The sequence below is a fragment of the Plectropomus leopardus genome, chromosome 1 (assembly GCF_026936395.1).
Source record: "Plectropomus leopardus strain MGB_pleo_1.0 chromosome 1, ASM2693639v1, whole genome shotgun sequence".
In the NCBI taxonomy this organism is placed as follows: domain Eukaryota; kingdom Metazoa; phylum Chordata; class Actinopteri; order Perciformes; family Serranidae; genus Plectropomus; species Plectropomus leopardus.
Genome location: NC_142176.1, coordinates 4,761,615 through 4,996,471, shown reverse-complemented (window position 1 = coordinate 4,996,471; position 234,857 = coordinate 4,761,615). Strand labels below are relative to the sequence as shown.

The following is a 234,857-nucleotide window of genomic DNA, read 5'->3' as shown; positions in this document are numbered from 1 at the left end:
TTTCCAAAGAAGTTTATTTCCTAAATCCTCCTTAATGCAGCAAACATTTTCGTAGATGAGACCACAAAACCGAGACTTAAGCATCGACCTTCAAGCCTCTAAAACCTTAACAAACCTGTCATTCTGGCAAAATTACCAACAACTGCAAACAGAGAGGAGATTACATAGTTAAAGTATTTTAACCGCACTGATGTCAGCCTTTGTTTACTTTTGTCTTCAGGGTGGAAACTGTTTACTAAAGGAGGTTTTACACATGGAAAAATATAAAACTCTTTAAAATCATTCAAGAAATAATCAGTGCCCGGTATTTATTGCTGTTGGCGGCTGTGAGATATTATAAAACAGAGCTACACGGTTGGTGATAGAGTTAAGAGACGGTGTCATTATGCTGCTGAAGCCCGAGGGCTGAAGAATCGTTTTTTAACACATGCACACACGCTGAAAGGTGAGCGAGGCAATTACTGCAAACGTAATGGTGTCTTAAATTAAATTGTCCCCATATTATTGCAAATAAGAGTCATGTTCAAGTAGCTGTAACTGGAGGGCAAGAAGGAGAAGTGACAGGAACAGGTGCCTCAGTACAGTTATTGAGATAATCAAGCAATCAAAATCACATCATGCAGCAGAGCACGGTTAAAATGCTGAACACACTCCGTACTCTCTGTGTAATTAAATATATATCATACTACACTTTTCATGTTTTCCTCTGTAGTTCACAGAATAATTTAAATGTTATTGCAGAGAAGGTAAACAGTTCAAGATGGTAATTTTATTCAGTAAACTTTATTGGAAAAGTTTCTTGATCATTTTCAATGCAGGACTTTTATTTGAAATGGAGTACTTTACATTCCGTTATTACTATTTTGATGAAGTAAAAATCTTAATACTTCCACCATTGGTTACCTCATACTTTAGGCATGACTAATGAGACATATTTATATGTGATATGCAGTGTTTGAATCTAACTAAGTACGTTTACTCAAGTACTGTACTTAGGCTAGGTATAATTTTAAATAAATAAGTATGTCCATTTTATGATACTTTATACATAATTACATTTTGATCCAAATTTTGTGCTCCACTCACTACCTTTAGTGGGCTGCTGCACCCACCCAGCACTAATGTTAGCCTCCGCATTAGCTTGGGTCGTGTCATCTTGTTGTTTTATGCCATTTTCCTCAACGCCGCTAACTTTTTAACTCTGATTTTTTTTTTTTTTGATGCAAAATGGTTTGGGAAAGACGACCTGAGCGGTGTGGGATTGGCGTGGTCAAAAGTAACACAGACTTCTATGACTTCATTTTATTAATTATAGCATTATGTTTTGTTTTTTTATTTCTTTGTTTTTAATTATGTCTTTTTTATTAGTTATGTATAGTGTCATGACCTGAAAAAAATTTTGGATTTTTTTTTTTTTTTTTTTGCTGCTTGCATGGGGCCCCAAATGGCCATTGGATAATCCATCCCAGCCTTTATTTGCTAACCTTAGTTACTTTGTATATTAATATTATTATTTTCTTTTTTAAATATTTGAAATAAATCAAATCAAATATTTCTATGAGGAAAATATGTTGAAATAAAATGTATTAATGTTAAATAATATAATTGATAATAATAACAACAATGATGATAATAATGCACCTTGCAACTTTATGTTACGATTTTGCACCTTGTTTTTTATTATTCAGTTTTTTTAATATTTGTAATTTTTTTTTTTTTTTACTATTTTTTACTATTATATTGTTCCTTTTATCCTGTACCTCATAGCTTCTGTAACACTGCAAATTTCCCCAATGTGGGACTAATAAAGGATTATCTTATCTTATAATAATATTTTGTTTATAATATAAAAATTAAATCAAACAAATTCAATACATGTATTAATTTAAATTATATATATATTTATATATTCTATATTATATTCTATATTTTAGAAAGTCTGGACCTTCAGACACATTGAGAAACCCGACATATTGCAAAATGTTCAAATGAATCTCTCTAATAGAAAAGGAGTTATTTCCCAGCACTGTGTCATGAATCATACGTGTTAAACTGGATTTGTATCACTCATACAGTATTTCTGACTCTTTCATTGTTGTCGCTTACAGTAAGTTTCTCCTTTTTTCCGCGCGAGCTTCCTCAAAGTCTCATCTGTGCGGCGCGCGCTCCCGCTGACTCCATCCCTCCGCTCTCGAGTCGCTGCGCGCGCGCACCCGCCTCACTGACATTCCGCCTGGCCTCACGTGCTTTCTGTGTATAAAAGGGTCCCGGTGTGTGCTCATCATGACCACTGTGTCGCCAGACAAACGGCTGAAAATGGAGTCAGCGCTGAACCAGCTGAAGAAGCACACCGTGGTGGTGGCGGACACCGGAGATTTTAACGGTAAACAACGTCCGTTTTTAACCGGCCGCTAACGTTAGCTTCGTTAGCATGCTAACTAACTGACCAGGAAGGATGCCGCTTAAATGCGAATGACCGCCGTGTCAACCGTGCGTGTTAGCATCGATCTCTCATCGTTTACACTGGCAGGCTTATGGTGGCGAGCTAACTGTGAGGCTAACTAACTTCTGACAGTGTTTTTAAACAATAATTTACCTGCTAACTACTAGCGTTAAAGCGGAAAACCTGATAATCGGATTACTTGTTATTACCGTTACCTAATTTAGCGACTTTACGTTAGCCGCGCTAGCAAACTAGCTAACTAACGTGACGTCTTTTATTTATTACTAAACAATGCAGTTATTTAGTCTCCTAATAACGTATCAAATTACATGTTTTGAGCTATAAGTTACACTCACAATGCATGTGTTGCTAGTGAAAGTTTTGTCACGAAACTAAGTTACAGACTGCTGTGAGACCCGAGTTAACACGCAAAAGGGTGCAAAAAAAGTGAATTTTTGTTTCCTCGTTTGTCCTTTTCACGCCCCAGAGGAAATGGTTATGTTTCTCAATGGATCAGAATGAGGAACTGTGTGCAGTAATACAATTACACTGTGATGTAAACCAGATAGTTCCTCATCCAGAGCTGCAGACTCAGGATGACACGACAAAACTGGTTTGTGACAGTCAGGCGTGACTCTGGAAAACCGACAATAGTACTCCTATTACACCAGCACCAGAGGTGCGTTTTTGCATAGACTTTTAAAAAACTTTGGTATTGTATGACTTTAGCTAAATTAATAATAATAATAATGATAATGTAACTTTATTTGTATAGCACCTTTCATACAAGAAATGCAGCCCAACGTGCTTTGCAAGAAAAGAAATTAAATGCACTAAGTGCTTCGCATCAAAAGACATAATAAAAGCTGCATGTAAAAATAAAATAAAGTCAGATCATGGATAAAACCCACTTGGTAATACTAATAAAAGTAAGATAAAATGAGGATAAAAATTCAGTGCACAGAATGCACAACGTAAAATGGAAAATAAAATATAACCCACTGACATTATTAATAAAATAAGCATAAAAATAGAGGATAAAAATGTGCAGCAGTATGTAAGTGTAAAGTAGAAATTACACAATTGGTTCTCTGTAACTTGGACTAATGAGTTGTTTCATGTATTGGGGGAATAGGCAAAAAAAAAAAAAAAACCACGAAAAGCTGTACAGTTGTATAATTATAATGTGATTATCAGTGATCAGTTACTCAAGCAACAGAGAAATCATTTTAACAGTCATTGTTATAAAGGGATACTTTACCTACAAAATCTCCATTACTACATCAGTTATTTATGCCGTGTTACCTTGAATTCAGTAAACTTGGTTTTTCTAACTTTCCTCCATGAAAAGATGGTGAATATGTTGATTGACATGGAACCACATTTACCACGGCAAAACTTTATCACGTTACAACTCTAACTCAACTTGTGCAGTATAATCCAAGTCTCATTTATCTAGTCAAATGCTCTGTACTTACCAAACATATACATATGCATTTTTGCTTAAAAAAAAAACCAAAACAACAAAAAACCTTTTTTTAAAACTGAACTAAAAGTGCTCTCCTCAAAACCAAACTTCAGTCCTTGCCCAATCAATCAATAAATCAACATGCTTTCAGAAGAGGCATGTCAGAAAAGAAAAGTTCTATTCACAAATTCAAGGTATCATTGTGGACTAATGGTTTACAAATTGTCATTTTTTTGGGGGTAAAGTATTCCTTTAAGTCAATCATAGCATAGCAAAGCAAAAATACAAATCGCTCTCTGATTCCAGCTTCTCAAAAGCGAGTATTTGCTGTTTGTATCATGTCATATGGTTTTGGAATTTTCAAAAACTTAAATTAAGTTTAATTTGCATAGTACCTTTCATGCATCTTTACAGGTGACTGCCGAGGCTAATAGTAAAGTACAAAAATTATTAGTAAAACTGAGAGACTAGACTGAGATTAATGAACATAAAATTTTTCTGACAAAGAGAGAATGGAAATTTTTCATAATTTTTCTCACACTTTAAGATAAGACAAGAAAAGATAAACTTCGTTTATATTAAGGTGAATTAGCAGCAGCTGCATTACAAAGTTAGAGGAGTGCAGATGTGAAGAATGCAATATATACAAGGAGTCACATTGCAGAAAAAGCAAATGTACACCAAAGATAAAACTAGATAACTGTAAGATACATTATATAATAATTAGCTAACAGTAAGGTTCAAACCTACATATACAATGACAAAAACAGGTAATCAGTATAAATGACAAATAGAGTATAAATATTTTTTTTACAGTCTCAGATCTGAGGGATTTGATATAATAATGCAAGAGTGGTTGGTTAAATTTTTTTCATGATTATGTCCATTAATTTCCATTAATTAATGACTGGAATAATAGATTGTATTATGATACATATGTATTATGATTTATAGACTAAAAACAATTAGTCAAAAAACAAATTGACTCATCAGTCGACAGTGATAGTAATTGTAAGTCGATGCTTGTCTGGTCCAACACTACACTACGATCTGAGCTGTGCTGTTCAAATTTGCCTGCAAGTGCAAATGAAAAAAATAGTTTTTCACAAACATGCCCTCCACATTAGCAGTGTCCTCACACAGTGTCGATCTAACAATGTAATCACAACATCCATCAGCCTCAGTGAATACGTCTGTCAGCACTGTCATTAAAAAACAAGTCCGTGGTCGTGATAAGAAGACTGGTTACTCAAGATGTGAGCAAGTATAAGCCACGTTGTTTAAAAAATCTATATATTGCATGAACGTTGCAAGATTTCTCTGGTTTCACTAGATACCTTACACGTTTAGACGTGTTAAAGTCAAGCAGCCTTTTTTCTGTTACTCACAAGAAATGCAAGATCTTGGTCAAACATGGTGTAACAGCACACTCTTGCTTCAGTTACGTAAGAGAGAAAAAAGGTTCTCCAGAAAAAGCTTGAAAGTAACCGGAGGGGCTCTTGTGAAGTTTTGCCCGAGGCTTCTTGGTAACTAATTAGTCTACATTGTTATTGATGCTTTAAAGAAGACGTGCGTTAAGATAAGGTTCCTTGTGAGATAAAGAATTGTTCACTACTGCTTTGGGCAGATGAGACTTGTGTGAATACTAATGTCACATTTAAATTGAAGCGGTGATCTGACTGTGATGTTTAATACATTAATGATTTTGTTTAGTCATTTAAGGTTATTTGGAATGACAGTTTGATGCATTTAGTGATTTAATCTCTTGTATTTCCGCTGAATGATTTGTGTAGAAAGCTGTTTTTGTGAACACAAACCTGGCATGACAAGCGTTCACTTGCAGGTGCCGAGTGCAGGATATAGTAGCATCTAGTGGTGAAGTTTTAAAATAAAATGAACCCAAACTTCTCCCATGTGTCAACTGTGTAGTGGCTAACGTGAAAAGTGAATTGCCCTGTGTAGAGCCGATATTTGGTTTGTCAGCTTTGGACTGCAGTAGGAACTCATTTTGGGCTACTATAGAGACAAATGCCAAAAATGAAAGATAAATGCTCCGCATATGTAGTTGCAACTGTGAGATGTTCATTGTACAAAAACTGTCACAGAAAATAAAGCAGTTTCACATTATACAGTATTACATAATTATTTCTATTTTCAGTTACAGTGACCCTTAAAGAAATGAAAAGAGAAGTATTTTTTTGTTGTTGAACAATTTACTACTATATTTAAAACTCTTTTTAATGGAAAAAGAAAAGTTTTTTTTATGGAAAGCAAGTGTAAACAGTTTTCCTTTTTGAAAACAACTAAAGATTCTTCATCTGGTTACTTTTTTCCTCTTTTTTCTGTAGATAAGCAAATGTACACAGCATAATAATTGTCAATTTTCATACCGCTGTATGCCTCGAAACCAGTTTACCATTGCAACCCTAAAGTCCAGATAAAAACAACTCGTTTTAAGGTTACAACAACGCAGTGATTCTTTGTTTCACATTATGCATATGTGAAAACAAAGTCATAAATATTATATTCAGTTTCTGCCATTATATCCCCCTAAATCCTTCACACTACCTTTCAAAGCACATTCATCTGTTTAAAACAGAAGTTCCTTGTTTCTTATTTTGTGGCGAATGAGTTGTTTCCCCACATGCTTTTACACAAACTTTTTTTTTTTAACTCGATGCTCCAACTAACCACCAAATCATGCAACTGCAAACTTTTTTTTAAGATACAGCTGCACTCGTACCATAAAGTCATCATTTGCATTAATTCTGCTGTAAGGTGCATGCAAACGTGGTTGGTGCACACTTATATCCAACTTATAAATTTCCTCTAAAAGTGAAACCAGCATTCTTAATTGCATATTTTAAACGTATGTATGAGCTTGCACAGAAAAGACTGGACAAGCTTGGTAATCTTTTATTTGTGTTTAAGCTTTACTTTATAATTTCAGGCTGTATTTTTATCCAGCTGGTGAATCGGGCACCAGGTAGTTCATCTCTTGGGAATACCGCTGTAGTCAGCAGCACTTCAACTGTGTAGAGTCTTCTTGAACTGTTGATCACGAGTGTGAGTCCAAACCTGCTGACCTGCAGAAGGATCCAATTTTTTTTTTTAAAGGGGGGATTGAGAGATAACTGGCTCCAGAACAGAGAGCGGCTTTGTTCTTAGGCTGAAGAGCTGGCAGCGGAGGCCGGACTACGCTGAAACAATCGAGCTCTGACATGAAACCACTGTGCTTCATGAAAAGGCTGCTCATGCATATCAAATTAAAATGTGCCGTTCGGTTCTGTAAACTGCAACAGGATGTTTTCGAGTTCTGTATTTATGGAATACATTAATATGATATGTTGCAGCAGATAATAACGATTATTCAACTCTTTAGTCAGTTTATCATAATGTTTCAAATAGTTGAAGTGTACATTTTTCGGCATTCAGGATTCCTTTAGCTACTTATTTAGGAGATTTGAACTAGTTAGTGGGTAATCACTGCGTCAGTGTTTTTTCTTTTTCACATTACATTTAACGATGCAGCATAAGCAGACTTTTTCGGGGAGTCCGTGAATTCCCAGCAGCATATAATTAGCCTTTAGTAATTAACTGAAGACTGTTAAATCATTAATCAGTACCCTTCTTTCCTCCTGAAGGTGGTTTAAAACTGTATTTTTTATGTCAACAGAAACTGATAACCATCTGCTTCTTCTGACTCTGGATAATTTGTTTTTACAGGAGGGTGCAGCAATATTTTTATACAGCAGATGGCGCCATTAGACCTGACAGCATCAGTATTTTTAAGAGTCCAAATAAGGCAGTTCTTTCCTTTTACATTTGATTTTTTTCCTACACAAAAACACATTTTGAATGAATGAGATGAAAATCTTGATGTTCAGCTGGTTACACTTTGTCAGTTCGATATCAAGTCCTCAGAGGAGGTTTTAGATCGACTTACGGCCAGTGATGTATCGCTTTTGAGGCTTACTATAATTATAAAATCCGGTTCTTTTTCAGTCCACTAGATACATTTTAGTACAGTAAAAATGGCTGAAGTGAGATGTTCAGACCGAAAACTTTAAAGCATTTGGAAAAACAACCAATGTTGAAAAAGTTTTTCTTTGGGGACGTAATTTGGAGATGACAAAGGTCCGATGTATCAGTATTCTTTGTTGCAATTCTCAGCATATCACATCTTGTTCAAAATCACATTAATATTATGTTGTGACTTGAATATTGAGATGATAACGAATCCCCGTCCCTACTGAAGCTCCTAAAATGTTTCTGTGTCTTGACGGTGTACATGTTGTGTTAATGTTGACAGATCTTTGACCTTAACATTGCGAACATCTGCAGAGAATAAGGGTTTCAGTTAATTATTTAATTATCCTTTACTGGGTCAGAAAATAGAAAAGAAATCTGACAAAATATCTAATTTTCAAATAGTTTATTAAGAAATGTATCCCAATTCCATACCAGGCTTGTGGATGTTTCATAATTGATATTTATAGGAATTTTTGGAGTGTGTATATGTGACTTTTATCTCTTTTTGCTTTGTCTTCCCGTCCTCCAGCCATCGACGAGTACAAGCCTCAAGATGCCACCACTAACCCATCCCTCATCCTCGCTGCCGCCAAGATGCCGGCCTACCAGCACCTGTTGGATCCGGCCATCAAATACGGCATCGCCAAAGGCGGGTAAGATGTTGGACACGAATGAGAGCTCAACACCACAACATAAGATTAAACCATTTCTTTGTTTGGATAGCTGCTGGGCAGAAGCCAAACGAGCCGAAAACAAACAGCCTTGAAGTCACTGGCTAAAGAAAGGGAACATTTTTGTGGTTTTGTAGATGTTACACAGTACAAGCACACAGTTAACTGTAATTTGTCTGATGCATTTCTAAAGATTCATGAAAAACTGCCTTTAGTGTTTAGTGACGCTCTCCACATTTTTTAGAAATGTTAATTGGATTTGTTACTCTGCAACTTACTGGTTAAGTACTTATATTTGTAAAATTTCACCTCAGTCAAGCAACCTCTTTGAATGTGCAAAATTAGCTTTAGGATGAATTGATGTCATTGTTCTTAAAATGTCCTTTGCACTGCAATTCAGACAATTTTCATGCATTTCAAGAACAGAAATCTGAAAATTGAATGAAGACAGGTCCCAAAATATCGTTTTATTCTGTTGACATATCAGAGTCAAAGGTTTCTACAAAGGGAATTGTGGATATATCTTTATATCACTCGTACGTGCTACTGAAGTTGAAAGTCTAAAAAAAAAAAAGCTAATTTTAAGAAATTCTCTCTACAGATATGTTATGTAAACTGACACACCTTTAGTGACCAAAAATAAGACATTTGGTTACAACTTTTAACTAAAGATACCATCACAAAACCCATCGCTTACTGTCATAAAGACAATTTTTGTATTGCAATTCTTTGGAAATTGTATCTTTCAATATGCAAAAGAAGCATTATCTAATTAAATATGCACTTTTTGCATGTTTCAGAACAGAAATCAGATCTGAAATATACACCTGAATGTGTATTTTGCAGGTTTTCTTTCCAAGTAGGAAAGAAGACGATGTTATGGAAGCAAAATATCCCACAATCATAAAATTTACCAATGCATTTCAAACTATATTTCCATCTGGAGCATCTCCTCTTAATCAGCTTTCTAATCTTTCCCTCTTTGTCCAGAACTGAAGACGAGCAGGTCGCCAACACCATGGACAAGCTGTTTGTGAGTTTCGGGCTAGAGATCCTGAAGAAGGTCCCAGGCAGAGTCTCTACTGAGGTGGATGCCAGGTACGTGCAAACAACATGTCACAAGGAGGTAATTATGACAGGAAACGTGTAAGAAAATGTGCACCGTCTTGAGCTTTAAAAAAAAAAGAAACAACATGTAGACTGAGAGATGCCTGCAGACAGCTGGTATGCAGAGACCACGTTGTTGGTTATGTCATCACTCTAGTATGAAGAACTTAATCACAGTATTTTGGTGTCCTCTGGCATAGCGTCACACAAAAAGTTTCACTGGTACCATTTCATGTCACATCTTTAATGAAGGATGGGATCTGCTGGCAGTCACATTGGTGATTTATAATTGATTTATAAGTAGTAAAATATTATAGAATATCATGTTTTTCCTTGAGAAAACCTTTCACTTAGGTTTTTCTGCAAAAATAAAAGTTGCTTAACCCTCTGAAATCTGCATCGGCATCAGTTTTCTTGTGTTGGTTCAGATGCCTTTCACAAGCTATTTGACCCTTTGAAACCTGAGCAAATAGGTTTTGAAAACATGGAAGTCGATATTTGTATTTAATAAATTTTATATGTAAAATTACAGTATAGAAAAATATACACATATATTTTTCACCACCTTTCCACTTTTTTGGAGTCATGTTTTGTTTGTTTTCATTTTTTACTTTATTTTATTTATTTATTTTTGTTTATTTTCAGGTAATTTTCTTGTAGCTTTTTGGGTTTTTTTTTTCTAAACTAATTTCCTGCAATTTTTTGGCGATGTTTTGATAAATTTCTCATTGCTCACTCACTATGATTTTGAAAGGGTTAACCAGGATTTAGCAGCATGTCTGAAACCAGCATATGAGGCTCAGTGTATTTTATGCAGTAACTGGATGACCCGCTCTACCTCCTGAGCCTCCACCGCCCCAGTAAATCATAAAAATTAGTCATAAATAAACCAAAATGATTGTGTGGAGTGCAGCGCAGCGTTTAAATGTGTAATATCTGTGTTGTTTCTCTTCATCTGTCAGACTATCTTTCGATAAAGATGAAATGGTTGCTAAGGCCCTGAGGCTCATCGCCCTCTACGAAGAAGCCGGCATCAGTAAGGAGCGAGTTCTCATCAAGCTGTCATCCACATGGGAGGGGATCCAGGCCGGCAGGTGAGCCTGTGATGTTAGATGTGCTCGCCTACCGTTTATTATCTCCGCCAGGCATCAGCCTCTGGGGGGGGATCATGCACTCGATCACGTGTGTGTCCATGTGTGTATCTGTCTGCAGCTAATCAGTCAGCCTGGTATTTTGTGCGCACATTTATGACTGTGCTCAGAGACCTCTCATGGTGGTGTTGATACTGAATCTTTGAAAAAACTGATTTATTGACTGTTTTTATCATAATTGACCCTCACTGCTTTTACCTGGCTGTTAGAGGCCGCAGCGATCAACATTTAATTTATTTATTTTATTTCTTTTTTGTGGTTTTATGGCATTTAAAGGGTTAGAATTACAATGAATAATGAATATTTTATAATTATGATTAGGACTGATGTTGGTGAAAAATAAATTTAATGAAAGAAGAAAATAATAATTTTGTGTGTACAATATTAAAGCGGGCCCTAAGAGTTAATATAATATCATAATGTGATGTGAGACTGGATATCGTTTTAGATATTTGATATCCTCATATTGTGAGTGATACCTTTTCCTGGTTTTAAATTCTGCAAAAAATATCCAACAAATTAAACTGGAAGGGAAACATTCATCCAGTCTGGCTAATTTCAAATAAAATGTAACTAAATAAAGCATACACAGCCAAGAAAAAGTCCATCATAGCACAAGGTGGTGCGCAGTGGCCAGCTGCCTCTAATTCCTTGCTGTCAGGTTAAAAACTATTGTGATATTTGACAATCTCCATATCATTCAGCCCTAATCTTGACTGGTAGCTACAACTGGGAATCTTACAATGGAAGCTGCCTTAAAAATGAAGATTACCTCAGCTAACAAAAAGATGGCGAAACCGGTCCCTAGCAATGTCCCCCATTCGAGACAACCTTTGTTTTATTTTTGCCACTTTTTATCTTTGTCTTTATTTGTAGTGCGCACAACTTTATGACCAGATACCAGACGTTTACAGGACGGGTAGACAAAGTGCCCCGCCTGTCAGCCCCCCATGCTGCCTCACCGTCGAGGAATTAATGATATCATTCTTTTTAAAAATAAATAAATATATATGTATAAAGAAATAAATTTGACATGTAAGGTTGAAATAATGTCCCTAAATAATCTATAGCTCAAGTTTTGCATTTGAAAACTGAAACAAAGAAGTAATGTATTCTCAAAATCGCATCATATTACATCAGCTTGTTAATTTTTTTTATATGTATTGTTTTTGTCTTGCACAGGGAGTTGGAGGAGAAGCACGGCATTCACTGCAACATGACCCTGCTGTTCTCTTTCGCTCAGGCCGTGGCCTGTGCAGAAGCAAATGTCACACTTATATCACCCTTCGTTGGGCGCATCTTCGACTGGTACAAGGAGAACACAGACCGCAAAAGCTACGAGCCACATGAAGACCCAGGTAATGCAGGCTATCCAGTACAAACACAGCACTTCTGTGTTTAAAAAAAAAAACTCCACAGGGCACCTTTCAAGTTAAAACACGACCATCTTACTAAATGGGGAGGTATTTGTTGTTGTTAGGGTTAATATTCAACACCACATGTAGGAAGATAAACTGCAGCGTACAAGTTTCAATAACTAATGAACTGAATTCATACATCATTTTCCAAAACAAAATAAAAAACTAACATAGTGCTGATTACGTCACAGCTCCAACTGTGTCGCTAATCTGTGATTTAGTGATCTGTCTGTATCAAAACAGTGAAAAAGTTCAAACCTTTGACTGCAGTATTCACGTACAGCGTTATTCATGAGTCTGAGACAGTTTGCTGTGACTCACATTAATGCAAGTGATGCCCATGCATCAGAGATCAGAGTATTTGGGTTTCCATCCAAATGTAACGCACATTTTTAGACTAAAAAAGGGAATGTGAATTTATTTGCTTTTTTCTGAGAATATTGGTCCTTGGAGATAAGCGGTGGATGGCACTAATTCTCCAGTCAGTTGCTGCTGCAGCAGAGGAAGCAATGAGATAACATCATTTATACCCTTGTTCCACCAAAATTTTCACATGTATACAGGTCAGTGAAAATGTGACAGTGGCTACTTCTTTTCTATATTCAGTCTAACAAATTTGGTAACGACTACATTGCGAACAATGTTCAAGTGATGCTAGGATGGAGACGGACAGCATTTTGTGACGACATGTCATTGCATCTAGATATAAATAAAAGGGCTAAAATAAGTGCATCCATCAGGTGTCACACTTCCATCACTGCCGATCAAAGCCAATTATAGCTGGAGCCAACAAATTCCCGTGACTACTGAGGAGTCATTTGACCAGGCGGTGAATACCACCCGTCACCTTTTCCCAGAAATAAAAAGCCAGATGTTATTGGTTGCTATAGGGTTTTTTTGTGCAGTTAGAAAAGGGGTTCAAGAGAGCACCAGGTAAAACTCAAATAGGGAAAACAATGGATGTATAACAGCAGAAAGAACGCTAGACAATGGAGAAAGAGTTTCAAACGACTAATATCACAGCTCGGTGATCTGTGCAAAGATAAGTGCGTTACAAAACTCCAAAAGCGATGAGGAGAACTTGCAGTGACCTGTGCAGTGACTGTACGTCATCATCTATTCACTGAATCTCTTTTCATATTACTCAGTCATATTTACCCATTATTGATACTTTCTTCAACCTCTCCAAAGTGCAAAAACTTTTGACATTTTGAATTTTCAGGGTTTTTTTTATTAATGCAAAAGTTAAAAATGTTCATAATAAGAGGTGGATGAAAACACGTCTAGTGCCTTTGCTTGTGTCATACAACACTGTCTAGCTGATGCAGTCAGACAGGGTGGGTGGTGCAGTTGACATTGCTCCCCTTTTCTGTTTCTGATACACTTACAGGTGTTCAGAGTTTTAAAAAAATATGCCACCTCACCGGAGACACCAGTCTCTAAATCCTGACAGTCTCTTTCAAACTTTTTCATGTGTATTAAAGCACCAAGCCTTCAGACATGTGACGACAGACAAAACAAATGATGCAATATGCAATGCAAATACAGTTCTCTCTATAACTGTGTTGGTAAAAAAACCTTCACAATGTGATTTATTGTCTTTCGTCAGAGTATCAGTGTTGATGCCACTATCAGATTAGCCTGCCACTAACGATTTTTTAAAACTAAAATGGTGATAGAAAGTCAGACTATAAGTCAGACATGCCATGTTTAATTTACCAGAGCTGAATTTGACGTCTTCAAATGGTGTTTTATTTAACCAAAAGTCCAAAAATCCCAATGCTTTTCCATTTATAATAATGATAATAAATATACAAAAATTAATAATAAACTTTATTAATTAAGTGCTTTACATGGGGCAAATAATAGCAATCAATTTCAAGAAATACAAAAAACAGAAGTCCCAACAATAAAGACAAATACTACCAATGAAACAGATGAGCAAAGTTGGCAATTAACTGCCCTGAAGATTGCACTGAGGCAAATAAAATCAAACAATTAAAATGATCAAAAATAAAAGAATACAATGCACAATGACAACAGGTTGTTTCATAAATGTTTTCAACACAAAAACAAACCAAAAAACCCAGAAAAAAACAATAACAATAAATCAAATAAGAGCCGTTTAAAATAAATCGCTTTAAAGAAGCAGAAAATCAACATGATTGTCTTTTTCGCTTTAGAAAATGATTATTTGATTTGAGAAATGGTTGCCAAGTAATTTGATTCATTTTAAACATCGTTATCATCGCAGAATCACTGCATCATTGCAAACTAATTCTTATTTCCATGTGACACCACCCTAAAACGTACCTCACCTGAGCTTGAACTGTCATTTATGTGTTATAAAACACAAACGTCCACATAGTTACAGGTGTATCTTCACTGTTGATGAAACTTGAGGTGCTTCTTTCGTCTTGTGGAAAATATGACGCACACAGTTATTTTGTGCGTTACCTTGCAACCCAGCGCTCATAGGTAACAGACGAGGATCGTCAGGTGCTGACGGCCCTGATAATTAAGCGATAAGACAAGACTAAAGTAAGAAAAGAAACCTGTTGTATAATTTGCTCCTGAGGCGTGTGAAAAGTGGAGGTCTGTGCAGTCGTTTACAGCAGCTCGTTGCAGGTGTGAAATTAACCTACGGATCTGAGATGAGTCCCGTGTGACAGTATGCATCACTCAAATAAAGGCACAGCAGATGGAAAACATACCTGACAATTACATGATTAACCTCTTCCAGTCCGCGATGACGCCAGCGTCCTCTGCTGACATTCATGTTGTTCATGTCAGAGGTTGTGGCAGGCGAAGTTTAGCGCTGGAGTCAAGATACTGGTTCATCTGAGCCTAGAAGACCGACGTCAGGGATACGCAGCTCGCTTTGCTTGGGGGGGCCAGGGGCCAGTCGCAGTAGACTCATACATGGTCCTAGGGATTTAAGGACATTTATCAGAATTTAGGAAGTTTCTAGGACTTCAGGACATTTCTACAATTTTAGGCCGTTTCTAGGATTTTAGGACACATCCCCGGTTTTTGGTAAAGTTTGGTTGAATTTACGTGGGCGAAAAATGGCATGGCCATTTTCATAGAGGTCCCTTCAACTCTCATCTCAAGATATCTTAATGAAAATGGGCTCTGTGGGTCCCCTTGAGTCTCTGCTTTGCAGACATGCCACTTTATACTAGTCCCATGCAGTTTGGGGCAAAGAACATGCAGGGTTCTTTTTGTGCAGTACAAATTTCATTATTTGAATATTTCTGTGTTTACAATATATTTCTGACTTGATTTTTTTCTGATATTTCTCACCTTTCTTTCCTTAAAAAGACAAATGAGTTTATGGTAGGGGATTGGTGGAGTGGAGGTGTTAATCAGTTGAATGGGAACGACTTCATACACACACATAGATATATATATATATCTGCAAAGACTGCTACTTTCCTTTGATCTCACATGCATTACCTGAATTTCTAGCTGACTGTATATGTTGCATGCCCCATAAAAATCTCATCAGTCTTGTGTCAAATATTTTCCGGTGGCCACACATCTGTAAAACTGCTGACACGACACCTCGAACTGCAAACAAGGTCAATTAAGACTCTTTCTATGATAACTCCAGTGAAATGGATAGATGCCATCTTGGCATCCAGTGTCGAATTATTATATATCTGTGATAGGAAGGTTATAAGGCTTCGTACCACTGGAAAAAGTCACAGCAGCTGAGTGTCTGAAGCTTTCTTTGCACAGTCGGTGTCTGTGGTGCAGCAGAATGAAGCCCCGCCACTTTTTCCCCCTGATGAGGAAGTAGATTATTGTTGTAGATTATTTGCACTTTGTATAATACTGTTGAACCTCCTATACATTTTTTAAGCGCTTGCAGATCTAACCACTGAAACGTTCATGTCAGAGAGCCAGTAAAAACAAATGGAATAGTCTTAGTTGACATTTTGAAATCAATCAGCACAACTTAATTCTCAATATGACAACCTGTGCAGAAAACATTTCACCTCAGAAGCTGCCTGTCGCCTTCGAGCGGTACGGTCTGTCGCTCGCCAGCTTTTCTCTCGTTTAACTTCCTTTTCATATTATAGTTTTAATTAACTAATGTGGTATAAGGACATTAGGAAGAAATATTTATTTCACAGAGATCCTAAAGTGCTTAACAAAAACTTTTAAAACACACAAGAAAGAAATAATATATATAATTATAAATAATCATAATGTATGTAAACATGCCTCTGTAGGAACAGTGGTTACGTAACCTTGGAAACCAGCTGCAGGTTAATCGGGTGTGCTGCTGTACTCAAACAAATAACACCACATCTCTGCTTTTTAATGCTTAAACTATAGGCGTGTTCTGTATATGTAAGGAATAAAAGAATATATATATATATATATATATATATATATATATATATATATATATATATATGAATGAATGACAATTAAAGGAGCAGTGTGCAGGATTTAGTGGCATCTTGTGGTGAGGATTGCAGATTGCAACCAGTTGAAACTTCTCCCGGTTAGGATTTTTTTAGTGTTTTTTGTTTAGGAGGTTTTTAACAGGAGATGAATTATCAGCAGAGGTCTCTTTCTCTACCTAAAAGAAACAGACCAGATGATTTAAACCTTTAAAAAACACTGAATAACACAGTTTCACGTTACAAATCAATGGATGACAGGCGGATATCTTTTATCTGCTGACGTTCAGGAGGTTTTTACCAGGATCCAGATTATCCACAGAGGTCTTTTCTCAACAAAAAAACAATGCATAAAGCAGTTTCTTGTTAAATAATGTATTTTCAACACGGCTTGTAGTGGAAGGGCTGATAACAATGGTGACTGACACAAAAATGAGAATGCCCCTTTTTAGAGACACTTTTTGGTTTGTCCGTTTTGGATTGCTACAGAAATATGGCAATCTCTGTTGACAAGGACCGACTCGACCGAATATAGATATACACTGCTCAAAGAACAAAAACACAACAATTCTTATTTTCAGGTGATTATACACTTAAAAAAACACATACTTATTATATTAAATTTCTGCTAATATATCCTCATAAATCCGACACACTGGATTTTTAAATACGAAATTAAAATGAAAGGAAGTGATTGATTTTGACTGAGTTTTTATGGCCCTTTTCATCATATTAATGGACAACGAGAGTCTAACCCAACCTCTGCTACAGAGATGTTTAGTCTCTACATCCATTATGAGGTACTTTTTCTCATGAACTCAATAACAATCTCACATTTTTCCACCAAAAAAAGGAATTACATTATTACAATAGTATGCTCTTCAGAAATATCCATCTGTTAGGACTTGATTAACACTGGGTTAAACTTAAATGGAACTGGCACCACAGATGCTCTTATGTTTAGCATTTAACACATCAGGGCTTTAAATTTGTTCTCCTCTCCCTCCTCAGGTGTGCTGAGTGTGACCAAGATTTACAACTACTACAAGAAGTTTGGCTACAGCACGGTGGTGATGGGCGCCTCCTTCAGGAACACGGGGCAGGTGAAAGCCCTGGCGGGCTGCGATCTGCTCACCATCTCCCCCGGGCTGCTAGCTGAGCTCAGCCAGGACCACAGCGCCGTCACAGCGATGCTCAAAGTGGAGAAAGGTATGACTGTGTGACACAAAATCTGCCTTTCTGTGAGATACTGTCATCAGTAACGTTGTCAGTTTTAGTTTTATTGTGCCCTGAAAGTCAGTGAGCATAAAAAAGGAGGAAGTTTTACCACTTAATTCAACAGACCACTGATATGTTAAATAGCCTTGAAAATAATGTTAAAAAGCCCCTGAATCAAAATCGGATCATTGCAGACTTTGTGATATTGGCAGATATTGGATTGCTGTCTAAAGAATTGATATTATATCATATTGTGATGAAACTGGTGATTTGCACCCCTATTGATATCTATAAAATTCTGGTTTTAATCGTATATTAATTAAAATCTTTTCAGGTAGAGGTCCCTGATGCAAAATGTGATCAATTTAGGAGGGCTTGTCCCAAATATTCAACTATTCAAGTATTCGTTATATGTTTAGGCATTTAAATTTTATTTCATTTTTTGCACTAATGCGATGTCATTGTTTGTGATCGTGTTGCGGATGTCACACACACACACACACACACACACACACACACACACACACACACAGTGGCAGTAATGATCATTTTACCCAACGGTTATTAATTTCAGTATTTCAGACGCACAACCAAATTGTACAGACTTATTTAGAAACAGGTGTTGAGAGGATCACACTTCCTCAAAGTAGTACATTTTTATGATTTCACATGACAAATAAATGATTAATGTGTTGATGTTCTCAGAGATAAACCTTCCATAGCATCAGTTATTGCTTTGACACTGCCCGAATCTGCAGCGTTAGGCTTGCTTGTCGTTATACACCATATTTGGGTGAAGCCGTCGTGAATGAATGTGATCAGCCATCCTGAGAACTCCGGCTCGTACAGCCAAAATGTTCCTGCAGCGGGCACGGTGGCGGGGGGGTGGGACAAAGCTGCGACACAAGACTGCGGTGGGTTTAATCGCAGTTTCAGTCTGGGCTCCACCCCTGACGAATACATATTTTCATGGCATGAGGTAAAAATAATTATAGCTTATATGTTCTACCTGCAGCTCATGTTAATGCAAACAATGTTGCACTGACACCTGCTATTAAAATGTCACATGTACTTCATTCTTTGCAGCTGAAGTGTCCTTTTAATAAATATGAAGTTGAACCAGATTAAAAAATCATGAATACACGATTAGCTTTCAAAAACACTATTTGCATCCTTAGGACTTGTTTAGCAGGGATTTTTTTTAACTTGTGTTCAGAAACTCTGACGCATAATCAAACCCTGCATCACGGTCTCTCGGTCCATTTAATATTCACTCAGCAGAAGCAATTTCTGAATATTGCGAGAAGTAAACGTAAACCACGGTGGACAACAAAATCTATTTTTGCAGCAATATATAAAACCCAAAAACTAAGAGCTGTGCAGTTATTTCTCCCTTGATCCCGATGTTTTGTTTTGCAGCTAAGGCCTGTGATCTGGAGAAGGTCCACCTGGATGAGAAGGATTTCCGCTGGCAGCACAATGAGGACCGCATGGCGGTGGAGAAACTGTCAGACGGCATCCGCAAGTTTGCTGCTGATGCCATCAAGCTGGAGACCATGATCAAAGTGAGTCCTTCTGTTTTTGGGCAGATGTTCATGTCTGTTAAATCTGATATTAACCTGGACAGCGCTCAACAGAAGTGTAAACGACCATGAAGACGGACCCTAAATGACTTGCTGAGGTGGTCTGGGACCCGTTTGACCACACATCTCCAGTGATTCTCACAGAGTGTGTGCGTGGCGGTACCTGACGACGGGTGGCCTCTGTTTGATCGGTCTGTTTTCACTGCAGCGTCAAACATTTTTGCGGGTCTGTGAATGCAGAGCAGCAGGCTGAGCTCTTTGTGAGCTCTTTTTTTCCTCTGCAGCAGTTTTTCACTCACAGGACGGATAATTGATCTGCAGTTCCCTTCAGAGCTGATCAGATCACAGCAGTGGATGAGAGGAGCTTGTTTTCAGATGTACATGTTTAGACCCAGCAGAGTGAACATTAAAATGTCACTTTCAATTTACCTGGCGTTCTGCTGCGCCGTCTCTGCCTAAATAATTGATCTGTGGATCCACTGAGAGCTGATCAGAACGATGGATGAGAGGAACAGCTGCTGTGATTGAATGCAGACTTTTAGACTCCAGCAGAAACACAATTAAGTTCCTCTTTTAATGCTCCGTCTGTGCCCAGAGTACGCTCTGCGATCCAAGAGTGTGGTGCAATGCATAACCGGATTGTAATATATTTCAATAGTTGTCGAGTTTTAGCCTCAATGCCTGCCTGAGCAGGACCCGGCTTCAATAATCAGAGCATGCAGGACAACTCCACTCATTTCAAATCAGTTTCTTGAAATGATAATTGCTGAAGTGTTAGGTTGAAAACCTCAAATAAAAAGAAAAACAAATCATGCATGTTAATTCAGCAAATAAATTGATTTCATTTATAACAGAAATCAGGTACGTCAACCAATATATGTATTAAAAGATCCTTTGATTTCAATTTCTTTGCACAGTAGTGCTTCTAACAAACAGTCCATCTCTAAAAACAGAAAATCTGTTTATGGCAGCAGATGCGAATGTGAATGTGTGGAAAACTGACATTATGATGGTTCTGCTCAAAAACTGCTGGAAATGTGGGCTGATTTTCCTGATTTAATTGAGGTCCCACGGATCACCTAAAAAATTTAATACCCAGTCCAGATTCCACATTTGCACTCATAATAGTGACATTTCCGTCTTTATAGACATGACTCACTTGTGCACGGTGTTTAACGAGTTTTGTTTGCTGTTTCTGTGTTTTTTTATCACAGGAGAAAATGCTCAACGTGAAAAACGGCCAGTAATGGACAGATTTGGTGTCTGCGGCTGCATTAAACTATAAGAAGTTAGCAGGCTGCCTTCTTTGTCTCCAACTACCTGAGAGAAGGCCCGAAGCACCAGAAGGCCTTCCCTCTCCTCATCTGACCAAACCGCAGGGACTCCTGACCGGACACCTGTCCTCTCTTTAGTCTGGGAGTAACACTGTTTTCTGACCAAACGTACATGGTGATTGATGCTTATGTGGGTGTGCCGCTGCTGTAAAATAGTCTTAATATTAACTAGAAATTTAAGCAGAAAGGGAAAAACTTTTCAGGAAAAAACTGCCGTAGTTTGAGAGTAATATCACGTGACTACTGGAGAGAACCACGAGCACTTTTTGGCAGAAAAGGACCACAGTTTTTTCTATCAGCATCATTTGGATAACCTGATACAGACCATTGTTTCATCATTCCTCATAATCTTTTGCTCTTTGAAAAAAAAATAAAAATCTCAGTCATTACAGCTGCGTTTTTGGTTCTTTTTGTTCCGTCTCTGTCTTTGTTAACAGATCAGTGAGTTACAGCAGGTGTCAGACACACAAAAGAAACACTGCGAGGCCTTCTGAACGGAGCGACGGCAGCAGAGGTAAACTGGGATTTTTCATATCAGTGTCACGATCTGTTTCTCTTGCTGTCTCCTGCTGGTCGAGCCAGTTGAACTCCATTCTGTCTCTGCCCAAAATTTGGTGGAGCTCCACCTCAGCTCTCTCAGAGCGACATAGAAAGAAGTCATTTGCTGAGAACTCTTAATGCTTCCTCGAAGCCTGACAGAAACGAGCTAAAGAGGAGCTTTGAAGCTTTTGACTGGAAGTGCAGCAGGTGGCTCAAGGTAATTAAAGATTTATTTAATATCTATTTTAGTTATGTTTTCTGTTGAGTTTCTGTGTTTGTTCTGGGGACACTGAAGTCGACCAAATGTAGTTTTAGTTGTAGTTTTCACAATAAAGCTTGCAGAATTGATCTGTTATATGACTTAAAGGTTTTACTGCTTGCAAAGATTTCTAATTTGGGTTATAATAATATAACTGTTTTTCACATTTTAAGCACATAATTAGTGTTTTTTTAGTGGTAATTATGCACAGAAGTTAAAGTAAAACAAGTTTGTGATCCACCAAACATGAAGCAATATTTACAGTCTAAACAGAATGATTTTACATCAGAAACTTTAATAAAACAAGCAGATTTTTCATGTATAAAGGAGCAAATTTGACTTGAGAAACTGCAATGAGCACGTGGCACTGAGAAAATCACATTGTCAGTGTGCAACAGAAGAAAGTTCAATTATACATATAATTTGTAAAAAGCAGGAGGTGTTGCACGACTTTAAAAAGTTAAATCTGTGTTTTTGTAGCTGTAGATAAATAAATTAACTCCTTGTATGTTATATTCAGCGCTCAGCGAACCTGACGGTCAGCCGTGTTTCTGCAATGTGTCTGTTCCAGTTTTAAACCTGTTTTGTAAATCTGCTGTTTGGCTGCTCGGCTCTGAAACAACAAAAACATTTCAGCCAGTCCTCTTCAAACCACTGCACCTTTCTGTCCTTCTTACTATACTTTAATAACTGGGATTCCTGTCACATGATGTGTCGAAATGAATTAAAATCATTTTATATCAGATCAGGGTCAGATTGACATAGTTTAGGCCCCCGGAGCGAAAACATACAATGGGCCCCTGTTGCTTCGTCATCAGCCATAACTTACAAAAACAAAAATGTTAGAACTCCAGTATAGAGCTTTTACTGGGCTTGTTTTTCTAAAGGTGGATGGATAAGCAACTTCACATAAAATATCTCGTAAAATGCAAAACAGTTGTAAAAGTTGACAAGAAAATTACCTTAAAAACTAGCTAAAGAGAAAAAATCATCTGGAAAATTTTCGAATAATTAAGGAAAAATACAAAAAAACAAAACACAGAATTATTCTCATTATCAGAAATTATTTTATTTTAGCACATTGTCAGGTAATTTCCCGTTTTGATTTTTCTCATTTTATTATTGTTTGGTTAGTTTCATGTCATTTTCTTGTAACTTTTTACTAATTTTCTGCTTATTTTTAAGTTGCTTATTACCTGTTTTCCATGTTTGTTTTTTTTTTAATAACTTAAACCAGTTTTAGGTGTCAAGGAGTTTAACCCAAATGGGCTTCATTTTTATTCTGTTGTGGTGTTTTTGGTTCTGAAAATATCCATCATCCAGAATACCGAAAACAGTCCCTGGCTGCTCTTAGTGTCATCTACAACATCTCTCATTAACAACATTAATAACCTGTTTATGATCATGTTTTTGGGCATCCTGCTTATGTGTTTGAGCATGTTTTCTGTCCATGAGAATCCTAAATATGCTGGCTGGAGTTCACTGAGATGTGAACGGGGAATATAAATAACCAAATTTCTCATGTTAACACCATATTGTGAATGACGTCATCACCAGGATAAACCTCATAAACAGGTTTTTTGTGTCCATGTAACCCGACTCCAAATTTAATGCCCTGTGACATCACAATTTTTTACTTTAGGGTCTATTTTTTTTGGATTTGGGCGAGAATTGTTTATGTTTACGACTGTTTTTTTCACTGTCGTGATTTCGGAGAATTGGGATAGTACCCCTTTAATATAATTTTGTTCCCCTGTGTGAACTTCTGTTTAATAACTTGCTTCACCAGAGAAAGTATCAAGAAAAATAAAAGTAATAATATCATGACAGAGTGAACGTGATGAGAGCCGTTAAATTGTCACATAACGTCCAGTTATTTATGTCCACGACGTTTTATTCAACACGCTGGTCCACGTACGTGCAATGCAGCTTTTTGCACCTTCTTCCATCTTCGACATCAGCATGCAGATAGATGTGAATTTTGAATTATTTTTGTATATATTGTGTATCTCAGGCTCAGGCGGATGCATGTCATGTTGCAATAACTGGTTTAATCTCGTGCTGTTTTCAGACGCCTTTCACACGTATTTAAACCTTTGAGCCTGAGCAAAGTGGCTTGATTTCTTTCCAAAACATGGGGGTTAAAGCGATGAGCTACTTGGTGAGAAATGTCAGTAGATTTGGAAAATTATTTTTAAAAATCAAGGGGAGGAAAAAAAAACAAAATTATTATTATTATTAAACACTTTTTTCAAAGCTCATTTGGTGGGGGGTTCTTTTGTAAATTTTCTTTGTTTTTTGTTTTTGGGGGTTTTTTTTACTAATTTATAGGTAATTTTGTTGTAGTTTTTACTAATTTTCCTCCTCTGACTTTGAATGTGGCGTGGTTGTTGGTGCCAGATGGGTTTGTCTGAGTATTTCAGCACCTGCTGATCTGCTTAAAATTATCTTACAAAATTATTATATTTTCTAAAATACTTTTTTGAAGGTCATTTGGTTGTTTTCTTTCTTTTTAACTAACTTTCAGGTTATTTTCTCATACTTTTTTTACTAATTTCTTGCTAATTTTTAGGTCATTTCTTCTTTTGTTACTCATGTTCTCTTTTCCGTGTTTCTAAAAGAAGTCAAGCCAGTTTTTATAATCTTAGTCTTGATTTAGCTCATCTTCAGCAACACTTTTTAGTGTTCATTGATTTATAGCTTTGTTACTGAGTTTCGATGCTTTGGTCTCCACGTACCACCTTTTATTCAAACCTTTCAAACTCCCATACATCATGCATGACATGCCACGTACTGCGCCATACCATGAATTGCAGAGATGTAACTTTCACGTCAGTCATCGCCTCTTTGTCTCCTCTCTCGCATGTTTCAGACAGTAAATCACAGTCTCTCCGTCACCGAGGTCAAACAGCAGCCTTCTTTCAGAGTGTCGAGGCACATTATGCCGGGTATGTGGGCCGCACAACAAGACCGTTTTATGACAGCATGATGTCGGCTCAGTGATGTTCATGTTAAAAATAGCACTTTAAACACTTCTTCTGTCCCTGCGTCTCCCAAAGGTTCAGACTTCATGTCCGACTGAGGAGCCGACATGTTGGACAGATTAAGACTGAGCGTCCTGCTGCAGGGCCTGACTCTGGTCCTGTTAGGCCCGGCCTGCGAGGCGTCTTCTCTGGGGCTGACGGTCCACGCTGTACCCCTGGACAGCGATGGAGGAAATACTGTGAGAAACGTTTCATGCAAAACCCAAGTCCAAACTCTTTGGCACCAGCAGAAAGTTTTGTTGTTGTTTTTTTTTTTAAGTTTTTAATCTTAGATTTATTTATTTGAGACTTCTGTGCCATCAGAGGTGACAATACAAACCGTGTTTCTGCTGTTATTTATTTATTTATTTATTTTATGTTAAGAGGCCATCGTAATTAGGAACTTTACAAGTATTTCTCACATTTTCCTTTTTTTTCTAATTATGTTTCTCACATAACAAAACCTTTCTCGGTAAAAGTTCAATAATAATAATATCACATGAACACAGTAAATCTCAAAAATTATAAATTCCTATGTAATATCTATAGATTGTGTAAATATTTATAATTACTTAATTTGTTTAGCAGAATCTGAAGTTGTTTTTTTTTTTATGTTTTTCTACATTTTTTATATTATTAAATATATTTTTTACAGCTTTTATAATGAAACTCAAACTATCACAGGTTGTTTTTTTTTTAAATCCAGTTTTGTAAGTGGGCCTCAGCAGAGCCAGAGGACTCTGCCTCTGGCTCTGCTGAGTGAGTGAGGACAGACTGACAGACGGAGCTCACTCTGCAGGTTTGTATCTGCAGCTCGGTCGTAAAATCGTCGCTCTGTCTCTGCTGCCTGCAGGTGCGGGCTCACTTCAGCGCCATCGCTCCCGCTCCGTGTCCGGGTCTGACCGGACTCTGTGCAGACGGGGAGGACTGTCTGGTCCACGCCACCTCGCTCCCTTTCAACGGCAGCAAACCCAGCTCGGGCTGGTGTGTCCGCCAGTGGCAGAAAACGGTTCCCAGTAATTATAAAGCCACTGTAAAATTAGGGTAAGAGATCAGTCACCTCAGACATCTGATTATTACCATTTTTAAGCTTCCACGCATTTTTCTCATAGTGACCTTCATACTGAACTCCTTGTTAATTATTGCGTCTCGCTGTTTTGTGACGTTTTGGGGTCACATAAATAGTGTTTCTTCATTTTTTTCATATTTTGTGGAAATTATCTTGATATGGTTCTTAGTAGGTCATCTTCGTTTTCCCCTCAATAATCTAAATACATGATTAAGAAATAAACATTATATATCTCACCTTTACAGAAATACCTTAAAATACTCAGTCTGCATGCTTTTGCTGATATTGTTTTTTGTTTTTCATATTTAAAGTAGAATAATTTTGGGTCTCTCACCAGAGGTGTGGACTTTAGTCACAAATTCAATGACTTTCGACACGACTTAACAAAATCAAAGGAGACTTGAAACTCTATCTGGGTGTTAACAGCGCTCATCCTTCCTCAAATCAGACATTAAAAAGTATAATTTTTAAAGATTTTTCATGTACCTTCATTCCCTGAAAGTCAACATTTAATTTCCCAAAGAACTATGAAAAACTAATGTAACATTACTGAGCGAAAGTTTGAAAAAATGATACCGAAAATGATTTCCTTCACACACGAAAACAAAGTGCTGTTTGCGAAATGTGTGGGTTGAAAATCAGAGATAAAGATTCACCTGTTTCCAATAATTCTTTTCTTTAATAAGTGCAAGATTATAAAAGACATGTATGATTTTTGTGAATATAATATATTATTATTTGCATGGTAAAATGGTGAAGAGCACATTATGACTTTTTAAAGACTTAAACTCAGAGTTTAAGGACTTGGGAATTGTCTGTCTTGACTCGGGACTTACAAAACCATGACTCGGCCCCACCTCCGTCCCTCACTGTGATTACTGTCTCATGGAGGGTAAAAATAATGGTTGTAACCAACATGACATCAACCACTGGTGTGTGGACACCATACTGAAGCCTCGATTTTGGCATTTTGTTTGATTTTTGGAGCGAGGAGTGACTCTGACTCACTGGGCAGGTTTCCTTTACAGATTTACACAAAACTTAAGCCATATTTTTGAAATGTTGACAAAACACAATTGTTCTGTGACTTCCTCTCTGTTGATAACATTTCAGTAACCATGGCGATGGATGTTCAAAACAATAGCAGGTTTATTTCTATTGCAGCCACCAAACAAGCCGTCATTATTCACAAACCAAGGCCACGTAGGCGTGTTATGGAGCCTTAATGGAAAGGCGAGCTCCTCATACGTGGGAGCGTCCACGTATGAGGGATTTCTGGGAGCTGATAGTCCATGATTTCACAGAGGAATTGTGGATTCAAAACTTCTGGATGATCCGCTCAACTTTTGAAGAGTTGTGTGATGCAATAACAGCTCTTGTAGCTCCTGCTGCATCATGAGGGAGCCACTTCCTACCGACAAGCACATAACCTCAGCAACACATGTCCTAGAAAAGACTAAGAAGGGTTTCCGTTACAGTTTTGTGAAACCTGGCTCTCTTGAGTCGCCTGAAATGCCACCTGTGAGCGTAAAAACTTTTTTGCGAAAAATGGAAGTTTTTTTTTTTAAATTAGGCACATTTTTATATTCGCTATTTAAATTTGAGGTTAATGGAAACCTGTCTCCTGACTGAACTAACGCCTCACAGACGGCCCGTCACTCAAAGTAACCCCACCCTTATATATGCATAACTTTAAGCCTTAATAAAATGTAAACAGGTGAGTTATATTAAAAATTCTCCCCCCGTGCAGTTATCATGAATGTTGAAATTAGCTTTAGAGACCAAAAGCTGCTGTAGAGTTTGGCATTTTAACATGAGGGTCTACGGGGAGCCTCAAGTAGACATGGAAGTTACTGCAGGTTTTGGCACTTCTGTGTTGGCTTCATTTTTCAGTCACTTCTGACTCATTTGTTGCTCGTTGCTTATATTTGTGTAACATCGCCGCAGTAATCCTGCCTTTAGGTGTAATGTACCGAGTGCTGTCTGTGTGCAACAAGTCCTCCAGGCTCCAGTTTCACTCTGTCTGTTCTGCATAGTTTGTCTCGTGTCATTGACCCAGGATGTTGTTTGAGGTTGTGGCTGGAATCAGGCCGCTTTCTCTAATATGCACTTTTTTATTTCTTTAATGTTTAGGTCCGACACAGAAATGTTTGTATGGATGAAAGCAGGACCACACGTCCGGGGAAACAGCGGGAGACTCAACAATCCTGCTTATGCTGGTCTGCATCCTCCACTAAGGTAATGTGAACACACACACACACACACACAGGGAGATTTGATTTAACTCTTTAAAACCTGTTGTGACATTGGTTTTCTTTTGGTGCGTTCAGACACTTCTCACAAGCTTTTTCAACCTTGAGAAAATTGGTTGGATTTCTTTCAAAAAACTTGGCCAATTTTGCAAGAAATGTCCCACAAATTGCAAGAAATTAGCAAAAAGTGGTGAAGAAAAAAGGGGGAATATTATTAGAAAATTAACAAAAAACAGGGAGAATGTCCAGAAAATATAAACAGTGAAAAAATGCTCCCCTTGGGGATTCATAAAATAAAATAAAATAAATCGATTGTACACCTGTCTCTGTGGCGAAGAGGTCTTTAAAGGGATACTTAGCAGATTTTCCAACAGTTTTGTGTCATTAATTGTGTGTATTTTGTGCAGATGAACTGTGGTAAACTTTCCTTCATCCAACCAGTAACTAGATTTCCCTCCGCTCGCTGTAGCTCAAACTACAGGCTGCACTTCCACATTTGTAGAGCCCATGAAAGCCAACCGCCTCAAACACCGAACAGCTGATCAAGAGACACACCCGCCCCTCTGTCTCTGTCCCTCAAACTCAGACTGAAATCATATTAAATGCTAAAAATTGGCCTTTTTGTCGCCTGAAATGTTTTCTCTTCCCAGAAGTAGCCAGCGCCTCACCAATAAGTGCACACCTTGTTTTTCAGCTGCAGAGATTAGTCAGTATCCACTTTTACTGATCTCCTTAGTTGTTGTATTTGTGATTTGAGGGCTGATGGTCTCTTTGTGTCCTCCGTCAGAGCTCGTGCGGACTGTCCTCACCACTTCCATCTGTCCGTGAAAGACCTGGACGGCGACAGGGTGAGATGTCGCTTCGCGCTTCCTGAGGAGGGCGAGTGCGTCAGCTGCACTCCGCACACGTTTATAGAGCTCGATGAGGTGAGTCCAACTTCAACATGTCTTATTGGTAGCATCTTCAGTATTTTGTAATCTGTATTTTCTATGTGTTTTTTTGCATTTCATGTAAAGTGTCATTGAGTGCTTAGAAAAGCACCATATAAGTCCTATCAATAATAATAATAATAATAATAATAATAATAATAATAATAATAATAATGATATTATTGTTATTATTATTATTATTATTATTATTATTATTATTATTATTATTATTATTATTATTATTATAATAAAAATAATAATTATGTTATGCTCTCCGCCAATGTGTCATTCTGATTGATTGACGGCTCTCACATTTAAACAGACTTTTCAAATTGCTGCACAATGCAGGATAAAATAGAAAGATCATAAACAGGGAAATAATGGCTTAAATGTGGACTAAATAACAATGCTGATACCTTTAGTGAATGCAAAACCAGTGTGTCGTATCTGCAGTGCAGCTGTGGCTGCGTGCAAAGATTATAATATCAGATGGAAAGTCGACGGATGGTATCATTGCCTCCGTGAAACAGGTGACCCTTTCTGCGAGGTCCACCACACAGACGCGCTGTCAGATGCTGTGCACAGAGTTATTATCAATGTCTCAGTTTTCCCGAGCTCGTGCATAACTCTCGTGCATAAAGGGTAATCTGTGTAGTTTGTATTTTCACAGTAATGGGCTATTCGTCAGATAGCTGCATCACTGTGTCATTTAGGTCAAATTCTGCTTTTTTAGCGGTATTTGTGGGACTGTCAGTCCAATATTGTAAATAATAATAAAAAAATAATAATCTCTAATAATATATATTTTTTGGCCCCAAAAAGGGGCCCGAACAATGAAAACTGGAAATCTCCCACTATGTATGCAGTGCAATGTATATATTTTTTTACGTTTGAAATGTATTAGATATATTTCAGAAATGTATTATTGCTGTTATTAATATGCAAACTGGTTATCTTACTGTGCTGTGGGGCGTTTTTGAGGTCATTCATGTGTTTCGTTGCGTGCGCGTCTGCAGCTGAGCAATTAATAATAATAACAACAATAAGTTATCTTGAATAACCCACGGACGTTGCTTTAGACCGTATTCATCATAATGATTTCAGCTCAGTGAAAACTTACCTTCTGTTTGACTAAACTTTTTTTTTTAGGAAAAATGTGCATTTTCATTCACTGGAAAAGCGCCAGCAGGACAGTATTTCATCTACCTGATGGTGGAGGACTTCATACCGAAGCCCAAAACAAGCATCCCCACGGCCGACGAGCCCCTCAGCTCTGTCCCTGTGCACCTGTCGCTCACCGGTGAGTCTGTCCAGCAGACATCAGCGTCATTAATGCTGCCTGTGCGTGTCATTAAACACACACAGACTCACAGAAACGGGATAAATAACTACAGTGTTGAAGTAGAAAACATAATATTTTCAGTTTAAGTTGTGTCCCAGAGTTTTAGTCCTTCCTTTTTCTCTCCTGTCCTCTGTTATAATTTAGAGTTATAGAAATGTATCTTACTCTCCTTATTTCCTTTTTGTCCTTTTTTTTGAGAGTTAAGTGATAGGGTCAGAGAGGGAGAGTTGATTATCATTTGAAGAACTTATGTCCAAATTTCGTAGTTGATCATTGATTTGAGATTATTGTGACTCAGGCAGAAGAAGTGGTTAACTGTGGACGAGGTTTTGTTGAAATAAGCTATTTTTTTTGGTTTTGGGAGACAAATTTTTTCAAGTGATATATGATCTATTAGAAGATTCTTCCAGTATGTAAAATTTGTGTTATTTTTGGATTTCCAGTTTGATTTCATTTTTGATTTGATTCGATTTGATTTATTTCGAACATGTGAAAAGGAAATGGAGAAATAATTATAAAAAAGCAAACAGACAAAAAAGTAATATTTACAGACAATAAAAAAAATAAAGTGAAAGAAATGGTCAAACACACGATGACTTGGTTTACATTTAAAGGAATCAGATAAAGTACAAATTTATTTAAACCTATCTTTTCTACATATGTCATTGAATTTTAATTAACCTGCTTCCTTATCAGTTTAAACTTATACTCTTATACTTATACTAAACTTACACTTATACTCCACAGCCTCCTTTTACCCCATGTGTAATAATAATAATAATAATAATAATAATAATAATAATAATAATAATAATAATAATAATGACAATAATAATAATAATAATAGTAATAATAATAATAATAATAATAATAATTTAACACTCATGTATAAGAGACAAAATAAACACATTAAAGAAAAAACAAATGATAAAAAGAGAAAAAATCCACAGTTTTCAAACAGTAATTCTGATAGATCGCCGAGGATGCAGACCTGTGGGGATAAATAATCAATAAATTCTTGTTTCCAGTGGAGGAGTCGACTTCCAGCTGCAGCGCTGAGCCCGTGGCAGCAGACGAGACCCCCAAAGAGGACTCCTCGATGTCCATCCTGCCGTACCAGCAGAAGCAATTCAGCGTCGACTTTACTTCAGCGCAGGAGCGGTGCGTCCTCTGTGGCCTCTTTGATATTTCACCGTTTATTTATAAATGTAGATCCGAATAACAATAATACTTAAAAAGACAAGTGAACGTTGAATTAAAGGTTTCTCTCTGTGTTTCCAGCGTTTTAGAGATCGCAGTGGTCGGCCCTCCTGAACTCCACAGAGTTGGTTTCAAATCAGTCGGCTCCCTGTCGACCATGACCATGGCCTTTGTCCGCTCCGAAAACAAACTGGCACGCCTTTTACCCATCTGCTTTGCAGCAAATACAAAGAGGTAAGTTATTCTGTGAACTGAACGCCACTAATGCTGCCAGACAAACACTCCTGCCCCCCCATGAGGAGAAAAAAGTGGAAAAATTCTGGAAATTTATACTAAGATGTATGAAAGACGCTTAAAATAGCCTGCTCAATGCATATATTTTCCTTTATGTCTAATACAGTAAATATTTAAATGCCTCTATTAGTAATTAGCACCAATATTGTGCTAAAAAAGTAGTTTAAAGTGTACTAGTATTCCTATTTACCAGATATTTAACACACCTGGAATATTTGTCCGTAAGTCTGTACTACTCATACTACCAATAACTTATAACAGGATTCTTCATCACTTTTCTTGTGCTGCGTTCAGATGCCTTTCACAAGCTATTTAACCCTTTTGAAACCTGCGTAAATTGGTTTGCTTTCTTTGGAAAACATGTTGAAAAATGGAATGAGCAACTAGGTAAGAAATGTCCCATATTTTGCAAAAAAAAGTGTTTATTTTAAAAAGCTAGAAAAACATATTTAAAGCCAAACTATATTTATAATTATCAGAATTATACATTCATTTTTTTAGATACAACATTACAGATAGATTTTAGATACATTTTTAAGCCCTTTTTTCGCTCATTGCCTTTTTTGTGTGTGTTTTTACTTTACTTTTTTACTTGTGTGTCTTTCTTTCCATGTTCTTCAAAAAAAAAAAAAAAAAAATCAAGCGTGTTTGCCCAGGTTTTAAAGAGTTAGTGGTCATATTAACGAGAAGGAGGGCATGAAAGGGTCTATGGTTAACCACTAAATAAGTCCAAGTACAACAGTTTATTTACTGAATTTTTGTATTTACATGATATATGTATATTATATCTTCTTAATCTCAATGGGACCAACCTGGTTAGATAAAGGTTAAATCAATAAAATAAATAAATAAACCAATCTTGTCCACACAAACACAGATGTGCATAATGTACATATAAAAACAAGTAACTACAGGGCAACCCTCGAGGTTAAAAACACACCCAGGCCTCGACCTGTTTCGTGTAAATCTTCCCCCTCTTATCCTCCAACACACAAACACACAGCTTCCTCTGCCACAGAGCATTTTTAGCTCATGACGTGATTTGCACTTCTTGTCTCTCCAGTTTGCAGTCGGAGCCCAGATGCGTGTGGCTGTATCAAAGTAAGAACTTCCAAAAAATGTCATGAGAATGCCAGTTATGCTTCAAAGTGCGCCACTTCTCACCTCACTGCTGGGTTTCTCACAATCGATTCAAAATATGCCTTTCCTTATCTTTTCAGGAGAGATGATGGCGCTCCCTGCTGGAACAGGTGAAGAAAACATTACTCTCTGTTGCATATGTGTGTTATTTAGATTTAAAGTGTGCAAATAATGCACGTGAAAGGGAATATTTTAAGAATCAAAGACTCCGCTGCTGTCGGCCTGCAGAGCTGACGTGTGAGAAGACAGAGATGACTCTGGTGCTCCCGATCACCTCGCTGAGCGACATCGACCTGGCCGAGCTGCAGCTCAACAGCCCCAGCTGTCCCGTCACCTTCAACAGCACACACCTGACGGCACGCATCTCCCTGAGCGACTGCGGCACCAAGATTGTGGTAACACGCTTCACCTTTCTGCCTTAGTTTCTTTCTTAGATTTAATACATTTTTAAACCCTCCTGACATGTATGCAACACATTTCAAATAAAAACAATTTCATTTTTATACACAGCATTTCAGAAAGAGTTCTCCAGTTTTCATTGTTTGGGCTCTTTCTGGGGCAAGAAAACCCACTTTTATTTACTTTTTTTGTCCCACAGTGTAAATTATTGAGCAGAGCAATATTAGTTTCATGTTCTGTAGTTTATATCACATTTTCCTACGTTTATTTATCACATAGAAAGGGATCACAGCAGAGCTGTAAGAGTAACTTAACACCGCCTGAAGTCGCCTGTGGTTTAAAGGGACAGTTCACCCGAAAATCAAAATGACATATTTCCTCTTACCTGTAGTGCTATTCATCGGAGATGGTCGAGATGTGAAGTGTTCCTTCAGCTGTGGCTCGTGCAGGTGTACTCCAGTGTCGGGTGTGGTCACAGGTGTAAGACAGCACACCTGTGACCACAGCTGAGGTCAAACACTCTAAAAACTTTCAACCACGATCAGGCGGTAAAACGTTGTCCGTCAGTCGGGGGTGTTAAGTTACTCGCTAAATTCAAAAACATTTTGCACGCACAGATTATTCATCTGAATGTGAATTTAAATAGTCCTCCTTTTACTCTCCCTTCTTAACAGCACGCTGGTTCAGAGCTGGTTTACACCAACACCTTGAAAACGGTGCGTGAGTACACTATGGTGAGCCGACAGCCCACGCTGACCCTCCCTCTGGCCTGCCGGATCCCCGGAGTCCAGGTGGGAAAACCGAACTTTGAGATTGCCATGCCCAAAGAGAAGGAGGTCTTCGGTGAGATCGCTATATGGATAGAATTACACTTACCTGGAAAAGGGCCGCTGGCCAAATTTACACGCAGCCCTAAGTTACGCTCCCTCAGCGTGCTGCCACGACGAGTGCGTCGAGAAGCAGGATCACCAACAGAGAGCTCTGATAACAGCACCTCCTCTGATAACAGCACCTCCTCTGATAACAGCACCTCCTCTGATAACAGCATCTCCTCTGATAACAGCACCTCCTCTGATAACAGCACCTCCTCTGATAACAGCACCTCCTCTGATAACAGCACCTCCACCAGCACCTCCTCTGATAACAGCACCTCCTCTGATAACAGCACCTCGACCAGCACCTCCTCTGATAACAGCACCTCGACCAGCACCTCCTCTGATAACAGCACCTCCTCTGATAACAGCACCTCCTCTGATAACAGCACCTCCACCAGCACCTCTACCAGCGGGGAACTCGGGTCCAGGCTGTCCATGCTGGACCTCCATGTCTTGTCCAACTGCAGCATTGAGCGAGCCGAGATGATAGTGAGCAACTGTATAGAGTCTGCGACAGAGGACTTTGCAGTATCCCACCCCATCCTGGAGCAAGGGTCAGTAACAACCCACCTGCGTCCTGAAAAAGCTCACACAGGTCTCTCTTGAAAATGAGATCTCACTAACCTGATTTTATAAAGGTTTATGTGTAAGTTTGAGGTTGAAGAAGACGGATGCTGTATGAAATATTCTGAGAGAAATATTGACTCTCTTTTGGCTGCAGAAATCACCTCTAAATTCATATAAATATCATAGGAATTCATTTATTGAAATAAATGAATTCCTATGATATTTCTTTCAATATTATATGAATTTTTATTAGGACAATGTACATTAATTTACTCTCTGTAAACGTGCCAGTGTTAGCCACTCGGCTGATTTTCAACTGCAGTCCTTTTTGCAAGATGTTTTAAAATCTGTAAAATGATAAAATTCACATAACAAAAGTAGCAGGACACCATGAAGAAAGCAACAGACAAACAAACAGAAACTCCAGAGACAGAACAACAAACCATGCAAAGCAACAAGAAACAGCAGAACAGCAACAACATGTAGCATTTTAACACAAATAACCATGCACACAACATGCAGAGCAGCAACAGCTGATCAAATAAAATACACCAGTCATAATTTAGACCTTAATAAAATGCCAAAGATGCAGTTAGGGGTTAACAATATGTTCATGTGCACTCAAACACAGGCAGTGTTATGCAGGTTGTCAATAAAACAGATAATAAGAATTGATTCTAATAGTTTGTCGCTCTTTTTCTTCCAGGTGTGTCTCGTCCAACAGCACATTAGAGGTCGTTACCCAAAGATCCAACTCCAAGGTTTACCGCCTCGATTTGAGCACCATCGAGACCCAAGGATCAACGGTTTGTACAACATTTAATACATTTTTTCAGTTCTTCTCTGCTGGGTATTTTCTTAACCCTCTATGGTACGCACTATGATCCCAGTTGGTAAAAAAATGTTTGGGGTGTTTTTTTGTCTTAAAATAGACCAAGTAAACATAATGAAGAGACATTTTCAAAAAATATTATTTTTTTAGTAGTTTTTAGGGTTCGTTGCCATATGGCAACACCGTACCATAATGGAAAGTAATGAAAACATGAGAGTTTTGTTTAAAATTGTATGTAACATTTATTTTAAAATAATGTTATAGTATAAACAATCCCCAGTAGCCTGAACAGGCATCAAGTAAAGTGTTACCCATTTTACACTCTCTTACTGGTAATACCTGTCACTTCACTTTCATCCTCACTGTCCTCCCTCTCCTCACTGTCTCCATTGCCCTCACTGTCTCTGTCCTCACTGTCCCCACTGTCCTCATTCTCTGGCTCATAATCTTCATCCGTCTCACTGTCTTCATCACTCTCACTCTGTGTTTCCAGCAGCTCATTTTCCTCGTCACTGAATTCTTTGTCATCTTCACTATCATCTAGTGGGAGGGCTAGTTCAGCCTTTTTCCGCGATGTACCATAAAAAAAAATTTGCATTCATTCTGTAAATGGAAGAAAGATGTGTCAAATATCATCATATGCAATGTGGAAAGGACTCACAAATTGCATTATTATAGTTTAGAGACGATAGAAGATCAGTGTACACCAATGCAATTGCAAAGTAGGCCTATATACAAAATGTTATCAACATGCCAGGCTCGCAATCCATAATGGTACGGTGTTGCCATATGGCAACGTACACATTTTTAACATTTTCTATTATTTATTGATCGACTACAGTGCAAGAAACTACATGATAATGAACTTAACTAACCTATTGTTGAGTGTATATTTTTTTTCCCGTTGAAAAACTTCAAAAAAACACTTTTTTTGTTGAATTTTTAGGCGTCAAATGGTGAGGCTCCTCCCGTCGATGATGTCTGCAGAAAAGGGTTTCAAAATGGCCTATAGAAAGTAATGTGACAAATTTAAACACTGCTATTGGTTTACTTAGAACCCCACCTCTTTTTTAATGCATTACATCATAACTTAGGATGTATTATCTGTGTGTAGAAGGCTTAAAATGGGGTTGTTGCCATGTGGCAACGCTGTACCATAGAGGGTTAAAGTCGGGGTCGACAGATAATCGGCCCGGCTGATTATTGGGGCCGATATTTAATTTAATGATTGCAGATCAAGTTAATTAATTAACGTGCAAAGAAAGTGTCAGCATGGGAGGAACTTTTACTTTGTAAAATCTCCAAAAGCTATTTTTTAAATTAATTTTTAATTTATTTTTTCTCAACTTTATTTTTTAAAAAAGTCACTGGGTACTTTTCAAACTCTAAATATTAACAAAGATTTTTCTATTTTATTGTAAGTGCATATCGGTTCTAAATATCTGTTATCAGTCTCATGAACTACTAATAATCGGTATAATCAGCAACATCACTTTTCTTATGCTGTTTTAAGATCTTTTGTAAGTATTTAAACCTTTAAACCGCAAGAAAAACGTGGAAAAATGAGCAACTTTGTTAAGAAATGTTCTACAAACTCAAAGAAATTAGTGGATGTAGAGAATTGATACAGAAAAATGATCATATTTACACATTTCTATATACATATAAATCATGTTACAAACTTATAGTTTTTAATGTTTTTGTTTCATGTTTTTTAACACTTTGAAACCAGGGTAACTTGGTTTGATGTCTTCCGAAAATGGAACTTAAGACCAACTGACAAAGAAATAAGACAAAAAAAGTTGTTATAAGTGCAAAAAAATGACCGTAAAAAAATAGCCACTTCCAAACGAACCGAAAAAAAAAAAACAAGACCTGCAGAAAGGTACTTAAAAATGAAACGTCTGTAAAATAAAATTAACAGATAATATTTTAATGCTAAATAATATTTAATTTGGATACTTCTATGGACATTTTCCCTAGCTCCTTTAGAAATAATTTTCCAAATCTACTCATTTCTCGCAGTAAATGGGGCATTTTTTTGCCAAGTTGCTTATTTAATAAGCCAAAAGTTGAGTTCAGAGGTTTAAAACTTGTCAAAAGCATATGAATGAAGCACAAGAAAAGTGATGTGTATCCTGGTGTTTTCTCTATTTTTTGGGGTCGTTTCTTTTTTTGTTGCTCATTACCTTCTTCCCACGTTTTTGGAACAAATCCAGCCAGTTCGCTGAGGTTTCAAAGCGTTTTACCAGTGATTCAAGTCTAATTAATACTTAAAGTTGCTGTTTTTTAACTGTCTCCGCTCCGCTAACTTGCATCTGTTAATTTTGTGTCTCACAGATGTATGTTCAGTGCACAGTCAATCTGTGCATCTCCACCATGCCGTCTGAAAAGTGCCCCGATCTGTGCGCTCGCACCGTTAATCACAGAAGTCTGATCAACAGTTTGTTCACCAGCAGCTACACCATCAGATCAGGACCCGTCAGCCTCGTGGTCACCACTGCTGCGCCGACCACGACAACAGTCGCCAAACCTTCGACCGCAGCAGCCACAACTGTGACTACTGCTGCAGCCGTCGTTACAACCACGGCAGTCCAGACCACCTCACATGGTGAGACCTCCAAACCAGCCTCCGTGTCTTTGTTTTTCATGTGTTTGCCTCTGCATAGAGCTGACAATTAGCTTTGTTTTTCGTGTGTGTGTGTGTGTGTGTGTGTGTGTGTGTGTGTGTGTTGTAGTGTTTTGTTCAGATATGCAAATCCAACATAAACCATACTACAGGGACAATTCAGTGTGAAGATAACACGTATGCTGCTACAGTTTATGAAGGATTTTATAGTGTTTTCTTTTTCTTCTCTTTTGTTTTGTTTTGTTTTATTTCATTTTATTTTATTTTATTCTCTTTTTTTTTTTTATAATTTTTTTTGCAGCCAAAACATTACAAAAAAGACAGCTACAAAAGAATTAATTTCAAGCCTGTTTCGGCAATAATAAATCACAACAAAGCCAAGTGCTTAAAGGTTGTAAATAAATGGACAAGCCAAAAGGCTAGCTGGCAGGTAAACGAGTGAAAGCACACAAGGATAGATAATTTTTTAAAGTAAATTAAAAAAATAAACAAATAAATTAATCAATAAGTAAACGAAAAAAGAGAGAAAAAAGAGAAGGAGAGAAAACCTCATGGTTCAGGTCCATTTCCATTCGGTTCCTGTTCCAGACAGCCATCTCTATTATGTGAAGGATATTTTAAAACAAAAATAAAAAGTCCCATTTTGATCCATTTGGTCCCAAATAAAGAGAGAATAAATTAGTCAAATAAAATAACATAAGAAAAGTGGGGAAAATGCGAATTTACTTATGACTTGTTATCTTGTTTGCACAGCAAGACATTAAAATTTCCAAACGAAAATCCCCAAATTCCCCAATATCCAAAACTATATATACATTACAGAACAAGTGAGAGGAACGTTAATCCCAAAACTGTGACTGACAGCTGATTTTTTCTTCTGTGTGGATGTGCTGACAGTTTCAGCAAACATGAACGTTATTTTCATAAAAGTTACCAACTGCAGCTTTAAAGGCTGTAAACTGATCAGCTGAGAGGCCCCTGATTTAGCAACGCTGCTGCAAAATGCCCGGAGAGCTGCGTTCAACTGAACTAAACAACTGCTCTGAGCCCCACAGCCACCAGAGGGCCCCAAAATTAACACAGTAAAGGTGTTTCTCAGGACAAGGCAAGGCAGTTTTATTTATGAAGATTATTTCATACACAGATAAATGTAGTAGTATTTTATTCAGTAATCACACATAATACAATAAACATAAATATAATATATAATAATATAATAAAACAGACAAACAAAAACAACAGAGCTCATCTACATGCTTCTTTCCCTGAGTTATCTTTCTCTTTTTCTGTGAATAATGATGAAAAAGTATAGAAATTGAATTTTAGTGTATATATTTAATTAATTATTTATAGGTTTAAATGGATAAGGGAGCTAGTTAATTAAAATTCAATGACTTAGAGGGAAGGACTTAGATTAAGTAAGTTTTTACTTCTCCTTTTGGAATATGTGAAGCGAGTCGTTTTGTATTTAGAAATTTTCTTTTGCTTTATGTTTTTCATTGTTTGTAATTATTACTCTGCTTTTTGTCGTGTGCAATATTTCTATATTTCCTTTTTTTTATGTTTTTATGTTTATGTTTATGTTAAAAATCAAATCAATTTAAGCTACCCTTCAGAATGACAGAAAAACAACAACAGAAAACTTATTCACACCTGTAACCTTCAAAAATTACTTTACAAACCTTTTTAAAACCAAAAGTGAATTACACATTTTTAAACTTATACTTGCATCATTCCATAATTTGACCCCAATAATAGAAATACACTTCTAACTTTTATTCCCCCTTTGTATCTTTTTCTACAGTAAACTTACAAACACCTCTCAGATTATATTTGTGACATTGATTTTGCTTTAAACATTATTTGCATTATTTTTTTATAATAAAAAAAGTCATTACATTTCATAACAAAGGAATTTATGTTAGAATAATAATCAGTTTTATTAATGATTTCTATGGCTTGTTTTTGTAGTGACTTTTGAGTTTATAGTTTTAAAGGTTGATCCCCAGAGAAAGTAAGAAAGAAAGAAAAATGTCTGTTTTTGTTTTTTCCATGTACCACTCACTTCAATAAAATGTGAAACATAAAAATAAGACAATTCAAAGTTAAAACAATACAACTGAAAAAGAGAGATAGAGAAATACATTTTTTAATAATAATAATAATAATAATAATAATAATAATAATAATAATAATGATGTTTTTGTTTTAAAAAAATAATATAATATTTAATATTTATTATTAATTCTATAATTATTATTTATCTGAGCAATTTCTTTTTTGTTTTTTTAAAATTTAAGTATTTATTCAAGTTGCATTTTTCCTCCTAAATGTCTTAAAAATAAAATATATCTGTGGCTTTTAAAAATGTCGACTGTAAATATACAGACTGTAACTGTAAATGCGTTTAACCTCTCCTCTCCTCTCCTGCAGCTGCAGAGCGGGCCTCAGCCGTGGCAGCGGGAGTGATTTTAACAACAATCAGCGTATTTCTTCAAAACATCTTCCTTTACTGAACGCGCCGCAGGATGATGAAGCGTCACAGCATTAAAAGAACTATCTTTGCCTGTTTTGGACAATTAGAGAACGATACGCTGTTATTTAAAAAAATAAATGAAAAAATGTTACAACTCACATTAAATTATCCTTATTTACTGTACCGTATTTCAGCCGTAGCGGTGGGATGCTGAAGGATGTGACACAAACGAAGGAGTCGCACATTAAAATGTCGTCCTTATTTTTAATTTCCCTATAAGAGAACACTGACCACTTAACATCCCTGGTTTAACCCTTTGAAGTCTCAGCAGATTGGCTTGATTTCTTTCTTTTTTTTAAATGGAAAGAAGGCAATCAGCAACTTAACAAGAAATGACCCAAAATTTATCAAGAAATTAAGAAAAAGGTACTAAAAAATTACATTAAATTAACAAAAAAAAAGATCAAATTCCTTTAAAAAACAGACAAAAAAAATTATAAGAGCACCAGACTTTTTCTATTCTGCACTATTTTGTGTACTTTACCAGCTTGACACTGGATTTATTTCATTACTGAGCACATTCAATAATATTATTAATAACATTATAATTATAAATAACAATATTAGAGGAAAATTAAAATGGACAAAATAACAACAAAATAGGTTGAAAAATAGTCTTTTTTGAGTAATGTTTTAAAATAGTTTAAATGTGATTTGTTTGGAAAATGCCAGGTAAGTGGAACAAGAAAAACAAATTATACAATATTTAAAAGTACAAGAATACATGTTGTAGAGTTTAGGTTGTAGCAGTCAGTGAGAGTGATGCGATGGGAGGGGGACACTGTCAAAAGTGTCAAAAGCTTTGAGACCTAACGTCCTTTTCATGGTGCATACACTCTTTTATAAGGTTACGTTAACCCTGTGAACCCTTAGCAAATTAGTTTAATTTATTTAAAAAAAAAAAAAACAACATGAGAAAAAAGGAAATGAGCAACTTGGCAAATTACCCCTTTAAATTGCAAGAAATTAAATATAGATTTTTATGTTTTTTTTCATGCTACAGAAAAGTGTCCGGAGAACTAGAAATGTATGATTATCACAAATACATATTTTAAATTATTTTTCATAATTGTTATAATTTGTGACAGGTTGTTTCCTTGTTTGTTTATGTTATTTATTTATTGCTAATTTTTGGGTAAATTTTCTAAAAATGTACTATTTTCTCCCAGATTTCTGGATCATTTCTACATGGACCCACATCACATTTTCTTGTGCTGCTTTCAGATGCCTTTTGTGTTTAAACCTTTGAACTATGAGTATATTAGTTAAATATTTTTCAGAAACATGGGGGGAAAAGCAATTAGCAGCTTGGTAAAAAACAGTTCCTTAAGCTGCAAGAAATAAAAAAAAAATCAAAAAACGAAGGGATACAATTTAAAGGGAAGAAAAAGCTAGGGGAAAACTATGATTATAATAAATTATGTTATGGAATTATCATTTTAAGACCTTTTTCCAAGTAATTTCCTTTTTACTTTGTCTATTTTTTCTCAAATTTTCCTGCACTTTTCTTGTACTTTTCTACAGATTTCTTGCAAGTTTTGGGGTAATTAATTTTATTTTATTTCACTTATTTTCAAATGTAGTTGAGCCCATTTTTGAAGGAAGGAGTAACGTGGAGTCTATGGTGCAGCTAAACCTGCACTTGGCATGACCATAAAGTAAACCAGACGCCTTTAACCAAAGACACTGGCTCTCTGCCCTTACTGTATTTGTTTTCATTCTGCAGAGCGGACCAATCCCAGTTTGGACTGGGAGGAGACTGGTCCGCCCTCCTGTTAGACACGCCTCTGTGTTCAGGAACACCGCTTCATACATACACTGTTGTTAGCGACGTAGCCTCTCCGGGCAATCTCATTTTTTGACATTTCCACTCGCGACCACTCTCTCAAAACTTCACTTTTTTGTCACGGACAGGTGAACGCACCAGTAGCGGGTTACTGGTTTGTCCCGGCACTCTGGTGTGTCAAATTGTTGCTGGTGGCAGTCCTGCGAGGTAAGTTAAACTAGTGTTAGCATGTTAGCCGGAGGTGCTGATGGGGGTCGGTTGTTGTGCTAATGTAGTAGTTAGCTTCTATATAACCTTGCCGAACATGCCACATAGCGATCTAACACCGGCTACTTTTCTGCGATGACTTAATAATTTAATGTATATTTATCTAACAACTAAATAACGCGCGGTGCTTTTGATATCGGCTACGTTAGCTTGCAAGCGCCGATAAGTTTAAGTAAGCTAGCATGCTAGCGGCGACCATGAATTAGCTGACATGCTAACGCTGAGCAACATGCATTTTTGTTGTAAGTTTCTTCTCGCCGTTTGTAATTTTTTACAGCCAGTGTGGTTGTTTTTAATGAGACAGACGTTGCAAGTTTGGACGCAGTTTGTGCACCGGTTTAATTTTTTTCTGTCGAACTTTACGAACAACTTAATGCGACGTTAATGTTGTGGATAAGCTAGTTAGCTTGTTAGCTAGCTAGCGTTCTTCCTGACCTAACCAGCTAGCATAGCAGAATAATTACAATGTGACTTTATTTAACTACTCCGGCGTGTCGGATGTGTTATAAACTAAGCAGCCGGTTGTTTCTGAAGCATGACGGGTTTCTTTTTGACATCTTCGATATAACAGTTAGCCAACACATTCAGCTCATTTTGGATTTTTTTCCTAAGAAGTCCCGTTTTCTGAGGACGGTCAGCGATGACCCGACGGTGACACACCGGCTGTTTCTTTCTGCCAACGAGCCTTCAAATCTGTTGAGGTTTAGTCTGCTCAACACATAACTTGGAGCTAGAAAGAAAGCCAACGTCAGCCGCCGGACAAGCGAAAGCGGTCAGCTCACCGACACCGTTAAGCTCGGTGTTTGGCGGAGAGGGGGAGGGGATGAGGCAGGGCTACAGCGAGCGAGCGACAAGGCGAGAGAGCGAGACAGCGCCTTTAAAACTGTTGGCTGCCAGCTGGATTTTAGCCTTTTTTTTGGAGCGCTACTCGACAAAATTCGCCATCTTTTACTGTCTGTCGTGTTTGCTTCGCGTTTCGGTGAAGAAAATTTGAAGCTGGATGTGCGACAGACGCGATCTCGGCGACTGAAGACCGCACGCGCAGCCACCGTGTTTGGTGGTGCAGGGGAGCGAGGCACAATGTCTGCTGTCCGCTGACCGACTGCAGTGACGTGCGCTCAGGGAGCGTCAACAAATTACTCTTCTCTTTGTACGCGTTTAAACTGTGCCGAGTGACAGGGGCATGTTATGCAAGTCTCAAATAAGATTAATACGAATAATAATAATCGTTATTTCTATAACGCTTTTCTATGTGTTTTATTAATGTTTTCTATGTTTTGTATTAACTCATTGTGTCAGCCCTATTATATAATGGAAAGTGGCTTGTGCCAGCTTTTCTGGCCATTTTGAGTCATCTTTCAAGACCCACAAAATATTTTGTACAAAGACCTCTAGACCTCAAAACTCTCTTTTTTGTCATGGAAAAAACGTTTATTTGCACCTTGTTCCGTTTTTGATTCTGAAGTTGAATAGAGGCTTTTTTCATCAAAGAGGCCACTTTTTTATAGAAAGCTGAGAAAAATGCATTTTTGTGAAAGGGAGTCTGTCAAGCAAAGCACTGATTTGAATGTTATAATTTTGCCATCAATGACATAAAAGACATCTGAAAATTGTATTACAAATGTTATTTTATTGTAAAATAAATATGCAAAGTACAGCACAATGCAACAAATCATGGCCCCAGTTCAGAGAGAGAAAACCCACAAAATACAGCCGGAGTCCTATTCCATTATTCCTACCTGCAGTATTCGGGCGACCGGGCCTGCTTTGTGCCAGCCGCCGAAAACACACTTTGACGTATATATACGTCAATGGTACTCAATGAGTTAATGTGCAGTTTTCTGTATACAGAGTGGTGAAGGGATGACATATTTTTGTAGGCAAACCAGGGAGTGAGCAACGCAATGGTTCCCTCGTCAAAAACCTTTTAAGATTTTTGAATGGGATTTTCGATTGTTGCTAAAAATAAGCTCTGTGACAAGTTTATGATACTTACACGTTTTGTTCAGCATGATTATATTCACAGATGAACGCCACTTTTGTGTGTACTGAAGCATGAATGAAATCGCCAGAAGCAGAAAGCTACTGATAGGCTATAAACAAACTACGTTGTGGTCGCATGACTGAAATGCAACCACCCTGAATCGTTCAACTTTTGAATTAATTTAGCGCACACAATCAAAAAATATCATAAACAGATAAATTAAGTTTGAGCGTGACTGTTGCTGTAAAGGCGGACAAGTGGGTTGAATTCATTTTTGTGTCCGGTGTGATGACGTCTAACGCTCCCGACAAACACTGTAGTGCGATTTAGCCACTTGTCAGCAACCGCCTGTTTTTTAGGCGCGTAAAATCTTAAGAGTTCAAAAATTAGGACTCATTTCTTCACTCTATTAGTGTGAGACCACAGTCCATCTGGTCACATCTGCTGATTTATAGGTATAGGTGTAGAGTGGGAAAATCTGAAAATGGCTTTATTTTGGCATTAGCCAATCCTGAACTGAGTTCAGTGAGGTTTAAGTCCGTAATTTGGAGCCACTGGTGTTCATGTCTGTATGTAAATGCCTGATTCACCGTGGTATGTCTTTATATATCTTTATGTATATTAATTTCTTCTTCTTTTTTAATGTACCTTTTCTATTGAGCTGATATTATCTTGTCTTATCTATGGACCTCTTGATGAGCCAAGTCCTTAATAATATATCTATTTTTTTAGATAAAAACCACAGTTACAAAGTGCATAACAATACAATACCATACAGTATAAGTAAACAATGTAAAACAACAGAAAATTCAAATAAAATATATAATATATACAGTATGATAGATCAGTGTCTGTCTGGAAAAAAACCCTCAAGTGTCAAGGCTTTAAGATATGGAATATTGTAATAAAAAAATGTACATGTAGAAAAAAACTGGGATTTTAAATAGCATTCAAATATAGCACTCACCATGAGATTTTGTAGTATCAGTAAATGTTTACATGTACCATGTGAGTTCCTGAGCTTACTTTCTCAAAAGACAAGTAGTAGTAAAACTTGGCATTTAAAGAGGTAAAATTCTGAACATCAGTGAATATTTAACATTTATGATATGGACCAGAGTTGGTGGAAAAAATGAACTCAGTGAAGGTAGCAGATCATATTAATGGTTTTAAAACAGCGCATTTTGTGCACATAGCAAAATGAGTGTGTGTAATATTAAAACAGTGTCAAACGTGAGTCCCATTACCATACTAAAGAAGTAAAGGACATGTGGACATAATATGTGCATTGGATATTATGACTATTACTCATCTGTTCATTTTAAAATAACTTCACTGTAATGTAATGGCAGGACTAAGAAGCACCTTAGCCCTAATGCCTATTGAAGGACGGTCCCTAACTGGCTGCAACAGCCATTCTGCTGAACAATGATGGCACGTCTATTTATGGACACTCATGAACACAAATGTAGTCTAATGCTATCTTTTCTCATGGCCTTTTGTTTTGGTGCGCTGTTAGTTTCTGCATTGTTTTTTATTTTTTTAATGCTTGTAATTCACAATTTTTAAAAATTCCTTTTGTAAACTTGGTCAACTTTTAAATATAACTCTCATTCACTAATATGGCTTTCCAAGTGTAAATATGGTGCAAATAAAGGCTGAAATTAAAACAATTACTTGAATTGAAATATCTTAATGTCAGTTTGGTGACTGCAGTGTTTATTTATCAGGTAGCCTGAAACTGTTTAGCCCAAATGCTGTCAATTACACAAAATAGACCCGTTGATTTTTTGTCATAATTTTAACACAGAAGGTTTCTGATCTGTTGGTCTAGACTGATGTTTAGAGCCTCTGGCTAAAGTCTGAGTAGTTAACATTCAACAAATACTTAACGCCATCAAGTGCCTGTGTGACACTTGTGGCAAAGTTTTATAGAATTTCTCTGCTTTTAATGACCATAATGTTATAGATAATTAATACATTTACTATCTGATTAAATTTACTTTTTTCGGGTAATTTACCTGTTCGTTTTTTGATTTTTAATTTGAATTTTTTTTTCATTTTGCATGATATTTATTGTATTTGTGGCTTATTTTCAGGTAGTTTTTTAGTCACTGAAGTTACTTCTCATCTCTTAGGTTGCTCTTTGCTGCCTTCTTATGTTTTTAAGAAAATACCAGGCCAATTCACTCAGGTTTCAAAGGGTTAAAAGTGTCTGAGGTAATTTAGCAACAGTTTCATTGTAATTGAATAGCATGCAATGCAGTCGGTACACCCTAAACAAACAATATTGTGGATTAAATCTTTGAAAACAATTGTTTACAGAAAGGGTGCAACTCTAAGTTCAGTAAAGTCACCATCCAGCTCTTTTTATGCATTTTAAGAATAACTTGCTAAATTAGTAATTTTATTGTTGTCTTGGCTTTCAAGTAAAATTCTATTTAGATTGTAGCTGCAAAAACATTAGAGAGCGGGGGCAGACAAAATAGCAGGAACCATCGGCATGTCTCACACAACAGGGAAATAAAGTGTAGGAAAGACAGTTTGTGTAGGAATAACTGTGATCAGTGGGGATTTCTTTGACATTTACCTGAAATACTTTAAGTCTTGAAGAGTACTTCAAATAGTTGGTTTGTTCACTGATTAAAACCCAACCGCCTGTTTACTCTCCATCTGTTTGTGTCCTCTTCAGCCCCTTTGAGTATGCGTATACAATGAAGAGGCGTGTGGAGGACCAGGAACCAATATTTGCGCCCCAGCAACAGCAAACACGTCGTCCCCCAGTTCAAGGCATTGCAGACAGCTTCCAGCACCGGGCCCTCGCCCCGGCCCCGACTGTGATAGAGGCAGCTGCAGACAACATGCAGCCATCCACCGGCATCCAGTATTCTCTCCCACAAGGCTACCAGGTATGATGGCATCAGTGTGTTCGGCTCCGACAACAGCCTCCACAGCAGGAGTCGGGTCTTAGATGGACTTTTACCAAGCACCGAATTCCAGTAAAATCTGCCTTTAGTGGATATTTGGATATAAGTCAGCAAGCACGTTGACTCAAAACCTTTCAGGAATGACAAATAGACTCAACTCTTTACGGACCATCTAAAACTTGTTCTTACTGTCAGCTGATCAAATGAAATAAACACAATAGTGCTTTTTGTTTAATTATGTTTAAAGCAGCTCCTCACAAAGTAGCAGCCTCTGAACTTAATATTTTTGTCAAGGGTTAATTTAGAGGACATGTCTACCTTTAATAGGATCCCTGCCCATCTTTAAAATGGCTAACTGTTTTTTGTTGTCTTGTAAAATCTTAAAAGAATTGGTAACATTTATTTACTTTTATTATTATAATTTTTTAAAATAATTTTGTGATTGCATTTAGCATAAATGTTGAACGGATGAGGATAGTGGAACCAACAACACTCATATTTTGTTCTGGTTCAGGATGCTCAGGTGACATTAAGAAGAAGTGCACATTCAATTAAAACTGACTGTTTCATACGGAAGATCTGGAACAAAGCAGTGCATACACGGCTCTGTGTAATTTATGCAAAAACTTTTTCAAACTCGGCACAATGGGAACCAAAGCAGAGAAATCTCACATGCAGAGTGAAAAACACAAACTCTCCAACAAACAGCGGCTCATCTGGTCAAAATTTTCCCTAATTGTGATTGACATTGGTTCAAGTTTGTTTTCGTTTTTTCTTTTTGTCTTAAATTTTGGTTAATGTAAAACTGGTGGTAAATCTCAAGCAGAATGGTATTGAAAAGTCTTGAATCTAACTTTCCTTAAGCTGTTGAAACCCTGTTCAAGTTTTACGAATCCTAAATTTCTATGAATTCCTCCCTAAATACCAGGTGCCTACAATGCCTCAGAGCACAAGTGGACACGGACACGGACATGGACATAACAACGCTGCACCTCATGTTGGTCCTCACACACACAGCCTGGCAGTTCAACCCCAGGGCCCCACAGTGGTCCAAGGTCACGTTCATCCGCCTGCACCCATGACTTCAACCCAAGGACAGCAGTTTCAGCGGCTGAAGGTACTGCACAAAAAAACATACAAACTTTAAAATGCATTCACAAATGTGAACTTAAATAGTTAATTTTACATTGTACAAAGCAAGAACTTTAACATTACGCTGATGAACGTTCATCTTTGTGCATTTTTATTCAGTTTTTACTGGTTGCGATTTTTTTTGGAGATGAAATCTTTTAATTACTGTTCATTCTGTATTTTGCAGGTTGAAGATGCCTTGTCTTATCTGGATCAAGTGAAGCTGCAGTTTGGAAATCAGCCGCAAGTTTATAATGATTTCCTTGATATCATGAAAGAGTTCAAGTCTCAGAGGCGAGTTCTAATTTTTGGCAACATTTGGAGAAAGTCTATAGAAAATAGTCTTTTTCTTATTTAGCGTATAACATGTAACATACAGAACAATATCCATGGACCCAGCTATTGTGGAATCAGATACTAAATTCCCGTCGTTCTTTCTGTCACTGCAGCATCGACACCCCTGGAGTCATCAACCGCGTGTCCCAGCTCTTCAAAGGCCATCCAGATCTCATTATGGGTTTTAACACTTTCCTGCCCCCTGGATATAAGATCGAGGTTCAAACCAACGATCTGGTCAACGTGACCACGCCGGGCCAGATCCACTACATCACCCCTCACGGTATTTCAGTTCAGAACATCCCTGTAACCGGAGCGACCAGCCAACCTACGAGCCACAACCAGCACCAGAGTCTGCCACAGGCCGGTCCGCACACCACCGCCACAACCACCAACCCACCCGCCCCCACCCAACCTGCTCCGAGTAAAACCAGCAAGGTAGGACACACGCTGCAGCACTGATCGATTCAACAGAGTATCATAGAGTTATTGCTCAGATTTCCAAAAACAAAAAGTCATTAAACTTTTAATTTTATTGCAAGTCAAGAGCAGCACAGTACAAAATTGGTAAGATTGACCTAAATGTGACCAGAAGTTTTAAGCAACTTTTTAAGTTATCATTTATTAGAAAAATGCCTCCAAAAAATTATGCATAGTACAGTATTGTGTATTCATTCTGCAATTCTGCAACGTGAACAAATCAATGTTTGGGTTTATAGAGAAAACCCCAGTGAGATTTAGATGTCATATTGTTGTGATACTAGAATTTTTTATTTATTCATTTATTTTTAAAGTTATTTTTTGGGCTTTTATGCTTTAATGAACAGGAGAGCTCAAGTGTTAACGGGGGGGGGGGTGACATGCAGCAAAGGGCCGAGGCTGGAATCGAACCCGCGACCACTGAATCAAGGACAAACCCACTGTCCATGGGGCACCTGCTCTACCAACTGAATTACTGTGCACCCTGATACTGGAATTTCTAACTTTGATACAACGCTTTAAAATATATTGACATTTAATATTATTTTGAGTACAAGGAGAAAATTGAGAGGAAAAGTTATATTTAAAAATTAAAAGTTAAATATAACAAGGTCATAACATGAAGATAACAGCTTGTCTTTTCTTGGTTGGTAGCAGAGAACACCAGAATGATGACAGTAGTAAACATTAATAATGAGACTAGAAAGCACAAGTGGTACCAGAGTATCAATACTGTGCAAAATTAGTACTGAAACCAATCAAATATTCAATATTGATATATATCTATAAACCAGTGTTTGTAACAACGCTTGTGTTCCCCTCTGTCAATCCCTTAAGCCAATTCAGTCTCCAGCCCACACGCCCACCAGCCAGCCCAACCCATCCATCCCATCGTACGCCTCTCCGCGCTCACCGTCGGTTCAGTCCCACACTCCTGTGAGCAGCACGCCGTCCGGTGGGCCGCCTCTCCAGAACAACCAGCCTGTGGAGTTCAACCACGCCATAAATTATGTCAACAAGATCAAGAACCGCTTTCAGGGTCAGCCAGACATCTACAAAGCCTTCCTGGAAATCCTCCACACGTACCAGGTGAGAAAATACACAAGAAACATTAAGGTCATGTAGCATAAACTGAACAGGATGAATGAAATACAAACAGTGGCAATCTTACCATTTTTACTGATGCATTTTCCAGAAGGAACAACGAAATGCTAAAGAGGCAGGAGGAAACTACACTCCAGCTCTGACTGAGCAGGAGGTCTACACTCAGGTGGCACGACTCTTCAAGAACCAGGAGGACCTGCTCTCAGAGTTTGGACAGTTCCTGCCAGACGCAAACAGCTCAATGGTGAGTCTCTCTGATGAAACTAAGGAAGTTGCTTTGGTGAAAAGGGCTGCATCCGTCTCAGAATGATGCCAGTCGACTCAGATTTGGCTGGTAAATATGAAAATAGGATGATTTGTTTTGTTTTTCTTATAAAGTGTCCTAGTTGGAATGGGCTTCGCAGGACGCAGCATTCACGTAATATAGTAAACAAGCCAGCCGTGCTTACGAGGGGTCTAAAATGTGCAGCATTTTTTGCAGATGCTAGATATCAAACAAAAGACAGACTCTGTCGTATTAAGTTGCTGGGAGTTGTGTCACTGCAGAAAAAACACATTGTCAACTGAGGGTTACTGACTGATGATTTGAATCTCCGACTTTGGAAAGGCAGCGTTAGTTGTTAATGTTCTTGGTCGTGCAAACAGAAAGCAGGATTCCCATGGTCCTGAAATATCTGGAAAAGTTATGAAATTAGGAGCAATGAAGGAATGCTGAACGAGCGAGTAAAGTTAGCAGCCGCTAGCGGTTTTCTTATCCGCAAATGCCTAAAAAATATGTGTCAAGTAATCTATAGCTGTAACACTCAGGATGGGTCCTTCCCATTTTTTACTACCTAACACTACTGAGCTCAACACTTGAGTCAAATGTTCCCTACATTCATTTAGTGCCTTCGCTGCCTTTTATCCTGCCTGGACAGGCTCCCCTTCATATATTGGCTGTTACAAAAATTTGATTTTATTCACACACATTTTCTTTGTGCCCTCCTATAAAATTTTCGTGACTTGTCTTTGGCGAGATTGTGACGCTCATAATGTTCTTGTCAGCTGCTGGGCAAGACGACACCAGACAGGGCGGACTCGGTGCGCAATGACCACGGCGGCACAGTGAAGAGACCCCTCCTGAACAACAAACAGAGACTGAGCCAGAACGGCCTGCCAATCAGGAGACCTGCAGGAGTGGGAGCAACACCACCTGTCAAGGTTCACACCACTACACATGTTCACTGTTTGCATTTATTCAGCTGTCTGTTCCTTTCTGCTGTCAGTTTGCTGCAAATACTCACAAATACTCACAAATACAGCAGCACCCTCATGGAGGATTAATTGTAGGGATGTTTTATAAGACTGTTGGTTTTAGTTTACTTTATTTGCATATACATATGTATTAAATAGACAGTAAGAATTTAAAAAGTTTAAACATTGTGTAAGAGACGTTAGCAGCCAAAAATGGCTTATGATGATACCTCCCCAATTACATAACAATAATCACACATAAAAAAGATAACCGATGCATAATTGATCCAAGTCAAGACAACATAAAACTGAAAGAAAAGTACAAATTACAAAAGTTTGTACACCGAAAGATTAGATGCATCCCAAAGGAATGAATGAAGTGTTATAAATTTTTGCAAATAGGTTTATGGTTTGAGGTTTAGTAGCACAAAAAGACAGGAATACAACAATAAAAGAAGACAAGGTTGTGCAGCCCCCAAGGGGCTCAAAGGGAATCTCACCTCAATAAGGACAATATAAATTAAATAAATGAGATCTACAGTAATGTAGATGTTAATTTTAATGATGGAATTAGTTATTTTTAAAGAGAAGGTCCTCTGTATTTTAATGCATATTACTTAAGGAAAGTCTGAAAATATGTCAGAAAATAGTCGTCAGAGTGTGAAATATGAATGAATGTCTGAGGAATACTTTTAAAAAATTCTGGAAAATGCTTGGCAACTCATTTATTAGGTGTACATACTTATACACAAATTCACAAGTCCGGTCGATGTCGATGAAATCTCAAAATAATATTATTCTCTTTTATTTGAACATTTATTATTTTCAAAATGAAACATTTTTGATTCCTTTCCCTAATCCTAATTTTGTCGTGTCTTTACATCTTTGCAGAAGAAGCCCAAAATACTGGGGAAGGACCACGGCATGACTGAAGTGAGCAAACACAGCACCAGCACTGAAACTATGTTCTTTGAGAAGGTCAGTGTTGTTTATTTAAAGTTCCTCAATAACACGATGAGCTCCAACGTATTACTGGTAAATAAATTCCGAAGTTTGTTAATTTATTTTCGTCTTCTCTGAAAACACTTAAACAGGTGAAGAAGGCTCTGCGGAGCTCTGAGGCGTACGACAACTTCCTGCGGTGTCTTCACATCTTCAACCAGGAGGTGATCTCTCGTGCTGAGCTGGTCCAGTTAGTCATCCCGTTTCTGGGGTGAGTATAAACAGACACACACACACACACACACACACACACACACACACACACACACACACACACACACAGTCTGTCGGTGCTGCAGTTACAAATACCTGCAGTTTTCAATTATTTTCTACTGTTGTGCACTGCAGCAAATTAATAACATGAAACTAAAAGACTTGACTTGTAAACAGGTGCTAATAATTTTCCTGCTGAGCAATATATAGTGATGTTTTTTGTAAAATAACATTTCCATGTCACACCGGCCGGATTTGAATGAAAAACTTTATGTGTGGTAAAATTGTTGTGCAGCAGTTGCAATACAAAGTGGGAAATATCACAAATAAATTGAGTACAAATTTTAAAAAAAAATGATTTTACCAGCACATAAGATGTGGAAAAAAAGACCTGGCAGGGATTGTGCAGGAGAGGTAAGAAACCCAAATTGGCTTATAGTGAAAAAACTCCCCTTGGGAATTAACAATCTATTCTGATACCTAACACATTTCTAATCTTATGCCGCGTTCACACCGAATGCGCTAAAAATGTTTGCATCACGTTTCTCGCATGTATGTGACTGCTGGAGTATTTTTAGAGCAGTTTGCACAAAATTTGCCCTCAGTAGCTGTGATTGTACTTGGATTAGCTGGGAATGGCAGCTAACGGCTGACTTGGTTTGCAGTGAAATATAACAGATAGCTGGATGTAAACACGCAGGTTTACTGCCCTGAAGCAGAGTGAACCAAGACACACATCATTTATCAGACTGTCACAGCAGCACATTACACACCCTCCGTTGTTTATTTTCCATGAAAGACCAACTTTAATCACTCGGATCATTTTTGCTAAAAAGCAACTGAAGAAAAATAGCGTGCACAAGAGCCGAGCCTGTTTCTGTGCAGCACCGACGCTGAGTGAAGCTCCGTGTGTCCACAGACAGCGACATTGTTTATCCTTCAGTTCTGGATCTCAGTAACATCAGGAGAATCTCAGCTAGGTCTTAATGCTGACGGGCTATCGCAACACAGCGTCACACGAAATTCTCGCTCAAGTTAAAAAAAAAAAATTCAGCTTGTACGATGGACACAAATTTGCATCTATAAGCGTCTTTGCATTGACTTTGTGAGTAAACTTGCCGTGCAAAACGCTCGCTTTGCATTCGGTTTGAACACAGCATCAGCATGACTGTATAACAGACAAAACAAGTAGTCATAACAGCCATAAATTAAACAGACACAAACACATAAAACATGAACAAATTAAACATTAAACTGCCTTTAATATTTAATTTATGTCATGAATTTCTATGGCATGTTTCTTATGTTTATAATTGTATTCTTTGATCCTTTTTACAACGTGAAGCGTCTTTGAGTTTCTTGAAAAGCGTTCTTTAAATAAAATTTATTATTATCATTACATAAAACATAAACACAACTCACACTTTGATTACGACGCAGGTGTGTTTTTTTCTTTCAATGTTTAAATTAGAGTAATGATGGACATGTTTTAATAAAGTTAGGAGTTCTGGTTTTCCAGAATAATGGTCGTCTGTATGTCAAAGCATATTGTTGTGAGGTTGAAGGGAAGATAATTATCCTCTGCTTGTCTTGTTAAACAAGTTTATTAAAAAAAATATATTTCTATAAAAACAATAAAAATGATCGCTAAGGTGCAAAAACCAAATTGTAGTTTCAACATCACATTTAAAACTTACATCTCTAAAAAAACCCTTCTATCAGTGTGTCTGTTTTACAACATCGGTCAACCGCTTGCTCGCAGTCTCACTTCTGATTGTTTATTTCATGTTCTTTGTGATGGACAGGAAATTCCCCGAGCTTTTTACGTGGTTTAAGAACTTCCTGGGCTACCGAGAGTCGAGTCACGGGGAGTCGAGCCATGCGGAGAGTTTACCTAAGGAGCGTGCAACAGAGGGCATCGCCATGGAGATCGACTACGCTTCCTGCAAGAGGCTGGGGTCCAGCTACAGAGCACTGCCCAAAAGCTACCAGCAACCCAAATGCACAGGAAGGACGCCGCTGTGCAGAGAGGTGAGTCACTGAAGGAAGTCTGCTTATTACAGGTGTTTGTGTCATCGTAACCTGTTTATCTCTCCCACAGGGGAATGTATGCAAGCTTTTGGGTTTGTTTTGTGATTAACATTTCCCAGGCACTAAATAACGGTGAAATGTGCTGTGAAATTGATAAATTGATAGCAGATCATCATAGTCTATTTTAAATAAAGGAGGATGCAAGTAAAATAATTTTGCATTAATGTGTTAGAATGAACATTTAGTGCTTTTTGTAGACTAAATGATAAATCAAGAAATTTACCAAGTCATCGGAGCATGAATTTTATTCTTCCCTGTTTAGTCTGATAAATTGTAAGAAATGCAAAAATTTTCAAATGACAATGAAAATCAGCAAATTCTCACATTTAAGATGACATTTTTCCTTTATTTACTAGATTATTACAGCTACACAAAATTGGTGATGATAAGGTAACAATCATCTAATGAGATTATGTCACAAATAATGTGTTAATTGCTGCATTTACATGAAGTTCGTATTCATAAGAATAAAATAGAACACAATCAATCAAACTACAAGTTTTGAGTCAGTGGGACCTAAATATCCTTTCCTTTTTAACACTTTAAATTTAATGACTTTCTGCTTTTGGTGTTTTATGATATTTGTGGCTGTGGTCAAATTGACAACCTTGCAAAAATGAGATTTGAATGAAACTGAATGTCCTCCTGCAGGTTCTGAATGACACCTGGGTGTCGTTCCCATCGTGGTCCGAGGATTCTACATTTGTGAGCTCCAAGAAAACTCAATATGAGGAGCACATTTACAGATGTGAGGACGAGCGCTTTGAGGTGAGGAATAAACGTGCTGTCTTCTTCCTCTCAAAAGTAAAAACTGAAAGTTCTTGTGTGGTTTTAAAAATGTACACAGCACTTTCTCTCCATGATGCACACTGCTTGAGAGTAAAAAAAGAGCACAGAAAAGCCTTCCAGTGAAAACCTTGCTGCTGACACCAGCAGAAATAATCAGACATAGAGACAGAAATGTTCCCGTGGATTCTTAAGAAGTCTGAAAAGGCTTTAAATTCATTATTTTATAAATAAGGCCTTAATTGGTATTAAATTGTCCAAGATAAGGCTTTCAAAATCTTAAAAATGCTCAGACAGGGGAAGTACTATTTTATCAGTACAAGGCAATGCAAATGAGGCTCAGTGTAATTCATGCAAAAAAAAAAAAAAGAAAAGTTTTTGGAACGGTGGGAATCAAGGCAGTGGAATCCGACATGCAGAGAGGGAAACACAAAATCATCAACAAATGCCAGGCACTTAAAAGTTTTGTTTCATCCTCATCGCTTCCACAAAACAAAAAAAAAATCACATTTTATGTTACAAGGCTAAATTGCTTCTTACCCTAAGTTATTGATGCTTGTTTTTACTGTTTTCCTTAAATGTTGCTATAAAATTTTATTCCAAATGGCATAAAATAAAGTCTTAAAAGCTTTAAATTCTAACTTGCCTTCTGCTGTAAAAACGCTGTTATACTAACAATGATTTCACCCCTTTAGCTGGATGTCGTGTTGGAAGCCAACCTCGCCACGATACGAGCCCTGGAGACGGTGCAGCGGAGGCTTTCGCGCATGTCAGCTGAGGAGCAGCTGCGCTTCAAGCTGGACAACACGATGGGTGGCTCCTCGGAGGTCATTCACCGCAAAGCTATCCAGAGGATATACGGAGACAAAGCCCACGACATCATCGACGGGCTCAAGAAGAACCCAGCCGTGTCTGTCCCCATAGTGCTGAAAAGGTGATTTTAGTTTCTCATCAAGTTTTCATATGTAAGATTTGACCACTTCAGGTTCTGCATCACGTTTTTGTTCCTGTTTCAGATTAAAAATTAAGGAGGAGGAGTGGAGAGAAGCCCAGAGAGGCTTCAACAAAATCTGGCGGGAGCAGAATGAGAAGTATTATCTGAAGTCACTCGACCATCAGGGCATCAACTTCAAGCAGAATGACACCAAAGTGCTGCGTTCAAAGACTTTACTCAATGAAATCGAGATGCTATACGATGACGTAAGTAAACGCGTTCTCTTGACAACGATGTGATTAGTTCTAAAGTAGGAAAACATAATGTTTCATTGTGATAAAGGGTTGTTGGTGGTGCTTTTGATACAGATTTTTTTATTTTGTGAGGCTGTAAATTGGACACCAGCTCATGCTTTTAAGTTGTTTTTGCTCTCATAATGCAACTGTCTAATAAGAGAAAAACTTCAAGTTTTAAATCTGCTCCCGTCTATGTCCCTGCAGCGCCAGGAGCGAGCATCAGAGGAAACTGCCACACCGCCACCGAGCGGCCCTCACATGACCGTGACCTACGACGACAGCCAAATCCTGGAGGACGCTGCTGCCCTCATCATCCACCACGTCAAAAGACAGGTGGGCATCCAGAAAGAAGACAAGTACAAGATCAAACAGATCATCCACCACTTCATCCCCGACCTGCTTTTTGCACGGCGAGGCGAGCTCTCCGATGTGGAGGAGGAGGAAGAGGAGGAGGAAGAAGCCATGGAGATGGATCCAGACGGCCCCAAGAAGCACAACGGTCTGCCGGGAAGCAGCCCATCAAAGTCCAAGCTCCTCTTCAGCAACACGGCAGCTCAGAAGCTGCGGGGCACAGACGACGCCTATAACATGCTCTTTGTGAACAACTACTGGTACGTCTTCCTCCGTCTTCACCACATCCTCTGCTCTCGGCTGCTGCGGATCTACGGGCAGGCGGAGAAGCAGATTGAGGAGGATGCCCGCGAGCGAGAGTGGGAGAGAGAAGTGTTGGGGCTGAAAAGGGAGAAAAATGAAAATCCAGCAATCCAACTGAAGATGAAGGAGCCAAGTAAGTGAGAAAATAAGCGGTTTAAGTTTTTTTAATGTTGAAGTTTTACTGTCATTGTAGTCAAATCTGACCAACATCACCAGACAAAACTATTACTGCTGACTGACTCGGCCAGGTCTCCCTTGAAAAAGAGATTCTTAATCTCAATGGGACCAACCTGGTTAAATAAAGGTTAAATAAAATAAATTAAAATTAGTCTGGAACCTCTCAGTTCATTTTTTTGATTTCCATGGGGCGATATCAATGGCTGTAGACCAAAATGGACCTCTGGACCCAATTTGAAAGATTTACAACAAATCAGAGCAAGAAAACATGCCATGTAGGGCTGAGTGATGAACAGACTGCAGCGAGCAGAGATGAGCCGTGATGGTGTAGCATCAATATATTTGTGAACGAGTGTTCAATACAATACCTTGAAAAATATCAATCTTAAATACCAATTTTCGGTTCCACAGAATTGTTTTTGAATAAATTTAAAGATTTTTTTTATTAAAAGATAAAGACTATAACATGACAATAACGCCTTTTACAGTCTTGGTTTGGACTGCACTCACTACTGGACTGTTGTCAATATTAACAATGACATTAAACCTTTTTTACATTGTGGAAACAATAGTCTTTTTGCAGTAGTGCACATGTTTAAAAGCCTCTGAGATTGTCACTCAATCAAAAGGCAATAAAGAACAACTAAAAAACAAAACAAAACTGTGCTGCCAAGCTTATATGAACCCAAAGAAAATGAGATGGATGATGAGAAGACAGCATTGTGAGTGAGTGACAGGAGGCGGGCCTCGCTTTCGGATAGAAGAGAGAGCAGAAAGTAGTGCTAATGGCATCAATACCAGGGAAGATGACTATTTAAAACTGTTCCAAATTTTCAGAAATGATATGTGATAAATGGTTTGTTTTGGCAACACTTACTTCAACCAAAAACTCCACATCAGTCATCTCTGTTGTTTTACAAATGCCTCAGTGGCAGTCCTTTACTCAGCATGGTCATGCTTGCAGAGGCGAGTATATTTATATCACACATTTCAGCAGAAAGGCGATTCAAAGCCAAAGCATCACGACAAAGTGCAAAAGAACACTGTTTAAAAGGACATTTAAATTGCATTAAAAACAGCATTAAAAGCATGAGTGTGTGCGAGCCAAAGATGACGTCATCACATATGTTGCATAAAGCATGAAGGCTTCAGTCAGCCTGAAACACACCGAATTCGATAAACAGCTGTGATTTGCCCGACTCATCGGAGGATGATTAAAAATCTGTCTAAAAAGGAGGGAGAACAGACGCATCCACCAGAGCAAATAAAGCATTAACTCGTTGATTTGTTAGGTCCCGGGCTAGCTCAAATCCCAACTAAAACTGATTTTGATTCGTCCACATATCCATGTTATATCATGCTTTGTATTTTCTCACCATAAACCTCGTTTGCTGTTTTCTTCCTGCAGTGGATGTTGACGTGGAGGACTATTACTCAGTGTTTCTGGAAATGGTGCGAAATCTTCTGGATGGAAACATGGAGCCGGCTCAGTACGAGGACTCCCTGAGGGAAATGTTTACTATCCATGCCTACATTGCCTTCACCATGGACAAACTCATCCAGAGCATCGTCCGGCAGGTCGGCGCACTCGACATCATATCATACGAATTAATTTCTGTCGCACAAACATGTCAGAATATGAGTTATCATAGCAACACATCAATGTTGTTTTTTTCATTTGTGAGCATAGTTTTATACTAAACCTGTTGCTTTTCACAGCTTCAGCACCTCGTCACGGATGACGTATGTGCGCGTGTAACGGACATGTACCTGAGCGAAAGTGCCAACAAAGCCACGGGGGGCAGTCTGTCCACGCAGACGTCCAGAGCCACAGCAGAGGGGGCCTACCAGCGCAAAGCAGAGCAGCTCATGTCCGACGAAAACTGCTTCAAGGTACCACGAGCCCAGAGAGTAACGATGACATCGTGCATTAGTCTAAACTGCTTGGAAAACTTTGTTTATGCGTATTTTCTGTGATTTCTTGTGTTTTGTTCAGTTGATGTTCGTGAAGAGTCGAGGAACAGTCAGTCTAGCGATGGAGCTGCTGGACACGGAGGAGGTGAACTCTGATGAGCCAGCGGAGGCAGAGGTACGACTCGCTCAGGATTCAACTGCAGTTCATACACTAAAGTCATCATTTAGCATTTTGAGAATGCGTTGCTTTATTTATTGTTGTTTTTTTGACCATTGATTGGACAAAACCAGCGATTTTAAGTTTTCTCCTTGGCTTCAAGAGATAGTGATTAACCTTTTTTTTCCTTATATTTTGACACATTAACACACCGGCAGACGAGACGACCATATAAGGAGCTGCCTGCTGCTCAGTTTTGTTTTTTTTAAAGATTTTTTTTATTAGATAGGACAGAGTGATAGCGTGAAAGGTGGAGAGAGGGGGGATGACATGCAGCAAAGGGTTGCGAGCTGGAATCGAACCCACGGCAGCAAGGACACTGCCTTCATGTATGGGGCCCCTGCTTTATCCACTAAGCCCCCGGACGTCCCTGCTACTCAGTTTTTAAACATTCATGTGCACTCACACGTGGCACAGCCAACGGGAGCAAATTCCAGTTTAGTATCGATCCTCCAGTTGGTGTAAAACCCGCTCTGCCTCCTGAACCACAGCCATCCCGCTGCTAAAATAAAAATAAAAAAAAAAACAGAAGTTGACATTAAAAAGAACAGTTCACTGCAACCTCTTTGGGTACTGATATTGTTTTAGGGTAATGCATTATTTCCACCCCTCATGGGTGCACAGGGATTAATGGTCAAATATTCCAATTTTAAAAGCATATAAGCTGCAACACGTTTATCTTTGTCCTCCACAGAGGTGGTCAGACTACGTCGGCAGATACCTGAACTCAGATTCTGCATCTCCAGAGCTGCGTGAGCACCTGTCCCAGAAGCCCGTGTTCCTCCCCAGGTGAGGCCCCAGCCATGTGTCCCTCTTGTCTGCATACTTTCTGTCCTGAGGCTCTAGTCGGCCGCGCAGCCACTCCACTGTTGACAAACCAGCTGCCAAACACAACTCATTTTCAGAGATAGAAACAGTGGCACTTCTGCACAAGCCTGACTTAGGAAGATCTTTATAATCTCAAAACGTTTTTGGGGGGCGTAAGAACTCTGCGTTTTTTTAGTGACGGACAAACAGCGAGGGTTTGAGAAGGTTCATTAAAAAAAAAAAGAGTAGAGTGAAGTGCTGTCCGTGTCTGAACGCCCTCCTGTTTGTAAAGAATCATCATTTTTCAGTTTCTGACCTCACATGGAAGATTGCACTTTACGTGACCATCTTTTTAAAAAAAAACTATGGAATTTATTTATTCATCGATTCAGTTCCTTTTTAATGGGAATTTTATTTATTCATAGTGAGGTTTTTTAAAAATGGTTTTGGCTTGATCATGGGTTAGACGGCTTTGAGGAATCATTCGGTTTGATTATTCACATTGTATGGAATTTAAATGATTTTCATTGTGTAACATAAAAGCAAAAGTCACTGAATGCACAAAAAAACAAATGGGTTCCAAGTTTTTCATCTAAATTGGATTTTTCTACGATGTCTTTGAGCTGAGTTTGAGAGACTGAAGCTGTTGTGTCGGACCTGAGAGGACAGTGGTTTCCTTTTTCTACCTTACCATGCCCTTTGTTTGTGATTGTATCCAGATCAAAGGTCCTGTATTTGACTACTGTTTGCAACTGTAAATGTTCAAATGTCCATTTGTTTAAGTCTGTTATACTCAGTGTTATGTTTGTAATAATTTTCAGTGGAAACGGTGCAACTTTTTGTTGCGGGTGAGGTTTCTTTTTTTCCACTGATTTGACAGAAGTTAGTGCTCCATAAGTTTTTAAAAACTCTAGTCAAGCACATTATCTGCAACACTTGTACAGAGGAGTAGGGTTTGTAAATAAAATGATTGTCTAAATTGTACGTTCATGTTGGTGTTTTTCTTTCCCGACACCTCAGAGCTGTGCATGGAGGCGTGTTTGTGTCTAAAAGCTCCAGATGAGTGTTGCACATAAAGCTGTCTGTCATTGCTTTTTGGTGCTTTTTTTCAGTTGTTTTGTTTTTTTTTTATTCCTTTGAGATGGCTGTCCATTACCATAAACATTTCAAAAGGCTTTTTTAAAACACACACACACACACACACACTTTTAAAAAAATTTCTCTTTATCTTATTTAACCCATTGCATAAATCTGGTACCTGACTATGATTTATCAGTGGGCTCACCCACATCCTGTCCCCTTTTTTTCTCATCAAATCTATGAGAGATCAGCAGCACAAAAAGACTTCCTTCTTCACAAAAATCTTCAAATGCAGTTTTTTAAAAAAAAAAATCCAGCAGTTTCTTTTCCAGTTGTGTTGGGTCTTCATCTCATGATCATAACACTCCGTACATTGTTGGTGAAAGTTTGTGCACATCAAAGTATTCTGAGCTCATATTTTGGATTGGTTTCCTATCAGGCAGCAATTTTCTTGTCACTAACAGTTTTTTGACTTGAATTTGGCCTCACTGTCATGTCTTTTAAGTGGAGCCCTGAATGCAAAAAAAAATATGCTTCATGGTTTCAGTCCCCGCTCACCTGAACCCTCAGTGGTAAGTACACATTTAAAACTTTCATTCAGGTGGGGTGAATAATTGCATTTTTTTATTTACCTGCACAAAATCAAATTCAAATATTTGTTTGCAAAGCAGATTTCATATTTGAATTATGTGGCTGTGCATCGGAAGTGCACTGTGCAGAAATATCACGACTGCTGCCTCTGCTGCTCTTATAGATCCACATTCCCCTCGAATGATTTGACTCCCTATCTAATTCGGTCACTCGGTGAGTTGCAATGCATGGGTTTAAAATATAACTGTTTAAAGGGACAGTCCTCTCAAATTTGACTATGCTGTTCTCAAATTTGCCTAATGTCATGTGTATTGTGCCTGAACACATCTCCTGGGCTTTAAAATCGCTGTATTTGACACGCTCCAGTCAATAACACAGATGTTTTTGTTACAGAAATTTGTGGGAACTTTCCCTGTAAACGCGATGCAACCTTTCGATGTATGTTGTGTGGACTAATCATCAGATTTTCTCCGCGATCAGTTCGTGTTAATTGATGGTTGTCGATCTGTTTTCAGGAACTTGAGGCGGATCAGGAAGTGCCAGAGAGGATGGGAGCAGCTGCAGCAGGAGAGAATGAACAAGGGCCCCTCGGACAAGTCGCAGGCCGGCGACAACGACCTGTGCATGTTCAGGCTCAACTCCTACAAGATGGTCTATGTCTGCAAGTCAGAGGACTACATGTACAGGCACACGGCACTGACACGGGCTCACCAGGTACGCAGAAAATAAGTCATTTCCGAGAATTCAAATTAATCAAATGTGTCTATACCAACATCCTGCTGTGTTTATTCACAACAGAGTGACAAAGAATCAGCCAAAACGAAACATTTGAATGCAGCATCACGTTAAAGCTGTTTAATGGGCTTAATTTGATGGATGAAGTATTCAGATCCTGTACGTAACTAAATATTCTAATACTACACAGTGGAAATACTCTTATCACAAGTAAAAGTCCGGCATTGAAAATGGTACTTAAGTAAAAGTAAGTAAGTATAATACAGAAAATATACTTAAAGTACTCAAAATAAAGTACCCAATGCAACAAAACAAAACAAAACACCCATACCTTAAAATTATTAGAAAAAAAGACCCCCCCCCCCAAAAAAAAAACATCAATATTATTAAAAAAATGTTTTTAAAGAAATCTCAAAATTATTAGAGGAAAATAAAAGAACACCCCCAAACTCAAAATTATTAAAAAAAAAAAACAATTGAAAAAAACCCTCAAATTATTAAATCAAAAAAACAACCTAAAAAATCAAAATTTTCCAAGGAACCAAAAAAACAACAAAACGTACAATGATTAAATAGAACCATCCCCCTCAAAAAAACTTCTTATTTATAAAAAAGACAACAACAAAAATCAATATAATTAAAAAAATAGAAAAACTCCTCCAAAAATCTTAAACAATTAAAAACACTCTAAAACTCAAAATTATTTAAAAAAAAGAAAATAAAAACACCCTAAAACCCCTCAAAATTACTTCAAAAACTGGGAAAAAAAACACCTCCAAAGATATTGAACTTAAAACAAAAATCTAATTATTAAAAAAAACAAAGTTTATCAAAAAAGTGTCTTTCTCAGTTAACTAATTAACCACCTATTTGTTGCGGATGTACTTTAATAACTGTTAAATGCTAATTTAATGATTACAAAACAGAAAACCTTTTAAACTCCTGCTGTGTTTTTATTGACAAATATTTGTAAAGTAACTAAAGTGTTCTGTTTAATGTGGAGAAGTAAAAAGTACAATGTTTGCCTCTGAAATCTAGGGGAGTGAAAGTACCTCAAATTTGTACTTAAGTACAATACTTAAGTAAATGCACTTAATTACCATTCATTTTTCCACCACTGTCTGTTGTATTGGTTTGTATGTTGAATTTTTAAAGCAAAGTTTTACCTCAGTGGCCACCAGAGGTCAAGCAGGACACGTTAAATTCACCATAGACACGTTATCTTTGGTGTCTTTAGGAAAGTGAAATCCCTGAGTACCCAGAGGATAAATACTGAAGATTTTCTGTCTGTTTATAGAAGTAAAGAAGCAGAACAGTCCTCCGTTTTCGGCGGTCCAGTTGATGAATCCATTTCCTCCTGATGTGATACTAACTGACTAAATGAGACGACGTATTTGTGGTAACTGAGCTGAGCTGTTCGGTCTCTTTCAGTCCCAGCAGCGGGTCAACACACGCCTGCACAGACGCTTCCACGCCTGGCTGGACACCTGGGCCAAAGAGCACGTGACCAGCGACATGGCTGCCGACAACCGCAAGTGGCTGATGGGAGAAAGACGAGAAGGCCTGCTGCCGTGCACCACCACCTGCGACCCCGAGGTGCTCCATTACATCAACATTAACAAATACCGGGTGAAGTACAGAACACCGTAGTTACTGCGGCACTGACCGTCTACACACAACAAACCCGCAGTGATGACGACTCCACACACACACACACACACACACACACACACACACACACACACACACACACACACACACACACAGTAGCTTCACGCAGATTTTTACAACCTGCTGTTACTGGATTTAGTTGCCAAACTGTTTTTAAAAAACGGATTCAGGAACGTTGTTCAAACTTGTTAAGCTTACACTGCAAATTCTGCAACGTACATGAAATAGATTTGCAGGTGCTGCTGTCAATATATTGCAAAAAACGCCCGTTTCAGATATACTTTTATTATTTTAAAGGCATATTTTGGTGTTTTTTGGAGCGGTGCTGTATGAGGCGCTTATATTCAGTCAGTATATTACAGGAGATTACAATCGGCACGCCTCCAGTTTGGAGAAGCAGGCTGGAGTACCGACATGGAGACTAAGCAAAGCACTGCTGTGGACGGATTCAGCTGCAAAACATGTTTTAGCCGCCTAAAAAATTACCAGTTTAAGTGTACTCTCTATCTAGAATATTTTCGCTGCTTTACATTGTCTGTAGAAAGCGGGAAACCTAACCTGCTCTCTTCAGATCAGACTCCTTTGAAAAAACTGTAATTTCACATCGCTGAACACAGGAGCTGCTCGTCTGCTGCCTCAAACACGTATTTTGTTTGTTTTTCTGTGACTTTGGTGTTTTAAATGTTTTTTTCAGATTCACAAAAGTCACAAAATAACACAACTGACAAACTGATCAAAGCAGCGATAAACGAGCAGCTTCTGCGTCCACTCAGCCAAAATCGCTGTTTTTGTCAGTGGAGTTTTTTGGGTTTGATGAGCGTGCAGACGGACGACTTAAAGGGGAAGTTAAAGTGCTGAATATTCTCTGAATAAAGCGAACGCTTTACGCTGCGTTCACATGGAATCAGGGAGACAGGAAACTGAAAATCAGGACGGTGAAATCAGGAGAAGCCGGCAACAGAAACAGCAGACGGCGCTGCTGCTCAGAGTTCAAATATTTTAACAACCAGATGTTACATACAAAAGCTCCTTTACACAAAGTGAAAAAACAGCAGGTCTGCTGGACAGTAACTTAAATATATACATAAAAATAATAAATATTGAATAGATTTTTGTTTCATCCTTAGTGAATAATAGTGAATAGTGTTTTTGCCATGACATTAAGAAAGTGTTCTTCGTTTGCCATCGACCTCAGGGTTCCCGCGAAGCCTTAAAAGTCTTAAGAGGCATTTAATTCATTAATCTAGAAAATAAGGCCTTAATTAATATTAAAATGTCTTAAATTATTCTAACAAAAGTTTTGAAAATGCTAAGATATAGGAAATTTGTGGTGCTGCATTTTAAAATCTCAAAATAATCTTTTTTTTAAAATATAATTTACTAAATGCTGCTTACGTTTCCTTCATGTGGATCATTAAGTGATGAAGCAGTTTTGATGCTTTGATGATACAACAGTCTGGTTGTTTTTCACGTGTGAGTCTAGAAACTTTCAGAAAAAAATTCAGCATCTGAAGTAAATCATCTGACTTCCAAACTTTACCAAAAAAGTCTTATTTAATGTTATAATAAACATTTGAGCAAAATTGTTCCTAAGTTATTAAAATCAGTTTGTGTTTTTTTTTCTTCAGTTTTATTTTGTATAAAATTGTTCTTAAATTTCTCTACGAGCGGCATTAAAAAAGTCTTAAATCTAATTTCTGAAGCTGGAGGAACCTTAAACCTGATTCCATGAAAACGCAGCATTAAAGAGTTTTTTAGGTTGATAAAAAACGTTTTGCTGCTGCTCCCCGCACAACACTTTAGCTTCCATGTCGCTTCTTTTTCCTGATACTCCAAATTTTGGGCAAACCGCCGTCTGCTGCAGGTTATGCACTGACTGAGGATAATTTAAAAAAAAAAATCTGAACTATCCCTTAAAAGCAGATTTTTTACACCAGATGAATATTAAAAAAACACTTATTTTTGGAGAAATTCACAGTTTAAACAAACAAAAACTGATCAAGTATTGAGAGTTATAACATGAGAGTTACAACATTTTAAAGGAAATAAAAAAAACTCAAATTTTCTCCTCAACGAGAACACTTAGCTGTTACTTCTGATTAAATGTGCGTTTTGGGGACTCGGAGATGAATCTGGCTTCCAGCTGTAAACTTGTATAGCCTGTGAATGTTTTGTGTTAAGGTGCAATAAGGCACTCTATACAGTATAAATATATATATTCAACATCTCTGGCGACTGCTGGGTCGATGCTCGGCGTCGGGCGATGCCAGCAGTGTGTATCGAGTACAGTAATTTATGACCGCCCAAACACTTTGTGTAAATATGTTGTTTATATCTAGATTTTTCTTCTTCTTTTTTTTTATTGATGTGTAGCGAACATTAACACACACATAGTATCAATCTTTAGCTCTAGAGGTTGCAGAGAAAATGCAAAATTTTAACCGTTTTTTACCAAAGGATGTTAATTAATTAATTAGAGACGTTTCCCGTTTGTGGTCTGCTGAGCGTGTCGTCCCTGAAGTCTTTGTTTCGTAGAAAAATGACCCATTTTATACGCGTTTCTGCGCATTTCTACCTTAAGGCGTCACTCGTGGTTATAAGGTGGTTGAATGTAGCCGAGCAGCAATTTTCTTTTTTTTTTGAAAGTACAGTATATGTCCGCTATTTTTCAAAGTACTGAAGTCTTACGCAGTACTATCAACTTGTATTTAAACTTAAACCAAATGGTTGGAGTCTGTCTGACAGGTTGTCACCTATAAAAACTGTACATGAGTTGTATTGATTTTTACGCCCGGTGTTGGTGACAGACACTGACTGATGTAAAGTGCGTCTTTACGTGAATGTGACTTGTGTACAGTTTAAGGATTAAGAAAACGAGCAATAATAATTCCTTCGGACGCAGTTTATCGAAGCTATCAGTTTGTATTTCCTGCAGAAATACAAATGTGAATGTTGTATTCCCTTTAAGAGAGGGATGTAAACTAAGGATTTTTTATCGCCTTTTCCCGTCTGCAGTTTGATAAAACTGGAATCGGCCCTGTAGATATTGTAGGTAACGTTAGATGGAGATGGGAAGATTTCCGTCGCACTAAATGCTGTAAAACGTGTTTCACGGTGGAAATCGACATATTAAGCAGAACATTCAGTAAAACAGTCGGATTCGTTTTTCAACATATGGATCAAAACGTGGAAGCAAACGCTGCAAAAGTTCAGTACGGAAGTGCGGATTTGAAAAAGAATCTGCATCAGTAGATTTCATCGAAACCAGCTACAGACAATCTTGGAACAGTTTATTACTCGTGTTTTTATTTTTATATCTTCTACTGTGTTTAATATGGAAACCACAGGAAGTCCCGGAGATGATTGTACATAAAGACATCGTTTGTACCTCGTTTTAATGTGTCTCTTCTCTTGACTTTTATGATGTTGTACATGAGTGTTAGTATGGTGTTTGGCATTAAACTATCCTTTAAATAGACAGAAACTCTGATCACCTGACTCTTATTTTCTGCGTGTTCGTGTGATTTCGGCCGCTGAGAGGAATAATCCTTACAGCAGTCCCTTTGCTGCGCACCGTCTCGTCTCTTTCCTGACTTTTTTTCTCTAAAAAAGCAGAAATAGAAAAAAAGAAAGAAATAAGAAATACTTCACAAACAAAATGAACATTTGTATGGGGAGAAAGCAATGAGCAATTAAAGAAGACATGCCACAAAAAATTGCAAAAAATTAGTGAAAACGTTACAAGAAAATGAGCAAAAAAAAAGGGAAAAAAATCATTGTATTTATTATTTATTTTATTATATTTTTGTTACATAATATAAATATAAAATTATTGTAATTATAAGTATAGTTTTCTGGAAATTCCTTGCTTTTTAAAAATAATTTTCTCATCATCCTACCTTCTTTTTTAAATCTAATTTTAAGGTCATTTTCTTGTCACCTTCTGCTAATTTCTTGCAATGTGTGAGACATTTCAAGAAATCAAGCTAATCTGCTAAGATTGAGAAATGAGAAAACTGATGTCTGTCCAGAAAAGCAATATAAACAGGTATTTAGTATTTGACTGATTTAGGTCCAGCTCTTGACATTTGAGTACAAAGTATTAAAATTCTACATATTGTGTATAAATACACACAGTGACTGCCCTCTAAAGGTTGAAACCTGCTATTGCAGTTCAGTTTCTGTAGTCCTTAATCCTCTTTATAAAAATCCCATGTTTATAGTTAAATCTAGTTTAGCTCACACTGAGATGGCGGAGCAAAAAAACAGAGTTTTCCCAAAAACAGCGCAGGTTCAAGGAATGACACGGAAGTTATCTGCGTGACTAAAGGTTGCAATAAAACTGACACTTTTAGCAGTTTTATGAATCAGTAGTGAACATAAATAAGGACACAGTTCATGTAATTTGGCCTCATAAAGAAAAATATACCAGTTTTTCATTCAATGGTTGCATAAAAAAGACAAAACAACCTTTTTATACAAACTGCAGTTACAAAACCGGAATCAGACAGATCACACAAAACAATATTTTGGGGAAATATTGAGAAGGTGACTTGATAAATGAGACCTGAGCTATAATGCGTGAGTTTGTAAGCCGATGTTTTGTTTTGTTTATTTCAATTCATGAAGGAAGTTCGCCTTTTTTCACTGTGGAAAAACAGTTTTCTTCATGAATTCAAGGAAACATGGTGAGTAACTGATAAAAAATATATAATTTGGGGGTAAAATATTCCTTCCATTTTGCTACTTTTTCGTCTTTATAACTGTTCCAATATCTGAAGCATAAATTCAACAATACAACAAAAAAGACTTCACAGTTTGATTGTTTAATTTCCAATGCTAGAAAAATTATATACAAAAAGGGGGAGTGAAGCAGAAATATCCGACTGAAACTGTGATTTTATGAAGATGTGAAACGTTACATGTCAAAACAGATAATTTCAGACGTCCACATTTTCATGTGATTTTTCTCACGCTGACGGTTCAGACACTGGGACGCTATTTTGTGGAGGAAACTCGAACTTGTGGACTTCTGCTACGCTCGAACGTAGATCCTCGTACACACCACATCATCGGCCCCGAAGGTCTGAAACGAGATTGAACAAGAGTTCAAAGGTTATCAAGTTTTTCTTTGACACTCAGTGCATCGTCATCAAAATTAAAAACACGTTTTCGTTCTGCAAACATCAGACAACATTCTCTTACATTTCTCTCATATTTTCTCTAATATTTCTTTTAAGAGAAAATATAAAAGAAATCAACTCCAGATGCAGCAAACGTTTAAAACCCTTAGAGACTGTTTGGTATATTTTACGTGCTTTTCATTTTTCATTTTTTGATACATTTCGTCGTGTTCATGTATACAGCATGGATTTTGGTAAGATTGTGTATTTTTGTTTAAAATGGGAGTTTCCAGCTCAGCTCCTACAGTAACTCTAAAATACACTGTGAAACAAAATTGTTATGTTCATGCTGTTAAGTGCAAAACATACGCCACTGAAACCCATTCAAACTGACATTTTTGATCCTACAGCCATCAACCATAAAACTATTTTCATTTTATTATTTTGGGGAATAGATCATTTTTACCATTTTTCCACCTGGAGAAAATACATATTTCCACAAAGTGCACTTTCACAATCAGTGTTGATGCAAATCATTGACATATCCCAGGCTATGATGTAAAAAAAAATTACTTTGCATGTGGTATATTGAAAATATCCCATTTTTTCCATCTTTCAGTAGCATCATGACAAAACCTGGCATTTGTCTCACATCATAAATGTAAGGTGCAGAGAGTGAAACCCTCCTTTTACTCCTGCAGAAAGGAATCTGAGTCCTATCAGAACATCATAGGTCATACAATATAAAAGCTGTGAAGACTATGAATCTGTGCTTAAAATTAAATGTCTTAATTTAACTTTAATATATACTTTATCTTTATTTATCATATATATATTAATCTTATTTCTCTTTTTTCAGTTTGTTTTTGTGTCAATTATTTTTTATTAACCCCTGGCATTGCATGTTTTTTTTCCCTTTCTGTTACTGTTTCTACCTTGTATTTTTCAAGCTTAATTGAATAATTAAAAAAAAAACGAATTAATTTTTTTATGCAGGGAGAGGATGAATGAATGGAAATGAAAGGAGGCAGGGTTGTGTTTATATCGTATGTCGTGTCACTTTAAACAGACCATGGATGTATTATAGTGACATGTGACAGCCAATGGTGTCTGGCTGTGAAGAGAGGATTTTAAAAGCTTCATTTTCCCGCCCGTCCTTCCTATTGGCTGTTTGGCTGTCGGTGGGCGGCGCTTACACAGCTGCGCAGCCTGTGATAGGCTGCTGGTTTAGGGAGGTGATTCAGAGCAGGTGTGTGGTTGCAGGTGAGCAGAGCAGTTTCTAAACGACACCAGGAAGACGGACTGTGGACTTTCTCCCTTTTTACCTTTAAAATGTAATTTCACGTCGTTGTCGGCGTGTTTAATGGAGACTGCGGGGAGCGCGCTGATTGGTGTTTCTGCGACAGGTAAGCCCACATCACTCACCTTCAGTCTGGCAGCTCACTCTCTGCTGATATCAGATATCCAATTACATGGAAGTGAATAACGCTTATTTTTCAAAGAATTTTAATCAGTTTTATCATTGTTTTAGGCCTAAAATGACTCTCATTCTCCAGTTACAAACACATGTAGCCTGTACACAGAATAAGGAAATGTGAAAACGAGCATTTCATCACCTAAAATGCCCATCATATTTCCGGCCTTTTGTTAAATTTTGCCAAATTTCAAAGTGGTGGCTGGTCCTGAATCACAAACGCTCAGCTAGCTACAGATCCCAAATCCAAGACAGGAGAAGTCTCAGAGGAAAATGGAGAATTTAATCGTGCATGGACAGATCTGTTCATTTTTACCACCAACACTGCAAAATTCATGTACCAAAAAAGAATAAATAGTGGTAAAACATATTAATGAATGCTCATATAGACCCAGTGATAATATTGATAGGCCAATTTTGATTTAATGGGTTGTGTAACCTTCATTTAAATATCAAAAATGACTCTTTTGATAGTAAAGGTTGCTGCTCTGGCTGAATAATAACCCTCAGTAACAGTACTGACTGCTCGGGGTCGTGTTTTTTAAGTGACACTATCGATGTACAGATGTCCGTGAACAGATGTGAGTAAAAGGTGGTGGTAAAAAAGCGGTAAAAATACTCTCAGTATAGTGTACACTTAAACTGTAAAAATCTGCTCTGCTGCTGCCTCGTCCACAGCAGTACGCTGTTTGGTTTGTGTCTGGACCTCATACAACCTCACTTTAAAAAATCACAACTATCCCATTAAATTATCAAAAATAAATGCTCTCTTTGTACACTTTTATGTTCCTCTCAATGATATATTATTATAGAAAAATATTTTTTTCTGTTTTTATCACTAATGAATCCATGTAATCCTGCATTCATGTGATGTCCGGAGGTCATAGTTTCCGAGTTTGTTGTTTTTGTTTTGTGCTTTTGAGTTTGGAAAGTGGGAACATAGAAGCTACAAAAGGTTTTAAAGCTACGAGCTTTTAAACGAGGCTGATAGCTGTTGTGTATCATCCGTTCATTCATTATTCAATTCATCTCGAAAACTAATAAACAAAAAAACTAGTGAGAATTTTGTTTATTTGTTTTTATGTATTAAGCAAATATTGAGAAAAAAACGACATTTGTTTACTCGTTATCTGCTTAAAAGTCAAACTCAAATAGACAAGGAAACAAAAACAACAAGTCAAATTTAAATTGTTCTTTATTTTTATTTTCTTATTTCTGATGTTTCTTTCTGCTGCGGCTGCGCGCTTCACGCACGCGCCGTCAGAAGAGTAACGCTCAGAGTGAAGGACGCGCCGCCGTCCGCTCTCATTGTTTGTCCATGTTTGTCGCTGGTGTCCGCCTGCTCTCATTCTCCATCGGTGTCTCCACCGGTGTCTCCGAATGTCCGCTCCACTCTCATTCTCCATCAGTGTCCGCTCCGCTCTTATTCTGCGTCTGTGTCCCCTGTCAGTGTCCCCCGCTGGTGTCCGCTCCGCTCTTATTCCCCACCTATGTCCCTGCCGCTGTCCCCGCCCGTGTCCGCTCCGCTCTCATTCTCCGCCGGTGTGTTTCCAATTTCCAATCTTGCCCAGGACACCAAAATGTGTAGAGCCGTCTCTGGTTGTAGCCACTTTAAAAACGTCTGCAGTCTCAGTGTAATTGGACGCTGTGTGTCAAACCTCTTTTAGGATTTTAGAGGGTTAACACGTCAGAATTTTATTTCTTCAAACAATATTCTAAATTTGTCATATTCTCTTTTTTAAAAAAACATTTCTCGCACTAATTGCCTAAACCGCTAATATAACGATAATTTGACACAGCTGCTGTTCAGAGAAAGAGACAAAAACTGAAACACCGGACGCTCCGGGTTAGGGGGTGGAAGTGTCCGAGAGCAAAGATTTATGGGAGTCCCAGGGGTGTGCAGCGCGGCGGGACGAGGGGAGGGGGGGCGTGGTGAAAAATGGAGCCGAGGCGACTCCATCTGGCACGTGGCGCGATGCCGAGGGAGACATTACCGGAGGTAACACCAGGGTCCATTGGCATTTTCCAACAGCATGATCAATGAGACCAATTAAAGGACACACACACACACACAGAAAGTAGCCATACAGGACTAAATTAATCTTTAAAAAATCAATATCTATTGGTTTAAAATGTGAAGGAAGTATATGAGGCTCCTCGCATGGTAAAGCAGAAGAGGAGTTTTTATTCTCAAGCGTTTATCGTCTTCTTTTTATTGCAGCCTTCTCCAAACGGTCTTTAAAGTCCACCCTGTGAGATCACAGTGAGTCACCACATGTTGTCTTCATTAAGCCCCACATCCATCCATCCATCTCACCCTGAGAGCCTCCTCTCCTCATCTGCTGCACGCTGCTTTTATTCCACTTTATGTGCTTTTCTTAGTGTTTGTGCTGAGGGATCGATCACAGTCCTCGGAGAACGCGGAGCAGAAGGCGCTCGTGTTTTACGTCTCCAGTAGAAACTCAGCGAAACTCAACTTGGTCATTAAAATAAACAATTATGTTTATCAGTAAAAATGAATTGAGTTCAACGTTTCAAAGGCAATGGAGCCTCGTTAAATACACATTCAGTTGAATGACTTTCTAACATTTGCGGTGCACGTTGTTGTACTTGCAGATAGGTGGCAGGATCAGCTGTGTGTGACTCTAATAGATAATGAAGCGTATTGTTCTATCTGGTCTTTATTCGATGTAGATGTGTGCCACCACGCTGCAAACATGTTTATTCCTGCAGTGAAGTTTGGCATTTTAACATGGAGGTCTATGGGGATTAACCCTTTGAAACCTGGAATGTCATCGGTTTCCCTGTGCTGCATTCAGGAGCCGTTCACATGCATTTAAATGCTTTAAACCTGAGTAAATTAACCTAATTTCTTAAAAAAAAACATGAGGAAAAAGACAATGGCAACTTCGCAAATTGCAAGAAATTAGGAAAAGGTGATAAGAAAATTACCAGAAAATTGGTTTTGAGAGAGAGAGAGAGTAATGATTAGAAGTTATTAATGAAAAAGTCCAGATCAGTATATTTATAACAATAATTATTATTAACAGTTTAATCTATATATTCACATGTTTTTTATTTTTTATCATAATAATCACCTTTTTTTCTTTTTTGTTAAATTTCAGGCAATTTTCTTGTAACTAACTGGAATGACGTCAGTTTCCTTGTGCTGCGTTCAGAGAGAAATTATTAAAAATTATAAATAATAAACTGAAAATGTCCAGAAAACTATATTATTATTATTATTATTATTATTATTATTATTATATTATTATTATTATTATTGATAAAAAAATTTTGTGTTTTTTTTTTTTATTTAAATCATTTTAACATTTGGGTTTTTTTTGTTAAATTTCAGATCATTTTCTTGTAACTGGTAACATTTAAAGGGTTTACTCTGTTTTGGAGCAACCCTCAAGTGGCCATTGAAGAAACTGCAGCTTTTATCATCAGCGTTGGTTTCATTGTTCAGCCTCAGAAGTTGCCGCTTGAAACTTTTGTTAACCTGAGCAAAGTGGCTTTATTTCAAAAACACCAAGAGAAACCAATGAAAGAAGAGATGACCTAAACATTAGCATGAAATTTGTTTAAAAAAATTAAATTAACTCAAAATTATTTTTTAAGTAAAAAAAAAAAGAATTAGTAAAGCAGCAAATGACATGTGAAAAGTCCTTAAATATTTAGATTAATTCTGTATTTTTTTTCTATCAAATTTTTAAAATGCAACGTTACATTTATAAAAATAGTTTTCCTTAGCTTTTTTAATTTTTCCCCAGAAGTTTTTCCTCAGTTTTTTAAAAACTATTTTCTAAATCTACTAATTTCTTGCACTTTGTGGAACAATTCTAGCCAAGTGTCTCACTGCCTTTTCTCCGTGTTTTTAAAAGAAATTGCACCAATTTGCTCAGAGGTCAAAGGTTAAAATTAAAAGGCATCTGGAAGCAAAACAAGACAAGTGATGTTAGTCCTGGTTTCAAAGGGTTAACAAGCTATAGAAACTTTAAAACTAGACACTTATATATTTATCACATAGATTACTGAGGTATGTGGACATCTACTGACGTCATCCTCCAGATCACGACTAAAATATTTTGGTCTGTTTTGCTTCACAGCAAAATATCTCCGCCTCAACACCACTCAGATTTCAAAATCTAAACGATGCATTTAATTGAGGTGTAAAATGAGGGGACTTTTTGTTGAAGTGATAGAGCAGCGGGGAATATGTCTGACCTCTCCTGTGATCTTTTCTTTGAAAATAAAATTCCAATGATTCAACTCCACATACCGATCAGATTACAGCCTATCGCTCCGGCACGGACGCACAGACGTCCACACCCTCATCGTGAATAAAAACAGATTTGGTCAAAGTTCCCAGTTTGAAAACCTACACAGAGTCCAAATTGCGGCCCTCTCTCTGATTGCCGCTCTGCAGAGGTGAGTCACAGTCAGTAAAGTAATCCACATCACAGCCAAACTGGACTCTGCTTTGTTGTCCATCTGGCCCATAAATCCGAAAAGGCCCAGATGTTGACAGAAAAAAAGAAACGGCTTTGTCTCAGTGATCTGGAATTGCCGGGAAATGCTGGGAGTGTTTCTGATAAATGCAAGGTCACGATGTGTAGTCTAATAACAAACGTATGGCAGTGAAATGTTAATCTAGAATTCAAAGGAGTGCATTAAGTTTCCCTGCGGAGCCCCTGAAAGCAACAAACGACTCACTCACTTCCAGCCTTTTGTGCATTAAAAAAAGTAGCTTTGTCTGACTTCTGGTTCACATTTCAGAAAACCTCTCTGTTATTATCTTTATCTCTTTATTTGTCCTCGACGGGAACAAAAAAAAGCCCCAAAACTACAGGGCTCGGATTTTAAAGTTGTGTAAGTAACAGCAAAAAATTCTCCACATTCGCCTTTAAAACGTAATTAAAAAGAGGTGTGAATTATTCAAAGTCACTTTTTTAAACACATTTTTTGGGGAGCAGTATTTGCAAACTTTATCAGATTTTTGTCTTTCGTTAAAAAATATATATTAAACATAATGTCACTGTCAAATAAATGTATAGACATGTTTAGAAATAACATTTAACATTTAGATATAACATTTAACGTTTATTGAACATGTAACGCTTAGCTATAACATTTAACCTATTTATTTAACATATAACATTTAGATATAATATTTAACATATTTATTGAAATTATAATTTCTCAGTTTTGAGATCAATAAAGTATATCTAGCTATTTATCTATATAACAGAGATATAATGTTTAACACATTTGTTGAAAATATATAATTTTGATATAACATTTAACATATTTATTGAACATATAACATTGAAATATAACATTTAACATTTAGATTAAATGCTTAACATTTAGATATAATATTTAACATTTAGATTTAACAATAAGCATCTCTGTTTAACAATTAACATTTAGATTAATATTAGACACTTTTATTTGACACTGACATTATCTTTTAATGTATATATTTTAAAAGTCTAAATGTGATTTAAAAAGTGCAAATTCAGACCTCTTTTTAATTATGTTTTAGAGCTAAATGCTGAGAAATGCTGCTGTTACTTTCAGAGTGAACAACTCTACAATCTGCGCCCCATAAAAAACACAGTGCATCATGAGATTGTGCGGCCTCACAGATGCAGGCGTGTTTATCCACACCCAAATTTGGCGAACAAAGGAAATACAAGAAATGAATGATGTCTCTAAATGGCCTCGGGAGTTCAGGACATTTCCAAGCAACTACGTAGTATTTTTGGAAAAAATATTGACCGTATCGTTTCACATTTCCACATCTGCTGTCATCACATAGTTGCGGCCTCGCTCGACCATCTGTCTTATTCTAGTTTGAGCTTCTTCTAATCGAGAAATTAGCTTAATTTGCTTTCTGAGATGATCAATAACACTTTAGTGTCTGTGTGGAAAATGTGAAGATATACATCTTTCCTGCTTGCACAAAACCTTTTTTAGTTTGTTTTTTAATTGCACTTTATCTATTGACTATTTCTTTATACATTTTAGTCTGTTTTTACTACTTATTTATTATTTAGCTTTACCTTTCATTAACAGTTCGAGCATTTTACGTATTTATCTTTTATTATTACTATTATCATTTTATCTATCAATTTGTTTATTTTATTTATTTATTTATTATTTTTCTATTTATAGGTTTTATTCCACCTCAACTTGGTTGCGTCCTCGTTTCCTGATTTTAATGAGCGCTCCCGTTTTTTAGTGCTTTAAATATTTCTCCTTAATTAAGTCTCGTTTTTATTCATGTGTTTCTTGATTAATAAAGTATTTTTTTGGTGAGGTAATGGTAAAAATGTCCCAAAATTTCAAACTGATGTCTTTAAATGTCTTTTGAAAACAACAATCCAACAATCTGTTGTTCAACAATCCAAAAGCTAAGGATATTTAGTTAACTACCATAGGGGATTAAGAAAACCAGAAAATATTCACATCTGCTTGAAAAATCACTGCTGCTGGTCGGTGGGTTTCGTTGCCTTTGGACGGAGCCATGCTCGCCGTTTCCTCTGCTCATAGGCTTTATGCTAAGCTAAGCTAACTGCTGGTTGTAGCTTCATATGTTCACGTGCTACTTCGAAAAATTCTGTTTACCATATTTACGAGTTGCGAGCACACGAACGGCCCTCCAAAGTCGTAATTACGAGTGGGAAATTGGAAAATGTCGATGATACCCGAGTTGCTGAGTTGTCATTTGCGTGACGTTTCAGAGCAGCAGAAATGGCGGAAAGCACGTAAAGTTTCGACAACTGACGGTAAAAAATATGATATTTTGTTCCTAGTAGCTCTGACTTACTTTTAGTAGTTGCACATTTTAGTATATGGCTCTGTTAGCTGTAGCAAGCAAACAAAATTTTAACTATTAAACATGCCAGGCGATTATACTAACACTGATAACGTTACGTTATAACGTGAGTTGCAGAATTGACGTCATAAATGCATAAACATGGCGGGAAAAGTCAATGTTTGGTTCACGGTGAGAAACCTTTTTGTTTATTGATGTATTAAATATCAATTTTTGATCACATGTAAGGTGTAATATGGTATTAATGTTAACTGCTGTCCATTTATAGTGACCTAGATCAAGTCTAAAAAAATCTAATATATAAAACATACAAAATATATATATATATATATATATATATATATATATATATATATATATATATATATATATATATATATATATATATATAAAAAAAATATATATAAACTGGAAACAGCCATCAGCTTCTGGTTTAAACGCTCTTAGCACATCAACACAACAAAGTCGGAAGAACGACTTCCCAACTCGGAGACTATGACCCTCTGACATCACATGAATGAACCAGTATTTACCGTGCAGGTATTAACCCCTTCACATCAGCACATGCTAAACTATTGGTGCTTTTCATTTGCACTAGGATGTATTCATTTCTGAGTTCCCAGAGGAAAATTTCAATGTGGACTCCCCCTTAAGTCCAATTAGCTAGAAGAGATTATTAGATGTTATCAAAAACAGGAGAAGGTGTCCAGAAAACTTTATTTAATATTCTCTTAATCATATATTTTAAATTATGTGACTGAAAAATGAAAAAAAAACAACAACACATTTTTAGCACTTTCTTCATGTCATTTTCTTGTTTTTTTCTTTATTTTTTATTTTCTTTTATTTTTCTTTCTTTTTGTGCTTATTTTCGTGCAGTTTTATTGTAACTCTTAATTTATTGCTATTTTGGGGTGTCATTTCTTGTTTTGTTTTTTTCTTTATTTTTTATTTTATTATTTTTGACTTTTCTTTCTTTTTGTGCTTATTCACAGGCAATTTTTGTACATCTTAATTTCTTGCTATTTTGGGGGGTTATTTCTTGTTTGGTTTTTTCTTTATTTTTTCTTATATTTTTATTTTATTTTACTTTTCTTTCTTTTGTGCTTATTTTCAGGCAATTTTATTGTAATATTTATTGCCATTTCTTGTTAAGTTGCTCATAGCCCTTCTTTGAATGTTTTTAAAAGAATTTTTGAATTTGCTCTAGAGTCACTCACTTGTTTCTTACTGTCAAAAAAAAAAAGATGTAGAGACAGGAAATGGCTCATGTGGTTAAAGAGTGCGACCTCCAAATGTGACACCTCATCCCACTTTGCAGAACATCTGTTCATTGATCTGCTGAGAGACTTTAGACGATATAAAGGGAGTCATTGTGCAAACATGCTTCGGACTGATGGGACGATAGCGTTTGGGAGCCAAAACTTCATAGAAGAGAACTTTTTACCTTTTTTTTTTTTAGGCAGACAAACAAAATTATTCTGGGGAGACACACACGGACCCATAAAAGCACTTTGTACAAAAGATTGATGTGAGTTTAGGCTGCATGCGGCACATTTTTTTCTGCTTTCTCACCGTATTTCTGCTTAAAGTAAACTTTAAAAAACTGCTCACCAGTATGATTTCGTCCCCGCTGAGTTCTCGGGTCCAGAAGGTCTTTGGGCCGTTCCCGCTCAGAAGAGTCTGTTTGCAGTAAATCTTGTTTTCTGTCTCCCAAGTGGCCAGGCTCTGTGGAGAAGCAGCACTTTATTGAGGTTTTCTGCGTTTATCTCCTTGAGTTTCACCTGGCCAACAGGACGTCGGCAGTAAAGCAAAGTGATAGACGAGAGGTCGATGGGAACCGAGTGTTTATCTCTTTTGTCGTCTGTCTTCAAGGGAAGAATTACAGTTTATTTAGTGCATTTTTACAGTCTGTCATCTATGTTTGATGAGATTACCTTACACTTTCTGCCATCTACAGTCTCCTCATTGAACTCCTCTCCGATTTGGAAGTTGATTTCCGTGGTGCGGACTGTGGTAGAGGTCTTGATGTAGAATTGCTCGCCAGTCTGCTTTATCTCCACTTGGGGCTTCGAAGCAGCCGCCACAGCTACCTTTCTCAGCATCTTGTTCACACCTGAACATGAAGCAAGGTTGATGAGTCTGTCAAGTATAACGACCCGATGTACAAAATAGGGCTGAGTATCCTTTAAAAAATTACCATAGGGCTGGGCAATAGAAAGATATTATATCACAATATTATATATATATATATATATCATCTTAGATACTGGATATTGTATCGCGATATGGTATAAATTGTGTTTTTTTCAGATTTTAACCCTTTGATACCTGGATTGACATCAGTTTTCTTGTGCTGCGATCAGACGGCTTTCACAAGTATTTAAATTTTTGAACTCTGAGCAAATTTGTTTAATTTCTTTCGAAAACACAGGGGAAAAGGCAATGAGCAACTTAGCAAAAATGTCCTGCAAATTGCAAGACATTAGTAGATTTAGACATTTTTTTTTAAAAGAAAGATAGGGAAAAACTATTCAGCCCATACATACCAATATTAGGACCTTTACCAAAAGAGTACTTAATTCGATACCCATAATGTAAATGGATCGTTGTGTAGTGCAGACATACTCCATCAAATACACTCCATCAAATACACCACACCACAGACTGCTGCAGGAGTGTGAGCTCCACAAGGGCACTGATAGTCCACTGGCCGCTCACAACATGGATATATTAAGAGACCTCAATACAACATTCGAGGCAGGACGCTATTTATTTCTATGAAAGTTGCTCAGTGGTGCATGAAGCCAAATTGTGTTATTTCTGCATTATGGGGCCCGTAGATGCACACTACAGACTATTGATAACCAAGCAGCTAACTTCCAGTTTAACACTCCACTAACTTGAATTGGGGATGAAATTATTTCGTCTTGCAGCTCTTCTTGACTTTCAAAACATTTTTGGACGAAATGGATCAAATCCCTATAGTGAAACAAATCATTTTTCAGGGTTTTGATGCTCAAAAAAATGTACCTACTGATTTACAGATGTCTCTTTCACGATGTAAGTCAATGGGAAAAAGTCTTTTTGGGCATCATGGCACCACTCGACGAATAAATTCCACTTTTGGCCACTATGAAATTTAACTTCAAAGCCTGGTGCACTTTGTGAGGATTTGACACACAGTGACAGGGCTAACTGTTAGCATCACATGGCAAATGTTACCTACCTAAGAGCCATTTTTCAGCAGACCCTCCACATCCAGAGCATTGAAAAAAACACTTTTTATTACATTTTATTTTACATGAAAGTGCTCTGTTCAGTGTTTTGACCTCAGCAGATAATTTGGCTCCCAGTAAAAAACTCACTCAACAATGAACACTGGAGGAATTCGAACCAGGAGACATTTCAGTTGGTCACAATCTGCAGTCCTCACCACTAGATGTCACTAAATCCCCCTAAATCTTACACACTGGACCTTCAAAGCTATCAAGTACTTACAGTACAAAACAGCTTTTCCCTAACCTATAACCACAAAGTATGCAACCTACTTTCCCCATATTTAATCATCTGACACTGAGGTGTGTCACTTCACATTTTCTGTCTGCCTCTGGCGCCAAAAAAAAAACCCAGCCTTTGTCAGACATCAAACTCAGCTTTTTTTGCCAGAGGAATGCATCCAGGTAGAGTTATCTACAGTGAAAACAGATTTTACAGTATTGGTTTTCATATATTTTAAATGAAAGATTCTCCAGCAGCTGCAACTGAGATTGTTATCAGCAGATGCTGCAAATATGGAGGGTGCAGTGACAAGGTGATGAGGGGGAGGAATGCTGCTTTGTTTAGCTTCTCCTGTAGATCATGATAGATTCTGTCCTCCCAATGAGTGGAAAAGCTATTAACCCTCTCTGTCACACAGTTACAGTGCAAACAATCAGACGAGAGAGCGCTGCAGTCTGTTTCCCGTCCCATCACTCAAACGCAGCCAGTTTCTCGTCTCATACTGTAATTAAAACCAGTTCCACTTCGAAACAAGCAGTGTCACATTGGTCTCCTGTGAGCAATTTTTGCATATTAAAAACAATTAAAACTGAAGCTACTTCTGTGCTGTAAAAAAGCCCAAATTACAGACATTTGATTGATGGAAAAGCTTTAATTTTAGCTTTTTTTGGGTGTAAATTTAATCATATTTGCCTGTAACCACATGATGCCTCTATTGTATATGCATTTTCTCTGATTGGTGCCTCCATTGTAATGCATTTTATGCCTTTTTGCAGTTTTTTACATTAAAAAACCAAAAACTATTCACTTGATATCAGTCGACTCTGCATGCATTTCAAAATAAACCTTAATTACAGTCTATTTTTTTTGTATTTCAGTGCTTTAAAAATACATTTTTCTTCTTCAGTCACTGTAATTTTAAGAAATCCTCTTAATAAATTATATTTAATACATTGGGGAAAAAGTCAGTAATTTTCCTCACCCAGGGCTTTTAGCAGCTCCTCGAAATTCTCGCTGCTTTTCATTTTCCAGTTGCCTGCAAAATTGGGCATTTTTCTTGAGGGGTTTTGAGCGTGTCTCAGCCTTTCGTCTCCTGTCGTCTGTCTCCTGTCGTCTGTCTCCTCTGCTCCCTTTTCTTCCCTCCTGTGCTCCCTCCCTCTCTCCTCCCTGTGTGCAATGATCCCACACAGCAGACCAAGCCCCTTTTACCTCAGCCTCCTCTCCCACACACACACACACACACACACACACACACACACACACACACACACACACACACACACACACAGGGTGTCTCATCAGATGTGACTAAGGTTTAGGGGAACCTAATGGTGTATTTATAGAAATAAAAGTTCATTTAACCCTTTGAAATCTGAGCAAAATAGGCTGGTTTCTTTCGAAAACATGTGAAAGCATGGGCAGAAGGCAATGAGCAACTTATCAAGAAATGTCCCTAAAATTAGCAAAAAAAAATGTATCCTTTTAAACAAACAAAAAACTAAATGAAAAATAAAAATAAATAGGAAAATGATCTTTAAAAAGGGCTAAAAAATTAATAAAATAAAAACAAAATTTTATATTTAAAAAATAATTGTAATATAATTATTTTAAGTATTGCAAATAACGTTTTCTGGATTTTCTCCTTTTTTGATATCTAATAACCTCCCCACATCTGATTTACAATTCTTTTTTTCTTCACTTATTACCTTTTTATTTTTATTTTTTGCACATTGCTGGACATTTCTTGCCAAGTTGCTCATTGCCTTTCCCTGAAGTTTTCAAAAGAAATGACCAATTTTCTTTCATCCAGTTTCTAAAAGGTTAATTATATGTATTTATTTATATCTTTCATTTTGTCACAGACGTCTTCTCGGCACTTACAGTTGAATATATGGAGGATTTTGGGCTTCATTTAAAGGGGTCCATTCATTCAAATTTCCCTAAATTTACCTCCAGTTTTATGTGGTCATGCAGATAGTTTTGGTTTTGCGATGTCTGTCTGGTGTTCAAAAAAATCTTTTTTTTCCACAGAAACTGTTGGAGAAATCAGTAGACCGCTGAAATCGGTCACAGCATTTTTATAGGGATTCTTTCTTTGTAACACAGTAGTCCCAATAAAAGCCTTCCACAGCTTTAATGGGAAACACGGTGCTGCAGATGTTTTTAGTCATTTGTGACTATTTTAAGCCCTATAAACAAAATTCCATTCACCTTTGTCATGGAAAGTAGGAGAGGGGACGATAAACGACAAGTATTTGCCCAGACTTGAGAAAATAACACCTAAATTATCTGCATGTCAGGATACCACAAGTTTTCTCTTTTGTTTTGGTGCATTTCTTTTTTTATGAGTTTTCAAAATGTAAAATTGTATAAAATAATATACAAAATCAGCATTTGTAGAAAGGAAGAAAAACACCTCCTTCTTTCACAAACCCATTAATTTTCCCTTCTCACTCAAATTTATAGATATACTTCAATTATATATATTTATTTGTAAAAGTATCGTTTTTTTTCCTTTAACAGATGTCCCCTTGGTGCCCACCCAGCTGAATATTTGGAGCAGTTTGGACCTCAACTTAAAGGGTAAGTCGCCCTCAAAAACATATTTTATTACTGACCTTGGTTTTGAAAAAATTAAAAAAAATTAAAAATTCAACAGCAACATATTTTTTCCCAGACAAGATGTTGGAGTTTTAATCATTTTTGACTGGTTTGAGAGCCTTAAAAAAATGCCATGACCTTTGTCATAGGAGGTTGAGGAGGAAATAACAAATGACAGATATTTGTCCATTTTTGAGCAAATAACACCTAAATAACGTGCATGTCTCGACTCATAGAGCCCCGCCCCTAAATATGCATATTTTTCAGCCCTGATAAAATGTAGACAGGTGTGTTATATAAAAATTCACCCTTGTACAGTTATCACAAATATTAAAATCAGCTATAGATACCAAGACCAGTTTTTGTACCAGGCTTAATTTTTGTTGTAAAGTTGGGAATTTTAACACGGAGGTCTATGAGGATTGACTTTGTTTTAGAGCCTCAAGTGGCCCTTAGAGGAAATGCAGTTTTTGGCACTTATGCGTCATTTTTCGGCCTTTGAGGCTGCAGCTTGGTATGGAGAGGAAAAAACAATTACAGCAACCAAAAACTGTTTCAGGGTACATTTCGGCACATGAGCATTGTTTTAAAACAGACCTTTAAAAAATGTAAAGCTTTCCTTATAAAGATGAAATATTGTGTTAATGCACCTACAGATAATGACAGCTCCTTTCTAAAATATTTTTTTTTGTCCTTTGCTGCTTTTCAAATCACAAAATTTTGGCTAAAATTGAAAATAGGATTACATAACACCCTCTCTTCAATGCAATTCCCATTCAAATCCTCACAGTGCTTTGACTGTCCCACCTTTTATCCCGCACACACACACACACACACACACACACACACACACACACACACACACACACACACACACACACACACACACACACACACACACACACTTGCACGTCTACCACCGTCACATCCCCTGAGAGCGAGAGGCCCTTCCTCTCACCCCGGCCCAGTTAGATTTGTTTCCTGTGCGACAGCCCCTCATCCATCTTTTTGACAAAGTGCCTTCCAGACAGCGGCTGATAATTAATGTATAGAGCAGAGCGGGGAGCACTCCGTCATCCCACCATGAAGTGTCAGCTGCACCAGGCCGCCCTGTTTCTCTCATTCATCAGGAGATTCGTCTGCCTGAGTTTATCTCCAAAAGAGAAAGTGAGGGAAAAGTTAAAGGATTCATGACGAGCATGAAGGGAAAATATGGGATGTGAAGCATTTTTCTGCCGCCATTTGTCACCGTATTCATAAAAAGTCCGACTTTAAACATTTATCTCCGTTACTTCTGATATTTTATGGCTTTTAAATGTTTAATCTGACTTTAAATCCTGCTTTAAAAGGGCACTGTTTCACTTGATGTAGATATAAATGGCTCATTCTGAGGTAATGAAATAAGGTGATAATAAAGTAATAAAATCATATGAATATTATGGTCAATTTCTGCCAAAAAAATGCCCCAAAACCTACACACTGGAACTTTTAATAAACATTTTCTGCAAAATCCCTGCGTCAAAACTCGGGTTAAAGTAATCATACTTTTGAAGTGACCACAGATGTGGCTTAACAGAAAATCTACAAGTCAAACTGTTTAAAATTCAAGCGTTACCGATGGAAAAAACAGCTTATTGTGCACAGCGAACCAGTAAAAACACAAACTGACTTGATGTTTTATTGTTTTATTAACCAAAGAGATGAACAAAGACACACTGAGACGACACGAGATGTAAAATGTATCGACAACAGGAGACTGATCTCTGACATTATCACACTTTGAGTTACTCAAAGTTGTGCAAAGAAAATGAATAATTAAAATCCCAGACTGCAGTCACTTATCACAGCAGTTTGCACTGATTCCCTGAAGAAGTGAATCTGTTTCATACGTCGTTGTTTAACACATCTCGGCAGGCCTGAGCAGATTTATTTATCTTCGGAAAACATTAGGAAATGTTATGGCTTCATTTGAACAAGCTCAGCTTTAGAAAACCGCCTTTAATCAAACCAAAACAACCCTTTACCATTCACGGTGACAACTTCTAACGTCTCATGTAACTAATTTTTTATAACAGATCAAATTTTATTTTCACCTCTCCTAAAAAGCCTTTTGAATAACAAAAAAGTTAGAAAAGCAACAAACTGAATGAGCCAAAATACTCAACATTATAAAACAAATGAAACGTAATTTAGAAGCCGGGACTCCTCTGTGGTCATAATCCCAAAACAACGTGAAGAAAATAAATTACTGTATCAATGCATTTTTTAAGACATTATGTACACCATTTACAAGAAATATACAATCACATCTTGTGCTGAAAAGGATAAAACATTATTGCACTCAGACATTTACAGTCACGAGGGAAACAGCGTTTCTGCGTACTGTCCTTCAGTCGTTCACTTCACAGTTTTTGACTGAAATATGTAAATTATTCACAACTCAAAGGTACATAACAGTACAGCAAATCATTTATTAACTGCAATATTTACTATAATGCCAGAGAGACATCATACTTACAGAAATGCTGACAAAATATAGTACTGTTTTGTGTGAATTTAAGTCATTTATTTTGACTCAGTTTGTGCAGAGTACAAGACGACTGTAAATTAAATACGCCTACAGCAGAGGCTGCCATGATCGGACCGTCCAGGATGTCGCAAACGCAAAAATTAACGTAAATTTAGTCAATTTTACTTAAAAACAGATCAAATTGTATTTCATTGTCGAGCTGCGTGAAGCCCATCGATTCCCTCAGCCGTCATCTCTGTTTTTATCATGAGACTGCAGCTCTGTTCCTGTGACAGACTCACAGCGACAGAGCTAACTGTGAGCATCACACAGGTAACGTTACCCAGCGGTTATTTAAGGGATAGTTCAGGATTTTTGAAGTGGCGCTGCATGAGATACTTGTGCACAGTCAGTGTGTCTGTGTTTGCAGAAACAAACCCCACATGGGTTAATCAAAATGTTATTTTCGCCTCAAGAAATCAAGATCCGTCTAAGGGGCCGTTTACACGGTAACAATTCTTGCATGAAACATTAAACTTTTGTTGCGGTTTGGTCTTTCGTTCACACAATAATGGCGTTTTGGAGCCTGAAAACACAAAATTTTGAAACCGGGATCAGAGTGTTTTCAGTTGTTTTTGCAGATCCTTGTACACGAGGATTGTTTTCACACTGTCATCATATGAACACTGATTTTTTTTAACGCAAAGAAAAGACTTTTCCACTGTTAGTAGGGCCGCTCTTGTCTAAATGTGGCCTAAGTGGGGGCTACATTTAGAGTACTTTCACCGCTTTACCTCGCCATCGCACAACCTTTTTCCTTTGGCGCTACATTTCTCATCCGCCAAAAAGTGCTGTTAGCGTCTGTTATGCGTCGAAATAAAACTTCATATACAAACTCTCTCAACACAGCATCGACTTAAACTGATGCTGGATCTTTTAGATAGGCCTTTTTAAAGGTGGCTTCAACATCAACCCCTCTATACAGCAGCGTAATACTGAGCTGTCGAGTGCGCAGCTCTGTTTCTGCAAACCGGGAGCGCACTGACCACCAGCTACTGTAATACACTGACTACACACAAGTATCTCATGTGGCCCCGCTTCAAAAATCCACAACTATCTCTTTAAACTGAGCCACTGTGGTGTCCGTGTTAACGGTACAGTATCGAGTTTTTTCAGTCATGTATTTGTGTTAGCCCACCATGATTTTTGATTTTATGATTTTATGTTTTTGGAGTTGGGCTGTTCATTAGGAGCGCTATAGGAATATATACCGTTCCGTTATTCATGACACCACACTGTCGGAGGGCAACGCGTACTCTGTGCAGTGATGGAGCAGCAGAGTGTCGGACAAAAAAAAAAAAACTGCTCCTCTCGTCCATCGATCCCATCAGCTCTCATCAGATCGACAAATCAATATCCAATCCACGGCTAAAACTCCTCATACTGCTGCTGAGGGAAAAAAGTACTCATGAAGAGCTCCACCTGCGTTCACAAACCCGCAACAACGTCCAAATTTAGAAAGGGGACACAGAATGACAAGAGAGGGACACACATGAAATAAAAAAACGTGATCAGCCAATTCTCCAATTCAAAAACAATTTATCGAAATCTCAGAATCTATGACACCGTCACAGCTTTTTTTTGCAAATTTCACTTGCGGTCGCAATGTCATTGTAAAAAAAGAAAAAAAACCCACCTTTAAACATTGAAACATGCAGAACTTTTTTTCCCCAAAGGCTGCCTTGAAATCAGTCATTTCAGCCCACAACAATCCCAAAACAGCCTGCGAGATCCTGGATGGTACACAAATTCTACTGTTCTTCTCGCACACATTCAGTAAAAACAAAAGCAGATCTTTTGTCGTGATCACACTATGAAGGCAGCAATTTAAAAAAGGCCAAGGGAGAGGAACTAGACACAAAAACCAATTTAACGAGTCAAAAGGAAATCACCACCTGGAAAAGATTTGTTTACTGCTGACGTGAACATCATAAGTTAAAGGATCTTTCTCCGAAACCTGATCGAAACCTTTCTTTGATGAACCATCTGATAGTTTATCAACCATCGATTCCACTTTTCTCGTCTGCAGAGATGCGTGAACGTGACTGTAGAGCGTGCAAAAGTTTGCATCGATTTGTCTGCATCTTCCAGTGTTAAAACATTTTATTACCAACTTTTAATTTTAATTGCACTAAAAGCATCAACCCTGTTAAGCAGCGATATGAACTGCAAACCTTAATGGCCAGGTATTTAATCTGCGACTAACATGTTGGTATAAACAAATGTCCGGTTTCTCGTACACAGGTAATGTGTGTTTAAAATGGCCTGATTCCATTTTGTTCCCCAAGTTGTTATTTAAAACAAACCTTTTCTTTCATCCAGTGTCCTCACAGAAAGTCTAATTTGGGGCTAAAATGGCACGTGGTCCATTTGTTGTCTCTGCAGGTGTCTTCTACCAGTGTCTCGAGTCCACCAGCTCCGGTCGCAGACTCAGCTTTTTTAGCGTCTCGTAGCCGACCACCATGACGATGGCAGTGGGTGTGGATGAGATGATGCGTGCCGACAGTCCTTTGGTCATTCCCCAGCAGCCCTCCTCTTTGATCAGCTGCCTGAACGTCTCGATGACTGAGGTCCTCCCTTCAACCTAAACAAAGCACACATACGGTGAGTGTTGTGTTATTAGAAACCACGAACCAGAGTCAAAGCCTGGCCTAGAGCTTAACGATACATACTGAATTATTTGTTTTATGTCTGATTTTTGTTTTTACGTGATACGTAAAATGTCTACCGGGGCTGCACGATATTGCGATTACGATATGGGTCACGATTTCACTGGGATTGGAAATTTTTTAGGGGTTGAAACAATATGTGAATTGGTACTGAACAGTTTGGTTTTCGGTTTGGTACACACGATGTACCAAAAAGTAGGTTGAATTATCCTGTTATATTTGCAAAATAAAACCAAAATGGGAATTTTTTGAACCATTACACCCCTTTAAATTCTGCGTTAATTACTTCTATTAACATTTCAGATTAATGAGGTGGTAAATGTGTTTATGTTTAGCTTCTCCAAGACATTATTCCTATCAATTAATACTCAATATTTACTCATTTTGGTGGTCTTCTTCAAAGCATAACTAGTAAACTGTTATTCAGCAGAACGCGTAACTAGAGCACGACTTGTGCTCTCTTACACTGGACAGAAAAAGGTTCCCTGATATGTAAAGATACGCACACACCAGAGGAGTGATATGATCATTTAAAAGACATGCAATCATATAAAACACAGCTGATTAATTATTAACATTTATTGTCGGCTCATAAAAATCCTTTAAACATAATGGACTGTGCACTTCAAAGCACTTTTCTGACAGCTTTCTCCACACGCACTGAAGAAACAAAATGCATGTTTTTCTTATGAATTAAGCATAAAAAACACATCGCCACATGAAAGCTGTTGAATTATACTGACAGATGTGTAGTTACCTGCACTCTGGCTCTGACCACGTCCATTGGGTTGGTGACAGTCGAGGCAGTAGCGGCGGCCAGAGGTCCGGCCATGGCTTGTAGAATCAGATGAGGGCAGTCACTGGGAGCCAGTTTAGAGAGTTGCTCTGCAGAACGTCACACATGCAGAAACTTATTTACCAAACTGCTAAAACTAGAGGAATTCATTCTCACTGCAGATGTATAAATGCACTGGGAAAATTTACAAATGTAAGACATGCCAAAACAAGCTCAGGGTTTTAACTCCTTTGTGACTTTGGCAGATTGGCTGGATTTGTGCCAAAAACACGGGGAGAGGGCCAAGAGCAATCTAATAAGAAACGGCCCAAAAATAAGCCTGAAATTTAAGAACATCTACTAGAAAATTGCCTGAAAATAAGATTACTAAAACAAAACAAATTAAAAAAAAAAAGGAAAATAAGTAAGAATGACTTTAAGAAAGATGTTATTTAAAAATGTTTTTTTTTTTCTATAACATAACTTTACTTTTTTTTAATTATAAGAGTGATTGTTTTCTGGACTTTTCCCCCAGTTTTTTTGTAATATCTAATAACCCTCCCAAGCTATTTACTTGTCGCTTTTTGTACATTTTTTTGCTATTTGCCAGACATTTTTTGCTGAGTTGCTCATTGTCCTTTTCCCCTAAATTTTTAAAAGAAATCAAATCAATATTCTCAGATTTCAGAGGTTTAAATGTTTGTGAAAGGCGTCCGAATGCAGCACAACAAAACTGATGTCGATGCAGATGTTAAAGGTTTAACAGAAGGTACAACCGATTCAGTACTTTCTTATTCTTTGTAGTTTAGAAAACATTATTTTCAGTCGCTTACCAGCATAAAAATGATAGAAAGGCCACCACACAGCGCTGTTGGGGATATAAGTGAGTAGAGAAGCCACATATCCTCTGTAGAAACCCCGAAAACCATCAGCAGCAAAAATCTGAGCCATAATGTTCCTGGTTTGGCCGAACACTTTTTTGGACTTTCCAGCCGCGGCGTTTGAACTCAGTCGAAAGCGTGTGAGGTGCTCCCCTTGGCCCTGCATCATCAGCTGCTGAGAGACGACGTCTATTGGAACAGTGATGCTCTGAGCGACCAGGGAGGCCGAGCCGCCCGCCACCAGTGATTTGACGGTGTTGTCGTCAGAATACTGGGAGACGTACTTCCTCACCAGCTCGTAGGTGGTGATGTAAGCCTGGCCTGAGATGAGCGTGAAGGTGTTGACCATAAATCCGCGATAAAGCCCTCGAATGCCCTCCGTCCGCAGGATCTTGAAGAAGGCGTCAAAGGTGCCGCTGTAGAGCGACTTCCCCCGCTGCACCTGAAGCAGAGTGCGGATGAGAGTGGCCGGGTAGACGGTGGCCCGGATGCTCATCGTCATGAACACCCCGAAAGAGTAGAACTTCCTTTTGTCGAGGTCCTCCCACTCGATGATCTGGATGTTCCTTTTCTGCTGCATCCTGCCGGCTGTAGGCGGCCCCTCATCAGACTGATTCCTGCCTGACGACACAAACAACAACAGTACAGTCAGTAAACTAGTGTTTACTTAGACTGAAAGATCATTTTTGACCTTGGAAAGTGTAGTTTGACATCTCAGTGAAAACTAAAATATATATTTTCCAATGAAAACATGAGCTGCAGCTGAGTAGTACATTTTTTCCCTCGGCTTATCAATGTAAGAGTCAGAAGGAAAGAGAGCGTATCCTTGTGCCCTATAGTTTCCTAAATACTTCTCCTGAAAAAACACTGAATTACTTGTGGTAAAAAGTATGTAAAGGGAAACTACACCCATTTTCAAACTATAATATCATATGTCACATTTATATGGTCTAAGACTGTCCAAAAATATAAGAAAAAAATAATCAGCTCTCCCCCAAAGCCTCAGGGAGCTATTTTTATTTATTCAGTTTTATTTAAATTTTTACTTAACTATAAAAAAAAAAAAAGCTGGAAACTTGCTATATATGATGTTTCAGTTTTGATTGAACACTTGTTAAAGAAAAGTTTTATGTTGGAGTTTGATATATTCTGATTCTCTAAATATTGCAATAGTTTTTCATTTTTTATTGTAAATACATATTAGGTTCAAATATTGTTTATCAGTCACATTAACTACTAATGATCGATATCTGCCCTAAAAAAAAGCGATATTAATCAACCCCTAATAAGAGCTCAGTCCTCTACAGTGATGCACCAACTCCTGACAACACTGATCATTTCTTTCATTGTATGAAATTAGTTATTAATTCTTCTTGAGCGATGATATTGATCTGCAGTTACTTACAAGTGAGAGTTCAAAGGTCATGTTTCAAGACAACAAGCTGAAACTACCTGATCCGATGAAACAGTTTTGGTAAAACCAGTGAAACATGTCGGTGTTATAAACGCGTTCTCACAAATGTCGCTTTTCTTTGTCACCCAGTATGTAAACACATTAACCAGCAACACCAGTTTGACCCCAGCGGCGTTAACTGGTCAGAGGACACTGTGTCCCCGAGCTGCTGTGAGACCAACATAAAGATGCATGTGTGTGTAAACTAACAACACTTTACAAAATACGCCAAAATGAACTCCGCGTGTTTAATAGATGTCGTCAGCTGCTGGAAATGTTAGTTTACGTGTTAGCTAACGCTGAGCTAGCACTGGCGTTAGCATCGTTAGCGAGCACTCACCTCTCCGGACAGATGTTTATTTTAGGCTCATGTCAGCGTCGGTCAGACTTTAGACATCGTGTCAACAGCTGATTAAAAATATTAAAATATGAGTATCTTCATTCGGGTTCTTGCTGATGTTATAACGACGTAATAGTTAGCTGCCTCCTGGCTAGTGAGCTAACTTCCTGTTCCCATTCAAACGGCATGCTGCTGAAACAACCAATGACACGGCAGAGTTTCTTCTTCTACTCCTTCCGGCTCTTCTTCTTCTTCTTCTTCTTCTACTGCCGACTGACCACCGCACACCTGGAGGGAAACGTCATAGACGTCTGAGGAGAAACACGCGTCTTAAATTCATCAGATAAGTGTTGTATTTCAGTACATTTACACAACTGTTGCACTAAAGTACGATTTTCACGAAATTATAGAAACGTCCTAAAATCCAAGAAATCACCTGAAATCCGAGAAATGTCCTAAAATCCTTAAACCGTCCTACAATCCTGGAAACGTCCTAAAATCAGAGAAACGTCCTAAAATCAGAGAAACGTCCTAAAATCGTAAAACTGTAATAAAATCTCAGACAAGTCCTACAATCTGAGACACGTCCTAAAATTGTAGAAATGTCCTGAAATCTGAGAAATGTCCAAAAATCTGAAAAATGTGCTTTTTTTTCTCTTTTTTTATGGTTTGATACTGTTTATCACTTTAGGGTTTTGTGATTAACCTAAGTGTGTTTTAATTATTTAAGCAATTATTTTAATTTCATTTCACATTTTAACTTTTCACTTTCATAATTTATATATATATATATATATATATATATATATATGTGTGTGTGTGTGTGTGTGTGTGTGTGTTTGCATTATTTTGGCCTTTTTAATGAATATTTCATTCAGTTGCTGCTGTCTTATTTGCCGCTGCAACATAATAATTTCCCTCACGGGATTAATAAAGTATTTCTATTCTATTCTATTAAAAAGTACATTTGTAAACGAAAAAAAAAAAATGGTAAAAAAAAAAATATTACTGTCTTTCTATTGAAGTGGTGCTTATATTGGGCCATTTATTTATTTATTTATTTTAACCATTTTTAGACTAAATATACATTAACTAGTAGATAAAATAGTAAAATAGATCCAGTACTTTATTTTCCACCTGCTTTAAACCGGACGCAGTAACGCGGTCTGGCCGCTCCTCCGGCCGGTTGGCGGCGCTGCTGAGCGGCTTTGTCACTTCCGCAGAGTCCCGGCGTGAGCGAAGAAACATCAAACTGAAAGTAGTGGATCTTCAGTCTGTGGACAACAAGACTCTTTTTACAAAGGTAAGAAAATAATGTTTCACTATTTACTACAGCACTGGTTTGTTCCACCACTTTTTTACGAGTATAAATCCTGTTTGACGTCATTTATTCATTTATTTTGAGTGAGCTAGCTGACTAGCATGCTAACGGACTAGCATGCTCCGATATTGCAGATTCATTCAGTTAGCAGTTAGCCTCCGAGCTAACTTAGCTGTCAGACACAGAAAAGTTGACTATAAATCGTTGTAGTGAGTAAACACGAGTGCAAATAATTTATCAAAGACTTTATTAACTGTTTATGTGTTTAATTTGCTTGGAAGTAGATATGTACTCCTGTATTAAAGTAATTTAAACGCCTTCCGTGTTTGGTTTCTGCTTAGTTTTCCATCATCTTACAGCGTATGTTTTATTTTTCAGGACAGTTTCACTGACGGGAAAAAATGGTAAGACACATTAAATATTACCTTTAACAAATAAATCTCGTGCATGCTCATATCTGCCACAGCTTGTTTCAGTCGGCTAATATCTGTATTTCTGTGTTTAGTCTCGAAGATATGATTCCCGAACAACCATATTTTCTCCTGAAGGCAAGTCCTTTTTTACTTTTGACATTTTTATATTGCTCACACCATTAAATTACATTGAAACCATAAAATGATTTGTGCAATGTATTATACAAATTCTCCATATATTTGGAATTTCTGTGGTTAAGGTGTTGATTTGAATTTAGGGAGGATTTATTGTTAAATGCTGCAAACAAATAAGTGAAATTGAGCTGCTCGGACCCACCGACTGTGCTGATAAAAGTGTTTACATTTTATTAACTACACAGTAAAAAGCATCAATATTCACTGGGATAATCTCTATCAGTAAAATCAATGTAATTTAAATAAAACAGTGTGCTTTATAGTATGTGCAAACAACGCAACCAGAGGTTATCTTTCCCAAAACTAGATGGTATGCAAACTGTAGACTAGGTCCTGCACGCTGTTTTACTTGCAAAAGAAATGAATTTATTTCGAGATTTCGGTAACTAGACCTTTATCAGGCAAGCTCATCAGAGGGTCTGTGAAATTGAATAGATAAAATTCAGACTTTTATATTTAACAAAATGTAATCTGAGCTCAACAGTTTGTTCTGACCCTGGTAGAAGTCGTTTTTCAAAAAAATCTTAACTTGAGGTCAGCATGTTTCTGTGGAAGAGGAATTCATTCATGTAAGAGAACAAAAAAATCATCTCTTTTTTGAAATTCACAAGATGGTTTTAAGCATTGTGAGAAGTTTTAAGAATCTTGTTAAGTCTGAAAAACAAGAGTACAATTATTTCCAACTTTAAAAAAAAAAATTATTAAAAAAAGTGTTCATTCAGAAAAAAACAGGCAAATTTTCTTTCTCAAGTAAATCGCTTAAGTATGTTTCAGATGCAGAGGCCTTTTGAGGGTTGTTTTTGTTTCTGGCCAAGTGTGATCAATATAACCCGTGTGGGTGTAATTTACAGGACGCCTGTATCAGGTGGAGTATGCGATGGAAGCAATCGGACACGCAGGAACATGTCTGGGAATCCTAGCAAACGATGGCGTGCTGTTGGCAGCCGAAAGACGCAACATCCACAAACTGCTGGACGAGGTTTTCTTCTCTGAGAAGATCTACAAGCTAAACGAGTACGTGATCAGGACTGCAAAGTCTCAACCCAAAAAATGGACAGTTCTTAACATTCATAAAAACAGTTAACCCTTTTCAGGCTAAAATGGTACTGAGGTCTTGTGTGTGTGTGTGTGTGTGTGTGTGTGTGTGTGTGTGTGTGTGTGTGTGTGTGTGTGTGTGTGTGTGTGTGATAATGTTTTTCAGAGACTTGGCCTGCAGTGTCGCCGGGATCACATCAGATGCTAATGTACTGACAAATGAGCTGCGGCTAATTGCACAGAGGTGAGAAAAACCTGCCAACCATTTACATTTTAGGGCTGTCCCAAAAACTTCTTTCTTCTTTCTTTTGTTTTGAACGAGTCTAAAATTATTTACTCGAGGTTATGGACATTGAATGCAATTTTTCCCTTAAAATATTTTAATGATAACAGAGCAACTACATGAAATAACATAAGCGTAAACGTAGTTCTGTAGGTACAACTTTAGATTTGTTGAAAGCCTTTTGGGACAGAACTACCAGTCTGCTGAATAGTGATCTGGATTTACAGATATTTGATAACTCCTGAACGTTTGTTCCTCAGTTTCCACCAATTTATCTGTGTCACCACCAGCAGCTGACCAGTTTATTTTCCCTTCAGGTATTTACTGCAGTACCAGGAGCCAATCCCCTGCGAGCAGCTGGTGACAGCTCTGTGTGACATCAAACAAGCTTACACACAGTTTGGAGGTAAGATGCACAGAATTACACTTCTTTTTTGCAATCAACATATTGTCAGTTTTAACAATTACAATTTCCGTCTTGAGAGATATTGACATTCTCATCTCTGCGTAAAAACACGGATGATGGCGCCCCTTTCTGAAATACTTCCAGAGCTATCGGTCAGAGTGACGATTTTTGTATTTATTGCTTTCTCATATCACTCTTAATTAATGTAAACTGTTTAATTGGCCCATTATTTTGAAACCACCTTTTACATAAGCACCTCTCCTTCCTGTCAATATCAAATCTGGCCTCCTCTGGCATTTTTCTTTTGGTATTACTCCAGAGATGGAGGCCCGTGCTATTATTAATGTTCTGTTGTTTTGGGTTTGGTGGAATGAGAAGGTTTGTAGTTTGTTTTCATGCTGTTTTTTGTCTTGCACACACTCTGTATAGTTTTATACCTGTCGTGCAGTGTGTGAACTTTTAAAATTTAATAAAAATATTCCTGATTTTAAAAAACGCAGATGTATTTTGGCATTCTGTGACAGCTGTGTGGTTTGTTTTAACAGGGAAGAGGCCGTTCGGTGTCTCTCTGCTGTACATGGGCTGGGACAAACACTACGGCTTCCAGTTGTACCAGAGTGACCCCAGCGGCAACTACGGAGGCTGGAAGGCAACCTGTATCGGCAACAACAGCGCTGTGAGTCTGCACTGTGTGCTCTCCTTCTGGTTTTGGTCAGAATTTGGTTATAATAGTCTTATTTGTATCTCGTGGTGAATCTTTTACTCTTTCCCTGTATGGTGTTTGACGCGTTGACGTCTTTGCCTCAGGCCGCAGTGTCCATGTTGAAGCAGGACTACAAAGAGGGTGAGATGAATCTGTCCTCTGCTCTGGCTCTGGCCATCAAAGTCCTCAACAAAACTATGGATGTCAGCAAGCTCTCCGCAGAGAAAGGTGAGCTTCAGAAGTTTTTTTTTTTGTCATTTCACTTACATATTCTGATTTGTTTCATGTGAAATCAAGGTGTCACTGACTGTGACCCATCGAATCGAAACCTGGGGAAATTGTCTCGATTTCTTTCAAATGCACAGAAATAAGACAAGAAATAACCAACGTAACAAGAAAAAAATTAAATTACCTGAAAATTTACAAAAATAAAAAAATTAATTGCCTGGGGAAAAAGAAAATTGTGTAATAAAAATAACAGTATTGTTTTTATTTATTTTTTACAGACACACACACTCACAAATATATAATTTAATTTCCCCAATAACTTAATTTTATTCCCCCTGTAACATAATTTTAAATATAAAGTTCAAATAATTATAGTTTTCTGTACTTTTCTCCCTTTTTAAGCTCAGTTTCTTGTCACCTTTTACTCATTTGTTTCACTGCTGGATATGAGTTGCTGATTCCCCTTTTTTAAACCTTTTTTTTACCATATTTTTGGCAGAAATCAAACCAATTTTCTCAGGTTTCAAAATGTTTAATTGCTTGTGAGATGTTTGAATGCAGTTTGAAAAAACTGATGTTGATCCAGGTTTTAAAGGGTTAAAAATTGGAGCATCTCATGACCTTTTGTAGCTCTGCTGAAATGGAAATGGATGTCAAGTTTTTAGAGATGTTGAAATCTTTTAGGCACTTGATGTAAACAATAACACAATAACACAACAACACAATAACACAATGCTGTATCGCTCCGTCTGTTTCAGTGGAAATTGCCACCCTGACACGAGAAAACGGAAAAACGAAAATCAAAGTGCTGAAACTGAAAGAAGTCGAGGAGCTCATCAAAAGACACGAAGCCGAGGAGGCCAAGGCTGAGAAGGACAAAAAGGAGAAGGAGCAGAAGGAGCAGAAGGAGAAAGACAAATGAGCTAAATAATGACGTTTTCCCCTCATGTCACCAAATCCTGTGTTGTTTTGTCTTTTACATTAAAAGTTTTGTAAACTGATGGACGTGTCGTCTGTGTATTTGTCATAAATGAAGGGACACGCTTTTATAAACACATTTTCTAACGAATTTTACACATCTGTTAAATGAAAAATTGGGGGGAAAAAAACATTTTAATGCTTTTTTAATCCCTTTAATCACCGTAAATGGTATGGACAAAAAAAAAAAAAACAGGATCATGTAAAGTTTACTGAGAAACGGGTACAGATGTTACAGCCTCAGCTGGACTTAAAGCATGATGGTACAGAACTAATGATTGTCTTATTCTGTATTTGCCGTACATATAGTGTTTGTATTAACTGGGGAGGGTTTTTTTTTTTGGCCACATGATGGCGCTATTAACCCTGCTGATGCACATTTACAGTGGTGTGCTGAGTCAATGTGGACGAGCCTGTTTAATTCTGTAATTTTACGCAACCTATTTATAAAGAAATGAAATGCTATGATTCAGAGTATATTGTAATACTGCACTTTAAAAAAGTTTTTTAACAGAATCCCAAATGGGAACTTTAGAAAGCAAGTAAACTAACTCTTCAGGATTTTTCAAAAACAACTGCCTGTGCAAGTAAAACACCACATCCATTTAGTAAACTAAAAAGAAAAACAAAAACACATCATTTTTGTCCCGATTGTGACACATTTGTGTTCTAAAGGATTTTGTTATTTTAAGATTAAAAATGACATTTGTCTTCAGTCATTGTTCATATTTGATAACTTTTAATAAATAAAGCAATTTGTACAGGGGCAAATAAAGAAGGAGCAGCTATGCCCCAGATCCATTTGTGCGACTACATTTCGGGGGGGGGTTTATATTGAACCACCTGCTCTTATACCAAAGCAATCTCAGATAATTATATTTTGGTTTTTTTTCTTTTTTCATTAATATTTTATTTAACATTTCTCACTTTAACAGTGTCACCTTTGCTGCATGTCAATAAATTACATGACTCATAAATATAATAAATAATTAAAAAATATAACAATATAATTATAAAAATGAATTGCTAAATAGAATAATAGTAATAATAAATAAATAAATACAAATAATTTGCAAAAACAAAATCAAGGAAAAAAGAAAAAAATGCTTAAAAAAATAAAATAAAGTAAAGGGAAATAAATCCATAATACTAAATGTATATACACAATGATCTACTCTGATCAACAAGCAGAAAAATAGCTCTCAGACACACATGAAGTGTTCGAGTGGGTCTCATGCACGCGGTTTACACTTTACTTCATGATCTGTGCATTCCAGCAATGTACTCAAAGTAGTCTCCCCACTTTGCCGAAATAGAAATAATGCCAAATACTTACGTTTGGTATGAATGAAAAGGTGAAACTCAACCTTTAAACATCACTATCTGCATAAATAAGCTGAACACAAACAAATAGTCAAAACAGACAAGAAGTCAGAGTAAAAGTTTGTCAGTTGTGTAGTTTCTGTCCAGTAAGACTGGAGCAGTTTCAATGCTGGTTAAACATTTAGTTTTGGTATAAAACACAATATAAAGTCTTTTTCAGGAAGAAAAAGAGTTAACTAACTAACTACTGCTTACCACTTGATGGCGGCAGAGTTCCCGTATGGTATTTGTTGAGGATGACATGCTGCTCTGTGTTGTAAAAAAATGTCATTTTAGGTATTTTTATAACAGCATTGATCCACAATCAAGATATTTGATCTCCAAATAGTGCACAGCTAGCACCGTGAATAATGACAAATAGAAACTATGTTTTGTTTTAAAGCCAGTGGTTATAGTTGATCAATAAATGAACAAGAAATACTGAACACAACAGCTGGTCGGTGCAGAGTCACTGATGGGAAGACAAAGACACGGCAACTCTGTGAAATTTCATGTCTGTTGTCTTTGTTATATACATACAGTAGTTATGCAAAGTTCACCTCAGTGGTTAGATGGTTCTGTATCTATATGTATTTAAACAGTCAGTCCTGATGGAAGCAGTGAGTTAACCCTTTGAAACCTGAGCAGATTGGTTTTTTTTCTCAAAAACATGAGGAGAAGGCAATTAGCAACTTATCAAGACATGACCCAAAAATTAACAGGAAATTAGCGAAAAATAACAAGAAAATTAGCTAAAAATAAGTACACATAAAAAAACACACACAAAAACAAAACAAGGAAAAAAGCAAGAAAAAAAAGATAATAATGATAATAATATATGTATATATTTTTACTGTAACATATTTTTAAATTTATAGTTCAAATAATTAAACAATTTTTCTGGAAATTTTCATTTTTTACCTCTAAATTTTCCTCTTTTTAAAAAACAAAACTTTACATCATTTTCTTATCAACTTCTACTAATGTCTTGCAATATGATGTCTTGCCAAGTTGCTGCCTTTTTCCCCACATTAAAAAAAATCAAACCAATTTGTTCAGGTTTCAAAGGGTTAAATGTAATTTGGGGAGTTTAGTGTTCGTTCGTTTATGTGCGCTCAGTTACACACTGTGTAGGAGGTCATGACGGGACTGAAAGCAGCTGTTAATGTTGTAGTACATGTATGTACTGTAACAACATGTCCACTACAACATGCAAAATGTTTAACTGGCTTCTTTTCATACTTTGAAATTTCCATCACTTTATCATTTTGTTGTTATAGATTTAATGTCAATTATTTCAGAACCCACCAAAATGTATTGTATTGGACAGATATGCAGTAAAACATGTCTGTCCGTGATAAACTTTAGGATTTCATGTTTTTAGCAATTTGCAAGTAACTGCAACAGAGAGTGCTTTCATTATTTTAGTATTTTATATCAATTCGGCTGTTTGTACTGTTTTAACTGGTCTCTGTACTTTTTACTTTGACTTTTATATCTTGTTTATCACCACGTCTTATGATTGTTTATTCTTGTTATTCTGTTGCACTTGTACTGTGAAGCACTTTGAGCTGCACTCCTTGTATAAAAAGTGCTCTTTAAATAAATAAATAATAAAATATAATAGATTTATTTTCATTTCACTTCATTATTGGCTAATACACTGAAGATTCAGCCACATAAAGGCAAAAAATAATGAGTACAAACATTTTCTGACTTTTATTGTTTTTATGTAGTTGACTGTTCAGTTTCATTTCTTTGCATTTTATCTCCCTGCATGATATTATTTCAAGCCAACATAGAACTTTATTTATCCCAGGGGACATTGTTGTGCAAACACTGCAGCACACAGAAGAAAAGAGTGTGAATATAAACATGTCAAATATAAAATATATGAAATAAAACATTTCTTTTCCAAATAACCAGGATAATAATTCTGTTGGGGAAATAATAAATCTCTTTTCCACTGAAAATAAAGCATTTTTACCACTGACAGTATTTATAATGGCAAGGTTTCAAAAATATGTTTGTATTGATTGTCACTGTTAATTGTTCATATTTGTATTAAAAATGAAGCCAAAAAAAAGAGGTGCCAAAAACTGCAGTTCATCTAATGGACACTTGAGGGTGACTCCAAAACACAGTCAGTCCTCATAGACCCCTGTGTTAAAATGTCCAACTTTACAGCAGAAATTAACATGTTTACAGCCCGCTACAAAATATATATATTTTTTTATATTACTCACTAGGGCTGCACAATTATGACCAACATGATAATCAGGATTATTTTGATTAATATTGAGATTATTCATTGTTTTTAGGGACAAAATCTTTCTATTGCACTACATTATTATGTGATTTTTTTATTTCAGTGAGAATTAGAGTAGCAATCATGAGTGCTATTTTCTCGATCCTTTAAAAGTCACTTAAATTCCCCAAAAGTAATCAGCTGGGACAATTTTAGGTCATTCACATTTAATGAACAGACCACCGTTTTCACATCCATGTTTGTGCTACATTTCTACCAATTAACACATATTTGCATCAAAAAAAGATTTAAAATAAGGTTCTTCTACACCTGAATTCAGTGCATCTCCTAAGTCTTTGCTTCTGTATTATTTTTTTACAGCGGCCACGGTACCATGATGCATCGCAGCGATGCTGTCACGGTTGTTTGATTGGACGTTGGACAAGAACAGCGATTCTGTGAGGAAACGTAAGTGACATTGTTCTTCATGCATTCATCATACTGCAGATTTTACTTTTTTTTTTTTAGGTGGTTTAAACAGTTAGTTGCTTTGCGGCACTGACACAAGTCTCATGAGCTCCTTGCATTTGATTTGTTATCTTAAAAAGCTTCCGAACAACGTGTGGTGATGGATGATTTCGTTTTGTTGTCGCAGGGTCCACAGCCCTTCAAAAGTGGAGGCCTGCTGTTAATTTAGAAGGTGTTTGATTTGATATGAAGTGGAGTTATTTATTAGCGGAGCATTTTAAAATATCAATATCGTAGACAAGCATGTTCATTTTATTGTTGGAAGCAAAAATTGTGATTATAATGCTTGGGCGGTATCATGGTATTACGGTATACCAGAGTATTTAGAAATCCTGAAGGTATGTTTTTCAATACCGACATAAACTCATTGTATGTAGTGCACAGCATGCACCGCCAGAGCTCAGTCTCCAGCCTTTACTGGTGCAACTGGCAGCTGAGCTGACAGACAGTGACACCTAGTGGTGGAGGGAGAAGTTAGTTGTTTTTTAGTTGTTTGTAGTTTGATCTTTATTTTAAACATGCCAAATAAAATACGGAGAATAAAATAAAATATAAGTAAGAAAAACAACACGAGAATGCCCATATTAAGTAAACAAATGTAAGTACATAGTGTCAGAAAAGGAGCAGGAGGAAGTGAACAATTCGACCCCCCCCCAACCCTTTTTTCAATTTTAACAATTTTTTTAAACCATTAATATTCCCAATTTCTGCCCCGATATTCACCACACGCACACCTTGATCCAGTCAAACAAGAATTAAGACAAAACAAGAACAGATCAGACTGAATAAACAAATACCCACACACACACACACACACACACACACACACACGCACACACACAAAGAAAAACATTAATATAGAAAACAAAGTCACACTATCAAAAGCAAACTTTGCCCGTTTACATCTAACTTGGTGAATTAAGGATTTATTTGGACCAAACCAGAGCCTGCGATTGTAGTACACTTACTAACTAGATTACTAAACACAGGAACCAAGACTGTTTGGGTGAGTTTATTTGTTTCTGTCAAACTTGAGACTTGAAATCAGGAGTTCACAAACCACCAACCAGTCTATGGGTTAAACTGCAGCTGGTATGGAGCTTTGCCAGTTTTGGTTACTATAGCAAGGTGGCAGAATAACACGTCCGCTCTCGTATAAACTGACAACAAGACAGATAAACATATCACAAAAAAGCCCTTTCCCCTGTCGAGCCTCTATTAGCAGCCTGTAAGTGATGTTGCCCCATTAAGGACTGAGATATTTGAGTCACTTCCAAGTTCAAGACTTGGCAGCCTCCTGAAAAATGAAAACTTCTTTTCATTTGACGTCAATCTTTCGGTTCGGCTCTTACATGGACTTAAAATTGTAAATCAACAGCTCTGATTCATTTAAAGGGCAGACGCAGTGAGGTCATGGTGTTCACATGAGCTTCCCACAGTGTTGTGTGGGAGGATCTTGGCATCTAAATGAGTGGAGCCGCTCGGAGGCCTCCCCTCCTGAGGACGAGCCCAAAAGAGACGTCCAGTCCTCTGAGAATTAAGATAGTGTAGGAATTTAATTTCCATGTCCAAAACTTTTATATTGACGCTCTTGAAGACAGAACTTCCTCTCGAGGATGTCTGAGGCTTGCCGGCTCTCTGCAGAGCAGCACAGGCTGTATTAGGGTCACTTTGGACAAGAGGCCCAGCACTGTCCTCCGTGATGAGCAGTTTGGGAGAGCAGGGCAATCTGTTGCAGTGTAAACACAGACCCAGAAAAGCACAGGAATGTCTCTGCAGTGGGAGCTGGAGTACGAGGTCAGCCGGAGGCCAAGGCAGGTGGTATACATCAGAATCGAGGCTGACATCTCAGCATTAACTTATCCAAACAAGAGGCAGGCGGTGTGCTATCCTGCGAGCGCCAGAGGAGGAGCAAAGGAGGAGGAGGAGATAGAGGAGGAAGGAAGGGCGAACAGAGACGATCGAGGGGGAGTATGAGGGGCTGAAGCGGACAGGAACGAGGGGGAGTGTCCTTATGATCATCGCCCGTCTCTCCCTCGGTCCCACAGGGGACAAACAGCAGTTAGCATATGAGGCTAAACATGACATGAGACTCTCAGAGCCCTTGATCTCGATCCAGTAACTGATCCTGAGAGTTGCAGCCACGAATCACTGACAACAAGTCCAGGATGGTTTAGAGTTCAACGTGCCCATAAAGCATGTGTCTGCGGTGCTCCAGCCAGTGAATATTTAAGAGCTGGTGTCCCTCGTTAACTAATACTGTCGCTTAATCTGTTTATTTACTCGACTTGTGTTGTATTTATACGGCACTGAGCCTGTTTTCGCTACTCTAGTCTAGACCGTCAGTTTCTTTTTTTGATGTTTTGTCCATTGGCCATGGTTTTGCATATCGTCTTTGTCGGTTATCATTGCGCTCCTTTGTAAAAGTTATTATCGACGCAGAATGACGTTGTTACAGGGTTTAAAACCTCTAACTTAAATTTATTTTATTTTTTAATTTATTTGAGTAACATTACTTTATATTTTGTATTCAGAGCTGAATGGAGGAATAAAGATGGGAGAGATTGCCAAAATGAGCGAGGGCGGTTCATGGTTTGCTCCTTAACCCTAAAGGCCCTGACACACCAAGCTGCTGCACAATGTCGTGCTGGTCATCCTCGTTTTTGCAGTGTGTCACACACCATTTGCACTTATCAAAACATTGCAACATGCATTGTCATTTTCTCCAAAAAGCTGTAATGAAATCGGGTATTTTAGACCACAATAATCCCCCAAAAAAGCCACAAAATCCTAGAGGAATAATGTAATGCTTCATCACTGCCAACAAAGCTGAAGCAGGTGTGTAGTAGCTTTGGTTTTTGAAACTTATTAAACCACTGAACTGGACCTAATAAACATAATGAGATAATAAGCCCTTACACATTTCTGGATCAAATCAATCAAGCGTTTGAGTTTGTGGCTACAGAAGATTTATTTACTGAGCTATTAGTTCACTGGGCAATAATGCCAACAGGCGGATTTCCATTACAAATTTGCAAAAACTTTAAGACCACCTGGCTGCAGACACATGGACCTCCGTAAGCACATGTGCAGTAAGACCTCCGTTTTCTTGGCGTTTAATATCCAATGAAGTAGCAAACGGACTCAAAGACAAATGTATAAAGTTTTTAAAGGTTTTGAAAGTTTATAGAGGCTCTATATCTTTGAAAATACATGTATGTTAAATCAAGAAGTTAGTTATGTTGGATCTCAAACGTTTGTAAATAGATTTTAAAAGTTAGTCACAATTCAAATGTTTGAAACGCTTTGAAATATTTGATTTTTAAACGTTTTTTTCTAATAAACAAAGTGAATAGGCTATGCCAAATTCGAAAACCCTGAGTGTAGGCTGAAGAATAAAACACACTTTAAACCCATGAAGCAGTTTATTCAAATGACAGTAGGAGTCCAAGAAGTGATGGGATGTACAAGTGCATTTACACAAGACTTTGCTTATGGACCTCCGCTGTGTCTGCAGCCAGATGCCTCTCAAAAACTTGAGCAATATTTTCAAAATATTAACAAAACACAATTGCGAGATGACTGTGTTTCGACTGAGTGATGTTCTGTGACTTCTCCTCTCGTGTTAACATATTAAGAAGCACAGTGATGGATGTTCATAGCAGGTTTATTTCTATTGCAGCCACCACACTAGCCGTCATTATTTCCAATCGAAGGCGACACAGGCGTGTTATGGAGCCATAATGGAAAGATTAAGCCCCTTATGCATGGGAGCGGCCACGTATGAGGGATTTCTGGGTACTGATAGTCCACAATTTCCCAGAGGAATTGTGGATTCAAAAGTTCCACATGATCCACTCAATTTTGGAAGAGTTATGCATCATGTGACCTATAAAAGCGAAAAAAAGAGTTACCATTGCAGTTTTTGAAATATGGCTTTTTCTAATCGCCTGAAATACCTCCTCATGTGAGCGTAAAAACTTTTTTGCATTAACTGGGAGTTCTTTCAAAATTGCCGTGTTTCCACGAGGCGTATTTTATATCCACAATTTCAGTTTGTGCCGTTATGATTTAGAGAAATAATGTCAATCTTTACAAAAAAGACGATTCCAGTTTTCTGAACCGCAAACTGCACAGAGACAGCCATAGTAACAGACCTGAGGTTGCACTGGAATATTGATCATCAAAAGTTGCACATGCAGTGCCAAGTTTAATTTTCATCTATGAACTATAAACTTAATATCAGTACGCCAAAACACCCAAATCCACATGAAAAAAGAATATAGCGAGTGTGAGCTCGGTCTTCTCAGCAGCAACACGTCGCCCGCAGGGAGCGAACGTCTCGATCCAACTTTACTTCTCGTACTGACTGACCTGCTCACCATCAAGCTCCTATTTAAAGCCCGGGCCACTCACTGGTGTGTGAAATCCTGACCTTACTGGGAATCAGGAATTAAATAATCCTCTGGTCCATGACAGTAATTTTACAAGCAGCCTGCAAATCCCTGAGATTACAGACTCGCTGCTCAGCACCAGATCAAGACAGTTCACCATAAATGGAGCCGAGTGGCAGTAAACAATAATTACACGCCACTGTGCTGAAATGACCTATTATGGAGAGGTATATGGAGCCATTGTTGCTGCTGGCACACAATAGCAGGGTCTGTGGTACAGTACAATATATTGGCATGATCTGAATTTTGGGGATAAATATTTACAGGACTTTGGAATAATATTACACGGTTGTTGCAAAAAGAAAACTATTATTTCAACTTTGGTCACTTTCCTGTTTTGGCTTTGGTTAATGTCATTTTAAACCTCCCAGGCTCAAATCTCTTTAATTTTACTAAATAAAATGGTCAAGCTGATACATATTTAAAGTCTCTAAAGACAGACATTGAGTATCTCAAACAAACACCATACACACAGTTTGTTATGATGGTTACTGGTTATTTATTTGGAACTGGAGTGTGTTTAGGTGAGCTGTTCTCACTTGTTGTTTTCACCACATTTGAAATGTTATTGCAGGCGTGCTGCTCTGTTTCTGCTCCGAACAATGGACACTTGTCACTGCTTTCCTAATAAGGTGACGGGACGAACTCCTGTGTGGAGACGGTGATCGAGTAGTGAAAACAGACATGGGAAGTTCACAGACCAGCTCTTAAACCGGGCTGCTTTTTAACCTCAAGTCAAAGTCTTTTTTTAAAAAAGGAAGCAAAATTTTACAGATTCAAAGTGGATTATAAACCTGAGTTTAGCTCAGGCCTGGTTCCAGACTGCTTTGAATGGTGGTCAGTAAGAGATGTTATTTGGTAAATATGGGTTATTGTTTAGGACTGTATGCCGAACTGTCTCATGTTTTTATCCAAAGCTAAATGACGTCTTTTTGAGGGTTTGATGACATTTGGGGGGTAAAACCTCAGTTGAGGGGGGTTGAACATTTTTTGATAAACAAGCTAAACAAATTTGTGCTTTTTTATTTGCACACAACTTGCAGCATGTAGGCCAACCCTAAAAAATCCTAAAAATGATCCATAAAATCCTGAAGAGGTCCTAAAATCCTGGAAACGTCCTACAATCTGAAAAATGTCCTAAAATCCTAGAAATTTCCTAATATCCTAGAGACATGCATGAGGCTGCTGCGACTGGCCCCTGGCCTCCTGTCATTCTCTAAAAGTGGCCCCAAAATCAAGGTTGAGAATCGCTGATCTTGTGACATTAACAGCTGAAAATGAGAATTATTTGGGGCTGTTGACAAGCACATAGCCACAGCATCATGTGACCTATAGAAGCAGGAAAAGTGTTTCCATCGCAGTTTTGCCAGTATGGCTTTTTCAAATCGCCTGAAATTCCACCTTATGCAAGCGTCATAACTTTTTTGCAATAAATGGGAGTTTTTTCGAACTTGACATGTATATTCGCAATTTCAATTTACACAGTTTGAGGGCTGCTGTTTGAGACCAACAAACAACAAAACCGGTTGTATATTTGTGTGTCATTGCTGCGTTTTCAGCAGCTTTTTACGCTCTAAACTTGGGTATTTTTTAGTGACTCTGGGCTGTGGGTGGCAGTGTGAAGGAAAGCAGTTGTTTTCTACCCAAGACAAATGTTTTCTACCCAAGACAAATGTGACTTTTACCACCGTTTTTGTGCCAACGGGCTCTTTGGCGAGAGACCACTCTGACACTGTGGTGACTGATCTGTGCCTGCACAGTGAAGTACGATGTGGAAAAAACACGGAGAAAAACACATGAATTCTGATATGACTGTTTACATATTGTCGTTGCATGACCAGTGATTAGATATATATGAGATTTAAGATCATATATGAAAGTGTCCCAGATCTGATTTGGGGAATAAAAAGGATTTCTGTGTCTATACGACTCTGAAAAAATCAGATGTGTTACGTGAAAGCAAAAACAAACAAAAAAAGTCAGATCTAGGCCACATATGTTTGTAACATGAATCTAGTCCAGAGCTTTCATGTAAACATACCTGATGCATCAAACTGGCCCAAACTGGTTTGCTGGAAAGTGACTCGTTACAACAGCGTGTTATCTGTTGCCGTGATTGGTTCGATTACGTAAAAGCTCTCCCCGTGAAACAGATATTGCTCACATACTATAAAGACTGTAGCATGCTACGTGGGAGTCGCAGCAGAGGTTGTGTGAGAGTGAATAAGATCTTTTAAAAGCTCTGCAGCAGCACCTCGAACAGCGTTAAAAGATTTGTGTGCCGGCGGGAAAGAAGCCGAGCGTGATGTAAAAGTGCGACCGTTGTCTTTTTTCTTGTGTATGTTTTCCCACGTCAACAACTGCTAATACCACAGAAATATATTTCAATAAATGAGTTAATATAGTCATTTATATTATACACTGAATTATCTATGTGCAGAATATGTAATGGCATGCAGTTCCTGTGTGTTACATAACAAGTACATTTACGCATAAAAATAATAAGATTAATGTGCTCTTAACATGTTGTTAATCATGTCAAAATGTTAACTCTTTAATATTACACATAACTGTATCACTTTGCAAATAAATATATATTATATTAATGTTATTTTACATTTTCATTGAGTTAATTTTTTAACCAACATCAGTCCTCTTCATAAATATCAAATATTCATTAATTTACAGAATTTTAACCCTTTGAATGCTAGTTTTTTTTTTTTAAATTAGATTGTTTTTAGATTTAACCCCCACCCCTTGCAAAAAATGAATTATTTTCAGTATACTGCATAATTATTAGATTTTTTTATCATCACAGCCTGGGATACGTCAATGATTAGCAACAACATTAGGTTTATACATTATTATTTTTGGTCCAGTGTCAAAATGTGTTTTTTCAAAATCAGACTATAAAAATGTTATACATTAAAATTATTTTCCAATTTCATTGAGTTTTTTATTTTTTAACATCAGCTCTTATCATAAATATCAAATATTTGTTAATGATCTCGTCCTCTGCTCAGGGGTCAGGAGCTCCAGAATCTCATTGTTTTCCCAACTTTCGTACATTTACGGCCGCTGTTTTCGTCTTTTTTGAGTGATGGCAGGAATAACATTAGTTTTCAGGTATTTTATCATCAACTAAACAATTCAACAAATTAAATTTTTAACTGATGATGGAGACAAGAGGAAAATCAAAGGACTACCAGAGTTCGGTTTACTTAATTTCCATTAGAGAAAAGTCCATAAATAAACAGTGCTTCAGATAGCGAGCTAAACTTTTGCTGAATTCCCCAAAAATTTGGCACCTGCATGCTCTGAATTAACCAAAGACACATGGGCAAATGTGACCTATGTCTTTTTCTTTAACAGAGAGAAGTCAGATATTTTCAGCAGGTGTTCGTCGTCTCTTAAATATCTTTCTTCTCCTCGTGACCTCAGTCACCTTGACCTGCCCGGCTGCAGCTGGCCACACCGGCTGCACGACGAACCCTCAATGGGCCTTTTGTTTCCCCTCAATCGACTCCATTGGAACAATACTCTGATTTATTAAATATGTTTTACTTTGATCCTCCCTGGTATACGCACATGTGCTCAGACACAGAATTTCACATTTAGAAATTCAAGCAGGAATATTGCTTAACCTGCGAAACTTTAAATTTGACTTCAATAGCAGAAAACTGCTGAAATATATACGAAAAAGAAAATCTTTCAATCAGAAAAGATGGTAGACTAATTGGTGCAGGCTTAAATTAAAATGAGATCCTTGTCAGTCTTCTTAACCCTTTAAAATCTGGATCAAGTTTTCTTGGGCTGCGTTCAGATGTCTTTTACAGCATTTAAACCTCTGAAATGTGAGCACATTGGTTTGATTTCTGCCGAAAACATCGGGAAAAAAGGCAATCTGCAACTTGGTGTGAAATGTCCTACAAACTGTGAAAAGTGGGTAAAAGGTGACACAAGAGTGACCTGAAATTTAGTTTAAAAAAAACGAGGAGGGATGATAACTCAAAAATCATCAATGAACTAGAGAAAAATATAAAGAAAACTATATTTATAATTATTATAATTTTATATATTTAAAATAATGTCACATAAAAATATATTATTATTATTATTAATATAATATATTCTTATTTTATTTTAGCCTTTTTGTCAGGTTTTTGTTCTTTAACTGCCTTTTTCAGTTGCTGCTAATTTCAAGTAATTTTCTTGCAAATTTTTGGTGAATTCCTTGTGAAGATGTTTGTCACATTCTTCCATGTTTTTGAAAGAGATCAGAACAATTTCTTTCAGTTTTTAAAGGGTTAAATTGCTCCAAACATATTTAGTTTGAAATGTGCAGTACATGTGTCTTTTCTCCGTCCTGCGTCGAGGTTTATGTCCCGCATACGTGCGCCCAGTCAGCCATACATGACGCTGACATCACTGTAAAGTTTCAGAAAAAAAAGTTGGAGAAGTTTTGCGTCCATTGTCTGGACTGGAACATCTTCCATCGGCCCCTTTAGATAAAACTCCCCCAGAAAGTCGGTCTGTTACATTTTTGATAAGAGATGAGCCCTGAAAACAGCGGGGAGCATCTAAATTATGCAGCCGTTGGCATCCTCTTAGGGGGAAAAGTAGAGTTGGGCTGAGTTGTCGAAGGGAACGAGCCATGACAGGCCTGTGCACGGAGGGGTGGCGACCATGCATTATGAATGGTGCTAAGTACGCCTCAGCTGGAGGAGCTGAGTGGAGGCGATGGAGGGAGATGGGATAGTGCCAACCTATTGGCCGCCCGCGGGTAATGCACTTCACTCTAACCCCCCCAAAAAACATTCTCTCTCCTTCAGTTCCCCCATTACTGCCCCCGCCTCTCAACGCAGCTCCTGCCACCGAAAATGTCCACCTCAAGTACAGAAGCTCCACTTTCTCAAATAAGAGTCATGCAGTCGCTCTGACGCCAGAAGAGAGCGGAGGATGACTAATAGACGGCACTTTCCGGGAGTGAGGTGGATTTTCAGGATGATTCAGTCTTTAGATGACTTTCACTTAAGACAGTCTGTGTTTTTTATTTTTTTTAGTTTAACGCTTCAAACTTTCATCATTTCTGTATATTCAGGCATGTATGTATTCCTGAAACTGACAGAGAATGTCTTACAAAGTAAAGCTGAAGGCACTCAGCGTCAAGTGTCTTTTCTCCATCGGCAGAAAAAGTACAGAACCAGATTAAAAACTCGCAGGCATATTTTCAGTCCTGTCTTCTAGAAATTAAATTTATTAAAATCTACGGCTGTCAGCGTTAATGCGTTAATTGGGATACGATTAAGGTCTGTAATTAACGTGTTCATTTTTTGAAATTGCATTAAAGGCCGGCCTACATTCCCCTCTTTAAGAGGCTGTTGATATTTTATTCTGAAATGGACAAAGTATTTCTCCCATCAATACAGTTATTAAAGATTTTTTTTTTAAATTATTATAATTATTTTAGGGCTTTCAGTGTCACCGTACATAACGTATATATATTTATTTTAAATTGCATTAATCACCGGCATTTCTGTGTTTAAAAGGCTGCGCCGGGCTGAGTTTTAAGGTTTAAGTTATGATACTGATTTCATATGAAACTAGAAGACTTGTTGAATCCAGTGATACCAACCATGTTTTATTAGATTCCCAGTAACGGGGTGGAATAACGCTACAAATTTAGGCTTAATTTTAATTAATTTTGGTTATGGAAAAACAGCATGGCCATTTAACAGGGGTCTCTTGACCTCTGACCTCAAAATACCTTAATAAAAATGGATTCTGTGTGTATCTCCCCTTTACATAAAAGCCCACTTTATGCTAATTTCATTTGATTCCTTATCAAGACAATCGATAATATAATAATAGCTTTACCTGGTAAATATGGACTTTAAAACTGTTTTAAAATGCAAAATAATGGAATCAAAAACATGTAATTTACTAACAAAATTCTGCAATTAATTGTGATTTTAAAAAAATAATTGTTTTACAGCCCTAATTAAAACTAATTTGAAACCGTTTTGGAGTAAAAACTATAATTTCTGTTATCGTAACGAGGAAATGTTGCTAATCAGCATGTCTGGCAAGTCGCGAAAACAGAATCAGAAATACTTTATTGCTCGGGGGGATTGTTGTTCTTTACAGTCACTCTAACGCCAAATCATATTTATGCATTTTTTAAAAAATATATAAAACGTATTTTTCCTTGCGCTGGGCAATAAAGCGAGATGTTTTTCTCTGATGTTGGTACGAGCGCTCTCAGCCTCGAACATGTTCTCTTACCTAAGAGAAAAGCAGAAATAAGAAATCATCGGTGAATCTCAAAATCGATGGGTACGAACAAAAACAGGACATATCTTGGATTTGAGCAAAAATTATTGCTTTTTGCATGAGGCTCAATGTTTCATGTCTGAGGTTTGCAGAAATTTTAATCAGGCGATTTGTATGTAAGACGTTAATATTTCCAACATGACGAATAGAAACAGCCCTGAAAAAAATAATCAAGATTTTTTAAAGATGATTTTTTTAAAAATGTCATTATTCCCTAAATGGCACTAAACATATAAAAAAAGCTCTTAAAAGGTGAATTTTGATCTCAGAATATTTGATTACAGAAAAAAAAGCCCCATGTTTCTTTATTTGGGGGCCAAAAGCTTTGAAACCTGGATTTCTCTGCCAGTTATGTAAGCGACCAGATGTGACATTTTTCTCACAATCCGTTTCCAAAATGGCTACCACCCACGTCCACTTCCTGTGTGAAATGTCCCATGATCCTCCAGCTCTCCTCTGGCAGCCGGTCTGAAGGGAAATCCCTCCGGAGTCCTGCGCTGCTCGGTCTCCAAACCAAGTTTAATATTTGATGAAATTAGTTCTGCTCACTGCTCCTGTGCTCTTTACTTCTGCTGGATGCCTCGCAGCCCTAAATTGCAGCCTGAATTTCCCTTTTTAGTTAACGGTTGGCGTGTTTCACTCGTAATGAGTGACAATTTAAAGCTATTTGCAAAGAAGATTTTGCCTTTAAGAACATATTGATTTTAGCCCCGCCCTTGTGTGAATGTTTGCGGTTATTGTGAAACGTATTTAATGTACAACCGTCCTTTACTGCTATACCGACACAAAGTACGTTTTCAGCAGTAAATGTCTTCACGTTATGCATGTGCAGACTCTCACATGCAGATCTGAGGTCCAAACGTCCTACAGGGACAGTTCAGATTCAATCGAGAGAAGTAAACAGCAAACAGAGCTCATTTACAAAATGATTTTAAACTACAAGACAGCACTAAAAATAGTTTTAACCATCTACAAAAAAAAAACCTTTAGTGAAGTAATGATGATTAATCCTCCTCTTTAACCCTTTGAAACCTGCAGCCTCATAACTTTTCTTGTGCTGCTTTTAGACGCCTCTCACAAGTTTTGAAAAACATTGGAGGGATTTGTTTTAAAAAAAAAAACATGGTTAAAAAAGGCAATGAGCAACTTGATGAGAAATGTTCTTAAGTTTCTTATATAAAAAAATATTTATTAGGAAGTAAAATGTCCTCAGAAAACAAGAGAGAAGCCTGGAGAAAATGATCATTATTACATATTTAAAATGAAGTAATAATTTTTAATCTTTAAAATTTTTTTTAGGACATTTCTCTGTTTGTTTGTTTTGTTTTGTATTTAGCTTTTTGTTTTAAAACTAATTTAAAGGTAATTTTTTTATTCTTTTCATGATGTCTTGCTAATCTTTGGTTCATTTCTTCTTTGTTCTTTGCCTTCTTGCCGTGTTTTTGAGAGAAATCAGGCAGTTACTTTAGGTTTCAAAGGGTTAATGTCTCTGTGTGATTCAACAAACCAAATAGTTTCAGCAAATCTTTGTTTACTGTCTGTGGTATAAACTTCTTAAGTGGCTCAAAGTTTGAAGATTTGGCTCAACATAACTTGCACTTCATAGAGATGATAAATTCACAATGATTTCCAGTAACAATGTCTAGACATAACTCTTTAATGGGAACAAAATAATAAAAAAAAAATCTTGCAGTTATTTCTCTGCTGAGGCTGAACTTTGGTGCACATTATTTTTTAACTTTCTGCACTGAAGACATGAGATGTTTTATACAATAATAATGTATAACCAGGGCTGGATTGACACACTTTCGGGCCTTTTTTGAGTCCCCTTGATTTCTCCTGCTCGTGGTTTGGGTCTTTATCAGTTGGCGTTGAGTAATTTGTCGGGTTGGGTATTGAAACCCAGTTCCACTACAGCACTGGTTCCTATACGACCAGTATAAACCAGGTTAAGTGTGTTAGTTTATTAGGTGAATTTGTTAATAGGATCGATGCAGCTTTCCAGCTAGCAAATTTTGTTTCTAAAAATGTTCTGGGAACGTTACAATTCAACCAATCCAGTGTTTTAGTAACATTTAGTAACAAGTTTCTTTTAGTTGGCAGAATGTTCTTCTTAAAGTTAGGGTAACATCTGCTATAAACATTTTAAAAAATGATAAAAATGTTTGGGTTTTTTTAATTAACATATCACATTACACAACATTTTCATGAAAAATGCTCTGTAGTCTCAGTCCTCTATAACATCTTCTGCCTGTTGATTTGAAAACATTGTCCCTTTGTTCTCATGCAACGTAATGGGAACATTTTATCTAGTTTTTTTAAGTCTAAATCTGTCACCTCAACATCACCAAAACATCCTCAGGGTTTTGCAGTTAAAACGTTACATCAGCGTTTAACCTCTTAGGGACATTATTTGAAATAATAAACATCCTTAAAAAGTTCTTTGAACATTAGATTAAATTTTTCTTTTAATTAAAACATTATTGTAACTTGTAAGTAACTTTATCCAATGTTGGTGGGACGCTCTCTGCTCGCTGGGTTATACCACAGTCCCATTTACGATTTGTAAATTAGGTCACAAAATGTCTTTTTTGTTGCCGTACCTTTTGTAAATGACCCTTTTTCATGCACGGATGTTTGTTGTCTTATGGTTTTCTGTGAGCCGCATAATAGAAATGTATTATTATACCCCAATTTTCTTGCTGTGAATCTTCAGGACAATTACTTGCTCTTTTCACACATGATCTCAGTTGGAAATTAAATGGACTTGCACAAGAGCTGGCAGGGTAAAGTCCATTTAATGTCCAATTCAGCTGATTCAGACGTTTGTGTTCTCACATGCAGCTCCTTTTTGTAATGTCCAGATAATTTAAGGTTTGCAGCGCATGTGTGAAACGGGTTTAATGCTATATCCTACAATTCCCATAATGCAACTAATAAAATCCCGCCAAATAAGCTCCCACCATCTTTAAAACTCCATGTTAAATATGTTTATTGTATGTTTTCTCATTGTGCTGATAGGAACCAGGTGGCTTTACATTTCTCTAAAAGCAAAACTTCTGTTGAAAATCTGAAAAACATCATTTTTAGGAGACAATTAATTAAATATCACCGTGTGTACAAACAGTGTGGATTCCTAAAAATAGCTCATCTTACATGCAGGAAGGAATATTTAGATTTCACAGTTGGGACAGATGATAAACAATAAGCGGCAGAAATACGAGGAAGATCATCTGTTTTGCACTAGATTGTAATAAATTAGAAATGTCACACTCCAAACTCAGGTTTCGTGGTGAGCGAGTGGCGTAAAAGCCCGGTGTTTATTTGAAACAGACTGATTTAGTGTCGCTGAGTGGGACTGAGCTACGTCCGGCTGCTGTTAACCGCCTCATTATTGTCCGTTAGACGAGAGCCATGCCTCGGATCTGCGGAGCGGAGACGGAACAATGTGCGTCCAACGTGTGTTTGGACTGGAGTCCAGTGATCGATGCTCTGAACACTCACACAGGTCTCACTGCTCTGAGGACATGCTGAGTGTTACCTGTGAGGGAGAAATTAAAAAAGAGTTGCAGGGCCTTCAATTAAATACTGCAACTTCCCTGACTTCCCTGTGTTTTACCATCATGTAAAGTGATATATGTTTATTTATTTGGTTTATATTCATATTATATTTTAGAAATTTGGCTAGTTGCCACCACTCTGCAGTGCTCTTTTTGTATTTTATGTTGTTTTTTTTCACGTGAGTTAAATGCTAACAGCAGCGTGCTAACATGCCAGCGATGATAATGCTAAAATACAGGTGTGATGTTTACCATGTTTACTTGTTAGCATGCTGATATTTCTTTGGTAACGCTAAACACAAAGCACAGCCGAGGCTGACAGGAGTAACGTTAGTTTTCAGGTATTTTGACGGAGTTATTATAATTATTCCAGAGTAACATCGATAGGCAGGTTTCCATTAACTCTCAAATTGCACAAATTGAAATTGCAAATATAAACACGCCTGATGGAAACATGTCAATTTTAATAAAAAACAACTCCCATTTCTTGCAAAAAAGCTCGCAGGAGAGGTTGGTATTTCAGGTGATTTGAAAAAGCATTTCGCAAAACTGCATTGGAAACTCTTTTTTGGCTTTTTTAGGTCACATGATGCTGTGTCGATGTGCTTGTCAGTAGGAACTGGCTCCCTCATGATGCAGCAGGAGCTACAAGAGCTGCTTTTGCATCACATAACTGAGAAAGTTGAGCGGATCATCTTAAAGTTTTGAATCCTCAATTCCTCTGTGAAATCGTGGACTATCAGCTCCCATCATCCCTCATACGTGGCCGCTCCCACGCTCCGTAACACGCCTACTTCGACTTCGATTGGAAATGGCGGCTAGTGCGATGGCTGCAATAAAAATAAACCTGCTAATGTTTTGGACATCCATCACCATCGTTTTTGGAACGTTTTCGTCAGAGAAGTCGCATAACATCACCCATGAAAACACAGTCATCTTGCAATTGTGTTTTATCGAAATTTTGAAAATATCGCTCAAGTTTTGTGAAAATCTGTGATGGAAACCCGCCTAGTGTCACTTCACTAGCATAACTAACAAAAAATGATTAGAAATGAAAATATGAGAGCTCTAGGTTAATATTTGTTGACACGCCACAGAACATCTGAAATAAGGAGTCGATCATTTTATTTGACAAGAGTAACTTTTTCCAACTCCTCAGACATGTTTAACTATAAAAGGGCATAATCTGTTTCCCATGTTTCATGCATTTGTGCTGGATGTAAACCGTCACATCACAGGTTAAAGTCCACCCATGACATGTTGAAACTTTAATATCCACGTCTCTCACACCACAGAAATAGACACGCCGCAGCTCTCAGCCGGCAGCATGTCGGGCTGTCGTCACCGCGCTCTGAAAGCCTCTTACAGTCAGTCTGCATAAAATCTTTGGAAAAGGAAAAAGAAATCATGAGAAAATGTTTTTGTTGTGCAAAGTGGTATTCTGGATTTTGGGCCACATTTGCATTTTCTTAAAACAACCTGCAATCAAAATTTAAGGCGTTTCTAAGATTTATAAGCTCAGTTCACATCCGTTCTTCATCAAACAGGCTATTTTCAATGTCCACAGAAAGTTTGTTTGTTTTTAACTCTTTGAAACCTGGATTGACATCAGTTTTCTTGTGCTGGGTTCAGATGCCTTTTAAAAGCTATTTGACCCTTGAAACCTGACTGAATCGGTTTGATTTATTTTGAAAATGTGGAGAAAAGGCGATGACCAATTTGCAAGAAATGTGTAACAAATTAGTAAAAGGTGATTAGAATATTTTACCCAAAAAATACTTTAAAAAAAGAGGGGAGGATTATAAAAAACTGTACAAAATAGTCAAGAAAACTACATTTTTGATTAGAATAATTTAAAATTTTAAATGATGTTACAGAAAAAAAGTAAAATATTTACATTTTTTTAAATTTTCAGTATTTTTTAGCCCACTCTCATTTTTGTTATTTTACTTTTTTTAAATTTTATTATTCTATTTTTTTTGCTAAGTTTTAGGCCATATCTTTGATAAGCTGCTCGTTGCTTTCTCTCCATGTTTTTAAAAGAAAACAAACCAATTTGCTCAGTTTCCAAAGGGTTAATACCCGTAAGATGTCACCATGAATATGCAAAACATTTTGTGTCTGTGAATTTTTCTCCAAAACAAACAAACGGATGAGAAACTGATTGGAAAATTCTGCTGAGAAAAGATGGACTAGTTGAGCCCAGTGGCTGCAGTCGACGCTGTGACGCATCACCGTCATCTAAACATAATAAACACACATCTGCCTCAAAGCGACGACCTCGAACATGACGTTTGTGTTGATAAAACTAACACAAATACACACACTGCTAATCTAATAAGTGGAGAGTGACCACGGGTCTTTGAAAAGAAAAATCCCCAAGAGAAAAGATATCCAGCAGCAGTAATGATTGTTGTTGTAGCGTCCAAACCGTGGAAAGTTCAGTTAGTTTTATTTGCAATGATGTGGAACCTTACATGTGAAAATGGAGCTTTAAACCGTATTTCATTACGAAGTCTTCCGTGTTTATGAGCGGGTTGTGGGAAGTTTACATTCCAGAGACGCTGTCCAAAACCAGAACATGAACGCGTCACACAGCTGAGCTAAAAGTGTCCAAACATCGTTTAAATTTTCTGCAGGAGATGGTGTGTTTGGGTGCTGCAGAGAGAGCCTGCAGGCGCAGGGCGTCACAGGCACTGGTGGGTCTGATTGTTATCGAAAGGCCTTCCTGTCTTTGAAATCCCTGCGCTTGGCTGAATATCTACAGGCTGCCGTCCTCATAAGGGTTTAGAAATTACAGCTACATGCAAACACAGTAACACACAGTGCCCACATTAACCCTTTCAAAGCTGGAACGACATCTGTTTTGTTGTGCTGCTTTCAGACGCCTTTAACAAGCATTTAAACTTTTGGAACCTGAGCAATTTGATTAAACTTCTTTTGAAAACAAGACTAGAAGCACTGAGCAACCTCACAAAAGATGTCTCACAAATTGCAAGAAAATAAGAAAACAGTGACAAGAAAATAACCTGATAATGTGTTTTTAAAGAGTGAGATTATTAGTTGTAATTAATATTATATAATATTAAGTTAATAATACAAAATTGGGAAAAATGTCCAGCGAGCATGGATTATTGTAATTATATATATATATATATATATATAAGTTTGTTATTTTATAATTTTTGGTTATTATTATTTTTTTAAAACCATTATTATTAATAATCACTAGCATTATGATTACTATTTTATCTCTCTCTCTATATATATAGTTTTTTTTTTAATCTAGTTTGTATTTTTTCTATTATGTTTTTGCCAGATTTTGAGTAATTTTCTTGTAACTCATTACTTGCCATGTTATGAAACAACATGATGCTTTATTTTGAGACATCAGTCACTTTTTTTTAGCTTTTGCCATCTTGAGATTCCAGTTTATCATAAGCATCGTGTATTTACAGGAGCCGTGGACTGAGGAAGCAACAAAGTGGTTCAGTTAAACATGTCTTTCCTCTGTCTGCAGGTCCAGCACTGAGGTCTTTAGTTTTCGCATGATTTTTGCCTTCATCTCCACTGAAGTCCCATTTGTTTATCAGTTTGTTTGTTATTTAGCCAAATATCTCAAAAACATGTTTACGGATTTCAGTAAGAGTTACGATGGAGCAAGAAACAAGTGGTTTGAGTTTGTGGTACAGATGTGGATACAAGTGCAGGTCCAGTTTTATGGGATTACATCACAGGATAACGTTGATTTAACAGTATTACCATTTTGTCTTTGCACTTACTTGATTGAAAGAAATCACCCTTCTATTTGCCTACAGTTAAATGTAATTTTTAAATTACATTTCTTATTTGTTGCATTTTTCTGTCTTTATTTATAGTGAGAGAGATGTATGAAAGGGGAGACGAGGCGAGGACCAGCAGCCAAGAGTCCTCAGCTGGACTCGGGCCTCGGCGGTAAGGACTTAACCGTCTGGTATCACTTTAATTCACAACCACCAACCAAAAACAACCATTTACAACCAAAAATGTCCCCATCCAAAACCTTTTATAGAAATACTATACAGAAATATGTTTTTCCCAAATTTTTTGGCGTAAATCTTTTAATCAACTAATCAAAACTATCAAATAATTAAAAATTGTTGAGATTTTAACCCTTTAAATGCCAGTTTGAATACAGGATGTCACTGTTGTTTTTGATGAAAAAAAAAACAACAAAAATTGAATTATTTTCAATATAATAAATGAGGGGAGATTGGGGATTTTTTTTTTTCTTTTATCAGTCTAAATGCCAGTTAAATCACATGATGTTACTGTTGTTTTTTTATGAAAAATACGCAATTTTTTTTTTTCAACATAATAAATGATAAAGGGGCAGGTTTTTTTTCCAATTTATAATTTAAGACCCGTTACAGCAGGGGTTGGCAAGTAAGTTTGGCCTCAGGCAAATTGTTTTCTAAACGATTAGATGGCGGGCCAGAGCATAATCAAAGGCTAATTTAAGAATTGATTGATTCATTCATATTTTCAGATCGGCCTACAGTTCACAAATTGAGGATCTGGGGGATTTCAAACACAATGCAATTAAGCTGAGGAACTCCCAGCGGAGTTTCGGGGGAACTTGTCTCTGCCGTGGTGTTGGAGTTTCGGAGAATGCGTGCCCTCCGCCGCGGTGTCATTCTGATTAATTGACGGCTCTCACATTTAAACAGACTTTTCAAATTGTTATCCAAGGTTGTGTTTTTTTTTTTAAAAATTGCAAAATAATTACAATAATATAATAATAGTAATTTTTTTTCCAAACTGGCATTTAGAGGGTAAAAAAAAACATTTTAAATACTTTGGGATCTGTGATCAGGGCTGCAGTTGATTAAGAGATTTAACCTGAAAAAGTGGGGAAAAAATATTTATATATAATATTTTTATGAAAGTTTTTGGAAGCGGGCATTTTTGTCCCTAATGGCCTTATTGTCGAGTTTTAGTCCCTGTTAGACCGCTGACATCATCAGGTTTAAACGCTGAAGGTCCCTACAGGGCGGGTGGGAGGAGTGTTGGAGGGATCCAACAAACCCTGGACTTTCATGCAGGAGTCTGGTATTTGCATTTTTCTACCCCTTACCGTGTGCCTCTTTTGCATAAACTTTGTCATCCGTGCCAGCAGGTGCAGTGGTTTAGTTCCCCGGCATTGGTTAGCATGTGCTTTTGTCGCCTAAACATAACCACGTGCAGCGTAATCCCACCATCGTAGCTGCATCAGCTGACACAGAAGGATACCTAGGTCGAAATATGTTGCTGTGAAAGTCCACTGCAAAGTGGCAAAATGTGATGACTTTGGATCATAACATTCTGGCTCATAAGGACGTTTCATCCAACACGTTCTTATCCCACCTCGTCACATGGTGCTGCTCTGTCAGTGACCCTCCGCATTTACTTATGACGTTTTAGGTATCCTTCTGCATCAGCTGTTTACGCTCTGGGATGCTGTCAGCCAGATGTCAACAAATGCACTTGGCAGCATGGGACTTATGTTTACACAACGCCGCTGACTGTCACCATGGTTAGGATCAGGCAAAAGTCACAGACGGTTAAGTTTTAGGCAAAAGAGGCGCATAGTAAGATGTAGAAAACACACACACACACACACACACACACACACACACACACAAGAAGCAAACTCCAAACTCCCACACGAAGGTAAGTTGTTCGTGGGACCCTCCCACCCGTCCTGTAAGCGCCCTCGCGCTGCTTATATTGCGTGGTAACCATGGTAACCATCAGCATTACAACCTGAGGTTGTCCGACAGTGTATAATAACAACACCACTGGTTCTGTGCGAGCGACTCATCTGACGGCGTCCCACCTCGTTCTGTTTGGACTCAAAGGTGGCTTTTGGCATCACGCTCACGCCGAAAGCACTGACTGAGCAGTGCTGTTTGAGTTCAAAGTGAGAACGGGCTGGACGACTTGCGATGAGAACTGTATTGCCCGACCATCAGCTGTCAGCACCGTTGCAGTTAATCAGCACTTAGTTAGCACTGTTAGCTAGACAGCCACCTCCATGATGAGAACCGTGTGCTGATAACTAAAACACCGAATTTGACACAGAGCCCCTTTAATAATCTAAAGTTGTAAAGATCTGATTTTGTGTCTTCTGACCCCCCCCCCCGTTAAATTATCCTGTTTTCCATCCTCGTTTGCATCATTATTTATCTTGTTTTCCTGCTTTCTGACTTTTCCCACCCACTTCACGTCCCCCTGAGAAGCTGGCAGCCGGCTCTCAGATCCCACCAGCCTCCGCGAGCTGGGAATCTGCTGCCCTTTGGTTTAAATAGCATAACCCTCCGCGTCCCATATTCCATACACAAACAGGAAGCGAGGACCCTATTGCTGCAGGAGGATGTTGTTAAAGTGTTTATTTTTCAACAAGTTTGAAGTTTGTTTGCGTTTCAAACGACACCAACTCTGAAATATGAAGAAATCAGCTCGTTTAAGTTTTTAGTGACTTAAAATGTTTTTAAATAATTACTTTTTTTAAAAATTCTCATGACTTTGAGCTTAGGGAGTGGGATTCAGTGGGTTTTTTTCATGCTTTTCCCATGTTTAGGAAAATCTCAGTGGAGTTTATCTTTTTATCTGCTAGTTTTACTTCATGAGAAAATAAGGATTTAAATGGTCCCAGTGGGTCGTTTCTGCAGCATTTCCTCTTGTTAGGAATGTCAGAGTGGGAGTGTTTCAGTTAAATAGGAAACACTTTTAAGTCTATTTCAGTTAGTTAAAAGATCATCTCTGTTCTGTCGTTTTTCCAACATCTTAAAAAAAAGAAGTGTGTGAGAAAAACAGAGGGGCTGACAGACTGCCAAAAAAAAGATTTATTTTTATATCTGACTTGCAAACAATATGTAACACACATTCTCACAGTAGTAGATCTGGCGAAACTTTCGGAACATTTTTGAGCCCATAGTTTTGTTTTCTGCTTTGTATGAAACAATAAACAAAGTCGCTGCTGGCACCGACTTTGTTGTCGTTATAAAAAACATAACAGTCCTGAGATCCGGCAGAGACGGAGGCAATGAACTGGGGTTACTGTGTTCGACAGCAAATACGTTGTGAGCCTTTCAGTTCTGACATTTTTTCTTCTTTACCGGTGATTAATGCTGATGTGTAAAACACTAACACACCCTGCTTGGATGTGTTCGATGGTTTACATCATCAGCGTCGGTGAGAAACTTCACCCAGAGGCCTCTGCAGTGAAGCTGTGAACTATTTCTCATTGTCTCCTCTCCACATCTGGACCAGGAGGTGATAGAGACAGAAAATGGTTTGCTCCAGCTGCTGTGAGGAGGTTATGACTCCCAGTTCAGCTGATTAAGGATTGGCTGATTCGGGATGTTTACGTTTTTCGGACTCTGTTGGGTTTTAACTGGCCTTTTTTTCCCAGCAGATATTCTGATGTGTCATAGTAGGAAACGCTGTTGTGATTATATTTTTTAAAAAGTGTGCCAGTAGTATTTAAGAAACAGAGCCAGAGCAACTTGTAAATTAATCGATTAAAGCTTGTGTAGGCAGAAAGCTGGAAAAAATTAACAGCAATAACAAAATTGTCAGTATTTGAAAATACGTCCTCCTCTGTGTCCCCTTGACCAAAAAGTTGTGCGGAGCTCTTCAGCAAACTATTTAAGTTGGGCTGGCTTTAGAATAATATCACGATATTTTAAGACGATATTGCGATACACAATATATATCTTGATATATTGAAATCTCCTCTAAACACTGTAAACTACTAAAATACAAAATATTAAATGAACTACAGGTACAAAGAAAGTTGCTACTGCCATAAAATAAAGTTACATAAACTACTGTTATACTAAAGTTGAAGAAAATACTTTTATAATATGAAATAATGTAAAATATAAAGTTAAGTACTGTTATATTGAAGTTATATTAAGTATTGTTAAATAAAAGCATCATGGTTTCTGCTTTGATTTATTTAATTATAACATTATTCATTTAACTTTACTTTAACAGCACTTTATTTAACTTTATAATTTACTTTATTTAACATTGTATTTTATTGAACTTTACTATAACAGGAGCTTATGTAACTTTATTTTATGACAGTAGCTACTGTATTTGTAACTGTAGTTCATTTAATAATTTTGTATTTTAGTAGTTTTAAATATCAAAATATCGAGATATATATTGTGTTTTCCAATATAGCCTAAAAATAATGTGACATTATTTCAAAGCCATATCGCCCAGCCGTAACTCAACATAATTCATCCAAATATCAAATGATTGCAAAAACTGACATTATTTAACCCCTTGAAACTGAAGCAAACTGACTTGATTCCTTTAAAAAACATGAGAAGAAGGCAACAAACAACAAAGAAATAAATTACCCAAAATTAGCAAGAACTTTAACTAAAAAGTACAAAGTAAGTAAGTTGAAATTTAGTTTTAAAGAAAAACAGATTTTTTTTAAAAAAAAACAAACATAATTTTTAGTCATTAACCAGTGCTTTTAAAGTGCAACCTGTAATTTCACCCTGTCATTGTTGATGCAACAAGAGATTTTTGTGATTTGACTCCTTACACAGAACATAACTGCGTGTTTTACTTAAAAACTTTTTATTGTTTGGGTTTTAATGGCATCTTCCGTTTGGTTCAGTCGTATTACTCACATCAACCACAATTTGTTTTAAACCCACAGTGTCGTCACCGCTCAGCATCAGACAGCAGGCAAAGTGTCTAAACCACAAAGTTAACGACCGGCTGGTGAAGAAATCTTTGGCAGCTGAAGAGCCAAATGCCCCTCAAGAGTTGGTGGAGACCAAAATAGAGCTAAAAGGTGAGTTAATATTAGACTCAAAAACCTGCAGCCTCCAGGTGAATGTTTATCTGTTTGTTTTGGAGGCGCTCTGCTCCTTATAGCGGCTCAAAATGCTGAATTAAAGACCTCATTTAAGCGAGGTGATAGAAAGCTATTGGTGTCATTAGCCAGTGATAAATCACGTGATGATAAAATGGCTTAAATTAATGCTGCAATGAGTCGCTTGTTGTGAATCACTCGACTGCTAATTAGACAGCTTGTTATTCAACATTTTCCATTTTGTTCTCAATCATCTCTTAAATTTTCGCCTCCCGTGAAAATTCCCTCTTAATAACTTCATCTATAACAAAGCGCTGATGGAAAAAAGCAGCTGGTTGGAGTGCAGCTGCGACATCAGATGAAAGCTAAGCATTAAATTGTCATTTATGTCGTCTGCTGGAACAACTGCCTCCACTCTGAAATACCAGTAAACTCACTCACTGCTGTGACACCTAAACATTTAACCCTTTGAAACCTGAGCAAATTGACTTGATTTCTTTAAAAACATGGGAAGGCAGCAATGAGCAACAAAAGGAGAAATGACCACCAAAATAACAAAAAATTAATAAAAATTACAAGAAAATTACCTGGTAAAAAATATAATCTTTTTTTTTTTAAATAAGAAAAATAATATAATTTTAAAAGAAATCAATAATATAATATAATAATACAATTAATAAAAAATCTGCACATAATTTTGAATATAATTATTATTATATATTATATATTTTTTATTTAGTTTTGTGCAGGGTACGATAACAAATAATAGCTACCAGTACAGTAGCGAATCACATACACCCAGCCGCATCTCATCCATACGTGGCCATTAAAAAATTTAAAATTAAAAAAAAAAAAAAAACTATTAAAAAAATTAAACCTCCCCAACCCGGCTGGCATAGAAAGTCCTTGATGTCAAATGATGATTTCAAATTAATTAATCTATTTTTAAAGGAGGAAAAGGAAAAACAGCAGAAATATATAGTAATAATAATAAAATGAAATAAAATTTAAAAGGTACTAAAAACATATGATTATGGCAGTTATGTTAGTCAATAGTCAATTAGTCAATTCCTTGGACATTTCTTACCAAGTTGCTCGTTACCTTTTTCCCCATGTTCTTTAAAGAAATCTAATTCTTTAGGGTTCAAAGGTTAAAACTGAAGGGCCTCTTAAAGCAGCATGAGGAAACTGATGTCGATCCAGGTTTCAGAGGGTTAAATATACTTTGCACCAGTAACACTGAGTGGTATATATTGGATATATATCGATTGATTCGCAGCAGACGCAGAGGCTTCTCCGCCTTCTTCTGTCCTTGTTGGCGCTCACAGCAGGTGTGACAATGTCTGACAAGTGTAAAAAAAAAAAGATCAAATGTGGCAACCAAATGGAAACTGGTGCGACCGCTCGCTGATAGATAGATGTTAAACTCTCAATAAAACCCTTCGGCTGATGGAAATTTCCCATCGTGCTGTTTCGGGGCCGCAGCTCCATACATGTCTGATTAGCTTTAATGTATTTACAAGGAGGGCTGTTTATTGGACAAAGTATTCACGAAACGTCACAAATGCGCCCCCGCCGCCTCCCTCGCTCAGTGTGTGGGTGGAAAAGCTTCAAAGTTTCCTAGGACCTCCAAATGGATGTTTGGCCGTACCACAGAGGACACGCAGAACACAAGCTAAGTGCTTTAGCAGCGGGTGACGCTAACGCAGTCGGACAGGCTCAGTGTGGCGTGAAGCAGAAGAGTGCTGTGCGAGGTGACTTATGGGACAATGGGGCCGCTTTTCGCAAATAAAACATGAGGGCTTATCCAGAGCCTCCGAGCTGTGCAGTCTCGCTTTCTGTCAGGTGTTTGTGGGCAGCGAGAGAGGGGGGGAAATCTGATTTAATGCTCCTGAACTGTTTGGATTATCTGCTGGATACAATGGCGGCTAATTCAGTGAGATGTATCGTGTGTTTTTTGGTAATGCTCGCAATCCTATTAACTCCTAAACACCCAGTTTTGCACTTTTATTTCCTCTTAAGCTTTGATGATGTTAAAAATCTGCTTGAGTTTTTGATTGAAGCTAAATTGAGGGAAATATTAAAACCCAAGACTCTGTGATTTTATAGCTGCATCGTTTCATCACATGGAAATAGTTTTTGTTATGTGTGCAGTATTTTATACACATTTTTTGCAAATTTTTTAGTATATTTAAAAAAAAAAAAAAAGATCTGCACCAGAATTTTAAATAAAGAGAGAGCAAAAAAGACAGTAGGGCATAAAAAGTTAAATATCAGTTTGACTGTTTAATAATTGTGTAAATTTTCCATATTTTGCTATATATTGATATTTATATGGGAATCATTTTGTCCAGCTCTGTTTGCTACATGTTTTTCTTAATATGATGACACTTTTGTCAAACTTAAAGAGAGGATTTCCTCAGAACAAAAGCATTTATCCTAAAACAAAAATTAGAAACATTTACATTTTTGCATCATGTCTTACCTCGGATAATTGTTTCCATTTAAATCACTGAAAGTGTTTTTTTTTTTGTTTTTTTTCCAGTTTTATGCTATGCTGTGTTGCTTTTGCAGAATAAGAGGTATGAATATGATTGGAAAATACACACACACAATTATATACACACAAAAGCACACAAGCATAGAAATAAACAAAAACAAAAAATATATAAATAGAGAAGTTAAAAATAAATAGATCAATAAACAAATAAACAGATAAATAACAGATAATAAATAATAATAGCAATTTAAAAAAATAATTAAAATACTCAAACTGTAAATAAGAGGTAAATGAAAGGATCACAGCACAAAGTGAAATAATGGATAAATGTTATAGAAGGTAGGCTAGTAAAATTATGAAACAGATTAAAATATATAAATAAATAGTCAATAGATAAATAAAGTTCAATTAAAAGCCAAAATAAAAAGGTAGGTCTTTGAGTTTGTTCCAAAACTTGGTCCACAAAAAGACACCTCACTGTTAGTTTTATAATCGCAAAGAAACTAAAGAAATTGCCATTTTTATTACCACCAGTTTTAGTAATACAGTGTACTGCGCTTCAGTGTGTGGTTTGTCCAAGTGGTGTTGCCGTACTTCAGCAGACAACAACACGAGGGCATATTTAACGACGTTAATCTCTTTATTACGTTACAATGGCACTTTACTCAGACTTAATGTTGGTACCTGACCGGTCATTTATGCTGCACTGTTGCAGACAGTAGTAGCTTTCATGTACTGCGTATCATTATATACTGCACACATGCTCGTAGTAAATAATATAATATAATTGGGATAATTTAGTAGGAAATGAATGCCCTCCAGACCTCCTGACAGATTTGGTCCCCCAGTGTTGACTCCATACAGCCTCCTGAACATTTAACAACCTACGGTGCATCTGACGTATTTCCAAACTGGCTACAACGATATTTAAGACACGTGGGACCTTTTGTGATGTAAAAACAGGAGACATTTATCTCCCATTTCTTCAATTAATGAGAAGCAGCAGCGATTTGAGTTGTATAAAGCCCCCTCCGAGGATCTGAAGCAATCCATTTGGTTTAAAAAAAATATACATCTCTTGATAATTTCACGTGTAAAAGTCTCAGCGCTCAATTATGTAAAGCCCCTACGCCAAAACTCAGAGAGACGGCGTCTGTGGACGCCAAACTGCGTCAGGCATTCCTTTAAAGCCAGACGTATAAATAAGACATAGTTTGTTCAGTACATTTACACAAAGCTATCTTTGGCAGTGAGGATGGTGGCGACATCTTTGGGCATAAAAGACTGAGAGCTTCAGTATAACCCGTTGTGTGCCAGCGGTCCACGTTTTTAGGAGGGTTATTTTTGCATCTCATATTGAGATACACATGGAGCAAATTGGGCTGGACAAAATGACCTAGATGTTGATAACAATAAATATCCAAAATGTATGCAATAATTAAATAAACTAATATATAAACCATAAAACGTTGTTTCACTGTTGTAAAAATCAAGACATTTAACCGTGTAAAGGCAAAAAGGTTCAACAGAAATTTCGACAGTATAATAAAATCATCATGATAAAGATAATATTGTTTTAAATGCCATTCTTGCGACACTAAGAGCGATGCAGCCTTATGATCCGACTGTGCGCGCCGTCTTTAGTGGACTTGTAAAAGAGTGCATGAGGTTTGACATATTTAGCTCTGGATCTGTGGACTTGGAGCATAAAGATGTTGGCCTCCTGTGTTTTAAAACCTCACGGTACAGACTGTGCAAAGTGTACAGTACGTGCTGAATAAATTAATGAAAACTCTGCAGCACTCTGCAGTCAATATTTCATAGGCGGTGGGTGTAACTACAATAACAAACAGAGCGTAATATACAGTGTGTGTTCCTTATCCCTCTAAAAACTCAAGCATAATGCATTATAGGGCCACATCTCTTAACCACAGCACTGTTGATTTTTAACATTTTTTAGTGTGTCTGTTACATAATACTGAGCAAAAGTGTCTGTGGTTGGCTGAAATGTACAATGCCAACATTTATTCTGGTGATTATGTTGTCTTGCAGCTGCAGAAACACATAAAAACTTAAACAGAAAACATAATAAAAATATCTTTGAAAAAAAATGTAAAATGTAAAAAATGTAAAAATGCTAAAAATCCACCACACAGGCTCACATAAAACAATGTAAATGATAAAATAAAACTTGAAATAAAATAAAATATTGTCAATAAAATAAATAAAAACTACATCCAGCTTTCATTACACATGACACATACACATGAAATTTGGAGTTCACGGGAATGTCTGCAGGAAAGTTTTTAGCACCAATCAGATAATTTCCTGCTGGTGATTTTTTATGCACCAACTTATGCATTTTCTACATGAAATGTATTAAATTTTGTCAAACAAATCCTCTACTACACTTATATTTTTATTGAGGGGAATACATGCACATTTGAATATTGAATGGGAGATATCCCGTGCGTTACCCCCCAAAATCTGCAGCCTTGAACCCAAATATGAACGGTTCAAACAGCATCTTCGTCACTCATGACCTCAGCACCATGCTGGGTCTTTAAAGAGGCCTTCAGCTTCCTGCCCTTCATCATACGAACAGATCAGTCACACGAAGCTCCTTTTTGATTCAAATCAATTTAATTTCACAAAAGTCCCAAATTCAGAAATGTACGTTACTTAACAGGTAAAAATCATCAAGGAAGAAATGCTCTTTCCTTATGAATCCACATATGATAATGATTATCTGCAACTGGTGATTAATCTGCCAAATATTTCCATTCATTGATAAATTGAATTGTTGTAAAACTTTGTTTGACCAAGATTCAAAAACCCAGATATTCAGTCTGCAATGATTTAAAGCAGAAAAGCAGCAAAAATGTTCATTTGAGAAGCTGGAACCAGTGAATGTTTGACATTCTTGAAAAATGACCTGAATGATAATCAATTAATTCGCTGTTGTTTCAACTGTTTTTTCACATAATCGATGCTAAATAATAATACTAATAATAATAACTTTTGTTTATATAGCACCTTTAAAAACAGAGTTTACAAAGTGATTTGCAGAAGAACATAACATTATTAGCTACACAATAATACGAACAAAGGTCAAATGAAAGAGAGAACAATTACAGAGCAAAAATAACAACAAGCCACAACAATAAGAGTAAATGCTGTTTGAAGAATATTAGCAGTGAGCACATAAATAATAGCATAGCAATAATGAGATAAACAGACATTGTTTTTTATTGGTGACACTTAAACTTTGTCCTAACGTCTCTATCAGCTGACTGATCTCCGTCCGTCCGCAGGTATGTTCAGTATTTATATTTATCACTTGGGTTGAGTGTGCACAGATTGGAAAACGCAGAGCAGAGCTTCACTATTTTTAGATCGCACCACTGAAGAAGTACAGTGACAATACGTCCGTCCACTCCCCCCCGTCCTCGGCCCTGCAGGCCTGATTGTGCTCCTATACAAAGTCAGGAAACTCTGTGGCCTTTGAGAGCTGCCTTGTTGTGAGGAAACGCATTGCATGCTGGGCTCGCGTCCAGGGCCGAGCCTCAATACACAACGCGGGGCCGTCTCTCCACCCACGCCACTCTGACATCAGCCTCCGTCCAAGCCATTAAAACACACACAGGCGTTATTTATTATTATTAGCCTATTATTGCTATTGTTATATGAGTGGATTTACATTTTAAACTACACAAATAAAGATGATAGATAACTAAACAAGACTTATTTATTCAGTAATTAAAGGCACATCACAATCAGTCAAATACAATACATTAATGTAGGGCAAGGTTTCAATATTGGTGTGTGTGGGGGGGGGGGTCCTCCGCCAAAATCCGGAAAACTATGAGCACCAATTATTTTGTTTCCTGCGTTCTGGTTAATTTTTATGCACCAATTTGTGCCTTTTCTGTTTCAATTTACGGTGTAAATGTCTTTAATGTAGTCAAAATAAAAACCCTTTGCTAGTTTAATGTTTTTATTTGGGGGCACAAATGCAGGGGGACATGTCTCCTGTGTCCCCCTGGACTCTACTGTGTTAGTGAGCATAACGAAGGTAAAGCTAAAGCCACTAAACATGTGCACATAACACAAAATGTCAGTCTATTTTTTTAATTTTACTCTGATATAGGAGAATAAGTCAACCCTGTTTTAAATTAACGTATCAATAGTTATCCTTTAAATTGCTGCTGCTGTATTGACTTGATGCAAAGCACATTTATGTGCAATGTTGACAAATTGCCCTTTAAATTTTCTTTATTTTTTACATTCAGCAGTCATAAATGTTACACCAAATTATAAGAGGTCAAATGCATACATTTTATTTCAACATCAGGGTGATGCATATGAAACAGGAGGTTTGTCCGAAGAAATTTTGAGCATCAAACATTGAATTTCTGCATTGTGGTGAATTTTTATGCAGAAATATGTGAGTTCTTTTATGGTGTCAATATTGTTTCCTTAAGCATTATGAGGGTGACAGCTTAAAATCAAATATCTGCACAATATATTGAGCTTGTAAGCATGTAAGCAAAATGCAAATGATGAGTTAAATTGTTTATTTTGAATAATTCAGCCTAAATTAATATATCAATAGTAATTCTTTAAGTTATTGTTGCTGCATGGACTTTGGTGTAAAGCATGTTAATGAAATGTTTTAGCCCTTTAAAAAGCTCCCAATGCTTTTGTTATTAAGTGGGTGACCATTAATGTTTTACCAAAGAATATAAAAGACAAAATAAATAGAAATAAATTAAATGTGTTGTCAGTGTAAAGCACAGGTGCAGATCAGCGGGGGGGGGGGTGCAGGGGGCTCGTTCCTCTCAATATTTACAACATGTGAATTTACATTAGAGCTGAATCATTCTAGTTTATCAAAGACAACAATTTTAAAAATAAACTCACATTTTTGTTATACTCACATGTTTAGTAACACAATATATTTACCAGATATCTGAATTTGTGTTGTAAAAGCTTTGCCTTTATACTTGAGAAAATATCTCTCTCTTAAACACACACGTGTAGATTTAGAGGAAAAAAGTAGAGGATTGGGTTGCAAACTGTAGGCACGTTTTTTTGTTAATCGATGAATCATTATTTGAACAAATATAAACATAAAAATTTAAATTTATTTAAAACAATAGTAAATGTGTGTTTTTCTCAATCAAGCTCAGTAACATATTGCATATATTTTGTCAGGATTTCATAGCCTATGGATTAATTGATTAAATTTCACATGTTGTATTAAATTCTTAAAGACTTTAATCAGACTTATAAGACATTTACATCATAAATTGGGGCAGAAAAAGAAAAAAAAGGTGCATAAAAAGTCAGAATCCAGGAAAGAAAGTGTGATGCTAAAAATGTTATTTGTGTCCCCTCGGATATTGAAACAAAACCTATGCCCATTAAAAGAAACTGTAGAAGATCCGATTATTTATTATATTATTGGATTTTTTCCCCGTGTTTTCTTTTCCATTGCTTTCCCCCTTTTTTAAATTTAATTGTATTTTAATTTAATTTAACTTTCATTTTGCGGGTGAAGGGAATTGCGCAACACATAAAAATACAACAAAAATAGCAACATAAATTTAAAAAAATAAATCCTAATTATAGGCCAACATACACTTTTTTGGGGGTGAGTGACTATTGGCTCTCCGGGTCCCATAGAAACGGTGATGCGGCGGCGGAGGGGCCGGACCGGCTCTTCCTGCAACAGCTGAGGCGGATCTGCAGCCTGATTACGGCTCACAGCAGACTCCAACATAATTGATGACCTAATTGAAAAGCAGGAGGAGGAGGTGGATGAGAGAGGAGGAGGAGGAGGGGGGCTCACTCACGGACAGGAGGAGAGAGAGACGCGCTCCAATGAGAAAAGTTTACTTGTTCTTCCTCCGCACAGTCCCACAGCTGAGGGCATTGATGTGAGCGCAGAGGCTTTCTGTGTTTTTACGCGCACTTCTTTCCCCCCACATCTTTCACCCTCACACACGGAGCACCTTATCCACCTTCTCACCTTTAGTTTAGCGCGTGTCTGTGTTTCTTTTCTTTCCTTTTCCTCCTTTTTATGAATGATTCTCTCTCGCGGTAATACTTGTAAGATATCCTCGGATACCTCTTCCTCCTCCTCGTCCTCCTCGCCGTCCTCGTCCGCACGAACTCACCTCGGCACATCTTCTCTCCTCAAGTTCAAACGCCACCAGGACTTTCACACCAGCTTCAGACGCACTTTGGGGAAATATCACTCGACGAGGAAAAACTTGATACTTTGCGCCGCCGCCGCAGCAGCTGAAGCCTCCGCCGCCAACATGAGCCTGAAAGCGGACGCAGAGCCCAATAACAACGTCTCCATCGAGGAGGAGGTGAGTTCAGAAAGTTTTATTACTCCGGACTCTTGACAAAGTCCTGTTCACCTTCAATGACAATCGAAAAAAACTGTTTTTCCGGACACAAATACGCACGTTTGTTTGGTGAAATTCCTTCAGTTTGACTTTTTCGCTCCTCTGAAGCGGTTTAAAAGGAAGTCAGGAGGGCGCGATTTAAAGGGGCGAAACCACTTCCAGTGGAAGTTCGCACGTAGTTTAAAATATCCTCCAAAATTGAATTTCATCGTGCTTTTCTTTATTCTCATGTCTTGCAGTGATGTCTTTTTTTTAACCGATTAAAATGTGCATCACCAGGTGTGAAATAATTACCACAAAAAGAAAATGTTTTATTGTGGTTACTATGTAACCTACTGAAAAAACGGTGTAAGGCTGAGACTTTATAGCATTAAATGTGGGTTGGAAAAAATGTGTAGGCCTATTTAATTTTTAAACTGTAATTTATATAAAAAATAAAACAAAACATGCTTTACCTGAGTAGAATCAGTCTGGACTGAAAAGAAACAAATGGATTTATTTAATATATATTAAAACCATGCTTTAAATGAGCAGCAAGCCTGTCTAGATTCAAATTATATATACATTTTTTTAAGTAATTGAAAAACAGGCTTTAAATTGGTAATATCACTGAGCCTGTCTGGACTGATAAAGAAAAATCTTTAATAAAGATACTTACATTAAAACAGGCTGTAAACAAATAAAATCAGCAAGCCCGTCTGGATTGACATAAAAATATATATAAATATATATAATTAATAAAAATACACGTTTTAAAAGAGGAAAATCAGCAAGCCTGTGAAGAATTTAAAAAATATTTTAAAAATTGCTTCATTTTTTGCTTTAAACAAATTAGTTCAGCAAGCCTGTCTGGATTGGATATATATATATATATATATATATATATATATATATATATATATATATATATATATGTATATGTATAATAAAAACACATTTTAAAAGAGCAAAAAAAGCAAACCTGTGAGGATTTTAAAAAATTACTTAATTTTATATACAAAATCAGTTAAATCAAAAAACATGTTTAAAAATTAAATATATTGCTTCTCCAAATAAGAATTTCCAAATATTCATTTATTTAGCTATAAATATATCTTTTTCTCCACTCGTCCTGAGCATTCGCAGTCTCTTGCGGTGACATTTTGTTTTGCGTCGAGTTGCCAAACAAAATAAGATTCGTCACCCAAACGCTGCAGGTTTCACATCTCAGTATCTCTGCCTGTGATTTGCGAAGAGGCTGCAGGTCATCATTTAACTGAAACCTAAAATAAATAACTGTTACATGACCTCCTTATCTGCAATTTGTATGTCTAAATATTTGGGTTTTTTTTTTTTTTTTTAAAGGGATCAAAATATTAATAAACCAGGTTGACCTGATGTATTGAATCCCCTCCATAATGATCCATTTTGATTTTTTTTCTTTTTTTTTTTTACTGCTGTGTTGGGTTGTGTGTGGCCGGCTATATTTCCTCTTTAATGACTCCTTATGGAGAGACACTGAGGGGAGCGCTGGGCCTTTTGTTGGTCCTCCTTTGTTCCCATTATCTTACAACAAAGCCACGTGTGGCCACTTGACTTTTCTTAACCTGATTTCCTTTTTGTGTTTTTTTATCTCCTCATAAATAACAGCAAAGACTAAACAAACAGGTCAGAAATGTACTTAAAATCCCAGAATATCATGTTTTTACAGACCTGTTAAATCATCAAAATACAGAATCTTGTCAAGTCCTTATAGAAATTAACCTAAATATATTAAAGTTGCATTTCGTATTTTATTAAAAACGGTACAGGTTTATACACTCGGACAAATTAAAACGTCCACTGAGTTTGCGTCCAGCTGAGCCGGCCTTCACTCACTGTATGTGTTGACTTGTAAAGGGCTGAGAGTTGCTGCTGTGCGGCACCTGAAAAATGCCGGAGGGCCGGCAGGGTTGGGGCCGCGGGTCAGAGGAAGGAAATGGTGTCACGCTGTGCGCTGTTGTCCACTGCTGTTCGTCTGGCAGCCCCATTGTACTGAGAGGGCCTCCCCACCGGCTGGGAACTAATGGGCCTCGCACCGCACTGTTTATTCCCCCCGCCACACCGCTCCGAACTCAGCATCGCCTCGCAGTGTCTGGTCAAGAGCAGGTCCAGGGGTCCTTAAAGGGGATCCTGGGGCTCCCAGCAGGATTGAGAGCATCTTATGTTCTCTGTTTAGCGTTTGACATGTTGGAGGATCACAGGTTTCATTCAGAGACAAATCAGTTAATTATTTTACCAAAATGTGAGAGCAAGAATGAGAGAGCTTTTCTCTGAGCTCCCGATGCAACATGAATAAACATTTATGTGGCACGATACAGACCTGCACCAGCATATCTAAGACGTTTGAAGTTAAAATAGTGAAAAACGATAAATTCTTGGTTTGAAGTTTTAAAAAATGAGTCCAAAGAGGAGATGCAAGTTACAAAATGATCTGCAGCCAATCAGAGTGAGAACGTCAGCCGTTGATGTGACAAATATTAAATCCTAAGAGTCATCTTTCTTTCTTTTGTGTCCTGACAAGAGCTTAAAGCAGTGATTCCTGTGGAAAGATTACTGCACGATCCCACCTGGCACACACTCAGGGCCCCAAAATGTGCCTCAAATCAACAGGACAGGAACAGGAAGAGACTCTAAAATACCCCAAAGAGATACAAAAACCACAACAAAAAAAGCGTAACAGCTACAAAGAGATGCAAAACGACAACAAAAAAGATGCAAAAACACACAAACTCTGTCCTGCTCATGTGTAGGAGAGGTGGTGGGGCCCTTTTACATATCTGTGCCCAGGGGCCCATTTTCTCACAACCCGCCCGTGGTTAGGACCCAGCCAAGGGGTCGCTTGATAAATAAGAGGGCTGCCAGATGGTTAAAAATCAAGCAGGAAAACATTTCTGCTTTAGTTTTTCAGACTTTACTGGTTGACTAACAATTTGTGCAAACTGCAGAGATTTTGCAATTAATTTTTTTAAAAAATAGAGTTGTTTTGATTCCAGTATCTAAAAAGCCTCCTTATTGCCAAAAATGCTGGATGCTGGTATTGGCGATACTCGTCAATGCAGCGATCCGTGTAAATTATATTACAGTTTCACACATGGATACAACGGCACTTTTCCCAGAAATGAATTATTTTTCGCTTCACTGAAACAGAAGCCACAAAGAGTTGTGCTGTGCAGCCACTTGAAAGTTTTTCTTAGAGCGACGGAGAATTATTGATTTCCAGTAAATCGAGTAACACCAGACGTTAACGACACGTCAGCAATCTGACAGAATCATGCAGTGGGACGTCCCACCGGTTTGGGGTTTAACCTGAGCCATGCGTGTCAAAGATGACAGTCTTGTCGGCTTGGTACTCGTAGGCCTGTACAGCCTTTTTTTGTTGTTGTTTTGGGTTTTCGGTACTGAAGTTCAAATATCTGAATCAGATGAAGGAAAAAATGGTAACAGAATCAGGTGCAGACTGTGTGCACCATTTTGGTGTGACAGGTTTCAGTTTTCTCTCGTTTGGTGGGTGTGTCAGAGGTCTACCCAATCAGAAGTGACGTTTATATGAATAAATGCCTGGTAGATTTTGACTTATTGTCCGTATATTGTTGATTTTTTGGTTATGTATTACATTTGCTTTGGCAATCATTTCCCATCACATGAAAGCCTTATGAACCACACAACAGGACGTTCAACGCACTGTTTCTGTTTAAATAAACATTTTGCTACGGTTTGTTAATGCTGAAAACAGCGCAGAATACTTTGTTGATCCCTGGGAGGACATTTTGATCCGTTAGGCACTCTGATGGTGAAATATAGAAGTAGAAAAATGAAATTGAGAAGCAAGTAAAAATAAAAAAATATATGTGCATTATTCTTCAATTTTCACACCAGTATGTAAAATATTTAAAAAATATAAAACGTAAAGAAATATAAAAATATGTGCTTTATATGCTACAATACAATGTGCAGAACTCTAAAGGATGACCTTTACATACAGGCCAATCATTTTGGGATTTTTAAGGGGTCACAAGCCAAAAATATTAGGAACCATTCATTAAAGGGGTTGATTTTCTTGCAGCACTTTATTTTGGGAACACCTGACCAATGGGACATTTAACTCATGACCCTTTTGTAGATCAATTTATTTGTCCAATCCCCCCTCTGTTGTCTTTTAGTTTATGGCAATTATTTTTTCACATAAAGGTCCTTTAATTTAACATTTTATTTCTTAATGCTGCGGGTCTTTGACAGTGAATATAAAGTATCCTGCACATGCAGCTCCACTGTAAATATCCATCCATATGTGTGTGTTACTTATTAAGGAGGAATGAGATTTTGGGATGGGGCCAAACCTTTCTAAATCTCTTTTGTGCAGCTCTTATCTTATCGCACATCCTGCTCAAACACATCAAATAAAAAGAACGAATATTTCCACGTGTCTCTTGACCACATGCACTTTTGTTTTGTGTTTGCAGGTACGAACACTGTTTGTCAGCGGCCTACCGGTCGATATCAAACCGCGGGAACTTTACCTTCTCTTCAGACCTTTTAAGGTAAGCTACCACAAAGACGAATCTCTAAAGAAAGACGGTGTTGCGAGTTGTTTGAGGTTTATAAATGACTTCTTCCCTCTTAAAAATAAAGCAAAGGTAGCTGCTGTGTGCCAGCTGCTGGAAAACGAGTCGTGGAAATAGTTTCCAAAAGGATTATCTGCAGACAGAGGAAGATCTGTCAGAGTTTAAACGTTTTGTTATTGAGGAAGCCGCTGTAAAGGAGTGAGCAGGTTTTTAAACCACAGCCGCTCACACAGGACAAAGTTTATCAAACAATCCCCTTCCCTGTTAATGGACGTCCAGATATTTGCATATATGGAAATGAGGCCACATCATTGTTGCGCTTTTTTTTTTTTTTTTTTTTTGACGGGACTCCATAAACACCCCTCCCTCCCCGTGTCCTAACTAACCAAATTGGAAGTGGTATCCCTCGCACATGGATGATCTTGTGGAATGTGTAAATGAGTAGCCCTCGCGATTGGCCAACCAACCCTCTCCGTGACCCAGCTCGCCCACCGTGTAGGAAGATTTTTTTTTTATTTCCTCTCGTAACACTGAGACATTGTGAAACCACTGACATGTTTTGTTTTCTCAAGGCATTGTAACACTGCTTCACTCTCTGCCCTTTGCTTCTGCAGAAGGCAAACAGTGTGTGCAAACAGCGTTCAGCCTGATTCTGACAGTTTATTTTGATCCAGTTTTTCTTTTTTTTTAAGGGAAATCTTTAATATTAACTGTATTCTGCGTCTTGTTTTTCTCTTCTGAATTACTAAAGCTAAATCTGGTTCGGGTTGTTGGTAAGGATTTATGACAGCCAGTGTAAGTTGTTTAATTTTCCATGGCTGTAAATCAGGATCAAGCGAGATCCCATCTATCAATACTCTGGTCAGGCGAAATTCCCCGTCATTTCCCAGGAATTTGCTCCTGCTTTAACCAACCCCTGTGCTGTTTTTTAACCTGGTTTCAAACCAATGGTTTTATTTGGAAGTCATGCTTAATCTAGACTCCTGCAGAGAGCAAACCCTCAAACATCTGATAACATGTGCTTGTCCCATTTTTTTTTTTTTACAAACTAAACCTGGTCTTCATTTTCTTATTTTTTAGCTTTGGGGTTTTTATCTTTAAAATCATCTGCATTTGGTGAAAAATGTGCATGTTTCACCTTATTTTACAACAACCAGTGTAAGTAACACTGTCCAGTGGATCAGTGATGGGACGGCTGTCGAGCTCTAACCGAAGGTGCACGCCGGCAGCCTTCTCTCGATATAGGGAGAGGCCTTCACGGCTGACTTCCTGCATGTGACTCCAGGGTGGATAATTGGCTATCTTTTTTCCCCCGCAGGGTTATGAAGGGTCACTGATTAAGTTAACATCAAAACAGGTGAGACGTCTTCCATCAGTGGAAGGAACTGTTTTAATGTACTGAAATACTAAATAAATGTGCAGGCAGAGTCTCTGTCACTGTAATATTGACTAAAGAAGAGGCTAAAATGTCCTCATTTCTTGCTGATTTGTTTAAAAAAGGATTTTTTATGATATTAAAGGTCCATTGTGTGGGATTTAGGGGTTTATTTTGGAAGAAATTGAATGTAAGTATGATTTGTTCAGTGTATAATCAACTAGAGATAAGAATGGTCCTGTTTTTTAACCTTAAAATGAGCTGTTTATATTTACCTAAGTGGGTCCTCATGGAGGGAGATCGCCATGTTGCACCACCATGTTTCTACGGTAGCCCAAAACGGACAAATCAGACTCTGACTCTAGATGGGGACATTCATGTTTTCGCGTAGGCCACCATAGTTGGAAAACACATTCAGATCCCAACTCGTCAAATATTGCGGCTTGGTCAGTGAACTTTAACCTCTACATATCAGAATCAGAAATACTTTTTGGGTTCCTGTGGGGAAAATGTGGTTTGTTACAGTTGCTCTGATGCCAGCAAAGAAAATTATTGCATGTAAAAATAAGTACAAGCACAAGTATATAAAAATAGAAATACAACAAGAGTAAATAATTAACAGTGTGTAGATATTTAGATATTTAAAAATAAAGTATGTATAGTATGCAGAGTATGTAAGTGTGTAAAAATGTAAATGTAAGAGACAGTTAGCAATTGGGAATTTATAAATTATATGGATAATGTGCTGAGTGTGTAAAATATAAAACTGACTTATGCTACAATGTAGTGTATAAAAATAAATATGTGTGCAAAGTTACAGCAGTGAACAATAAAGATATACATAAGTAAGAAAATAAGAATATATACAACGTGTAACATATTAAATATAGCCTACATATATGAGGCGCTCAGTATCTGTTGTTGGCCTTCAGGACGTCTTAAATTACAGCAGTTACATGCATTGTGTCTTTTCAAAATGCACTTCTGTTTTCACAGGAAATGCACATGCATGCATACAATAGTTTTCAAATTAAATTTGCGTCGATAAAACACTGTGTATTTACGTTTTTTTTCCCCTTGTTGCAACACAAGCACGTGCTCAGGTTTAGGAAAAAACACCATGGTTTGGCTCAACAGTCAATGGGCAGCGACCAGCAGGCTCCTGCATTAAAGTCCAGGGTTTGTTGTGCCTGCCCGCCCTTTAAGGTCTTTCCAGCTCCTTATATTCGATGTTACCGGCTGTGTTTCAAGATGTTATTGTCTGGTGGCGTAACATACCGCCATGAAAGGTGCATTTTTGCATCTCCTAAAATCACTGACCAAACTGCCCAGTGGCTCCGTCTCCTACAAGCCAAACAGCATAGAAGAAACACAAATATTTATAATTAAACTGCTTTATTCAGTGTTTTTTCTGGTTTAAATCACCTGCTCTGTTTGTTGTGGAGAGAAAGAGACCTCTGCAGATAGTTCGGCTCCTGATAAAAACCTCCTGAATGTCTGGATCTTAAATTATTAAGAAAAGGTGACCACACATTAGCAGTAAAATCGTTTCACTGAGGTGTCCACAGTTGACCGTGGGTCAGAATATATTTAGAAAGATATGGGTGAGAATCACAAAAAAGCCTTAATTTAAGACCATAAATAAATGCTTTCTATATGAAAATGTTCTTAATTTTTTATAAAATAGAGCAGCTGAGTGGACACCATCCCTTTATTGCTAGTGTCTGCTGTAACCCTCCGACATCACAGCTGTAGCTTCATGCACGTGTGTCTCACCTCGAGGCTCCTGTGGGGCCAAAGAGTGAATCCTCAGCCTCCCTTGAAACAGCATCCCAAACAGCATAGGAAATACAACAATTTTTAACCTGACATTGTTTTATTCAGTATTTTTTACTTATTTTAATCACATGGTCTGTTTGGTTTGAATAGGACGAGACCTGCGGATAATTCGGCTCCTGGTGAAAACCTGAACAATAAACACTGATCAAATTCTAACTGGGAGAAGTTTCATTTAGTTGCAATCTGCCACTAATTCCCCTTAAATCGTACACACTGGACCTTTTTTAAAGAAAAAAGACACATTGTTCTCTTTGCTTGCTTATTTGTTTGACACAGATTTTATTTATTATTATGTCAAGATATTTATTAATAATCAATGTGATAATTGACAAGAATGCGTGTTGTTGCATGTTGGGATGGTCCTGCGTTGGTTATCACAGTGTTTCTTCCCTTTTGCCTTCCAGCCTGTCGGGTTTGTAACCTTTGACAGTCGCTCTGGAGCTGAAGCTGCGAAAAATGCTCTAAATGTAAGCATTGCTTCGTTTTTATTGATTTCTTCTTTGTTGATTTCCCCCCTTTTTTTAAAAAAAATCCTTTAAATATGTTGTCATTTTTATTTTTGTTCTAACCTGCTGCTGAAACCTTAAAATGATTGGGAGCTATAAAAAAAAAAAATCTTCTTTCCCATAAAATCTCTCAAAGTCAACCCATTTTGTCTTTTATAATTCAATGGCAGGGCCATTTTTGGAAAGAGGCCAGAATCCCGTAGCCTTACGGTAGTTTACTTTGACCTTGATACACATCCCTTCTTAGTCTGGTTTAGCTTTCCTCATTTTGCATATCACCGCTTTACTGTAATACTTTGTTCTCTAGCCACATGTGTAGTGAAACCTGGACACATCTTCAGTAGTGTAACCTCTTATTTTGTCACCCAGTAGCCCCACGTATCTGGCAGTATCTAACACTTCTCTCTCATAGCCTATAGCCTTCCTTACGAGCATCACCTCTTAGACACACCAGCAGTCACACACACAGACACACACACACACCAAAATACTACTCACCTGCATGTGGGCACAACGCTTAGGGCACAAGAACACAAGCAGGGTTCAACCACCTCAAAGGAAGTTAAAGTCTCGGCGCTTTTCCTCGTCTCCTTCTCCTCCCGGCTCCTTAATTTATCGTCTGGAGGAAAAAGAGATGTAAGCGTGTTTTAAATATTTCCAGAGTGCATCCTTCATTATTTTGACCTTTTCATGAGCAGTTTTGAAGGATGCATCCCGAGTATTGAAACACGGCTTTAGGAAACGAGGCCACGCAAGACGACTGAGCTTCAGCCCCTCAAACTCAGCCCACCTCCCTTACGATACTCTGTCCCCTCCCCTCCTCCTCCTCCTCCTCCTCCCCTCCTCCGTCTCTCCCCCCAGGGTATCCGTTTTGACCCCGAAAGCCCTCAGACCCTGCGCTTAGAGTTTGCTAAAGCCAACACGAAGATGGCAAAGAGTAAGCTGATGGCCACACCGAACCCCACAAATATCCACCCTGCTCTAGGAGCACACTTCATTGCACGGGACCCATGTAAGTTGTACGGCTGCACCACTCTAGGCTCTCTCATCCACTCTCACCTTGGCAACGCCAGTACTCGATTGCCCATGTTACCCTTTAAAAAAAAAAAAAAAAATCTGTGTAAGGTTATTGTGGTATTAAAGAGAAATGGGCTTAAAAACTGTATCTAACAAAATCAGGACTAACTCACCTCCACATGCATGCGTCATCTCGACTCTTCAGACAGCCGCTTTGCTTCTGTTCAGCTGGATTATTCCACTCTCACAGGGTTTAGTCAGCAGCTCTCTCTGCCTAAAAATACTGGATTCTAGTTTTGGACAGGTGATGGTCGATGACGGCCTTAAGTTGCATTCAGACCAGATTTCTCAAATCACTCGTGATGTGGGAAAAAAGCTGGAGAAGACAGGAGACAGTGAAGTCGGGTTGCAAACGAACTGCAGCGAAACAGCAGTTCACAAAGTTGTAAATGACACATTTTATGAACTCTTTGAAACCTGGACTGATATTATTTTTTGTGTGTTCACAAAGCTTTCACAAGTTTTTAAACCTCTGAAGCCTGAAAAAACTGGATGGATTTTTCTGAAAATATTGTAAAAGAGCAAGTTAGCAAGAAATGTCACTCAGAAGAAATAAGAACATTTTCCAAAATACTGAAAGACCTGTAGAGTACAAAATATATCTTTAAATATATGTTACAGAATATGATTGCATTTATTATTTGATTTTTTTTCATCCTTTCTTTCCAGGTAATTTTCTTTGAAAATATACATACGTATTTTAATTTTTTTTGCTTATTATCTTTTTTTTTTTGTTTTTTTGTTATTTACTGATTTGTTTATTTTTAAATCTTCTTTTTGGCTTATTTCAGGTAATTTCTTTGTTACCAAAGTTACTTTTTGTTGCTTTTTACTTATAACTCGTTAATTTTGGGGCCATTTAAGTTAAATTAAGGAAAAAAATAAAACTAAAAAATCAAGCCAATTCGCTTAGATTTCAAAGGGTTAAAGGGATCTTTATCTTTATTTTCATCCAGCTTTGTAGCACAACAACGTGGGTATTATGTGTAGATGAACTTTGGTAAACTTCCCTCCATCTAACCAGCCTCGATCTCTCTGCTCCCCTCCCGGTGAAACGCGTCATGCAGCTGATTTTCGCTGGTCTTCGGACTGTGGTGCGACATATAGGCTGTAGTTGCACATTTTTTGCATTGCCCACCACCCATGACGCCACCGACACAAATAACAAGAAAATTACCCTGAAAAAGTGCAAAAAATCTTTTTTTTATGATGTAATTTTAAATTTAATGGGGAATTATAAATATAGTTTCCCCCCATTTTGTTGTTAATATCTAATAATACACCCCGACTAATTTTCAGATTGATTTCTTGTCTAATTTTTCTATTTTATTTATTTTTCGCAGTTTGCAGGACATTACTTGATTGCTCACTATGTTTCTTGACTTGTTTTTGACAGAAATCTCAGTCACTTTTCTTCAGGTGTCAGAGGTTCAAATGCTCGTGAAAGGTGTCTCAATGCAGCACAAGCAAATCGATGTTGATCCAGGTGTTAAAGGGTTAATATCTCTGTGTCCTCACACTCACTGCAGCCAAACAGCATCTTTTGCTGCTTGTAACTTCACCTGGCAGTTTTAAAACGAGAATATAATTACCAGAATTTCCACTCATTTTTACAAATGTATATTCAAGACGGCCTGCTCTTCTCTCAACAAGCAATTTCAGTTTAATTCCAAATATGGAGAGGTACGCACACTTTTTAACAAAATTTTGCATATGTAGCGCTGCACAAGATCTGTGCGAATAATGTGATCGATGTGCCACCGTCTCTCCAGCCAGTAGCAGATTTTTTGATGTGGTCATGGATTAGTTCAGCGTTGGATGAAGTTGTTTCTCAGTTTTACCGTTGCTTGTCGCGTTGGCAGAAGGGTATCGTAATCTGGCCTCGTGCCAGATTACGATACCTTTGGCAGACTTCTGAGTGGCCGTTCAACTGTTTGTCGTTCGAAGGCATGACATTATTAAATAAGCACTTCAAGGCATCTGCAGATAAGCAAACTGCTAACGCTCGTTGTATTTACTTACATTTTAGAAATTCCCATCACCAGTTAGCTGCGCCAATACGCACGCGTGATAATAGTGACGTTTCAGCCGTCACGCAGCGCAGCAGTAGATGTTAAATAAGAAATGCAAGAATGTATTTTGTTGAACATCTGACATATTTTAAGATTTCAATGAACATGTTATAAACATGTTCTCCAAACTTTTTCAAAACCTTCTCCAAACCATTTTCAGACCTGGAATTTTTTTTTTAAATTTCATAACATCTCCTGGAATTTTATGACATTAGGAACCATGAATTTCTATATTTGGAGCAGCTCTGCCTGCTCTCGGACTGACTGAACTTTGTTTTCAGTGTGAAAGCAGAAAACATGATCAATTCTCAACAAGAAGTGAGTGCGTCCCCGTCGGTTTGGAATAGAAATGAGTAGGAAGCGAAATCTGGTCTGACTGCACATTTAGGGGCGTAAAAGTTATTTATAAGTGATAATTAAAGGCATTTCTGCAGTAAGATTCATCAGTTTTAAAACTTTACGCCACATTATGACGACACAAAGCAATTAGGAAACCTCTTTTTTGCAGTTTTGACGTCACATTTTCTTCTGTACTGATTGCTTACATGTTAGCACGTATTTTATGTTCAGGTCAGTCAGCTTTGTGTTTCCTCCCGCCATGTACTTCCCCAGATGATCTGACGGGGGCAGCACTGATCCCAGCATCTCCGGATGCGTGGACTCCTTACCCCCTGTACACCACGGAGCTGACCCCAGGCCTCCCTCACGCAGCCTTCACTTACCCGGCGGCCGCTGCCGCTGCTGCAGCCCTCCACGCCCAGGTGAGGGACCAACCGGTGTGTGTTTCTCTTTTCTTTTTATTCTTTTTAAGTAGTTTACATTCAGCTCTGACAGCACTCAGAGCTTTTAGAGACACAATATTAATGCCTGCACCCGGGTAGAATCGCAAATTAACTTAAAATGCAACGCTGCAATTTCAAATGTTAAAACATGATTCAGTTTTAAAAGCGGAGGTTCAGATTCTTGAAACCGTCCCGGTGGTCCTCTGAGGTATTACAATAACTGCACAAAGCTTCTGTTGCTGGATCAACCCAGATATCAAATCTGCAACTAGATCTGCAGCAGTGTACTGGTTTCAAATGGAAACACAGTATTATAACCATTAATTATCTAAAAACAAGTGCAACTGGATAGAGAATCTTACCCTAATTTTAGTTATTTTAATTTCATACTTGGCTTAAAATAAATTGCTTCACATTTCAATTATGGCAAAAACAATTTGTTAAAAAATAAGGCAAAAAAACTCTGTTTCAGTACTTTAAGCGTCTTTGACATATAATAATACTGTGATACCGTCAAGCCGCAAACATTTTTTTAGACAGTTATCGTACCGTGAAAATCCCATAATGTTGCAACCCTGTCTGGAACATAAGTGTAGATTTCAGAGGGGATGCAGGAGCATGTGCCCCTTTAAAATTAAGAACATCTGCATTTGTCCACCAAAAGTAAAAACATAGAAGTCATTTACAGTATGAATCGATGCAGAAAAGGAACAAACTGCCGCATTAAAAACTCAACAGGATGCAGGAAATTTAGCATTTTGACCCTCAAACGCTTCACTCTTCGTCTGCAACTTGCTGTCGGCTGCAGATGTGGTCAGTCTTAATGTTGTGAAACAGGTTTTAGTTCTATTAAAACTCTTGAGTTATACTGTAATAAAAGGATTTGTCATTTTGAAATGGAAAATATCTTTACTGCTGCTTTGCCGTCAGAAGAAGTGATGTTTACATTCTTTGATGTAGTGTAGCGGTACAATGCTTCAAATCCCTCTTTGTGGTCGTCATCTGGATGTTTTTGGCTTCCTTTTTTGTGGATCAAACATGGAATCATAAATTTTTCCTTTAATGGAGCTCCGTGCATCACAGACCCATCTGTGTGCTGGATGATAAAAAGTGCTCTAATAAAATACTCGTTTTGGTCTGCAGCACAGAAAAACACTTCTGAAAAATCATTTAAAGGGCTTAAGAAACTTTGATTTCCTGAAAAGCGCTATATAAATCCATATTATTATTATTATTATTATTATTATTATTATTATTATTAAGACAATGGTCAATCCCAGCTCAGACTTAGTGCTCGGTGTGCCTTTAAACAATAGCTGCACTTTAAAGGGGAACTTCATTTTATTTTTTTCTCACAATTTAACCCCTCAATGTAATAATGCACAGTCAATTTACATCCACTGAAAGTGCTGTTTTTGCCACAGACAGGCTCAGGTTGTTCTAAGTGTCTGACAACATTATGGAAAGGAGTAAAATCTTTTTGTTTAACCAGAAAAAGCCCAGACAACTAACCAGACTCCATTTAAATAAACAGTAATTTTAGTGTGTATACTCTTTCAAAAGTAATCCAGCAGACCTGTTAATACCGCCTAATTAAATGCATGTTTGCAGGATAAATATTCTTTTTTATTCCTTTAGATAAAACCTTTTAAGTTGCAAACAAAATTTAGATGAGTTGTGTTGACATAATAATGCTGATAATTACATCAACTTCATTTTATTTGAACTCACTTGATTTAAAATAAAATTCCTGATGGAGTAACATAATGAAATTGGATTTATAATTTGACTTTTCTCCACCTTCAGATCAGGATTTTAAAACCCCTCCCCCGACCAGTTAACATGCCTGGACAAATTGGGACAGTGAAGACGCGGTTTTAGGGAGCTGTAGGCCAAAAAAAACTACAACACAAAGGATGTTTTCTTTATTAAAACTTGTGTTGATACAATCAGTTATTAATCGCTACCTAAAAATGCCTTTGATTTTAGAAAAAAAAGTCCCCCAACTCAGTGTAGTGTACTCGTGATTTCATTAGAAATGGTCAAAACTCAAAAAGATTGATGCAAACCTTTTTATTTTTAGTTTCACATCTTCCTGGGCCTGACAACAACATGGAGAGGTTCCCTACAGAGATACAAATCTTTGTTAATGAGTAAGACCCTTATGTTTAACCAGAAACAGCCCCGAAACTAACCAGACTCTGTTTAAATAAATGATTATTTAGCGTCTTAAAACACACGTCATTTAAAGTCGACATGAACAAATCAAAAAGCCGTCTTGGTTTTGTATTTCCACCGTTCCAACTAGCTCTTACTCAGTTGAAATAAACTTAGTTCACAGAGTTAAGTCTGATTTTTTTTTTTTTAATGCTTTTATTTATCGGCCAGCCCCCAAATAAAACGTTACGCAGAGAAACCTCACACGCTGAGTCGGATACATTTTGTTATATATATCCTTTATTTAACCAGCGAAAAGACTCGATTTATCTATTGGTTGCGGAAATAAGCAAAACGAGACAATGTAATGAAACATTTGCTCCCCGTTCCCACGTTTTCGCTTTCTCTGTGTGCTGTCCTCGTACACCAAAATATTGATATCTGACCTATAAAAAACGATATTGTGCGCTGCGTTCTTCTGCTGTCACTGATGTTTCCTGTGACACATTTTCTTCATTGTTTCTCGGTCAAACAACTCAAAAAGCTACTGACGGATGCGAAAAATGTAGAAAAACAAATCTGATCGGAAAATTTAATGACGGACAAAATTCTCGGATTCAGTGTGCAACCCTGATATTTTTAACCCTTTCTTCACTTCAGTGCATACATACAGTATAACCAAATACAAAGTCAACGAAGAGATGATATTAGATATTGGATAAAAGAAAGAAAGCATCAACAATAATGAACATATAATACATACTTAAACTTAAAAAAAAAAAGAACAAAAACAAACAAAAGACAATGAGTCTGGTGGGTTTGGCGATGATGATGATTTTGGGGCATTTTCTGATTAAACAAAAAGGATCATACTCTTCAAAGAAAATCTCGACCTCTGTTGGGATCCTTTCCATAATGTTTTCAGTTTTTTAGAATAACAATCTGTCATGTCATCATGCAAATCTTTGAATTTTTTTTTTCCCCTTTTCATTATTTAGTTTTTTGTCTCTCTATAAATGGCTGTTTTTGTTGTTGTTGTTTTTATTATTTATTTATTTATTTATTTTAATTTCTGACATAGTGGGAAAGTGGGCACAATTGTATAATGAACTGTTATCTGTCTATTTCTGTAAAATCAAACCAAACAAAAAACTGTCAGTGACCAAAAAAGCACTTTAATTGTGCTTAAATTGACGGTGCACAATTGGGCTTAAGGTGATTGTTTTTTTTTTTTATTATTATTTTTTTACATTGTACACTGTTTAGCAGCTGCAGCCTCGTCACTCAATACTGAACCACTTTCAAAATTGTTGTTCACATTAGTCATTTGAGCACAAAAACATGAAAAATGGGGTCAGGGTTGAAAAATATTGAAGTTACCCTTTAAATAAGGATTTGCTATAACATTTGACTAATGTTAGTGTCTGAGTCATAAATTAGTTTAAAACGTATTTCGTTCTTTGATGTGATCTGCGCTCTTTAGAAATGACGGTTTACATTTTAAGCTAACTGCAGTCTAAATGCTACAGCAATGCTGCCGCTAACTACAAAGCAGTGGGCAAGGCTTCTGGTAACAATAGCAATGGAAAATATTTCCCTCGTTGGGTCATTTAAAGTTCATAGTGATCTAACTTCCTGCTGCAGTGGAGGAGCACAGGGGAGTGCTGCACTGCGAAGTAGGCAGCTATTACATAGGCCATTTTGTCGGGCGTAAGAGGCGGAGGAATGTGAGGTATTTGCTTGGAGAAATTGTCGGACCTGATGGCCTTCTCTGGAGGTGCCAACTTACTGTCCACGTTCCTGTTGGAACATAAGCTGCCTGTGTAGCCACACAAAGGGGGGAAAGCCTTTTTAATTGAAATCCGATGAAAGATCCCTAAAATGCCCCGAGTTCTCTTCCCACTGACTCCCGGTCTCGTTAGTTTGACTGTGACAAAGCAGAGCAACATCAAATGTCTCTTAAAACAGCTGTTAAAAAAACTCCTGAGCTTATTAAAGGGACAGTTCACCCTAAAATGTTTTTCCTATAAACTGTAATGATTTTTATCGGTCAAGATTGTTTTGGTTTGAGTTGCAGAGTAACAGCACGTCAACATGATGTCAGAAAGACTTGTATGTTGGACAGATGTTCAATTTTGGCTGAATTGACGATGTTTTTAATGTCTAACGGTGTTAAATTTCATGTTGTATGGGTGTAACATTATGACGTTTGCAGGAAATTGGGTTTCGTTCTCCATAACTCACGACTAAATGTGCGTCAAGCTGACATTGAAACATTGGAAAAACCTTGGATTTTGGTTATTTAATAACACAACTTAAAACCCACAAAATATCGCCATCCGTCGTCAGTATTCTGTTTCAAACTGATGCTGGCATTTGACGAATCGTCACAACCAAAATTCAATCAAATGTCAACCTCTGGCGGCGTTGTTGGCCAGCTGTGGTGTTGGAGATATCAACCGTCGGCTTGTGGTGCTCAAAGTGCCAAAAAATACATTTGGAGAAACTCAACAGCAGTGTCTCTCTGCAGAAATCATGACCTGGTTCCCCGTGAGCAGTTTCATGTAGGAACTATTTTATATCTACATACGCCGTCAACGCATAAGGAAGTGTGCATCTACTCATGGACGAGAGGGACACGAACACGTAAACATTAATGCGTCCTCGACTGAGCTGTAACGTTGGCTGGCTCAGCGCTGCTCGGAGATGCACGCTTCCTTCTGTGCTGTGATGCGGTTGGTGCATGGATGGATTACTGAACAGGCCCAGGGACCCCTTCACCTGCGATATGTCACTCAACTATTACATAACGACCAGTAAGGGACACAAAGCAACCACAAAGAGACAGAAAAAGACCACAAGGAGATGCAAAAGAACTGAAAAAAGATTTTAAAAAATGACCACAAAGAGAAACTAAATGACTTCAGAGACACAAAATGGCCATGAGTTGACCCAAAACAACCACAAGGAGACACAAAGTGACTAAAAAGATACAAAAGGACCTCTACAATACAGAAAACAACCACATAAGACACAAATTGACTACAAAGATACAAAATGACCTCAAGGAGACACAAAAGAAACAAAAACAAAAACCACAAAAATTACTACAGAGACACAAAACCTCAAAAAGACGCAGAACTACAAAGAGATGCAAAACAACAAAACAGTAAAACCACCACACAGTCTGTCTTTCCCCTGTGCAGTGGAGGCGGTGGGGCCTTTGTGTGTCTGTCCAGGGGCCCATTGTCTCATAATCCACCCACGGTTTGGTGGATGTATTTCAGTAGAAAGAAATAGTTCCTACTTGAAACTGCTCACGTCAGGGTCTGTGGATTATCTTGAGTAAGCGGATCATGATTTCTGGAAGGAGACATTGCTGCTGGAGAGAAGAGACATCTCTCCGGCTGATATCTCCAACACTTGACAATTCACTCCAAAACTATCTGGACTGATTTTGAGGTGAACTGTCCCTTTAAGCACTGCGTCCTCTGGCCTGCGTGTAGAAATGTGAGGCCTCGTTCTGCCGCAGGTTCTGGTCTCAGGTATGGAAAGGTACCAGCTCCCCCACCCTTTGGAAACGTTTAACACATGGAGAGGTTCAGCGCTCCACATTTCCATGCCTGTTAATTACTCGAGGACTATTGTCCTCAATGAGCAGCTACGTGACCCACATTCCCGTGGCTCCGGTGACCACGGCTTAAAGGGACAGTCCGCCTAAACCTGCTCCACAAAAGTGTGTTAATTGATGAATTCTGCAGGACTGAAGCACTGAGGCCTGGTTCTGGTCTGCTGTACATGACTGTGTTTGTGTTTCTTCAGATGCGTTGGTACCCTACTCCCTCTGAGACTTCCCAGCCTGGATGGAAATCCCGGCAGTTTTGTTAGATTTTTAGTGAGTAACCTTTGGCACAACAGTGTTTTGTTTCTTTTAAAAATAGCGTTTCAACCCCCCACCCACCATATTCTAACTGCTAAACTGATATCGTGCAAAATGAAACCTGCAAAATAACACAATGTTTGTCTGTAAACTACAACATCTGTTGATTGGGTCTTAAAATATGAGATTGGTGATATTTTAGATTTTTTTTTTTCCAACAAATACAAAACCCATGTGTGTCAAACGCATTTGTTCCTGCCAAAGATATGAATTTTTCAAAATATAGCATGATTATACACCTAAGCCTTTAAAAATTGGGAAAATTGACTTGATTTCTGTTTAAAACAAGACAATGAGCAACTTTAGAAGAAATGACGCAAAAAGAACCGCAAGAAATTAGTACAAAGTACAGGAAAATTACCTGAAATTTAGCACCAAAAAACACCCAAACAAAATAAAAAGCTTAACTTAAACAAAACAGCAACAACCATAAATTTAAAAAACTGCTTAAAAATTCTAATAATTCTGTAAAATAATTTCAAATATTTAATTATAAGAATTACAAATATAGTTCCCTGGACATTTTCCTCTAGCTTTTTTAAAAATATATTTTTTCTAAAATCTCATTTCTTACAATTTGATATATCTTATCAAGTTACGAATTGTCTTTTCTGGGCTCTGTACTTTGAGTTGATTGCACGTTGACCCACCTGCTGCCATGAAACAGCACACCGAATGTGTATTAATCCGCAGCGGAAAATAGTCCCCAACAAACACAATATTTACTTTAAGTTTTTAGGAATAAATTGGCCTTCTTGTAATTTATTTTTTTGTAAAACTATATATATGAAATATATGATTGATTTATTTATTTTACGTAATTTGAAACAAATCAACTCAGGGCTGAACGCCACTTTTGCATAGTCAAAGTATTGTAAGACAGACTAAGACATTGTTGTTTTTGGTCTTTTTTAAATATTTTGACAGACTCTAGACTAAGACCAGCTTTCTTTTTTTGTTTTTTTTTTTGTTTGGACTAACTCTTGTTCTCTCTGTCTCCTCCAGGCCTCTGGAAACCACACCTTTGTCCAGCTGAAGTGAGGTTTGCCAGGCGCTTCATTAATTTAATCAGGTTTATTTAATGGACAAATGTGCATTATTATAAACAAACAGTATTTATATCTCCTCCCGATTGTCTCTGGGGGGAGTCTGAGTTGAAACCATCTTGCTGTCGACAATCTGAGCTTATCCTTGGCAACTGTTGCGGTACCATCTTAGCACTTCAAAAAAAAACAACAAAAAAAAAAACAAACCTCATGCAAAGCCTAGTCAAACTCCATGGATGATAACTGCTGAGGAAATTCGACTCATTGAAGAAACCGTTGTTAAGCTAGTCCTTCTGTGGAGTTACCGCGGCTCCGGGAGGTTTAGAAGAGTCATTGCATGTTAGTCTTTTTGGCATGAACTTAGAACGCAGAGTTCTGTGTATCCTAATTTTCTTAGTGTTTGTGTTGCCTCTTTACCTTTTCGGCCTAGACAGCGACATGTTTTGTTTTTCCTGTAGAACCTTGGTCTTACCTCTGTGAAAGCTAGGCTGTTGTGTAAATGGCTTATCTCGCATGGACCTTGTGAATGCATCCCTACGTTCGATGACAACCCCAGTCCCTATGATCATATCAGTGTCTGTCATTATTTCAGCAAAAGCAAAGTACAAATATTTTTGTACTTTTTTTGCGTAATGTATATTTATGCATTTTTTGTGCAACTAAAATAATGAACCTGTATAAGTTGGATGTTTAGTCGTCTCTTGTGTTTTTGGTGTTACTTTTTGATCCTATAATCCTGTTGATGTAGTTTTAAAGAAGAAAAAAGTGCAATTTGTTTAAAGGGGAAATGGGTATCTGTCAAATAAAAGAGGAAGTATTCTGAACGTGGCTCGTGCCATTCTGCTAAAATGAGATTGCTGTAAAACGATCTTTTCAGAATGTGAAACTGGACTACAAACGTGAAGGGTTGTTTATTTCTGGGGCGCCATTTTGAAATGGGAAGCAGGATTAGAGCAATGGAGGAATTTAGTTTGTGGTTTAGAAACATGTTTGTCTTTGTATCTGCTGTGCATAAGATGTAAAAAATATCCCATCTTATGAATAATAAAAGAAGTGAATGCATTTCCTCTCTGGGCACCTGTCATTTATCGCCGTCGCGGCCAATCAAAGTTAACAAACGCTCCGACTCTGTAACTCCAGGAACTCTGCAGACGTCAGATGTTGACATCAATAATTCATGCCAACTTTTCTTTGTAACGTACTGTTGCATTAGTATCTTTGCATCACGCTGACCTCCACACTCTCCCCTCATAAGCTGGTAAGACGCTCTGCTCAGCCGACCGTGACGGCTCCTCCAGGGACTCTTAAGTGACTGTCCTCAGTACGACCAGCTGCCTAATCGTAGCGTTGACGGTGCTGCTGGTGACCGTAAACATTCGTCCATATTGTGCCAATTAAGTTATAATGTGCAGAAGAAAGGATTAATGTCGACGATTACAGCGTTTGACACAATAAACAATGACAGATTCATCCGTGGCACATTTGTATGCATCTCCTGAGTGACAACAAAAGATGCCTCATTACGAGCTGCGACACAAGGCGGGTTTCCATTAACCCTTAAATTGCGCAAATTGAAATTTAAAGTAGGCCTAATGGAAACGTGTCAATTTAGAAAGAAAAACCTCCAATTTATCACAAAAGTTGTTTTTTTTTGCTTGCTTGAGTGGGTATTCCAGATGATTTGAAAAAGCAATATCTCGCAAAACTAATAAACACTTTTTGGCTTTTCTAGGTCATATGATGTTATGGCTATGTGTTTGTCAGTAGGAACTGGCTCCCTCATGATGCAGCAGGAGCTACAAGAGCTGTTACTGCATCACATAACTCTGAGAAAGTTAAACAGATCTGGATGTTTTGAGTCCACAGTTCCTCTGTGAAATCGTGGACTATCAGCTTCCAGAAATCCCGCTGCCACGTATAAGGTGCTTGCCTTTACATAATCACTCGTATAACGCGCCTACGTCGCCTTGGATTGGAAATAATGTTGGCTGTTGTGGTGGCTGCAAGAGAAACAAACACCATGCTCCTTGGAGCGGTCATCTCGCAATTGTGTTTTTATCAACATTTTGAAAATATTAACTTTTTTGCAAATCTGTAAATGGAAACCTGGCTTCTAATACGAAATTATATTCACTTATGGTCTACTAAGTGGGCGTCTCCCACCTGCATACACCAAGGCATACACAAATTTAAGATTCAAAAAAAGAAAAACGAAAATGACCTTCAATTAACGACTCAAAAAAAAGATTCAAGATAATCCACAGACCCTGTTGTCAGAAGATTTACGTGGGGACCGTTTTCTTTTTACCGAACTTCACCCACCATCCGTATCTCATTACAGCTGCTTCTGCGCTGTGATACGGTTCGCAGGTGTTCAGTAGCAAGAAAATAGTTTCTACATGAAACTGCTTACAACAAAGTGTGTGGATTATCTTGAGTAACCGGGTCACGATTTCTGGAAGGAGGCATTGCTGTTGAGTTTTTCAAATCTACCTTTTAGGCACTTTGAGCACCACAAGCCGAGTGCCATCTAATTCCATTATACTGGAGAGAAGTCAGACATCTCTACGGCCAATATCTCCAACACTCGACAGCTCACACCAAAACTGTCAAGACTGATAAACAGAGCTACAGATGACGGGAAAAACATGCATTTTTGAGTTGAGGTCCCTTTAAAATATCGGCCAGACAAAAGAAGACATTTAAAAGGTTACATTGAGCTCTGAGAAACTGATGGATATTTTCACTGTTTTTGGACATTTTCATGAGAAAACTCAACAACAGATAAACTGGTTATGAAATGTATTTATTTTTATTTAACCTTTCTTTAACCAGATTGGTCCAACTGAGATTAAGAATCTCTCTGAAAATAATTGTTAGTCGTAGTACTCCCTAATAACATGAATAAGTTCAGATTGAGAACTGATCATTTAAATCTTGAGTTAAACAATCAGATGATTCAGGAGAAACAAACAATTCTCCAAAGAATCGGCCATTTGCCCTTTATGAAGAAAAGAAAACGGGTCAGTTAGCATCACTTTCACACAGAATATTTGTACTGACATGAAATCAATAGAGGCTGTGCAGACGGAGATGCTGCAGAACATTTTCCCTTTCTCTGTTGTTTTCATCTGCAGACACAAGCTGTATACCAGCATCAGATATAAACTTAAACATACTATATGAGTTTATCAAGAATATTTACATAGAAAATGGTAAATACTGCAACTTTCTCTAATAATTCCCGGTTAAGGGATATTTCTGAAAGAGAAATGCATTTTAATTTTCAGCTGTCTGTCTTCAGGCTCAGTGGGGTTCAGGGATCAACACTAAATCTGCTGCAAAATGACAATATTCCCATTAAGTAAATCAACTAAATTGAAGGAGTATGTTGTCATTTTTCTAAATTTAAGAAGTGCTCTGTCTGTTAGAAGATATTGGTCTTCAGCCCTCTTGTTTCTAAAAGAGGGAGCTGGTGATATGTGCAATAAAATCATAAGCATTCATATTTTGCAGATTATTAAAATTAAAATATCGTTGTGATTATTGTGTGTCCTTAGCTTTCAGTATAATGTGATTTAAAGAAAAGCGTTTTTAATGCTTTTTTCCCATTTAAAACAAATAATTTCTATGTACAGTGTAAATAATATTGGTAATAATAATATAACAGTATGAATTAAACAGCAGTATAAAAACATGAATTCAGACGATTATATTTGGCTTTTTTGTTGTTTACAAATGTATTGCTCTCTGTTTTTACTGAAATTTCTTCTTTTGAACTTCCCCTTTACTACTGTAACAATGCACATCTCCCCACTGTGGGACTAACAGATTATTATCTCAGTACAATGTAAACTAATCACAAATGTGCGTCATGTCATTGTTACAATTTGAGAAAAAACCCCCACAAAACTACATCTGCGATTTAAAAATAATGCAAACATTTTATATTTTATATTATTTTATTTTACTTTACTTTAGAAAATAGAACATCTTTTTTTCTGATCCAATAAAACAGCAGGAAGCTCCATCAAAGAGGCCTGGTGATGTTTCCAAATGCAGGAGTTTTATGCCCTCTTCTGGTCAAACATCCACATGACCCGCAGGCAGAAACAGCTGGAGAACAAGCTCGGCCTCCTGGTCATGAGGTTATCTACTGTGAAGATAAAAGATAAAAAAGATAAATCTTTTTTTCAGCTGTGCAACCAGAAATTTTCATCATTAGGTCTCACCCTTAGCAGAAACACAAGTTCTCACACTGCAATAAAAGACAACATGATGAATGACAGATATAATTCAGACTGTTTCCTGTGCAGCATCCACTGCCTGTCAGCTGCTGGAAACAAGAATCACCTTGTTATGATCAGTTTTGGGCCTGAGAAGCAAACTGAGACTGCTTCACTGAAATTTCATTGCTAGGCAACAGCTTGGATCCATGTTTACTTCCTGTCAGCCGATGTCATACAGAAACACTGCAAAACACTTTAATAGGAAATACAAAGGGACCCATATAGGATGTTTGTACATCTATCTGTCTGCATATATGTACAGCTGTAGATAGAAAGATAAAAAGAAAATTAAGAAAATAAAAACAATAAATATGAATTAACCAAAGCACGAACACTATACAATAACCATATCACCAGGAATACACTTTCAATGATCGAAGGACACATATTCATAATTTCAGTACCGCTTGTATCTTGTAACTTTTTCTGAATTGAAATGAAATGTCTAATAATGCTAGTAAGATTGGCTCTTCAAATATATACTTTTATATTTACATAATACTATGGTTTAGAAAAAAACACAAGAATAAGCTACTTGTACTTTGTTAGATATATATATATATATATATTTATTTCATTTTTTTTCTCCCTACAATAACATAAGACGACGAACAACTGTGCCTGTAGATATAAATATATTTTGTCCATCCACCAAATATTAAGAATAAAATCCTAAAAGTGTATAAAGATTAAATAAAGCCAAACTGACCAGTTTCAGTGGAATTAAATTGATTTCCAAATTTTAATCCTCATTGTCACGTGATTTTTTGTTTTGATTTTGTGCGGTGAGCCCTTTGATGTGCGTCACGTGAGCAGAGTGAGGCCCTCGAGGCGCAGTCATTCGCCGAGCACACGTTCACTAAATTGTGTCTAATTAGCCGCTAGCAGACTTCATAAATATGACCTTTCATGGCAGCCAGCGGTTATTATTGTGACATTTCTCACAGGCTGTCAGCTCACATCATGGCGTTTTCCTTGGTGAGTTAAAAAAATCATAACTAACTCGGTGAATGAAAACAGCGTAACGTGAACATTTGACCCGCTGTGTGACATGGAAACCACCGACGTCACTTTCAGGCTTCACTCCGACACCAAATAACGCACAACAGTAGCTTAATAACGGTCGAAAAAGTTGGTTTTCACTTCTCCACGTGTCTGCACCTGTAGTATGAGTGAATTTCGCATTAATTTCTGCTCTCCTCTGGCTCCACTGCTGCAGAGAAACGACCCCCGCAGGCCGGACAGCCCGGACACCGGGCCCTCGGCCCTGAACACCTGCAGGAACGCGGACATCTTCCGCAGGATGAACGCCATGCTGGGCAACACTCTGGATCTGAGCGGTGTGTGCACCACGCCTGACAACAGCAAGGGAAAGCCTGACCTGCTCAGTGGTAAAGTCTGTTTAGTCTTTAACACTTTGCAGCAGGTCAAAGTGGCAAAAAATGTTATTTATTTAAGGAGAGGGGTGGTGCAAACAGGAAAACAGGAGGAGGCATGTTAAATAATTTTGTGAGCACTTTGTTTGATCGCCCTGCTGCTGTTCTGTTTTGCGTTTTTGTTTTAGTGATACATTTACACCATATAATCACCCAAAAGCAAGTTTCAGTACAACTAGTTATTTTTTTACAGGATGATTTTTTTTTAAGGTGAAAAGTTTTACCTTCACCAGAGGAGCCACTTTGACTTTTTTTTGGTCAGGGTTGCCATCTGTTACACCTCCTTCATTCCTTCACCTTGTCATTATCATCCAGCTGCCAGAAGCTGATTCATCCTGAATCGCTGCTCTGCAACATTGCAGTACTTTGAAGGCTTTTTTTGTTTGTTTTTTACTCCACAAGTGAGATTTGCCAAGATTTAGGCTCAGCACAGTCAAAAAGGGGGAAAGAGGGGATGACATGCAGCAAAGGGCTGAGGCTGGAATCAAACCTGCGGCCGCTGCGGTGAGGACATAGCCTCTAAACATGGGGTGCCCGCTCTATCCACTGAGCCACCAGGTGCTTTGTGCACTGTCACTTTAATGTGTGTGTGTGTGTGTGTGTGTGCAAAAAACACACAAATCAATGTGTGATTTAACAAGTTCTGTAAATCCAGTTTTCTGATGGCTTATTGAGCATTTTAGGTCTGAAGTTCTTTATAAATAGTCTGCTGAGTCATTCGCTCCCATCTCCCATGCTGCCTCCCAGCTTGCCGCTGTAGCTCTGCCCCGCGCCTCCCTCCCTCCCTCCCCCTCTGCCTCGCTGACAGCTCACTCAGGAGTAAGCAGCAGCAGCAGCAGCAGCAGCAGTGACTGTGGCGGCTGCCTTCCCCACCATCGCAGACGTGCCGTGCCTACCAGAGAGGGGAGTACTTCTATCAACAGGCCAATAGCTCCGACAGGAATTTTTCATTACACAGTTGTTAGGCAACATCATGCATCAGCAGCCATGTCACATGCTGCTAGGTGTGTCAGTGATGCGGACGGAGATGCATGGCAGTTGCTCCGGGCACAGAGGCAGCAGGTTAGCTCCCTTGTCAGCCAGGGTAGGGGGAGATGTGACGATCAGGGAAGTTTTGTTTTTAACTGAGATTCTCCTTTTTTTCTTTGAGGCTCTCCCTGCCCATTTTTTTATATGTAATGCAAACTGAAACAACAGTTTCTTTTTAAGCTGTCTAACACTTCCTCTCTCTCTTTTTCCACGTCTCTGAACTGGATCTTGGATCGAGAAGAGTCGGAGCTGGCTGCGGTGGGCAGCAGGAGGATGCTCTTCCCCAACTGTGGCGGCATGCCCGGCTCCCAGGAGGTGCCGTCATCCAGGGGCCCGCCGGGTGTCACAAATGTGGGCCTGCAGTCTCTTTGGCTGTCCGGCTGGGACAGACCCTGGAGCAATCAGGAGTTGGACACGCACACCTCGCCATCGCAGTTTCAGACCAACTCACCCTACAGTAAGTAACACATCAGTTGTTTACCTACATTTTCCTTTTGTTTTTAAAAATAATTTTCAAATTACTAAATTTTTGCAATTTGCCAATCTTGCTAAGTTGCTCAGTTCTTTTTTCCCCCATGTGTTTGAATGAAAGCAAACCAATTTGCTCAGGGATCGAAGTTTTAAAACTTGCATAGGCGTCAGAATCCATTACTTTTGACCAATAAAAGATAAAGCAACAAATGATTGTAAACAGTTAAGTGCCGCAAAGTTTACTTCAAATTGACTCCACACAAGAATGGCACATGGAATAAGTTAATGCTGGTAAGAAATGTTTTCATGTTTTTCCTAAAACTTTGGTTCTATGTGGCTTAAAGGCTTGAAGGCAAAGTTCTACCAACAGCCATGAAACATGGATTAACAACAAGATCATCTCAAGCGAGTATTAAATTTAGCTCAATAACTGTCAAAAATCATAGACGAAACAGTTGGTTTTTGCTATTCACCATTTAAAAAGCGCAGTAGAGATGACATTTTTCTTTGTCTACCCGGCGCTTTCCTATGGTGACTCAGTATCTCAAAATAAAGCTGTATTCTAAAGATGTGTATTGATGTTTTTACTTTACATCAATGATATCAGGTCTTTGACCACTTAATCGATATATCAATCAAGATTGATGGATCGTTATACCCCTACCAGGATGTTATTTTTCATTAAGGCTAGACACAGCAGACTTTTTAGGTACAGGAACGATGATGGCTGTCTTGAGGCAGGAGGGAATATTCTCTAATGAGAGAGAGATGTTAAAAATGTTAGTCATAACAATAAATAGCTGATTAGCATAAGTTTTTAGTACGCGTCCAGGAACGTTGTCTGGGCCAGCGGACTTGTTCATATTCACTCTCAGCAGAAGTTTTCTCACATCTGCTGTGGTCACTGAGAGTGGCCAGTTCTCTGGAGGTGGAGTACACTTCACAGCTGAGTCCTTATTGAGGATCAAAGCGAGCATAACATGTGCTTAGCTCGTTTGTTAGCCTGGCCTTACATATGATGGGGGCACTCCTGCTTTTGTAGCCTATGACATTTTAAATTGCCTGCCACCTATCTTTGGTGATGTCACTGTTGAGGTCTCTCTCCAGTCTCTGCTGGTGTCTCCTCTTAGCCTCCTTGATGCCAGTTCTCAGTCGTGCTCTGGCGATGATGTATGCATCCTTGTCTCCTGTCTGACAGGCAGCTTTTTTTGCTCTGAGAAGAGCCTTCACCTCCCCATTCATCCAGGCTTTCTGGTTGGGGAATGATCTCACCGTCTTTGTGATCACCACGTCATCAACACATTTACTGATATATGATGTCACAGAAGATGCATATTCTTCAAGACTGATCTTGTTATCTTGAGTGTCAGCGTCTTCAAACATTTGTGCACTCAAAACAGTCCTGTACAGCTGCTGTGGCTTAATCTGTCCACAAAAAGGCATGTAGCATCTGTGACAAGATTGTGTTTCAGATGAGCTGCTGCCAAGTTACAAAACTTCAAAAGTAAAACTGAAAGTGCTTCAAGCACCGACTCAATTTTGGTTGCTGTTGGCAGCCAGCTCGCACATCAAGTATCCCCTAATACATGCAAGTTTTGGAAACTCAATTTAGCGTTGCATCCTCTCACTTCTCTCTAATTAATGTGGCTCTTCAGATTCAGCACACAAACCCAGTTTTTTTTTACTTCACTCTTTGTGGGGACCTGTTTTGCAAGTGGATAAGCAAAGAAAAATACATTTTAGAAACTTGAATTACCAATGCCTGTATGCCTCCTGACAAATCAATAAGGCTCTGTTGATACAGCAAACGCACCCCATCGTCAGTGCTCATGTTCAGTGGTGATTTTTATTCTTAAAAAATGTAAATCCAATAATTTAGCTTTTTGTATATTTTCTCTTTTATCATAAATCTGTATACTTTATGATGTCATGTTTTATTGCTGTGTAAAGCACTTTGAATTGCCCTGTTGTATGAAATGTGCTAGAAAATAAAAGCTTGCTCATCCACTTGCAAAACGGACTACGTCAGACAAGCTAAGGGGTGATATCACCTTTTCTTCTTGTACAGAGCTTTTGCAGTTTGACTGAAAATGATGCAATTGTCTTTTTTCAGTGCTAGGTATACTGAACAGCCCCTTCAGTAGCATCCTCGGGAAGCCCCCGGGCTACCTGCCCCCTGAGTCTGTGAGCATGACGGCTAACTTCCTGGAGAAGTTCCCCAGCATGGCTCGCATGGCGAACCGTCTGGACTCGTGCTCGTTTTTGGACTCTCGCTCCAGCAGTCCTGAAGACTCTGAGACCAGCGGATTCAGCTCCGGCTCAGACCACCTCTGTGACATGCTGGTGAGGGTCACGATATTTACTCTGTAAATATCCCTCCCTCTCGCCGGTGCCAAACTCTTCCTGCTCATCTCTCAGCTCAAATCCATCAATGACGTGTTTCATATGTTTGCAACTACTGCTAGCTCACCTAGCACCACTAAGCTAGCTGATGTTACAGCTCAGCCGAGGAAGACGCCATTAACCTTCACATCTCGTGCTGTCATGAGCACAAGCATCTTGTCCATTAGAAGACATAAACTTCCTTCTTGAAACTGCTCACGTCAGGGTCTGTGGATTATCTTGAGTAAGCGGATCATGATTTCTGGAAGGAGACATTGCTGCTGGAGAGAAGAGACATCTCTCCGGCTGATATCTCCAACACTCGACAATTCACTCCAAAACTATCTGGACTGATTCTGAGGTGAACTGTCCCTTTAAGCACTGCGTCCTCTGTCCTGCGTGTAGAAATGTGAGGCCTCGTTCTGCCGCAGGTTCTGGTCTCAGGTATGGAAAGGTACCAGCTCCCCCACCCTTTGGAAACGTTTAACACATGGAGAGGTTCAGCGCTCCACATTTCCATGCCTGTTAATTACTCGAGGACTATTGTCCTCAATGAGCAGCTACGTGACCCACATTCCCGTGGCTCCGGTGACCACGGCTTAAAGGGACAGTCCGCCTAAACCTGCTCCACAAAAGTGTGTTAATTGATGAATTCTGCAGGACTGAAGCACTGAGGCCTGGTTCTGGTCTGCTGTACATGACTGTGTTTGTGTTTCTTCAGATGCGTTGGTACCCTACTCCCTCTGAGACTTCCCAGCCTGGATGGAAATCCCGGCAGTTTTGTTAGATTTTTAGTGAGTAAACTTTGGCACAACAGTTCTTTTTACTATTATTATTATTTAATTTCTTTTTTGATTTTCAACTCCCTACTTAACTGATATCATACAAAATTAAACCTGCACAGACATCACATAATGTTTGTCTGAAAACTGCAAAATGTGTTGACTGGGTCTTAAAATATGAGGTTGGTGATTTTCTAGATTTTTTCCATATATACCATGAAAGGATTAAAATTTTGTGTTAAACTTGTTTGTGACACTAAACCCTATGCCCATTTGTTCCTGCCAAAGAAATCAATTTTTGAAAATATGGCATGAACTTTAACCATTTAAAAATTGGGAAAATTGACTTGATTTCTTTTATAAACTTAAGACAATCAGCAACTTTAGAATAAATGATGCAAAAAATGCAAGAAATTAGTACAAAGTACAGGGAAATTATCAAAAAAAAAACCCCAAACAAAACAAAATAAAAAGGGAAACTCAAACAAAACAATAACAACCATAAAAAAATTAATTAATTCTAAAAAAATAATAATTTCAAATATTTAATTATAATTACAAATATATTTCCCTGGACATTTTCCTCTAGCATAGAAAAAAATTAAATTCTTTAAATCTACTAATTTCTTGCAATTTGCAGTTTGATATTTCTTTTCAAGTTGCCAGTTGTCGTCTCTGGGCACTGCAGCACTTCTCCAAGTTTTAGGAATTAATTTGCCTTCATGCTATTTATTATAAAACTATACATTTTTTTTTTTTTTTTTTTTTAAAGATATGATTGATTTATTTTACAGTCAAAGTATTGTAAGACTAACACGTTTTTGGTCTTAGGTCTTGATAATTTGACAGACTGAGACCAGCTTTCTTTTTTTGTCGTTTTGTTTGGACTAACTCTTGTTGTCTCTGTCTCCTCCAGGCCTCTGGAAACCACACCTTTGTCCAGCTAAAGTGAGGTTTGCAAGGCGCTTCATTAATTTAATCAGGTTTATTTAATGGACAAATGTGCATTATTATAAAAAAAACAGTATTTATATCTCCCCCTGATTGTCTCTGGGGAGAGTCTGAGTTGATTTGGTGTTACTTTTTGGTCCTATAATTCTAGGAAAAAAAGTGCAATTTGTTTAAAGGGGAAATGGGTATCTGTCAAATAAAAGAGGAAGTATTCTGAACGTGGCTCGTGCCATTCTGCTAAAATGAGATTGCCGTAAAACGATCTTTTCAGAATGTGAAACTGGACGACAAACGTAAAAGGTTATTTATTTCTGGGGCGCCATTTTGAAATGGGAAGCAGGATTTAGAGCAATGGAGGAATTTAGTTTGTGGTTTAGAAACATGTTTGTCTTTGTATCTGCTGTGCATAAGATGTAAAAAATATCCCATCTTATGAATAATAAAAGAAGTGAATGCATTTCCTCTCTGGGCACCTGTCATTTATCGCCGTCACAGCCAAAGTTAACAAACGCTCCGACTCTGTAACTCCAGGAACTCTGCAGACGTCAGATGTTGACATCAATAATTCACACCAACTTTTCTTTGTAACGTACTGTTGCATTAGTATCTTTGCATCACACTGACCTTCACACTCTGCCCTCATAAGCTGATAAGACGCTCTGCTCAGCCGACCGTGACGGCTCCTCCAGGGACTCTTTCGTGACTGTCCTCAGTACAACCAGCTGCCTAATCGTAGCGTTGACTGTGCTGCTGGTGACCATAAACATTTGTCCATATTGTGCCAGTTAAGTTATAATGTACAGTATAAGGTACAAGGTAGATGTATTTGTCATTTTTCTTCAACATGGTTTGAGAAAAAATTAAATTAAACTTGACCCTAAAATCCTGCTACATGTTTTTGGTGTTGAAGGAGGAGTTGAGGAGTCTTACAGCCTGGGGAAAGAAACTGCTCTGTAGTCAGGAGGTTTGGCAGCCAATACTTTTTATCTTTTTCCAGATGGCAGCAGGGTGAACAGACTGAGGCTGGGGTGGCTGCTGTCTTTCAGTATCTTTTGGGCTCTGTGCAGGCGCCTCACTTCACTGAGGTCACTGATGCTCTGTAGATGGGAGCCAGTGATGTCCTGGGCAGTTTTAATCCAACACTGTAGAGCAGGCATGTCAAACTGGTCCACAGGGGGGCCGGTGTGGCTGCAGGCTTTTGTGCCAACCAACCAAGAGCACACAGTTTGACCAATCAACTGTCTGAAGACGGAGATCAGTTGATTAAATGAGTCAAGTCTGGTGTGCTGCTACTTGGTTGGAAACAAAACCTGCAGCCACACCGGCCCCCCTGTGGACCGGTTTGACATGCCTGCTGTAGAGCCTTCCTGTCCTGGGCCATAGACAAACCACGCCAGTTTGTGATGTTTCCAGTCAGCATGCTTTGTATTGCTCCTCTGTAGAAGTAATCCAGTATCTTGCTCTGGAATTTATACTTCCTGAGTTTCTGTAGGAAGTAGAGCCTTTTTCTGTGCTGTTTTAACATGGGTGCTGATGTGTGATGACCACGATAGGTTCTCAGTGACAGTTATTCCAAGGAACGTACAGCTGTTCACCTGCTCCACCGATGTTGGCAGAGGCGAGTGTCTTTGCCTCCTTTCTATAATCAACAATCTAGCTCCTTGGTTTTACTGATGTTGAGCAGTAGGTGGCTCTCTGTGCACCACTCAGCACGATTGCTGAACTCTCATCGTTGTTTGTAATACGGCTGATAATGGTGATATTGTCTGCATACTTTACAATAGAGTTTTCCTGATGTCGGGGAGTGCAGTCACGGGTGTACAGTGTGAACAGGAGGAGGCTTGGCGCACAGCCCTGGGGGGCTCCGGTGCTGAGCAGTAATGTAGAGGAGGTGAGGCTGCCAATCTGAACTCTCTGGGGTCTGCATGTGAGGAGGTCCAGTATCCAGCTGCAGTGTTGTACTGAAGCCCAGAGTATTAAGTTTTCCAGTCAGCTTCATGGGAGAGATCGTGTTGAATGGTGAACTGAAGTCAACAAACAGCATCCTGATGTAGCTGTTATTATTCTCCAGGAGAGTGAAGACTGAGTGAAGAGCAGTAGAGATGGTGTCCTCTGTGGATCTGTTGGTTCTGAAAGCATACTGGTGACGGTCCAGGCTGGCAGGGATGTTGTCTTTGATGTGCTGGAGAACCACTTTCTCAGAGCACTTCATCAGGATCGGGGTAAGAGCCACAGGGCGGTAGTCATTAAAACTAGACACAGCAGACTTTTTAGGTACAGGAACGATGGTGGCTGTCTCGAGGCAGGAGGGAACAGTATTGTGAGAGTGAGATGTTAAAGATGTCAGTTATAACATTAACTAGCTGATTAGCACAAGTTTTTAGTATGCGTCCAGGAATGTTGTCTGGGCCGTTGGACCTGTTTACATTCACTTTCAGCAGGATTTTTCTCACATCTGCTGTGGTCACTGAGAGTGGTGGATCCTCTGGAGGCTATCAGAGAGATGGCCATTTGCCCTTCATGGGAAAAGAAAAGAAAAAAACACGGGTCAGTTAGCATGACTTTCAATATTTGGATTCATATGAAATCAATACAGACTGTGCAGACGGAGATGCTGCAGAACATTTTCCCTTTTTCTGCTGTTTTCATCTGCAGATGCAAGCTGTATACCAGCATCAGATATAAACCTATCATGTGAGTAATTGAGAATATTTAAAATGCATTTCTCTTTCAGAAACATCCCTTAACTGGGAATTGTTAGAGAACGTTGCAGTTTATGCCCATTTTCTATATAATTTGTGTATTTATTCTAAAGCTGTCTGTGTTCAGGCTCTGTGGGGTTCAGGGATCAACACTAAGACTGCCACAAAATGACGACATTCCCATAAAGTAAATCAACTGTTAATTTTAGAGGTTTGAGCAAAATCTGACAGTGTTTTATCTTTTAACGCCTGGATTGATTCCTCTTTTTACTTTACTGTTTATTTTTATTTAACATTTTATATGCTTTTTTTCCTGGTCCAATAAAACAGCAGGAAGCTCCACCAAGGAGGGCTGTTTTCAAATGCAGGAGTTTTATGCCCTCTTCTGGTCAAACATCCGCATGACCTGCAGGCAGAAACAGCTGGAGAACAAGCTCATCCTCCTGGTCATAAGGTTATCTACTGTGAAGATAAAAGATAAAAAAGATAAAAGTATCTTTTTTTCAGCTGTGCTGCAGAAACACACATGTAAAGGCACCTTCGTAGACCATTCGGCTGCATCACAAGTCCTCACACTACAAATAAATGACAGATATAATTCAGACCGTCTCCTGTGCGGCAGTGTGTTATAAATATATTCTGTTTAATATGATTATTACACAGTGGCTGGTACTCAAGCATGTGATTACTGCTTATATACTACATGTACATATACCACAGTAACATGTTTGTAATTTACATTTTCCAAGTTTTCCAACTAAGACTGTGATTGTTATCAGTTTAAAGTAGAATAGGTAATATATTGGTGTTTATATATAACATAAAATCAAATAAAGAAAATAGCTGGTGAAAGTGAGGCCATTTTTAACTACTTTACGTGCTGTCATGAAGCTCCCACTGCCTATCAGGCACTGGAAATGAGAATGACCTTGTTATGATCAGTTTTGGGCCTAAGAGAAGCAAACTACAGACTGTTTCGCTGAAATTTCGTTGCTAGGCAACCGCTTGGATCCATGTTTACTTCCTGTCAGCCGATGTCATTCACAAACACTGCAAAACACTTCAATAGGAAATACAAAGGGACCCATATAGGATGTTTCTCAAGTTCGAAACAGTTTTTAATCCAAATACACAATAGTCAGGCTGATACCGTGGATATTAGCAACTCCTTTTTTTCTCAATATTTCTGGTTATCCTGATTTCAAGGCACTACCTTTACTAATGTTCTGTCTGGGATTATCATATTTTATTTAATTTTCTGTTATTTTCCATTATTTTACTGTACATTTCTACTGATTGATAATTCCACTGACCACTGGCTGTCCATGAAAGAGGTCTGTGGGATGTGATGGGGTTGAAATGAATTAGGTTTATATTAAGGGTTAAGGTTTTATTGAATTTTTGTAAAAAAAAAAACAAACAAAAAAAAAACAGGTTATCAATAAATTATCAGGTGATGCAGTTTCTGTTTTCTAACATTTTGCAACAGGTGGGTATTTCAAACACTTCAAATAAAATAGGAGAACAAAAAATATAAGCGAGAAGAACAACACCAGAATACCCATCAGAAATATTAAGTACACAAACATAAGTATTTCATGTCAGAGAAAGGAGTAGGAGGAAGTGCACACGCATCGAATCCAGCCCCTTTTTTTCGAACTTTATTTAAAAAATAATTTTAAACATGTGCAAAATGTTTGGATACTTGTGATATTTTTTTCCTCCATAATAACATATGACCCAAAAAGTGTATAAAGCTTAAATACTGACCAGTTTCAGTGGAATTAAATTGATTTCCAAATTTTAATCCTCATTGACACGTGATTTTGTATTTTGTGCGGTGAGCCCTTTGATGTGCGTCACGTGAGCAGAGTGAGGCCCTCGAGGCGCAGTCATTCGCCGAGCACACGTTCACTAAATTGTGTCTAATTAGCCGCTAGCAGACTTCATAAATATGACCTTTCATGGCAGCCAGCGGTTATTATTGTGACATTTCTCACAGGCTGTCAGCTCACATCATGGCGTTTTCCTTGGTGAGTTAAAAAAATCATAACTAACTCGGTGAATGAAAACAGCGTAACGTGAACATTTGACCCGCTGTGTGACATGGAAACCACCGACGTCACTTTCAGGCTTCACTCCGACACCAAATAACGCACAACAGTAGCTTAATAACGGTCGAAAAAGTTGTTTTTCACTTCTCCACGTGTCTGCACCTGTAGTTTGACTGAATTTCGCATTAATTTCTGCTCTCCTCTGGCTCCACTGCTGCAGAGAAACGACCCCCGCAGGCCGGACAGCCCGGACACCGGGCCCTCGGCCCTGAACACCTGCAGGAACGCGGACATCTTCCGCAGGATGAACGCCATGCTGGGCAACACTCTGGATCTGAGCGGTGTGTGCACCACGCCTGACAACAGCAAGGGAAAGCCTGACCTGCTCAGTGGTAAAGTCTGTTTAGTCTTTAACACTTTGCAGCAGGTCAAAGTGGCTGCAAAACAAGATAATATTAATACTGGAATTTGTATAAGGGGCTGTTCGTTATTTATGTAAGGGGAGGGGTGGTGCAAAAAGGGGCAGACATGTCAAATAATTTTGTAGGCACTGGTGAGGGAATATTTTTTTAAATTTCATTTTAGTGGAAGGGAATACATATTTTAAAGGGTGTATTTTTTTAAATTTATTTTACTGCCAATTAAAAAAATAACAAAAACAAGCCCACAGTTTTGGAAGGCATTTTTTTTTTTAAAAAATATTGGCCTTTTTTAAATTGTTGCAATTTTTCCAAAAACAGCATTTAAGTATTTTTTTCTTTTATTTGTTAAATTTTATTTTTTGGTGAGTGGTATATAACTTTATATTGTTGCATTTGTATTTATTTCTCTGCTAACTGTGTAATTTTGGTGATTTTTAAAGTAAACATGCATCCAAACCAGCCGGGCAGGAGTTTTGAGGGTATGTTGCCTTTAACAATAGGCAAAATTACACCATGTATCATAGCCAGAAACTGTAAAAACAGAAATTATCATTATATTTTTCACATTTATGTCACTCTTTGGTTACATCATGTGTGATTAACACTTACGTCAGGAAAAAACAAAACAAAACAAAACATAACCAAATCTGAGCTTAAAATGGTGACATTAAATCAAAAATGTCTTGATTTTGCAGCTTATTTGAAAGTATGCCAAAAATAAATCGTTCCGTGCATTTTCCGCCAGTCATTCAGGGGAGGCTCAAGGCATATATATATCACTTCAGGGAGACATTTAATGCATAAATAAATGCAGATAATGCATAAAATATGTGGATAAAAATGACCCGAATGCAGAAAATTAAATGTGTGAAGCTCAAAATTAATGGCGGAGGACCCTCAAACCCATCGTTTCACATGTCCTCTCAATATCAAATCAAAACCTACACCCTGATAAAAATGCATGCTTCAGCCTGTAAATACCCTCATGTGTAAGTTTCAGTTGGATGGGACCGTAAATTTCTTTCAGTTTCCTAAATCCGAACACAGAGGACATGACCTCAGTGTCCTCAGTGGTAGCTACTGTTTGTTTGATCCCCCTGCTGCTGTTCTGTTTTGCATTTTTGTTTTAGTGACACATTTACAGCATAAAACCATAAAATCAATCTGAAGGCAAATGCCAATACAACTAGTTAGTTTAACACAGGATGTTTTTTTTTTTTAAGGTAAAAAGTTGTATCCCCACCAGAGGAGCCACTTTCACCTTTTCATTCAGAGTTGCCATCTGTTACACCTCCTTCACCTTGTCATTATCACCCGGCTGCCAGCAGCTGATTCATGCTGCATCGCTGCTCTGCAGCATTGCAGCACTTTGAAGTTTTTTTTTTTTTTTTTTTTTTACCCCAAGAGTGAGATTTGCCAAGATTTAGGCTCAGCACAGTGTCTGCGTCCTTTCCACAAATTCTTAATTTGCTTTAACCGCAGTCTCATTCTGGATAACAGAGGTTTCACTCAGCAGCAGAACAGCACTTACCATCTCTAAGTTTTAGACAGTGAAGTGTATCTTGATGCAAACTAACTTAACTAACTGTTGTGGCCTCCATGCCCCACCGCCCGAGGTTGGTGTTGCTGAATCAGGGCCGGCAGCTGGATGCTTTCCAGGCCTGGAGAGAGGAAGGGAGGAGCTGGCTGTGCAAATCGCTCCGTCCTCAACATCTGATCAGTCAGCTGCTTCTGCAAACAGCGAGTGTCTGCATGCACTGTCTCCTCACTGTGCGTGTGTGCAAAAAACAGAACACACAAATCAATGTGTGATTTAACAAGTTCTGTAAATCCAGTTTTCTGATGGCTTATTGAGCATCTTTAAGTCCGAAGTTCTTTATAAATAAAGTCTGCTGAGTCATTCGCTCCCATCACCCATGCTGCCTCCCAGCATGCCGCTGTAGCTCTGCCCCTCACCTCCCTCCCTCCCTCCCTCCCCTCCGCCTCTCCGGCAGCTCACTCAGGAAACAAGGCTAGACAGAGTAAGCAGCAGCAGCAGCAGTGACTGTGGCGGCTGCCTTCCCCACCATCGCAGACGTGCCGTGCCTACCAGAGAGGGGAGTACTTCTATCAACAGGCCAATAGCTCCGACAGGAATTTTTCATTACACAGTTGTTAGGCAAGGAAGCAGGGAGGTGGGGGAGAGCTGATGTCATTAGCAGGGGTGTGCGAGTGCATCAGCAGCCATGTCACATGCTGCTAGGTGGGTCAGTGATGCGGACGGAGATGCATGGCAGTTGCACCGGGCACAGAGGCAGCAGGTTAGCTCCCCCGTCAGCCAGGGTAGGGGGAGATGTGGTGACGATCAGGGAAGTTTTGTTTTTAACTGAGATTTCTCCTTTTTTCTTTGAGGCTCTCCCTGCCCGTTTTTCTTCTGTGTAACGCAGGCTGAAACAACAGTTTCTTTTCAGCTGTCTAACACTTCCTCTCTCCTCTCTCTCTTTTTCCACGTCTCTGAACTGGATCTTGGATCGAGAAGAGTCGGAGCTGGCTGCGGTGGGCAGCAGGAGGATGCTCTTCCCCAACTGTGGCGGCATGCCCGGCTCCCAGGAGGTGCCGTCATCCAGGGGCCCGCCGGGTGTCACAGACCTGGGCCTGGGCCTGCAGTCTCTCCGGCTGTCCGGCTGGGACAGACCCTGGAGCAGCCAGGAATCGGACACGCACACCCCGCCAACCAACTCACCCTCCAGTAAGTAACACATCTGCTGTTTACCTAAATGTTATATTTTAACTGCAGAACTGTGACAAAAAGTGAGTGTGGTTTGAGTGTTTTAGCTCTCTTCGTGGCCTCATTATTAAACATTTCAGTGGATATTGTAACATCTGTCAGGCTGTGAGGTTTGATGTGTGTCGCCCTCGTTGTAGTGAAATATGTGGTTGGTTATTAACAGCGGTCCGTGTGTGGGAACAGGCTGTAGCGTCACTCACTAGGGAGGATGATGTGGCAGTTTTGCTTTGCTGCATCTCCAGCAATACAGCAGGCACAAAAACAATCCAGTGAAGCTACTTTTCTCTCCCACAAACCTGCCAGATAAAAGATTTGAAGTTGTTTTCAAAATATTTAAGTACCTGTTGATCAAACTGATGCCAGAATGCAGGGGAGTTGAAATCACTGGTTTCATCATCTGTCTATTCTTTTGACAACGATTCGATATTTGCGGAAATCACAAAGTCTAGCACGATGTGAGATGACCAGAGTAACCTGAGTAAATTGGCCCGTTTTTAAAAAACACAGGGAAAAGGCAATAAGAAATTTAAAAAGAAATGACCTTAAAATTTTCCAAAAAAAAAAAAAAAAATTACAAGGTTACCTAAAAAATAAAAAGGTAAACAAACAAACAAAAAACAAGAAAGGAAATGACCTGAAAAAGAACTTGAAAATTATAGTAACTCTGTAAAATAACTTTTAAATATTAAATTGTGATATTACAAATACAGTTTTGGGACATTTTCCCCATTTTTAAAATAATTTTCAAATTACTAAATGTTTGCAATTTACAAATCTTTCTCACTTGCTCAATTCCCTTTTTTCCCCATATGTGTTTAAATTGGGTTCAAACGTTGAAATACTTGTGAAGTGTGATAAAACAACAAATAATTATAAACAGAGCAGTAAACACAAGTGCGGTAAAGTTTGCTTTAAATTGACTCCATTAACACACAAAAAGTGGCACATGGGATAAGTTAATGTTAGTAAGAAATGTTTTTGTTTTTCCTAAAACTTCGGTGCTGTGTGGCTTAAAGCCCTGAAGGCAAACTTCTCCCAACAGCCATGAAACCTGGATTAACAACAAGATCAAATCAAACGAGCATTTGGCTCAATAACTGTCAAAAATCATAGACTCAATAGTTGGTTTTTGCTCTTCATCACTTATAAAGTGCCGTAGAGATGAGTTTTCTGTAGGACATTAAGTAAATTGGTGTCGCCCTGTCTTGCTCGTCAAAATGCCTGTGGGATTTTTGCGTTTGGATTTTGGATTATCGCAGAAAATAAGCTCTGTGGCAAACGTGATGCTTGCATGTTTAGTTCAGTAAGATTAATTTCACAAACGAACACCACTTTTATGATTTTTGAAGCCTAAATGCAAACGCCTGATGTAAAATGTTAAGCTCTAAACAAACTACACCGCGGTCACATGACTTCAACGTCACCCCTCATAACAAGACCGTAACGCCGTGCTCGACACGATGACGTAATTTAGCCCCTTGTTAGCAACGGCCTTTTTTTAAATGCGTAAAAGATTCAAAGTTCAAAGTGGGGTATTATAAATATAGATAAGATATAAAAAAAAAAACAACAACAATGACTTAGTGACGAGGAAGCAGAGTGCTGAAATACTAACTCATTTCTGGGTTTTAGGGCTCATTCCTTGGCCGCTCTGTTAGCCTCACATTTTTATATTGCATGATTTAGCCTAGAGGCTAGATGTAGCTTAACAAATTAAAAGCCTTAGTTACACTTTCTCTTACTCACTATTAGTTTAAGTTACGGTCTCCCAAGAACAACATGGTTGAGTTTCAGCCTGCAAACATGATATTTCTTCCGAACATCGTTGAAAGAGCAGCAAATGTTGCAAGAAGCTAGCAGAGTGATATGCCTGGCAGGTAGTCATGTTTCCTGAGTATTTTATCTCGTAGTGGCACCGTTTACGTATAGCATGTTTTTGTTCTTTTGAGAATATTTCCACACTTGGGATTTATTCCTGTGTAAATAATGTTGTCCTCAGTGTTTCTCTGGGCTGCTCTCTGTTGTCTGCCAGGCGCTGTCCTACGGTGACTCAGTATCTCAAAATAAAGCCGTATCGATGCATATCGATGTTTTCACTTTGCATCGATGATATTGGATCGTTGACCACTGAATCGATAAATATTTTTCACAGCAGGGTGCATATGTTTGGTTACAAACCAGACTAACCGCCCCAGTTTGCTGCTTAACATGCATGAACATAGATTATGTAAATGCTGACATTCAGGCTGTCAGACGGCTCCGAGATGAGCGTCTGTCTTCAGAGACGTGTCGCCCGCTAACACAGCGCCCCACTTGTCCTGACCCATTTGTAGTGCTACAGTTTTGTTGCTGCATGTCCAAACCGACCCGACATGACTTCATTTAGAGCTTTCTAAACTGGGCCTGCAACAAAGTGGGACAGAGAATGCGGCCTACAGCTGAGTAATCCCCCTCAGAGCCTCATGTACGCTGTTAGAGGCCACGCAGTACGAGTTTCCAGCTGACTCACTTTATCAAGAGGGAAGGAAGCTGCTGGTTAATGCCTAAGGAATTGCCGCTAAGCATCACCGGACTTCGTTTGGGAACGGTGTTTGAGAGGCTGACGGGAAAAGGCATGTAGCTTCTGTGACAAGATTGTGTTTCAGATAAGTTTCAGTCAAGTTACAAACTTTAGAAGTAAAACTGAAAATGCTTTAAGCACAGACTCACTTTGGTTGCTGTTGGCAGCCAGCTCGCACATCAAGTATCCTCTTCTACATGCAAATTTGGGAAACTTGACTTGGCGTTGCAGCCTCTCACTTCTCTCTAATTAATGTGGCTCTTCAGATTCAGCACACGAACCCAGTTTTCTTTACTTTGCTCTTTGTTGGGAACCTGTTTTGCAAGCGGATGCGAAAGAAAGATATACATTTTAGAAGGTTGAATTAGCAATGCCTGTATGCCTCCTGACAAATCGATATGGCTCTGTTGATTCAGCACACACGCCCCAGTCCTCATGTTTAATGGTGATTTTTGAATTTTTTTTTAAATAATCTATTAATTTTACCTTTTTTTTCTTTTATCATAAATCTGTATACTTTATGATGTATGAAATGTGCTAGAAAATAAATTGCTCATCCATTTGCAAAACAGACTACTTTAGACAAGCTAAGGGGTGATACCACCTTTTCTTCTTGTACAGAGCTTTTGCAGTTTGACTGAAAATGATGCAATTGTCCTTTTTTCAGTGCTAGGTATACTGAACAGCCCCTTCAGTAGCATCCTCGGGAAGCCCCCGGGCTACCTGCCCCCTGAGTCTGTGAGCATGACGGCCGACTTCCTGGAGAAGTTCCCCAGCATGGCTCGCATGGCAAACCGTCTGGACTCGTGCTCGTTTTTGGACTCTCGCTCCAGCAGTCCTGAAGACTCTGAGACCAGCGGATTCAGCTCTGGCTCAGACCACCTCTGTGACATGCTGGTAAGGGTCACGATATTTACTCTGTAACTCCTTTTTTATGTGCTGGATTGTCAGGTGGGCAATATTTGTTTCAAATATAGATCAGTATCGGGGTGTCTGAAGGTCCTCAAAGTCTTAATGCTTTCAATTCTATGTATATATTAGGCCTTTTAATTCATTAAATAGTCTTAAAGGGATACCTTTAAACCAGCTTTGTATCATAAGAGTGCACGTTGTTTTTGTAAATGAACTGTGGAAAACTCTTGTTGGAGCTGAGCTCTCCCTGCTAAGAAGCTCAGGCTGGACTCTGGTGGACCTGAGCCTGCAGGTGGATGCTGGGCTGAAGGTGTGGCTTATAAATTGTGTACAAACAGCAGCAGTGGAGGCTGCATCAGTAGCAGTTAGTGTCAGCGTAGCTTTCAGGTGAGCAGCGTGGCTAAAGGCCGGCAGCAAAAAAGTAAACAGTGCAACTACGGCCACTGTTCACCTCCATGATTGTAAAGTTACATTTAATTTATGTTGCAATTCGATGAGGAGTATGAGGAGTGAGATTAAAAGCAGACAAACTGGCTGCCTGAGTTAACTCACAGGCGTCATTAGTGCGTACTGATGGATCAGCACTGTGGAGAAATGGTCCTGGAACTACAGGTTCAGTTACTCCCTCACTGTTTATATCGGGTCTTACCGGCAGTTGGTGTTTGTTTGTGGTGGCTTTATTTGAGAATTTGTATAATTTAGGGCATATGAATAAATGTTAAAGTCCCCTCACGTCTCCAGTTAAGAGCAATTGTCTGTCTGTCTCTCCAGTCCACTTTGCGGATTTCCCCTCCCCTGCCGTATCTCGCATCCAACATGCAGAAGGATCTGCTGCGACTGGGCTCCCGTCTGGACCCCCAGGACTCCAGTTCTCCTCTGACACCGCCATCCAGTGCCAGCCCCGCCTCAGCCGTCTCCCGCCGCTGGCGTAGCGGCTCTCCCTGGCCTGGCGCCGATACGCTCGACCAGTCGGACGACACGTTCAGTATCGAGAGGGAGGCGCGCCTGCACAGACAGGCTGCAGGTAGATCAGACTCACCACAGCTCTGCCCTTTTTTTTGACTGTCGTGAACTGTACAATGGTAGTCGTCGTGGCTTTGTGGATTGAATTTTGGCTTCCTGCTTTTCTTGAATCGTCAGCCGTGAATGAGGCCACGTTCACCTGGAGCGGTCAGCTGCCTCCCAGGAACAACAAGGATCCTCTGTACTCCTGCAAGGTCTTTCTTGGTGGCGTCCCCTGGGACATCACAGAGGGTAACCGCTGCTTTAATTTTTTTATTCTAGTGCCAAACTTCTGCCTATTTGCATTAATCGTACAGTGCAGAGTGACCAGTCCTGAAGGTCTTGGGCTTAAATCCTTAAATCCACTTGACAAATGTGCTTTTTTTGGATGCTCGCTCTTGAGTTTTCTTATGTTAAAAAAAAAAAAAAGTTTATTTACATGTTGAGTATTTTTCAGCTGTCTCACTGTTAGAGGGATGCTTGGATGATTTCCACCTGCTTTTTTACCGTGTGTGTGTGTGTGTGTGTGTGGTAAACTTCATCTAACCGGCGTCGTTGCTCATCTCTCAGCTGGAAACATGTCAGAGTGGGTTTTCGCTGGCTCGAGTTGCTTAATTTAAAGATCGTACTTGCACGTTAGGACACAAAGAGTATAGTAGCATTTCTTGCACCACATTCAACCAAACTATGAAACTAAGCTGTGCTGATTAAATCTGAAACAAAATACTTTAGCTGTAGCCGGAGCCACGCTGCATGTGTTAGCAGCATGTGACAGCTACATCACTGAACTGCTGCGGCTCGCACCCTTAGGGTGTTAACACTCGCTGCGTTTACTCTGCCTGTTCAAGGTGGGAATGTCCCGCCGTTATGCCGCCTCGCCGCTCTGTATATAACGCCTCTGAGCCGGGGACGAAGGAGGTAACAGCGCCGTAACTAGATCTGTGTAAAACAAAACGCTGGAAAGCTGAAAAGACTCAGGCATGACACGAAATCATTTGTTACCAGCAGGCCATCATATTGTTTCCGCAGGGGAAATTTGCATTACTTCGTACGCCACCGTTTGAGTTCAGGGCACGGTCACACGAGTGAATGCAGGCGAGTGACCTCTGCCTGTCGAGGTGATATTTGTGCCGAGTGTTGGCGGTACTGGGAATGACAGACACAGACGGCTAGCTTGCTTCTAAACACTGTAAAACATGTTAGTGCATTTTCCATTTTCTTATCTTCCCTGTCCGTCTCCCGACTCCCTGCCAGCCAGGCAGCATCTCCCATGTGACATTTAGCATTTCTCATCACCACTGTCAGCTGGTGAAACACACATTTCTGTGGTATTAGTTGAGGCTGCAGCTTCGCCAATCTGCGTTTACTAAAGTTGAACTCCACGCAAAGCAAAGATGCAAAATTTTCTTTGCCACTGAAAGTGGATGTTTTATTTATTCATTTGCAAGCATTGGATAGAACTGAAGGCAAATATCTGACCTTTTTTTAAACAATATTTTTATTAAAATTTCAATACTATATAAAAACATTTGCAAATATATATCTTATCATACAGTCATCTCATTCCCACAGACTCAGAAAATAAAAAGAGAAATAACAATAATACTTAAAATAGCAGATTTTAAATGAATTACTTTTTTACATTACACAAAAAACCCAATAAAAATAGAATAAATATTTGCCAGTGTTAATTTCGCTAACGCGTGGCTTTGCATTCTGGGAGTTGTAGGTTTTCTCCTTCTGAAGAAATGCTGCAGCTCAGATTTATGAAAAGATCATAATTCAGCAGTAAAATGCTTCTTTTACTTCCCAAAACTACACACATTACAACTAGATATCTGCCACTTAATGGGAGCGAGACTCGTTGGTAAAACCGAACCAGTGGAACCAGTCTTTCAAAGGCATTTTGTCCTATTTTTGACGTTAATATTCTTCAAATCTGTATGTTTGTCTTTAGAGTGAGATACAAGGCTACAGATTTACCGCATAGTTTTACATACTTTTTTCATCCATAATTATAGAAAATAGACAGGCTCAGAATTTTTGTGTTCCTTTATGTAACACTTCCCGTGGTCAGTTTTCTGTCAAATATCGTGGAGTTATCTTTGGGAATAAAAATGTTAGTTTACTGGATTCTTTTGTGTCATTGTCCGTGTACAGAGAGAGACTTCGAAAAGGTCTGCTGTAAAAATATCCCTCTTTGACTGACGTCCACAGCGATGATGCCTATTTTTATCTGTTAACCTTATACTTATACTGTGACACTTTGTATTTTTGCAGCTTAATTTATTGACGTTTTGACTGTTTATATTTTAATATTCATATGTTTTTTGGGTGTGGTTTTTAAATAAGCCAGTATAGGTTTCTACAAAATCCTCACATGTGGTATTTATATGTTTTATCCTCACTGTTGCTTTTTATTATATGAAAGAAATAAACTTAAACTCCTTCATCCTTTTTTCTTTCAGCCGGCCTGATCAACACCTTCAGTGGCTACGGCCCGCTGACTGTGGAGTGGCCTGGTAAGGATGGAAAGCACCCTCGCTGTCCTCCCAAAGGTAATGTGGCTAAAGGTAACAACAAGCTGGTAGGCTATTTTTTAAATTTCCTTCTTGGTTTCAGGGTGGCACTGTGGTGAGCACGTGGCATGCTGGTGAGTTTGGATGTTGGTCTCTAGAGCTACTTTGGACGGTGATACTGGTGCTTAAATGTAGCGTAAAACATGGAGGAAGATGCAAAAAAAAAAGCTTCGTAACACTTTAGACTGGGAGTAAATATCAGTGTTAAAACACTTACAATGACTGGGTTTCTGTGATTTTTCACAGGTGTTGATTCAACTTGCTAATTTTCCAGACTGTTAAACTGAAGAAATATTCAGTCAACTGTCTGTTTATTTTTCCTAACGCAGGTTTCACAGCAAATGTCTCATAACTCGACATTTTTCTACTTTCTACAAAATGTTTTATACCTGATGTTCTGTCGAGGGCTGCATCTTTTTTAATGATTTGTTGAAGACGTGTGCTTGATTTGGAAAAAAAAAAAGCTATTATCTGAGCTATTGCCAAGTATTTCAAATTACTAGAGGTCCCCAGATAGTAATTTAATGTAATTTTATTTCGACAGGCACAGTGCACAATTAAAAGAGCCTTACATAAAACAAGGAGAGATGCATTGTACTGGGTTTTAGCAAAATAGCTTTTTTCCACCCATAGATCGTGGGCGTGTAGGTGGAACAAATAATTTAATGACAGAATTTGATTTAAAAAGAGCACAAAACACTAAAATTGTAGCAATGAAATTATCAGGACACAATCATTCCCCCATCCTAAAACCAGTTTGCCTCCCTCCAACCCCCCAACATTCACAAATATGTGCAGAATATATATTTAATGTTATAAAAACTAGATAAGTACGGTGCTAATTCACAAATGTGTGCAAGTTTGCTGTGACGGTATCCAGCGTTTAAGCATGAAAAGGTTTGAAAGTTTATTAGAGCAGTATTTCACTGATTTATGGCAACAAATGAAAAAGATGATTTTTCCGAATGAAGTCTTGTTTTTGGAATATTGTACTCTCTCCTGGCTCGTTATTTTTTTTCTGAACTGAGTGTAACAATTCTTTTTAAAGAGGAGCAGCAGTATTATGAAAACGTGTGCCGTGTTAATAGGGCTGACGTCAAGTTTGAGATTTGGCTCGCGTAGGTGATTACGACAGGGTGAAGGTATGTCATGTAGCAAACAACTTTGCAGCATGAAACCAAAACTGTCTGAATCCAAATGGACAAATGTCCTTTAATGTCGTCTTGTACTTTTGTCTTTTTAACAGTTGCTGCTTGAACTTTGTGAAAATCGTCATGCTGGAGTCAAAATTCTCACCATAATAATGTGGCGGCCACATTGTTACATATACTAAAGTACTGTGTATGTTTTTAAGGTTACGTTTACTTGGTGTTCGAGAACGAGAAGTCTGTGCGGGCGTTGCTGCATGCTTGCTCCCAGGACCCGTTTCACCCCGAGGACAACCGAGAGTACTACTTCAAGATGTCAAGCCGCAGGATGAGATGCAAGGATGTGAGTAACTAAACAAAAGTTAAATATTTTTTACCAAAATATGAACTACAGCGACCTAAAATCAAGCTGTCAGACTTGTAATTGTGTTTCATTATCCTCATTTCATTAGAGTTGAAACTGATTCAACAGGAAACAAATTGGCTCAATTAAAAAAAAATCCAATAATTTTTTTGTCATTTATCAAACAAATGTGAAATATTTACGGGTTTGTGCATCTCAAGCGAGAGCATTCGCTCCATTTATGCTTTTATGTCACTGTAAATTGAAAAATTTAGCAGTATTTTCTCAACCAAAAGGCCCAAATTCAGTCTTTTCGATTTCATTGAACATTATGTCAGTGGGTTAATCATTGGTTGCAACCAGAGATCTGATGGTTCCTTCGTGTTGTGTTACAGAAAAAGATAATAAATAAAATAAACACAGCTAATTTTTGAATCATTTTTTGTTTTTGTTTGTTACTTTTTTGCTTATTTTTAGGTGATTTTCTTGTAACCTTTTTACTAATATTTTGCAAATTTTCGGGCTATTTCTGGTTCAGTTGCTTGCTGACTTCTTTCTATTGTTTTGGAAGTTCTAAAACCAATTTGCTCAGGTTTAAAAGGGTTAACGCAAAGTTTTTTTGTACATGTAATCTGAAATGACTTTATTTTTTGGGGGGGGTTTCAGGTGCAGGTGATCCCCTGGGTGATCTCGGACAGTAACTACGTGCGCTGCCCCGCCCAGCGCTTGGACCCCAGTAAGACGGTGTTTGTTGGTGCGCTGCACGGCATGCTGAACGCGGAGGCGCTGGCCAGCATCATGAACGACCTTTTCGGAGGCGTCATGTACGCTGGCATCGACACGGACAAGCACAAGTACCCCATAGGTGAGCGCACGTCCTAATCTCACGGAGAATCACCTCCAAATTACCAGGGATCCTGCAGGTCCTTAAAGAGCCATAAAAGGCAATGGATTCAATAATATAAAAATAAGGGCTTAATTGGTATTAAAATGTCTTAAATGAGTATTTCAAAAGTCTTAAAAATGCCCAGACATGGCAAGTATTGTTTTATGAGTCAGTTTCTTTTGTAAAAGTGCAAAAATAAATGGTAATATCTCATTTTTATTAAAAATTAAAATCACAAAGAACACTTGACAACAAGAGCCAGATATTTCCCAGTTCTAATCAGTTTAACTTTTTCACTGGACTGGAGTGTTTTTTGGAACAAACATTTGGGAAAATGTGTCCTTATCTGGTAAAAGTTTTACTTTTTTTAAATTGTTGGTTACTGTAAAATGTCTGTTTCATCCCTGGTGACAAGTCTTAAATCTAACTTGCCTTAAGATGTAGAAACCCTGATGACGTAATTTATTTTACTTGGAGTTTTGCTGGATCTTTGGCTGTTACTTGAAATACATGTTGTGCTTCGGCATTTTTCGTGTAGCCCGCCACGCACGCCGCCACCAGTGCTGACAAAGACTTTACAGCTGATCAAGAGTTACCCGCCCGTCTGTCTTTCTCTCAAACTCAGACTGAAATCTGTTTAAACGGTAAAAGCTGGCAGTACTGAACGAATGGCCATCAAAATTCTGTCACTACACTGCCTGTTTCTCTCCTGAAATTTTTTAACGCCCTGTTCAGCTGTAATAGCGAATAGGTCAGCACCATAAATGCAAATCATTTATGGCGCTGACCACTGAGGGAGGAGTGCAAAGAGGAAGTGAAATAATGTCTGTTTTATATGAATCTACTGTGCAAAATATTTTTTTTGCCAAAGAATTGGATCCAAACTGAATTATGACATTTCTTGCAGGCTCTGGACGTGTCACTTTTAACAATCAGCGCAGTTACCTGAAGGCTGTGTGTGCAGCGTTTGTGGAGATCAAAACCCCGAAGTTTACAAAGAAGGTAAGATGATAATCAATAACTATAAAGAGAAAGTGAGAAAACGAGTACATTGAGTACTGTACTTAAGTACAATTTGAGATGTGCTACTTTATACTTCTGTTGCACTACATTTCAGAGGAAAATATTTCACTTCTTACTCCACTGCAGTGACTGTATCTAATAGCTTTGGACACTCCAATTATTAATATAGAATATATAAATAAAAAGTAAATGTTTATGTATTATTACTGATCAAACTATCTGACAACATATAAAATAGTCATTGGTCCAACTTTCACCAGATTTAACATTAAAGTGATCCAAATATTAACTGTATAAGTAACTTTCCTGCATTAAAATGTTACAGCTGGCCCAGTGTTACATAGTTTGCTGTGCACTTATTATTCCGAATGTTTCCAAAAATATTCAAACTCTGAGAAATCTGTCATGGTCACCATCGCCTGGCAGTGGCATCAAATCCTCTTTGCAATTTTGCCAGGCAATCTGGCTGTCTGCAGGAAGTCTTCATAAATAGACTTTTTATGCAATTTTAAGTCACATTTCGAAAAGTTTTAAAATGTTTTTACTGGATGAAGGATTTGAGTCACGGGTTTCATTACTTAGAAAGTCACTGGTGTTTAATCAGCAGGTTCTCACTTACAGTAACGAAAGCTTCTGTATTTTTAATCTGCTCTTGCGCCTCCCTTAATGTGATGGCTGTAAATTGAGTATCGTGACTTTGCGTTTTCCCCTCAGGTCCAGATCGACCCGTACCTGGAAGACTCCATGTGTCAAGTTTGCCTTCGCCAACCTGGACCTTTCTTCTGCAGAGACCAGGTCAGTGGAGACTCAGCAGAGCAGCGGGGCTCAGTGACGGTTCTGGTCAGTCCAGGACTTTACTCAGTGGTTTCTACCATTTTAGTCTCAGATTACATGAAACCTTGGTAGATATTGTCCTTTAGTAGAAGAAGCAAACCTTGTTTGTATTTTACTTCAGAAATAAGGAGAATCACTGCCTTAATATTTCCAAAATCTATGTATTTACATGTATTTTTCCAGAGCAAAAAAGTTTTTAGAGGTGTGGTTTAGGCAAAAATGCATGGCAACATAATTTGTGTTAAATAAGGCATTAGATAGATGGATCTTTATTGCAAACATGGCAAATAAAATAAAGACGACAAAATAAAAATATATGAGCAAAAACATCATCAGGGTGCTCACGGTACATATTCAGTAAGCGTTAAGCATTTCATGGCCAGAAAGGAGCAGGAGCAATCAAATCCTACCATAATTAACAGTGATATTTCACATTAGTCCTCACCAATGTATCAAAAATGGTGAACAATCAGAATATGTCATAAAAACAATTAAAGTTTTGGTGAAGTACACTTTAAAATGTAGTAAAGCTTTTGGTCTTGTTGCATTCATCGTAGTGCTGTGTTTAATCGAATACAAAATAAATCTGCACTTCGCCTGACATTTAACATACCGAGCTGCAAATACTGTCTCTTTATAAATGTCGTCCATTTATAGATTACTGCCACCTGGTGGATAAAAAGTGGATTACACCAAAAATAAACACAAAGACAAAGTGACTTGTCATTTTACTGTTATTTTAGCTCTTACATCTAGGTAAATAGAGTTTGACCGACTGTATATTTTTGCACAGTTTTCTTGTGCTATAAGGGATTATTACTGACACCACATTTTCAGTTTTACCCCAGAATAGAGACAATTAGATCATGTTTACAGTCTTGATATAATTTACAACCTAACCGATTGAAGAACGGACCGTAGTTGAGGACTTTGCTGTTTTCATATTTCAGCAGCAAACTTGGTTCAGTTAATTCTTGCAACTAATAGACACGAGGCAGGTTTCAATTACAGATTTGTACAAAACTTAAGCGATATTTCAGAAATGTCTATAAAACACATTACGAGATCACTGCGTTTCCGTTAAGTGACGTCAGGCGACTAATCTCGCCATGTTATGTATAATGGAAAGGCAAGCCCCTTAAACGTGGGAGCAGCCACGTATGAAGAATTTCTCTGCCTCGATAGTCCAGGATTTCAGAGGAATTTTGGATTCAAAACTTCCGAATCATCCGCTCAACTTTTCAGCTTTTTTTTTCAACTTTGTGCTCGACAAGCATATAGCCCACACACACATAATAATAATAATAATAATAATAATAATATTATTATTATTATTATTATTATTATTATTATTATTGTTATTATTATTATAATAATAAGCTGTATTTGTACCTGTCATACATAAAATACAACTCAAAGTGCTTTACATGCAACAATTTATGAGAAATGTGTATATAAATACATATATAATCTCATACATACACACACATATATACATATACACAAATAAAATGAAATCATTATACAGCACATGTAAACCATAGCTCTGGCAGTAAGGTGCAGGTGGAAACAAATAAGAGATAAAAAATATAAGATGTTAAACAAGAAGAGTCAAAACTATAAAAAGCATAAAACACATTTTTAAGAAAGTAAAACCACAGTGTCATGTAACCTATAAAAAACCTATTCTGATCAGATTGCTAAAGTCCTTGTAAACATCCCTGTTTAACTTACAACATGCTCAAATCTATCTGTTGACACGCAGGCCTGCTTCAAGTACTACTGCCGCTCTTGCTGGCACTGGCAGCACTCCATGGACATCTTGAGCAACCATCGGCCCCTCATGCGCAACCAGAAGAACAGGGACTCCAGCTAGAGCAGATGGATCCGAACGCTCTGAAGGGCCAGAGGAAGAGCCCCCCACCCCCCTCGACCGGGCGAGGCTGCCCGCCACGAAGAGCACGTGTGCCAGATGTCCCTCGGTTCGGGGACACCGCGGCGCTCCACCAGGCACTGGGGATTTCACTGTAGAAAATGTTCACTTTTGCACTTGCTACATTTTTGCTGTTGTTCAGTGACACTATGCACAGTGACCTTGTTGGGAGAGACAAGGGGCCCTTCACACTTATGCATTTTCCCAGACTTGCGGCCAGACAGAGAGATGGGAGTCAGCCAAAGGTTAAGAAGTGGATGAAAATGCCATTTTTTTTCTTTTTGTTTACATGTGTTGCATAGTGAAGAGCAATCACGCAAGTCTCATTGCCGTTCATTGGCAAATGCCATACAGTGCCTTTAAATTTTTATTTTTTTTCCCCCTCCTCCCGCCCCTCCCCTGCCCCCAGTTGGCATCTGTTTTTCCTGTGCAAGCCAACTGGTGTTTCTTACTTTTGGGAGTTGAATGTTGGGCTTCATTTAACCAGTCGCATTTCAGACATTTTTACGCAGTTTTTTACTAATTTGTACACAAACGGTTTTAAGTCATGACATGAAAATTTTGAACAGAATTCTACCAGGCGGCTGTTTATGGGAAACCCCCCCTTTTATTATTTTTTTTTCTCATACATTTTTCTGTGGCTTTTTTCTTTTTTCTTTTCTTTTTTAATTTGCCCTCCCAAATTTCAACTGAATGGGCACAAACTGTTCAAAGTACTACTTTAACTTGCTTTGTTGGTCCAGTTATATTAAATGTGTGTAACAATAGTACTGGATATCCTCCAACTGGGAAATCCATCACTTCTCAAGCACCCGATGGATCCTGTTGAGTAGAGTGAATGAGCATTTGATTGTACATAGTTTGATTTTTGCACTTTTTAATTTGCACGTGTGGAGAGGTGGCAGTGGTTTTTAATCACTTTTTTGTACATCAGCAGGGGGACACGCCTTCGTTAGATCAGCTGCTTGTTTCCTGTTGAATGTAAGAACTTCCACTTAGCTGATGATAAATTTAATCTATCCAGAGCTTGAGTAGACCCCAGTAAATTGATTCCACGCTTTCTTATCCCATTTTGCCTTCCTGTTCCAGTTGGACATCAGTGCATAATAATAAGCTGTGTGCCAAAGACAAAGTGTCTTTTCTTTATCCATTAAGTTTTGTCATGCTGAGCTTGTTGTCCCTTAGCCCAGCTGCTTTTTAGAGTTTTGAAAGTCTACCTCATTGTGGTCTGCCAAGTTTGCTGCTCTTACAGTTGTGGAGTATGTTCAGATTGGGCACAATAAAGGTGTTTAAGCATTACTGGACATGTCTGGACTACTTTGTTTAGGAACTGTGTTGAAATTGATATAATTATGGTGGTGAGTTGTTTTAGAAATCCTGGTCTTGCTAAAGAAATTCTTCACCCACACAATGATCGTTTATTTGCTAGTCACGCCATGTTACCTTGAATTCATGAATTTTTCTTGGATGCCTCATGTAAAATGGCAAATGTATTGATTTAGTCATTGATTGGGGAAAGTTTAACAGCAAAAATATTAAACACTGATTTACAAACACACAGTTTGTGCAGTAAAATCATGAGTCATATATCTGTATGCTTATTTCACAAACAAATGCATTTTAAAAAAAAACAAAACAAAAAAAACAACCCACTGTTTGAGTTTGGCTTTGAAGGTTTTTTTTTCTTTATTTTTATTTTTTTTAATTCAAGGTGTCATGGTATGACTAATAAATAAAAGGTCACTTTGTGGGTAAGGAACTGCGTGGGATTCGAAAGCTTATAACGTTTGCAATCCCGTCTGATTTGTAAACTCATTTACTCATCTGCTTAATCTGGTTGACGCAAATGATTATCTGTTGCTGAATCTGCAATTACAGTAAATATGATTTCAAAAAAATTGGCCACTAAAATGAATCATATTTAACTATAGTGAATAAATCCATCCAGTATGTTAAAATAAACAGTATGGTTTTTTTTGGAATTTAGACTTATACAATTTGTTAATTTACAAAAACAATAGGCAATACATACACTCTCACTCATGAAATTAAGGTAGTAGTATTTTGGTTTTTTTTTTTGTCTTTTTATGTTCTTTTTTTTGTTTAAATGTTGTATACATGATTTAAGTATATTTAGAAATTTTATCAGGCTACAAAAAAACAAAACTGGGCAAGACAAAACAAAACAAAACAAAGAAAAACCATGCAGGACAAACTATATACAGCTATTTACATAACGTATCACATCAAAGTTTTAAGTATTTAGAAATTGTTTTCTCAGCTTTGCCGTCTTTTAGGTCCGTGTAATGTTTGGATAATGTCCTGTTTCTATTTTGTAATTTTTAGTTGCGTTCTACGGTTGCCATGGATACACGTATTGGATGACCTCATCGTCGCTGTCTGATTACCCGGATGAACTTCGACATTTCGGGGTCACGTCGCTCTGAAAGTTCCCGGAAAGTCAGAAGTTTACCAAACAACCACCTGCGACTTAAGTTTTACGGATTTTACACCGAAAAGGTAAGACTTTGAAAACTTAAAAAACATTTTTTAAGCTGAAATAGCTTCATTATTCCATCGTTCGCCTTTTGCTGTCGGTTCGACAGGTCAGTTAGCTTGTTAGCTAACGTTAGTCGTTAGAATTCAAAAACTAATTCAGTTAAGATTTTTTAAATGCGATTAAATATCAGATTTCAGTGTACAGAATTAAAATTGACTAAATAAAGCACCAAAACCAAATCCTATTCCATTTTTAAGTATTTAAAAGCCTTGATATTTTAGGTATCCTGGTGTTGTGGCGAAATCTGTTCCCTCATCAGTATGTGTTATTATCAGTATTACTTTATGGTTTGATACTTATAGCATGTATCACTTTATGGTTATATGACGAACCTAACTGTGTTTTAGCACTTATTTTTACTTGAAAGATTCACTTAATTCTGTTTTTAATTATTCATGCATTTCATATATAACTTTTATTTGTCTTTTCGGCATATCGACTTTTCTGTATAGCCCTATTTATTCTCACATAAGATAAGATAAGAAGATAATTAATTCATCCCTGAAAGGGAAATTCTGGTGTCCAGCAGCTCAAATTACAGTACAGTACAGTTAAAATGCACTTATCTTATAAATAAATAAAGGTAAATAAACGAGTGAACAATGAGAAGAAACAAACTAAAATGAAATAATAATTTCGCACATTTTATGTTATATATTCTATATTATGTATGCATGATTATTATTTATGTATTTTATATATATTTATTCTGCCAGTATCGGGATAATCCTGATGTTTTTTGTTGTTTTTCTTTAAATCAAAGATTTCTCAGTCCTGCTGAAACATACTCAAGGTTTGATTTTGATCAAAACAAAGACTGGATTATATGATCTAATCCAGTCTCAGAACTCCTTTTTTCTTCTTTTTAACACCCAGTTCTCAAGATCTGATCCAATCAGATAACTGAAATCTGATCGTCTTTCATCTTCTTCATCTTCTGAACGTCTGGGCCCAGGAAGCTGCTCAAAGATCCTGCACCGACACTGATCTGCAGTCAGCGAGGAGCTGCAGCCGACACCCCTGTGAACAGGTAGGCATGAAGCAGTTGAAAGTAAGTGTAAGATGTTGTAGACCAGTTTAGATTTTATTTTAATTTTTTTAAATGTTTGTCGTAATTCATCATTAAATTGCAGTCTGAACAGCAGGAAGCATGTGACTGGATGGTGGAACATTGCCAAAGAGTTTGGGTTAGACAGGATTAGACCCTCATAAAGCCCTTCCCGTCTGGTTACTGACTCATTAGAATGAGATCACCTTTCCTTCCTCTTACTGAGTCACTACAATGAGATCACCAGCACAGCAAACGGTTTTGGTGGTTTTAGAGGTTCAAACATATCAGTGCAGGTGGTATATTTAATTTTTCTCTTCACTTTGATCTGTTGAAAGTAGTGATTTTAACACTCTAAACAGAATTCATAAAAGAAAAAGATGTATATAAAGAAATGTACAAAAGTAAAACAAAAACCACTTATGGTTACAGGCAGAGTAAAAAGCCTCTGAATCTTTCTCTGCTTCAGTTTATTCTTTGAAAAAATTAAAAACCTAAAAATTTAAATAAAAAAATAAAAAAAGTGAATTCAAAACAGAAGAAAATGACTTCAGGAGGGTCTACTGGAAATATCCCACTCCAACTGGTTTTCCTATATTACATATGTTAATGTTATATCAGATTATTCTCCCAAACTGCACCAAACCTTTATTCAGATGCGATACAGTGTTAGACTCATCTCAGCCACAAGAGGTCAGGAGTGTACAGGTCGAAAGTTGCCATATGATCTTAATGTGTTAATGTCACCTGTAATGGAGATTTTATGACCACTTAAAAAACTGCACTCTTGATCTCTTTTTACCAGATGATTTCTCACTGGTTTTTCAGTATGAGAGATTTATAGATAAATAAAATTAACATTGTAGTCCCATTACTGTTTGCATTACATTCTGAGCAAATATCTGGATGGGCCATTTCCAAAGGCTTAGGGAGCCCTTTCTTCTGTTACTGACTCTTTACAGTGAGTACTTGTACTACTAGCTATTCTGGTAATAGCAGTAGTAATATTGAAAGCAGAAGCAAAAGTATTTAGAAAATGTAATATAATCTAAAAATAAATGCAGGCAATATTACAAGGCTGGGCAGTATTACTGAAATTCTCTGTCTTGATAAGTGTAACTTTATAAGATGATATAATATATTTAGATAGGAATACTGGGCTTTGGCTAATGCCATAAATAAATCAACTGACAGTACCTTCTGATTATATATATATATATATTCTATACTTTTTTCAGACCATTTTCTCCTTAATTTTGTTCTTTTACTTTTCTGTTTTCCTTTTGCATATTTTTAGGTCATTTTCTTCTTGTTTTTGTTTTTAACTGATTTTTTTTTTGCTTATTTTCAGATCATTTTCTTGTAACTTCTTACTATTTTTTTTTTGCTATTTTTTGGACCATGTGTTAAGTTGCTCATTGCCTTTCCCGTAAGTTTTTGCTAAATGTGTTAGACGGTTAAATAAAAAGTGATTGAAAGTGCCTCCCCATGATGCCTCCCCTCTCATAAATAAGGAATTATCCCTAATTTATGATAACAATAATAATAATAACTTAATTTGTATAGCAAAGTTACAAAGTTAATAAGAATAAAACAAAGAAATATACAGTTACAGCAAATTAAACAATGTTAAGCGCTAAGATAAAAGTGTGCATTGGGGCAAAACAGAGCAAAAGGAAACAAAACAAAATTTCCATGTAACAAATGTAGAAATCAGTCATTATAGTAAAAAGTTTTCCTATAAAATATGTTTTAAGCAGTGATTTAAAAACATAGGGTCATATGATCTAGGGGTTGACCGATATTGATTTTTCAGGGCCGATATTGATTATTAGAACCTAATGTAATTGATAACCGATATTTGAAACTGATATATGCAATTACAATGAAAATGAAAATATCTGTAAAAAATTGGAATTTGGAATATAACAGACTCCAACACAAAACTTAGTTTAAATGCCTTTAGCAAATGTGTAATCAAAACTCAATCTTTCAACATCATAGCAAGTTCCCTGCCGCTTAAAAAAAAATCAATGAAAATTTAAATTAAAAATGGATGAATACAAATAGCTCCCTGAGGTTTTAGAAAATAAAAGTTTCTTCCATGCTGACCCCGTCTTTGCATGTATTGCAGACCGCCTTTCCTGGTGCTGGTTGAGCCCAATGCACACACATTTTCATCAGCCATACAGATAATCTGCAAAATGCCAAATATCGGCCCGATATTCACGCAGGCCTAAAATCTGTCGACTCCTATAACATAAATCAGAGGATCCTTAAATTTTCCCAGATAACCCATCCCAAAGCAGGCGTTTTTTAACAGGTGGAGATCCAATCGACTGTGAGAGGAAGCATTTACAGATGCAAAATGCCTAAGCATGTTCGTGAACAGGTGTCTTATTTTGAAGGCCGGAAGTCCGCCGTGTTTTTAGAAATGGATTATGGGGGGTGCTCAGACCGTGAGGGAGGGAGGAGTTGGGTGTTGTCTCGGTCTCAGAGCTGAAGTCAGGATTCCCAGTTGAGATTCAGACCGTTACACGCCGCGACACCTGGCCTGCTTCACCGCCGTCCCGTTTCTCCGCACCGAAATAACCGACTAACGGACCGCCACCATGGGAGTCGAAGGCTGCACCAAATGCATCAAGTACATGCTTTTCTTCTTCAACTTCATCTTTTGGGTAAGATGCCTCGGTTTTGATTTTACTTTCACATTGTGTGTTCACTCCGGTGTGCAGCGCCGCCTGCTCTTTGGTAGCTTTGGTTTGTTTGTGCTGTCTGTCCGGTATCATGACGCTGGAAACATAAAAATCATAATGTGACACGGATTTTGCACGTTTACCGTTATGCTGCCTCATTAACGGGGCGACAGCTTTCTCACCACTAGGGGAGATCAATGACGATAGCCTAATAAATTGGTAGAAAAGCATGTGTGTTAATTTAAAAATGCACATTCACGAGGCTGAGTATCATTTTTTTATGCAGGAGAAACATGTCGAAATGCAGCCAGATGAGGTGTTAAGTCTGTATAAAAACCACACGGAGAAAATAGCGCCACAAAACGCCAACTTCACTCGGTAGTTTTAATTTGTTGTGACTAAAAACACGCAGTTGAATCGATTTTAATCACATTTTAGGTCAGATGCAGAGGCTCAGATGCCATGGTTTTTAGTTTGAAGGTCTGCTGTGAGGCAGTAGATGTTGGGCGGCAGTGGAGACTGACTCGCCTTGGTTTGGAGAATGGCTTTGTTTGGATTACATCCTCCACCCAATGTGTGTGTGTGTGTGTGTGTGTGTGTGGAGGGGGGACTCATGGTGGTTTCCATTTGGTGAGTCAAGGCCCCGTGTTGGGTGATGGATCATGGAAACATTTGTGGGTGTTTAGTTTTTACTCCCCTTGTGTCAGAGCTGCTCTCAAACAGCTCCTTCTCTTGATCTACAACTACTTTTCTCTGTTTCTCTAAAATTCACGGCCATTGACTAAAATAAAGAAGTGGCACTACATATATTTTTAAAAATTTCTCATAAAGGAAAATCTGCTTGGTCGATCCAACCCATGTCAGAAAACTGTTGAGAAAACGAAAATCTGTTTAGCCCGAACACCTTCCAGTGTTTAAACAGTGCATTCTTCAGGGCGTGTTGTTGGTGTTGCTGTTATTTTTTAGTCCGTGAAATATGATCAAAGAATTCCAGTTTGAATAGCAGATTAATGGATTTAAAGACTAACATGCCAAAACACTGCACAACAATTTACAATACACACAGGGTTCCCGCGGTCATGAAGAACCTGGGAAAGTCATGGAATTTGTAAAAATTATTACAGGTTTTGGAAAAGTCATGGAATATTGTTGTGCAATGAAATTATTACAGTAATCTTTCGCAGATAACCTTCCACAAAATGTAACATGACGGCAGAGTCATTTTCTGAAGCTGTTTATTCGTAGCTCTAATATGCGTTAATGTGTGACAGCGTTCGTTTATCATCACGTACGTTACTTCATTGTCTCTCCATGTTTCTGCCTCCATGTATGCCAACAACCTTTAATTACAATCAGGGGCAAGAACGGAAATAAAAACTTATATAGGTCTTTAAAAAGTCATGGAAAGGTTTTGAACTTCTGTCCATGAAAAAGTGTGGGAACCCTGTACACTGACACAGGATTTTACAGCAGCTTGTTTATGTTTTGTAGCAACAGTTGCACAGCAAACACCCAAAATACATTGTTCACACTGGACCCTTTTACAGTGTGCCTTGTTCTGTATAAAAGCTACGATTGTGGACAGATTTGTCTACCTTTAAGATGGCAGTTGTGATAGTAACCATGCCAAATTGAGGTCTTTGTAAAAGGGACTTGGCCATCGGCTGGACAGTTGTTATGTTTTGATGCTGAGTTATGCGTGCGACCCACCACGGGAGATTTAAGAAGTAGCTGTTCGCAGTCAGTGGTTAACAGAGAAGAAGGAAACCAGCGACTGTAAATGTCATCAAACTAAAAACAGTGAGATTCAGGAGCTCATTGCCCTCCGAACAGAGGATGAGATCAACCACCATAAAACAGAGATGGTCAATGATGGTTATTGTCGTGTTATGCCATTGTTATTCTCATGACACGCCGCTGACATGAATGTTATATTTCACACCAGAGGCTGACGCTGTTGTGTTAAATGACACGCCTGTCAGGCCCTTTTTTGCTTCAGTGATGCCGCCATGCTATCTAAAGTCCAGATCAAAAAATGCAGATTACTGTCTGTACTCGCTCTCATCCTGGCAGCAGTGTAAGGAGAGAAATTCTCTACAACACAGATGTAAACACTGCTTAAGTGGAGCTCTGGCAGGAACTTAGCTGTTTTTAATGGTTGAAATACCACTGTTTTGGGCTGTAAAAGTGCCTCAAACATAAAGTTTGTTCACATAGTTTTGTTTGTCTTCTTTGGCGAGGTGATCCAAATATTCGTGACTTGTAACAGCTTGAACATTGATGTTATTCGTGCTGCAGTCGATGGAGTTTCCACTGTCGGCCGCCATGTTGCAGTGTTGTTTTATACCACAGGGTTTTGCGTCCGTCACATGACTGAAAAGTATAAAATTGACTTAATGCATTGATCTAGATAAAAAGTTAAATAATTACTGAGGGGGGCAAGAGTGTCTTCAGGCCTCCCAGATTTTATGACAGTCCGTCCACTAGTTTTCAAGTTGCTTTACTTAGAGTTAAAAACGTCAAGTTGGCTCTAGTTAGAAAGTCAGAGAATCACTGAAGTCCATAGGATTCATCCTCTGGGGAGCATAAATGTGTGAACAATATTTCAGTGGCAATCCACATAATAATTCTTTGTGTGTTATTTCACAAAGTGCAGATTTGCCACAAGAAATACACCTCAATGTCCACAATTGGTGGCTAAAAGAACCAACTGTGATTTATTAATTGATTATTTGTATTCATTTTAAATGTGCACTCTTCCATAACAGCTTACAAATTACAGCAGGAGTGTGGCCCACTCATTAGTCCCTTAGGTACAGATCACGCCTCTTGTTACAGCCTCTTTGCAGAGATACATTAGAGGATGTTAGAGTGTAAGTGCATTAAGCACCACAGGCTGACGTGTTGCAGACAGATCCCTTAATTTAGATGTAGCTTCACAGGAAAATAAGCAAGCTACTGGTGAGAGTTTTGAAGTGTTGAATTGAACATTTGTTTCATGTAAAAGTGCCATTTTAACCTCCTGAGAAATTTGTTATGCTTTGTCCTGGTGTTGTTCAGTTAGACATACGTAACATTTGTTATGTCATTTTGTGGCAGACAGTAGTAGACACTGTCAAATACAGAACTCATGTTTTATTAAGTGTTGCAGTTTATGATTTTCATTCATGATAACCTTTAAAAAACATTATCATGATTAACTGTCTGTGTAAATCCCCCAAAATACTGATAAATCACCAGGGTGAGAATCACTGGAGGCCCCGCAATTACATAATACAACAATAATTTAGTCATTGTACAATTTTATTGCAATTTTTAACATTTTGCAATATACTTAGCATTGTGGTAACATATAATGTGATTTACTACATCCCTTTTCAACTGTAATGTCCCCAAAGGATGATTTTGTCAAACTTTATCTAATGAGATGATACGTTTCTCACTTCAGTCATTACAGCAACAAAATGCACAATTGTAATGATTAATTGATTTGAAAAAATGTTGCAGATTAATATTCATTAACTAATCAAGTAAATCAAATAATTCTTAGTGTTATTTTTTTTCTCTGCAGAATCAAATTTTATCTCCATACAACAATGTTATGTACTACAAATCACTACAAAACATGTTATAGATTGCATTTAGAAACAACACTTACGTTAAAGGCTACATTATAATATCAGTTATTTGCAATGTTTATAATGTTTATTAACCTTTTAATTCCAGTATGTCCAACAGGCCCTTGAAGGCAACACAAGTTAGCTCTAAAATATATATTTTTTTGATATTGGTGTTGGTGGACTCCCACCTGGCCTACAGTTCAAGCCCAGAAACCCCAACAGGAAATGCTGTTACCACTGATGACCATCCACCTCTGAATGCCATCATTAATACTGCATGTCAACTAAAGTGCTGGTGTAGAAAAGTGTGCGATAGGCTCTTAATTTCCCACTGTTGCACTTTCCTCAGTCTAAATGTTCAGGGACCAGACAGTTAATAATTAAGCCTCAGCCAACTATCTGACACAGATAACAGGCAATAAGTCAGCAGTATGCCACAGTGTGTCCCTTTGCATGTCTCACCCTAAATGCCACCAAATGTGGATTTGCAGGGCCACTGTTACCTGTGTGGGTAAGCAGGCTGCAGCGTAGGCTTAATACACAGTGAAGAGCAGCATGGAGGCCAGTGAAAATGTTACGGTGGTTACTTCTTTTTTATATCTCTTTTGAACTCGGTTAAGACTTTTTTGTCCACGGCTTTGTCGATGTTTGAGCGCTGCTTGGGTGGAAACGGATGGTATTTTGTGATGGCGTGTCATTGCATTTCGCTGGTAAAGAGGCTAAAATTAGCACGTTCACCTGGATGTTATATTTTTATCACTAGCCACTTTTACACTGAGAGATTGACTCTAGTGCCCCAAATGAAGTCCCCCCTTTATACTGCGTCTGCATTTTTACACAGAACCAAACGATGGCGGCATTATTACGCTCCATTGTGTGATTATACACTGCACCGAGGCATCCCGTGACAAAAAGAGGCATGGCGGGTGTGATGTTTAAGACACGAGCGTCCGTCTCTAGCGTGACATGTATTAGATGTATCGGCAGCGCTTTCTAAACAATATCAAAGCATAACATGTCAGTCACAATCATTTACCGTCTGTTATGTAACAGCTGAGCTCGACCTCTGCTCGGAGGCTAAGGAGCTCCTGAATCTCAGTGTTTTCCCAGGTTGTAGACATTTACGGCCTCTGCTGTTCTTTGTATTGGCTGCTATACTAACAGCTGCTCTTTCTCCCGCTTTGGGTCGCAAACATAAGCATTTCGTCAAAACGTCACACCTGTGCTGCCCATGGCCACCCATGTCTTTCCAGCTTTACGTTTTACACAGAGCTTGTTTCGGTTGCTACCTCTGTTCCCTGCTCAAAGAAGAGACCACCCTGTATCCCCTTTCTGCGATTGGACGTTGTGTACAGAACGGCGTGATATTCCCGCCTTGAACAGGCAGTGTAAATGCAGCTGATTAGAGCAGATTAATACCCATTTCTGCTGCAGTTATTCGTCCCAGGTGTGAAAGGCGATCGTAACCTTTCCCATTGCATACAAAAGCCAGATGTGAGCGGGTGACAGTGGATTTTTTTGTGCAGTGGGAAAGTAGCTTCACCCAAAATCCTGCCAATTGTAAACATGCTTAGGCTACTTTTACCTATTTGGGTAAGGAGGTGGGACAAGTGCAAATACATCTGATGGCAGGCAAGAAGTCTGACAAACATCAGATGAACTACAGCTCAACTAAAAAAGGCAGCTCTTGCCCTGAAGTGTAAATTGTTTTTTTGGTTTCTTTATGGACCAAAATTCTTTAGTGTTTCTCTCTGTAACTTTTTAACCTGTGAATTTATCACATCCAGGCCTCTCTTCCTGTTTTTCTCAAATTAACTACTGAAGACAGATGTTTTGGCAAATTTGATGACTGTGGTATGCGTGTGCATATACGAAAAGGTGTGTGCCAGCATGAGAAGGTGATTCGTTCCCCAGCTGCCGGCCCCTGCAGGTGATTGGCTGCCTCAAGATGACTGCATACGACAGGAAACAAGTGGACTTGGTGCTGTGGCTGTGCAGGGGCAACACCCAGCTCCCTCATCTCTTCACCGGCTACACTTATCCTACTCTGGCTTAGATTTCATGCAGCCTTTGCTATGCTTTTGGCTTTTGTTGGCTTTTGTTCTCCTGAAGCTCACAGCTGAAGGTGACAGTTTTCCTATTCTCTAGTTTATTTACTGAAGGGAGTTAAGTTGTTGGAATTTAGTTTCTGTGATTTCATCAGCCTGTTTGCTACTCTCCCAGAGTGATTTGTTTTGTTTCTGTTGTTGGCTTTTGCAGACCCTGAAGTAAATTGTTCTAAAATAATTTAGTTATAGTCAGTAATCTGTTTCTGTGACTTGGGGAACATGGGGCTTTCTCGTGTTGTGTCTTGGTAATGGCTACAAAAAAAAAGTGCAAAGATGTAAATCAGTCCCCCCCCCGATCCTTCCTGCACGAACAAGCAATGATGGATGGTAAGAGGCCACTTAAAACTGGGAACCATCAGCTGTTGGTCTGATGACACTAAGCCTCTGCGGTAACAGACAATATTTTAGGAGATCCAGAATAGCCGGTGATATCTGGGCCAAGATTTCCTCTTCCGTGCTCTGGTCATTTTGGCTTATCTCAATAAAAAGATAGCGGCATATCAGCATAGATAAAGTACAAAAGGTTAATTTAAAACTTCTTGATATCAGAGGGTAGCCGATGTGTTCTGAGATTGCATTTCAGCCGGTGCGTGTTATTTTCCACATGGACCATTTTACCTGGCGCTCAAATGTGATTTGTTAGTACCACTCAGACTAAAAATCATACAAACAAGAATTATTCCAACACCAAATGGTGCCCCTCTGCACACATATGTAGATATCTCTTCATAGAGAATATCACTTTACTGGTTTTGAAATTTGCTTTAATGGTCTGTGCGGTATTTTGGTGTCTGGCACAGCGTGCATGGCGCACAGGAGGGAGGATCATTCAAATGAGGCATTTCTATAAATACAGGTATCAGATTGTACTCTGAATTAGAAAATACCCAATATTAAAACCTTTACACCTGACTTGACTTATTTCAAAACATGGAAATGAGGCAACTTAACAAGAAATGACCCCCAAATTAGCAAGAAATTAATAAAAAGTTACAAGAAAATTAACTGAAATTAGAAAAAATGAGAAAAAACAAACCGAACAGGAAATGACTTGGCAAAAAGTGCTGAAATAAAAAACCCAAGTCAGTTATGATACATAGTCAAACATTTCTCTGCAGTCTGATTTAAAATATATGATTAGAAATATTGATTTCTTGATATATTTTCCTGGTTATTTGATAATTTTCCAATGATTATTTCTCTCTATCTCTCTCTCTTTTTAAAGTTAATTTTTAGGTCATTTTTTGTCAGCTTTTACTTTTTCTTTTTTCGTTTTTGTTATTTGAGGCACGTTTCATGCCAAGTTGCTTATTGCCATTTTTTCTTATTTAAAAAACCAGTTTGCTTATGTTGGGTGGTATTTGCATTAAATGGGAGTTTTTTTAAACTTAGGTGGGCATATTTTATATTCGCAATTTCAATTTGCGCAATTTGAGTGTTAATGGAAACCCGCCCACTGATAGGAAGTTTAGTAACCCTCCTAAAAAGTGACTTTAATGCAACTGTTTATGCAGTACAGCATCACTCTGACTCTTTTTTTTTTTTTTCCTTTACAGGTATTCCACTTTAACCCTTTTAGTTTTATTGGCCGCTCTAAAGAGCTCTGTGAAAGAATCTGTCAGAGCAGAAAGGTGCGGTCGATCCGAAGAGCCACTCTGACTGCAGTGTGCGGTCATCGAGCGGCCGGCCGCAGAGGCTGGCTCTTTAAAAGGGAGACCTCCTGTTTCCATAAATCACACGGGACACTGAGAGCGTTTAGAGGGATGGGGGGGAGGGAAGCCTCTGTGTGGTGGTATAGGAGGCTTATGAGAACTGCAGACAACACCCCAACCCCCAACTCCCCGTCGTCCAGCATGCCCGGCATTCTACAACCCCCTGTACTCTGGGCAACAGGCAGAAATAGACCCTGAGGGGAGCGCTGGCAGGAAACTCACACATGAGATGACATGTGGAGCAAGTTCAGAGTTTCACCCTCATTTCTAATTCGGCTTTTGGTGTCGAGAGTCAAGTGTGAGGACTCAGTCGGGGCTGTTATTGGTGTGTTTTTCCTGTGTTGCAACACATTTCAGCTTGCTTAACCCTTTGAAATCTGGATTGACATCACATTTCTTGTGCTGCGTTCAGACGCATTTAAACCTTCCAAACCCAGAGCTATTTGGTTTGCTCTCTTTTGAAACATGGGGAAAAGGTCATTGACCAACTTTGCAACAAGTTTTCCACAAATTGCAGTAAATTAGTAGGTCTGGAAAATTATTTTTCAAAAACCTAGTGAAAAATATCCTTAAACTATATTGTATGGATCATAATTATGTATTTGAATTTATTTTACAGAATTAGTATTATTTTTAAGCACCTTTTCAGTTATTTCCGTGTTTTTTAATTTTTAGCATTTTTTGTTATCATTTTACATTGTTTTTGCTAATGTTGGGGTCACTGCTTCTTATGTTGCCCGTTGCCTTCTTCTCATGTTTTTGAAAGAAATCAAAGCAATTTGCTCATGCTTCAAGGGGTTAATATTATCACAGGGTTTTTATCAGGTGGCGCCTGATACGCCCACACTGTCAGTCACCAAGAAGTCACTCTGCACGGTGACAGCGGGCTTTGGGAAACATGATGACGCTGACCCATGTGTTTAGACAGTTTTCTTGGTGTGGAATGTGTAACAACAAATGTCATGGCCGAATGAGCAACAGATGGTTAGATAATGTCTTTACCACATGAGGCCAGACATGTTACCAGTCACTTAAAATGGTACATGTAGCCTGTCTTATCTGTTATTCTGTGTCAGCTCTACCTAAGAGAAGTTCTCGTCATAATTGCAGTGTGTCCTTTTGCCTCTCAGTTTAGATTTCTGACAAAGGCCTTTTCATGACAGACATTTTCACTTGCTATAGCTGGAAAAGCTCACTGACAACATTAAGTTGTAGTTAGTCAGTGAAGCAGCACGGACAATAGCAGAGTTTTGTCACTGAAGTGCCTAAACTAAATCCAGGGTGTGAGTTTAACTTGTACTTTTCCTGACGTCAAAACGCCTGTTGGAAAAATATGTTAATTTCATAATGCACTTTGCTATTAAACTTCATTATAATACACGATTAAGGGGCTGCAGCTACCATTTATATTAATGACCAATGCATCTGATCTTTTGGTCTCTATAATGTCAGACATTGTGTATGTCTGTCACAGTCAAGGCCTGGTTTATAAATGCTTGTTAGAAACCCGATGGCAATTTGGAGAGGGGGATGGGAACCCCCTACAGTTTCAGTTTTTTACATGAGAGAGAGCCCGGTGTGCCTCCGACTACTTGTCAGTGGTTATATGTTGTATATAAAGTTAAAAAACAACCCTGAGAGTTAACAATGCAACAACCTTTGTCCAGTGTTCTGATTGGTTTGTTTCGTTTCAACTTTCGTTTTGCATCTGAAATGATGAGTGTCCTCATTATAGAAGATATTGAAGTTCTCCTGCTCTGCTGCAGGACAGCGCTGCACTCAGGCTGAGCTGCAGGGGGGCTCACGTGTTTGTGTTTTCTGATGCTGCTCACAACATCGATGGATGTGAGAAGCAGCAGCTGGGTATAAATGCAAAGTTATAAATACAAACACCCGCTAACATCTGGCTTTTAATGCAATGGGAATGCGTACAATCAGCATTCACACTGAGGTCAAATGACTCTGCAGTAGACACAGGTTTTTATCGCCTCGGGCTCCGATCGGCATTGATGGCAATGCAACACCCCGATGAACTCGGTAATTTCATCTTCTTAACCGGTGAGACGCAATAACGTGCCGTCACTAATCATTGTCCGTGTCCACCTAAGCAGCTAAAACACCACTTCAAACACATCTGCACCGAGTCTGAAAATGAGTAAGAGATAAATAACGAGGAGAAACCACTGAAAAGTTTTCAAAGACCTCTGTTCCTGCTGCTGTCTACTGTTTACCTGTTCTCCTGCCTGTCCGTCACGGTGCACCGACTCACCAACAAGACAGCGCACGCACACACGCAAACACATGCCAGCTGACAGATAGTCCAATTCGCTCTCCGCCTGGGAATACAGACATTTAGCGAGTTTATCCTTGTTTAAAAAACCCACGTGCACCTGCTAATTACGGTGGGAATGAGCTATTAGACCCAGCAAAATGAACGGTTAAGTTTTACTTTCACTGCTTCTGATGTTCTGCTGCTCCATCTGTGCCCAGAGTATACGCTGCTCTATAAATTACAGAATGGTATGTACATTTAAGTGGGGCTCCTAACAAACGGTCCAGCTCCAAAAATAGAAAATCTATTTATGGCGGCAGATGATTTAATCGTGGCGGGTTGCCACAAATAAATGAATGTGAGGGAAACCCTGTTTGAGTCTTCTGACTACTCAAGTTAGAGTGATTCTCTAAAACTGGAAACCATCTGTGGTTGAGCCCTCCGAAAAACTGCCAGTCCCTCTGACTCAAACTAACCAGGTGCTAAACTCACCTCAACAGTCGTCTTATGGATTTGTGATTAACTAGTTTGTTACTTTCTCTTAGAAACCACCGGCTGGGACATGTGTTTCGTTTCCGTTAGGTTGTAGCTAATGTGGGAGAGGACCGCTCCTGACCTCAGTCACCAGAAGTTGAAGCTCCCGCCTCAGATTTCAGCGATGTTCAGTCTGGGTTCTCCCCCTACGCTCCAGCTATATAAACACTGAATTAAAACCTTTCAGAAATCTTTTTTAATCTGGTTAAACCTTCACACACGTCAGTGGTAATTCAGTGGTAAGGGGGTTCACTTAAAGTTAGTGAGTAATTCTGTGTGTGTGTGTGTGTGTGTGTGTGAGTGTGTGTGTTGAATTTCTCTCTCCAGTTATGGTGTTGATCTGGTTGCTAGGCTGCAGCTGGCCTTCGCTCTGGAATGGACCTCAGTCGAGGAGGAGGAGGAGGATGGGGAGGGTGCAGGGCGTCTGAGCCTGTTTTGGTTGACAATCTATTCGCAGAAACTAGCTTAGCAATTTTAATTTAGATATCCTCTTTTGCCACAATCTTTTTTTTATCCAAGTAGGACATTTATAAAATATCCAAATGCGTGTGAAGCAGAAGTTGCGGTTCATTTCAGCGTTGGCATGTGTGGTGCTGCTTGTTCCTGTGTGCCTGCTGAGGTGTATACTAACTCTAGTTATATTTGGGATTTCTTTGTCCCGCGCCAAACAAAAAGGGCTCAGGAAGGCTTATGTCAATGTAAACCTCCCTGAAGAACAATGCTTGTTAGTGAAGTTATACACTGCAGTGTGTGCGGGTTTCCCCTGGGAAATTGGTGAGCAGAGGAAGTATGAAAACAGATTCAACAAAGGGTCTCACAGATGTTAGCTGCTGCAGTATTTGCCAGGTTGACTCAAGTATACACTCAAAATATTCCTACTAACTAATGCTTCAATGACTTAAAGAAACAGTTTTACAGTTTCTCATGTCTGTACGCAAAACATACCACCAACACCAAGACTGAAATTCACCTGCCAGCACCTTTTAAAGCTAATTTTTTATCATGTTGTATCTCAAAAACACCAGTTTTCTGGTTTTTTTTTTTTTTTAAATAATTGGGTTTTAAGTATATGACATGTATGTATATATTACAATTCTGTATAATAGGTCAACAGGATTTTGGGGAAGTATGCTTATTTGTTTTTCTCTAAGGTTTACATGAGAAGATCTGTACCACTTTAAGGTTTTGATCTAACACATTTTGTGCTGACATGTTAGTACAGAATAATTGCTTGTTTATTCTTTTCAATTCTACAGCTGTACAATATTAAGATTTTTATTACAATAATATTTTTTATCATTTATAATATTTTTAATAATTATTTTACACTTAGCATTATGGTCTTTTAAAATAAACACAACACTAATGGCTAATTCACATTGGTTATATTAATGGGAAGCATGCAATCTAACAATTACTGATTGATCATGCTTGAAAATATCACTGACGTTTTGGGCGGGCAAGACAAAAAATGACAAAGCAGGTTTATTAATAACTGAGGGAAACGTGTGTGTCTTTACTTTCCCTCTTTCTAGAAGGCCAGAGAGAGAGAGAGCTCTCTGTCTTGTGCTACTATACATAAAGTTTGTGGATCAGGTGGTTGATTAACACCTGTTTTCTTGTGTCATGTTTTGTATCTACTCCTGATATTACTAAATATTAGGGGTCGAACCAATATTTGGAACCGATACGCATATACAATAAAACTGAAAATCTTTCTGTCAATTTTCAGAATTTAAAATATAACAAACTCCAACACAAAACTTTGTTTCCGTGCATTTAGCAAAATGTTTAAAGTTCGCTGCAACTTTTTGTAAAGTCAAGTGAAAATTAAAATAAAAATAAATAAAAAGCTCACTGAGTTTTACAAAGTAAAAGTTCTTCCCATGCTGACACTTTCTTTGTACTTTTTAATTAATTAATTTTTGGGCGATCGTAAAAATAAAACGCTGATACAGATAATCTGCAAAATGCCAAATATCAGCCAGTAATCTGCAAAGCTGATAATCTGTCAACCCCATTTCTGCAGAAGCACATCCACATGAGAACAGAGGCTTTTTCTTATGTTTGGCGTCCGCAGCTCAGCCCTCCTCACACTTTTGTTTGGGAATTCTTGACTCAATTATCCCAACTGTTCTCAGTCTTTAGTGTCTGTGTGCTAATTAGGATCAACTCACACGTGCTGTCAGTTTACGAGGCCGACGTAATTCAGCATTATGAGGACACAAGTGTAAACAACTTCACTATTTAAGAAGACATCCTGAATCAGACAGACATTTCTTCTGACCTTTCTTAACCCTTTGAAACCTGAGCAAATAGGTTTTATTTCTTTCAAAAACATGACAAAAAGGCAATGAGAAATTTAACAAGACATGGCCCAAAAATGAGCAAGAAATCAGTAAAAAGTTGCAGTAAAGTTACCTGAAAATAAGCACAAACAGAACGGTAAAAAAGCAAAAACAGAAAATAAAGTGACCATCTAAAAATGATGAAAATTAAAAAAATATTTGTAAAGATAGTTTTCTGGACATTTATCCTTATAATAGAATATTTATTTATTTATTTATTTTTTTAAAATTATTTTTTAATTATTTTTAATTATTTTATTTTCAGACTATGTTAAAGAATTAAGCAGCTTGTGAAAGGCGTTAAAACCCAACATGAGAAAATTGACAATCCAGGTTTTAAAGGGTTAATAACAAATGTATGAAAAAATGAAAGTGTAAATCACTGGCAGCTTGTATTTTCCTGTAGGCAGTGACACTCTGAGAGTTGATCTGGATCAGGACCTTTGTTTCATGTTTCATGTCGCTTGTAAAATGCGAAAATAAGAAAACTTTAAAAACGAATTTAAAAAAAAAACAAAACTATCACAATGCATTGAACTAAAGGAACCGAGTGTGTTGTGTGTTGCAGCTTGCAGGAGGTGTAATCCTGGGCGTGGCCCTGTGGTTGAGACACGACCCCAAGACCAGCAACCTGCTGGAGCTGGAATTTGATGGAACCCACGCCCCCAGCACCTTCTACATCAGTAAGTTTCTCATCTGTACCATCTCTGTCTGTCTCTGTCTCTGTCTCCGTCTCCATCTCTGTCTTCACACTGTTTTTGTCTGATGGAAAATCTCCTGCTCAAACCCGCTCATAGTCATGGAGAGGCTTGTAGCAAAAGAAAGCAACTGTTGCCACATTCAACTTGGTTCACTGCTGAATCACTCTCGGAAAATGTCGGTGTTTCTGGCAGTTCTGCTCATTTGCATTATTTCCACACGACGACACTGCCCTTTGTCCACAAACCAAGCCCAGTTAAATGTTACCCAGTGGATTTATTCAAATGGAAATGCTCTCTTATGTTACTTAGTCTTTTAAATACTCTCATTGGACCAATTTATATGGATTAGAAGGAAAGCCGTGAAGTTTAAAGTCCTGGCAAAGTGATAGTTAAAATTTGTTCTGAGTTTGTCACATTACAGAAAGATGTGTTTTTAAACAGCTGACCAAATTTGAATGACCAAAAAAATCGTATGTAAGTAGTATGTAAAGTATGTAAAAGAAGGTCGCTGGAGGAGTGGCGTGGCCTCCACTCCTCCAGCGGACACGCCCCCAGCGATTTTGAGACCTTCTTTTACATACTTTACATACATACATACAATCGCGGGACTATGCTAATGTCGCTTCTCGTTTTTATACTCGTTTTTGTCAGGGGAGGAGTTATGCTGAGTATAGCTCCAGCGTGTCATCGAGCTAAGGTTTTAGGCCCACCCAAAAATTCTTAAAACAGGAAAATGGTGAAAAAACAGTTAACTGTCTAACTCCACAGTTCAGTACTATATAGTAAAGGGTCTTCGTAACATGTTTTCAACAATCAGTTTCCAACATTTCTAACGTGTTTTGAAACAATTCACTTAACCTGGACTTTAAACTGTTGAATCTGAAACCCTTAAAACCTGCATGGAAGCAGGACTGTGCATATAACATATTCTATGTCTGTATCATTCTTATTCACTGATACCATAAAACATAAAACGAAATACAGTATTTACAGGTTTCACACATTAATTTATTTGTGGTGGCCTGCCGTGCTTCAGACATGTACTGCCATGTATTGATTTTTGGAATTAGACTGTTTAGTTGGGGTACTATTGGAATAAATGTACTGTATGGTTAATTATTGCACTGGGAATGCAGAGTGTACTCTGGGAACAGACGGAGTAGCATAACAGCAGGCGCAGCGAAATTTAACTGTTTGTTGTGCGAGTTTAAAAGTAGCATCTCCTCTCATCCATCGATCTGATAAAACGTCCACCATGTGACGAAAACTCCTCAAACTGCCATTGAGGAAAACAATAACTGACCAGATCAGCCTGCGCAGCGCTCATGGACCCGCAAAAAAATGAGTTTAGTTTAGTTTATTTGCACACAATTAAAAACTGCATAACCCCCCCCCCCAAAAAAAAGCGATGCTAAATTAACATTTCACAGAAAAACACAATACAGTAACCAGTCAGTGAACATTAATCCAATAAAAACCAAGAAATATATAGATCACAATACGAAGTGTAAACTAAAAATGGAAATACTTATATACACACATCTAAAAATAAATAAACATCATGAATTAAATGTAGTGATAATTTCCTTTTAGTTATTTTTTTTTAAAGATGATAAACTCTTGATAACGTGTACTTTATTTTTCCATATCTGTACACAGCGATATCTGAGGAAATACTGGTCGTGTTTTGTAAAAAGGAAGGTGAAGCTCATCGACCTTTTCTAGTATTATATGAAGGAATCTGTGGATTAAATATAAAGAAATGTTGAAAGGATGATGATATAGAAACAAGTAAAATCATGTGTTTATATTTGAACACAAATTTCTGATGAATATTTAGTTTCAAATATAGAGCGGGGACACAAAAGGACATAAAAGGGACAAATACAAACATACACACCCCAAGATGGAAATGTTTCATTACAACATATCATGCAGTCAATATAAGCTTCCTTTTAATCATATACATTATCACGTCAATTTCTTTCATGAGCCGCAGTGATCTGTAATGATCAGTCCTCATTAAGTATTAATGGCCTGAATAAGTGGATCTCCTTTAGGGCCCTGTGAGGCCCTATTGATTAAGATCAGTGTGATATTTATTATTAATAAGTTAAAGACCTAATAAATAATCATGTAGTGTTTATATGAATGAATTCTTTTTATTTTATTTTTCTTTTATTAGTTACTTTCGGAATACACATTATTTAGGGGTTAAATTACATAGAATACATACACGTCATCAACTACGTGATAGTAACGGAGAATTGTGACCACTAACGTAAACCCACTTCTGCTAGAAATTACCATCACAGCACGACAGAGCGCAGGAGTTGTGTGCAGACTTTTCTGCTCTCTTCAGCTAAAACGGATTCTTAAACTGGATATCTGTGCTTTACGGTGCATCTGGTAGTTTTCATAGCAACGGTCCTGCACTGCCCAACATTTCACAGAGGTCGAGGTCATCAATTAACAAATGTAGCTTTTGCAGTTCGTTTAGCGAATGTTAGCCAGCAGACGCCCTCTGGACCCACTTTCATATCACACACTCGTACTACTTTGCACACAAAACATGTTTTTCAAAAAAATGTTATACATTAATATGATTTTCTACTTTCATTAAGTTTATTTTTTTAACCAACGTCAGTCCTAATCATAAATATCAAATATTTGTTAATTTTCAGAATTTTAACCATTGTAATGCCAGGTTTTTGTCTCAATGCAACTGTGTTTTAGACGAAAAAAAAAAGAATCATATAAAAAAAATGTTTTCAACATACTTTATGCAAAGTGGATTTTTTTTATGATTGCAGTCTGGAATATGTAAGTGATTTGCAGCAACAGTGCACCTAGTGGAAATAGCATGAATTTTTGGCATTTGACAAAGAAATCATCAGGTGGAAAATAGTAAAAATTACAAATTTCGAGGAAAAAGCCCAGAATTATGGCCAGAAATAACGCATTGCATGTTTTTAAGCTTTTTGGGTCAAAATTGCAGTTGGAACTGGTTCCATTGGCGCATTTTTTGCACTTAACAGTACGAATGTAACATTTCTGTTTACACAGTGTTTTTTAGGAGATGAGCTGGAAATTCCAAGATTAAACAAAAACACACAGTCTTGCCAGGATTTATGCCACATGCATGAACACAGTCAAAATTATCAAAAAATGAAGAATGAAAAGTAAAATGCACCAACAGACCGTGAGGGATAATTGTGAGATAAAAAGGAAACAAGGAGTGTCTGTGAGTGATAGCACGTTATAGCTTTTTAGCTTTATTGTTGTGAAGTATGTGTATGCTAATATATTGATTTAGAATATATGATATGGTTTTAGTACTTATATTTTACTCAGTATTGATACACTGGCACCAGCTGTGCTTTCTGTCTCTTTCTTATTGTTTATGTTTCCTACAGTCACTCTGCTTTTCTCTGCTACTAAACAGGAAAAGAAAAGATAATGTTGTCATGTTGTCATCCCTGTTTATATATGATATTTTTCATGGCATTGAAGTTAGAAATTCCAGTACTGTGACAACACCAGCCTCATCCACAGTGAGTCATACAACAGTGAATTTCCCAAAGAATTTACCACATCATGTCCTCGAATATCTTGGTTTTGAGACCAAAACTAGTAAAACCCCAAACACAGTAATCAGTAATATAATACAGAGAAAAGCAGTTACTTCATACTTGACTAATTGTTACATTTCTATTGATCAACTCGCTGTTTCAGCGTTACTGAACAGTGTCCGGTCAGTCATAGCATCGTTTGACGCCCTCACACATACGGCGCAGTACAGGACGTACACAGCTGACCCTCAGTAACCTGGACGTGAGAATATTAAACTGGTGTGAAATACGTTTCGACGAAGCAGGGGGCGGCTCCGCCTCGCCCAAATCACCAGCGACTTGTGACCAGGACTAACTGAGGACACGCAGCACATCATATGACTCTGTTAAAGTCTCGCTCTCCCACATCAAAGTTCGCCGCTGTCACTTTTCCAACTCTCGGCAGCCGCATTACCTCAGCCGGTTCCTCCTGAACAACCTGAGTCATCTGCCTGGTGAGGAAGGAGAAAGATGAAAGGGAAGATCTGAGGAAAACGCGGGAATTAAAAAATGAAAGCAAGAGAGTCTCCCGTCCACACTGAAAATACAGCTGCGGAAAAACAAGTGAGGGTGTGTTTGTATCATTGTTTTCTCTCTTCTGAGGCCGCATAGCTGTGGCTGCTCAATGAAAAAGGGCTCGCCAGTCAGAGAGGAACTACTTTAGGGACTTTCTCTCGAACAGCCTCAATGATTGCATCCGACCCATTACATAAAGCCTCCCTCTCATTCCCGAGGAGGGGAGAAATAGCCTCCTCGTGAAGGAAAAAATTCCTCACTGGCCCTCCCTTCTCCTCCTCCTCACCGACCCCACCCTCTCCCTCCCTCCTCTCCTACCATGAAAGTTTTCCTCTCCTTCACTCCGCGCGGTTTCTTTCCACTGTCGCTCCCCCCTTTACTAGCCCATCTGGTTGTGGTTAGCGTTTGAGTCGCGCTGTCTCACTTCTCCTCATTTTTCCTTTAGTCCTCCTCTCCCTCCGCTCTATCTCTGTCTGCACTCTTTTTCCCTCCCCCCTCCTCTCCTTTCTTCATCCCCCGCTGCCAGGAACGTTTCAGTATGGAGTCCTGCATCTGTTTCTCTCCTTTCTCTCACCCCGACCCGCTCTCAGACACAATCACCCAATGGCGGGCCGCCTCTTGTACCACAGAATCAAACACGCCGCGAGTTTCTCAGTTACCAGACACTCTGTTAAATCCCAATTTAAAAACAACTAAAAAACCCTCAACTACAAACGAATAATCAGCAAAAAGTGAAGTAAACTTTAAAGACAGAAAAGTTCCTCACACTTGATTACTCGGTTCCTGTTAAATCGTATTGTTTTCCAGTTAAGTCCTTTTTCTCAGTCATGAAGGAGCTGAAGCATCAGTTCCTTCCAGGTTATGTAATCCTTGCAGTTTTTGTGGCAAAGTTATCAACTTTCATGGAAATGTTGGTTAAGACTAAAAGGAAACTAATCTTGATCTTTGCACAAAATGTTTCCGTTGTCATCACAGGTCTATGACACAGTGGCACAGTGGTTTTCAGCCGTGTTGTAGCCTGATGTGCACACGTTGAAGCAGAGCTAAACTTTAAGCTTATAAGGCCTGAGTAATGACTCAGAGATCAGCGTTTTTGGACGTAATATATCTCACATCTCCATTTATATACAAGGCATTACAGAGCAACCATCAAAATATAATACACATAAATAATGTGTATCTAGTAGAAATGAATAGTTAAACTTGCATACAAGGCTTTACACACACGGATAAAGGCAGATTCTTGCGTTCACGCTCCATAGAGCCTATCACAGATACAAGACAAGAGTCATTTTATTTCTTCATTTTAACAAGTTAACCTTTTGAAACCAAAGCAAATTGGCTGGATATTTTTAAAAAACATAGATATAAAATTGAGCAATTTGTCAAGAAATGCCCAAAATGATCTGAAAAAAAGTTAAAATAGAGTAAAAATTAATAAATAGAAATAATAAGAAGAAATATATGTTTTTTGTATCTTGATTTTAATAAATCATAATAATTAATAGTAATTAAAAAGAAAAAATATGTGTGTTTGTGTGTGTATAAAACCTAATTTTCAGGTAATTTTCTTGTCACCTTTTAATAATTTGCAGTTTACAGGACATTTTTGCCAAGTTTCTGTTTCATAAGTTGAAATGCTTGTGAAAAGTTTCTGAATGCAGCACAAGAAAAATGTCATCCAGATTTTGAAGGGTTAAAAGACTGTAGTTTGTGATTGTAAAATATAAAAAACAGCGGTAACTACACATTTAGTAACTCATATAACCCTAATAGTTTAAGCACAGAGTGTGTAATACCAGAAAAAAACCCACAGAAACTGGTTTAGATCTCTGGCAGACGTGTTCAGAGTCACATTTCACCGACACCAAATGACAGCAGCTTCAGGAAGTCATTACTTAAACTCCTTGACTCATGTTCCTTTTTAAAACAAAACCACGTGGTCATAGACTCGCTGAGGCATCTGCTGTCGCTGGATAAACTGAGGTGATTCCCAAAAGAGTTAATGTGAAACCAAAACGAGTCTGTCGGGAAGTCCCACTGCTGTCCTGAGATTTTACACACATCGAGTGGTTTACAGAACCTCCTCACAAAAACAGACTCAGTCAGAGGAATGTCCCAGGCTTCCCATGTAGACCTGCTTTGTTTGGAATATCAAAAAACCGAAACCGTGTTCAAACTGGACTACATCTCTAGAGCCACAATTATCTGTGAAAAAGAAAGAACAAACTGTGTTATTAGATAAACGATGCACCGATTTATTGGCCGAACATCTGTGTCGGCAGATTGACCGATTATTTTTTGTTGTTTCACATTAATTTTGCGCAGGCTGAAAAGCCTGATAATAAAGAGGGAATTATGATATGTTATGTGTTGTAGAAAGGCTTTTGAGACAGTTATTTTTGAAGATGTTCATCATCTGAAAAAGGGTTTAGATTGTTACATAAATTTGTATGATTGAGTGTAGTGGTTTGTTTGTGTCGTAGACTGTATATAAAGATGGATGACGCGTCCCCTCCTACCCCGCTATGCTTTAGTGAAGCTGTAATATCCCGAGTGCTGCTGCTGCCATCCTGCGCTGGTGACGTCATTTAGGGCGATATTTAAGCGATATCTGCGGTGGGGAAGTTCCCACCAAAACATGCTTTCCACCAATCACGAGCAGCCCCATTAAATGCGAGCACACGGATTTGCTCTCATAGCTGTCAGTCATGGAAGAAAAGCGCTTTTTTTGTAGAATTTAATAACTCATTAAAACCAAAATTATCATAAAAACAATCAGTTGAACAAACATCAGAGTGATGAGAACTACCTTCAGTCATGGAAACCATCTTTGGGAAGTATTTATTTGGCGTGTACTTTGAGTTTTTAGTTTGGCCTGCATCCATTCGCTAACATGGAGGGGCGGGCTTTATGACCTATACTGCCAAGTCATACTGTACTCTACATTCTCGTTAACACAATTTTTTTTAAAATTTGCACAAATGTCCACTTGGATTTTGGTGGTTGAAGGTCACTCTGACATCACAAAACCAAAATGTTTTTGGTCATCACTCAGAATCCATACGCTGATTATGATTAAATTTCAGACAAATGTCTAATAGGATATTATGATGAAGTGGTGACATTTGATATCCAAAAGATCAAAGGTTTCCATTACAGATTGGCACCCACCTCATACGAGCGTAAAAACATTTGTTTGCGATAAATGGGATTTTTCTCAAAACTGGTAATTCCAGTTTAAGCAGAACTTTATGATGCCCATTGAACCCGCTGTTAGACTTGGACGACTGAAACAGCTCTAGATCAACAGGCTCTAGATCCTCTGTTTGTCAGCCAGTGTTGACTGGTTGAACTGATGGGCTGCACAGAAGAAGGTTTAGTACCAAATATAGTGGTAAAATATTTTAAAAAAATAAAACCTCAATGACAGATTACAACTTCTACGTTTTATAGTTACACTGAATAAAACAGAGTAGTTTTGTGTGGCGGTTTACAGTTTAGTCTACAGTGTTGGCACGATGTCTGCGGGTTAAAAAGTCCTCCACGAAATTCCATCTTCAAGGTCTTTTCCAGTACGTCAACCTGAAGTCAGATTTTCTGATGTCCTTACATGGCTGGATTGCAGTTTTAATAATAAACTACAAAAATATACCAGGGAACAGGAAGTAGGAGAAAGGAAGGCTTTCATTATAATAAACAATAGTCGGATGACTTCACCGAAGCAACTAAATGCATCTGGGTAAAATGTTTGTAGGTGCGTTGTTATAAGTTTAATCATCTCGGGGAAACTCCACCTGGACTATATGTTGTTTACAGCAGAGAGCGGATGAACAAACACAATAGGCTTAATTTAAAAACATAGCTTAATTAACCCTTCGGGACTGTTTGGCACATTTTACCCACTTTTCATTCTTCACTTTTTGATCGTTTTTGTCAGTGTTCATGCATATGGCAAACATTTTGTGTATTTTGGTTTAGTCTTTGGATTTCTAGCTCAGCTCCTACGATAAGTCTAAAATACACCGTGTACACAAAATTGTTGCATTCATACTGCTAAGTGCAAAAAAAAATACGCCATTGAAACCATTCAAACTGCAATTTATGATCCCACTGCCATCAAACATAAAAACATGCATTTTAGCATTTCTGGGTGTCCTTGTGGGTCTTTGCCTTGGAATTTGTCATTTTTACTGTTTTTCACCTGTTTTTGTCTTTTTTAGTTTTTATTTTTGCATATGGGGAAAATACACACTATTTCGAATTTCCAACTATTTATGATTAGGACTTATGTTGGTTATAGAATTTACTTAATAAAAGTAGAAAATAATATTAACGAATAACATTTTTTAAAGCTTGATTTTGAAAAGTGCATTTTGTGTGCAGAGCTATACGAGTGTGTGTAGCATTAAAGCGGGCCTTAAGGGTTAAAGTTCCCCTGCACACTTGTTTTAAAGTACATAAAAATACCCTGCTATGATTAATATTTTATTTAACATATTTTTCAGACATGAAAGTATAACATACTTTTAGTTAGTTAAACGTACTTAAACCTCGAGGAGTACCACAAATTCAAATCTAGTAGTGGACTATTAAGTGGGATCCACTTAATATTAGTAATTATTAATATTTGATAGTGCACAGTTTTGACACACCTTGTGGTAACGCCGCAGCGCTGACAGTCACGTAATCCATCAGCTCCTCTTCAGACTTTACGAGGGAGGTGCAGGCGGCCCGCTGAATGGAAGCAGATACGGAGCATAATGGAAGAGGATCCATGAGCAGATTAAATCAAGACAGACAGGAAAAGACATTTAAGTAAATGGAATTATTGAGAGCATAATTTCGAACGAGCAAATGCATTAAATAGAAAGGACAGATGGGTGGTGGCGAGAGAGGGAGAGAGGGAGAAAACTGTATCGGAGGAGGGAGGCGGTGTGTCAGAGCGGAGAGCTACAGTGTAAGAGATGGAGGGAGCACTTGGTCAGTCTCCAAGACATCGATTTAGAAATTAGCCTTTGTGTGTGTGTGTGTGTGTGTGTGTGTGTGGGCAGAGAGGAGGTGGGGGATGTGGTGTGGGAGGTACAGGAGCAGTTAGTGGTCCAGAATCTAATTACGTCTGAGCTGACAAGCAGGAGTAACGATGCTGGGCTGAACACAGAGAGCTTCACTCTCGGTCTGATACGAGCTCCACGAGCACAATGACCCGCGACTCACTGACATCAATATGAAAAATGATTTAGACGGACAAATCGAGCTAGGATTGTGTTATTTATGGAACCCCTGAATGCTCAATATTAATTAAATTTTAAAAGAGATCACAATGAAATGAATCATATATTTTTTTTGTTTATTTTTCATAATTAAATGAAACACTCCAAGATTTCTTTTACCCTTTGAAACCAGAGCAAATTGGTTTGATTTGGTCTAGAAGTTACAAGATATGAGTAACAAGAAAATTAAAAAGAAAAGAAAATTATGTTAAATTTGCAAAAAAGAAAATAAAAAAAGGTTAAAAACAGACAAAAAAAACCTTAAAAAAAACAAGCAAACAAACAGAATATAGTTGAATATAGTGTTCTGCATGTTTTCCACTTTTTGTGTTTATAATATGATAATAATTAATATTATTACTTTGTTATTGTTATTATTATTAATAGTAATTATAATAATAATAATAGATTTTATTTGTAATGCACTTTACATTTGAAAAAATCTCTAAGTGCTACAGGACAAAATTATTAGAATAAAAATCAATCAAAATGAAAGCATATTAAAATTCACAGAAGTCATAAAAGTCATCAAGAAGAGAAACCAGCGAGAAGTCTGTTAACTCATTGAGTGCCAGCCCAATTATATAAATGGAAAGTGGCCTGTGCCAGCTTTTCTGGCCATTTTGAGTCATCTTTCAAGACCCACAGAATATTTTGTACAAAGACTCTGAAAACACTGAATAGCTCAAATGAAAGAAGAAACTCTCTTTTTCGTCATGGAAAAAACGTTTGTTTGCACCTTGTTCCATTTTTGATTTATCTGAAATTGAATAGAGGCGAGTTTCATCAAAAAGGCCACTTTTTTCTAGAAAGCTGAGAAAAATGCATTTTTGTGAAAGTGTATCTGTCAAGCAAAACAGTGAATCTGAATGTTAAAATTTTGGCATCAATGACATGGGGGGGGGGGCGGATCCATGAGGGTTTCTTCCAGCGTCCGCTGGCGAAATTGGCCACTTGACCCTCTCCGTTTTTTGGGGGGCATTTTATGCCAATATTGAATTGATGTAGCTTTGTTGCTGTAGTTTTGAAGCGCCTCTGTACAGATCACTCTGCTCTCTGACCCCGGCTACTCCACTACAACTACGAATCCCAGCAGCCCCAAAATTACACACAGGGAGTGTGAGATCGCCCCCTTGTGCCAGCCGCTGAAAACACACTTTGGTGTATATATACGTCAATGGCACTCAAGCGTTGGCTTTTGAATGACGAATGTATACGTCAGTGGCACTCAATGAGTTAAAGGTCATCAGTGTTATGACTTATTATTAACTTGTTATTAATCATTTTTCAACCCCTCTCTCTCATTCTCTTTTAAAACTCATTTCAGGTCATTTTCTTGTGACTTTTTCCTCATTTCTATTGTTTATTTTTTAAAAGAGCAAACTCAGCCATTGTGTTATTAACTGTTAATCTAGTATCCTAGTTACTTTTCATTACAGACATACATGTGTAACCACGTATTCATTTTTGTTTCAAAACCCTTTCAAAAGTCTATTTTTATTACATTTCTCCAAATGTCACTTTTTGCTTCACAATGACACTTGTCACGACTGTGGGGTTGTTACTGTGTGAAGGGGCGACAGATGACGGGTCCTCGCCCACCACACCAGGCTCACTGCTGTCTTTATTCTGCTCACAGAGCGCTCTGTCTGTTTGTGAGGAACACCATCAAAACAGTGAAGACGTAACGCAGAATTAATCAGCGAGTTGCTGCTATGAACTCTGAATCTTCACTTTGATGCTGAATAATCTTCAGAGTTTACAAGCCAACCCTGCTAAGTTAAGAGGAGATGTTTGGTTTTAGTTGTTGACCTTTGTTGCTTAATAGAGGTGGGAGGCATGTGATGAGGCAATGACTGGTGATAAAAGTCACATTATGAAACAGGAACGCTCAATGACGTTGGATCATACCATCTAAAAAACCCACACAAAGGTTCAAACCATCTGAATGTCTGGTTTTCTGCATTACGTCCATAAAAGGCCAAACCAATACAACAAGAGACATAACTTCTGAAATATTTATTTATTTCTACATAAACGTGTATTTCTAAGCATCTACATACCTGTACATTACAAATTTAAGGAAATAATGTCCTGTACTATTAAACTTAATGTAGAGACTGTAAATCTCTATTTTAATCAAATAAATGATTTATTATGAGATTGTTTTGGAGCTTTTTTGCTGCCTTATGATAGGCCAAAAATGTCTAAGATAATAATATTAATGAATGTTTTTCATTTGAAAGGTTGTAGTAAAGGGTGTTTGATAAATGTGTGTGATTGAATTTGTGCTCAGTCAGAGATAATGTAATAAGTGGCGGAACGACTTTAAAAGAGTTAGTTTTTTTTATAGGTTATAATAACATTTCTTTCTTTGTTTGGCACTAAAGGAGGAATAAAAAAACAACAATAACAACAAAAAACATCAGTATCAGCAGTCACCAAATTGTTTTGTAAAAATCAGTATCAATTTTGTCCCAGAATTTTACAATTGGAGCATCCCTAATAAAAGTGACATAAAATATAAGGGTTACTGGGAAAAATGCAATAATAATCAGTATTTTATTAACTAATCATTTCTAAAAAAGCATAAAAGGTAAATAAAATAAAGATAACCTCCAATAAAACTGTTAATATGAAAAAAGAGTAGATAGTCTAGATACTATTTCATAATTATTTGAGTTTTAATAGTAACTCAGATCAATAATAATCCATTCATATATTAAAAAAAAATCCTTTTTGGGATCGTTTAATGTTGTTACATCAATAAAGTTTGAGTTAGTGGCTAAAAAGCACCGTTTTATTTCAAGGCGCTTGTTATTTTCTTTTCTTTTTCATCATGTTTGCTTTTTCTGTCTGTGAAAGCAACACTAATAATCAGTTAATAACAATATCTGACCTTTTTGAGACTTTCATCTGCACACAAACACACCGCCAATTAGCAGTGAACCTCTGAAATGTGTTTGCACTTCCAGCAGCATCGGCACACAGTTAAAACCAGCTGTAACTCACTGCAAGAAATGACCTCACCCAAAGAAAACTCTGCACGTTTTTTCATTTTTTCATGTTTACTGCCATGAATGGAAACTAAACTACTGTACGGAAAAAAAAAACATTTTACAGTCTACAACACAGGAAGTCCTGGGCAACCGTTTGTATTTATAGGACTAAAACTCGCAGAAACAGCAGTTTGGTGTTTTATAGAGGAACAAGAAGAAAGTGTTTTTTTTTTTTTTTTTGTGGGGTAAAGAGATTTTTTTCTTACAGGCTGCCCAATATGATTAATACAGAAGCAAATCACAAAGAGTCTGTATTTTAGTGGCATTATTTATTTGTAATTTTCTGAATTTATATTGAAAATCAGAAGTCAGTTTCTACCCTTATTGTGTTATATATCTCTAAATGTATTTAATTATTTTTATTTATTGAATTATTTATCTAATTTCCCTCTTTTTTCCTTTTCTCCCAACTATTAAATTCTTCATTTTATTTTATTTTATTTTGTAATATATTATATATTGTGTATATTGTATATTGTAATATATTTCTTTATCTTTTCATTTCATTTCTTTATTTTTTTATCTATTTATTTTCCTTTTTGATTGAAAGGTCGCCATGTTCATTTGGTTGTGTATTTTTTTAAATTTTTTATGTACACCAGCAAAAAGAGATTACCAAAAAAAGGAAATCACAAATCAGGCAGCTCTAAAACAACCATGTTCCTCCTCTCCGGTGCCATCTTTCAGCCCAGTTCTCAGCCTGTCTGACTCACCCCTACGTCCGACCTTTGACCTGAACATTTTATTAACCTTATTAGCCACTTCCTTTCCCATCTGTTCTTCAAAACAAGTAAGACGTAAAGGACAGCCTCTCTCACCCTGCTCCACCCTCAATAACGTCAAATATTAACCTTCAGTCATCCAACAGTGTAACACAGGAAACACAGAGTGTGTCAGAGGAGAAAAAAACAGCAACAGATTTATTTTGTTCTGGATGAAAATAATGTGTCAAAGTGTGAAGAGACAAACAACTTCCTGTGAAGATAACTGGAATGTGACTCTTTTTATGCAACTGGCATTAAAACAAGATTGTGCCTTCTGCTGTCCATCAGATGGTATTGCATGCGTGCAGGTGTTAACCCCTAAATGCCTGGATCAACATCAGTTTTCTTATGCTGCTTTTACACGTCTTTCACAAACATTTCAACCCCTTCAAGCCAACTTATCTCTTTGTATTTAAATGCCTGTGAAGTCTTTAATTGTTTCTTTTTTAAAAATCAGCAAAATATGACCAGAAATATTTCAGATGCTGTTAAACATGAGTTAAACATTGTTTACCACCCAAGACTGATAAATAATATATAATAATAATAATATTTTGAAAGCTAGTAAAACAGCTCATGCAAACAATACTACCAAAGCTCAGGTCCAAAAAGCATTTCTCAAAATAAAACCAAAAACTAAGAGCTTTTCATGAAGGAAAAAAACAGCTTTGCAAAGGCATAACACTTTACTGAGAAAATTTTGCATTTGCTAAAGGTCGTTTATATTTACTGTTCATTATATAAAATTAGTTGTGTTTTCATATGTGGAAGGTGTCAAAAAATGTGAATACTTAATTTGTTTTGAATTATTAAGTTAGTTTTTTGATTTCTTTTGAAAAACATGGGGAAAAAGGCCATGAACACCTGGGCATGAAATGTCCTGTAAATTGCAAAAATTTTGCAAAGATGAAAAAAAAATTAGCAGGTGGGGTTTTTAAATATTATCAGGAAACTGGGGAAAATATAAAATAAAATTAATATATAACTAAAAAACGATAAATCTGTTCTAATTTAATATTTAAAATTAAGTCACAGAAAAATACATGCATATATTTAAAATGCAATGATTAATAGTATATTTTTCTTTTTTTTTACTCTTTCTTTAGGTCATTTTGTTGTTAACTTTATGATTTTTTTCATTATTTTCAGGTAACTTTCTTGTGACCTTGTAGTTCTTGCAAAATTTTTGACCATGTTTTGTGAAGTCGTTTTTTGCCTTCCTCCCATGCTTTTGGTTTCCTCAGAGGACATGGGGAAATAAGGAAATGATGATAACCACAAAAAAAGTCTCGCAAATTGCAAAAAAAAAAAAAAAGTGGCAAGAAAAATGGCAAGAAAATGACCATAGAAAATGGCTCTGGGGCATTATTAGTATCAAAAAACTGGGGAAAAGGATCATAAAAATATATTTATAAATTCAGTTATTATCTAATACTTGAATAATTTTATGTAAAATTAAGTAACATATATAGTTTTTTTTATTTTTGTGCATTATGTATCTTCTTTGTTTTTTACTTTTCTTGTTGTTTCTTATTTTCTGTGAATTTGGCTGTTTCTTATTAAGTTACTTATTGTCTTCCTCCCAGCCTTTTACAGAAATCAAGTCAGTTTGTTCAGCTTTCAAAGGGTTAAAATAGGGTGGAGGATACATCGAGAGCTTCAAAGCCACAGTGGGAGTGAAGCCTTTTAGTGGATCACATTCCTCTAATAGATGTTTACATTAACGTGTTTGTCTCTCAGGAGCAGAATGACTCTGAGAGCATGTCGAGTGCGCCGCTCTGATTTCTGCCTGTTAAAGTACGTGCGTTGCCGTGGATATTAATCAGTTGAACTGTACTGTCTCGTCCGTCTTACCAGGTGTCCACATCCTGATCGCTGTCGGCGCAGTGATGATGGTGGTCGGTTTCCTTGGTTGCTATGGCGCCATCCAGGAGTCCCAGTGTTTACTAGGAACGGTGAGTCATAAAGACCATTGCACACCGAGTCTGTTTTCTCAGCTGGAATTGTTGCATGTTTTAAAAATAAATTCGACCTCACGTTGTGTCAATCATGTTTGCACACTGAATTTGAAACTTTCTGCAGTCATTGATGTTTTCTGAACAATTTTCAGTGTTTTTTTTTTTTTCTTTTTTTTTTTCATTTCTTCAGAGAAGTAGTTCCAAATCTTTTACCATAAGAGACTTATTTTCCATCATTGAGTAAATTGACAACAGGACTGAGGGACATTTTAAGAATCTTTCGTATTATTTTCATATTTTTTATATATATATATATATATATATACACAGCTAGATAGATATAATATATAGATATTAGACAGATAGATATAGACATAGATCTATCTATCTAAAATCTATATATTATGGATATAAGTGTGTATTTATATGTGTATATAAAACTTTCTTGCTTTTCTGTAGCATTTTTTCAAGTAATTTTACCTTTTTTTTTTTTTTTACTAATGTTACAAGGCTACTAGTATTTGCATAGTTACACTGCTGCAGTTTATTTATTTATTTTTGATAATGTTTTAATGATAAATGAATAAATATGCTTTAGCTCGTCGATGTTTAAAAAGAAAAAGTTTCAGATAAATCCGAGCGGGGCAGCAGTGGTGTTCAGCCTTCAGTCAGCCTGCAGCTGGACTCAGAATATGGTCCAATAACAGCTCTCTGACTCAGCCAGATGCTGCGCCATATGTCCACGCTGTCTCAAAGATGCGTACATGAGCTGCGACCGGACGTGAGATTTGATCGTAACGTCTGCTCACATCTCCAAATTGAGAAATGCAAAGCTTTGTTGTAAAGTGAGCGTATGCCCAGTTTTCTGAAAAGTTTTCTTTCATTTGTTTGTTTTGTAAATTAGATCCAATGTGATTTGTTGAGTAACACTGAAGGTAAATGTAACTTTTGTTAGTATGCAAGGAAACTCTAAGGGGCACCTTTATCATTATAAAAGCTCTTGACATTAAAAAGTCAAACCGTTGTTTGCCAAATCCTTAAGTGGAGCTGTGATATTTTCTATTTCTGTTCTGTCCCGCAGTTCTTCGCCTGCCTCGTCATCCTGTTTGCCTGCGAAGTTGCAGCTGGAATCTGGGGCTTCATGCACAGAGACACTGTAAGGCTGCAAACATACGCTACAGATTGAAATACGCAGCGCTGAGTCCAAAAGTACAGTAAATACCTCTACGAGGTCTTTGTTGTTGCTCTAAATTTGAGACTGAGCCCACGAACCTCTTTGTTTGTGTTCAGGTGTCAAAGGAGATGATCAACTACTACGACTCTGTGTTTGATAAGGCCACGGCAGAAGGTGTCATGAACCGGGAGAAGGGACACGCTGCCGCCTCTGTGCTGAAGGTCTTCCATGAGACGGTATGAACATGACCTATGAAATATATCATTTGTGTCATATAAATAGTAGTGTATTAATGTAATGTTGTTATGTATATATTTAATAAAGTATATTTTTTAGCCGCATCCTGCAAGGCTGATTAATGAGCCCAATGCAGAAATGCCAAAAACTGTAGTTCCTCTAATGTCCACTTGAGAACAGAGGTGATCCCCATAGACCTCCATGTTAAAATGAAAGACTTTACATGTTTATAGCTTTGGTCTCATGCCAAGTACACGGGCAGTGAATTTTAATATAACTCACCAATTTCATTTTATTAAGGCTTAAAGCTCAGTGTAATTTAGGGCGGGGCCACTTTGAGTCTGTCGATAACGTCCTCGGCTTCTTAGTCAGATCCACCCCTCCTTCACAACGCCAGCCTCTCGCCCAAACATGGTCAGTTCTGGCTACAAAAAACTGATATACCGGTACAGACATTATTTTATATACTGTATGATCTTAACCGCTCACGCAGAATCAGACATTCCTCGTGGATTCTGCGCAGCCTTGCAGTTTCGTCCTGTTTTACAGCTGCACACAGTGTATTGATCAGCTGAACATTCCCCTGTGTTTGAAAAATTATTTGACATGCCCCCCTTTTTTCTGCACCACCCCCTCCCCTCTCATAAAAAACAAACAGTCCCTGAGTTTTATTGAAATATTCAATTCTAATCCTGTTGTGAGTTTTTTTTATTTTTTTTAAATTGATGCCTATTTTAAAAAGCTTTTATTATAGGAACAAAAAAGAAGCGACAAAAAGTATCAGTGGTCATTTCAGAGAATATATGGTCTGGAAAATTTGCCTCAAAGTCATGGAAAAGTATTGTTAAAAGTGTGTACGAACCCTGCTCGTAATACACAGAGATGGATAAAGGGGCTGTGCAAATCAATACGCTGCACGCAGTTCTACAGTGAAAAGAGATTTTACCTGTTTTAAACTGACGGTTCAGTGAAGAATGCCCTGATTTGAACTTGTCCTGCTTATACCATTAAATCTGCTCAGTTGTCATTTGGCTATTCATTTTTTAAAATTATTATTACAAAGAGTTTATGTAAAGTTGCAAAAAATGTTGCAATAAAAACTCCATAACTCTACACTGTTAAGGCGAGGAATGAATGCACCAGCATTATCATTATTATCAGAATAAAGAATTCTCGGTGGTCATGGTATAGAGTTGCCGGTTGGGAAGAGCTATTTCTGGCGCCGCTGGTTCCCATTCATTTCCTCCATGCGCAGTGTTGGTTGACTCACAGTTGGAGCACTTCCATCACTGGCCCGGGTGAATCATCAGAGCAAAAGATGAACAGCTGTGCCAGGAAATATCTTGATTCCTTGATAAAATGTCAAATCTAAAAGCCTGCGTATAATAAACTGTAAGCTGAGAAGTTTAAGGTCCAGTGTGCAGGATTAAGGGGCATCTTTTGGCAGAAATTGTACTTAATCTTAGGGACTGTTTGCCGCATTTCACACGCTTCTCATTCTTCATTTTTTGATAATTTTGTCCGTGTTTATGCATATGGCACAAAGTTTGGAAAAATTGTGTATTTTTGTTACATTGGAATTTCCAGCTCAGCTCCTACATTAGGTCTTAAATACACTGTGGAAAAAAAATAGTTACTTTCAGACTGAAGTGCAAAAAATGCGCCATTGAAACTGATTCAAACTGCGTTTTTGATCCAACAGACATGAGAATTTGTAATTTTTACTATTTTTCACCTGATTACATCATTTTATTTAAACCATATTTGGCATATGGAGAAAATACATGCTATTTCCACTCGGTGCACTGTCACCATCAAGGTCGCTGCTAGTCATTGACATATCCCAGGCTGTGATAATCCTAAAAATAAAAAATCTACTTAGCATGTAGTATATTGGAAATAATTCTTTTTTTATTTAATTTAAAAACATAGTGGCATCATAACAAAAACCTGGCATTGAGAGGGTTAAATCATATAGATTCTTATCATTGTGGATGACCACAAGATAAAAAAAGGTGGACTATTTTATGCAATGAATTACCAGTTGTCATAAACATTAATTCTAATGAGGGCAGGCGTAATTTGGACCAGGACACGCCTCCTACCTCTTGCTTCTCATGTTTGTGCCCGTATAGTTCTTTTAATTTTGTTCAGGTAACTGTGGTTACATCACTGTGCTGTGTTTGTGTTTCAGCTGAACTGCTGTGGTAAAGGCCAGGGGACCTCCTTCGCAACACGCATATCAGACGCCTTCGGATTTACTGATCTCTGCCCCAAGTCTCAAACAGATGTAAGTGCCATCATGAGTGTCAGCAGTGCCATCAGCACTCTCATGCATCAGCAGCTTGGCCACACTGTCGGCTCGTGTTCACATTGTGGCTGGATAAAAGAAACACTCAAGAATCCCAGTTTTAAAGGTTTTAAGGTTTTTTTGGCACCAAACAAAACAACAAATATAAAATAATAATAATAGTAGTATTGAAAAATATGACAAAGTTGTGCAAGTGAGATCAAGAAACCAACATGGCAGTGACACTCAATTTAAGCCCCTAATGTCCTAAAACCTTAGAAATGTCCTAAAATCCTAGAAGCATCCTAATATCATAGAAATGTCCTAGAATTCTAGAAACATCTAAAAATTCTAGAAACGTCCTAAAATTCTGGAAACATCCTAAAAATCCAAGAAATGTCCTAAAATCATAGAAACATCCTAAAATCAGGAACATCCTAAAATTCTAGAAATGTCCTGTAATCCTAGAAGCGTCCTTAAGTCACAGAAACGTCCTTAAATTATAGAAACATCCTAAATGCCTAAAAATGTCCCAAAATCCTAAAAATCTCAGAAACGTCCTAAACTCTGACAAATGCACTAAATCCTAGAAATGTCTTAAAATCTCAGAAGCGTCCTAAAATCCTAGAAATGTCCTTAATTTCTAGAAATGTCCTAAATTTCTAGAAATGTCCTAAAATCCTAGAAATATCCTACAATACGAGAAATTCTAAAATCCAAGAAATGTTGTAAAATCTTAGAAGTGTTCAAAAATGCTAGAAACATCCTAAAATCCTAGAAACGTTCTAAAATTCTAGAAACGTCATAAGATTCTAGAAATGTCCTAAAATCCTAGAAGCATCCTAATATCATAGAGATGTCCTAGAATTCTACAAACATCTAAAAATCATAGAAATGTCCTAAAATCCTAGAAGCATCCTAATATCATAGAGATGTCCTAAAATCCTAGAAGCGTCCTTAAGTCACAGAAACGTCCTAAAATCATAGAAACATCCTAAACTCCTTAAATTTCCCAAAATCCCAGGTATGTCCAAAATTCGTAGAAATATCTTAAAATCTTAAAAAGTATCCTTAAATCCTAAAGATATCCTAAAATCTTAGAAACATCCTAAAAATCTCAGAAACGTCCTTAACTCTAACAAATGCACTAAAATCCTACAAATATCCCATAATACGAGAAACCTTCTAAAATTCTTGAAATGTCCTAAAATCCTAGAAACATGTATGTGGCTGCTGCGACTGGCCCCATGTACAACTATTCAGTCATGAGCTACACCTGTAAAGGTCCCGGGGTCAGGGGCCAGGAAAGGTTGAGAAACACAGATATCAAACACGCAACTTTTGATTGGAAAACAAAGTTTGAGATGTGGAGAGTCACTGAGGACTGTGATCAGGGCCGGAGCCTCGAGTCAGCTGCTTAAGCGCAAAATCTTAGTTGAAAAATATGCACGGAAAGTTGTCTGTATTTGTGACTTGTGCTGCACAGGGACCTAAACTTGATTTACTGGCAGCACACTGACATTACTGAAATGAGTCCGGTTCAGTCGCCCACGATGCCAGGACTGTCTTGTGTTCAGTTTTCTGGAAATGATGTTTTCCAGCCAAGAAGAAGCAGCGGCCTTCACTCCCAAAGAAGTCAGTGGATAGAAAGTGTGGGCTGATATAAAGAAATAACAAAAGACTGCTTTTTTTACTAGGGGTGTAATATTAGTAATAGTAACAATAATAATAATAATGATAACTTTATTATAACACCTTTAAAAACAGATGTTTGCAGAGTGCTTTAACAGACGAAGCAAAGGCAGGAAGTGTGGAAATAATAAAATAAACATCAACAATCACGACAAACAGAGAACGGGCTAGAAAAGTCATTCAAAAAGGCCAAAATAACAAATATTTAGCAAATAAATGGAATAAAAGCAATAAAACAGGCAGTTAAAGTACTTGATAAAGTTTTAGAAAATACAAGAATAAGAGCAATAAAAGACAATAAAATAATATAAGAAATAACAGAAGATGACATCACATCAGTGGGGATAAAACAAAGACAAGAAAATAAAAACAGACATATAATATATACACATAAAATATAATAATAATAATAATAATAATAGTAGAGTAAAGGCAACTGTACAATAAAATAAAATCAGTTTATAATTCTGGCATATCAGTGCCACAATCTCTAACTGTGCAACCCATACATATCACACACACACACACACACACACACACACACACACACACACACACACACACAGATATTAGCGTATTAATGTAAATGTGTGAGGCTCTGCTCCTCTTCTGCATGTTTGAATTGAAATAAACATAAATTTGTCCTGAAATGTAAATTCTTCCTTTGTTCCTCTGCAGGATTGCCACACGAGGATCAATGAATTGTTCTCAGAGAAGATCTACCTGATTGGTATCGCCGCTCTGGTGGTCGCAGTTATTATGGTGAGAACACGAAGCTGCACAGACATTAACCCTTTCAGTGACATGCTGTATTTTTTTTTTCCTTGAATTAATCCAAAATGATACAAAAGAGGCCAGAACATGAACACCATCACGAGGGAGCGTAGATGCTGCATTCAGTATGTGACGATGACGCATCTCTTGATCAAAACATTTTTATGGAGGCGTTGAGGGAATTTCATCGACTTTGGCACAAACGCTGGATGTAAACAATGAACAGATTAGAATTTGGGGGTCCAAGGTCACATCACAAAACATGTTTCGTTACTTCATAATCATAATCATACACTAATTATGACAAATTACACATAAATTTCTAATAGAATAAAAATGATGAACTTAGGACGCTTCACTGTGACATCATAATGTTCTGCAAAAACACTTTTTTGACCGTTATTCAAAATGTCCAGAACTGAATTGCTGATAATAACTGTCCAACTATCACGATACCTAAACCGTTTTAAATGAGGGAGATAATCTATGAAAAATCAGTTTCCTGTTGCTCCTCCTAGTGCTCCTAATATCAACTACCCATCAGACCCAGGTTACTTTGGTTAACCCTTTGAAACCTGAGCAGAACCTGGCATGATTTCTTTAAAAAACATACAGCATAACAAGAAATGACACAAAAAACGGCAAGAAATTAGTAAAAAGTTAAAAGAAAAATACCTAGAAATAATAAAGAAAAAAAACATAAAACATAAAAAAACAAAACAAAAAAAATGACCTCAAGGAAGTTTTCAGGAAAATAATACATTGTTTTGTTCTGTAACATCATTTTAAATATATTATTAAAGGAGAATAAAATCTAGTTTTCTGGACATTTTTTTACCTCCGTTTTTTTTTTTAAGTTTTAGCAGTGAACACTGAAGTAATTTATTTCAGTTTTTACTGAATACTTATATCAAATAGAAAACAAATTTTTATTTTTTTATTTTTATTTTTTATAGAGTTGTTAAAACCCTAACCATAAACCTTTTTGAATCCCAGCCCACACAGACCTCTTTCATTGGTAGCAAACAACTGAAAATTAAATGAAATGTAATAATCCCAGACAGAACATTAGTAAAGGCAATGAAAGAATAAAATAAGAATAAGCAGAAATAATGAGGAAAAAAGGTAGTGACTGATGTCCGGGGCATTGAAGACCTAAAGGGGACGGACTAAAAGTCACACAAACACTGAAAATACCGAAAATCTAACCGGAAGAAATTTCAGCTGGTTGCAATCTGCAGTCCTCACTGCTGGATGACGCCAAATCCCCCTTAAATCTTACACAGTCCACCCTCCAGCTTTCTTCGGCAGTTTGTTTTCACATTTAGGCCGAAAAGTTTTGCTCGCCGTCTCCGCTTCTGTGACATCAGATTTTTCACGGAGGATAAAGATTATCTAATCTTCTGCTTGTGTGCGTCCACCCTCCCAGATCTTCGAGATGATCTTCAGCATGGTGTTGTGCTGCGGGATCCGCAACAGCCCGGTGTACTAAAGCGACGGGCCCGCCAGCCTGCTCGCCGATGAAGGAAGGACGACCTCTCCGTCTCCATCTCATTCTTTTCCTTTTCTTTTATAAGCAGGAAACGTCGCATATATCGCTTGCTGGATTTAGTCAGCTCTTTGAGAAGACAACGTAAACCATCCTCCATTGAGCGTTTTTAATGACACTGTCAAATAATTATTATTTTTTTTGTTAGTCACAGATGCTGTCATGCATATTTGACCAGTGCTATCCTAACCTGATATGTAGATATTATATCACACTGTCACACATGAATGACATTCACCAGTCTTGGTGCTCTAATCCTTTAGTGACGCATTAGTTGTTTACTGCTTCCTTGCCTATGAACATGCTCTTATATTCTTGGTTTTATGGATGTTTTTTCACTGTTTTATGTATAAACTGTATATAAATATATATATTAACAGTGCTTTATGACTGCCTAAGCATGGAAATTGTATTACAGTAGATCCTTCTCCTGTATTCTTCCTGCACTCTCTGCTTGTTTGTCTCGCTCTAGACTGAACCAGATGATGGCGTATACGTCCGGCACTAGTGACGCACTAGTGTTGGCCTCACCGCGCCACAGAGAGGTGAACACACACCAACACACGTCCCTGTCCTACAGACCATTGTCTCGGTTCACAGCACTGCTGCGTGATGTATGCAGGAACTGACTAAAGAAGGAAACTCAGTTAATCTTGGAAGCTGGAACCAAAGTCAAAGTGACCGAATGTCTGTCATTTTGGCCCTCTGGAATTATTCTTCGATCTGTCTTTAGCTGTTTGTCGCTCATCGTGTGTCCAAAATCGTCCTAGTGCTCAGTTGCATAAAACATTTAAGGAAAATGTTTTACCTCAGTGGTTTTCTTTAGATTATTCAGAGATAGAATAAGGTTAAAACTACATCCAGGTTTAGGAATCGGCATGTTAAATTTTGTCAAAAGGTTTTAATCGTGTTGTTAAAAAAGGCCATCGAGCAAAATCTGGCGATCTCGTTGTACGATTTTCCTCAAATAGTAACCGGAGTAGAAGGAACCGAACTGTAACTGTGCAAACATTTTTCCACCTTAAGAATATATTTGATTTTTAAAAAAAACTCCTTTGATGCAATTTGTATGTGAGTAAAGATTAAAAAACATAAAGATTAATCTAAAAACTTGAATGTTTTATACAACTGCGCACTTATTTGTGGAGGCAACTCGTTTAACACTACAACCATCCCTGCCAAATCAGAAGAAAAATGACATTTAAACTCAAAGAAAGTCGGCTGATATCCAGAGAGACTGACACTCGTGTGTTTTGTCCAACAAACTCTGAGCGTCAGACAACTGTCTCCGGACGGTGAAACAAGCGTAAAGAGTCTTGGTTTGGTGTTCTGAATCTGGGTTGCCTTGTCTGGTTGAGTCTAGTCCCGTCTCGTCTGACCCGGTTGTGTCATCGTACTCTCCCTCCGGCTTCACAATCTACTAACTCTTCGTCATTGTCTCCATCCGTGCAGTAACTGTTCCCAGTGCAGGGCAAGAACGGCGAACGCAGCTCGCCTGTCCTGAGCCGCCCGGTGGTTTGCACTAAGCTTGTCGCCCTCTTGCTTATGTTGCCTCGCTGTTGGTGTGGCCCTGTTTGCACCCAAAAAACAGTTTGAGCTGCTGTATTTGTGCGCGCCGACAGAACGGGGGCGGACACAATATCATGAACGCCAGTGCAGCTCAATCATTTGCGTGTGAGACAGATGGAAACTCTGTCGCCAGAATAAATGTTGGCGTCGTACATTTCTGCTAAACATGAATATGTTACATTTGTACTTTTTGTATGAAGTGGATATGTTGAAACTTAATATTTCAATTTTATGTCATCACAATGCTGAGGTTAACGTGATCACGTTTAGGCAAAAAAACAACAAAAAACATCTGGTTAAGACTAGAGAAACATAATGTTCTGTTTTAAAATATCCACTTTTGTTGCAAAAAAAACATGGCTGGAAATGTCCTAATCTGACGTAAAAAAAAAAAAACGCTCTTATCATTACAGCCTTTTCTGGTAATGTCCTTACCTCTTGCTGATAAAAACCAAAAAAATTAGTCGCTGAAAAACACATCTGTCTACAGAAAATACCTGCTTTTCTAGCTGTAATCATAGCTGGAAATGTCCCGACATCTTGTTAAAAAATACTGGCTTTTGTTGTTGCAGTCAGGGCTGGAAATGTCCCAGCCCCTCCTTAAAAAAACAAACAAAAATCTTTTGCTTAAAAAAACATGGCTGGAAATGTCCTGACCTGTAAAATACAGGCTTATGTTGCTGTAAATGTAACTGGAATTGTCCCGACCGAACATTTTAAAAATACACTTTTGTTGCTAGAAACATGGCTGGAAATGTCCCAACCTCTTGTTTAAAAAAAACAAACTTCTGGAAGTGTCCTAACTTGTTAAAATAAAATACCCACTTTAGTAGCTTCGATCATAGCTGGAACTGTCCTGACCTCTCATGAGAAAATACCAACTTTTGTCACTACAATCATGGCTGGAAATGTCTTAACCCTCTTTAGTTGCTACGAACACACTGGAAATGTCTCAGTCTGTCGTTAAAAAATACCAGTTTGTGTGACTGAAAACATGGCTGGAAATGTCCTGACCTTGTTAGAAAAGTGCTGACTTTTGTCGCTGGAGTTAAGGCTGGAAATATCCTGTAAAATATACATTGTAATTTGGCGACTGCTTTTCATATTTTTAGATTAATACCTAACAAGCCGTTTTCAGCTCCCACGTGACTTTATTTGTCAGTTTAAAGTCACATTAATTTCGGGGCTGTTTGTACACTGCGCTGATTGTGTTGATGATGTTGTGTCTGCTGTTTTCGGTCTGTTTTTTAGCTGTCTGCAGCGGTCCTGTTTGTTCTAGTGTAGGGCAGCGTGGTCAACAGCTGCAAGATCAGCCAATCAGAGCGCTCCTTTTTACTGACATCATGTCCAGCAGGGTTTTTACTCCACCACATGGGCTTGAAAGTGTGTTGTCCTGAGGTCCGTTCCTCCTCGATCCTGCTGCCGCCGGCACTCTGTGTCTCACACACCCCAAACACACACTCACTCATATCATCCTGTAACCTCACATATATCACAGCTTTCGTCAACCAGCTAAAAACTTTGTCTTGTTAACATCTCATACTTAAACTGAGAAAGTGTCTTGTAATATTTACAGCTCTGACGTACTAACGAAAAATCATGACGGCTGTAGAAAGACAATGTATGCCTTTTTTTCTTCTTGTATTGTGATATCTGTGTTTGGTACGTCGTCAAGAGTCCGGACAGAGAGGGTGGAGGATTGTGTGGCAGCGGCGGCAGAGAGGAGTCCAAAACCTTCAACACATCAGCTAATTTTCCCCCAAAATAACTTCCATCAGCCCAGTATTCCCCGATGATGAGGACACTCTCGGTGTTTCTCTGAAAGTACTGTCCACGTTGCTGCCTTTTTAATTTGGGAGCCGACACTCAGGAGCCGCTGCCACTTAAATCTCAACCCCTCTCTACTCTGAAGACTTTGGTTTGCCCAAATATAAAGGGATTAAATGTATTTTACAAATAAACCATCAGCCGTTTGCTCGTCTTTTCTTCGGGAGTCCTAGTGTGAAAAGTTTCTGTCAGAGCCTTAAAAAGTCTTTAAAGTCATTTAATTCATTAAACTAAAAATAAGGCCTTAAGTGGTATTACATTGACTTTAATTAATCTTTCAGAAATCTTAAAAATGCTCAGAAATGGGATGTAGAACTTTAGGAATATTTTTTTTCTGATATTGCATTAAAAATCTCAAAATAAATGGTTACATCTAGTTTTGTTAAATTGAATAAATTCCTCTTAAACTCATGATGGGAATCCAAGCAGTTGAATCTCACGCAGAGTAAAAAAACACAAAATTGCCAAGAAAACTCTCCGAAAGTGCCAGATATTTCCCTCTTCGGTTTGTAAACCTAAAAGATATTTTTATGATAATATAATATATTCATTGGCTTCCATGTCTTTCACTCAAAAGTTTTTTTTATCAACATTTGATGCAAATAATGGACTTTTTCACAGGACCAAAGACATTTCAGGTTTTATGTCACACTAACCATTTGGGCAAAATAAAGTTGCACTTTAATTTTAGTAATTAGATTAGTCTCAAAATTCGTTCCAGATGGCATTTTTTAAAAAAAGTCTTAAAAAGTCTTAAATCTAACTTGCCCTAAGCTGCTGCAGGAAACCATCATTTACTGCTGAAAGGTTGATTTCCTTTTATTGACCCAAACACTGCTAGAAATCTGCAACTAACTAACTCAATAAAGTCAGAAGCTGATCTGCAATATGAGCAGCGTCGAAAAAACATCGATTTGTAACGTGATAATTTGGCTCCCGGTTAAAAACCTCCTGAACATTGCACACTGGAGGAATTTTAACCCTTTTAAGCCAGGATCCATGTCACTTTTCTTGTGCTGCATTCAGACGCATTTCACGTGTATTTGTATCTTTGAACCCCGAGCAAACTGGTTTGATTCCTTTCAAAAACACGGGGAAAAGATAATTGGCAATTTGATATGAAAAATCCTCCAGAATTTCAAGAAATGAGTGGATTTAGAAAATTGTTCAACAAAAATGCTATACGGAATTTTTTCCAGAGAACTATATTTCCAGTGATCATAATTATATGTTTAAAATAAGTTTTCTTAATTATTAGATTTTTAAAATCATTTTCCAAAGTAATATTCCAGTTTTTTGTTTTTTTTTAATTATTTTTTAATTTCCCTTTTTTCTCCAAAATTTCAGATAATTTTCTTATTTTTAATTAAAAAAAAAACTCCCCTTTTCATTTGTTTTCTTATTTTTTCCTCCAAATTTTCAGGTAATTGTTTGTACTTTTTACTAATTTCTTGCAATTTGCAAAGACAAAAAGCGCGTTGTCTGGTCGAAGTTGCATAGTAAAAGAAAAAAAAAAACCAAAACCCATTAGATTTTAAGTGTTCAGTAACTTTAACAAAATTTTGAAATTATTTTACAATTTCCCGTTCATTGAACATGACAGGATTATGAGCTAATATAGTCCACCAGTTTATGAACATTATGAATTTATAAAAATGAATCGTGTCATTGACGTGAATATTTTCCGCATGCACGAGCCCTTCAGTGCACAGAGGTCACCTGGTGGTGACACTGGGCGGCTAATTTAAAGCAGTTTTCTTGTTTATTTGTGAGGTTTTGCACAACAGTGGACTCTGTGGCGCCACACACTGGACAGGTGTGCAACTGCAACACGCCTCAAAACAAAGATGGCCGACGGAGCAGGAAATGTTTG

The 234,857-nt window shown here is 37.9% G+C and overlaps 10 protein-coding genes and 1 long non-coding RNA gene across 18 annotated transcripts; 9 read left to right on the top strand and 2 right to left on the bottom strand.

Moving 5' to 3' along the window:
• The first annotated feature begins 2,210 nt into the window (after positions 1 to 2,210).
• On the top strand, positions 2,211 to 21,232 carry taldo1 (transaldolase 1). Its single transcript, XM_042490472.2, has 8 exons — positions 2,211 to 2,383; positions 8,473 to 8,596; positions 9,605 to 9,712; positions 10,684 to 10,815; positions 12,055 to 12,230; positions 17,720 to 17,917; positions 19,346 to 19,491; positions 20,724 to 21,232. The coding sequence occupies exons 1-8, from the start codon at positions 2,284 to 2,286 to the stop codon at positions 20,754 to 20,756; spliced, it is 1,017 nt and encodes a 338-aa protein (XP_042346406.2). The 5' UTR covers positions 2,211 to 2,283; the 3' UTR covers positions 20,757 to 21,232.
• LOC121943763 (uncharacterized) lies at positions 21,218 to 41,676 on the top strand. Of its 2 annotated transcripts, XM_042487372.2 has the most exons (17): positions 21,218 to 21,357; positions 21,535 to 21,600; positions 24,515 to 24,590; positions 24,702 to 24,865; positions 25,519 to 25,709; positions 27,868 to 27,972; positions 28,774 to 28,912; positions 30,065 to 30,215; positions 31,286 to 31,418; positions 31,539 to 31,691; positions 32,815 to 32,852; positions 32,972 to 33,001; positions 33,120 to 33,286; positions 33,965 to 34,719; positions 35,439 to 35,538; positions 37,905 to 38,175; positions 40,627 to 41,676. In XM_042487372.2, exons 4-17 carry the CDS (start codon positions 24,734 to 24,736, stop codon positions 40,707 to 40,709), a joined length of 2,448 nt encoding a protein of 815 aa, XP_042343306.2. In that variant the 5' UTR covers positions 21,218 to 21,357; positions 21,535 to 21,600; positions 24,515 to 24,590; positions 24,702 to 24,733; the 3' UTR covers positions 40,710 to 41,676. The 2 variants fall into 2 exon arrangements, with proteins under 2 accessions (XP_042343306.2, XP_087943148.1); XM_088087022.1 differs by lacking the exon at positions 21,535 to 21,600 and having other exon boundaries at positions 21,294 to 21,357.
• Positions 41,677 to 42,489: 813 nt separating this feature from the next.
• On the top strand, positions 42,490 to 68,629 carry LOC121946048 (paired amphipathic helix protein Sin3a-like). Its single transcript, XM_042490460.2, has 21 exons — positions 42,490 to 42,722; positions 47,459 to 47,675; positions 48,622 to 48,810; positions 49,012 to 49,118; positions 49,274 to 49,598; positions 50,478 to 50,729; positions 50,836 to 50,988; positions 51,789 to 51,944; positions 52,869 to 52,955; positions 53,072 to 53,190; positions 54,998 to 55,223; positions 55,935 to 56,051; positions 56,765 to 57,003; positions 57,086 to 57,269; positions 57,504 to 58,086; positions 59,539 to 59,708; positions 59,850 to 60,023; positions 60,127 to 60,219; positions 60,956 to 61,050; positions 63,255 to 63,453; positions 64,906 to 68,629. The coding sequence occupies exons 2-21, from the start codon at positions 47,481 to 47,483 to the stop codon at positions 65,122 to 65,124; spliced, it is 3,882 nt and encodes a 1,293-aa protein (XP_042346394.1). The 5' UTR covers positions 42,490 to 42,722; positions 47,459 to 47,480; the 3' UTR covers positions 65,125 to 68,629.
• Positions 68,630 to 69,950: 1,321 nt separating this feature from the next.
• Positions 69,951 to 83,245, bottom strand: LOC121944599 (cellular retinoic acid-binding protein 1). The gene is made up of 4 exons (XM_042488448.2): positions 83,073 to 83,245; positions 80,527 to 80,705; positions 80,204 to 80,317; positions 69,951 to 70,231 (listed from the first exon to the last, which is right to left on the bottom strand). The coding sequence occupies exons 1-4, from the start codon at positions 83,140 to 83,142 to the stop codon at positions 70,181 to 70,183; spliced, it is 414 nt and encodes a 137-aa protein (XP_042344382.1). The 5' UTR covers positions 83,143 to 83,245; the 3' UTR covers positions 69,951 to 70,180.
• On the top strand, positions 70,735 to 131,549 carry LOC148190343 (uncharacterized). Its single transcript, XR_015778652.1, has 6 exons — positions 70,735 to 71,674; positions 84,614 to 84,673; positions 89,646 to 89,864; positions 102,932 to 103,018; positions 121,304 to 121,379; positions 126,133 to 131,549. It is a non-coding gene; the product is annotated as an uncharacterized LOC148190343 (long non-coding RNA).
• On the bottom strand, positions 86,361 to 93,627 carry slc25a44b (solute carrier family 25 member 44b). Its single transcript, XM_042490449.2, has 4 exons — positions 93,379 to 93,627; positions 91,538 to 92,206; positions 90,687 to 90,814; positions 86,361 to 89,844 (listed from the first exon to the last, which is right to left on the bottom strand). Exons 2-4 carry the CDS (start codon positions 92,163 to 92,165, stop codon positions 89,653 to 89,655), a joined length of 948 nt encoding a protein of 315 aa, XP_042346383.1. The 5' UTR covers positions 92,166 to 92,206; positions 93,379 to 93,627; the 3' UTR covers positions 86,361 to 89,652.
• Positions 94,552 to 98,963, top strand: LOC121940846 (proteasome subunit alpha type-4-like). Its single transcript, XM_042483530.2, has 9 exons — positions 94,552 to 94,681; positions 95,078 to 95,103; positions 95,205 to 95,247; positions 96,159 to 96,321; positions 96,509 to 96,586; positions 96,943 to 97,031; positions 97,577 to 97,707; positions 97,839 to 97,962; positions 98,721 to 98,963. Exons 2-9 carry the CDS (start codon positions 95,101 to 95,103, stop codon positions 98,882 to 98,884), a joined length of 795 nt encoding a protein of 264 aa, XP_042339464.1. The 5' UTR covers positions 94,552 to 94,681; positions 95,078 to 95,100; the 3' UTR covers positions 98,885 to 98,963.
• Positions 131,550 to 134,593: 3,044 nt separating the features above from the next.
• LOC121946029 (RNA-binding protein, mRNA-processing factor 2a) lies at positions 134,594 to 155,649 on the top strand. 4 transcript variants are annotated; one of them, XM_088087235.1, is made up of 8 exons: positions 134,595 to 135,171; positions 139,692 to 139,769; positions 141,112 to 141,150; positions 143,412 to 143,474; positions 144,375 to 144,525; positions 147,275 to 147,438; positions 153,424 to 153,496; positions 154,547 to 155,649. In XM_088087235.1, the coding sequence occupies exons 1-7, from the start codon at positions 134,881 to 134,883 to the stop codon at positions 153,487 to 153,489; spliced, it is 852 nt and encodes a 283-aa protein (XP_087943361.1). In that variant the 5' UTR covers positions 134,595 to 134,880; the 3' UTR covers positions 153,490 to 153,496; positions 154,547 to 155,649. The 4 variants fall into 4 exon arrangements, with proteins under 4 accessions (XP_087943430.1, XP_087943361.1, XP_087943459.1 ...); XM_088087278.1 differs by having other exon boundaries at positions 134,598 to 135,171; positions 147,275 to 147,423; XM_088087304.1 differs by lacking the exon at positions 153,424 to 153,496 and having other exon boundaries at positions 134,594 to 135,171.
• A 4,046-nt stretch (positions 155,650 to 159,695) lies between these two features.
• Positions 159,696 to 166,384, top strand: LOC148190342 (cytoplasmic polyadenylation element-binding protein 1-like). The gene is made up of 6 exons (XM_088086826.1): positions 159,696 to 159,854; positions 160,096 to 160,267; positions 161,583 to 161,798; positions 163,926 to 164,155; positions 164,916 to 164,988; positions 165,893 to 166,384. The coding sequence occupies exons 1-5, from the start codon at positions 159,786 to 159,788 to the stop codon at positions 164,979 to 164,981; spliced, it is 753 nt and encodes a 250-aa protein (XP_087942952.1). The 5' UTR covers positions 159,696 to 159,785; the 3' UTR covers positions 164,982 to 164,988; positions 165,893 to 166,384.
• A 4,119-nt stretch (positions 166,385 to 170,503) lies between these two features.
• On the top strand, positions 170,504 to 188,391 carry LOC121943719 (cytoplasmic polyadenylation element-binding protein 1-like). Of its 4 annotated transcripts, none has more exons than XM_088086745.1 (12): positions 170,504 to 170,662; positions 170,904 to 171,024; positions 173,624 to 173,833; positions 177,100 to 177,329; positions 178,116 to 178,368; positions 178,485 to 178,598; positions 180,815 to 180,919; positions 182,280 to 182,416; positions 183,083 to 183,281; positions 184,210 to 184,304; positions 185,040 to 185,120; positions 186,925 to 188,391. In XM_088086745.1, exons 1-12 carry the CDS (start codon positions 170,594 to 170,596, stop codon positions 187,033 to 187,035), a joined length of 1,725 nt encoding a protein of 574 aa, XP_087942871.1. In that variant the 5' UTR covers positions 170,504 to 170,593; the 3' UTR covers positions 187,036 to 188,391. The 4 variants fall into 4 exon arrangements, with proteins under 4 accessions (XP_087942871.1, XP_087942837.1, XP_087942801.1 ...); XM_088086711.1 differs by having other exon boundaries at positions 170,904 to 171,075; positions 180,815 to 180,904; XM_088086675.1 differs by having other exon boundaries at positions 170,904 to 171,075.
• Positions 188,392 to 193,160: 4,769 nt separating this feature from the next.
• LOC121963187 (CD81 antigen-like) lies at positions 193,161 to 233,118 on the top strand. Its single transcript, XM_088086639.1, has 8 exons — positions 193,161 to 193,378; positions 206,559 to 206,673; positions 221,772 to 221,869; positions 222,954 to 223,028; positions 223,163 to 223,282; positions 225,478 to 225,573; positions 227,944 to 228,027; positions 229,469 to 233,118. Exons 1-8 carry the CDS (start codon positions 193,313 to 193,315, stop codon positions 229,529 to 229,531), a joined length of 717 nt encoding a protein of 238 aa, XP_087942765.1. The 5' UTR covers positions 193,161 to 193,312; the 3' UTR covers positions 229,532 to 233,118.
• The last annotated feature ends 1,739 nt before the right edge of the window (positions 233,119 to 234,857 follow it).

Coding starts and splice junctions, on each gene's coding strand:
- LOC121940846 (XM_042483530.2), top strand. Junction 97,032..97,576: donor AGCTTACACACAGTTTGGAG/GTAAGATGCACA, acceptor TTGTTTTAACAG/GGAAGAGGCCGTTCGGTGTC. Junction 97,963..98,720: donor CAAGCTCTCCGCAGAGAAAG/GTGAGCTTCAGA, acceptor CGTCTGTTTCAG/TGGAAATTGCCACCCTGACA.
- LOC121944599 (XM_042488448.2), bottom strand. CDS start 83,142: ATGCCCAATTTTGCAGGCAACTGGAAAATGAAAAGCAGCGAGAATTTC. Junction 80,706..83,072: donor GGAGCTGCTAAAAGCCCTGG/GTGAGGAAAATT, acceptor CTTCATGTTCAG/GTGTGAACAAGATGCTGAGA. Junction 70,232..80,203: donor GCGGGGACGAAATCATACTG/GTGAGCAGTTTT, acceptor ATCTCGTTTCAG/ACCTTCGGGGCCGATGATGT.
- LOC121963187 (XM_088086639.1), top strand. CDS start 193,313: ATGGGAGTCGAAGGCTGCACCAAATGCATCAAGTACATGCTTTTCTTC. Junction 223,029..223,162: donor GCTTCATGCACAGAGACACT/GTAAGGCTGCAA, acceptor GTTTGTGTTCAG/GTGTCAAAGGAGATGATCAA. Junction 225,574..227,943: donor GCCCCAAGTCTCAAACAGAT/GTAAGTGCCATC, acceptor GTTCCTCTGCAG/GATTGCCACACGAGGATCAA.
- LOC121946048 (XM_042490460.2), top strand. CDS start 47,481: ATGAAGAGGCGTGTGGAGGACCAGGAACCAATATTTGCGCCCCAGCAA. Junction 48,811..49,011: donor AGCAGTTTCAGCGGCTGAAG/GTACTGCACAAA, acceptor TGTATTTTGCAG/GTTGAAGATGCCTTGTCTTA. Junction 60,220..60,955: donor ATGAGCCAGCGGAGGCAGAG/GTACGACTCGCT, acceptor TGTCCTCCACAG/AGGTGGTCAGACTACGTCGG.
- LOC121946029 (XM_088087235.1), top strand. CDS start 134,881: ATGATTCTCTCTCGCGGTAATACTTGTAAGATATCCTCGGATACCTCT. Junction 135,172..139,691: donor ACGTCTCCATCGAGGAGGAG/GTGAGTTCAGAA, acceptor TTGTGTTTGCAG/GTACGAACACTGTTTGTCAG. Junction 139,770..141,111: donor TTCTCTTCAGACCTTTTAAG/GTAAGCTACCAC, acceptor TTTCCCCCGCAG/GGTTATGAAGGGTCACTGAT.
- LOC121943763 (XM_042487372.2), top strand. CDS start 24,734: ATGTTGGACAGATTAAGACTGAGCGTCCTGCTGCAGGGCCTGACTCTG. Junction 31,419..31,538: donor TTTACTTCAGCGCAGGAGCG/GTGCGTCCTCTG, acceptor CTGTGTTTCCAG/CGTTTTAGAGATCGCAGTGG. Junction 32,853..32,971: donor ATGCGTGTGGCTGTATCAAA/GTAAGAACTTCC, acceptor TTATCTTTTCAG/GAGAGATGATGGCGCTCCCT.
- LOC121943719 (XM_088086675.1), top strand. CDS start 170,594: ATGGCAGCCAGCGGTTATTATTGTGACATTTCTCACAGGCTGTCAGCT. Junction 171,076..173,623: donor AAAGCCTGACCTGCTCAGTG/GTAAAGTCTGTT, acceptor TGGATCGAGAAG/AGTCGGAGCTGGCTGCGGTG. Junction 185,121..186,924: donor CTTTCTTCTGCAGAGACCAG/GTCAGTGGAGAC, acceptor GTTGACACGCAG/GCCTGCTTCAAGTACTACTG.
- slc25a44b (XM_042490449.2), bottom strand. CDS start 92,165: ATGCAGCAGAAAAGGAACATCCAGATCATCGAGTGGGAGGACCTCGAC. Junction 90,815..91,537: donor TTTCTATCATTTTTATGCTG/GTAAGCGACTGA, acceptor GACGTTCTGCAG/AGCAACTCTCTAAACTGGCT. Junction 89,845..90,686: donor TGGTCAGAGCCAGAGTGCAG/GTAACTACACAT, acceptor TGCTTTGTTTAG/GTTGAAGGGAGGACCTCAGT.
- LOC148190342 (XM_088086826.1), top strand. CDS start 159,786: ATGGCAGCCAGCGGTTATTATTGTGACATTTCTCACAGGCTGTCAGCT. Junction 160,268..161,582: donor AAAGCCTGACCTGCTCAGTG/GTAAAGTCTGTT, acceptor TGGATCGAGAAG/AGTCGGAGCTGGCTGCGGTG. Junction 161,799..163,925: donor TCAGACCAACTCACCCTACA/GTAAGTAACACA, acceptor GTCTTTTTTCAG/TGCTAGGTATACTGAACAGC.
- taldo1 (XM_042490472.2), top strand. CDS start 2,284: ATGACCACTGTGTCGCCAGACAAACGGCTGAAAATGGAGTCAGCGCTG. Junction 8,597..9,604: donor TACGGCATCGCCAAAGGCGG/GTAAGATGTTGG, acceptor CTCTTTGTCCAG/AACTGAAGACGAGCAGGTCG. Junction 19,492..20,723: donor AGCTGGAGACCATGATCAAA/GTGAGTCCTTCT, acceptor TTTTTATCACAG/GAGAAAATGCTCAACGTGAA.